We start from the raw sequence: 288,358 nt of genomic DNA, 5'->3' as shown, positions 1-288,358 counted from the left end.
TTATTACTTATCGCCATGTATTCCCTCAGGACATAACGTGTCTATATTCAATTACTACAGGTTTCTCCTAGATCACGTCTTAGCTCTAGACGTCTGCTGACTCGACAGTTATGGCTTTAAACAAAACGAGAACAACTTATTTTGTCTTTAGGAAATTACTTTGTGACATTTTGTTCGAACAGCAATTGGATTTCAACTTCAAGGAGTTATTTTGTGTGCACGTCAGTGTACTTGAGGCGTCGGTTTTTGGTTCGAGGTGAACGTGGGGCAGAATTTCCTTGTCATGTCCTTTGTTCAGCATCACTGACAAGGAGAATCCCGGCTTGATAATCCCAAGGGCTTTCTCGACCAACGTCGGGATCGAACCCGGAACATACCCACATGGTTGATCTGAACAATTATTTTATTGTACTAGAAGGCCAGATCTTCCAAAAATGTAATAACAATCGGTTACTTTGAGCCAAGGACGTCTACAAGTTGTTCTTTAAATGTTATTAAAACAATAACCATGCTTAAAATCATCTTGGGGTAATATGGACCCATGAAAGGTAAGAGAATCACACCTAACATTATGGTTGGGTCTGCACCTAAAATTATGGTTTGGTCTACAACTGTCGTGTCTAAATGTCTAGAAGGCCCAGTGTTCATAGTGTCTAATAACATAATCAGACAGTAATTGTCATCAGTAGAGTAGATAATCATTTCAACAATTACTGCCGGATAAAATTGCGAGAGATGTTTTTTTTAGAAACTATGTAAAAATCGTGATAGTTGGGTGATGTGGAACACATATGCCGTTCTTTGTGTCTGTGCAGAAACTCCCCGTCAAATTAGAAGAAGAATTATTGTTACTTATTATTGATGAAATACCCGCGCAGGGAAATTAAATGTCATACGTTTTATTTTTCTCCAACCGGGCTAATGAAGACGGGCATATGCCATGTGGCAAATTTTGCCGATATACCGTAGCAAGCCTTCGTGGATCTCTAATCAGGAATAACAAACTTATTTAATAAAAAGTTGAACTTGACCAGCCTAGTTTCCGCATGTTTCACCTCTAATTCTTAATGTCAAGGAATCTTTAAAATGTTTGATGTAATTCTAGACGACAGATATGCTCTTTAGTCATTGGGAATAGGGTTGGAAAACTGCCGAACGTTCTACCCTGTCCAAGATCAGAGAAATATGGGTTAATGCAAAATGTTATCCTGCTATATAATGTGATGATTTTATTACACAGAATATTATGTTGAAGTCGATGTCTTATTTGACCTGTCCACTATAGACTAATTCAATCATTTATAGATAGACTCTTCATTAGTCTACATACGCTCTTCCGTCCGCGGACGTCTGGCTGAATGGCGGTCATGGCAGTCAATCATTATACTGTATGTAGTAACACATCAACAGTCATCAGTAGGTTTCTCGGAACTTAGCGAAACGCAGAAGCCATGTAAAATGTCTCATATTCATATATCACGAAGATGGAGATCCAAAAATAAAATTAACGCTTCTTAAAGAGGCATTAGGCAAGATTAGATAAAGAGCTGACAGTTAAAAAATATTCATTTTAGTTAAAAAAAAAAAAAAATAGATAATGAAAGGGAATATGTTGAAAATTTCAGTCAAATTACTTCAGTCTGAGCCTAGTTATCGGCGATACAATTACTGTGTAGCCTTGATTGCCATTTCTACCATTGTTACCATAATCCATTTTTACGGTAAATCATCAACCGCAAAACGTATTTAAATCTACTTAATATCGAAGCCATCCAATCGCATCGAAAGTTGATTATTGTCTTATTAAGTTGTTTAATGTCCAATTAATAATGTATATAACATTTAAGGCCTAAAGAAAGAACCGCAAAACGTATTTAAATCTACTTAATATCGGAGCCATCCAATGGCATCGAAAGTTGATTATCGTCTTGGTAAGTTGATTAATGTCTAATTAATAATTTATATAACATTTAAGGTCTAAAGAAAGACCTGCAATAGGAAGATTTAGTTTTTGAATAATGTCTCTTTAAGGATTTATAAATTAAAGTAGCTAAGCTTCGACATTGAAAACACGAATTATTTGTCAATTCAAATCAACATTGGTCTTGTGATCTTACAGGGAAAAGATGGGCTTCTGATATCCAATATTCAAGACAAAATAAACATTTTACCATTGGTACACGAATCGTGTACCATAATGCGTTACAGCGCCATTTGGAACAAGGGACTCAAAAAACGAAGCTAGACATATTCCACAAGTCATGTCTTATCTGGAGAGCATGCACAATAAATATCATCAGTGTAGACTGGAATAACAAGACGCTAGAGATTGTCATTTAATTGAGACTTTGGCGCATTTCGCCGAACATAACTGATTAGAAATTACAGTAAAAACAGAAACGATTGAATGTAAATCAGTTTATATACATTCATATTACATTATTATATGCGTTGCGACCCATTTGTGTCAATTTTTGGGTCCCAAATATTAGCGATTTAGGTCCTTTAAATAAAATTCTTTTGATAATAATAGTAAGTGCAGGAGAACCGTGTTACACATAAACATGAAACAGAAACCCGGAAAACAAGACACAGGCATTGCAAGTACATATATATGTAATACACAATAAGAGTATAATCAAACCAATTAAATTGTTCCAGTAGTATGCTATCTGTTATAGTGTCGTAGTAAACTCCAATTTAGGGATCTTTTATGTGCACGATGTAGACGTACAGGGCATAAATATGAGTTTATTAGAATAACTAGACGAAATATTTAAACATGTGTTACGGATTGGCTCTCAACCGTTTTGATTCAGCAGAATATTCGATTAGGGGGTGTATCGGAGGGGTCGTCAGTGGTGATTTATGGTTCAAATCGGGACCAGAATATAACATCCAATTTCAGTAGCTATATCCTCCCAACCAAAAAAAGCAACTTCGAATTTACACCACTGGCAGAGTCTAAAGTCTTGAAAAAAAAGGTACCGATCCAAACCGGATACTTTGTCAAATCGCGACAGGACTTGAGATATTTTGAGGGGTTGACGACACGTGTTAACATCAAAGAATTCGGGATTTCTTATTTTCTGCATCAGCCAGACTAAAGGGTTTTTAAATTTTAAAACAGGGAATATAAATTTTGATTGCACCAATTAACTCTCCGTCATCTGCCTGCTTCAGTGCAGCCAGGGTGGATTTTTAATGACACTGGCGGACCTACATTTTGAGGACCTGAAGCTGAGGGGACCCTTAGTCGCCACCAACCAGTTTTGCTATCTTCTGAGAGCTTTAGAGTTCACATCCACCCAATATTTTCCGTATTATATGTAGTAACGGCCATGCCTCTACAGTAGAGGGTAAAGGGTGTGGAAAAATGTCGCTTCGGGGGCCGCTGTGGAATTAAGGGGACCTGAGGCATAAGTTTCAGAGGATTCACCTTAGATCTACCTTGAGTATACATGTCGGTAATAACAGGAAACAGTCCGTCCATTAAAAATATACTCATGTAATATACTTATACTTATATTGATTGCTATTTGATATAATCTGAATACTGTAAATCTATTACATATAATCTAAGGGTTGCAGATTACACTGGGCTGACGTTTGTTTATTTCCGTAGGGACTTGGCCCCAATTTCATCAAACTACTTTCACTTGATGGCTGCTGAAAATTGCCACTAGAAAATTACATGTTTAGATAAAAGCTGTCAGAAGAATTGTCACATTGAAGGCCAAAAGATGAGGTTTTAATAACAATAGAAAAACAACAATTGATCACAGTTTGATTTATTTGACTTTTGACTGAAAAAAAATGTGATTAAGTATTCATCCCATGGAATAGGTAGTAAATCCAAGCTGCCACTCATTGGCATTATGTCTAGTTTATTTCACATAACATTTGAGCAAACTTGATTGGCAAGTTGGAGTGAATTAGTTGAATGTCGTTCACCGATACAGGCTTCTTAGTTTTGTCACCAGAGTACAATTTGCTTAATACTAATGCTGGGTCGTTAGCTCTTCTTTCTATAGACACATCATTGTGAAATCTCAAAGTGACAAATGGTTTGGGGCTTTATCCTTCTAATTTTAAAAATATGAAATAATGCTAAAGAAATTCTCCAGATTAAACCAGAAACAAATGCAGTAAATAGACTTTTTTTTATATTCTCCAGAAACCTTAGAAATTGTTAATATCCTATAGCTTGTCTGAAGGAACTTCCTTGATCACAATACAATAATATATCAGATACTCTTAGCCATGTGAGATTTACAATAATAAACAATGTAATATCATCATATTTTAGAAACGTTATGTTTCATAAAATTGAATACCAGAGCTTAGACACGTCAGTCGTCTGTGTTTGTTGGGCAGTTAGTGCACTGGGTTCTCGTCTTGAAGACCCATGGTTTGGGATATTTCAAACTCGATTTGTGCCTACTGAAGAAACTCGGACAGTGAGCCTAGTCGATCGGTTGGGGTCAAGACTAGGGTGTCCAGACGTGTTAATGGCCCTACTTGACGTGTCCATACCGGCGCATACCAGCTTACCACGTAACCTGATTTAACCGGAAGTCGACAAAGGTTCATCTGGCGGTTAGATCTATTTGATATGGCCAATTTCAAGTTTGGTCAAAGGTGACGAGATGTAAATAGGGCTAGTGCTAATCCCAACCCTAACCCTGGACCTAGCCCTAGTTCATACTCTAATCCTATCCTACAATATCGCCAACACTCGCGTGTTCTAACCTTATTTACATCTCAACGACCTTGACGAAAATTGAGCTGTCCTAACAAACAGATTTAGCCTTCATCTGGCGGCGTACGCCGAATTGGCCGCTATGACGATAGCGGCGTGTACCGTCGCAAGATGTCCAACACGTCAACGAGGTAAAATTCACGTTATTTAGGATTGCCATAAAATACTAATTTTAAACCGTTTTAAAAAAACAAATGTTTTGAAGTTGAATTGGAGCTTCTTAAAACCAAATGTTCATATTTCATTTATTTTTCTCACTAAATATTACTAATAATAATTTACTGCTTATTTTGCGGTCACTAGTCATACTTACAAGAATTTTGTGTTTGATTAAAATATGTCTTGTAACTGGTTTAATGTTATAATTTTATCGGACGTCATATTGTTTATCAGTCGGGTCACTTGATTTGGGTCGATACAGTCACCAGACTGGCGTACCTACTTTGCTACACCCGCTCGGCTAAGGAGACGGGCATAGATAGACCACAGAGTTAGCTATGGGGGGGGGGGGGAATTTTGCCCGCACTTCGTTCTACACTTATATCCAACTTCCAACTGTCAAGAGTTCGTACAAGGGACCTCAGATTTTTGTCCCATCCGAATGACTAGACACCATTCTTTGTCAAGTCTTCCGTCTTGTACCACTGACAGGGGGAAGCCACGGCGGAAAATCACAAAGACCTTTCTCGGCCGACATCGGGAGCGAGTCAGCGTCTTACTCCCTGCCCCCCCCCTCCCTCTCCCAAAATATATAATAAAAAAGGCCACTTTACTGTCCATAGAGTAAACCAACATTACAAATATGGAGTATTATTAGCTAGCTCGTCCCTATTTAAACTAAGTATGTATATAAAATTTCCATGTTAATGATGATTGTTATCCACGAAATAGTTTAAAGTTTCGATTATTTTACGTATGACACAAAGTGGGCTGCATATCTGGTTTCCAAAATAAGTGATCTATCATTGGAAAATTGACAACAGGCAGACAATTGCGTTCTAATCTCTGCAGCAATATTTCAATATGTTGCTAAAAGACCGGGACATTAATAAGGTTTCCTGCTTCTATCCATCGGCCAGAAACATAAATAATATTTTACAGTGTTTCAAATATACTATTAAAAAAAAGTAGGGGATATTTGATTTTGGGGGCATAATACTAAAATATGCAAATGACTACGAAAAAAGTCACTATAGAACCTAACAGAAGAAACAATTCCAGTTACATGTGACGCCCAAACGCACCAATAGCTACCGCATGGAATGCAGGTGATGCTTGGGATCATCATGCAGGTGATGCTTGGGATCATCATGGGGGTCCAACCCAAGATTTGCACGACTCTGACTTTGAATGTTACAGTCATTGTGGCATTGAATTCCAGGGTGGAAACATCAGTTTAATTGTTTTAGTGACCAGAAAACAAATTTTGATATGCGTCGGCTTACCCAAAATGAAAGGTTACGTGCCCTCGGCATGCTACAGATCGGCACAACACAGGCGGTTGTGGCGCGGACGATGAATGTTTCTCAGTCTGTCATAAGCAGGCTATGGTCCAGATACCGTGATACACAATCTGTACAGGACAGACCACGCTCAGGTCGACCAAGGGCGACAACTCAAGCCCAGGATCGATTTATCCGTACCTTGGCCTTGAGAAATCGTGTCATCACAGCAAATCAGATCAGCGCTCGTCTTCAAACAGACACTGGTGTGAGAGTGAGTGGCCAGACGATTCGGAATCGACTGCATAGGGGTCACCTTCGCGCCCGACGTCCTCGCGTGATCCCTTGTTTGAGAGATCATCACATTCAGGCAAGACGTCGTTGGTGTTGGGATCGTCAACACTGGGATAATCGACGCTGGAGCAATGTGATGTTTTCAGATGAGTCAAGGTTCACTGTTGATTTTTTGGACAGACGTAGGAGGGTGTGGCGTCGTCGAAACGAGCGCTTCCAAGACGTTAACGTCATCAGACATGATCGATTTGGGGTGGTTCTGTTATGGTGTGGGGAGGCATCACTGTTGCTGGAAGAACGGCTTTACATGTTGTTGCCGCCGTTTCATCTTCCAGGATGACAACGCAAGATGTCACAGGGCCAGGATCGTTACAGGTTACCTCCAACAACAGAACATCACCACATTACCTTGGCCAGCACTGAGTCCCGACCTCTCCCCCATCGAGCATGTCTGGGACATGCTTGGACAGAGGTTACGTCAACGTCAACAACGTCCTGCCAATGTCAAAGAACTTGCTGCTGCGTTGCAACAGGAATGGGACAATCTGGACCAAAATGACCTTAGACGTCTCATTAGGAGTATGCCACGTCGGATCAATGCTTGTTTGGCAAACAGAGGAGGATTTACCCGTTACTGACTTGGTTGTGATGCTGTGGTAACTTTGCTGTTTGACCCCGGGTATCATTTTACCCTTATAATGGTCAGTCTGTGCCTTACTTAGTCTAACGATCATTTGGAATAAATCGATGAATGTGAACTTCATTTCATTTTGTCATTTGTTTCTTCGTCAGTTTCATTAGGTGACTTTAATAACACTTAAAAATCAAATATCCCCTACATTTTTTGAATAGTATATGAAGTGTCTCGAAACCTCTGAGTTAATTCCACCTTTTCTGAACCTATCAGCCTTAATTTTTGCGCTTAATATTCCTTAGAAAATATTTTAATAGTAGGCTATATATATCTGATTTAGATGAAGAGAGGTCTTAGGCTATTCCACTTGTGAGGCCCTCCTCCCCCACCCCCAGGATATCTGGAACATCCCCGAAAAACAATCCGTCGTTTTACAAAGCAGATGGTCGAAGTATCTTGCCCGAGACCCATCTACAGCGCTCCATAACGTTTACGTTCTTCATAAAGTCTTTGGTATTTTGTTATTTATTGGTGGCAGGAATAAGTGTCTAATCGTTCGGACTGGACGAAAAACCAAATCCCGTGTAGACTTTGTAGTGCACGTAAAAGAACCCTTAATAGTTGAAATTCAATTGCTGCCCAGGCAAAATTTCCCCTCATAGCACACTGCATAGCGTATGTCCGTCTTCATAATCATTAATTTGATAATTACCGGACAGTGTTTCTTTGTCAGGACATCTCGAAATTTCTGAAGAAACAAGTGTCTTGTACTATAGCTATATATGTTATAATGGTTTCTTGTTGATTTTTATATCATATAATGTACTGGGTTAAGATGTTTTGTGTGTATAATGTCTGGCTTGTGATAAGCTGGGATATAATACAGTGATTACAGGCTATATTAGATGATATGTGTCTACATAAAGGTCACGTGTCAAATACAGACCCAAGATGTATGTAATGGCAAAATAGACCTCTTTTTTCTTCTAGATATAAGTATATATGTAGGATAATGAATATCATTTGTCACTAAAAGTAGATCAACAATTCCGACCGATTTTACGGCTAATCCTTTTTTTTGCAACTAGTTCTGGCGAAATATCATCACGATATTTTTATTACAATATCATTTTCCAGAGAGAGAGAGAGGGGGGGGGGGGTGGAGATGCTCGTGTTTGACAACTCTGCCGTCCCTGCCATAGGTTTTAAAAACAAATTCCTCATCAGAGCATGGCTATTTTGACATTAATTACATTGAGATAAATATAAACAAAAGGCTACACATAACGTTTACCTTATACAAAGCACTAAATAATCTACAGTATTTTATAAACAAACATATCACGTTTGCCATTCAGAGAAAAACAAGCTACATCTATACTGTTGAAGATAAATAAATACCACGGTTGCTAAATTCGGTAAATTTCAGCACAGGCGCACCGGACTGTTTGATTCTTATTATTTATTCTTCTTTATTTAGGGGGCGGGGTGGGTGGAATTGTTCATTGTATCCCGAATACCGATTGAGACAAATACAGCAAAGAGAGGCCTTGACGGGTTTTGTTTTCGAAGGAGATGAAAAGTGATATTTTGTAGAGTTTCTTCGTATTATAGACAAAGCCCAGCTTAAACAGAGCTGGGCCTTGGTGGGACCAGAATCGCTGGGAACATACCGCTAAGAAAAGATTATTTTATATCCTTACCACGCGGCTCATATTTTAGCATACTGGCTGTGATTAGTCGTCACGGGTTTCTTCCAATCACAGAGAAGATTGAGGGATCGCAAACTCACTAGCTAGTTGCCGCCTAGTGGAACTTTCATCTTGAGACTTGAATTTATTAGTTTTTTCCTATTTTTGCAATAAACCGCGGGACCCACGCTGAGCTATGACTATAGATTAGAATATTAGTCTTGGCAATAATTGTTTGAATTTGACCCCTATTGTTCAAAAAGTCTTCAGTGCAGTAAATAGAAATGCAACGTCCCCAATTCTGTGACCACCTTAAATCCCAAGCGAGCAACCATCCCACTTTCGTCGCGTGGCTTAACGGCGACTCTCGTGTTGTGAAAGTCGCGGGTCGCCGTTAAGCTAGTACGACGAAAATGATCGGCGCCTTTTTCGTCGTGCTGGCTTAACGGCGACTCTCGCGTTGTATCTAGAAACCCGCCGATCTAAATGGACGCTTTCAGCCACCATATTTAAGATCTGTAGTTATTTAATATCTTTGGCTTTAGCAAGTCCCAGCTATCTCACAGTGGCAGATCCGAAGTTGTTGATAGCAGAAACATTGTCATCGCTCAGCTTAGGACAGTCACCACACGACGACTGCTACAATGTAATAACATGGGGTTTACCAGCCTACTTTTCTTCACAATCAACGGCAATGAACAGAACACAGTTTTTATGGGAAACAATCACTGGTTTATTCTGGTTCATTGTGCTTGATAACGGTAAGAGGATACTTGTCGAAACGTCGTGCTTTTAGAATAAACCAGTGATTGTTTCCCATAAAAACTGTGTTCTGTTAATGTGTTTCCAAGTCGCTAAATGCCACTTATAGATTAAGGACAATGAAGACGTGCATACACCATGCAGGGGTATATGCCACCATGCAGGGGGTTTATAACAGTTTCTTGGAAAAATAAAGCACATTACATAAAAGCATCCCAGAGTTACAAGTACTGACGGGTGTCGTGCACAATAACACACTGTATTGACGTTTTTTTTACGCAGCTCCATGGATACTCAATGGCGTTTTATTACAACTTCGAAAATTCGGTTTGCCAGGAAATGTAATCATTATACTTTAAGCTCAGTAAGTAAGATGCCAGGGGTTCACTCTAGGTGTTGGCTAAGCAAGTTCCCCGGATTTTCCATCGTCGTTTCCACTTGTTAGGGGTGCAAGACGGACGGCCTGGCAAGGAACAGTGTCTAGTCGTTCGGCGTCCACGTAAAAGAACCTTTGACCGTTGGAATTCGAAATAAGAGTATGTCCTAGGCCGCTGTCCGAGCAAAATTTCCCCGATAGCACACTGCGTAACATGTGCCCGTCTTCCTTAGCCCAATCGGAGCAGAACAATAACACATGAAACCCCATTTCTTTTCATTTAAAAAGTCATCTATAAATGTGAATGTAGTTGAGAGGAAATATACCCCTTCGTATCTCAGAAACTCGTAAATTTACATTGTTATGGATGTCTGGTGATGTTTTATTGACATTAATTGGCGGACAGGGGCTGATATCTGTTCTTCGTGATTGAGATTAATGGCTAGCGAATTGTTCAAATCTATTCGTGAATCTAAACGTACTTATAGGTATAAAGCACAAACTAGTATAGATTGATTCAGTATCTTCTAGTTTATTTTGGCGAAGTTTCAAAATCTATCCCAATTTCGTTTCCGGTCCTTAATTTTATAACAATAAAAGTTATAGGCAGAGAAATTATTTAAAATTCAATGAAAAATCAATATGGAAGTGGATTAACGTGACCAAACAATATGATTAAAATAGATCTATATATTTCGTTTCGTTTTTATCCTTTTCATACTTTCGATGAAGTAGTGAAAACGGAAACAAGTAACGAACCACTTGATTGGCTCCTATCGCAAGTTTCCCAGAAAATCCCCTCGGGTGAAACAAGTAAAACGAAATTTTGAACTGTATAAAACGAAGCGAAATAGGAGATATGTTTTAATAAGATTACGAGGCCAAAGTAACATTATATCACAAGGGAGTGCGTATGTTATTACGATTATCTAAGGTCATGCTCTTTGAGAAACATATAGCATTCTAGCGTTTCTGCGCCAACCGGGTAGTGCATATAAACGTCACCTAACTAACAAAATGTCATCTGTATGTTATTTCGATCATAGGGGCATGTCAATCAAGAAATTTCTACTGGACTAAGGATGAAAACCATACAAATGTATTGTTTCGACATGTTATTATTGTGACACAGACGGTTCAACGAGTTAGCTGTCATCTCTATAGTAAATTATATACCATAACCACAGCTGATATATCTGACAATAGCCCGTGAAGTCCATATTCTGTTGTAACTATCGTGTGTGTGTTGGAGGTTAATTACATCCTTTACATGATGGGAGCCGCGGTGGCCCAGTGAATAAGGCACTGGATCAGTAATCAGACGTGTCCAGTGTTCAATACCGGTTTTGGCCGTGAAAGTTCTCCGGGATTTTCAGTGTAAGTGGTCCAGGACGGAGGGCCTGGCAAGCACAGTGTCTATTTTTTCCGGTGGGACGACAATCCGAGGTTTCGTGTACACGTTGGCATTTGCGTAAAAGAACCCCTGGCAGTTGGAACTCGATATAAGAGTGAGTCGAAGGACGTTAACCCCATTTCATTTCCTTTACATGATGACACCTAATTTATTTGGCTAACTCACGTCATTAATTTTTCATTGTTACCTTTTCATTCATCAGCGAACTAATCTAATCTTGCTCTGCCAGGGTTTTTCTTCTTCGAATTTGGAAATTGGATTAGACCTTTATCCTTTTACGATCGGTAGTTGAGCGGTACAGCACTGCCTTCTCGAATAGCATGTCACCGGCGTGGACTCAAAATAATCTTCGGGATTTTCCAAGCCCGGTTCTCACTTGTCAGAGGTACCTAGTCGATTGAACGGAGTGAAAACCCGATGTCCACTGTGTACCTATTGGCGTGTACGTACAGGAGATATTTAGAATTCGAAGAAGAGTAGGCGGAAACGTGGCTGTCTGGACAAATTCCCTCCCCCCCCCCCCCAAATTCTGAACATGTAACCATAGAAATTAAAAATAACCAAAGTATTCCTTTCACCCTTTGTAGAATGTGGTCAATCTGATAAGTTTCTGGAAGTAATAATAATCAGGTCATATTGGCACCATTCCATAATAGACTATTAGTGTAGGACAGCCTGACATATAGTGTACTTTTCAAAATTTATAGCCATTGATTGGGTTCAACAACTTTATCTTTCGGCTACTTTTAGAAGTATCTGTTGATTCTTATCAAATATAAGGTGAATGAACTAATTAGAAAGAATTAACTTGTCTTCTTTATCACTAACCATAATTCATGGCAGTCTGGTGAATGATGACTACGAAATACTCGATCGTCGTATTTAATGTGAGAAAAGAAAGCGTTTACAGCGAATTTGGTTATCCTTGAATTGGTATTTCATTTAACTGGGTTCTTTAAAATAGAAATATTTACATTTTTGAATTAAAGATACTGAAACCAGTTGAACGTTTGTATTTGGTGAAACGGAAGAAACTGTCTTGTGGAATTAAAACATTTTGCGTTGAATGGAATATTGCTTTCACACTTGTATTTTCATTAGTAATTCAGTCACTTATTGAATAAACATAAAATGAATGAATGAAATGGGGTTTAACGTCCTACTTTTCTTCACAAACCATGCAGTGGTGCAGGACGGATTGCCTGGTAAGGGACAACGTATAGTCATTCGGATGGGACCAAAAAACGAGGTCCCGTGTACACATTGGCGTGCACGTAAAAAGAAAACTCTTGGCAATTGGAATTCGATATAAGAGTAGGCCATAGCGCCACTGTCAGGGCAAAATTTCCCCCATAGCACATTGTATGACGTATGCCCGTCTTCATTAGCCCAGCCGGGACAGAACAGAAGGACGTTAAATGCCATTTCATTCCATGTTTTCCATGTTATCTGCTCAATCTTAATGGAATATTGCTGACTTGTCTATAATAACACACACGGTGTTAAACAAATAAAAGACCAACTTTTGTAGTGGCATATGGTTATTTGCCAAATTGTCTCGTGTCTGCTATCATATCGACTAGAAGCACGGAACAAAATTGTCAGTTAGCCTGTGACAAGTCTTAATTTGTCGTTGGCGTCTACGCTCTTCGGAAAATAGGGATCATTATAGAGTTTGGGAAAGTCTTCACATATTCAACATGACTTCGATAACTAGTATCCCCCCCCCCCTCTCTCTCTCTCTCTTTGTACGTGACAAGGAGTAGGGTCGCCTGTCCAACCTCGTGGGTTTTTGTCCGGGTCCTCCGGTTTCCTCCCACTGCTAAAGACCCCTACGCGCAAGCGAATTATTAAAAAAAAATTAAACCATATGTTAGTCCCGAAACGACCTAGTTTGTGTCGAGTGGACGTTACCCCCCCCCCCCCTCTCTCTCTCTCTCTCTCTCTCTCTCTCTGATTCAGGCTTCATAATAAAACCATTCATGATAATTTAAGATATCGAATATCTACTTGAGATTCTGATATTACTGCTGTGGGTATATTTTGATATCATAGACTGTATTTTATCAAATAGTGTCGTGACCTTCTGTTGAATGATAACATTGGTTGTGGGGTAGCATGAATTACTTGTCTGTATTTAATATATATATTTATTCCCACAGTTTTAGGATACTTACTATGTTAGTCAGGTAAATGACGTGACTCGAAAGTTAAATATTTATTTTATAGTTTAAAAGTTGCATCTTTATGCATTTTATATTTTGATGATAAAATTTATTGCATTAGATCGCCTGTATTTCAAACTGTAATATAAATGATATGAAATGATATGAAATGGGGTTTGACTTCATATTATTCTGAACCAACCAGGCGAAAAATGAAATGAAATGGGGTTGAACGTCCTACTGTTCTGCTCCTAACCTGGGCTAATGAAGACGGCAGAAGGCGAGCATGCGCCATGGAGTGCCAGCATAATGTAGATTTCATTTGATATATTAGGGTACACAAACAGATGCATTACTTAATGGGGTTGATTTAGGCTACTGAACCGCCAGCGTGATGATAACGTGTAGATTTAAATGAAAGGGGACAAGATCACTTTCAGGACGGGTATATATGTTTCCATTGTTATAAGTGAGAAAATGAAATCAAATGAGGTTTAACGTCCTGCACAGGCTAGGATAGTGAAGTTGGGCATTCTGTTACGTGTACGGCCATGTGTCCCATCCGAACTAGACGTCGTTCCTTGTCCGACCATCCGCCCTGCATCACTGGAAAATCCCGAAAAACGTTCTAGGTCAACACCGTTGGTTTGAATCCCGGACACCCTAGTTAGTGAGCCAGTGCATTTCCCACTGGACCACCGTGACTCATAGATGAAAAGACTTTCAGGTGGCATATTTAGTTTCCTTTGTTATATAAGCAAGGAAGAATTATGCATGTAAAACGTGATATATTTATGTATGATAAAATAGTTGACGTCTTTTTTCGTGTGCAATACGTACAAATCTATATGTAATACCTGCATGCATATTTATATAACCGGTATAATGTAGATGTCATCCATATTCATTCACGTGCATTATATTTGATATACGGAAAACAAAGATTATATAGACGTCTATTTGCGTAAATAACCTTCGTCCTTCATATTTATCAGATAGCAGTTTTGGCAGATGCGTCTGCAAATATATGTTGTGTTATATATATATATATATATATGTATATATATATATATATATATATATATATATACAACAATCAGTTACTGTTTGGTTATAGAAATATGTGCTGTGTTTGGTATACAATCAGTCACTGTTTTAGTTAAAGTTTAATACATTTAATATAGCGCTCATTACAGCAATATATCCATTCAATGACATTGTACAATTAACAAAGTATATCATTTATTATATACATAAATATACAATAGTATGATTAAAAGAGTTATGTTTTAAATGATTTCTTAGTAATATCTTGTGATTTATAGAGGGTTTTTTTTTATATTGTCGGGTAAATCATTCCATCGCGGTGGACCCGTAACACCGAAGGACCTGTCTGCAAATGTTTTTTTGTTTATTTTCGTTTTGTTGATTGAACGAATAATGATTAGCTGTTTCAAGATCGTGTGGAATATCCGTTACGATAATCAAGTGCTGGGGAGCGAGATTGTTTAAGCATTTATTTATTAAAAGAAATATATGCAATAAAATAATCTTAAGATGCATTATGTAAGATTAGATAAAGAGCTGACAGTTCTCTCTATAATATTTAAAAATAGATAATGAAAAGGGAATATTTTGAAAATTTATGTCCAATTACTTTATTCTGAGTGGGGTTATGGCCGTTTGATAAACAGCGTAACCTCGATTGTCATTGCTACCGTTGTTACGATGACTATGTCTCGATTGTCCATTTTTAATTAAATTATTAACTGGCATTCGTCTTTAAATCCGTTGAAAATCCAAATCATCCGATGACCTAGTAAGTTGAATATTGACTTGGCATGTGAATAAGGTCCAACGAAAGTTCTGCGTTAGGTAGTTTTAGCTCTTACATAATGCATCTTTAATAATTACATTTGCAAAGATAGACAGAAGGGACATTACTTCAGGAATCTTAGATGGATATCGGAGTCTTTTAACTCAAATATTGAGAACGAACGCAGCGCCAATAGAATAGTACAATTTTTTACACAAGAACTCTCTTGTGAGGCAAAAACAAATCCCACAAAACACGCGGATCTATCTCATTATGAATAATGTTATTTCCATGACAATTTGATAAAAATGATTCTAAATGAACTTTGTACGAGAACTCTCTTATTGAGACAAAAATAAAATAAAATAAAATAAAATAAATAAATAAATGAAAAATAAAACAATTCACGGATCTCCTTATAAATAATGTTATTTTAATAAAAAAAAAGGTTCTAATATTTGAAAATATATAGGGTGGTCTAACCATTGCACCAAAGCGTTATTTGTATGTTTGTAGTTATCTAAAGAGCGAGAGAGTTTAACGTAATAAAGAATTGAATTGAAATGGAATGGAATATGTTAGATATAGTTATGGGTGTCGTGCAACAAAGAGAAGGACACGGGATATTTGGCTTGGGGGCGTTTCTCTCCTCCGACAAAATTTTGGAAAATCAGGGTGTATCTGGACCCGAATATAACATTCAATTTCATCCCATCCAACAAAAAGCTCAAACTTACAAGCTTCACATGCATAGAATATTTCGTTTACTACCATAGTAGATTTTACGTTGATACATATGTCAAAACACATGTTAGTTTTGAAAATACATTTCTAATATCGATTGCAGAAAATTTGATTTCCTATGCGAAATGGGCGGTAATTCTGTTTCTACATTTGAAATTCGTTTTCTACTATTATTATTCACATTTCATATCTGAAATCTACATTTCTATAATTAACATGTGTTATTTTGGCATGTGTATAAACGTATACAATCAACAATGACATATCTTTAGTTTTGACAACGATGCGCTTTCATAATGGCAGTTTGCAGATAGTTCTATCGATAAATAATTCAGAGCAAATTTCCACCATTTTGTTTTCTAAACCTGTCTTGATATGTAACCCGGATATACACAATGCGCACTACGTAGCAACTCTTAGTGGTAGACAGATTTTGACGCGTAGCATAAACCTATATGCCTAAACAGTTTATATATAACGGATTACTCAGCGCCCTACACCACGAAAGAAATGGAAAATACCAATAATTGTGCATTATGATGTTTCTATGTTAGTGATAGCAAAATACAATTTTTTTTTTAGCATTTTCAAAATAAAAAAAAAAAAAAAAAAAAATCCTGTTGACCCTTATCTTTCCATAGCAATCAGACTAAAATGAATCCGGACGAGTGTTTTAATTGGAATTTAAGTCGCCTTAAACCGAGATTGGTCGCCTACCTATATATAATTCTGTAGAGATTATTAATAACAATGATTAAATCCCAAGGTCTGAATCAGCTTATACGAATGAACTGGAAGAAATGCATTCTATTTTTATTTTTTTTTACAAATTCACGCAAGTTTTAATGAATTTTGTTTTTTTCTCTGTTAGTTTATCTATCTGTGTGTGTGTTACGGTGTTCAGCTAATAGGGGTAGTCAGAAGTTTTATCTATAATTCAGCACTGGATCATCCTGCTTTATGTAGATATATAATATAAGTAATGAGTTATGCTGGAATGTGATTACTATAAGCCGCAGGCTATATTTACAGAATTAACTTTTACCATTTCTTGTATGTGTGTATATAGGATGCTTATATCTCATATATTAAGATAAAAGTTTGGTCTTCTATACACGCGGTATTAGAGATTTACAGTCAGTGTTTGTAAGATATGTCCCTTGAGGAATGTGTTGTTATCAATTAAATATACCTGTAGACTAGCTTACTACCATATGTAAATAGAAACAAGTCTTGGGTTACCTCTTTGGCAGGGCAGCCACGGTGGCTCCGTGAGTAAGACGTTGGCTTGCTAACTTGAAGGTCCCGTGTATCCCGGTGCTGGCCGAGAAAGTTCATCGGGTTTTCCGGCGTGATTCCCCCTCCCCCTTGTTAGTGATGCAGTACAGATGGCGTGGCAAGGGACAACGTATAGTCGTTCGGATGTGTACGTAAGAAAAAACCTTGACAGTTGGAATTCGATATAATTCAGTAGCCGTAGCGCCGTTGTCCAGGTAAAATTTCCATAATACCACACTGTGTAGCGTATGCCTGTCTTCATTAGCCCAGTCGGAGCAGTAGGACGTTAAACTTCATTTCGTGAATCCATTTCATACCTCTTTCACAGACTTTGGTCATTGTAAATTAATGTGTTAAACAAGGAATATTGTTTACAAGACAATAATTCTCTCTGCATAACATGTGTTTTGGCACGCATCAACAAAAAAATCTACTATGACATCACATTTAGCTTTGAATACGATACACTTCCATATCCCATAAAGTAGGAGCATACAGCAGGAGTGTAGAGTTTAAAAACATGTTCCTCTCCTCATCCCCGATTGGCTCCCACGCCCCCCCCCCCGCCCATCACTTTGTAAATATATATTCTTGGGTTTGCGGATCACCATCAACATCTGTGGATTACCCGTAGATCATATAAAACTAGTATTATTATTAACCTTATCAAATAATACTATCATAAATTTTAAATAACTTTCTTATGATATGTATGGTTCCACATACGGCTTGAATAGATTAAGAATACACAAACTTTTTAGTCTAACAATTCCAGAATCAGAAATAATCTAAACGTTTACAGCCAGTGTAATGAACGTGTGTTTAATACTTAAACAAGAAACTAATTGTTTATTTATAAAGTTTCACAGATGAGCATTTTACCTGCTAGAAAAACTAAGTGTACTATATTTACATTCATACCTTCAGATCGTGTTCTCTCCATTGAGCGACAATTATAAATATTTGGATAGGTGCCACACTTCGCCTATACAACTTCTACCGTCGGACAGTTAATTGCTAGAAACGAAAAAAACGAGATGGTTTTGTTAATTTCCAGGTGCAAGAAAGGGAATCTTTGAAACGATCTTTTCACAGAAGAATAATATAAATATTCTCTTTTTAAGTGTCATTTAAAGAAAAAATAGAGAACAGAAATATTAAATCTGGAAAATAAATCAATTAATTAAAAATTGTTTACTCTGTAAATAGTTTCCTCGAACGAGAAAAGAAATAAGAGTATTATAACACAGCTATTAATAAATTTAGGCGACATTCTGTCAACGTTATCAGTAATAGAAAAAAAAAGTTTTATTCTAAACTAATGTTCAAATCGTGTTAGAGAATTGGTGTATCCTAGAAACAGAATTAAGAATTCAGATTTATAAAAAGCGTAATGAGATACAAAAGCCACCACTAAAGATTCCTAAGTGAGATGTTGCCTTCATTTACATTTATATATGTTTTTTGGGCTCTATCAGAATTTTGCAGATGACAAATCATTTGCATACAGTGTATGGTGTGTTTTTCTTCCAGATGTTGCTCAGTGCCTTTTTGTGGTACAATTTCAGTTTTAAACAAATTTTAGTTAGCTATATGAACTTCTCAAAATAGACATTAACATTTCAAATTATATAGATTGGAGTGTATTGAAGCTTAATGTCTCGTTAATAAAAACTTCGCCTCACCGGTCGTATTCTAATTGTCTGCATGATTGTGCGAAGTGCGCGATTTCCACGAGTGCCTGTAACATCAATCTGGTTAAAAAACAGGTCCTATTTCGTTTTGTTTTTTTCGTTCAAAATTTCGTTTAACTTGTCTTTACTACACTAGGATCTGGAAGAGTTGTTATTTAACACATGTTCTGAATGGTGTCAGGGATAAGCCAATGAAACGGTCTGTTACGGCGAGCTTTAGGCGTATTTGCACGGAACTGTGGGTAATCCACTAGTAATATCAATGCTGATTGGTTAATCTGACGTCATAGGGTCAAAAGTCGGTCTTTTGACCCCTGACGTCACCTATCGCTATAACTTGTCAGATCTTCATGTAGTGTAGGCCATCGAAAGTATAAAAAAAACGAAACGAGATATAGATCTGTATTTTAATCAGATTGCTGTAACATCGAAAATAACATTAAAGTGAAGTCTCAACACGATGATCAATTTCAAGGGCAAATAAATCATCTGAAACCGATTCTCTATCGTAGATAGATCACAGATCACCAATGATTTCCCACTGACTTTAATGTTAATTCTCGTCTCTTAGACCAGTTCTAACTTTTTCTCAAATTTCATTGGGTGAAACGCTTTCTACCACAGATGGAGCAACATGTGGCAACCTCTTGCCCAAAAGCACGTAGGAGGTTCATCATGAAAACCTTAAGATACAAAAACTGGGAATAGAGACAAGTAAACATGCAATTTCCCGCTCTACATTTCGACCCAACCAACCTGTATAGTTAACTCCTCTCCCCTAAAAATCATGAATATTTACCAAAACCTGACAGAAAATGTATATTCAAAGCCTTTTCTTCAATTCTACACCAAAACATCAACAAAGATCGCCATGCAAAAGGGGGGAAAGAGAAACTGGAGAAAAAGACTAAAAATAGCTTTGGCGTAGGAATAATTGGTGAGCTGTGTCCATATTATATTTAAGGTAAGAAACACACTGCCAAAGAAAGGTGGGGTCAAAGTTCACGACCCTACATTCGGTTAACCATTAACACTACGTTACGACTAATTTAAATAATACTCGGGGCTTAGTGAATAAGGAAGGCACTGGAATTAGTGGTACAGGTCGGGTTGTCTGACAAGGAACAGTTACTAGTCATTCAGATGGGACAAAAAACCGGTCCTATGTACACATTGGCGTTCACGTAAAATGAACCGTTGCAATTGGAATTCGATGAGGAGTTGGAGGACCCCCTCTCCCCCGTCTCCGGCAAAATGTGCATCAAAGCACAATGCATGTGCAAAAAAGAACGACATTAAACCCCATTTCTTCTGTTATTCTTGGTTTTATTGCATCATTGGTACGACTGAAAAAAAATCATACTAATTTAGAAAGTGCTATCCCTGACAGAGAAAGGAATGTCTTTGTCCACACAGATTGTGTTGCAATGCCATTAAAATAATTTTGTTTTTAAAAAGACTCAGCAACTTGTTTTCAATAATACTGGAATTAATCTCAGTATTTTGTTCTGCTTCCTTCATGTTGAAACGAGAAACTTGACAGCGATTTATATCATTACAAAATAACATGTTTATTGCTAATGGCATGCTAAGATAAATGACACTAATCCCACGACAGTGAACATTGAAGCTAAGAACACACGCTGTAACGAATTCCATGCTAACAGTAATCACTTCTGGAGTGAATGGGACACGGCAGTATTTTTGTTGAAAACGAATTGAATCAATTGAAAATAGCTGATCTATGTGTTGATGGAATCAAAACCCGGAAGTGATGAATTTTTCGCGAAAAACTCAAAACTGGCAAGTTTTTGGCGATTATTTCGGCGATAACGACTTATGAAGAACTAAGTAGAGGTTAAAAGATGAATTACACGGTTCTCGGTATAATGAAGTCAAACTCATAAAGTTATTTTCTTTTTTGTGCTGTTTGTCAGTCATTTTTTTCCTATCTTTTCTTTCTCCTGTCATGTGTCCTTTCCTCTCTTTCCTTATTTCTTTTCTCCCCCCCCCCCTCTCCTTTCTTTCTCTTTTTATTTTTTCTTTCTCTTTTTTTTATAGGCTTAGGCCCACTTTTTTTAATGGGCCTGGACAGGTGGACACGTGGGCCCAGTCCGGCACTGGGGGGACACACATGTATTTGTGGTTTTCAGACAAGAGACAGTGTTTAGACGCCCACACGACACAAACTAGGTCATATCGGAACAAACATAACAATATGGTTCAATTTTATTTCAATAATTCGCTGGCGGGTATTAGTCTTTAGCAGTGGGGGGGAAATCGTATGACCTGGAGAAACCCCACGAGGAACTTCAAATGGCCATAACGCATGTTATTATTGGCCATAATATATTTTAGTATTAAACTATCCTTTAGATTGCGTATATATTAGGATTCTTGTGTTCTGGAATATTGAAGCATTAAATCCATCTGTGATTCAGGAATTCAACTATTATAATATCCTTACTGATGCAATTTTCTACTATAAAAGACTGATCTATGTGAGTCATACTGTAATATACAGCAGGTGGCTATTGTTGTGGAGGTCAGTGTCTACTTGTATCTTTAATTAGAGTTAATATTAAAGATATCTTCTGTAATATCCCACTGTTGTATACTTCTACTTTCTAACATCTTATATTATCCAGCTGTTCTTAGCTAAATCTGGCTGTTGCAGTCTTTCTTATGGACTTAAATGTTATATAAATTATTATTAATTAGACATTAATTAACTTACCAGGACCATAATCAACTCTCGGTGCCATCCACGCCCGTAGCCAGCCTGCTGGCTGTTGGGGGGGCAGTGAACTTTTTAGGGGTGGGAGTATCTGCCCCCGTACGAAGGGGGATACCGGGGTCCTCCCCAGTGACGGATCATGAAGTCGCCGGCAGTTTAGCTGCCGGGCCCCAGTGACAAGATGACACCCTAAGGGGTGGGGGGGGTGTCTCTCCTCTTGGGGTTTAAAGGGGGGGGGGGGTGTCTTCACCCGAGAAATTTTTTGAAATTTCGACCTGAAATGGTGGTCTGTGGAGTATATCCCGAGCGGAAAGTCATATATACTAAACAGCAAAAAAAAAAAAAAACCCAAAAAACGTCAGTACCATTTCAAAATCAGAGAGGCACTTTAATCAAATCATTTCAGTATGTTGATGCATTAGTGATTTAATTCATCACAATTCCAAGATATTACGAGAAGGTTTAGAGTTTGTACACGGTCTATACATCAGTATCTGGTATGTCCACCGCGAGTGTCAATAACAGGAGGGCAGCGTCTGTACACGGAGTGTACCAGACGATTGATGAACGCCATTGGCACCTGGAACCACACTCTCAGAAAAGCTTGGCGCAATCCATCGTCTGTGTTTGGTCTCGGTACGACGTTATTAAGTTTCCTCTGAATTTTATCCCAAAGATGTTCAGTCGGGTTTTAGTCCGGACTAAGGGCTGGTCAGTGCATAACGTTGACATCGTTCTGCTGTAGAAAGTCCCGAGTAACCCTGGCGGTGTGGCCACGGGCGTTGTCATGCTGGAAAACGTTGTATGGCGTGGGGTCTGAGAGCTTGATCGATGTAGGGCACTGCTGTGATGCCGCCTCCTCTCCCTCGACCAAGATTTGGACCACCACAGGACCCACTCTTTGGTTCAGGCCGACCCCTCCCCCCACACCATTATGCTTGGACCTCCCCATGAGTCTCGTTCCATGACACATTGGCCAGAATAACGCTGGCCACGTCGACGCCATAGTCTGGTCCTGCCATCTGCAGTTGATACGCAATACCGACTCTCATCTGCGAACAGAACAGTTCTCCATTGCCTGTGTCGCCAGGACAAAAATGTAAGGGTTTCCCTAATCTACAGCCCGACGATTAGGAATACCTGCTCGCGTTACGTCAAAGGTTGCACGCGATAAACTTTATGAAGAGTTAGACGTACAACACTTTCTGAGATAAAAATCACGGAAAAAAACGTGGGAAGTGGATAATCCACGAATTTAATTAGGCATCGATATTTATGATAAATGGATAGCGATTAAAGACAACATCGTCTTGTGTATGCAATGAAATTTCCTCCAACTTCGCACCCGTTGCTGGGTAGTTTGTCAGCGAAGTCACGTGACACAAACATGGCCTCTTTTAATAGATTTTTTTATATAGCGGGGGTATTCCCTCGCGTAAACAGTGTTCTGAGAAGGATTTGAAGCAAAACTTTGATAGATTAATTAGTTTGAATATGTTTTTAGTCCAAATACATCATCAAATCACCCAGTTTGTATATGGGAACCTATCTTTAATACTATGAATATCAGAGATATCATTGCCTTTGAAACAGATATATTTCTTCTTTTAGGGCTCCTGTCTCCAACAGACCTGTTGGTGCAGAAAAGTAGGGTGCCAAAAAAGGCTATCATTTCCATTTCCTTTGGAGACTAGTGGGCTCGCCCACTGGGTATGAATTGTCAAGGTCATATGAGGATTGATTGGCAGGTAAACTGGCCATGACCTTGTTAGGCCTATTGTACAGGGTGCACTGTTTAACAAATGGAGTACGACCACAAGCCTGGATCCAGAAATATTTGTATTGGGGTATGGGCTGGTGGGTGGAACTTAGAAAGGGCTGAACTTTTATATTGCGAGCGGAGAGAGTGATTTGTTTTTTGACCTAGCACCAACACCCCTCCGCAGTTTAGACCACCAAAGACCCACTGGAAAAGGACCTTTGCCTTTCTTTGTACTTGCCAGGTTTGCAATAGTCTCGGACATCCAGAACCTCCTAGTCGCCAACAAACGGAGAATATTTGTCTGAAAATAAGAGACTATTTTTTCCGGGAAATATTTCGTTATTATTTTATATTTAATTTTTATAAAAAGGACACTTGAGTTTTCCTAGCTTATTCCGAGAGCTGAATAATCAAATCAAACATCCAGGCAGCCAGTTGTCATATACACCAATAACACCATTTTGTCCGCACTAATTAATGTTCGGTGTATCTGAAGAGGAATCGATTTGGGGCTGGGGCGATCGAGACTAGTTCATTATCGAAATACTGTCTCAATTGCGACATTGTGATTTTCGGGTTCGAACCAGTGTGCGATTGATTAAATGGGTCGTTATGGGTGGGAGTAAATAGAAATTGTTTTCCATAATTTGTCGTCGTCATGGTCGTTTAAAAATCTTCATTGGTATCAACAGTGGATAGAGCAGCAGGGGCGTTTTCAGGAATTTAAGCGGATGGGGGAATACTATGGTCCCGGGGGATTACGTTTGTTTGTTCGACGTTATTTCATACCACCCCCACCCCCTTCTAAGGACACACCCCTGAGTAGGTTTGTTATACCTACAGAATTTAAGCGGATGGGGGAATACTATGGTCCCGGGGGATTACGTTTGTTTGTTCGACGTTATTTCATACCACCCCCACCCCCTTCTAAGGACACACCCCTGAGTAGGTCTGTTATACCTACAGAAGTATTCCAGTCGTTCATTATCAACAAATTTGTAAAAAAATAAAAAAAAAAAATAAAAAATATATATTCATTATTTGTTTTCACTAGTGGAAATGCCGAGCACTAAGTTGTCCAGACGACACACATTACAGATTGTGACTTCATTAGCAATGGATGCGATTGTCAATCCTATATCTGTTTTCATCAGCACTGTATCTGAATATAGTGAAATCATTCAGACTGGCGTTGAATTAATTGAATATGTGTAACAAATTCCGTAACCCTTAAAATGGCCGGACCTCATTGATTTGGGGTAAAAAATAAAGGTTTTGATATCATTTAATTTTATATATTGAATTGCTTTGTGTGATGACAATCTTGTCTTTGTTCAAAATTTTATGTGTATACATTAAATGAATGTCGCGATTTGGTGTTCCATAGTCCACACTAAAATAAGTAAACAAGCCGACTTCCGCCTTTCCCATCATAACACACCAGATCCGGATTGAGATGAACAGAGGCCCTAGGCTATTCTATTATAAGATTCATTGAAATCCCCCACCCTCACAAACAATTAGAGGAATATGCATGTGTGTTTAAACACAATCGAACAAAGCCGAGGGTGTTGACGGATGTTTTAGACTACAGTGCGCGTAAGATAGGCTTCTAGGTAAGATAGTTAAATCCGGTACTGACCAAATAATCCCAAATTAGTATTTTATTTTGACTTAAAGGAGCTAAATTGCTAATATTTGGGACCAAGAAATTGACACAAATGGGTCACAACGCAAATAATTATCTAATATGTATGTATATAAACTGATTTACATTTCAATCTTTTCTGTTGTTACTCTTATTTCCAATCAGTTATGTTCGACGAAATGCACCAAAAGTCTCAGTCGAATGGCAATCTCTAGCGTCTGGTTATTCCAGCCCACCGATAGTATTGCACATGCTCTATAGATAGGAATATGAGGTCACCGTTTCACTTGACTTGTGGAATGTGTCTAGCCTCGTTCTTCGAGTCCCTTGTTATAAATGGCGCTGAAACGCATTATGGTACACGATTTATACCAATGGTAAAATGTTTATTTTGTCTTAAATATTGAATATCAGATGCCCATCTTTTCTCGGTAAGATCACCACATCAATGCCGATTTAAATTGACAAATAATTCTTGTTTTAATGTCAAAAACTTTGGATGATACTGAGTTAGATATTTGGCTACATTAAATCCAAGACATTGATACCTCTTTTAATTTAGGCCCCACGATAACTGAATTCGCGTTGTGTAGTTTTTGTAATAAAGTTTGTTTATAGGTTTTGATAACAAGCCGATATAGTGATTATTTGGACGTGAATACATGGCGTCTATCTGACAACCTCACGGACTCCTGTCAATAATAACGTATTGATTTCTGCTTAATTCTTGTCATGATTTTCAGATGCTGTGTAATTCTGGTGATAAAAATGTCGTTTTGTACAATACTTCAATCTCCAAGCACATGAGGTCATCCAGGACTCTTCGTCTTAAGTATATTATAAATCATTAGAAAAATCTATGTGTGGAGAAAATAAGGAGATAAAAAAAAATAGTCGAAACTTATTTTCGTCTATCAACAATCGTGCCTTTTAAAAAATATTATTATATTATATAAAAAAGAACAAATGTAATTATGATTCGAAAATAATAATAATAAAAAAAACAATGGGGATTTTCAAGAATAATTCGTGTAAGGGCACTAGTATTAACCCTAGGGTTACAGAGCAAGGTACTGGTGAGACAGTAGAATTTTTAACGATTATAGAAGGACCAGTGATGAGTGATCTATAGCTACATCCAAAAGAGAATGGAAGGACCAATAACAGTTTTATCGATTAGAGGGTGAATTGACCTATGGACATTAATTTTACTTGCTTCCTGACAAGAAATCCTAAACCAATTGACCCATACTCGCATACGCTGTACTTCGGATATGATAAAAACGGATATGCGGTAACCTTCGAGTCCGCTTTGGGCTATCTCATCCATCATGAAAAAAACCGCCTTGTAAGTGTCAATCAAAATGTCTTTAAAACCCGCATAACATATCAAAATCACATTGATATTCTTTACGAATCTGCGTCCATATCTCTCTAATGTAAGCTTTAGCGGTATGGTTGCTTTCAAATCTCATCAACATGATTTTGTTGTAACGAACACAGTAATCGCGATCATCACCAGATTTCAGAATATTACAGATATGATTACACATGAGCTCTAGTGGCGTCTTTCATTTCTGATAAAAATTTATTTATATACTATAGCATAATCGATATATATGTAGAGTAAGTACACGGAGTGCGTGGCTTCCTATTGCGGCATTAAGGTATGTACAGGGGAACCGCATTACACGCAAGCAGAGCTCAGAAGACAACCATGCGGACAAAACACAGACTGCACAGAGATTGCAAGAAGTAAACAGTATACCAAATCAAATGAGGGGATCGGGGGGGGGGGGGGCAGTCGTAAGTGTCCAATGCATTGTACAGTCTGAATGATGGTGGCCATGATGCCGGTTTAACAGTTTTTTCCAATGACGCCCCTTTAACTTTATTTATTTGTAAGATAACGGGCACATTACTAAGTACAATGCCAAGTTGTTACATCAACAGCTCTGTTTCTTAATTATTACCGTCTACCCTACCGTGTTAACCTGTCAATCTAAGCGTGTAATAGACATACTTATCTTGTTAACAATTTGTGGGGTATTTAGGTTAAAGGTGTCAGTTACTTTACGTCCACAATATCCAGGCATCCATTATACTTTGTGATGAACACAATGATCTCTGATTACTATGACAATACCGGAAGTTAATGAAATGAGTATCTATTATAACAATTCATTAACTCAAGAGTCGCGGAACCTAGGAGGAAAGAATTACCCCAGGAAATAAAATAGTTCTTTAAATAGTCATATATGGGGTGGCCAAGAAAAAACGAGCACACAATTAAAAGTGGAATAATTTAAAAAGTATTGTTCATATATTATTAACATATTTCACAAGTGGTACAATATGCATGTTTGACAACATCACTCCAAATTGCATGACTATCCCTCAAATAGTGTTAACATACACAGTTAGAAGGATTTGGTCACATCGACCGCAAAAATATGGGTCAGATTTGATCCAGAAATATTCGGTACACAGATATGACGGACCCAAAATATTTTTGGGTCGTTTTGACACAATGAATTTGGGTCGCAATTACCTAGAATTATTGGGTTTATTGGGTCGCCTTTCGCAAAGACCTAAAATATTAGGCCGATTTGACCCATATTAACTGGGCGGGATTTGTCGGGTCGAAATCAATGTGAATTTTTTGGGTCGCAAAACATGAATGGATGTTTCTTTATTCAATTTAACGCTGATAGATTATTTATAGTACGGGTTATAAAAAATCAAGTTTTGTCGGACTCACAGCACAAAATGTGTATCAAACGGCTCTGTGGCATCCCCTAAGGGCAATATGAATCCTTCTGAATGGCCAATATTTGGCATTAACCCACTTCTGAGTATGCCAAAAGTCACTATTGGTCGGCCACGCCCAATTCACTTTAGATGTATATCTCAGTACATACCTTCAGTAAAACCACAGAATTGGGATCAAACTAATACTTGCAGCATACTGGGGTAATATGAATCCTTCTGAGTAGTCAATTTTGGGGATTAACCCACTTTTGAGTAGGTCAAAGGTCACAACTTGTCCGAACTGTTCTGCTCTAATATTTGACCTATATTTTGTTAACAGACTGAACTGGGCCAATTAGCGTAGGGATTAACACACGAATTGTTCTAACTTGCGACCTTTACAATATTAATTAAACATGTGACACGACTCTAATCATCAGTTGTGGCATGGTTTAATCGTACACAGCAACCTCCGACAAATCAGACGTTGTGATATTGAGTTTCCCGTTAAGCGCACCGTGCTCTCGGTTTATCAGAGACTGCAATACGGAAGATGGCGATTTGCCTAGTAACGGACCTAGGGTTATGACTGATAATAACGACATCGTATCAATGTCATGTTTATTATGTGTTGATAAAGGACATGTATTATACACGTGACGCAATAAGGGTCGTTGTACAAGAACATGGAATTTCCGTCTGGTCAGTTTATCAATTAATGAATATTATTGTTTTTTGTATAACCTCCAGTGAATTAATCAAAAGTCGTGAAGTGATGTCCCCCTGATTGTCACTAGTATCTTCCAAATTGTTTCACAATGGTAATTTCGAACGTCTCTTTTAACACTGCTCAAGATGTCTGACCTTTAAGGTCGCGCCCGATATAGTTATACATGTGACGTCACATAACATGACGTCGATAACACGTGTGTTGTGTACATCGTCGAACGTAGTAATACAAACTGATCCGAGTAGAATTGGCGAATTTTACTCATTTAAAGAATTGTTTCAGAAGTTTTTTTGCAGAAGAAAGAAAGTTGATTAAGGGCTAAGTAACTCGCCCCGATGTAATCTCCACTGATATTGGCGGCCAAACGTATATTTTCTGCTGATCAGTCGTGCGGTATAGGACACTGGGCTCTATAATAGATTATCACAGGTTCTAATCCTAACGTGGTTCCAGAAGAAAACTTGGGTATCGCTTTCTGGACTGACACGTAGTCGCTCGGATGGTACGAAAAAACTAGATCCACCCGTTTTACACTGGAGTGCACATATAAGAATCCTTAATATTTGTAATTCCTTGTCGAGTAGGCGGAAAGGCTGCTCCCCTGGCAAAATTCTACTCCGTACTGCACACGTGACCATTTAAAATAACCGTGTATATGTTAGTCTCACAATGACGACACGTTAAATTACTTGATTCGGCAATATTATCTTTCCGGTATACACTTTCTGGACAGTAGGCCTAAGCTTTAAAACAATAAAATCCAAACTTTGTTGGATTTCGTGAAGTATTGCTGTTCCAAGACCCTTTCAATCCGCTCGGCACCTGGGTTTGTCTTTTCATGATGCTATTAAATTATGTCAAATGATGCCATATTTATTTTCATGACACGATCCACAGAAATTTCATCACGACCACAGACTTATTTTAGTAATTTGTATTCATTATAAATGGAAAGCAGTCTACATTTTGTTATTTGAGACTATGTATGCTTAATATTGCTTTTTGTTCTTTTTACCGAAAAAAGTGTTTATTTATATAAAAGCGTGATCCCGACCTTAGATAAATTCCATACGCCTAAACGATTATCATAGCTTTGCACACAGCATTCAAAGCAACTCACTTTTCAGTAAAAAAAGGGAGTGGAATCTTTTAATACCTTGCTAAATTCCTCTATAGAGATTCGAATTACTTATTCGTATTACGTATATATAAACCTGTAACCATTCACAACAGCTTGATTAAATCCGGGCGTTAAAAAAATACCTTTTAACCCCATGGGTGTTCCCAGGGGTGGGTATTCGGACCATTTTTTTTTTTGAAAGCCGGTACAGTAGTATCATATTTTTTGAAAGGTGGTAATTGTAGCATCATATTTTTTTAAAAGTCGGTATTGGTAACATCGTATTTTTTCCATGCAAATTTTATTTTATAAAGCCTTCATACAAACCTGTTACAATAAATCTAGAAAGAGTGTTGTAAATATGGACAATTTGAAGAGCTTGGGTTTTAGTTAATGTTTATGTCACATAGTTGAATAACTGGTGTCTATGTGGTGTAAATGTGGCAATATTAACACAATCTCTACCCAAGCGACCTTAATTCCGATATGTATATCATTAAAAATGGAAAAAGTTCCGTTAGTAAGATTTTCGCGACAATATTGTTAGACAAAATATTTGAATTAGTTACTGCTTAGATACACTTGATAATCTTTTTCTTGTTCTTTTTGGAGCGGAACTCTTAACAAAAGTCTAGGACTTTGCCAATTCGTGTATGATCGACATCAATTACATTTCAGAGATAGCGTCGTCGGGGTTCCTAGTTTACGCCATGGATACGTTTGTTAAAACACATCAACGCCTTTATGGGTTTGACGTGTTTTTTCCCCCGACAGTCTGTAAAATATGTTGACATTTTATTAACGGTAATATGAATGAACAAAATAACGGACGTACTAGACATACCCTTAACAATTTCACATCTCTGCCTCATTATAACCACTGTTTTACTGTCTATATATTTTAATAGCACATGAAAAAAACAGATCAAAGAAGCATATAATTGCACTTAAATACAAAAATTTCAGTGCATATTTCAACGTATGACTGGAAATGAGTGCATTTCTAGCCACATGAACGATTGCTCTGATTAAACATACATTATGCAAGAGCTAAATCTGTTCTATTGCAGGTCTTTCTTTAGGCCTGAAATGTTATATAAACTATAAATTAGACATTAATTAACGTATCCAGACCATAATCAACTCTCGATGTCAACGCTAGCCTGCGATATTTGTTGGATTATGATTCGATTTGCTGCATAACTTTTCTTCTCGATTTAAGGATTAAGTGGATAATCGAGACTATGATTTTTGTCGTACCGACTTTAGTAATGATGACCGAGGCCATGCGGAACTTTTGATCGCTTATTTCTCGGTTCGTAGTGGATCAATTTGACTGAAATGTTCAGCAAATTGCCTTTACATTATCTAGTTTTAAACTATTATCGTGAGAACTGCCAACTCGTTATCTAATCTCCCATAATGTATCTTTAAGTCAAGACTTTACAGAGGTATTATACAAGAGCTAAATATGCCTATTGCGGGTCTTTCTTTAGATCTTAAATGTTATGAATTTTTAATTAAACATGCACACATCTTGTCAAAACTACAAATATTGATAACATCCTTCAGAATCAAATAATTTGAATGAAATTTTCGATATATTCATTTTGCATTATTTATTTTTGAACTATTATAGCAAGAACGGTCAGTTCTTTATCTAAATCTTACATATGCATATTTAAAAAGATAGTATCATGCCATATATATTTCTTGTTATATAACTGCACGGAGTTAAAGATGGGTTCCCGCGTACAAACTGGGTGATTTAATGGTATATATGGACCAAAAACATATTCAAACTAATTAATTTGTCATAATTATGCTTCAAATCCTTCTAAAACATTGTAATTGCGAAGGAATGCCCTGCTATTAAAATTCGATCAAACCAGGTCATGTTTACGTCACGTCTTGGGAGTCAGATGAGAATTCATTGCAAACATAAGACGATGTTGTCTTTAATCGCTTACTATTTATTACAAATATCGAATCCTAATTAAATTCTCGGATTATCCACTACCCGCGTCTTTTTCCGTCATTTTTATCTCAGAAAGTATTGTACGTCTAACTCTTCATAAAGTTTATCAACTTGTACATCAAGCGCTCAATGTTCGCTTGTGACCTTTGACATCACGCGTGCAGAAGTTCCTAATCGTCGGGCTGTTGATTAGGGGAACCCTTACATTTTTGTCCTGTATACGCTCCATGAGTGCTTTTCGGGAAATCCAGTATTTTTCTAGTAAGATTGGATATCTCTACTTTCCATACATACCAAAATTGCCATACTTTATTGGAAATAACCACCCGATAAATACTTTTCTGGGAACCCATCTTTAAACCTTAAAAAGACGTCTGTAATAATGTCTCAACTGAATTTATACTGGCGAAGGTGTCTTTTCTTTGTTAAGTGCATATTGGTTAGATGATGTTTATAGAATCTGGGGTTTTCTAAATTACGTCTTAGAAATTCAATATTCATATAAGGAGAACATGCCCTGCATAGAACATGTCAGTTATAAGTGAGCTGTGTTAATTTGCAAACTATAACAGAGCTTTGGTGTGTCATGTATTTTGTTGCTTTATATTATGGGAGCTGCGGTGGCTTAGTTTAATCCCGATGTTGGATTGTCCAGACTGGTTCCTTTGTATACCATAGGCAACAAGTTACAAACAGACCATAAACGTCATTTGTGCTAGACCGTCTTGGATCTAGCCTTCTTCAAAATTTCAATCATAGATGGCCGTCTTCATTAGCCTGGATAGTGCAGAAATGAAATGAAATGAAATGGGGTTTAACGTCCTACTGTTGGATAGTGCAGAAAAGAGTAAGACTCCCAAATTACAGAGACCATTTAATGATTGTTATTTTTTGGCAAAAAGCCACCTGAGTCAATTTTAACAGAAATTATTTTATAAACAAATTACCACCGACACCACCCAATGTTTCTTTAGGTTACCAGTCGAACACGTCTTGTTTTAAACTTCTAAAACACGGCGTGGTCTGACCGCATTCCTGATAATTTTGGCACCAGGTCTATCGAGGAAGCGGTATTAGATATGGTTAATTGACGTCTGGTAATAAAGTTGTCGGTACTAGATGACTTAAAAAATACTGGAGGATATATGTATCATATATCAGACTAGTTACCAAAGTTTGAAACCTCAAAAGAATTGGTTTACATATAAGTAATAAAACAATCATGTAGATCAGTTGATATCCTACAGAACATTTCTAATGAGGAGAATAATTACTTATATCGTATGGAGAGAGAAAGAGAGAGAGAGAGAGAGAGTGAGAGAGAGAGAGGGGGGGGGTTACCGTCTACTCGACAGAAACTAGGTCATTTCGGGACAAACATATGGTTCAATTTTATTTCAATAATTTGCTTGCGCGGAGAGGTCTTTTAGTTTTAGCAGTGGGAGGAAACCGGAGGGCCCCGAGAAAATCCACGAGGTTGGACAGGCGACCGTACTCCTTATCACGTACAACCGGAACAGTTGACATACGAAGAAAGGTATCTGTGCCAAATTCACCCCGTGTCAATAGCAATTGAAACACCACAAGCTCTCTTTCGTAATCCTGTATATCCCACTTATTGTTATATCACACTGGGCTTTAGGTCCGTTAATGAGTCAGGTGTCGTGGTGTTTTAAGTTTTGCGGATTTCTTCCCCTCAAACTCTTGCATATTATTAAGCGATTTTTCTCCTTCCTCTACCGGAAGATCTCTACCGCCCTCCGAAGATGTTCCTTCTCTTTCAGTCCGGGTTTGGAAGAGACAGAAGACAAAATGGCGGAATACGGCAACTGTAGATAACATTGATGTATATCGTGATCACGTGGCTAAGTGGGTAAGACGCTGGCTCGCTAGCGTGGAGGTCGGGTGTTCGATCCCTGCATTGGCCGAGAAAGTTCATCCAGAATTTCCTGCGTGGTTCCCCCTTGTCAGTGATACAGGACGGGGGCCTGACAAGGACAGCTGTTTAGTCCTTCGGATGAGACGAAAAACTGAGGTCCCGTGTATACATTGGAATGCACGTAAAAGATCCTTTGGCAGTTGGAATTCAATATAAGAGTAGGCGATAGTGCCGCTGCCCGGGCAAAATTTCCCTCATAGCACACTGTATGGTGTATGTCCGTCTTCATTAGCCCAGTTTAGGAGCAGAACAGTAGGACGTTAAACCCCATTTCATTTCATTTCATTTCATATGCTAGATAAACTGATCCTATCTGCCATATTTATTTCTGCTGTTCACTCGATTTGCATGTCTGGAAGAGTCGACCTGTTGGAAAAAAGATTTACCCCAGGTTATTTCCAAAATTACCTATCTATCCCCTTAAATATTGGATACTAGAAGCCCATCTTTTCACGGTAAGATAACAACATCAATGTTTCCAATGTCTAAGACTGTGGATGATATTTAGTTAGCGACTTGCCTCCTTTAAATGGCTGATTTGATCATGTTGTGTGTACGTAGATAATTGACAAAATGCATTAATAGTGATTAAAAATCAGGATGCAGTTTAGATTACAGGTTTTCAGTAGAAATAATTTCATCAAATAGAAAGCTTGGATAGTTTGCGTATATAAAAGCTATAGCAACAATGCCTACACATTAACCTTGTATAGATGTTGTCTAGATCGTGGGTAAAATGTATTTAATCATGAATTTATTATAAAGCTGTTTGTATGTAAGTATTCTTGTTAGGTCTGTACTATGGCTGAGTGTGATATGGATCGGTTTGAAAGCTGTGACTAACTCCATGATCAACCCTGCAATCAGTTTCAATTCAATATTAAAATGAAATATTAAAAATATCAATGGGTAATTCAATGCCCACCTCCAAATAAAATTATCTCCCAAGGGAATATTTAAAACAAGATTTTGCGTTTTGGGGGATCAGATGAAAAATGTCAATTTCATATACAGCTGTTGTGTCCGTGATGTTGAAGGAGCCTATAATCAATTTTAGCAAATTTAAGGACGGGCTGGATAAAACCGCTTGTGTTTTCGTGTAGTGTGGTCCTCATGCACTTACAGTAGTAACATTTTGTTGATCAAAATCAATCGGATTTATACTATGCTTATCCTTTAAAGGATATCATCCACAGTCTTGGACATTGCAAACACGAAGCGATTCGATGAACGAAGCTAAACATATCCCACAGGAGAATACTAAATATGTAGACTGGAATAACCAGACGCCAAAAAACTGCCATTCAATTTGTGGACTCTTCGCGTGTTTCGCCAAACATAACTGATTATAAATTACAGAAACGATTGAATGTAAATCAGTTTATAAACATTCATATTACATTACATTATTATATGCGTTACGACCCATTTGTGTCCATTTCTGGGTGCCAAAGAATAGCGATTTAGCTAAAATATATTTGAAATAAATATTGAAACCGTGTGAAGTCATTCAGTGGCTCAAATAGGACAGTCGCAAAATTAAAACTAAACAAATGTAAGAAATATCCACGGACTTTTATTTCTGAGACTCTGTTAAAATCGGGTTGGTCCCTTTAAAACTGTTTTAACTTTGAAATCCCATTCACTACACGGATCTCTTGATTCTGAAACCAACAGTTTTACGATTCCAAACATGGCTTTGGCGAAGTTTAGATTCGTCTTAAAGTTTCCCCAAGAACCGATTTGTCATTGCATACACCTCCTCCCCTGGCTTCCCCGAAGGCCTAATAGGCCCCAAAGGTAATATGCCTTTCTATATGGTAGTTATGGCACCGTTAAGGTAATTTGATACCCTCTTATCTAGATGGTTAAAATACCTGGCCAATTTGTGAATGAAATTTGAAAAACAGGTGACTACTCGTAGGCGCGTCAATTAATCGCTAGCTTACCACCATTACAAGCATATAAGCAATAGGTAACAGGAAATACTTAATGTAACTACACTGTACACGTATGATTCGTTATTTCCCTTTCGATTACCAGGAGGAAATTCGCTTAATTATTCCCTAGAATCAATATGGAGAGAGAGAGAGAAATGGGGTTTAACGTCCACTCGACACAAACTAGGTCATTTCGGGACTAACATATGGTTCAATTTTATTTCCATAATTCGCTTGCGCGTAGGGGTCTTTAGCAGTGGGAGGAAACCCACGAAGTTGGACAGGCGACCCTACTTCTTGTCACGTACAACCGGGGATTCGAAACCACGCCAGTTGAAGAATCAATTTGGCCAAAAGTATTAATGAAATGAAATGGGGTTTAACGTCCTACTTTTTTGCTCCAATCGGTCTACTCTTATAACGAATTCCAACTGCCAAGGGTTCATTTACGTGCACGCCAAGGCATACGACAGATTGAGGGGGGCACGCCAGAAATTCCCGATGGACTTTCTAGAATCGAACACGGGACCTCCAGGCCAGGTAAGCGAGCCAACTTTCTACTCACTGAGCCACCTTGATTTGATATAGAGAAATCTTTTGATATCATGAATCTTGATGTATATAATTGTGTCTAAGTTAAAGATTTTGTTTTACAATAGAAGTCTCTTGTGTATTTGATGATGTTATATTGAGAATAATAAAGATTTTGGGGTCTGAATATTGATCTAATCCATAGTGTCGGTGCCAGTTGACGTAATTCAAAGTTAGCTCATTTATCATATAAACCATCGTAGACTGCCTTCAGTAGTATAGTCGACAGGCGATAATGATTGTCCCACAAGAGTGTAGGGCCTAATGATTTAAGTTAATTGATTATCACAAAGCCAATGCTTGTCTTTTCGACTAGATGTCGAACGCCGAAAGCAAATCTTAGGCGAAGCTATCACAGGTGACACGATGAAAGAGTGAAAAGCATACTATTTATCAGAAATGAAATGAAATGAAATGGGGTTTAACGTCCTACTGTTCTGCTCCTAACCTGGGCTAATGAAGACAGGCATACGCCATACAGTGTGCTATGAGGGAAATTTTGCCCGGACAGCGGCACTACGGCCTACTCTTATATCGAATTCCAACTGCCAAGAGATCTTTTACGTGCACGCCAATGTGTACACGGACCTCGGTTTTTCGTCCCATCCGAACGACTAGACAGCTTTCCTTGTCAGCCCCTCCGTCCTGCATCACTGACAAGGGAGAACCACGCCTGAAAATCTGGATGAACTTTCTCGGCCAATGCAGGGATCGAACACCCGACCTCCAGGCTAGCGAGCTAGCGTCTTACCCACTTAGCCACGTGATCCCCATACTATTTATCAACTTTGAGGATTTTGAAGAGGGTGTGTAATGTATGTGATGAGTGTTCTAGAAGTAGGGTCGATTGTCCAACTGTGTGGATTTTCTCGGAGTCATCCAGTTTTCTCCCACAGCTAACGACCACTACGCGCATATTAGTCCCCAAATTACCTAGTTTGTGTCGAGTGGATGTTAAACCCCATTTCTCTCTATTTCAGTAGAACGATTTATATGGAAACACCGAAAAGACAATAAAATGTTTCTCGATCAATTTTGATACCGTTCTATTGAAACCAGATTTCATATGATTAATGTCAGTGGAAATAGCATTTTGTCGTTGACAGTGAACTAACTAGGCTACTTTAAGGGTGATTTATAAACATGATCCACGACTCGTAGGCGTGCTTGTATTATTGAACTATTGCTCAAGAAATAATATATATAAAAGTACACTATTGTTGACAATATAGATAATGGCGCAACTATATAATGAATTTTATCGAAGGGTATTTTGAAATAGGATGTTGTACAGAAGCTGTCTAAGAGGCGGATCTATGTGCGCCCCCACCCCTCCCCTCCCCTCCCAAATAACAGTATGAACATTTCACCTTCTATCGCCTTTCAATGATCTTTTTGTTGGTTGGGTTGATGTAGCTGATAAAATCTCTTGTTATATTCTGTTCCAGAAATGCGCCACAATTTAGTCAACATTGACGCCTCGATGTATCAAACTTTCTCGACTGAGCCCCCCCCCCCCCAAAAAAAAAACCCCTCTCACAAAAACAAAAAAAGAACATAAAACAAATATCCTGTATCCGCCATTGGTCGTCTGTATTATCAAAATTGTATTTCCTGCCTTTGTTCTGACATATAGCTTACAACATTAGTCTTATATATAGGTCTATACATATTTGTACTTATAAATACCTGTAAATTCTCGGCCTTTTGATAATTCCAAATAATGTGTAGTATGGAAACACGAACAGGAAACTACCGTACTGTAAACATTAGACCTGGGGAATGTTAGAAGTTAACCTTTTCCACAACATCTAATATAAACAGAAATGTATACGTATTACCTACCTCTGTTATACATCTAACTTTCATCTCTTGTAAATTATCGTATAATCAAGTTTGATAGAAAACTTCCTGTACGATTATCTTAACCTCAGCTGTCTGATAATAGTGATAATTCGGCAGGTTTTTTTTTTCTTCTTCTTCTTTTTTTTTACCAGGATTCATACTTTATCGGATGAAACAAATCGGCAGCCATACGCTTAGTTTCTGAATTTACGCAGTTCCACGTACTTGACCCATTCGGATCACTGCAAATACGTTATCGTTAGAAGGAATGTATGAATGAAATGGGGGTTGACGTCCTACTGTTTTGCACCAACCAGGATAATGACAACGGGCATACGTCATAGTATGTGCTACATATGTGTGTAGGGAGAGGGGGGGGGGGGGAGCAGTAATTGAATTCCAGCTTTCAAGGATACTTTTACGTTCACACCAAGTTGTACGAGGCATCAGTTTTTCGTCCCATCCCAACGACTAGACAATATTTCTTGCCAGACCCACCACTGGCAATCTTTAGAAAGAATGTGTGACTTACTTCATTTGGAAAGTACAAACTGAACCAAAGGTAAAATATTCGATGTATTTTTAACTTCCGATCAATTAGGAAAGCAATTACTGTAACAGAAGAAACAGTAGAAAAATAAATTATATAGGCTCCGCCAAATTCTATAATTTAGCACCTCAATTTACTAAAAATAAGCTATTTTTCTTTTCTAACTGGCCGTTTTGTTTGTCATTTCGACATATGAGTTGCGTTAAGTATGTTGTGCATTATATAGTTTATTCAGTCGTTATAGAAGGCTTTGCCATTAACTTCGACATGTTGCATTGTTTGTGGAAGTTTTTTTTTTGGTTTTTTGCTGGACATTTAATCCTGCACTATCTATTATCAGTCGCTTTCGTATGTATGTTTCTTTTGTCGTATCCGACAACTGACCACGCAGAGTACATCGAAATATATCACACGAATCTATCAGTGTATAGTGGCCCTCAGGAATTTGTTTTTGAAAGAAACACATACAAACAGATCACCTTAGAACTTTGTAACATCAACACTATTACAGAAAGTAAATATTCGCCAAGACCTGGTCGATATAAACTTATTGCCTACAACATTATTTTTATGACCTACCCTGTTTATTTTTCTCACCAGACAAATGTCTAAAGATCTTTTACAGGCTTCAGGTTGCAAGGGTACATTTTCATTCAGAGTTAAACGATCTTGCGTTTTCTCTTAAATTAAGTTACTGTTGAAAAAAAACACATGTTGTTGCTGACATATGATTTTTATTAATTTATTCTAATTAGTTGTAAGCATAAATACATACCTCACCCTCTCCTGCTCTAGCAATTATTATAACGTAGGAACGTTGGCGTCAAGTGTCCTGGAAGAGCATACCTATCTCGTGTATGATACCCATCATTATAGCTGTAAATAGTTGAAATATAATTGTAATTAGATTACGAATCAGTGGCGGAGGGAGAGGGGCGCAGTGACAAGGTTTGCAGCATGGATTTGAGTTTTTGCGCCCCCTTGAGTTTTTGTGCCCCCTTGCAAAAGGCAAAAAATCACGCGGTTTCAATGTTGTTTTCAACATTACAATCATAATCATAATGCTTAACCAGTATCAAACATATACCGTGGGTCAGATATGCTACAAATCGACTGTAACATGTTCCTCACAGCCTAATATTACCCGGTGGCACTGGGAGCCCCCCCCCCCCCCGCACACACATATAATTATTGTTTTTGGGGGGCCCGGATGGTATTTTGTTCCTCATGCAAAATCATGGGTCACCACGCTCCTGTTACAATTTCGATTCGTTATTTTTTTTTACTGATTCTTACACTACATTGTAATGTACTTTTATATCAAAGAAGCCGGATCTATATCCTTCTAATTTAATCGAGATTATCGAATTTTAGATTTCCAACCAGACTTAAGTTCGTCAAGTGTCGCTTGAAGAGTGGCTTCATCTGAGCTGTTAACACATTTAGAGTTGATGTACTTTACATTACATGTCTGATTGACAGTTGTGGACTTCATTATGCTTCCATGAACATATACCAGTTCCTTAGACTAAAAAAAGTAAATAGTGCTTTTATTTCATATGTTTAGTCATAAATGCTAAAATGGTGACTTGTACAAATGGTCCGAAATGGGCACAAAACACCATAGCTTTCCACTTTGGTAATTAGCATCACGGCTTTCACTTTTTCCCAAATATGTGAGGTTCACCATGGAAATCTTGAAATACACATACACATTTACCCACCGTATAATTCAACGTAACCATCCTTTTAATTATCCTATATTTCCATATCAAAACCATGATAGTCACCAAAGCATGAAAGAAAATGTAAATTCAAGCCCTTTTCCTCGATTCTACCCCAACAAAAGGGGGATTTAGATGGGGGGGGGGGGTCTTGGGGGAGGGGGCGGTAAATAGAAGGAACTATATTAAATCGCTTTAGGTAAGATTAGATAGATAAAGAGCTGACAGAGATAATTTGTTGATAATTTCAGTCAAAATACCACACTCCTGAGTCAAGCTATCGGCGATACATAGTCTAGTCTTCATTGTCATTACTACCGTTATTATAAACAAGAAGTGATATCATGTGCTCTAGAAAGGATACCGTGTGAACTTCCCATATAAACGAGTTTTAGCAAGGGTACCTATAAACTACTTATAGCCCTAATGGGAGATTTGAAGTAAGTATTAGATAGATGTTATGAGAGATTCGAAATAACTATTAGATAGATGGAACCGACTACTAATGGGGTGTAAGTGTGAATGTCAGTTGGCTGTAGTTAAATGGGAAATGAGAGTGTCACAAGGAAAGGATTTCCATTAATCCATTCTATAACGAGGTAGAGGCAAGGAAACCAGCATGCGGCCATTTTATTAGATTCATTGCTTGTCGTCTGCCAGGCCAAACGTCACGATCTTAAGATGGGAGAATTATTCAATATAGTTTAAAGTAGACCTTATGTCTGTGTCATCTCTTTTACAACATAAAAAACATCAGATGGATGAAAGCAAGAAGTAAATCACAATTATTCTTAGTTTGAAAGATTTAATATGACAGAACATGGCGATTGATCATCCAATCTTCGGGTCTGGTTTTAACAGCTTAACAAAAACACCGCCTATCAGCATAAATTGTCTTTTACTGAATAGATCGAACACCCCTTTGTAACGTTTATTCCGAGGAATAAAATTAATGAAAAGAAATGAAATGTCGCTTAACGATTGGGATAATGAAGACGGGCTTGCGCCATTCGAACGACAAGACGCTGTCCTTGCCAGACCCTCTGTCCTGTATCATGAACGAGGGTAAACCACGCCGAAAACCGTAAGCGAACCCAAGACATCCTGGTTAGCGAGCCAGGTACAAATCAAAACGATATTGGCGTGTCTTTTCACTCGACCATAAACATGGGTTGCACACCAACAGCCATGTCGTCCTGGCAGTTATGCCCTATACAACTCGGCTTTAGCGACTGAGAAGTTGTTTAAACACATGGGGAATCTGGTGTGTATCATATATTTTCCACCCATGCCTAAGTAGCCAATATGGATTCTGGTGCCTGTAATGTAGCATAATGTAGGATTGATAGTTAGCTCTTTTGATCTTTTGCGGTAAGGATCATCCTAAGATGATAAATTTAGAGTTAGTTTGAAAGCAGTTGAAGAATTTTGATAAATAGTGGCATAAATGTTACTCAGTTTGCGGTTGTTGAGATTTAGTCTAATAAATTTGCTCCATCCGATAGAGTTTGGTGCAAAAGCACCTTGATTGCATATAATTTTGTTCTTCTCGTAAACCCTTTAATGGGTTTCAACAAAATTTGGAGGTATGTTGATTGGGTGGTGCTTGTCCAGATCCGTTCATGTTCCAGACATTAATTTCATGTAGAATCCAATCAAAGAGTGAAATCAAAATTAAGTTATTTGAAATTTTAAATTATCGCTGCTATCTTTGTTGTAAAAGGTTTATTTCATCCGATTTTACCTATATATATGACATGCTTCTTTTCTCACATTTCTCAGTAGTAGACCCTATACTTGAGTATTAGATTGGCGCTCTGGGCAAATAAAGACCCCGCCATCATCAAACCTCTGCACGCCGCCGACATTGGCACCGTGAAAGGACATATTTAGACATTGATGTTCCTAAAACTGCAGCTAAATTCAGAACCTATTGCCAGGATTATGCAGGAGCAGCTCTTAACGAAACATTTTGACTTTAAATATTTCAATACTAATTTCTTTTCAATACAAGCGTCTATAATCCTGGCAATAGGTCATGAAAATTTTTCTACAATCCATCATGACGTTTAGAAGAATCACCGAATCACCCCCCTCCCCACTCCAATTGCACGCCTCTGGTACATTTCCTGCCCAGTTGAAAATTCCTGGACAAGCATCGCTTAAAGATACATTAGTTAAGAGTTTTATAAAAAGTTGGCCATTCTTGCTATAATAATTCAAAAATAGATGATAAAAAAAAGAAAACATTGAAAATTTCAGTCAAATTACTTTATTCTGAACGGAGTTGTCACTGTTGGAAATTTGTACTAGAAATAGGCATCAACTGTGTCCGCACCGTCTACGAGAATTGCCGATCGTTTCATTGACAGACGATAACTCCACCCACATATTCTCGATTATCAAGTAACAGTCTCAATGGCTATGGTACCCCCGCTTGGTAGGCCTTTCATCACCATTTTAAATGGACGGTTGTTTAAATTCAAGCTGTATCCAAGCCATCCGAGGATCTACAGAGTTGATTTTGAGCTTGTCATGTAAATAAAGGTCTAATTAATATTTTTATATCTGAAGCCTAAATTAAGACATGCAATAGGAAGATTTAACTCTTGCATAATGCATGTTTAATCAACATACTTATTGAATTTTGTTTAAACCCATTAAAGGGATTGGGGGAGTCGAAATTTGCTCTATCAAGTAGGTGTTTCACCAAAACTATGGGATCGAGCAACATCATTTGATAAGTAACATTCATGCAAATAATAGTTATTAAAATTCTCCAATTACTTTAAGACAAACTCTTATCTTTATCAGCTTAGGGTGATCCTTGCCATATTTCAGAAAAATCAATTCAGCCATTATGAAAAGGTAGGAGATTTTGTATAAAATATCTTCTATTTGACCCTTAAATGTGTTGAGACTTGAGTGCCTATACACTTTTAAAAGACAATGAATGCCCCAATTCTAATGCGCTCACTATTATTAGAAAAACATCTATTTAGTGACTTCGAAGTATACACCACCCGTGTGTCACTAGATAGTTTTATGCAAAAGGTTAAAAGAGCTAACTATCATGCTGCATTACAGACTCCAGAATCCACCATCGCCTATTTGGAATGACGGGAAAATAGTGACTAGGAAGTGTTTATCTACATGATACACACCCGATGCTCTAAGTGTTTAAAACAACTTCTCAGTCGATAACTCACAAAATAACAATACTTCTCAATCTGAGATTTGAGAGTCGCACTGCGGAATACTTTATTACATATTGCATTATAACGTATTGTGATAGCTGAATATATGTAGGATAAGATTCATGGATGTCTGGAACAATTTATGGTTGTTATTATTACATAGGTCTGTATGTTATCTCCTTTCATATTAGTTCTATCAGCTTGGAAATGGTATATCCGCGTTTCTCGCCCCCACCCCCACACCCCCGAAACGACATACCACACGTATATATTGCTGTTGGTATTGATAAAATATAAAATGATATATTACTCGAATCATTTCGCCACCAATGTTTGTCAAGGTCAATTTCAGATCATCCTGGGCCGCCATCTTGGATTTTCGCCTCTCCTGGAGTTAGCCTGTAGATTTCAGAGGTGGCAACTAGCAAACTACAAATATCTTCACTAGGGTCCCTTTTATCAGAAACCATCGTCAAACCTTGTTCCCCAAGAAATGGTCACGGATCTGGGGCTAGTAACCCGACTATATACGTTAGATTTCCTTTCATTCTTTAACCAATAGAAAATCTACATTATAAACAGTAAACTGGAATGATCATGTAAATTACAGGTTTCAGGCAAAGATATACTGATGTTTTTTTATGGATTATTTTTTCTTGAGTTCATGATTAATGAATAGCTTATTTCGGATATAATTAAAAGTTCTTCTACGATGTACTGTTAATATGTTTGAGATTTTTCTTTGACATTCCTAGCTAAAACGTCGATCTTGTTCTCATAAATATAGTACTGAATAAGGTTTTTACAAATCGTGTTAGATACACAGTATACGTCATTCTGAACTAGGAGACCCGCTAAAGCTATCATTTAATTTTCGAGAGATAGTTTCGTAGGATGTTTACGTATATGTCGAAGTTTGTTAATCGATGTTTTTAGAGATATCTTTTTTTTTATATTGACGCACTAAAGGTCACATTAAAGAATCAATATAAAAGACGAAGTAAAAGTAATTGTGGATGAGACGGTAGATCAAGACATGTCGTGGTTTATCATAGATATTGGTTCATTATACAGATTCTTCACTCACTTTATCTTACAAACAGCAACAGAAATTACACATTTTTGTTCTCTCTATTTATATCCTGCTGGTGCAAGATTAGAACATCTGAATAATGGTTAAGGTCATAATCCTTCATCGAACATGGACCTCGTCTACTGACAGACGGTCTTCATTAGCCCAGTCGAAGCAGAACAGTAAGACGTTAAACCCCATTTCATTTCCTACTGACAGAAGTCGGTATTAATATGTTTTCTGTTCTGCGCTTGGGTCCCACATTTGTTGCAATATGACTATATATGTTTATGCCCAAATGCTGTCTTTGAGGCTGACAATGCTCGATCAGAACGCGTTCAAATCATACCAGCTAGTGGGATCAATGTCTATACCTACCACCGGCGTTGAACTATCTCTCAAACCCGTTTGGGGCAGATTAACTTGAATACAGACCATTTCATTAATCTGCACAAAAAGGTCATTTCGAGACTAACATATGGATCAATTTTATTTCAATAATTCGCTTGCGCGTAGGGGTCTTTAGCAGTGGAGGGTAACCGGAGGACCCGGAGAAACCCCACGAGGATGGACAGGCGATCCTACTCCTTGTCACGTACAACCGGGGAATCGAAACCAGGCCAGTTGACTCAATGACAGACCTTAGGATACAGCGCACACGTCCTAACCATACGGCCATCCAACCCCCCCGCAGTGGTTAAAACAAAATATTATCTCACCAATACAAGGCTTTAAATGAGGAGCATCAGAAAACGTTGGTTTTAGGAAGATGACAAAAATACGCTTTACACCTTTGTCCTGACATTTTGGTCTGTTTCTCATTCCATTCTCTTCTATAAGAATTGTAGGCGTGTAATAGCTTCACGCAGATTAATTACCTTAATTATCAAATATTACTGTCTCGGCCTGCTGTTTACAAATAAGAATTTATTTCTGTATTACAAATCTGATTATCTTCATTTATTAAAAAAGTGCACATATTTCTACTTTAGCAGTTTAAACTATAGTTTGCTATTGATAGTGATGGGCCTACACGGGACAGGATACAGACTGGCTCTTTCTAAAACATCCGGTACCACTTTTTGTGGCAGATATTTTAGATTCATTGGTGGCTTATGTGTAAGGCCCTGGCTCAAGGAATTCCCCTTGTCAGTGGTGCAGGGCAGAGGGCCTGGCAGGAAACAGCACCTATTTGCATTCTTGATTTTTGTCCTGGTACATATCGACTTTTCCGGAGACTTCGCAACGTTCCGCCCATTTCCTTGCCAAATAAAAACCCCACCAAAACATACGTGCGGCAATTTTTTTTCAAAATTCAAAGTTGTTGCACTCAACATTTCGGTTTTATAATTCAAGTAAGCTATGGCGTACACTTGTATCGTTTAAAATGTCATATTGGACTGGCGTGCAATCCGTGGAAGAAGGAGCCTTGTATTTATCATATTATGCTAGAGTATTAGAAAACAACCAATCAATTACAGCTGTTCTTGTACCGCAAATCAGCTAACATAATGTCAAATGTGAATTCTATCTCTCGAGTGTTTTCATCGATACTCTGTCTGGAATAAATTATTCTTTTAAAAGTATATCTGTCATTATTTTATGACAAAGTACGCAAAACTATCCATTCCATATCAAAATAAATAAGTAGGTATAATGGATGTGTTCTCCTGCATGATGAATGTTTTCTCGTGTCAGATCCACATGGCGGATCACTGTAGATGGTTCTTGGCATTCGAATTAAAGTTTGGCACCCCGATGCTTTATAGTAATTGCATGCTATTACCTGCTATATTTTTTTGTTTATTTGCCTATACTTCTAGACATCAACTGTACATTGTATATAAAATATAAGACAATTTAGTGCTCAGACAAACATTCGAATATCTGTATTCGAATACTTATTCAAGGTTATTCGAAATGTTAAGCCGTTTGTTAGTATCGAACTAATATTTGAAAATAATAACGGAAACTATGTTGCTTTTCTGGAAATCTAAATATGTACCCAACACTACCAATGGAAAAGGAGCGAATATTCGAAAAGACATTGAATATTTTAAATAAAATCAGCATTTTTAGACATAAGCTAAATTGCAGGCTACTGCTTAGGGCTTCACAATCAAATATTTTTATCACACTGATCAGCAGTGAATTTTCGCTAGGCCGCTACAATCACTAATAAGGATGACAGCGATGCGACATAATGAGCCAGAAATATTAAAAAATTTTCCTGCGACAAATTAAATTCTAAAACATTTTTTTATGTATTGGAAAAATAAATAAAGGCGTTTGGTGTATTTGTAGGTAAAAATTATTTCCTATTTAGTGTAAATGGGTATTAAAATGACTAAAAGGCAGCATTCCGCCCGTAGCAGTAACGTCTTATGTAAACAATGCACGCGCCATTCAGCCAATAATTGACACCGCGTGCTGTGGCGGCACGTGTTAAGGCAGTCATCTTTGATAGAGATATTACTAGACTCGTAATTCTCTGTGAAACAGATTGTATTTTTATGTGTAGCCTACTATATATGTTCAAATAGCTTGTGTAGCATATTTCTATATGTACTTTAAAGGTACACAACTTTTAAACAATGGTCCTTCAAGTTTTATTAGCTAAGGTACCCGGAAGTAATATGTTCAAGTTGTATTTTTGTTAACTAGTTTCGTAACTTGAGTCTGTAATTCCAGATTACCAAGATAAGGCGTCAGTATGATATTGTTAATAGAATTTCTAGCTATATATGATGTTGAATTGGTTTGAGAGGATATGAATAAAACGTTTGAAGAGTTTTACACTAGATTAGATATAACGCTTGTGATGTAAAATTCCTTCTTGAAACCTGCGTCCCTTACAACTTCACAACTTTCAGCTATCTTTTGATTTTCTGACAAAACATCTCGATGTCGCGTTGTCATGGAAACATAACTGGAATAGGTTCGGTGGTTTGTGCATTTTGTGTCTTGGGGCTTTTAAGACATCGTATAATGGAGAATTATAATTATTGGTATCGGAAATCCGGGGAATCAAGGTGGAATAAGGGACTAATTGCTTTATATTACAATAATAGCCGAACCGTTCAATGATAGCTTCTATAAAGACGTACTACCAGAACTTCTAGAAAAATCCAGTCAGTGAATAAAATGTTTATTATTTGTCACGCGGTGCAAGACTCACGTGATATCTAAAAGAAAATTTGGATTTCTTCTTTTTTTTAAATTCTCGAACGAGCATTATCAGTTCATTAACCGATGCTATATTTAGTATGGTAAAGTGGTGTTTCTGTCTTTTTTCATATTAGTTACATTCACTTAGGTCCGGTTCCTACCTCAACTATGTCGGCGAAACACGAAACAGATTTTTTGGAGAAACCGGACCCATATGCCCACGGTAATCTTATTACGATTTAAGGCTGCTTGTCGGATTAAAAGTCAGGGTATTGACTCCTTAGATTTAACCACAGATTCTTTCCAGGTGACCCTAACGACTGTATGATCACTCTAAATCATTTCATTTTGAGATACACCACTTAGTTTGAATGAAATGAATTTTCGTTATTTTTGTTTTATCTATTTTGTAGGTACTTTAATTGCTTCCTGGACAACTTTATGTGGTTGTCCAACAAGACTCGGTCACCCAGTGAAGGCGTGGGCATTAAATCTATTGGCAGCCTTACTACAAATGATCTCATTTTTATTGATAGTAGGATGGGTGTGGAGTATAATATGGGGAATGAATTTCGTCCAATTAGCATGTAAGTATAAACAGAATTTTAGATTATTTAAAAAATATTAATTTTTTTTTATATTTTTTATTTTATTTTATTTTTTTTTTTGACAGCCCAAAAGAAATAAGACGAAACGAAGTTGACATCAGATTAAAAAAAAATACTTATAAGGTGCAGAAAAATAGGACGTTAAACCCCATTTAATTCATTAATTTCACTCTTAAGATAAAAATGTCGACGATTTTTGTCATCTTTGTATGTGGACATTATAAAACCCGACAAATAATCGCCGATTAAACCCGATAAATAACTCATCTATTCGTGCACGTACAAGGTGCAATTAAAGAACATTAAACAAGTATGAATTACACCTGACTGGGACTCGGCATAGAGTGCGCTGCAGTCGGATAGAATATATACTATTCAAAAAAAGTAGGGGATATTTGATTTTGGGGGCATAATACTAAAATATGCAAATGACTACGAATAAAGTCACTATAGAACCTAACAGAAGAAACATTTCCAGTTACATGTGACGCCCAAACGCACCAATAGCTACCGCATGGAATGCAGGTGATGCTTGGGATCATCATGGGGGTCCAACCCAAGATTTGCACGACTCTGACTTTGAATGTTACAGTCATTGTGGCATTGAATTCCAGGGTGGAAACATCAGTTTAATTGTTTTAGTGACCAGAAAACAAATTTTGATATGCGTCGGCTTACCCAAAATGAAAGGTTACGTGCCCTTGGCATGCTACAGATCGGCACAACACAGGCGGTTGTGGCGCGGACGATGAATGTTTCTCAGTCTGTCATAAGCAGGCTATGGTCCAGATACCGTGATACACAATCTGTACAGGACAGACCACGCTCAGGTCGACCAAGGGCGACAACTCAAGCCCAGGATCGATTTATCCGTACCTTGGCCTTGAGAAATCGTGTCATCACAGCAAATCAGATCAGCGCTCGTCTTCAAACAGACACTGGTGTGAGAGTGAGTGGCCAGACGATTCGGAATCGACTGCATAGGGGTCACCTTCGCGCTCGACGTCCTCGCGTGATCCCTTGTTTGAGAGATCATCACATTCAGGCAAGACGTCGTTGGTGTAGGGATCGTCAACACTGGGATAATCGACGCTGGAGCAATGTGATGTTTTCAGATGAGTCAAGGTTCACTGTTGATTTTTTGGACAGACGTAGGAGGGTGTGGCGTCGTCGAAACGAGCGCTTCCAAGACGTTAACGTCATCAGACATGATCGATTTGGGGGTGGTTCTGTTATGGTGTGGGGAGGCATCACTGTTGCTGGAAGAACGGCTTTACATGTTGTTGCAGGGCGTGTTACAGGCCAGTACTACCGGGACAACATCTTGGCAGTCCATGTTGTGCCGTTCGCACGACGTCATGGCCGCCGTTTCATCTTCCAGGATGACAACGCAAGATGTCACAGGGCCAGGATCGTTACAGGTTACCTCCAACAACAGAACATCACCACATTACCTTGGCCAGCACTGAGTCCCGACCTCTCCCCCATCGAGCATGTCGGGGACATACTTGGACAGAGGTTACGTCAACGTCAACAACGTCCTGCCAATGTCCAAGAACTTGCTGCTGCGTTGCAACAGGAATGGGACAATCTGGACCAAAATGACCTTAGACGTCTCATTAGGAGTATGACACGTCGGATCAATGCTTGTTTGGCAAACAGAGGAGGATTTACCCGTTACTGACTTGGTTGTGATGCTGTGGTAACTTTGCTGTTTGACCCCGGGTATCATTTTACCCTTATAATGGTCAGTCTGTGCCTTACTTAGTCTAACGATCATTTGGAATAAATCGATGAATGTGAACTTCATTTCATTTTGTCATTTGTTTCTTCGTCAGTTTCATTAGGTGACTTTAATAACACTTAAAAATCAAATATCCCCTACTTTTTTGAATAGTATATAATTGGTATGTTTTGACCCTTAGCCTATAATCGAAAATGACTAATCAGAATGGAAGAACTGAATCCAGGGCAAAATGAAAAAAATGTGACAGGACAAGATGTTACAGCAAATTGTTGCGGTGCATAATGTTACAGGACAAAGTGTCACCGGGAAGTAATTTTTTTTGAAATTTTTCAAGTCAAATTCATGATGGTGATGAGATTGATTCAAGCCCGCACCGGGCGTGATAATCTTCAAAATTCAAACATATCGCACTCTAACCCGATTCAGAACTTTTTCATTATTCTCCTAAATTATTATAGGTCCTCTAACGTCGTATTTCTTCCTTCAAATTTTTTATAATGTTCATATCAAAATATCATAATACGCCAATATTGCAAATTCTGCCTCAAAATTGAAATTTTCCGTCATTATCATATTTCCTGTACTGGGGTTGGGGGGGGGGGTCGTGCTCGCTGTATCATGTTAGTCCCGAAATTACCTAGTTTGGGTCGAGTGGACCTGACCCCCCCTCCCTCTCTCTCTCTCTCTCTCCAAATCTTACATAATACATATTTACCAAATTCCGTTGTCGCAGATTTCGTAGTTATGGTAATCTAACTGAGTAAAATTCCTGTTTATGTTGTATGATTAATTGACCCCCCAGACAATGGTTTATAATCCTGCCAAGACTTATTTATATAAATATAGTATTCGGGAGAATTGTAGCATGCGTCTGGTTATAATATTAATGAGATATTTTACGTCTGTCACTTTCAATATCCATGCCTTTTACGCACTTGGAACCCCTTTTCTATATCTCATAGTTACAGCCGCCAAAACAATTGAGGGCATTACCGAAGATCGTCAACAACAAGGGAAATATTTGGTATCGTGAATAGTATTAGTTCTACCTAACGGCCAATTTCTCTGGCAGCTATTTAAAATCCATTAGAAAATTACACAACGCTTTAAGATTCGGTATTTCAAATTGTACACCTGATCGGTCAATGTCAGGTTTAAGACGGGATACATCGGTCTTAGTAAACGGTGGCACGGAAGCAAAAACAAAATAGACGTTCTTCCTCGATTTACAATTTAGATGAGTTAAACCAAAGCCGCTAAGAAACCGTGCAAATGGTATTTTAAAGGAATGTGTTTATAATTCGTTGGAAATGAAAATGAAATGGGTTTAACTTCCTACCTTTCTGTACCAACTACTCACAGAGCCCCTTTGGCATCAATAATTTAAAAGAATGTCCGTTGAAACGTGAATTATTTCTAGGAACGTTGGTTTTACACAAAACATTCCAGACAGACTACCAGACAGCACACTCCCAGGGCCGTAACTAGATCGGAGCAACGGGGGGGGGGGGGGATCTCATCTGTGCTGTAAAATTCACGGACAATGTATATCTGTTGTTTTTATGTTCGGCAATTCTTTCACGGGGAGGAGGTTGGTGGCGAAACTGACAGAGTATTTCGAGACAAACAATATTTTCAGACAATAATCAGGGATTTTTTGTGGATAAGTAAGAAGACATAACATCTTTACAAGACACACTTACCCAGAGAGCGGAAACGAGGGCAAATTTGCGAAACATGAGTACCTGTCCAACAAAAATGACAGGTGCGGATTCATTGGGGAATGCGTGTGTGTGTGTGTGTGTGGGGGGGGGGGGGGGGGTAGCATCTACAGTGTTCCTTTTTTCCAAATTTCTTTGGGGCGATGACCCAGATAAGTTTTTGAAAAACCCAAACAAATTGTTAACTCTATGTCAAGACTAGACGTGGTTTGGTTTTCAAATTAATAATTGTTATTTTAAGCCGTTTAAATACATTACCATATTGCAACGAGTTGGAATAGCCATCGGGGAAAATAGTTTTCATTTAATGTCGAATTCATCTTGAAAACTAAACGACTTTTAGTTTGTAAAGAGGTGTACGATTAAAGTAGGCCTTATAGGCTTGCGCGTAGATCTAACACTAAACCAACCCCTTTTCAACAACGGTGCAAAATTTTCAGAATGATTTGCCAACAAAATCAGTTTTAAGTGTAAGAAGACATAATATTTTTTCTTATTCTATTTGCAGTGTCCGCCGGAGAACCCCAGAGGAATCCTTATTATGTTCGCCGACAGAGTAGCGTTGAATGACGGTGACTTGACCCTTGATTAGAAATCGTCTGCTCTAAAGACTTAATCGTAACAGACGTCGTATGTTGTTTTGACGGCTGATGGTCAAGGATTGTTGGTAAACAAGAAAGATTTCATGGATTGATGTGGTTAATTCTGAATAATTTATTGAACAAAATATACAACAAATCGTAGCCTACTGAAGTTTACGTACATGCCTATCCGTCTGCTTCCTCCATAAGATTGACAGCACTTTTTTTTATATTGAAACATATTTCTTTGAAAGCAACTTTATTTTCTAGGATATTAAGACTAGCTTTATTATTCAGAAATCTGGAATGAAACAACCTATTCTGGTTTTCTTTTTTGGTTTTTAGTTTGTTTCGTATAAAGAAATTTTAGGAGAATTCTACAAAATGCATACGACCTATTTAATCTAATATAAACAGTATTGTTATTGAAAATTTGTTTATAGGATTTATATGTCACGGTGTTTGATGTTGTCAAAAACTGTCTACTTTGTAGAAATTACATGAGCAACACAGAATGGAAAAATAGTTTGTTATGACCTTAAAATGGTAAACACGACTGAAATGCCACAAGAATGGAAACATACATGAAGGACATCTCGCGAGCAGATATTTCTATTGCAGGGTCACATAGGTTAAAACAAAATGTTACCAACAAAATATATCATTTTATAATTGAAATCATACTCATTAACATTTTACTTTTATTGTTTTTAAGAAGTACACACAGAATCCGCTGTCCTGCATCACCGTATAGTCTATTCCTGTAGCAATGGTAAATAAGCATTACGAGCTTCTGGTAATCCTCGTAACCACTGCTTTAGGAATGTGCGTCTAGTCGTCAACAAAAATTAAACTTAGTAATAGACAGTTTATGGATAACATTCACAAGGTTTATTAACTGCAGCGTTTCGGTGAGGGTACTCTCACCGTGTCGATGAGGGTCCTCTCACCGTTTGAAGGTACACTCACCGTTATCAAGCTTGATAATGGGGAAAGTATGCTCTATCCTCATTGAAACATTGCAGTTAATAAACCTAGTGAGTGTTATCCATAAAGCTGTCTGTTATTATATATCGCAAATTCGCATTCACTAAATGCCCCTGAAAGATAAAAGGATTAAAGTTGTGCTAAATAAAAGCATACAGATATTATCTCCACAGTAAAACCATTCAGGCCATTTTTGTAAATTAAAGCAGTGTGAAATATGTAGGCGTAATTGCTTTGCCTGGCATATTGCAAATGGGTTAGATTAAAGATCCAATATATGGTGGGGAATATTAAATAACAGTTAGTTACTAATTTAAGAACAATGTTAGTTGGGGGTAAACGCTAAATTATATGAAACATACAAATTATGTTTGTTTTGCTAGGACAGCGGAGTCGTGCCTGCTCTTTCAGCTAATCGGTTTTCTTTGTCACTTCCATAGACGCTGTTCCAAGTCATCTAGGGACGTCTTTGTCGTATTTGAACCGGGAAAAATATCAAATCCCGTAAATTATCACGCATTTTTTTTAGTGAATTTATGTATCTTTTCATTGTGTAAATTATAAATTTTGCTAATCGGTTATTTGTTGCCTGTCCAGTCTTGCTTGTGAATTGAACCAGATTGACCTCTATTTTTGAATAAATGAAAGAATTTAATCGATGTCAATTTCACTGATGAATTTTTCTTAATTAGATTTTTTTTAAATATTGATTAGTTTCTGTATAGTACCCATCGTTACTGGTCAGAAGCTTTTAATTTTATACATTATACATTCGAAGAAAGCAGGGGACTATTAAAATGGGTCTGCCTGTCTGTATTTATGTCCGTAACACTTTTTGGGACACAATAACTTTCCTTCTAATTGAGCTAGAGTGTTCAAACTTGGTGTAGGTGTTTATGAGGTGGATGCCTTGATGGAGTTCGAAGGTGAACTTTTTCTGCTTATGGTAAGTAGAGATAAGCAATTTTATTTGTTGATGCTCTGGGATGCGATAACTTTAGTTCTAATTAAGTTAAGTGATGAAACATGATGTATAGTTTCATTAAATCAGTGGTTCTCAACATTTTTTAGCCAACGGCACACCTTGGAACACATGAAGATATAGCGGCACACCTGGCTAAATATATATGAAAAGTATTTGAATTTTGCAAAAAAAACAAACATGGCAACTCATAGACGGCATACAGTCTTAGACAAAGACTAGTCATAGGCACGTAGAATGACTTAAACTAAATAAAGAAAAACACAGCTATAAACTTACTTTATTGCAGTGTTTCGCATTTCATCAGTCAAATAGCTGGCTTCTTTAGTGAGAAATTTTCTTAGTGTGCCGTTCAAAATTTCGCGGCACACTTAGGAAGATCTCGCGGCACACCCGTGTTCCGGGGCACACTGGTTGAGAACCACTGCATTACATCAATACCTTGACTAAGTTCGATAATGAGCATTTTCCGCTAAGTACCTATAAGCAATTTGATTGGTCAAGACTTTGAAACATAACAACCCCGTTTTTATACGCCCACATTTTCATGTGGACGTATATTGTCGTCGCCCCTGTCCGTCCGGACGTCCGTCCACAATTGTTTGTGAACAATCTACAGGTCACAATTTTTATCCGATTTCAATGAAACTTAAAATATAGGTTTATCACCCTAAGATCTCGGTTCCTTTCGATATTGGCATGTATCGGACTGTAACTTCATGGATTATGGCCCCTGATTGTACGAAAAATCACGTTTTTAGCTAGAGGTCACAATTTTTATCCGATTTATTTTAAACTTGAAATGTATGATTATAACCCAAAGATCTCGGTTCCTTTCGATATTCGCGCATATCTGAACATAACTTCCTGAATTATGGCCCCTGGTTGTACGAAAAATCGCGTTTTTAGCTTGTGGACCCTATAGAGGTCATAATTTTTATCCGATTTAAAAAAACATATTATTATATCACCGTTAAACCCTAAGGACGGTTGAGTTCGAATTTCGTGAAAATCGGCCCAAAACTGACAGACAAAATGGCCGCCGTTCGTTCTCAAATAGCGTAAAAATATGGTATATCAAGGTTGTGGGCCCTATAGAGGTCACAATTTTTATCCGATTTTGTTGAAACTTGAAATGTATGTTTATATCCCAAAGATCTCGGGTCCTTTCGATATTCGCGCATATCGGACCGTAACTTCCTGAATTATGGCCCCTGATTGTACGAAAAATTGCGTTTTTAGCTTGTGGACCCTATTGAGGTCATAATTTTTATCCGATTTAAAAAAACGTATTATTATATCACCGTTACACCCTAAGGGCGACTGAGTTCGAATTTCGTGAAAATCGGCCCAAAACTGACAGACAAAATGGCCGCCCCTCGTTCTCAAATAGCGTAAAAATATGATATATCAAGGTTGTGGACCCTATAGAGGTCACAATTTTTATCCGATTTTGTTGAAACTTGAAATGTATGTTTATATCCCAAAGATCTCGGGTCCTTTCGATATTAGGGCATATCGGACCGTAACTTCCTGAATTATGGCCCCTGATTGTACGAAAAGTTGCGTTTTTAGCTTGTGGACCCTATAGAGGTCATAATTTTTATCCGATTTAAAAAAACGTATTATTATATCACCGTTACACCCTAAGGACGACTGAGTTCGAATTTCGTGAAAATCGGCCCAAAACTGACAGACAAAATGGCCGTCCCTCGTTCTCAAATAGGGTAAAAATATGGTATATCAAGGTTGTGGACCCTATAGAGGTCATAATTTTTATCCGATGTTTTTGAAACTTGAAATGTAAGTTTATAACCCAAAGATCATGGTTCCTCTCGATATTCCCGCATATCGGACCGTAACTTCCTGAATTATGGCCCCCGATTGTACGAAAAATCGTGTTTTTAGCTTGTGGACCCTATAGAGGTCATAATTTTTATCCGATTTAAAAAAACGTATTATTATAACACCGTTACACCCTAAGGACGGTTAAGTTCGAATTTCGTGAGAATCGGCCCAAAACTGACAGACAAAATGGCCGCCCTTCGTTCTCAAATAGCGTAAAAATATGGTATATCAAGGTTTTGCATTTTTAAATTTACTAAACATGTTTAATTTTGTGCATCTTATTCATAAACAATATATCCATCCCAACTAGAAGTGCACGCTAAAGTTCCCTACACAAACGAATTTCTAAACGAGTATGCGTTACGCCGCTGCCCTTGCGAAATATTTAGCAACATATATATTAATTTCATCCAGTTCAATCCAACCGGGAGTCCACGTTACAGATCCGCAGTCAATATGCGACATATTTCAATCGAGATTGTCTTCACAGAATTTTAATTAGAATTGTCAAAATATAACTGTTGTTTACTAACGACAGCTGTGTCTAGATTTTGATTCTTTACTCGACGCACGTGATCAATAGGTAGTTCGGCGGTTTTTAAAAAATCTGACTGAAATACAAATGAGACAGGAGCAAAAAAAAAAAAAAAAAAAAAAAAATCAATTACTAATTTGCATCAGTATACATTTCTAACTCTTGTCTATTTTTGTGTGCAATATTTGTGAATTTTATTTTGTAACTTAAAATATTTGTGATTAAATGTTTCTGTTTTTATACGCCCACATTGAAATGTGGTCGTATTGTCGTCGCCCCCGTTGGTCCGTCCGTCCGTCCGTCGGTCCGTCGGTCCGGCGTCCACAATTTATACACAGTGTTTAAGGTCTTGAGACGAAGAAGCCTATTGATTTTCAGCGATTTCCGATAATTACTGCCAGAGTTATGGCCCTTGATCACTTTGAAAAATCTTGTGGACGCTCTAGAGGCCAAAGTTAATATCCAATTGACCTTAAATTTATACACAGTGTTTGAGGTCATGAGACGAAGAAGCCTATTGATTTTCAACGATTTCCGATAATTACTGCCAGAGGTATGGCCCTTGATCACTTCAAAAAATCTTGTGGACGCTCTAAAGGCCAAAGTTAATATCCGATTGACTTTAAATTTATACACAGTGTTTAAGGTCATGAGACGAAGAAGCCTGTTGATTTTCAACGATTTCCGATAATTACTTCCAGAGTTATGGCCCTTGATCACTTCAAAAAATCTTGTGGATGCTCTAGAGGCTAAAGTTAACATCCGATTGAAATTAAATTTATACACAGTGTTTAAGGTCATAAGATGATGAAGCCTATTGGTTTTCAGCGATTTCTGATAATTACTACCAGAGTTATGGCCCTTGATCACTTCAAAAAATCTTGTGGATGCTCTAGAAGCGAAAGTTAATATTCGATTGACGTTAAATTTATACACAGTGTTTAAGGTCATGAGACGAAGAAGCCTATTGATTTTCAGCGATTTCCAATATTTGCTGCCAGAGTTATGGCCCTTGATCACTTTGAAAAATCTTGTGGACGCTCTAGAGGCCAAAGTTAATATCCGATTGACTTTCAATTTATACACAGTGTTTAAGGTCATGAGACGAAGAATCCTATTGATTTTCAGCGATTTCCGATAATTACTGCCAGAGTTATGGCCCTTGATCACTTCAAAAAATCTTGTGGATGCTCTAGAGGCTAAAGTTAATATCCGATTGAGTTTAAATTTATACACAGTGTTTGAGGTCATGAGATGAAGATTCCTATTGATTTTCGATAATTACTGCCAAAGTTATGGCCCTTGATCACTTTGCAAAATCTTGTGATGCTCTAAAGGCTAAAGTTATAATCCGATTGACTTCAGATTGATACACAGAGTTAAAGATCTTGAGACGAACAAGTATATTGATTTTCAATGAATTTTTATGACTTGAACAGTTAAATCCATGATATTAAAAGCTTTGCATACAAAATGTTAACATGGGACAGAACTTTATAAAAACCAAACAAATTCTAATAGTTTTCTGATAATTACTTCGTGAGTTGTTGCTCTTAATCAGATTTTAGTGTATTATAAATGTTTCATTACCGAAAAAAGTAAAAATATGCGACAACCCTTGTTGACTGCCCGCACGATTTAGTTGCTGTGGGCGTGTGTTTCGTTGCCTGGCAACCTATCTTTAAATTAGGACGGGGCTTATACATGAAAACGTTTAGATAATTCAAATCTAGTTATATGACAATGCTTAATAAATCGATTTTTTATTCTGGGGCAGCTTACTTAGACGGTCCATGCATATTTTAAAAATAAAAAATATGTAAAATTGTAATTAGCTCTGATGCTATGGAAACTGAATAATGAATGGCTACATATATTTTTGAATAATTTTTAAAACAAAAACTCTATTACCATTTACATAAAACATAAATATGTTAGTTTGTAGTAGGAAAATACCCCAAAGATATGGATTTTGCAAATACCGTTGCTATGGTAATCAAATAATATGGCAAATCTTGTAAATAGCGTTGAAAATATAAATAACACATTATGTATTAATAAACTGTTAGTTTAAGGTTATTTAAACAATAAATTGTTAAAATTTGAATTATATAATGGGTCATACTTCAAAATTGGTTTCCATGGCAACCTAACATGAACTTAAAGTTGCTCAACGTCTGAAAATGTTCTCCGTGCTGTCACAGACTAGCTGTACCATAAAATGCGAAATATAGCCTTTTTTTTGCACATATCAGCAGGCTTCCGCGTGAATTTTTTTTACCATGGGTAGTATCTTTAATTGAAATATTCTTGAATAAGCCCAAAAATAGAGGTGATTGTGGTTATGTATATTTCATAATAATTTTTTTTAAGGGTTTTAACTGTATAGGGATATATTTATGATGTATTGTCGGCGCCGTATTTAATTTAGTATTGAGTTTTGCGGGCATGCATTAACGTATAGTTTGGTCGTGTTAACTTTTATTTATTAGTTTTACAAATCTTTATTTCATCGGGTAGCTGAAGAGAGGTGTGGACTGGGCCTCGGACCGTCGGGTGTGGTCCCAAGGCTCATCGGCTCCGATTGGAAATTCTTTTGAGACATATTTCATATTATATTTCAAAATAAATAAAATTCATCTCCGTATCCACTGGAAAAAAGTATAATGGCTTAAATCCAAGGAGAAAAATGATATGTGAGTGGGATACCGGAAGGTGAATCAAGCTAGTTTCATTTTCTCGTCATGTCATGTATTCTAAACAGCTATGGGGGTCCAAGGAAACTAGTTGGTTCGAGGGCCCAGAGCTACCTTGTCAGCCACTGGCTCAAGATACTTTAAGCAAGCTAATTTTCTCGTCACGTATATTCTACACCAAAATGGGTCCGAGGGCCCATCAAAACCGGTTGGTCGGACGGAACAGAGCTACCTTGTCCACCCCTGACAGAAGATACTTTAAAAAAGGAATTCGTTTAGAAGACGGTTTTTCAAGGATTGTATAATCTTCAGTTTGGGGGTTATTTACATTGGCTGTTCGGGGATTTTATTATTTCTGTAGCGTAGCTTTAAATCGGATTGACATAGAAATTATATAAGTAAATCACCTCTTCTTATTGTATATAGAATAATTTGTGTGTGTTGTATACTTATTCTGTATTTGTATAATGTTATTTTTGCCAAAGGTAATAAACAAGTAAAATATATCTATATCTCGTGTAATTATTACAGTGCCGGAGCGGCCCACTTAAAATAACGGGTGTGTGTGTGTAAGAAAGGCTGATGACAGTGTCCAAAAAAGTTATCTTTGTCCCCAAGGTCTTGAGGACTTAGAGAGTCTGCCAAGTCTATGGGTAAATCATGCACTGGATATTTAGTGGAGGGTTAAAGAATATATTGGTCTTATGATTTTCGAAATTTTTGGTTGGTTCACCGTGATAAATGTGAAATGAAGTGAGATTAACATCCTATTTTAGGGCACGGGATGAGCTAATGAAGATGGGCATACGCCATACAGTGTACTATCAGATACATTTTGCCCAGACAGCGACGCTGCTACTCTTACTTTGAGTTCCAATTGCCAAGGGACTCTTTTACGTGTAAGCCAATTAAACAAAATAATGTGCACACAAGAGCTGTTTTTCGTCCCATACGAACAACTATACGCCATCCCTTATCTCAGCTTTTTTAAATATAAACACAAATGGATCATTAGAATTAGGGGGGGGGGGCTACTGTACTAAACCAATCAAAATCATATCCATCACTTCAAATATGGAAAGATGAATTTCATGCTCCCAACAACCGGGCCAAAATCAATTATCTCCCCTTAATGCAGAGGCAGGATAACGAACACACTGAAATATTTAGTCTGAGAATTGAACATGGAAAGTTCATTGATCAATACAGTTTTATTCGGAATGATAGATAAGCTGTACAAAATTTATACTGAAACAATTTCTGTAGAAATATCTTGGTGCTACCATTGTCGCAAGCACACTATATAAGATATTTGTGCACAATTTGCGCACAATGAAAACTAAACATTTGAGGGAATATTGCTTATACCTACAGAAAAGAGGAAAGATTAGGCCAAATAAAAAAAATATTTTGGTTCTCAGATACCCGGTTTTTATTTTAAAAAAAAGAACAAGCCTACATGTTTTCCTGGGTTACAGGAATTAATAACTATCAAAAAATTTGAATAAATCTGAAAGCCTACTGTAGGCTCAATTATCAAACATGCAACCCTGATAAATGTTATTGACAATCATAAATGATACTGGATAATCATACATTCAATGTAATGAAATGAATGTAGTGCCTTGAAACATGATATTTATGAGAAGTCATAGCCCATTTGTGATAATTTGACAAAATAAAAAAACTCCCTCCTGTATCAGATTTATGGTAAGGATTCTCCGAGAACCAGAATATTTTGTTTGTATGACCTTACATTAGGAGATTGGGGTTACCAATTTTAAAAAAGTAAATCAATCCTTTCTAATAACAAGTAATATTTTTAAACGATTTAATCAATTATTTCAAAATATATATAAATATTGGAATATTTACAACAGACTTAACATAACAATGAAAGTTTCATAATCATTTCTTTCTTTTAAACATTCTGTTAGAAAACTGCTGTATTTTCATTTGTTAAACATGAACACATACAAAGATTGCAAACAGTTTTAATAATCTCGGTTCAGTCAATTTTAGTCATCCTAAATTAAAGTCCTGATGCGCCATTTGCATATTCGCTAAAATATCAAATTTCTTACACCTTAATGTTAAATATGAACTCAGATTGATTATTTAACCCCTTAACTGCGTAGTTTTTAAAACGTTAACTACCCCCTATTGTGTAATTAATTTGACGAAAAACTTCATTTTTGGACCTTTTTATTCCTGAATACAAATTTTAGTAGTCTGAAACCATATTAAAACTAACGGTAAATAGAGTTGTCTCCCTTCAATAAGATTTCCTCGAACCGGCGTAATATAACGTCCTACACATGCTGCGATCGTGTTCGAAGAATAGGTTGGGGAAAATACCTCCAAGGCATTATATTACGCCCTACACACGGTGAGTGGCAGTTGTCCAGGACATTAGAACGCCCTACGCAGTTAACGGGTTAACATTTAATTAAGAAATCAAAATTACAATGCTAGATAATCTCCCGGCATGGATTCAATCGGATTTAAACTAGGCCCATCAGGTTTCTCCACTACCGATAAGAAATGGTGGTATATTATTTAAAATTTTAAATAAAACACTGAAATGACACAGATAAAATGATGGATTATATTTTCAGAATGGATCTATTACATCATAAATATAGGTAAAAAGATGAAAATGAATTAAATAGGAAAATTGTCAATTGATAATTATTTTAATCTTCATTTTCTTCTTCTTCTCTAATTACTGGTACTCCTGTAAAACAAGACAGATGCATATATAAAACAGCAAATTGATCAAAGCTACTCAGATGACTTTGTATACTATTAATCAGAAATGAAAATTCGGCTTAACATCTGTGCTACATTTCTGCTCAATCCGGACAAATGAATAAAGACAGGCATACACCGCACAGAGCGCTATGAGGTAAATTTTGCCCAGACGGCGGCACTTAGGCCTTCTCTTATATCAAATTACAACTGTCAAGGTTAGGTTTATGTTACATGCATGCCTTTGTGCACACAGTACTTGGCATTCAAACTACTACTAATGCTAAGCACTGTAAAGGACCTGATTTTAACATGGCTATCCAGGCACTCAAACAGCATGGAATTTGTGGAGTTTTGTATTTCATTTCTCCGAAAAGGTATCACCTGGCATCAGATAAACAGTTATTAAAGACTAGGATAAATGTTTAGCTCAGAGTCTTTTAGTCTGAAGTAACCAATTTTATTCACTTAAGTATACCTTGGACTCCTTCCTTTGAAATCTAGTCATAACAGTAGGGGTAAGTTCAGGAATTAGAGCAGCGAGGGGTCCAAAATAGAGACAAAGTCAAATTTGGTGTCAGATCTGGGGAATTATCTGACAATTTCATAAAATCAGAAGCATTGAGGTTGGATTTCCACCCCCTCTGAACATGCGTTTCAACATTAACAAGAAACATACACAAAAAAGGAGTTAACTTACCATCTAATTTCTTTAGTCTACTAAGTCGTTTTGCTGCTTGATCCCTCCAATCACCCTCACCTGAATGTTTCTCTTCTAATGGATTACCTGATTTCCAAAATAAATACATTTTTAACATGAAAACAGAATTTAAAAAATAGGTGAATTTTTATCAGAACAGACTAAATTATAAGTGAATTTTTAAAATCAAAAAAAGTTGATTTTTTTAAAAATCAAATACGGTTAATTTTTAAAATCAAAAACAAGTTAATTTTTAAAATCAAAAACAAGTTTATCTTTAAAATCAAAAACAAGTTTATCTTTAAAATCAAAACATGTTATTTTTTAAAATCCAAACAGACTAAATAAGAGTACAGAAGGAACCTTTAATGCCTGTAAACTACAGGAAAAGGGCACAATCAGATTTTGTAATATAAAGGTATTTGAACATTTTAAAAAATAAAATTTAAATTAAAGAATCAAAATAAAACTGACAGAATTCTTTTTGCATACAAAAAAACAACAAAAATTTGTTAGCTATTAGGTGTTCAAGAAATTCAAATGATAAGCATATCCTGTCTAATAACATGACACAAATTTTAATGAATATGTACCGCCAACCAATGTTATGCCATAATCAAAGTTTAAAATACCATTTCTCTACATAGACTTATATTGATAACATTTAGAAATTTGACCTTAGTGTAATCTAAAACAATATCTTACCAACAAATAATAAATCTTCAAGACATGGTAAATCAGCCTACAAAAAAAAAGATAATCTTAATGGTTGTAAAATATTATATTAAATCTCTTATCTGATTCTATTTTAAATTATTTTCTGTATATTGTTTCAATGACATTTACCATATTGTTCTCTTCAACATGGCAATAAAAGTAGAATACAATAGAAGGCATCTGTTGATTGGATGGGACAATTAAGAAAAAAATTACAGCATCCTGTTTGTTTCCAAAGGCAAATTGAATTGGTTAATTGAACTGAAACCTAAAGTAGAATTCTCGAAAATTAATACAAGAAACTACATGTGCAGGACATATTATTTTGTTTCTCTAATAAAATGGAAAGAAAGATTCTATTTTCATGGATATTTTATTTTCTAGACTTTATGATTATTTTTTGAATTGGTGTTATGTTTTTCTCATCTATCATCTGATCTACCTGAGCACCATAGACTCATCTCTGCCTCAAAATACAAGATAAAATATATCACATACAAGTTAAAATATACAAGTTAAAACAACAAAAATAAGTGATACATACCAATTTTTGAAATTCTCCCCAATCTTTCACACTGTTATTTGACATATATAAAACCTGAAATTAAATAACACCAATAAAATAAAGGAATATAAACTATTGTCTTCAATATTATCTGGGAGTTGAGAATATTAATGTTTATGATAGTGTTCCAGTTCTTCAGTGTTATGTCTAATATCCAAAATATAATATAATCATTTATTTTAAGTAGGAACAATACAAATTAAAATAGCTAGACCTATAGACAAAAATAAAATTAGCAATTTCATTTGATTTTCTTTATATCCATACAAAGCCAAAATGAAACTAAAATCAGTAAATATGCCAATTACCGCTTGATCTTTAAAAAAAAATCACGAATCGAAATAAAACATTTGTTCAAATCAACACCTTTACTTTATCTTAAAGGAGCTAAATCGCTAATATTTGGGACCTAGAAATTGACACAATGCATATAATAAATGTAATATGAATGTATATATATATAAACTGATTTACATTCAATTGTTTCCGTTTTTACTCTAATTTCCAATCAGTTATGTTCCGAAAAACGCAAGAAGTCTCAATCGAATGGCAATCTCTAGCATCTGGTTATTCCAGTCTACAAGGGTAGTATTTATTGCGCATGCTCTCAAGATAATAATATGGCGTCACGGTTTGACATGGCTTGTGGAATATGTCTAGCCTCATTCTTTGAGTCCCTTACAAATGGTACTAAAACGCATTCTGGAACACAATTCGTGCAGCAATGGTAAAATGTTTATTTTGTCTTTAATATTGGTTATCACGCAAAAGCCCATCTTTTCAAGGTAAGATCACATCATCAATGCTAATTTAAATTGACCAATAATTTGTGTTTTCAATGTCCAGGACAGTGGATGATATTGAGTTAAAGACTTAACTACTTTAATCAAAATTTTAGCTTCTTTAAAGATGCGCAATGTGAAAACTAAATCTGCGTATATTACAGGTCTTTTTACTGACTTCAAATGTTATATGAATTATTAAAATCCCATAAAATAAAAAAAATCCAGATCATCAGATGACAGAGATATTGAGTGGATTAGATGTCGGCCATAACTTCATTAAATGTTAAAATGGAAATGAAGAGTTTGTTTATTATCATAGCAATGGTAGTTGATAATCAAGACTTTTTACGCTATTTCATGTTGAAACTTCAAACATTCATAACTTTGCTCAGAATCAAGTAATTTGACTAAATTTTCAATATATTTATTTTTCATTATCTATTTTATTTTTAAAGTATTATAGCAAAAATATCCAGCTCTTTAACTAATTCTTACATAATGCATTCATCTTTAGGTAATTATAATCATACACAATTCATTCTCACCTTTAGCTTCTTTAAGACATTAATACCCTTTAACTTTTCTATAAAATTGTAAGAAATCCATAATTCTTCTAATGTGTCTCCAACAGCTTCCTATAAGGATTTTAAATTTAAAAACCCCAACATAATTACATAGTTTCTAATACAGTACATCACTAGATTAAAATATGTTATATACAATATATCAAAAGCACAAACATTTTTATTGTCAGCGATATATTCTGTCGTTGGGACGTTAAATAAACATTATTTCAAATGGTTTAGTGAATTAAATCATTTCCAGTATGATTGACTGATACTGATTACAATCTTGTAAGGCCACACCCATTTGAATTTCTGTAATTGGGAATAGGGCCTACACATTTAAAAATTCTGGCTCTAATTTTTTCAGGTAAAAACTTAATTTAAAAACAAACAGCGGCTGCCAGGCAAGCTGCGCCCACATTTTGCAAGAGATAGAGAACAAGCTAAAAAAAACACGATTTTTCGTACAATAAGGGGCCAAAATCTAAGAAGTTATGGTCTGAAAAGCGCGATATCAAAAGGGACTGAGATCTTTGGAATATAAAGATATATTTTAAGTTTCATCAAAATCTTCGTATTACATACTTATACACTACCTGTCGGGCACTTTCGGTTTGATTTTCACGAAATTCGAACCCAACCATCATTAGGGTGTAACGGCGATATATACAAATGTTTTTTAAATCAGATAAAAATTTTGACCTCTAGAGGGACCACAAGCTAAAAACGTGATTTTTAATACAATCAAGGGCCATATTTCGGGAAATTACAATCCGATATGCGCAAATATGGAAAGGAACCAAGATCTTTGGGTTATAAACATGTATTTCAAGTTTCATCAAAATCAGATGAAAATTGTGACCTCTAGAATGTCCACAAGCTAAAAACGTGATTTTTCGTATAATTAGGGCTCTAATTCACGAAATTTCGATCCGATACATGCTAATATCAAACGGAACCGAGTTCTTTGGGAGATAGACCTATATTTCAAGTTTCGTCAAAATTGGATAAAAATTGTGACCTGCAGAGTGTCACCAAATAAATTGTGGACAGATGGACATGTGGGCATATAAAAAGTATTTAGTTGCTCTTCTCAAAAGCTTTTTACTTCGAAAAAGTTTTAAAAAGTTGAGATTTGAAGTTTTAACAAAATATTGCACACCTGAATCGAAAGGGTTTGGCCTAAGCTCAACACAGGACAGGGATAATAGACAATGTATGTAATAAAAAAAATAGGAGAAAAAAAGAATGAAATTGTAATTTAATTTTATAACATTGCTAATACACAGACTTGCATAATATTTAAATTATTTGAAAAGGGACGTTACTGAATACTTACCAAACCTGTCAAACTTTTGATGTTATTTCTTCCCAAGGAAAGAATTTTTAAATTCTCTGAAGAAAAAGAAATTGCAATAAAAATTCAGAATTATTTTGACTGGATATTATCATGACATCATAAAGTAACTCTGTCACAGGCACTTATGATGTCACAATAGAATGGTCTGTTCTTTAAGTGTTGTTCTCTAAATTTTGAAAACAAAATCAGGTTAGTGGCTTGGTTGTTTTGACTACTTTCAGAGTCAATTTGACTTAAACATACATAATGCAAGAGCTAAATCTGCCTATTGCAGGTCTTTATTTAGGCCTATATGTTATCTAATTGTTAATTAGACATTAATTAACTTATCCAGACCATAATCAACTCTCAATGTCAACGCTAGCCAACGATATTTACTGGATTAGGATCCGATAATCACGAAATGGATAATCGAGACTAAGGCTTTTTTATCGTACCTTAGTAATGATGATCGAGGCTATGCCAAAAATTCAATCGCTAAATTCTCAGTTTAGATTGGATCAATTTGACTGAAATTTTCAGCAAATTCCCTTTACATTATCTAGTTTATAACTATTATATAGTGAGAACTGCCAGCTCTATATCTAATCTCCCATAATGTATCTTTAAAAAAAATTCCTACACTCATTAGCTGATGCATTTTTGGGCCCTAAAACTAGCCCTTTTAATCTAAATATTTAAGGCAGGAAAACCTCAAGTTAATACATAATTTTGAAAATTAATAAAAAAAAAAAAAATTTACTCACTTAGTCCATTAAGGTTAGCAATTTTTTCAATACCATTTGTTGATAAACTTAATTTTCTGGAGAAAAAAAAACACAATTGTGTTATAAGATTTAATCATACAATTCAATGGAACTGAATGGAATTTGGTTTACTGTCTCTTCAACAATATACATTCAGCATTTTGAGAAGGGTATATGGTAATATTGCCCTGAAAGTTCATTCAGATTTTCCAGCGTTGTTTCCCATAGTCAGTGATGCAGGACGGACGGCCTGACAAGGACAGCTGTCTAGTCGTTCAGATGGGACGAAAAACCGAGGTCCCGTGACAAGAGTTGGTGCAGGCCAGGCTTGAAAAATCCTGGATGACTCTTCTTGGCTCAGATCAAGATTTAAACCTTCAAACCTAGAACATTCTAGTTCGCAATTTCAAAATTGAAGATCCACCTTAACGTGGAGCAAAATTTGAAGATAACAGTCTCATTAACAAAGTGCAAGCATCTTAATTACAACAGTTAATGAAATAAAATAGGGTTCAACAACCTATTTTTCTATACCAACTAAAATGCACTCAAATTGTTTATTTAACACTTAATTAAGAAATCAAAACCAAAATATCAATAGCTGATAATCGTCCGGTTTCAATTCAGATTAAAAAAGATGTCTAGCAGATTGTCCCTAAGTGGCTAGTCTTATCATCGAGCTGCTGCACAATTCATCAAATCTTTGTAAATCATGAACAGAATATGGACTGATATTCCCTTTAGACTATTAACTTTCACAGTAATGTAGTTTGCAAGAGATTCAAAATCCCCAAAAGATGACCAGCAGCTTCAATTGCAATCACAAAATACCTACGTGCAAGCTGCTAATGTTGACAGAGATGCATCCATTTTTTCAATGGGTGGAATCTGACCATATAGTTTAACATCTTCTGCTTCAGAAGCTTTACATCCATTTTTCTCTTCCTAAAAAAACCCAAAAAAACAATTAATTTGAACTATTTGAATATAAGTTACATTATTATAAAAAAACAAAAGAACTCATCATTTTGATAAGCTTGAAAAATGCACTATACACATATCAGGCAAAAATATTACCTGCAGGGCTGAGTGCAGCTTATTAACTGGTTAACATATAAATGAGATGAACACATTAATAGAAATGAATTAACGTGTTAACACTCTGTGACGTCATATAGGCATATTCAGCTGGAAAGTAGTAATTCTGACCCATCAATAGTCCTAAATTAATGCAAAATATCATTCAGAGACCACAGTGCCACTGTTACTTTAGTTAAGTCTGTCGGATCACACATCTCCGGTCGAAATAACTTGGTCTCCATGGTCTCTAACTCGGAATGAAGGGTCAAGGTCGAAGGCACCAAATTTGATTTTTTTTAAAATGTTTTCTCGTCAACATGCCACCTAAATCTTAGATTTGGAGTCCAGAATAAAAATAATGATCAAGAATAAGTTTTTTACTCTCTGAAATGGGTTGAATACGAAAAGGACCATGATTTAGGAGCTTTGATAATTAACTCATATTAACTTGTAAACTTAAAATTTTTAACGGGTTAACCAATTAAGGAAATTTTAACTTGCTCTCAGCCTGATTACCTGTTTTTTTATGGTTACCTGACCGACCCCATTTTATTAGACCAAATCGACATCCCTAAACTTTTTTTTCTCATTTCTCAAGTCATATAAATCAGTCTTTGCGTTGTTTTCTGCAGACACTGAAATTTCGGTATTTGTAACATTTTCCGAAATATTACTCAGTAATTAAACTAGAAATGCTAAGGAAAAAATAATAAACTTTACAGTAAACTTTACAGTACATTTAAAACGACACCACTAAGGCTATAGAATGCTAGTGTCGATGTAGGTTATTAAATTATGAGTTCAGGTAGTTCTATCCAATCTTAACCAACAAACTCCATGGAAAAAAAAAAAAAAAGATTTTCCGATGAACCCTATTTTGTGGCCATGTAACCAAAAAGACAGGAATTTTTACATTTGGCCTTATTCGGTAGCCTACTTATATTAAATAAATAAAAAAGAGCTGGAGGCTCTATTACAGTAGTAGTAAACATTATGTATGTAGGCTATAACCTGCTGATATAGTCTTTCATTTGTTCTAGGACACTTTGAACACACACTTCATATTATGGAATAATCTACCATTTAGTTTAAGATGTTGTACATCTCTATATTCTTTTAAAAAACAACTTAAAACACATTTATTTAATCAGGCTTTTAACTGACTCTGTATACAATCGTTAACATGCCCATAATCTTGTTGTTTATGTGTGATTTACATTGTCACTTTGTAAAGTGCCCCTGAACATGTTATATGAAAGGGTGCACTATAAATATGCTGTAATAATAATAATAATAATATTTAATTCATTATATAATTGAATTCATTGTTATATTACAAAATATACATTCATACATCAGTGATCACTCAATATTTCTGTGTTTAAATGTTTTGCCTTTTGAGGATATATAGATCAATTTTCTTTTGTGTTACAAGAAAATCATTAAATATATATCAATATAGCTTTAAAACAAGAGATCAAACCAAGGAAAAGAGAGACACATTCGTAGAATAATAAACTACATAAAATCAATAACATTGTAGCCTGAGTTCACATAATCAATAGAACTTAGTTTATGAGATGTTTTTAAACATAATAATTACAATATTGATCAAAAACATGATATTGAAAGCTCTGAAAATGCCATGGCCTCTTTGTTTTTTTTAAAGTAAAAATTAAAAGTGTCTATAGCCAATCTTGATGTGTTGATTGGCTTTCAGGCTACAAATTAACTGCACTAATTTTCATTGATATGCTGCTGTAGACTACCATTTTAAGACTTTTCTTTAATTAGCAATTTTGTTCACACAAGAGTATCATCGTCGAAACGTTGCATGTTAATAAACCAGTAATTGTTGTTCCATAAATAAGTGTTTAGTGTGTTACTGTTTCATTACTAAATGACACTTAAAGAAGTACTGGTTATGTGATGCCCAAGTTTTGAATGATGGTTTATTTTTATACATGAAAATTATAACACATATTTGAGCCAATATTACTAAACAGATCAATTACTGCATACTCAAGCAAAATAAACTTTAACAGAGTGTGTCCATATTACTAATCTGTTTCAGTCTCGCCAAGACATTGTCAACTGATCTATTTATAAACTTACGAAAGTCTTGTAGGTGACGTCAGCCATCTGAATTATAGCTGTTCAGAATATATGTTGAGTAGAAATAAAAACATGAAGATTGAGACAATTTTCATTAAATGGTAATTGACAAATATATACAACTTACCCATTTTCCCAGGGCTTCTTTTATTGTTGTACCTTTCGACTGTAAACAAAATAGTAATAAGCTTATTTATATTAATAATTTTCTGGGTGAACAGAAATATCAGGTAATACATTTAAATTAATATTAAAATTTTCAATTCAAGTTTATGTACAGATCTTGAAAGAACTAAATATCACCAAGAACTGTAATTGTTTTAGTCAATATGCTGAAATATAAACCTTTGTAAATAATAGGAATATCGATCTAAAAGTATTTAATTTATATTTTGTTCACATTCAGTATTTGCAACGTTCTGTTGAATTGAAATTCCATCGATCTATTATGCAGGTCTTTATGTAATAGTAATAAGCCTAACTAAGGCCAACATTATTTATTAATTTAATGCTAATGGCCTAACCTAATGCCATTTTATATTAGATTTATAATTATATATTGTAAGTTGCATTCGTGGTTGTTTTTTTTTCATTTCAAAATATCAATATAATTCAGACAATCATTGATCTATGCTGCTCGTTATCATTATGTCATAATAATAGTAATAAATTATGGGCCAGCATTAATTTAGCCTAGTGCTAACAATAACATTTACATTATGATGCCATTTTAATAACTACTAAACTAATACTATACTATACTACAACTAGATTTAGATCTAGACAGATAGGCTCTGGCGTAAGATTAGTTGCATTCGCATTTTTTTTTTATTGCAAAATATCAATATAATTAGATAATTAAAACAATGACTATGTGATTGACATGACAATAGTCAAGTTTATTAACTTATATTCCGCTGCAGATCTAGATCTACTCTTTGAAAAAATTTAGAAAGAAGTTGAGAAAAAAATTCGCCATGGCTGGAAAATAAATAGATCTAAGCTTATATACTATAGATCTATATCATTTATGTTAGAAATAATTAAATAAAAAATACCATCTTGGTTTTTCCCTCTGTCAGTCAGTTATTCCGTCTGATCAGTGCTTGACTGTAAAATAAAAATAAACAATTAAGAACAATCAATACCCACCATCTTGAAGCTTTCTACGCGTTGCTAGGCTACGTTAACTGCTAGACTGGGGAATTTTTGTTTTTTGTTAAAGTAAAAATAAGATTCTAAGTTATTCTTACGCAAAGTATAACTCATTGTATCAATTCATCCATGTTCACTTGAAATAATTAAATTTAAGATTTATCCTCTAAAATGAAGTTGAAAATTAGACTCGCAGAAACGCACGAAAATCAAATATGGCTGCCAAAATAATAAATCTTTGCAATAAATTGACTAAAACAGGTTTAGTAAATCAGGTAGTAGTTTAAAAGACAAGCATTGCAGTCTAACCTCCTTACAGCTGTCAATCACCCTCCTTTTGAAGAAGACAAGAATTCCGTCCAACTTTTTTTTTGAATCAGGACTCCTGACGCAAAACAACTGTTTTTGCCTATAATGTTCAAACTTTTTGAAGTTGTTTAATATGTAATAATGTAACAGGCATTGCCTGAGTAGAGCGAAACTGGTTGTTGTGAAATATATAGAAAAGCTGAATATTTAAATGAAGTTAATATGTAACAGGCATTCCCTGAGTAGTGCTCAGCTAATGTATATGTTAGGCGCAATGTGCGCTGTCGTTCTGTGCAGATTGCAGTCCGTGCGCACAGATTACAATCTGCGCTTATCAAGCTGGTGCGCAGATTGCCAACATTGACCTGATTACCCCTCGATGTTTTTAGAGATCAGACATAACTATATATGGTATACAGACAACTCATCCCAAGACAACTCATCCCAATATAAGACAACTCATCCCAAGATAAAAGACAACTCATCCCAACTTTAAAACGTGGGTCGAGATATAAGACAACTCATCCCAACAAATATACGTGCCAGTTATATTTGTTTTAATACAATTGCTTTCTTTGAAGACTACTCAGACCATTCTGATTTTGTTATAAAAATGTGTTATCTTAATAAAATTGATTTTGTTGTTTTAATAAAATCAATATGGTTGTTTTAAATTTTAAGTTATTTTAAGTACTTATAGCGTACACGTTTCAATTCCATCTTTGAACTATACATGTATACATGCGACTGGAAATGTTGGCCCCAGTCGTGCTGATTGTTTCCATATCATTGTCTGATAGAAATTTGTCAGAATATGACATTATATCCTTATCTTTATGTATGAGTTTATATATGACCTGTCCCCTGTCGACTTTGTTGTGAAATAATTTTCAAAATCACTGCATAATTAGCGTGTGTGCTTAGAAAATAAGATTTTTAATTCTAGTCAGCAGTATCTGATAGTCGTTGCGGACCGCGTGATTGAATGTCAAAAATATTTGTTGTAATTGCCGTAAAGTTCAGTGTTATTTTTGTACAGTTGAAATAAATACATGTATAACAAACAGTTGACAGGTTTTTAAATATTTTATTAATGTGCGATGTTACCTAAAGTTTCTGAATTCAGGTTCAGTGGTCACCAAGGGTGAACGGATTATCATCGCGGTAATCCATTAAATAGCCCAAGCAAAGTCGATTTCGCGGGGGTAATCTGTCCACGGAGGGTAATCTGAACTGAACATATATAATCAATATGATTGTTGTTAATTTTGAATATAAAACCTTGATGATTAAGTTTCTCACGTGATACAAATAATGTTAAATAATTTCGTTTTTCTGAATTGAATGAATGAATGAATGAAATGAATGAAATGGGATTTAACTCCTACTGTTCTGCTCCTACACTGGGCTAATGAAGACGGGCATATGCCATACAGTGTGCTATGAGGGAAATTTTGCCCAGGCAGCGGCACTATCGCCTACTCTTATATCGAATTCCAACTGCCAAGGGATCTTTTACGTGCACGCCAATGTGTACACGGGACCTCGGTTTTTCCTCCCATCCGAACGACTAGACAGCTGTCCTTGTGAGGCCCTCCATCCTGCATTTTCCGAATTGATTTTAATTTAGATCTAAATTGTATGATTAATTTTGTTTTCAAAAAAAAGTGTGAGAATTATCGATGCCCGAAAAATGTAGCACAAAGTAAAGTGGCTCCAGACAAAATGTTTTAATTCATAGTCAATTTAGTACAAATTCATGGTATTCAATTCAAAGAAAAGTAAAACTAGTGTTTTATTAGATTTCGGGCACTTTATTTTGCTAATTAGATGAAATAATATTTTTTTTTTTTTCACTTTACCCATCTGCCCGAAAAGTCAGATTGCCTTGAAAGTTAGGGGGGCAGCTGCCAGCTCGTACGCCTATGATTATGGCCCCTGATTGTACGAAAAGTCACGGTTTTAGCTTGTGGACACTCTAGAGGTCACAATTTTCTTCTGATGTTTATAACCCGAAGATTATGGTTTCTTTCGATATTTGATTGTAACTTCCTGAATTAATTATGGTCGCTGATTGTACAAAACGATACACTGTAATGATGCTTGAGTTCGAATTTCGTGAAATTTGGACCAAAACTGCTTGACAAGATGGCCACCCCACATACGCAATAGTGTAAAAATAAGCTATATCAAGGTTGTGGACCCTCTAGAAGTCATAATTTTGATCTGATTTTGATGAAACTTGAAATATATCTTTATAACCCAAAGATCTTGGTTCCTGTCAATATTCGTGCATATCGGATCATAACTTCCTGAATTATGGCCCTTGATTGTTTGGCTTCTTCTCTATCCATCTCTTGCAAAATGTGGACTTATCCTGCCTGGCTGCTGCTGGTTTTTGAAATGTTTTTGTGGGTGCAATGGGGTTTAACGTCCTACTGTTCTCCTCCGAACTGGGCTAATGAAGACGGGCATACGCCATACAGTGTGCTATGAGGGGAATTTTGCCCGGACAGCGGCACTACGGCCTACTCTTATATCGAACTCCAACTGTCAAGGGATCCTTTATGTGCACGGCAATGTGTACATGGGACCTCGGTTTTTCGTCTCGTCCGAATGACTAGACAGCTGTCCTTGTCAGGCCCCCTGTGAGAACCACGCCGGAAAATCTGGATGTACTCTATCGGCCAATGAAGGGATCGGACACCATGTGAAGCATGAAGAAATCTTTACAATGCTTTAATTCGTATCAAGTCGATGTTAAACCCCATTTCTCTCTTTCACTCACTTTGGGACACAATATGTTGATTCTAATATTAATGAGAACCTTAGTGTATAGTTTCATTACCAATCCCTTGAATTATCTTGATAATGAGCATTTTCTGCTCAGGTTAAGCAGAGTGATTAACCATTTGATTGGTCAAGATTTTGGAGTTCGATAACTTTGATTCTAATGTTTCATTTCATTGTTATTAATCATTGACAATCATTTTGAGCTGTCAGGACATCATCTTACAATTCCATATGTTGATAATACAGGTAGTGTGAGGATAGTGTTGTACATGACATTAGTATCAGGTTGATTATAAAATATTTTCTTGTTTTAGACTTACCAGCAGCATTGCCTAAGATGTTTATCTAATAATATTTCCAGAACCCCTCTACAATCATGGTAAGATGTTTAAATATTTGTGTATTATAAGATTATCGTACTTTATTTAAATCATTGTGCATGTATTTCTATACCTTTAGAACTCCTTAATTTGTAAAGTATTTATACATTCTGAGAACTTCTTACTCTGTACATGCTTAGAAGTTCTTACTTTCTTAAAAAATATTTTCTCTATATTTTTTTCATTTTTTCTTTTCAGTGGGTCATTTTTAAATGTAAATATTAAGTTGGTTAAGGATTTCAAAAATTTAGTTTCTATTTCAGTTCGTTCAGTATTTTATCAAGATTATACTCAACAAAAGAAATTTCAGAAGTTGTAAGTATAGGATTTTTCTTAGTTTAATTTCTATAACTTTGAATAACAGATTAATTTTAAGCTCTCAACTACAACTGGATCTTAAAGTCTATCATTTAGTCATGGTTTCAATCCCAAGGTTGTATGTGACAAGGAGTAGGGTCACCTGCCCACCATTGTGGGTTTTCTCTTGATCCTACGATTTCCTCCCACTTCCAATGACCCTATGTGCAAGAGAATTATTGAAATAAGATTTACCATTAGTCCCGACATGACATTGATCATTAATTAAACCCCATCTCTCTTTTAACAAATTATCGTGAGTAACAATGTATGTGTCATTTTCATTAACAAAGAATAATTTCAAAGTCACCATAATTGATTTTTTGTAAGCTGTTTTGAAGCCAGAAGGAGCAGTAGTGGCTCATTAAGAAAGTGACTGGCTCGCTAACCTAGTGGTCCTGGCTTCAATTCGGGTGTCGGGAGTTGGTAGGGAAAGTTCCTCAGGATTTTCCAGAGTGGTTTCCCCTTGTCAGTAGTGCATGATGGAGGGCCTGGCAAGGAACAACATCTTTTCGTTTTAATGGAACGGAAATAAATGATGTCCTGTGTACAACTTAGCATGTACGTAAAAGAACCCTTGAGAGTTGGTATTATATTGCTGTCAAGACAAAATTTTCCTTTAAACACACTGTGGCTAAGTTGGTAAGACGCTGGCGCTAGCCTGGAGGTCGGGTGTTCGATCCCTGCATTGGTCGAGAAAGTTCATCCGGATTTTCCGGCGTGGTTCCCCCCTGTCAGTGATGCAGGACGGGGGGCCTGACAAGGACAGCTGTCTAGTCCTTCGGATGAGACAAAAAAACAAGGTCCCGTGTATACATTGGAATGCATGTAAAAGATCCCTTGGCAGTTGGAAGAGTAGGCTATAGTGCCGCTGCCCAGGCAAAATTTCCCTCATAGCACACTGTATGGCATATGCCCGTCTTCATTAGCCTAGCATAGGAGCAGAACAGTAGGACGTTAAACCCCATTTCATTTCATGGAGAATGCATGTCTTCATTTTCCCAGTTGGAGCAGAAAAATAGGATATTAAACCCCATTTCATTTCATTTTCATTCAAGAAACCAGAAGTAAATGACCCAGATGTTTTATACAAAAGAATCTTCATTGAAGTCAAAGGTCATGACCCAGAAGTAATTAACAGTTATCAAAAATTTACAACATTAGCAGCGAATGAATTAGATATACAAATAGCAAGCATGTAAGTAAATGTTCAAATCTATTATCTTATTTATTGCATTACTGTGGTAGTATTCCAACAGTGCTGGCCGAATTGTTTAAGTAGCATGGTTTCGATTCCCTGACTGTATGTGACAAAGAGTAGGGTTGCCTGTCCAACTTCATGGGTTTCCTCCCACTGCTAAAGACCCCTACGTGCAAGCGAATTATTGAAATATCGGTGACCATATGTTAGTGTTGAACCCCATTTCTCTAACAGTGCTGACTTAACATTACCGTTTAAGATTGATGTTCGGGAAGATGCAACAACAACCACAGTGACAATACAGGATTGAATTATCTCAATCCCTCAAAAGATGTCAATCGAGTAAACATAAGAGTGTTGGGCATTAAGACAAGCATCAACTGAATATGACACTGTCTCAATCATCATAGATGGGTTCTTTGATTCTTATGTATTGTTCGATTAAGTCAACATCTGTATTCGGGACTGGTTAACAGTGACACGACTTAGTTCTGTGCACCCGATTGAAATTCTGTCAATTGTGAAAGTTCCAGTTCTGTCATTAAGTGAATAAGGGTTACATCAACCAATGTTCACAAACTGTATGAACACTGCAGGGATTCAATGAGATGCAATTAGATAAGGGTCTTTCTAGGCCGTCAGTCCTATTTTGAGGCAAATCACCATAATGCAAATTATCAATTGATGAAGAAAAATGTCAAAATTGTTAATTGCACATTTTCTGTGTTGGTCGCTGTGTTTCACATGTTGACATATGGAATTATGACATCATCTCTCCAGGGGACATAAGCCTTAAAACTTTAATCCGTGTATTTATAAGATAATAGGGATCTCACAAAACTGACAAATTTTAATTTTGAGTTCTAGTCAGTAATTTTGAAATGTGCCTATGTATTTATATTTCAGAACAACACCACGAAGAGATATAACACGTTACACACAACTAAAATCAGTTCATATATTTAAAAAACACAGAGTACAGTATGAAGCCAGAACACATTTTAGAGTTATAGAGGTAGGACTCTTGTAGCGTCTAGATTTATAACAAGCCTGGAAATAAGGCACTGGTCGTAGACATTGTCAGGCACAAAACCTCTTGTGCCTGTCTTTTTGTCTGGCACTGATTTGTCTTTTATTGATATTACAGTAAACCTCGCATAATTCGGATTCATATAAGTCGTATCTTTACTCAACTTGCATAAAATCGTTTGGACCCTTTGATCCAGCACGTTTTTTTTATTAAAAGTCCAATCTTCGCTCAACTCGGATCAAAATGTTTGGTCCATTTGATCTAAAGGAAGTTATCTACTTGCACATATGAACAAAAGCTTGAAATGTGCCTTTGAATCAATTATTATCCGGCTCTTGCAGTTTGTTTCTAATCGAGCTAAGATTGAATTTCGGTCTTCGGCTAACTCAGATCTTTGCTTAACTCGGATAAAATTGGTCAGTCCACTTAGATCCGACTTTTGCAAAGTTTACTGTATTAATACATTTCCATTGTCCAGCACAAAGTTCAAAATATCTATTACTTGTTCAGTAGTGCCTGAAATTTTGTAACTTAAAACTAAATCATTATTTCGTGGTCAGTTATAATAATGCAGGATTGGATGAACAATAACATGAACAATGCATTTTTTAGGGTTTATAGAAGGTACATAATTAGCAAAATATTTACATTTTCAGTTAAAATATTTAACCGGTTCTACAGCAGATACATATATAGAATATATACAAAGACATTTACCAGAAGGAATGGCTATGAAAGTAACAAAAGTATGTATTTTTTTTTAATTATTGGAAGTAAATTCTGATTAACATTTACAGAAACTTCTCATAATTCAACAAAACAAACTAAGAAATAGTAAACCTAAGTTTTTGATCAAATTAAAAATTACTGTAAAGACTAGAGGAACCTAGTTGAAACGTCGCTCAGAAATAAACCATAATTGTATTTAATTTATGTGTGGTCTTACAGGGGTTCAATTAAACTTGATCAGTAACAATTGCAAAATGGCATATAGTGGAGTTAAAATTATCCCACAGTGAATGGAAGCTAGCATTAGTTGTGAGATGAATGCTACTTCACACTTTTGGATGCTTACGGCTAACTACTTGATCTGATATGTGCATTTATTGTTTGAGGGGTTTGTGTAAATTATGTCCTTTCCACAGGTTTGTCTTATGTAATTGTTTGTGTGTGGTGCAGTTCCCCTACAAATAAATGTGCATAAGCAATCATTTCTTGATCAATTGAAAGAAAATGTCTTTTTCTACTTTCAGAATAGATTAGAAGCTATTCCTCAACATATAAAAGATGCCATGATTGAGAATCAGCCAATACTGGAAAAGGATTAAAACAGAAAATTTATAAGATACATGTATTTTATAGTCAATGACACATTAGTGTGTTGATTGAACATTGTGTAAAAAAAAGTAAAATTTCAACAGTGTAATGGAATAAAGCCATATAGAATGAGTTTTTACTATGCTTTTTGAATGAGAAGATCTGCTGATAAAGAAATAAAAATTATTACAGCCTGAAAGCATTATAAATATGATCTCAACAATGAACTTTGCCAGTGATCTTGATTTGACCTAATTAGTCATATAGGTCATGATTGATAAACTTAACATCTTGCAATGATATTTAGAATCGGGGCCCTTATTCACGAAAACTTAAACTAAGTTACAACCGAAATTTTAAGAAATACTGCAACTTCATTGGATATATGCAAATTGATTTTACTGGTCAGCCAATCGAATTGCAATATTTCTTAAAATTTTGATTGTATCTTAGTTTAAGTTTTCGTGAATAAGGGCCCTGAACTGAATATATGGTTTTGGTGTTAACAATGGCCGCCGAGTGCGGCTGCGAGCCCCTCCTTCACAATTTTTTTTTGTTTGTATGAAATCTTCAATGGCAAAAACCTTTAAAAATTAACAACATCATTGAGAAGAGCCAAAAACTATAAAGAGAAAAAACAAAGCATTTTGTTTATTAGATAATTTTTATCATCGGTCTTGACCATGGACAGCAGCATTTGCTAACTTCCAATCTGTACAAAATACATACACAGTTCTGAATTTTGGTAGAGCTTCTTTGACTAGTCGATCTAACCTAGCAAACTAAAAATCCATCGACCCATTCAAAGTGAAAATTAGTAATTCGTCACCTAAGTCAAAGGCTTTATTTTAAATATACTTGGCTTAGTCTAAAACTTAATACACTTAATTTATGGAATAGCTATAACTATCAAAACGGATTAATTTCTAACTTTTACACAAGTATATTCCCTTGCAAGCAACAATAATTTATAAGAAAAGGTTTGTCAAAAAATATATTATGACATGTTAAAATATAATGATTATAAACAAGAGTACACAATCTTCGCCCGTAGAATGAACCATTATATCACTGATTTTGTGTGTATTTTGTATATCTTGAAGAATGTTTGTAGATTTGGCTGGCTATTTATACAAAAGAAACTGAATCCATTATTGAAATAATAAAGGCATTAACTAACATTTATTTACCAATGTTATATACAAACAGAATTACATGATTTACAGATATTACATATAACATTTATCTTAGACCCCTTGCTTTTAAAATCGTTCTTTGGGGTCTGCTACCACATTGTTTACTCGGGCTAGAAGAGAAGTCAAACCTGTGTAGCAAGTTTACTTAGAACTCATTGGTGGATTTATTGAAAAATAGATCTTCAAATCTTAATTTCAATAGACCCACTCCTTATGGCTGGTCGATAAATCTTAAAAAAAAATAAAAATAAATTTTCAATCTGTTTCACAGAGAATTACGAGTCCTCTTATATCTCTGTAAAAGATGACTGCCTTTACGTGCCGTCACAGCATTTGGCGTCCATCATTGGCTGAATGGCACGTGCATTGTTTACATAAGACGTTACTGCTTCGGGCAGAATGCTGCTTCTTAGACATTTTAAAACCCATTTACACTAAATAGGAAATAATTTTTACCTACAAATAAGTCAAACGTCTTTTATTTATTTTTCTAATACATCAAAAAAATATTTTAGAATTTAATTTGTTGTTGGAAAAAAGTTAATATTTGTGGCTCATTAAGTCGCATTGATGTCATCCTTATCAGTGATTGTTGCGGCCTAGCGAATATTCACTGCTGATCGGTGTGTATAATTTTATTATATCAAATCGTCCTTTGAAGTAACTATTATCGTACAAAGTATAAAATGGACTTACAAATTATATAAACAAACAAAAATCAAGAGTAGGCCTACTCACGAAACCAGACAAAAAATACCAAGATGTACTGGTAGGCGTACTATTTAAATACCAATCACCTGGGCTTGCAGGGAAGAACTATGAGACTATGGTGAACATTCCCAGCAATTTGCATTGACAAAACATGGGCTGTCGAGAGCAGGGACAGATCTACTATGAACTAATGAAGCTTAAGTTTCAAGGCCTCCAATCCTGAAGGCATCCCAGAAACAACATTATTAGTCCACAATCAAAAAATGAAAACCTACTTTAAATTGCTAGCTGTTAAGAAAGAGTTTGTATTTTTTTTTTTTTTTCTGTCGGGGGAAGAATCCTATTGAAGATGATAACGCTGGTTACTCAGATATTGCTGGCTGCGAAGGGTCCCATTGATGCTTTTGACTGAAGTATATGATTAAATTTTAAAAAAGATAGAACAATGTCTAAAGTTAGCTCCCTTGAAAGTTATTGAAAGGATTGTCTAACTTGTATTATTGAAACAAAAACAAGTGTCGCTGTAGTCGGCCAACGCTGTAGTCCTGATCGACAGGCCATCTCTTACAATGTACATTCATTAATAAATCTTTGTCTGGTCAATCGCGTTTTATTAGATCTCGCAGGTAAGATGGCGGCAGGATAAATTTTTTTCTCGTGCTTTTTTATTTTAATTTACGAAAAATCAATTGCAGAATAAAGTAATTGTTTAGAGTTTGTAGTAGACCAATTCATTTTTGGAAAGGTGGCATGACTGAGCATACGGGGATATGTCTATTTTGTCAGAAGTGAAGACAATCATTGTTTCAATCAATCGAAGTCAAGACAATGCATATGCATTGATAACATGTCATTTGGGAGTCACGTCATTTGGGACTCGCGTCATGTTGGACTCAAAAAAATATGACCACGACATTTGGGACTCGGGTATACGACGTTTGGGACTTTGGTATACGTCGTTTGGGACTCGGGATAATTTATTAGAAATAGGCCAATTCAAAACAAAAACTGCCAACAAAACGGGGAGGAATGTTGTAAATGAGGGTTTTTATAAAACTGATGTCAAACAAGTCACTTATTATACAGCTACCAAACTATCAACACGTCGCTACTACAGCTCGTCTACTTGAATTTGGTGGTTCAACATAGTAAGTCACGAAATATTACAATTAGGCCTAGTTGCACTTACGGTTCTTTGATAATCATCGTTTCTCATAAAAGTTATATATTTATTTAAAACGAATAATATGCTGATGAATTTATTTGCAAATCACCTATACAAAAAAAAAAAATAAATATTTACACGACATGCAATCTTTTTTACAAGCCCCTAAAAATTGTTAACGATAATCCGTGAGCTGCACGTTGACATGCTTGTCGTAGATGGCAATACCAATCAGTAAATTAGTGCGTACAAGGGAAAGTTTTTTTTGTGGAAAATATAAGAAATGGCAACGATCAAAGCGGGATAATTAAAGCTGATTAACTGATAATTCCTATGTTATTGCGCAGTATGTTCAAAGAAACCTAACTGTTCTTTGGTGGATGAGGAAAAACGTGAGTTGTCAATCATCGAGAATGGCGGCCGTGTGTTGATTGCAGTTATACCGTTTCACGAAAAAACATTAGCAGTGGTCGGTCAATCAAGCTAGTTTACTATTTGATAAAAGAAAAACAACGAAGTATTACTAAATGTACACAAATTTTCAACAATATATTATTGTCAAGTTTTATACTCGCAGATAAAACAAAACAAAGGAGAACTAGCAGTGTTAATCGCGGTCTCAACAATCGCCGATCAACTAAATAAAACGAAAGACAACTAAGACAGCTGTTACTATATATCTCATAAATAAATAGTCTCAACTGTCGTTTATATTGAGTCCCAAATGTCGTTTGTGTTGAGTCCCAATTGACGCCAATCAAGTCCCAAACGTCGTCAACTGAGTCCCAAATGTCGTTTATGTTGAGTCCCAAATGACGTGATACCTATGCATTGCATGTGTTTGTGTTCAATGCTAAAAATAGACTGAATATAGAGTCTAGGCCTATTGCACTTCGTGCAACAAACATGATTTCAGAAATATCACAGACGGTGACTGGATGACGGCCAGGGGAGAGTCAGAAATATATGGGCCAGTAACTTATTCGTCAGTTTTCCGAAAAAAACCTTCCTACTCCTACTAGGTTCTGTCCCCTCTGCCCTGAGTGAGAGTGAGACATTATATTCATTCATCGCTTATATTTGAGACCTAGAAATTGACACAAATGGGTCACAAAGCATATAATAATGTAATGTGAATGTATATAAACTGATTTACATTCAACCATTTCTGTTTTTACTGTAATTTCTAATCAGTTATGTTGGGCGAAATACCCCGGAAGTCTCAATTAATAGCAGTATTTAGCATCTGTTTATTCCAGTCTACACCAATGATATTTATTGTGCATGCTCTCCAGATAAGAATATAGCGTCACCATTTGACATGAGTTGTGGAATATGTCTAGCCGTGTTCTTTGAGTCCCTTGTTCCAAAAGGCGCTGAAACGCATGGTACACGATTCGTGTACCAATGGTAAAATGTTTATTTTGTCTTGAATATTGGGTATCAGAAGCCCATCTTTTCCCTGTAAGATCACAAGACCAATGTTGATTTGAACTGACAAATAATTCGTGTTTTCAATGTCGAAGTTTTTTGATGATATTGAGTTAGAGACTTAGCTACTTTAAATAATGGGTTGCACAGCCTTAAAGCCTAGTTATTATATATATAGTAAGCATATTGTATATAGTGATGCATACTCCACAAAATCCTCTGTTTGTCAAATGTGGGCCCAATAATCAACTCACAGCAGAATATTTTAAATTTAAATTGATGCGTCGAGTAACAAAATTGTCTGAATTTTCAGGTATTTCTATTCATCAAGATGACCACCAAATTATTTGTAGGAAATTTACCTGACACAGTAAGAAAGGGTGATTTACAAGCTTTGTTTGAAAAGTTTGGACAGGTGGTTGAATGTGATGTTGTAAAAGATTATGGCTTTGTGGTAAGTCACCCTGTGATTCATTTTTAGCCTATGATTAATCCTAGCTCAGTAGCTGTAGACTGAAAACTGGATAAGTGAAATAAATTTTTCATTGGGTCATTAATGGGAAATCTGTCAATATTTTGATCACAAACTGTAGAATTACCCCCCCCCCCTATTTAATTCCTAGTGCTTTCTCTGGTCTGTTTTTGGCATTTTGCCACCCTTCAAATTGATATTTTAGGTTGAACTATTTCTCCCCTTTCCATCACAAGAAGTATGTGCATCATTAAGCATGTTAACTTTTTTTGTAGCATTATGCCTCTGGTGACGAAGCTAATGCAGCAGCTGAAAATTTAAATGGAACAGATTTTAATGGTTCAGCATTAAGAGTGGAAGTTTCAAGAAGTAAAGTTCGACCCAAACCCGGAATGGGTGGTAAAGGAGAGTGCTATAGGTGTGGTCGAGAAGGTCATTGGTAAGTGGATTAAATGTATATGCTATGAAATGTATTATGTGTGTTTTACTTAAGTAAATAGGTGAGAACCCAACATGTAAATATGTATATCGGAAGCAATTAGAAATAAGGAAAAAAATATATTCAACCTATCTTTGTAACTCTGTATAAACATTTTTTTATTGTATTTCAGGTCTAAAGACTGTCCAAAAGGATCGTAAGCATTTTAATATTTAAAATAAAGTGATAATTAACAGTTACATTATTGTTAATATTCTGTAATACAGTTTTTTGAATTAAAAAATTATGCATGTACATGTAGTATAAACATCTTGGTAAACATAGGATTCTCAGTTATTTTTTCTGTGAGAGTGTCCTAATTGATTCTTGCCAAAGTTTCTGAATATCTATGACAGTTGTAAAAGAGCATTCAGAGAAAGTACTGATAAAATATCTAGATTTAATTTATATCACTTCGAATTATTCAGGTCACGACCACGACGTCCACCAGGAGATGGTTTTAGAGGAGATCCCTACCGTGAGGACCCTTATGATAATTACTACCGAGATCCTTATTACCGACCCCCACCACCAGACAGATACCGACCATATGCTGACCCCTATGAGAGGAGACCTCCCCCTCCCCCTAGAGAGATGTACAGAGAAAGAGATCCTTATGCCAGACCTCTTCCAGAATACTATGCCAACAGACGACCAGCAGCAACCAGGTTAGAAACAAAATTTGACCATTTTATTTTTAAAACAGAAAGTTACTCTTTTTATATCTTATTCTTTCTCAGTAAAATAAAAGCACAACTGGTTAAATAGCCATATTTTTCTCCTTAGTCAACACTCAATGCAAACTTGATTCTTTTGGATTTAACATTGCTTAGTTTATTTCAATAAACTTATGGGGCTAAGCAGGGGGCCTTGCACCTTGTTATATACAAGCACAGATTCGCTATCCACATTAGATTGAAAAGATTCTATTTTAAATTTTTATTTTATTTTTTTTTACAGAGATGCATATTATGATTATTATGAAAGGAGGAGGTAGATATGAACTTTCTTTAAGACATTGATGTTAATATAGATAGTATTTCTCTTGTATAAAATATATAGAGATGATGTTTATTAGTTGAAATTAATATTATAATAGATATTAGCAAGCTATTAAATATATAGACTATATTTGTTTAAGCGCGACCGTCATGTCGCTTCATCAGTATGGTGTTATATTGTATTCTCATACGCTTTTTGATGTTTTTTTTAATCTAAACGCTTTAAATTTAGAGGTAATATTTCAAGATAGATACACACTGTTTTGAATTTAATTATTAACAATTTGTTATTATTTGTAAAAACAAGATCAGTTACTATCTTGATTTATACCTTGATAACAGAAATTAATTAACGCTTTATGTTATGTTTTTTCTGCGTACAGTTATGGAATGCCTCCTGCAGGACGTGCGTCCCCGCCACGAAGCCGCGTTCCTGGACCATACTGACGAGATCGCTGAGAGAGAATAGAACGCTGCCACGCGACAGAATAAGAAAAAGACGTTTTATAAGCTGAATACGGAATCATGTGTGGCAACTTGATATATAGACTATTATGGACCTTGTTTTAGTTTTTATTACTTGATGTAATTTACCTGTTCAAGAAATTGAAAAACAAAGGACTCTAGCTATATTATAGTTAAATATTGTTTTACAATCTTTCATTCATATTATTCCATTTAATTGTCATGTCGTGTTTTACTAGGCGAATAAATCATAACTGAAATATCCATGGAAGGCGTGTGTTGATGATTTTCTGCGTGATCTTCCGAAATACATCGCTGGTTCACTGTAAATATGTATACAAAGTATGGAGAAAAGGGCGCTCGTTTGGAGACGTGTGCGATCCTATGGCTGATCGGAAGCTCTAGAAAAGGGGGGAAATAATTTGTGAAATAACATCAGAATGACAAGAGATTTGAATATTGAAATCATTCAATAAGAAAGTGATCATTGTGTTAAAATGTATTTTTTGACTAGAATTTTATTTCAGTAGTTGCTGTCTGTGAAAGGATAAGTATTTCCACTCTTGTAGGTAGCAAATGTAAAAGTTTAGAAAAAACCTTAAAAACATTCTTTTAAGTCCATCCTTAATTTATTTTAATTTAAAATATATATATTTAGACATGTCTGATATTTAGACCATGATTGTTTAAATTTAATGTTAGATTGACCAAATCAAATGAATTATACTAATCAGATAATTTGAAATTGCCCCGTTATCTACATTTATAAAAAAAAAAAATTACTAGAAATTATCATTGGCCAATTATATTTCAGAAAAAGAGATACTTGAAGTTTTAAACAAGAGCAATTTTGGTTTACTTTAAGTACCGTGATCATCTCTTTGTGTGAATGTGTGGCTCCTATGAACATCAGAACACCGGGCCAAGAAAAAAGAGGAAAGCAGTGCATCTTCATTCTTGATAAATATTCATCAGTTCAGTTTTAGTTTATTTGATGCTAAATATGAACATTTGATGTGGCTTTAAAAAAACTCACATTAATCTGAGTGAGTTTCAAGATCTTCAGAATTGATACATAATGCAGGGTTACAAGGCTTGCCTCTTATCGGTAGATAATACTAGGTATCACATAGTAATGAACCTAATTTGATCATATTTGTCTGATCTGGAGGAGTATAAATCTAATTGTGGTGGGATTTTACAAAATGATAAAGCTATGGGCATTCCCATATCATTGGTCCTAACCTTTTGAGGTAGTAAAATGGACTATTGACAATTAGTAATCAAGGTGAGCTTTTTGTTAGTCCTACAAAACCAACCATTGGCTGAACTGTAAACTGTTGATCCTTGCAGTAATATGGCTAATTTAGAAATTCAACTAACTTGAAGTATTAATTATGTAAGAACTGTAGACAGTCCAGTTTAACACCAATTCAATAGTAAATTTGAAATTTACTCCTTGTGTTGATGCAAGTATTAAAGTCAAAGATGAAAACATGTCAATGTGTTTCAAATTTAAGGGATGACAAAATCGGAAGTGATTCATTCTACTCATTTGAACTCGATGTGAAAAAAAACTTTTCTAGTATAAAAATGAAAAAAGCAATAAAATTTGTATTGCTTTTATAAAATGTCAAAGTTTGTATGTAAATACCACACTTAATAACCAGCTTTTTTTTTGCTTTTTTTTTTTATCAAACTCTGTAGTGAAAATATGGATTAAAGTGTAAATAATGTGACAGTCTTAAAGATAGACATTGAAAACCATGGAATTAAATTTTTGTATATGTTATTTATTACTAGAATGTTTTTGACAGTTGATATGGCAATTTCAATAACTTTATGCTAAATAAAACAATTTTGTGGTGTAAAGAGGTTTTAATTTATTTGATCTTTTCCACATGCATATTCGATTGAATACTAGCTGAGAGGCAATTCCTGATCCCAACATCCATAATATCAATATGTTTCACAGAGAATTACGAGTCTTCTCTAATATCTCTGAAAAAGGCGACTGCCTTTAACATGCGGCGTCAATCGTTGGCTGATGGCGTGTGCATTGTTTACATAAGACGTTACTGCTTCAGGCAGAATGCTGCCTTTTAGTCATTTTAATACCCATTTACACTAAATAGGAAATAATTTTTACCAACAAATACGTCAAACATCTAATACATCAAGAAAATGTTTTAGAATTTAATTTGTTGGTGGAAAAAAGTTAATATTTGAGACTCATTAAGTCGCATTGATGTCATCCTGATCAGTGATTGTAGCGGCCTAGCGAATATTCAATAAAAGTTTGGCAAATACTGTACTACCCGAAAAAAACCCATGGGGCAAGCACTAACTGGCAACCCAACTGTTGTCTGACCAGCTTATTGTGTGCTAGCGTGATTGAGGGAGCAGTTATTTCTTGATCAGATGGTTAGGCAGTTTTGCTCTGCAATTAAATGGAGGAAAAAGAAGTTGACAGAAAATAAAGTTACTCAGAGCTCAATATGTATGATAAATCGACGGTAAGTAATGAAAAATACATTCTGAAAAACTTACCCTCCCTCAGTGAATTGAGGTGACCGACATGTCTTATAACAGTTTATTTATAGCTTGAAGGTATCTCCCCACCAAAACAAAGCTCAGAGGGATTTGAAGCAAATTTTTGAGATTAACTAGCTTGAATAAGTTTTTAGTCCAAATATATCATCAAATCACACAGTTGGTACGCGGGGAAAGAATCTTTAAAACATGCGTCAAAATTTGCTCAAAGAAGTGTCTTTATTAAAGTGTGAGAATATTCATAGGGACGCGCCTAAGTCACTGTGCAATGAAGCAAATCCGGGCTACAGCCTACTCTTAACAAATTCCAACTTGTACACATGGCCTCGGTTTTTGTACCATCCAAATGACTAGATACTCTCCTTGTCAGACCCTCCATCCTACACCACTAAAAAGGAGAAAACATGAAAATCCAAAGGAACATTCTCGGCCAACACCGTGACTGAACTGAAAACTTCCAGGCTAGCGAGTAAGCCATTGTCTTCCACACGAGCCAAGGTTGTTCCCCTCCAAAGTCACCACTTGCACTATGCTTGCAATTATTACAGACCGAATTCTTTTTTGCATAGCTCACAAAAGCATGGATAATGGTAAGGTTTCAATCTGTAGAAAATGTCTAATGAGGAAACGCCAGGCAATATATATTTTTTTGGGGGGATACAAACATGATCATCATGGAATGGATTCAACCTGATTTAGGTACTGATCTAGAGGAGGAAGACATTCAATTTTCAGAACATCTTATTAAACACACTTTAAGTGTTGAAATATGCTGTATTAATCAAAGAAATTTTCCCAAAATATTCAATTGCTGGCAAAATGACAATGTAAGCAGGTCAGAGACTGTGAGCGGACTTATAATTCACAGAAAATAGTGGTTTAAGCAAAATGGACAGTCCTTTGATCCCATGAGTTAAACCTGTGCAACAGATTGTCTATATTATAGACTCACACTAAACACTGAAGACATAGGTTTTAGTATTCTCTATTTATTTTTCAAATATTATAAGAACTGTTATAAATACTCTGATGCCTTTTTCTTTATTTTCTGTACTTTTCTGACAATTACACTTTAAAAAAAAAACTGTATAAAATACAGAATCTGTAAACCTGAACAATTCTTAGTAACTGGTTTCCACACAATGGACATGTATCATGCCTTAAAGACCCAAATACTTTTCATAATTATCGTAAATCTTTCATATATATTAGCCAACAGTTGTAATAGCCTACCTATATTGCCACAACTTACAATGAGACTAAGTTTTTACCTAGCATTACTAAATATTTATGTAAATGGTTATTAACAAATGTTGAGGGTGAAAGCACAGAAATTGTACAATTTTACATTTGATTCAACAAGCTTAGAGTTCTAGATTAACAAAATAGTGATTAACAGGAAAATATATTTAGTATATTAGTCACACAGAATGTAAGAAAATAGGCCTCCTTTCGACAAGGAAACACATGAAATATATTTATATGTAATATTTACAACATACAGAAGCAGTATTAACAAATAACAAGATATGAATGATATAATACAATGAAAATACTTATGAAATATTACAATGAAATAACAAACATTAGAATATACAAACGTATTCACTGTATTTAACTACAGCATAAGAATGATTTAGAAAATAGTAGAATCTACTTATTTACTGAGAGCAAGTTCAAATCTAAAACGGTGAGCGTTGTAATATCATTATGCTCAATTATCTTTATATATATATATATAAAATGTGAACAAAACAACAACAATATAGCTAAAAAATACTATCATTAAACAATTATCTTTCTTCAATAAAACAATGGTAATATTGATATGAATTTTATATTCAGCACCAATACTATATAGCACTAGAGGATTTAATTTATACACATTGGTGCAGGTTGCCATTTATAAATTATTGGGGGTTTGGGATCTTCCTAATATTTTTCTGCGCTTAACGAAAGTTTTCCATTAAGCAACATGTACATTAATTTAGAATCATAGCTCATCTAAAGCAAGCCACAATTTATTGATTTCTTGAAATTGATATTTATTACTGTATATTTGAAAGCATGTGATTTAAAATGTATGGTTTTGGCAACATGCACCCTACATAAATATATAGGATTTGTTTCTATTATGTAAAACTAGGAGAAAAGGAAGAGGTATTTGTGTGCAAAATTAAATGCATGTGTTGTCTACTAACAATGATAAGATGAAAGAAGTATACATAATGAATGTATATGTACAGTACATAGTTTGAGTAAAAGAACATAGCTTACTCTAAATAAATATATTCTAAAACTTGTAGTTTGTCATCTTTAAAAACCTATCAGTACTATCAATCCTTTTCTCAAACCACAACAGATAAAGCAGCTAAAAGCAATAATTATGCATAAAAGGTTTACATTTTTAAAAATCAAACTTCTATAACATTAAGGTAGTACTAGTTAAAAAAAATCATTTTTAAAAATATATACAATTCGTATAAGAAATTTAAAAAAAGAAAAAAATGCAAGACTGCTTAAAATCTGATATACTGTAATATAATAATAAGATACATAGATAAGATTGGCACAAGGGACGAAAACAGGTTCCTCTTAATTAACCATGATTTCGTATAGATTCTACACATGCAAATAATAAGACGTACACAAAGTAGTTCAAGAAAATTCGAATATCAGAGGCACTAAGATTGTTTTCAAAGTATAAATCAGCACAAAATATAAACTACATATGTGAACAATTCAAGATTACCATAATTTACAGAATATACATTAATATTATACATATCATTGTACTCAATTTTCTGAACAATTTGCATACTTGCATTCTATCAATGAACAGTGGCGTATTGAGGTGGAAGGCCATTTGGCCATGCTCTTCATCCCTTTCCTTACGTTGTCAAAAAAACTAATTAACTAATTAATTTCTTTAACCAGACACACCCAATAATTGACAGCACCCAATTTAAAATCAATTCCTTGTTATGGAAATCCTGCAGACACCACTGTTCATGAATAAATGCTAAGCAAGCAAAGCATGGAGACATGAAAAAGATTGGGATAAAATTTCAAAATAGACTTTTTTTTTTGAAAGCTCCATACAATAATCTTCAGCCCTGTATATTTTGGTATATTTCTCTAACTCTGGTACATCTATAACAAATAAATCTTTACAAACAGTAGAACCGGTAATAAAAAATACTAATTGCATGTCTTTTCCTCACTGGTATATAATAAAACATCTTACAGTGCCACTAGTTAAAACTTCTGTAATATTTAATACATCAATCAAAAACAAAATCATCAAAAAATTAACTTGAATCATACTTAAACGTTCCAATGGGCCAGAAACTTAATGGTCAATATCCCCATTTAAATTTAACTAATAAAGAGTGGTGAAAGGTGTTCTTCAGATAGAAATATAGTCAATAAAATCAAATAACCTAAGTTAGATATCACCTTGACACTGATGTTCATGGATAGAAATTCTTTTTATTCAGTAATAGCTGACTCAAGTTCTAAGACAATATAAATGGGATGGCTGTAACTTTTCAGGATCCATGGATTTTAATCATTTCTGGACCAATATGCTTTATGACTAATTTTTCGTGTGTATGGACTGTACGTCTATATTTTCTTTACATTCTGGAATGTTGTGTCTTAAACTTTAATAATTTATTGAAAGTTATAGCTAAATGTAAGATTAAAATTTTTGACTGTGGATATATAACAAAGCATACATTGATTGTATAAGTTAAAAATTTTTGTTAGTGCATGATTTTCAGCAGGTCCTGTAGAGGAATATAATATGCTCGTTCATTTCTGTTTATAGTGTCAATAGTAATTCAAATTTTAATTAAACAAACACAGGAAGGAAGGAAGTTAAAAGTCTCATCTAAACAATACTTTGGTTATTTTAAGACTAACAAAATGAATAATTCTAACATCAGCACAAGCCTAATCTTTTCAAAACAACCATCTGTAATACTAATGTTACAGGAAAAAATCTATTCTTGAAATAAGCTTTCAACACATAATATCAAACTATTTCTGATCAGATATCAAATTGTAGGTTCTTGTTTTAAACATCTGAAATATGAGGATAAAAATAAAACAGCAAAGCAAGTAAAATTTTTTTAAAGGGGCATTGCCCAATTCCGTGACCTTGAGATGTTTATTGATTTTAGGCTCTACGATAGAATGTAATAATATTTATTATATTCTAGCCCTATAAATTTGGTTTCAAAAGAATTACATGTAACTTTGACGTTAACTACACCAGCCGTGTTTGAATAAAAATATTGCCTGGATAATTGGGCCTAACCTTAAACTTGTTAGCCAGACACTGGTACTGACAAAAATGGACAAATTGTCCACAAGATTTCATTTCCTTCAGAATGAGGACTAAAAAACTCCCAAATACTGTATTTCAACAGTTGTAAATATCTAGCAATATCCCTGTAAGTTTGGTAGAAATAAAAGTATTTTCAAATTTATCATTTTGACCAACAATTGTAACCTTAGTATAAATTTCCTCATTAAATGAACATTTACATTAAATTATTGTATCATACATGGAATATAAACAATGACATCATTAATAGAGAAAATTAGATAGGGTCTGCCCTCCTTAATGTATAAACAATTTGGTTATAAAAGGGTTTCTTTCAACCTTAAAGATCCATATGAAGGTCTCATAAAAAATACAATCATTGTAACAAACATTGTAAATCTGTGAAGAAAAATACCGTTTGGTATTAAGTATGTACTATATGAATTTCAATGAGTAATGGTGGTTTATACCAAGTTAGTTTTAGTTTATATTATAAATGAAAATTAGGATGAATTGAATGATTTCCTATAAACAATTTATCTCTAAATGATTAATCAATAGTTTATCTCAAGTTTTTAACTAGGTGAAATGGGATGAAATGATGAATGAATTTATAACAATGGATGATAGAATTTGAGATGGCAGTAAATCTCAATAAATGATTTCATTGGCTTATAAATGGAGAAACCAGTTATTCTCCTTAATTGTATTTCTCTATATGAATAGCTGCCTTCATGAAGTTTACACTAAATATTATATATCGCACAATAGTTGCCATGGGAACATCTTTGCCCTAAGTCTGTCAAAGAAGAACACACTATTTCATAGTTTTGAGCCCATTAAAATGTGGTTCACTGAAGCGTTTTTTTGAAAACAATATGATAAAGCCTTCTACACCAATAACCAGTTCCTGAACGGCTTTTTTTCTTCACAAACATATAGTTTAAACATAGCTTATAATCACTGATACACATTGTTGTCTTCCAATGGAATTTTCATCATTTCAACTGGTTTTGATTTGGTGCGTTCATTTTCCGCCATTTTGTGGCTTTTCATATGAGCACTTCTGCTTTTAACTTTACTGAAAATCCTGGAATATGGAATAGAAAACACATTAAGATAAAATCAACATGTAATCATTTGGAATTTTGAAAATATCTCTTAATTCTAGGACATGTAATCCAATACAATCATTGCTCATAACCTTGTGTTTTCCCCATTGGATTAACAATCGTCCTGCAGTGAATCCTACTAGGTTATTTATGTGGTAGTTTTAAGATTTTATTTGCTTAGAATTACTCTAAAGGAATGAATTTAAGATTGATGCGGGGTTTGTATGTGTTTCAGGTTCTATTCCTGTGTTGGCTGAAAAAGTGCCATCCTGTGTTCCACTTGCCCTCGTCAGTGGTCCAGGACGTGCTTGACAATGAACAGCGATGGTGTGCACATAAAAGAACCCTGGACAGTTGGAATTCGACGAGGAGCCCATGTCCCGGTAAAATGTCCAAATACACACTGCATGACATATTAATGAAATCTTCATTAAGTCGACTGGTACACAAAAGTAGGATCTTAAATTCTATTTCATTTTATTTGTATGTGTGTTTACATTTTGATAAGCTTTCTCGATGGCCATACTGTAGTAAATTCCATGTGTAATTTTTAAAGGACAAATTTATCACTTTGAGTAATGATAAAAGGGGCTAGCATCCATTCTCAACAAATAAATTTTGCTGGCATATAAAACATTACTTTAATGAAAATTCCAAGCGAAAAACCCCACAAAAAATAAATTTTGAACAAATTTAATTGAATAAATATATGCTCCTACCTGTCACATAATTTACAAGGGAATATTTCCTCTCCCTTTTCATTATAAACAGGCAATGCCTTGGTACTAGTTGATGATCGTGGTTTATTTGTTCGAGGTTGACGTGGTTTAGCAGGTTTAGGTTTTGGTGCATCATCAGAGTGACCCTTCCAAACACTTGTACTATGCATTCTACGATGACCACTTAACGCCTGTTTTGAAGTAAATGCCTGAAAAAAAGAACAGATAGTATGAAATGCAAATATATGAAAGAATTTTTTCTTAATCTCTTGGCACTGCCCAAGGCTACTGCTTCTTCTACCATCCCAAACCTTCCTAGTCACTTGAAAGGACGATGTACTATTTCTGTGACTCAAGTCTGTTTGAGGTGGTCTAGGAAGCATTGTTTTGGACGATTTCCAAAATGAGCTAAAAATTCAATGATAAAAAGATCATTTCTAATGTTTTCAGGGAACCAGGGTAGTCAACACCAGCAAATACAAAGTGACATTGATAAAGGGTTAAAAACCAAAGAAACTGGTAAATATAAGATGTAAACCTATTATAATCCTTTGCAGGCATTTAGTACTTGCATAGAGCAATAAACTATAAACACATACTTATGGAGAGAGAGAGAGAGAGATGGGGTTTAATGTCCACTCGACACAAATGAAGTCATTTTGGGACTAACAATAACATATGGTTCAATTATTTCCATAACTCGCTTGCACGTAGGGGCCTTTAGCAGTGGGAGGAAACTGGACGACCCGGAGAAAACCCAACTCCTTGTCACGTACAACCGTGGAATCGAAACCATGCCAGTTGACTCAATGACAGACCTTATGATATAGCGCACACACTAACCATTCAGCCCCCCCCACACACACAAACACATACTTATGGAAAACAATTACTGATTTATTTGGGTGACATTCCTCTCAATGTTTTCAATTTAGTACAGTAACAAATGTGTATGGTAAATATGGTTTCTGATTGTTATTGCTTGTCTATATCCAAGACATTAATAGCATGAAAATATTTGAGAGAATACTCTTTGAAACATCACAAAAATAAATCAGTAATTATTCTTTCAAACCTATTCTTTTTATGAAAACCTATTCTTTTTTACACAAAATTGTGGGATCAAACTCACTACTTGCATAGATGACAGAACACCCCACTCACCTCCTATAAGCCTCAAATAAAGATATTTATAATGTTAAACTTGTACTTACAGCATGACAACCAGGATGATCACATGTAAAAGCTGGTGATGATGTTGGTGATGGTACAGTCAATATAGGTATATTACCACTAACATTAACATCACTATTACTTATAATACAATTACTAGTATTATTATCAACAACCATTTCAACATTTTTACCTACTTCCTGTAAATAAAGTAATCAAAATGACATTGTTAGAGGATGTATTTCTTAAATTTTTGAACATTTTGAGACAAGTATTGTACTTGTTAAAATGTTTGAGTAAGGCCAGAGCAAACTTCACCAAACCATCATGAAAATTGCCAATCTGAGCTCCTAGACGCTTTACTTTGGCAGGCCTCCATCCTGCACCACAGAGGATTTTTTCTCAGTCAACATTGGACCGAACCCGACACCTCCTGGTTAGTGCCCATCCTACTTTCCCTGAGCAAGAAGAAAGCCATAGTATTTGAAGTAAAATAGGTGTTAAAAGTAAGTAAAATCCTACCATTTGTTCTTCAGTTTTATCTGAAGCACTGCTTTCTGTTTCTGATTCAACTGTTACAGGAATGGAAGGGGCAACAGCAGGTGGAGGGGGAGCGGGATTTTCTTGTTGACGAGATCGTAAATTGTATAGATCTTCTTGTTCACGTTTACGACGTAGAATTCTCAGTCTTCTATAATCTTCAGGACAAACTTTCTTCCATAGATAATAAAACTGTACACATTGTTTTACATTCTTTGTTTCAACCTTAAAAAGATGAACAATAGCTGAGTATTATTAACAGCTGAAATACCATAACACTGATTGACCAGGATAACTACCATTTCACTTTAGTTTGTTATGAATTTTATGTTAAATAATTACAGAAATGCAAAAGACGAAGGTGTCAGACAATACGATGCATACTGTATAACACATAATTATCTTGCGCACAATAACTTCTTATTTTCTTTTCTATATTGAAGTTACCCCCCCCCCCCCCATCTATCTACTGCAGGAGTGATGTAGAAACAGCTGCTTATATTTTCTGGACAGCCACATATGGTCAAAACCACATTTATGGAACAAACAAGTCTCCTAAAACATCTTGGTGATACTGAAAGGAAGGCACCATAAATATACTGCATAAATAATAATAAATGACAAGTTTTCCAAAAACAACAAGAGTTTACACGTCAAAAAAACAAATGATGCTTACCGTTTTAGAAACAGTGAAGAAATCTTTGTCAAATTTATGTAAAGCCTTGTGAAAACTTTCAATTTCTTCTGTTGACCATGCATCTGATTCTGAAATAAAAAAAATCAAATAAAATCTTTGTAAACAGCTTTCAAAATATAAACATATATACATCAGTATCCCACGTTACCTATAATTCAGCAACAGCAACTGATTCTTTAGACAGAATGCAATAAATGTATCAACGAACTCAAATCAGACAGTTATCACAAATCTATAGTCAATGGTCACCAGCCAACTTTCTATATGTTATTATTTAGGCGACAAATATTGTTCAGCATTTATCAGTTTTCTCAAATTCTTTCATTCTCCCATATATAATAATTTTTTTACCTTGATAATTATAGGTCAATAATGTATGATAACTTGGTAGTTTAGGTGGTTCTTCCATCAACATTAATATAGCTTTCTACAAAATAAATTTTACATTATCTTTTAAAATTTACATTTCGACTAGATGCATTTAATAGGAAACACATTTCTTAATCAGAAATCTGCATAAGAGGACATCGGATGGTGTCCATAGCACAATTACTCAAATGCTACTGTTAGCTGTATATGTAAACAGAACAAGAACATTTCCCCTTTAAAATTAAAACATCTAGGTAAATATTGCAAAACAAACCACATGACAGTCCAGTATGTGTGATTATAGTTCAATACCTGTATATTGCCTTTTGCCATATAGAGTATGTGTAAGGCATATTCTACATTGCTACCATTTCCCTTGACAGCAGCAGAACAGGCAAATTCTTGAAAGTATTGCACTGAAATAATAAAACAGATATTATTAAATATCATGAAAATCAATTAGAAATGAACTGATATAATGCATAAAACAATGCTTTTAATAGACATTTATCAACAGATAAAAGATTTTATTTTTTCAACATCATCAATATCCCAATGCAATTTTTAATTATTTTTTGCCAAATTCATGAACTTACAATCATCATCAGAGTTATCTGCCATGGCAAAGGGCTCCCACATGACATCCTCCCTTGATATGGTCCTCAAGGCATCTTTTTTATTTGCTTAAATTGAAATAAACATTAAGCTTAGCATACTATGTGTGATATCCTAAAGAAGTAGAAAGTTTTTGGATATTCAATAAGCAGATGAGTCTATGTTTGGTTGAAATAGGTTACTGTCAAAATCAATTACATTTATTTTTATGGTGTGTGATAATGTCTCTTTAATATAATACAATTTAAAACAGTCTAGCTTTGCGCTTACAGATCCTCAATGTTAACCGTTCATTTACCATACTGTATCCCCATTTCCAAAGATTTACTATGATTAAATTTTTTAAAATATATTTATTAATACATACGATTAAAAGCAGGCAACAAGGCTTGAAACTGGGGTCCTACATTTACATGTCTGAAATACAGAAAAAAAACAACATCATTATACAATGTGAAAGTTCATAATCATCATTATATAACGTAAAAGTTCATAATCTGATCAATCAGCAGAGTAATAAGAGAAGCTATTTATAATTTAATAAACTCTAATATTATAAACTATTTAATCTTTACTAATATTTGTGACTAATATTTGGAGTTACGGGCACAACCCAGGCAGCGCCAGGTTATTCTATAGTTAAAAAATAAAATACAAACTATGAAATATAAGAGTTTTTAAAGTAAAAGTTAAACATACGGCTGAATATCTGTTTCTGGTGGTGGGGTTTCTTCTTCTGGTTCAGCTTCATCTACTTCTTCTTCTACAACCTCTGGTTTTAAACCTAGACTACCTGATTAACAATAATATTGATCATACAATATTCCTAAAGATCCAGATCTTTTTATTAGTCACAAGGTTATTAATTTTCAAATGAAAACCTTTTTACAGTATTCAACTTACTACATAATCTATGATCAATGGATGTTTTTGTGGCAATATATGACTGGTACTTGAATTAAAAGATAACATTTCTATTATTATAACTATTTAGAAATTTTACATGGGTTGGCTATTTACAAATGACTTACTTCTACGAATTTGCAGTCTAGGTGTAATTGGTGCTGATCTTGGTGAAAATGGGCGGTTACTGTGAATGGAACAAAATAAACCTGAACTTCTTCTCACTGGACTCAACATAGGAGGAGGGGTGTATGGTGGAGGTGTATGGCCAGGTCCAAGCCTATTCATATCTCCTCCATCCCACAACCTAGGTGAACGAAGACGGCTCTGAAAACTGTTCAGATGAGGTGGTATGAACAACGGTGCTGGACGATGTTTACGTTTAAATTTGATTGGGCTGGTAAGTAAGCCAGGATTTCTAAAAACGCCTGCTCCATCCGATTTAGAGAACACATCTTCACTCTGACTTTTAGATCTTCCGATCAAGGTTTCTTCTTGTCTTCGGGCTCGGAACAATGAATCTTCTGTTCTACTACGAGGTCTCATTAAGCTTTGATCAACACTTTTTGATCTCATTAATTTAGATCTAATATGATCATCACCTGATTTACTTCGCATTCTAACCCTACCACTAGGAGAAGAAAAGTCAGTTTTCGGTTTTGCAAACGTGTCGGTTTTAGTCAATAACATTGTTAAACTATTATGTGTAAGCTGAGGAGAACTGGTTCTCTGACTGTCCATTGATAACCGTCTTCTACACTCGGATTGAGAACTTGTAATGGGTTTAAAGTTCTGAGATAAAGATGTATCACCGGTACTGGAGGAACTATAACTCGGACTTATAACTCGATGCACCGGTTTTGGACGTGACGCCATCAACTCTCTTCTAATATTATCAATAGTGCTCTGAGATGATGACTGTGAAGATGGTATACTATGAATGGTTGGCTGAATATTTGAAAGTTTGTTTTCTTGAGAAGATTGATCAGCAATTTGGTTGGCTTGAGAGGAAAGCTGAATCACATCTGGTAGATTGCCTAAGAAATGAGCTACCAGCATATCCTGACTCTGAGTAGATTGAGGAATTTGAATGTCACTGGCAGAAATATAAGAAACTGATGATGGCGCAATGTTCTGTGATACGGATGATTCTTGTTGTCTTTGATCAAATTGTAGCCCAAGGGAAGATGGAGTCATAGGTAATGGTTCGGACTGTATGTGCAGGAGATGTTGAGATAGTTGATTTAGTTCTATATTTTCCAGTTCACCTCCAGATGTCTGTGGTTGAGCACCTTGTCTGGTAGCATCAATACCCTGTACTCCCTGTTGTACCAGGTCTAAAGGGGGAGGGAAGGAGCCCTGTGAGTGTAAAGACTGTTCTAATTGGTTACGCAGGGTTACTGGATTTCTGGCTCCAGATTCCATGGAGGCTTTCATATGTTCAGCTAGTTGCTGTAGTTGATCTGAAGTTTGTGGATCAAACTGGTACTGTTGTTGCTGATTAGCCTCTAACAGTTGCGCTTGAGATACATGTATTTGAGGCATGATGTGAACTTGGGCAGTTTCATGAAGATTCTGCTGTGCCTGTGTGACTTGAGGTTCAATCTTAACTGGAGTCTGCTGGATTTGATGTTGTTGCTGGTCTTGTTGCTGTTGCTGTTGCTGCTGCTGTTGTTGTTGTTGGAGATGATGATCATGGATGAGTTGCTGAATCTGATTGGGTTGTAATTGTTGCAGGATCTCAAGTTGTTGAGATGTAAATTGTGATAGAGCTGTTTGTGGTAGGGAAGATGTGTTTTGTTGAAGTATATCTATCTGTTGTGGGGATAGAGACTGAACAGCCACTTGTTGTAGCTGTTGTTGTAGTAACTGTTGTTGAATGGAATCAATTTGTTGAAGTAGTAGAAGCTGATCTGGAGTGACAACATGCTGGAGTAGGGCCGGCTGCTGGATGATTCCCAGCTGATTTGAGACTGCATCAGAAACTTGTATCTGTTGACCTGATGTTTCCAATGGCTGAATAAGAAAATGTAAGATAAATAAACTTAATAGGTTATCAACAATGTATACATGTAGTCTGTATTTTTGCAAATGTACAACTTATTTTGTTGCTCTTTTGAATGTATTTTAAGACTATTTCAGGGTAAAATTGATTTTGTAAAAAAAAACGATTATGTATAAAATGGCAGTAATTCTGAACACAAAACTAAACAAAATATAGTTCTATATTATGAAAGAATGAATAACTGTTGAAATACAATAAACTGTACAGATCCTAAGCCTTAGGGTACCCCCAAAGTCAACAATCCATATAAGACAAAAATCAAGAAATAGATCATGGACTTCCTAAAAGGGCTTACAAATATCTAATACCTGTAGACTTGGTTTTATGTCGTCTAAGAACGCCATGTTTTGTTGTTGTTGTTGTTGTTGTTCTGTAGCTGCCGGTTGTGAAATAGAATGAAGCTGAAGTTGTTGTTGAAGTATTGGATGCTGCTGGCGTAAAAATGTACTAGGTTCAGAGGTGTTAGGTTGTTGCTGAACACTTGTGGGATGAACACCCTGGGATGTTGGCATATTTTGACCAGCAGTAGTATTTTGTGGTGTTGTAACCAACTGAAGACTTTGAGTTATTGAGGGTAGGACATTAGTTATTTGTGTCCTCTGAGGTGCATTTGGATTCTGGTTTGGAGATGGCCGTGGTCTTGGTGGTGGGGGTTTCATTGCACGTGATTTATTTTTGATGGAAGACTTTTTGTTTGGATCATCTTTATCCTTATTGTCCTAAAAATATAAATGAAAAGTTATACCAAGTCTATCTTTGATAAAATCATGTTGTGAGTTAGCTCTATTTATTAGTGGTCTGAATTGCAACAGGAAGTTATATTGGAGTTGTTTCCCTTTGAAAAATACTAATCATACAAGATTTTAGAGGTATCATCGAATAAAACCATTTCAATTTAATAATATTCGGTTTATTAAAATCCAAATTATCTATTTGAAAAACAGTAACATTCTGTCCAATATAAATTTTATTCTTTTTATTTAAAATATAAGAAAAATTGCATTTTTTGCTTTTGAAAAACAGCATTTTTTGTAATGAATATTGTATCTTTTACACATGAAAAATTCATAAAATCAACTTTTGCCACTACTGTTCATACAAACCTTTTTCATATAACCACCATGTAATCTCATATGACCATTTAAAGCTGGTATATTCTTAAACTTCTTCTGACATATACTACATGTTACTTGAGGCTTCACAACTTCCTCACTGTAAACACAAAACAGAGTTAAAAATACTGTTGATATAAAGTTTAAACAATGTCACATTATTTTCTTCCACATGAACTTTGGGAGCCACAGTGGCTCAGTAAGTAAGGTGCTAGCTCACCAACAGGAAGTTCTTGTGTTTTCTCCCAGGGTGGTCTGAGAAAGTTCCTCTGAATTTTTCAGTCTGGTTCCCCTTGTCAATTGTGCAGTAGTTTGGATGGTACGAAAAACCAATGTGTACTCAAAAGTATGACATTTACCCCAATTTCGTTTAAACATCTGAGAAGTAATATTTTTTTTACAGATTAAAGCCTACATATAGGATTCCCAATGAAGTTAAGAAGATACAGCCTAATTTTGAAATTGATAGAAATATTACCTTGGTTTGGCCATATCAGCAGGTGTTGTATTATTGAACCACAATTGTCTTTGATGTTGGGCAAGAATAGGACTAGTTGGCTGAGGAAGTGTAGGAGGGACAGGACTAACAGGACTATAACCTGGTGATGGTGCCTCTTGTGGGTTGGTAGAAGATTGAGTCATAGCATTACTGACAAAGTTATAAACCTGAGCCCTGTCTTGCCAGTTCTGTTTACTTGTGGTGGGAGCTGGTGGTTTAGGGGCTGTTTGACTTGGTACATTACTGGCCGATTGTTGTTCAAATTGGAAAACAGGTTGTGTCTGTTGTGTATTGGTATAACTAGGACTAGGAGAAGGGGTTGTATTAGCACTATATGATGGGGAACCCATTTGCAGAATCTGGGTAGCTTCTTGAAATGCTCTTTGGTCAGCAGCCCTGGGTTTTCCATTGGGTTGGGCAGCGTTTGTGATACCAGCTGCTGCCATGGCCGCTAAAACACTACTAGCTATAGCTTCTGGTGACTGATGATGATGAGCTTCAAGATGTCTTCTTAACGAACGAGCATCACAATAACTTTTTTCACAATTTTCAACTTGACATTCGTATGGTTTCTTCTCTCTATGAGTCATCAAATGACCATTTCTGACAAAAGACAAAGGTTTACATTATACATTAACAGAGAGAGAGAGAGAAATGGGGGTTTAACGTCCACTTGACACAAACTAGGTCATTTTGGGACTAACATATGGTTTAATTTTATTTCAATAATTCGCTTGCATGTAGGGGTCTTTAGCAGTGGGAGGAAACCGGAGGACCCAGAGAAAACCCACGAGGTTGAACAGGCGACCCTACTCCTTGTCACGTACAACCGGGGATTCGAAACCACGCCAGTCAACTCAATGACAGACTTTATGATACAGCGCGCGCACGCTAACCATTCAGCCACCCAACCCCCCCATACATTAACATATACTTTACGATACAAATAAATCAAGATAATATGATATGAATAAAAACGTTTTCCTTTGTAATATTCAAACACAACAGTTGTATTAAAATTATAATTGTTTAGATCACCTAATTCCACCTTCATATATATCTGATTTAATTATGCTTTAAGTACCTTCTCATTCATTACATGTATTTTCATGTAATAAAAATCAAATTGTGTTCCCTGTAACAAAGGTTATTCTTTGAGAAAACATTTGAACTTAATTTTAATATGTCAGATTTCACTTACATTTTTTTATCATGTAATCTGATTACAAAAGTTGACTGTTCAGAGTTGTTTTGTATTTGTTTATTTATTTTTATCCTATTTCTTTAGTTTTTTGGCCATTGTTATTGTAATATAAACAGCACAGTACAGTTCCGTGTTTCAGAAAATGGATATTACTTAAAAATTATATTCTTGAAATTAACTATAAAACAAACGTAGCATGAGACATGCAGACTTTCCACCATCTATCTGCTTACTTACAGTGCTGCAAAGAGGCATTACTAGTATCAATTTCCCCAAGAAAATACATGTAATTTTGAATAATATCACTTAAACCGACATTATTCAAGAGCTAATTTGCCTACTGAAGTTCTTTCTTTAGGCCTTCAATGTTATATAATAGTAAGTGCAGGGGACTGCACCACACAAAATTTACACAAAAACAAGTTATATAGTTATAATCATTAATCAACATAAGACCATAATCCACTCTCTAGGCCATACCGTACTATGTTTATTTTACAAATTCTGGGATTTATTTGATATGTATTCATTCACGGAGTAAAGGCTAAAGGGGTTTTTTGTATATTAAGATTTGAAACATCCTTATCAAGGAATTGACCAATTTGTCCCAAATTTTGCAAACACAAAAAAATCTAATTAGAATACTCCAACATGTAACAAGAATGTCTAATGTCTAATTTTTAACTGATCACTGTGCTTGCCATATGTAATGTACATTTATCAACATACATGTAACAATATAGATCCTCATCTGCTATTCCGAGAAGTAACCCCTTTATAAAATAACATATCATGGTTGCAGAATCTGTACTTACAAATGATCTTGTCTTTTGAATCCTTTTGAGCAAATGTTGCAAACATATTTCCTTTCTTCACTGTGTGTCAATCGATGTTTAGCCAAAGCACTTGAGTTATTAAATCCCTTACCACAGGTCGGACATTGAACATTTTGTTTTAAAGGTGAAATTTGAGATTTAGCACGATTTTTTCCCTTTTTACCACCGCTAGTATTTGTAGGGGATTCGCTGGTTAGTCTTTGATCACTAATACCTGGAAAAAAATAAACATGTACCAACTTCGATGATGGGCTGTTGAATTCATATCAAAATAAAAATGATAAATCTGTTATAGTACTTATACGTACATTGTATCAAAGTTAATAAAGTTAGGATTGTAATACAAATGATTTCTTTAGATCACTAGCTACTTGCCGGAGCCATTGACAAATATCTGGTGTTTAAAGTATGTTACTACTGAATCGAGAGATGTTGTTTTCTCCAGTTCCTCCCCACTGCTAAAGACCTTGAAATAAAGATACACCATGTTAGTCCCGAAACGGTCTAGTTTGTGTTGAGTGGACATTTTTCCCCATTTCCCTCTGCATTGATTATGAAATTCATGGCGAGTTCACTGGACTGAATGGGCTTCACATTTATTTTATTTTACATCTAAATTTGATCTAAAATACCTTTTTTAAAAAAATTACCTGAACTCCCTTGTCCTTCACTATCAGTAGTAGTAGCACTTAAATTACCATTATCTCCTACTCCAAATCCTGAATCAGCAAACGGTTGAGGCGATAAAGATAGAGCCTCATTAACATTGCCATCAAATAAATCATATGTATGTGAACCTTGACCTTCTGGCAATCGAATATTTTGAGATGGATTACCCATGATCCCGTCATCAAGCTGTGCAGAGTTTGCAGTATTCATATCAAAGGCACTTTCAGTCAGTATTTCACTGTCATTATAATTTATAGCACTTAACATGGCATCACCTGCCCCGCCAGAAGTCTGATAACGCATAACTTGTGGTCCAGCTTGTGACGTAGTAGATGCTGGACTTGGCTGTCCCAATTCTTGAAAGGCGGAGACAGCCAATATATGTAATGGGGACATTTCTTTCAAATCAGACATACTCAAATCAGTACGTTCATAGGATTTTATGTCTCCTTTGCTATCAACGAAACTATTATCACTCATCTTTGAAAACTGAGAATTTGATTTATTAATAAAATTGTCTTTTTCTTCTTTTAAAGAAGACATATTTGACAAGTCGTCGAGGCTAAATTGTATAGGTCCTGTGAATGCGAATGGCAATTGCATTGAAACACTGTTTGAGTCGAGAAATGCTGGAGAATTTGAAATATCTGATGATTGTGGGGTAGCAAATTGTAAACTAAGGCCTTCCATTTTCTTTCTTCCTGGTAAATCTTCTGATTCATCTGTCCCTGACTGCCCTTCTTCCATAGCCCACTTAACTGACACATTCCTTTGACTTTGAGCAGATGGAGGATAATACACACCCTGATTGTGTTAATATTATGCAAGTTTCTGATACAAGTGTTGGCAAGCCAAAAAGATTACATCTTGATGCTGTTCTTCACTGGAAAAAAAAAAGTTTGATTAATGTAATGCCATTTATGCAAGTCCATTTTTAGAATCAATTTGATCTCCCATATTGTTTGGTCTCGGGAATATATGTACCAATCGTACAATCCCCCTGCACTTACTAATAGAACACTACAGTTCACTAAGAAGATAACACAAATTCTTAACTTATGCTACATAAATTATGACCAGAAATCTTCCAGTAAGCAAGACTCAAAGCAAGGCCTATTATTATTTCTTGGGAGAAAACTCTTACAAAACTCTTTCAACTCTATAATATTAACGATTTGAATTTGAGAATGTACAATCGTAATATAGCCTGTTGTTAAGATTCTGTAAAGACTAAAAGAGTAAAATGGATTGTTTAGTTAATGGGACGTTGCTACAGACACATGCCTATTTAATAATTCTTATCAACTTTAATAGTTTTAAAATCTATAATAGCATGAGATGAGCTAACCAGATACCATAACATTGTGTAGTACGGTAACTTTATTTTAGGTTGGGCTCAAAGCATTACAATGTGTTTATCTAGATATTGTACACATGTAGCTTCTTTGCCTGCATATTAGTAAGTGTCCGATTGCTTCCCTGCACATGGCGTCAAAAGTTTATGGCGGTATCATAAGTAGTGAATTAACTTATTATACACCTGACAAAAATACTGTCATCAACCTTGCCTCGATGACAAATCCATAAATTAAAATATTACCTATAAACTATTACAAAATCCACCAGGCTGGGATTTCCTCAAGATTTATTAAGTCCAAAAGTAACAAAAATAAATATCCCCAAAAATGTTGAAATGGTTAGTAAATATCTAATCATGTTTTTCGAGAGAAAGTGTAAAACTCCAGTAAATGACAATTTCGTGATCGAAATAAAATACTGCCGTGTTTTGATTTGATGCTGATCTCATAATCATTTTGACAGGTGATAATAATACCACGTATGAAAATAAGCAGACGACATACATTTACACTTATTGTCTGACAATTAATGAAATTTAAGTGTTATTGTCAAATATATATATTAGTGTATACGATGCTATACTTTGATATTTCATACACAATTTCATATGAATCGTCATATACTTTTCTTGCATATTTACGATTGCGCGAACGTGTGTTTATTTTTGTGCCAATACGTGACCTCTTCAAGCCCCAAACACGCTTTATTTACAACCGCACGTGCATTGAACCCTTTGTCATCGGAATGCTGGATAATTAAACTGTTGCATTTTCTTACCTATGAAGTTGAAAAACGCTATTTATTAAATACTGCAGAATATAAAATTGACAAAATTAGGCCAAAAGGTACGGCCATAGATTGCCAAATCCTGACAACACAAATATTCTTACACCGTCATATAATTAGTTCCTGGAACACCCACCATTTCCTTTTGAAATATATATCTCAAAAGAATAAAAACATAATATCTTTAAAATATACATTCCAATTACTACTCATGGAATAAACCCTATCATTTTAAAGAGAATTAGATAAAATAACAAACATATGTGTATTAATATATGTGTTTTTCCGGATAGTAAACAGGTTTTGTAAAGTAGTGCATGACGTCAGCTATTCACGCGCATGTTCAATTAACGTGACGTCAGATACGATTGACATGGCGGAAAAGTCTTCGAGAAATATGCCATCATACGATTCACCCCCGGGTGAGTATGCAAATTCTGCCCATTCTGTACACCCTTACTAACCAATATATTACCATTAAACCTTTTATTAACATAGAATTTGAATTTTTCCTGATTATTGACATAAGTTCACAACGACTACTGAAATTTTGTTGGTTTACAACGGATTTGTCTACTTTCATCAAGTTTTATACATCCAGAATCAGAAGATTCCCAATCACGTTACACTAACATGATAAGGATGAGGGAGTTAAAAACATATACACAACAATAACCATCCATTAGACATTTTATATGTTTCATGATTATATACTGTAAATTAGATTGAGTATTTAAAGAATCATCAATAATTGTAGCAGACAGTACAATTTTTTATTGACCTTGTCCTTGGCTTGGACTTGGACTTGGAAATTAATAAAATTATATTCATGGACCCAATAAAATCAAAGTTCATTGAGTGACACCAACAGCAGTTCTATATTCATGTAGTCCTTGGCGATGCATTGGATATTGTTAATGTGATAAACCCATTGCAAATTACTCCATGGGCTCCAAGAAATCTCTGCACTAGCTAGAGTCTAGAGTATCCTAACACAGTGAGTTAGCGCCTATATTATATACCTACCATATTGCTATTGTTCCATTCTGTTTTGAAAGATAATTGTGAATTGGAGAAAAAAGTACCATAGTTTCTGTAATATTTTCTCTACAACAGAGGTATCTTGATGACTGACCCAATGTGCTTATTCATCCTGGCTGTGCGGTTTGGTGGTGTAGTGGTATAGTGGAATAGGCTAACGCTTGTGGGTGAAATAAGAAGCTCTGTCAATGAATCAAGTGGTGTGGTTTTAATTCCCCACTTGAACGTGACAAGGAGTTGGATCACCTGGCCAATCTCGTGGGTTTTCTGGGTCCTCCAATTCCCTCTCACTGGTAAATACCCCTATACCAAGTGAACTATTGAAATAAAAATTGAACCAAATATTTGTCCCCAAATTTCCTAGTTTGTGTTGAGTGGATGTTAAACCCCATTTTTCTCTCCTCTTCTGGCAAAATGGGAAGTGATAAAAACATTGTTCTTGTAAGTTTATTTGTTTGTTGTTCACAACTCCAATCATATAGCATGCGACCATTAATATTATTAAATGACTACTGCCTGGCATCTCCGTCTGTAGTTTTTCACATTGGTGAAAGAGAATGATTAACAGTAGTTTATAATAGTTTACATATTGAGGGAACAATAAACCAGTCGAGTCGATAGACTATGTTCACATAGATGGCTGACTTGTAACAAGTGCTGTGATATGTGCACTTTAGTCACTAGTGATCTTACATTGTATGGCATCAGCATTCAGATAACTTCCATAATACAACACGACTTACACAGACATATTGTAAAGCATTGTGAAGATGACTGTTAATAGTGGCATTTACCTTCAAAATCCACATGATGTAGATTATCCTCATGACATGGCGTCACAAATTCACAATAGAATGCTGGACACACTAGGATTAGGCTACTCTTTTGGACGACCAGATTGTTGTGTGCAGTCATTCTTTGGACGAAAAACCAAGGTGCTATGTACACATTGGCAGAGCCATAATATATTTGATTCCAATACAACACAAAATACAGATTATTTCTGTAGACAAAATTCTCCCAATTTGCCCAATTAATTATAGTACCATGTACATTTAATTGTAGACGAATCAACTCAAAGTACTGGTGGTATTGTCATTTATTGTCCCCCGCCTTTCGAAGAAAGCAGGGGACTATTAAAATGGGTTCGTCCGTCTGTCTGTCTGTCTGTCTGTCTGTCTGTCTGTCCGTCTGTCTGTCCGTCCGTCTGTCTGTCCGTCACACTTTTTGGGACACAATAACTCTCTTCCTAATTGAGCTAGAATGTTCAAACTTGGTGTATGTGTTTATTAGGTCAATGCCTTGATGGAGTTCGAAGATGAGCATTTTCCGCTTAGGGTAAGCAGAGATAAGCAATTTGATTGGTTGATGCTTTGGGACACGATAACTCTCTTCCTAATTGGGCTAGAATGTTCAAACTTGGTGTATGTGTTGATTAGGTCAATGCCTTGATGGAGTTCGAAGATGAGCATTTTCCGCTTAGGGTAAGCAGAGATAAGCAATTTGATTGGTTGATGCTTTGGGACACGATAACTTTTAATTGAGCTAGAATGTTCAAACTTGGTGTATGTGTTTATTAGCTCAATGCCTTGATGGAGTTCAAAGATGAGCATTTTCCGCTTAGGGTAAGCAGAGATAAGCAATTTGATTGGTTGATACTTTGGGGCACGATAACTCTCTTCCTAATTGAGCTAGAATGTTCAAACTTGGTGTATGTGTTGATTAGGTCAATGCCTTGATGGAGTTCGAAGATGAGCATTTTCCGCTTAGGGTAAGCAGAGATAAGCAATTTGATTGGTTGATGCTTTGGGACACGATAACTTTAGTTCTAATTAAGTGAGATTGATGAAACTTGGTGTATAGTTTCATTACAGTAATACCTTGACTAAGTTTGATAATGAGCATTTTCTGCTCAGGGTAAGCAGAGCGATACGCAATTTGATTGGTCGAGACTTTGGAAAACAATAACTCTCCTACTTTGATTGTTAGACTATAAGTAAAGATATACTGTTTGATTGTTCAATACTTTGTAAAAGATAATTTGTGATAAATTTATATGTGTCCTCTAATTATTTTCCTATTTCGGCGGGGGACATCAGCCTCACTGTTGGCTTGTTTATGACAGATGGAATTACAGCATGACATATTAAAGTTCATTTGGAAAAAGGATAATTTATGATCAGATTAATCACAGCAGTTAGACATATTTACTGGTACCTTTAATTGTCCCCCGCCTTTCGAAGAAAGCAGGGGACTATTAAAATGGGTTTGTCCGTCCGTCCGTCCGTCTGTCTGTCCGTCTGTCTGTCCGTCACACTTTTTGGGACACAATAACTCTCTTCCTAATTGAGCTAGAATGTTCAAACTTGGTGTATGTGTTTATTAGGTCAATGCCTTGATGGAGTTCGAAGATGAGCATTTTCCGCTTAGGGTAAGCAGAGGTAAGCAATTTGATTGGTTGATGCTTTGGGACACGATAACTCTCTTCCTAATTGGGCTAGAATGTTCAAACTTGGTGTATGTGTTGATTAGGTCAATGCCTTGATGGAGTTCGAAGATGAGCATTTTCCGCTTAGGGTAAGCAGAGATAAGCAATTTGATTGGTTGATGCTTTGGGACACGATAACTTTTAATTGAGCTAGAATGTTCAAACTTGGTGTATGTGTTTATTAGGTCAATGCCTTGATGGAGTTCGAAGATGAGCATTTTCCGCTTAGGGTAAGCAGAGATAAGCAATTTGATTGGTTGATACTTTGGGGCACGATAACTCTCTTCCTAATTGAGCTAGAATGTTCAAACTTGGTGTATGTGTTGATTAGGTCAATGCCTTGATGGAGTTCGAAGATGAGCATTTTCCGCTTAGGGTAAGCAGAGATAAGCAATTTGATTGGTTGATGCTTTGGGACACGATAACTCTCTTCCTAATTGAGCTAGAATGTTCAAACTTGGTGTATGTGTTTATTAGGTCAATGCCTTGATGGAGTTCGAAGATGAGCATTTTCCGCTTAGGGTAAGCAGAGATAAGCAATTTGATTGGTTGATGCTTTGGGACACGATAACTTTAGTTCTAATTAAGTGAGATTGATGAAACTTGGTGTATAGTTTCATTACAGTAATACCTTGACTAAGTTTGATAATGAGCATTTTCTGCTCAGGGTAAGCAGAGCGATACGCAATTTGATTGGTCAAGACTTTGGAAAACAATAACTCTCCTACTTTGATTGTTAGACTATAAGTAAAGATATACTGTTTGATTGTTCAATACTTTGTAAAAGATAATTTGTGATAAATTTATATGTGTCCTCTAATTATTTTCCTATTTCGGCGGGGGACATCAGCCTCACTGTTGGCTTGTTAATTCCAAATGTTTGTAAACAGGAATGTATTTTTTGTTTCAAAAGAAATCAGTTGTTTCCCTTGAACCATTCTTTTTTTTTGAATCAATCATTAAAATTAAAGGGGCATTATGGAAGATTAGATAAAGAGCTGGCAGTTCTCACTATACTATATATAATAGTTAAAAACTAGATAATGTGTGTTATTGGTGTTTCAGTCAATAAGCTGAAAGGAATTAGTTTACATTTAATGCAGATATTAGAATATTATTGTAAATCACAGGCTTAGTTTAATTCAATGTATTACTACTAGTACTACATGAAGGACATTACATGTTTAGCTGTAATATTGTATATATTCAGCTGCTGTGCTCAGTGTATTATAATAAGGAGTCAGGATATCAAGTCATGAACAATGTGCTCAAAAATAGATAGCCTCTTGTTTTTGATGAAAAAATGTTACCCTTGTTAATATTACTGATTAGTCAAAATTAAAGATACATTATGGGAGATTATATAAAGAGCTGGCATATTGTAAAGGGAATTTTCTGAAAATTTCTGTCAAATTGATCCACTCTGAACCAAGATTTTAGCGATTGAATTTTCGGTTTAGCCTCGATCATCATTACAAAAGTTGGTACGATTATCCATTTTATTATTAAATCACGAATGGAAGTTGAACAGCAAATCGGAACCTAATCCAATAAACATCGCAGACTATCGATGACATTGAGAGTTGATTATGGTCTGGATAAGTTAATTAATGTCTAATTAATAATTTAGATAACATTTCAGGCCTAAAGACAGACCTGCAATAGGCAGATTTAGCTCTTGCATAATGTATGTTTAAAGTAGCTAAGTCTCTAACTCAATATCATCCAAAATCTTCGACATTGAAAACACAAATTATTTGTCAATTTAAATCAACATTGATGTTGTGATGTTACCGGGAAAAGATGGGCTTCTAATATACAATATTTAAGACAAAATAAACATTTTACCATTGGTACACGAAACGTGTACCATAATGCATTTCAGGCCCATTCTAACAAGGGACTCGAAGAACGAGGCTAGACGTTCAACAAGTCATGTCAAACGGTGACGGCATATTCATATCGGGAGAGTATGCGCAATAAATACTATGTAGACTAGAATAACCAGACGCTAGAGATTTTCATTCGAATGAGACTTCTGACATATTTCGCCGAACGTAACTGATTTGAAAAATGGAAACGATTGAATGTAAATCAGTTTATATATATTCCTATTACATTATCATTACGACCCATTTGTATCAATTTCGAGGTTCAATTAAGTAGGCCTACTCATTATTCTTTTTATTATTGTTTATATAATTTGAGTTAATTTGACTGATCATTGATATTGTTTCTTGAGCATTGACCTTAGTAGCAAGGTCAGGATATTGATTCTTTCATTAAGAATTAAAATTATCATCAGATAATATAAACATTTCTTGTTGTATAGTAAAGATGGATGAGTATTCCAGTTAAAACCAATCATGTACCACTGTAAATACTGGGAGAAAATTTTAATAATACAAGTCCAGAAGTTCAAGTTTTCAGAACTGAAAAATTGTATTTAATTTACAGTTCATAAAAAAATAAAGTAACAACTGTGATAAATGGACACCAATTATAAAGAAGAAAGTCTTTTAGAATCTTAAGAGAAATTAATTAACTTTAAATAAATTTAAATAAGCATATAATACAAGAAATCATTTTTTGTTTACATACATTTACTTTGTATTTGTACACACCAAATCATGTTGTTTCCATGGATGTCACAACTTTGCAAATTTATTATTGATTGACATTATTAGTAATAAGTAGGCCTATATATTTGAATTAAGCATATGACCGTGGACTGGTAATAGTAATAGCCTTCTATACTGATGTAACCTATATAATGTTATCAAACCAACTCCTAGCTAAAACTGATCTATAGACTTTAGTACTGTGATCAACCGTAGGTTCACTCACATTGTACGTGTTGTGGTTAGTGAAAGATATTAACTATACATGTGCAGTATTTGATTACTGGAGGATAATATATTATGTCCGGTGAAATCGGGGAGGATACATGTGACTGTAAGACCTTTTTGTTTACTTTTCTTCAGTGTTTTGTTTTCCTAGCCTGATAACAGCCTTGAGTTTAGTTTATAGATATGACAGCATTATTGAGACAAAGTTTTCAAATCAATAATGTTCCAAATAAGCCAGTGTTCAGTTTGTTCTTTTGGATAGTAAGCTTATATGGAATAAAACTCAAATGTTTTTGAGATGATTAGTTATAAATAAGAGGTCGATCACGGTCAAATTTGACCTACAGTAAACATGTCCATTTCTATATCTGACAAACAGATGTCAAATTTTCATACAAATGTAAACAATTTTATAATTTAAATAGGATTGGTCTTTGTATTGTGATTTAGCCAGGTACGAAATTACATGTAAGCTTATTTATTTGGTTTCAAAACCCAGTTTTTGAAAACTGAAGATAGAATTGACTCTGGCGACTGCGTTATGATTATTCATACAAGTAAATAGATAATATATATGAAGTCAGATGCGTTGATCGTCATACTATAAATAGTCCACTGTCGGTTTCTCGACTATAGTGTGCGAGGTTCTGATCCCAACATGAGCTGAGAAGAGTCGTCAAGATTTTCCAAGCCTGGTTCTTACAACTAATAACAGTAATAAGGAAAGTGATTAGTTGTCCGGAACACAAAACTGAGGTCCATATGTGTTTGTAAAATACTTCTCGGTACATGACAGTACATGTAGTTCGATTTCAATAAAGAGTAGGCAGAATTAACACTGCTGCCTGGGTTTAATTCTCTTCAAAATTTCACATGTAGTGTAAACCATTGAAACGAAAAATTCCATGTTAGTCTCAAATGATTGAAGTATTTTGTTGACAAGATGTTGAACCCTATTCCTTTTCATACACTATTGCTTGCTTTTTGACTAGAGTTTCTTGCATATCAATCAGAAGTTTAAACTACTTGAGTAAAATGGTTAGCATCCATCAGTTAAGTCGTTCACCTGTTGCAGGTGTCAGTCAAATGATAATTACCTTATTATTGATATAAGTATTGACATTTGCTACCTAATCAATTGATTATTGATTTTATCAGTTAACGAACAGTATGTGAGTCAACAAAGTTTGAGCTACAATAGTTATCATGTAGAATTTAAATGTATTAATGGATATCTTTTTGTCCCCTGACTTTTTACAGAAAGCATAGAGCTATTAAAATGCGTTCATCTGCCCATCCGTCCGCCTGTCACACTTCTTGGGCACAATAACTCTCTTTCTGATTGAGCTAGAATGTTCAAATCTTTGTTGTACATTACCCGAATGCCTGCACAAAGTTTAATAATAGTCATTTTCTGCTTAGGCGTATCAGAGATAATCAATTTGATTGGTCAAAACTTTAGAAGAACACAGTAACTCTACTTTTTCGTCTTTACAACAATTAAGTTCGATAATGAGCATTTACTGATTAGGTTAAGCAGAAGAGTGATCAGTAATTTGATTGGCCAGTGCTTTATAAAAAGATATCTCTGTAGGTAATTAATGAGTGTAATAAGTAATTTGGGATTGAGACACCAGCCTCACTGTCAGCTTGCCTTTACAATCAACTCATGACATTGTACTTACAGTTACATCACTAATACAACCTATTTACACTTGTATAAAAACAACTTTGCATGTTGATATTCCTCCCAATGTAAATAATGAAAACTAAGTATAATTCATGTTATAAATCAGTGAATGTTAGTGAATTGTTATTTTTATTGTTATTAATCAATGAATACCTTAGAATTAATGAACCTCGTTCAATAAATTGATATTAACATGTTTTATTGATATTTTATGTGCTACATGCGACATATGTTTATATTATAATATATATTAATATTATAAACTATAAAATATTGAGGCATTTGTCTTTAAGTTTGACTGTAACTATCATCTTTAATACTGGGCAAACACTTTTTACTTTACTCTAATTAAATCTCAAAGGTCAGCCGATCTTTAACATGAGGTATTCATGTACCAGTACGTGGGACCTCAGATGTTCATATTATCCAAACAACTACAGCTGTATTCACCCTCCATCCTGCACAACTGACATCGGGAGAACACTGGGATCGCAAACTGGGAGCTCCTAGTTAGTTAAATAGCAGTGAGCACCATATTCTTTAGCCATCCACCCATTCAGGTCTGGACTTATGACACTTGTCAAAGACTTTCTCAAGTACAAATTAGAACCCATGATAGGAGAAAAAGAGGCCATCAAAAGGAAGATGTACAAATTTAATAAATTCAGAACTCTTTTGACAATCTTCAATGTCATGTTTGATTTCTTCTTTTTTTTCAGTATCAGCCACAGGAGCACCATTAAAAGGTTATCCAATACAAGTTGTTGTTGCTAACGATGATCATACTTTTGGACTTGATGAGGAATCACTGGAAAATGTTCTACTCAAACCAAGCATCAGAAATAAAAAGGTGGTCATTGTCTCGGTTGCTGGAGCTTTCAGAAAAGGCAAATCCTTCCTTTTAGATTTCTTTCTGCGTTATTTGAGTGCAAAAGTAAGTAATCTTATCATTACTGGACATTTCAAAAGCAGAACTTAAATTTTTACATTGCATGTTGGGCATGCTGACCCTTCAGTAAGGTACATTTTACATTTTGAAACAGATACAGTGATTTACCAGATCTTGGATGGAAACCAATTTCAATATTTCTTGTAATTGTTTTATTATTGTTGGCAATGGCCAATTGATGTGGAATAGTTTAGTTACATACATGACATGTATATCAAGGGATATTGGTATATCAAATATGTTGTGGAACAGAAGAGGGAGATAGAGAAATGGATTTTAATGTTCAACTCAACCTAGGTCATTTGTCATTTCGGGATTTTATTTTAATAATTTGCATTATGTAGGGTTCTGTAGCAGTGGGAAGAAGCCAGAGGACCTGAAGAAAACTCACAATAGACATGCGATCCAATTGTCACATACATATACAAGTGTGGGATCAAGACCATGCCACTACTAGAGTCAATGACAACAACAGGCAGGTAGAACGTAGTTAATATGGGTTTAACAGTTCTATTTATCTTTTATAGTGTTCACCAGATTGGATGGGAGGAGATGATTCTCCTCTAGAAGGATTTTCTTGGAGAGGAGGATCAGAAAGGGACACAACTGGTATTTTATTATGGAGTGAACCTTTTATCTGTCGTATACCTTCAGGTGAAGAGGTGAGTATTTATCAGAAGTGTGTTTATCTTTGTCAAGATATATATAGAATATGGTCAAAACAAGTCGGCATCAACTGTTATTATCATAGAACATTTTTGGCGGACCTCTTTTTTAATATGATTGAATTAAGTTAGTAGATTATCTACCATTTATGTTTTCATTTTGTTTTCTAAATTAAATGTTAAATAATCAATTTCAGTAGATTTTTAGGGTTTATTAAGTGGTGAAAAATGACAATTGGCTATTTTAATGGTAATTGCATTATATTATATAACAATAAAAGTCACTATAAGTAAACTTACACATACTTCAAACAAGGTTACAAACAAAACAAACCTCTGACCAAATTGTGTGAAGCTACCCGTACATGTTCCATTTATAAGATATATTTATTGCAACTTAAAGATACATTATGGGAGATTAGATAAAGAGCTGACAGTTCTCGCTATAATAGTTAAAAACTAGATAATGTAAAGGTAATTTGTTGAAAATTTCAGTCAAATTGGTCCACTATGAACTGAGATATCAGCTTTGTAAATTTCCACCTAGCCTCGTTCATCATTACTAAAGTTAGTACGTTAAAAAGCATAGTCTCGATTATCCATTGTTTTGATTTAATTATCAATAAGCGTTTGCAGCATATAGGATTCTAATCTAGTCGATATCGAAGGCTAGCCTTGGCATCAAGAGTTGATTATGGTCTGGATAACTTAATTAATGTCTAATTAATAATTTAGATAAGATTTCAGACCTAAAGAAAGACCTGCGATAGGCATAATGCATGTTTAACTAGCGTAAAAGTGTATTATGAAGTGAGCAATAAGCTTACAGAATAACTATTGTTTAAATTCTCATTGATTTAACGTTGGTGTTTGCAGAAAGTCAAGTGGTTCATAAACTACAAATAATTTATATATCAGGATAATTAATTCATGGAATTTAGCCAAAGAAACTATAAATTACAGTTGAGTTGGCCTAGTATTTTATACTAGAAGTAATTTGATTGATATTATTGAAAGAAAGTGAGATTTGGTAACAGCTGGTATTTGTACTATAGTATGTACACCGATATTGCATTGTTAGTAATCTATTATATTTTATAATCATGATTATACCAGTATTTATTATTATTACAAAATATTTATGTAATATTGTCCTCAACAAAGTTCTTTGATGCTATTTATGTACTTAAGATGTTATCAAAATATCTGGATGATAAAATTATGTAAAACAAAGTACATGTAAATCAATTTAAGATATGAATGATAAAACACATATAAAATACAAGATACATAAATGGAGTTTAAAAAAAATGAATATTAATCAAAACCCTGTTAAATGGGGTTTTCATTTTGACTCAAACTTCCCAAAGATAACTGTGGATTGGCTATTTAGTAAATTAAAAGGAAGGCTACCTTACATTTCACATGTAACCATAGAAATTATTATTTTGTCTACATTTTAAATCCTGTTCCATGCAAGTCTTACATCACTGAACTCTGTGTAAAGATTTTACATTTAATATTAATACATGTTCTATAGCAACAATGACTTTAATAGTGATATATCCTGTTTTTCTGGACAATGGTAAAATTATTGATTGTTCATTGAATGACTTGTCAAACATGTTAATTGAATCAGAATTTTCAGTTTAAAGGAGCTACATCGCTAATATTTGGGACCTAGAAATTGGCCCAAATGGGTAGCAACGCATATAGTAATGTAATCTGATTGTATATAAACTGATTTACATTCAATTGTTTCCGTTTTGCGAAATACGGCATGAGTCTCAACCGAATGTCAATTTCTAGCGTCTGGTTATTCCAGTCTATTGCGCATGCTCTCCAGATTATGGCGTCACTGTTTGACACAAGGAGTATTAATACTCCTAGGTTTGACATGAGTTGTGGAATATATCTAGCCTCGTTCTTTCTGGTCACTTGTTACAAATGACGCTGAAACGCACTCATGGTAAAATGTTTATTTTGTCTTAAATATTGGATATCAGAAGCCTACCTTTTCCTGGTAAGATCACAACATCAATGTTGATTTGAATTGACAATTCAAGTTTTCAACGTGTAAGACTTTGGATAATATTGTGTTAGAGACTTAGCTCCTTTAAGTAGAACTTTTATATTATGATATATTGTCTATAAAACATTTCAAATAAATTTGTATACTAATCTTTTAGGTAGCAATTTTATTAATGGATACTCAAGGTGCGTTTGACAGTGAGTCGACTGTACGTGATTGTGCTACTGTTTTTGCTCTCAGTACAATGATTAGTTCAGTTCAGGTATGTCAGATACAAATAGAATTTATTTTTAGACAAATTATCTTATTGAGGGGGTGTTATTTGAACGAGTGTGAAAAAGATGGCAATCTTGTGATGTGCAATCTTACCATCATATTTGGGGTGGCTCTTCAAAAAGGTTTAGACAAGGTTATCTTATTGAGGGAGCGTTATTTGAACGAGTGAAAAAGATGGCAATCTTGTGATGTGCAATCTTACCATCATATTTCGGGTGGCTCTTCAAAAAGGTTTAGACAAGGTTATCTTATTGAGGGAGCGTTATTTGAACGAGTGTGAAAAAGATGGCAATCTTGTGATGTGCAATCTTACCATAATATTTGGGGTGGCTCTTCAAAAAGGTTTAGACAAGTTTATCTTATTGAGGGAGCGTTATTTGAATGAGTGTGAAAAAGATGGCAATCTTGTGATGTGCAATCTTACCATCATATTTGAGGTGTCTCTTCAAAAAGGTTTAAATGTGAAAGTCGTGACGTTGTCTTCAGGTCTCTTAGTTTGTACAAAATGCAGGAAGCGAACTCAAAGTGCAAGAGAAGGAAAAGAAGATTAGAAACAAAGCAAGTAGTTTGTAATTTGTGTATTTCATCACCTAATCAGCTTAGTGTACAAAAATACATTGACACGATCAAGCCTGAACATAAGGCACCTGTCACAGACTTGCACATGATTACAATCGGCTTTCTTTTCTGCAACATACAACATTAAATTAAAAATGGCATGTGTGTGTAGATAATGAAATTATCACAAGATAAACAAGGTCTATAATTCAGGTTGGTTGCACATGAATATATATATATTAAACAATTAGTGTGTTTATAACCTGGTTACTAGTGGTAAATTATTTGAAATTGCATAACCTTATTGTTAAATTGCATATTATTTATTTGATGATGACAGGTTTTCAACTTAACACAGAACATACAAGAAGACGACTTACAACATTTACAGGTAAACAATATAACTTATTGACTTAATTAATTAATAACATCTACATGTACCATATACAAGATGAAATATATCACTACCTGAAATCAGAGACTGTCGAACTCTATAAGTTATCACATTTATTACCTATAAATGTGATTCTTCAAGCCTGATTTGTCATCTGTAGAACCAAGTAACGGGAATGTAGCTATGTAGATAACAGTTCATTTAAATGACTTTTTTTTTTTTGATATACTGTATTTACCTTGATTTATAGTTATTTACTGAGTATGGAAGATTAGCCTTAGAAGCCAATGATAATGTTTGCAAACCATTTCAAGTAAGTTTACAATAAAGATATAATCTATTAGCGGTATTAGTACCTGGATAATTACACATACTTATGGAAAAACAGCTACTTATTTATTTGGGCGACGTTTCGAAGAGTATTCTCTCAAAGTTTTCAAGTTAATACAGTAATACAAAATTATAACAACAAAACACATAGTTTTATATTATCCATTGAAGTACTTAGGCTTGTGATATACATTTGATATTTGTAAAAGTAGGGTTATCTCCCATTTTTGAATTTTATTAAGTAGTTATTTTCTGTGATTTAATGTCGTGAGATTTGATTTTGGCAATAAATTTGGCATGTAAAATATAGAAAGCCAGTTTCAGCCCTGGTTACAAGACATAGTTTATTATATTTTCCTTCAAATCATCTTTTAATTCATCCTTAAAATACTTTTGATTTTTCAGAAATTAGAATTTCTTGTCCGTGATTGGAGCTTTCCGTATGAAGCTGGCTATGGTAGTGCTGGTGGAAAGAAAATTATGGAACGACGATTAACAGTAAGATTTCTTTTATTTTAATATTGTATTCTTGATAGTGGACTGCTAATACAAAGTTAAATGATAATATGTTTACATTTTTGTACACTTTTCTTTTTACGATATCTTAAAAAATTAGGTACCGGTAAACATGATAATATGTTTACATTTTCGTACACTTTTCTTTTTTCGATATCTTAAAAAATTAGGTAAACTAAAAGTTACTAAAAATTAATAAGTTATCAAAACAGGTTGCATAGTCTTGGGGAAAAATAAAGAAAGGGTGTATTACTTATATTATTATGCGTGGTAATATCATTTGTATGATAATATATTGTAATTTACAGTTTTAGCAAATTTTCAAATAGCAATTACAGTGGACAGTCATAAATATCAAATGATTATACTTTTACAATGGACAGTTACAAATGTCAAATGATTATACAATTACAATGGACTTGTGTCATTATACAAGAAAATGTTTGAAAATTTCAGGTTTCAAACAAACAGCATCCAGAATTACAGCAACTTCGTCGTCATATAAGATCTTGTTTTGATGATATCTCATGTTTTCTTTTACCACATCCTGGTCTAAAAGTTGCAACAAATCCTCATTTTGATGGCAGATTACGAGGTTGGTAATCAGAATTATAGAAATCATATCTTGTCTTTGATTTCAGTGTGACAGGTAGTGGGAAATGATTTCTAAAACAAGACCCAATTTAGATAAACGCTGCTGAACATTATTTGGGGGATTTAAGATCTCTTGCAAAGTAAGATATTGGCAAAGTTTAGTTTCTAACAGGAATATCAATCTTTTGATGGGCATCTGTTTTAATCTGATTGACTCCAAACCAAGAGATAATCTACCGTGATATTTTGGTTTTGATTTTTAATTGATTTTTAAAATAATTGATTTGAGCCCATTTAATTGTGGATTAAGTTATGAAAATTTAGATATTGTCTAAGAAATGCAGTCAAAGTCAACTACTTTAAAAGATTTTACAATGATATCCTTACCATCAAATAATTTAAAGTTAAGATAAAATTTTTTTTCATATAATATTGTATTAAGTTTGGTTTGTATTTTTTAAGTGTTCATGTTTTGTAATGGTTGATTAATTTTGTAGTTGTACATGATTATCAGTAGGATGTTAAACCCCATATCATTTTGTTCTGTTACTGTTAATGTTTTATAATTGTTTCTTTGTAGATATTGAACCAGATTTTACGGAACAACTACAGATATTAGTGCCTTTATTATTATCACCTGAAAATCTTATTGTTAAAGAAATTAATGGCACTAAGATAACCTGTCAAGATCTTGTTGAATATTTTAAGGTAAAAACCCTGTCAGTAAATGTATAGCTCACTATCTCATAACTCTGTGTTCTTCAATAGTGTAATTTGGTTCACAATACTCGATTGCTGAGCTTAAATTCCAATTAGATGATTTTCTGCTAATTTTGACTGCCATTTCATACAATTTTCTTTTTACCATTTCATGCCTTAAAAAAATTATCAGAACACACACAGGGGTTGGTGTTGTAATGTTTTAGAAATACAGAATGTGCACTAATAACACCTTTTAGTTAATAGTGTTTTAATTGGTGCAGTTACACACAGGTTTCTTTGATATTGTGTAATGTAAATATTATATTAAAATATTAGGTATAAATTAATTTTAGGCATAACAGCATTCTAAACTTTATAAAATGTATTTCTAGACATGAAAATATTTATCAGATGTTATATTTTTAGGCATATGTGAATATTTATCAAGGGGAAGAACTACCAGAACCTAAATCCATGCTTCAGGTGAGTATTTAATCTATTACCTGAGACCTGAGACTTTCATTCTTTCTATTTAAAAAAAAAATGAAAACTTTTGCATTACTTTAGATGGTTCTACACTTTGATTAGAAACTTTTAAGGAGACGTTTTTGATTAAACAATGCTGATTTGAATATTTCAGGCAACAGCAGAAGCGAATAATTTAGCAGCCGTAGCTGCCTCTAAAACCATATACAACAAAGAAATGGAAGAGGTAAGAAAGAGAAAAATTGTATTAGTTTGGTTTGGAGGGTTTTTTTTTGTCTCTATGGCATATCAGACAGATTCAGTGACTAATAAATGTGATTATCCAACATACTTAGTGCTGATATCAAGTTTGTCAATGAAATCCTCTGCCACCGAAAGTTGCTATATGAACTAAACTTCCTTGTCGCAAATTTGATAAAAATGATGTCAACATGTCAATTTAGTAACCAAATTAATACCTGTTTCCTACCTTTAAAAATTATATAATGATTTGATAATATTTATTGTAATTGTAAGAAATTTATTAAAATTGAATTTCATATTTTGATTATTTATCTTAGATATGTGGAGGAGAAAAACCGTACATGAGTCCTGACCAATTACAGAGAGAACATGCACGAGCCTTAGACAGAGCTATGGATTCTTTTTCGGCAACGAAAAAGATGGGAGGTCCAGAATTCAGTGAAGCTTTCTCAATAAAACTCAAAGAAGAAATCCTGGAAGCTTACGACCAATTAACCAAACATAACGAGAGTAAAAATCTTTTTGCTGCTGCTCGAACGCCTGCCGTGTTATTTACAGTAATGGTGGTGTCATATTTATTGGCTGGATGTTTTGGTGTTATAGGACTTGAATCAATAGCTAATTTATTAAATCTGGTTATGGTAGGCTTCCTGGTATTAATGGCTACCTGGTTATATGTGCGATATTCTGGTGAATATAGACATGTAGCTGTACAGATAGATCTACTGGCTGATCATATCTGGGAAAAGGTAAGTCAACATAAAAGAATAATTGCCTTCCTTTACTGAAATCAGGGGGGTTGGATAGCAGAATGGTTAGCACGTGCATGTTGTATCATAAGGTCTGTCATTGAGTCAACTGGTGTGGTTTCGATTCCCTGGTTGTATGTGACCAGGAGTAGGGTCGCCTGTCCAACATTGTGGGTTTTCTCCGGGTACTCCAATTTCCTCCTGCTAAAGACATCTAAGCGCAAGCGAATTATTGAAATAAAATTGAGCCATGTGTTAGTCCCGAAATGACCTAGTTTGTTTTGAGTGAATGTTAAACCGCATTTCCCTCCCCCCCTCACTGAAATCTATCATCCCCCATCCTCCCTCCATTGAATTATGTTTTTGGTGTGATGTTAAGATTACAGATAAATTTTTGAATTTCTGGAGTAGCTCTATGTTTGCAATGAACTTTCATCTTTTAGAATAATTTTAGTATTCGACTCTCTACTTTCTGTTATGTTACAACCAATCACAATTTTGTCAGGAAAGATGGCCTTCATAGATTAAATTTAATAATAAATATTTTTGTCTTCTGTCTTTTACAGTTGTTGGTACAAATTTATTCTAAAGCTGTACATCAGGGTACTCAGCATTTATTAAAAAATAAAGTCAAGACCAGTTAGACATCGTGTTAGGGAGATGGAACTATTTATCATGCTTGAAAGCTTGCCCTAGTTATCTTCTCTACGCATTGGACAAAACAGAACTTGGAGGTTCCATCTGAAAATAGAAAAATTACAGCTTCAAGGACTGTATTTGTATGAGAGTATTTTAGTTAGAAAATGATTATTTCAACCAAGAAATTTCCATGTTTTAATGGATTTCAGTCGACAGGAACTGGTTGTGTTCATATTTTCCTCTGTGTTTGTGTAAAGAATGTGTTTGAAATTGACATGTGATCCCATCTCACCATGAGCCTTATCAAAACATTTGCTGCAGCTTTTTGATGTGTAGCCTCACTAATATTGGCATGATAAAAAAAAAAGAGTTTGGATTATCTCACAGATATAACTCGCTTTAATTCTAGTTTTCTTTTAATTAATCTGTTATTACCACTTCAAGTACTATAATAATGAAAATATCGGTTTATATTTTAAATGAATCGAATATTTGAATAATGACACAGAATATTTGAATAGTAAATTTTATTCCATTATTTATTATTTTGTTGAAGTAAATATTAATAAAAAAAATGATTTTGAAAATAAATTTATAATTATTTATATACATAGATCTTCCAATATATGATCAACTAAATTACTATTAACGATGCATTATGTAAGAATATAGAGCTGCTTGTTCTTGTGGTAACAGTTTAAAAACAATGAAAAATGAATATATTGAAAATTATAGTATAATTACTTTTTTCTGAGCAAAGATATGAACGGTTAAAATTTTGACAAGAAATAGTCTCAATTGTCAAGTACCATTGGCATGACAATAAATGAAGTCTGGATTATCCATTTTATGGTTAAAGTAGTGTTCTTATTCTTCAATCGGCAGTCTCAGAGAGTGGCATCCATATTAATGTTTAACAAAGGAATGACAGGCATTGTCTACTTCACTCAATATCTTAGCAATCTAGAGAGTTTTATTATATGCTTGTGATGTGATTAAATGTCTAAATAATAATTATAACATTTAAAGCCAGGAAAAAGACCTGCAATATGCAGATTCAGCTGTTACATAATGTCTCTTTAATCCGTCTAAATCTGTATTAAAGGGCCCATCCTGATTTTAACAGTCTCAGAAATAAAAGTGTGTACATATGAAATTTAAGCACCAAATATAGAGGAATGGTGTATTTACCTTGTCTCAAATTGTAAGCTCAAAATATTGAGTCGTTTTTACATGAACGTCAAAACCGCTTATCTGGACACGTAACCCTTTTAAGATTTTGGGTCAATTTTTTCGTTGGATGACCTGTTAATCTATTGCCGTTCCTTTCGAGGTCTATACAGTGCATAACACACGTGCTGTACTTGATAACAAAAGGTAAATTTCACCTACACATTATATTTATGAAATAAGTCTGGTTTTATCCAGACACTGCTTGGGACTCCAGTTTCCATTTCCAGATGAAGACTAACAGTATAAGTTTGAGGATCTAAGGGCTTTTAACACAAAATTAAGCAGTTTTATTCTCAAAAATATAATCGAGATTGGTCCTTTAAATTTTAGTTGTAATTTGATTGCTAGATTTAAAGACATGTTATATCTGTGTGATTAAAGGTTATTTTATTTATAGTATATCATAATGTTTTTGTACATGTATATAGTAATTTGTTATAGTGTTATATAGAAATACTACCAACTGTTGCTCATTATTGTTAAAATACAGTTACAAATATTTCATTGAATTATCTTTAATATTAAGATGTAAAAAAGGCCATTTACTTGCTTATATTAAGTTTTATTTAGAGATTTTCAACGAAATTTTGATCGAATTTGAAGAAATTATTGATTTTAAATGCCATTTAGATGATTAACTGTCTCTAAGGATTAGCGTTGATAATTATTAATTAAATATTGTGAGATTATCCTATCGTCGTAATTTTGTTAAATAAGTTATTCTGGATACAAATAATTTAGTTTGTGTTGTTTCAGCAAAGTATGTGCCCATTCATATTTCATCATAATATCATTTGTATATTTGTTATAATATAACTCCAATTTTCTACTGTGATCCAAGTTTTTGTATTGTACATAAAGATATAGATAAAGTATAGGAGTAGATATAACATAGAATTATATAATAAAATTATTAGTTTAGTTTAGAAGTAGCTCATCACTTTTAGTTTTAGTTCAACATTTGTCTTGTTCCGACGTAATCTTATAGCAGAAAGACCAGTTTTGTACTATATTTGATTAACTTGAACCTGAATCTTTGTGTATGATGTCATTTCCTGTTAGAGAATTCATTTTGTTTGTATACAGTTGGTGTAGGCATATAAATTCATATCTTCAACTTGAAAACTACTACATGTACAACTACTCTTGTCTGCAATAGAGTTGATGTTAGAATTCTTAGTTAATGACTTCTTGCTTGTTAAGATTATATGTGCATGCTATCTTGCATTGAACAAATAATCTTTTAGAGGCATTTAGTAACTGAATAGAGCAATAAACTATAACACATACTTATGAAAAAACAATGAGAGAATGCTCTTCGAAACATTGCTTAAATAAATCAGTAATTGTTCTTATATAAGTATGTGAACAAACAACTCTATTTCAATCAAGGGTGAATACATTGTCGTAGTTTCAAAATTGACATTTGTGAAGATTATCAAACCCAAGTCATGACTGGTTTGTGTATTTTATTTCTCATAACTAAGTAATATAGCTTATTACAAATATATGTCTGTTTGCTTATTGGTACCACCACTAAGAATAGGTAATTAGAATTCCATAGATCATTTCATCTTTAGATGACCAGTGTTTGTATGATCTCAGTTAAACTCAATTACCTCCCTTGAAATTATTTCGTATTGACCATTTTTGTTGTAACTTTTAGAAATTAGCTTTACCTTGGTTCAAACTTACACAGAAGACAGCAAAATACTAAAGATTTCATTAATTACATTTTAATTTCTGCATGGTTTTTGTACACTGTGTAGCTTTTTCTAAAATTATTTCATTATGTCCTATTTTGCCGTTTATTTGTGAAGGAATTTGTGTTTACCTATTGCCCACATTTTATAGCACCACGATAAGTTATATTTTTGTAAATTGGCACAGGCTTATAGCACTACTAGACCCGTAGCTATTGGCTGTTTAATTTAAAGCTTTATTAGAAATTTTATTTTTGAGACTAATGCATTCCACATAATATTTGTATGGTATCTTTCCTATATTATGAATATATTATTTGCAGATATTGTTTGCATAAAGGATATTAGAATTTTGAAGAAATATATACCTTGTGTTAATATTTGTCAGATGCATGCCTAATTTCACTTTATTTTTTGTTGAATCCTGTTCCTTAAGATGTCTAGATGTGAATCCAGTCAATCCACACAATATATTTTTATGAACATCAGTTTATAATTTTTATTTTATAAAAATGGGTTTGAGAATTGGAATTATTAAATCTTGTTATGGATTCCAATGAGAATATTCTGAACAGAATTCTGATTTATAGCCATTTCAAATAATTTTTTGAATGCTTTATAATTTTAATCGCAAATACTTGTCAAAATCTTTTATTACAAAACTGACAACTTATTTCCAAGCAGCTTTCTAAAAGTTTATATTGTGTTCAGGAGTTCAGGGTCAATGAGAATTGGTATGAATGATTATTTTGAGAGAATTATTATCTTATATTGGCTAGGTTGTAAAAAGTATTAAAAATATAAACCTAAAGTAAATATTCACACTTTCATTGGTGAAGGAAGATACTACATGTATATGAATTTTATTTTATTTTTGGTGAAGGGTCAATTTATTTATGAATAGCCAATAGACATATGTAATAAGTGGATAGACTATAGTATGAAAACAATAAGTAACTGTATCTATCTTAAAGATGTGTCCCATTTGACATCTTATTTACATAACCATTGTTTATAGACTATATCCAAACTACAGTAAAATCTATTTCTTATTTCAAATCTAAAATACTGCCATTGGAATAGATTAGGAGTATGTTGTTGCCTAAAGCTATATCTAGGCTGTGACCTTTCACTGGCTCAAACTTGTGGTAGATGGATACAGACTTGTTTCTTATTCTGTTGATTTAAATTCTTAATACTTTTAGTTTAGAATAAGATTTCAGGTTAAATTAAGCACAAGGGAACATATCTTTAAAATAATTGTAACTAAGTTTATCCACTAGTTGTCCAATGATACCCCAGGTTGTACGTGACAAGGAGTAGGGTCGCCTGTCCAACCTTGTGGGTATTCTCTGGGTCCTCCGGTTTCCTCCCACTGCTAAAGACCCCTACACACAAGCGAATTATTGAAATAAAATTAAACCATATGTTAGTCCCAAAATGACCTAGTTTGTGTCGAGTGGACCTTAAACCCCATTTCTCTCTCCCTGTCCAATGATACCATTACTTTTTTTTATCCCCTTTAATATACAGATTCCAAAATCTAATGATTGATTAAAGAAATGCCATTATTATTTCTGTACATACAATTGGATCAAATTGAATGACTTGATCAGCCAAATATTGATTTCAGGAAGATTAAGTTTTATTAGGTTAGTAAATTATATAGTAAACAACATGGTTGTGAGCATGGTTAATTGAGGTTTCATTTGATTAAATTAGCAATAGGGCCTGATTTCTTTGTTCAGTGGTGAATTGACACTTATAAACAGTAAATCCCACAAGAATCTATATGAGAAAGTAGGCACAATGTAAGTCAATGACGGTATTGTTCTGTTTATACAACAGTTATTAACAGTAAACTATAGAATATCAGTAAATTAGTTATATGTGTTTCAAACAGCAGTTGACCAAAACCTCAAGAGATATATCTATGCAATATTTTCATATGTAATTATTGTTATTCTTTATTATTGATGTGTATATGTAAATCTATGATATCTTTGTGAATAACTTGAAATAAAGACTACCCCAAATAACATAAAAGCATTATTCATATTTCAATATTCCAAATCTTTCAAACTTTGGAATGGATATATCATATCACACCCTTATTGAAGCCAGTAGGACTGCGACTATACAGCAATGATGCTCGTATACCAACACCTGGCATTAAAATCTAACTAGACCTGTCCAGTACATTTATAGGAAATTGTTTCAAATTTTAGATTTATGCCGTGGAATACTATCATGTGATCTGTTTGAAATAATTGATTTAGACAGATTTATTTATTTATTCAAGAAAAGACTCCCAATGATTTTGAACTAACCCCAAAAATTATTCCCCTTGATTTATGGAAGGGTTGTTAACACTCTGGAGATCACAATTATCATCAGATAATAGGCTGTCTAGTAAAAGGAAGATTCCGATTGATTTGGGTAATTTTTCCGAAAATTATTCTCATGCAATTAATTCCCTTGTTTTACAAAACCTAAATATTTTCGGGAGGTCAAGTATCTGAGAGGGGAATAGCTTAATCTCGTTGGTCAGAAACTTCAGAACGCTACACATGTTCCCATGCAGTCTTCATAATTTAGACGTTAAAGTACCATTATTTTACCACTAAAGACAACGGAAATTCCAAGTTGTCAACAGTGGTTCAGTAAGGCACTGGCTCAGTGACCATCCCGGTGTTGACCGAACACGATCTTCAATAGAAGGCTTGATCTCGCTTTAACTATCAAGGCCAGATGTCAAACTCGCAGTCGTTGCTTCGGGAACATGGGTGTCCCCTGGTCAGTGGTGCATGACGGAGGGTCTGGCAAGGGACTGGTTCTAATCATGGTGGAACGAAAACCTACATGTAGATCCCATGTACACGTTGGCGTGTTGATGAAGAATAGTTGGACGTGAAACCCCAGTTCATGTCATTTCGTTGACTAGACCCCGACAGGATGTTTCATATGACTGTAAAAACATATTTTTATGAGCTAAACGCATTCAAAATCGCAAAAAGCTTCAAGGGCTTACAACGATCCCCATTATACCGTGGGTGCAAATGCATAATTAGAAATGGTTCCACTAATGATGTCTTAATTCCGTCTTGCTCCACAAGAAAAGTCGCCGCTACAATATTGCAGCTACGGCATAAAAATAATATGTGCACTAAAATAACACAACCAAGATCGGACATTCGCAGATTTATAGTAAATGTCCAGTTTAAGTTACAATTGATTAAGTTTGAAAAATATCCAGTTTGGGGATTATCGCGCTACGACAATAAAAACATTTTGGTTGGGTTTTAGTCTGTTTCCATAACACTCTAACATTCGGATCAAGCACACATTTAGTAGAAGTTCGGGTATTTAAGTACAATTATCAACTAATAGTCACTTTGTCTTCTTGCATTCCTTTTATCATAGAAGCAGCTAAAATTTTATAGAATTTATTCCACGATGACTCGACCTCACTGGTAAATTTCTTTCCAAGTCTTTTCCGTAGAGCGTGATTTATTCCTTCCCCTGCCGTCTGCAACAAAAGTCAAAAACAGTTATAATAAACTTATAGCCCTGGATAGGTATTTAAGCACGACAAACCGGGTAATAGGTGGACCTGACCCGAATATTAATGACAACAAGCCTCACATATAATAAGTTACCTTTTGCGTTAATTCATTCAATTTCTGGGGCAAAACTGGACCATCGATTAGAATTTCATTCTGGGGACCAATTGGTAGACCTTGCTCCTGTTTGCTCTCATTACTTTAACGTCAACTGGCAGATTATCGCCATTCAGGAGACGACCACCGTCAAGACAGGTCTCGTTATTTCTATTACGTCTTTCTTGTAAATCGTTATTTTTATTCCATTTTGAGTAAAGCCTGTATCATTCAGACCCGGGACTGTACAAAGCCGTGGAAGCTTGTTAATTTCTTTCATGCAATGTCTATGTAGTTTGTCTTGTCCGATGGTTGTCATGTCGGTTTTGATTTTTGTGTAGTGCAGTTCACCTGTACTTACTATTGAGCTATGTCATTAAATAATTCTATCATATTTGAAAATATATACGAAGAGGTGAGGTAAGTAACTCCACAATGCCAAAGTATAAGCAATGGGAAAGATTCTGGATATTTTGCTTATTAGCCCGCGACCAGCACCACCAGCACCACCACCACTCCCGTCCTGTACCTCGTTGGCAAACGTGAGAAATCAAAAAATGTGAAGTTTACGATTTACGATCTAAAACTTTTGAAATAGTCGTTCCGCGTACACATTGGCATGTACGTAAAAGATAACTTGGCTGTTGGATTCGATGTAAGCGTAGGTCATAGCTTAACTGTCCAGAAAAAATGTCCTTCATAGCAAACTGCATGGCGTATGCCCGTCTTCATTAGATACGTCGGAGCAGAACAGTAGGAAGTTAAACCACATTTCATGTCATTTCATTTCTATTGATAAACCAAACTGAGAGAGTTTTTCAACAGAGTTCGATCTTTACGCCATTCAGTTTCTTAAGAAATTGCCGGAAACTATTCAGATGTTCGCAAACATACGACTGTATTCTTTATGTTGCATATATATACACATGTAAATTACCTCTATATATTTAGGTGTAGCACCATAAAGATTATGTTTATTTCCTAGATCTCGTAAAAATATCAGAATATCTTCTAAGTCTCGTATTTCTTCTACAGCAATACGAATAGTTTCACAGAATAAACCAACATGGGAACGAAATCTGTGATTTGATTTAAGCGACTCGCTGGTTTCTCCATTACCGACAAAATGAAACAACTCCTTTACTTCAGGATGTTTCTTAAATATACTGAAAATTAAATCAATTATAAATTATGATCTTAATATTGAAAATTTAAAAAAAAAATAGAAATCAATTTAAAAAAAAACTAAAACAATAAAGGTCGTCTTCCCAATTTCCAAACTAATCGTTGTCTTGCTGGTGGTCCTCCTGTCCGTCCATATACATGTCAGATTGATCACCCCATTAGCAGCTTAAAAGACACATTTAAGAATAATAATACCTTTAGCCATTAATAGACAACCAATCAAATGTCTCGATAATTAAATATTTTAACGAATTCCGCGAGTTTTCTGTATCACGAGTTTTCATTGGTAGGTTGATATGGGGTCGACCAACAACAATCGTTCATTATTGAATGTCATTAGCACACTGATCCGCAGTGAATATTCGCTTGGCCGCTACAATCGCATTACGTCTGTAAAACAGATTGTGTCATTAGACCACGATGAAGTGGGGTAACCAATCAAAAAATCAAACGAAACGAATTTTGTTATACTTCAGTTGTTTTTATGTATAAATCGTCTAAATAAAGTAACTAAATTTTGTTTACTTACTAAAAGAATATGTCCATTCCACCTTCTACAACATCTTGCGATGTAAAATGTCTCCAGGAATGTTGTAAATTATGTTTATCATCTTCTGTTAATAAACTGATCAAATGTTTATGATTTTTAGTTTTACTTCCACCACATCCCATTGTTCACTCTTAAATAGAAAGATGACCAATATGCATCAATTGTATATTAAAAAAAATATCTATCATAAAATTTAGGATTAAGATCCCAGAATGTCTAACTTTATTTGTTCCTTCAACCCATGCCATGTGCCGCTATTCTGTCTCTATAATAATATATGAGGTGGGGCATTTTTAAAGATCAATAATAACTGTATGGTGGGTCAAATGAAAATAATAAGGTGAAAATAATATAATAATTGTTCAGGTAATGCCAACAGTATGTTACAGTTTAAATGATAATTGTTAAGGTAAAGATAATATAATAATTGTTCAGGTAATGCCACCAGTATATTACAGTTTAAATGATAATTGTTAAGGTGAAGATAATATAATAATTGTTCATGTAAAGCTACCTGTATATTACAGTTTAAATGATAATAATTGTTCAGGTAAAGATAATATAATAACTATTCATGTAAAGCTACCTGTATATTACAGTTTAAATAGTTGTTCAGGTAAAGATATTATAATAATTTTAAGGGTAAATTGCCAGTTGATAATATAATTCTTACATGATAATACTTGTGGGGTTAATCCTGGTTAGATGATTGGAATTGTGGGTGCAGTGTAATTTTATTATTGGTTAAAATAATTATGAGTGTAATGATAACTGTGACTAAAGGTGGGTTTAGAGATAATATTTGTCAGTCGGGTGTAATGATAATAGACTATGCCAGTATCCCATCAACTCCTATGACACTGTTCATCGAAATAATGGTTTCAGTAATAATAATTGTGTGTGTAATGATTACTGCGAATAAATGATAATAATTGTGGGTGTATTGATTAATGGATTAAATGATAATTATTACGGGTGTAGTAATGATAACTGATGGATTAATGATAATAATTGCGTGTGCAATGATAATAGTGTCTTTCATTATGTGCTTTAAGATATTTTGTATAAGCCCACATTTTCATGTGAACCTATCATGCCGTTGCTCCTGACCGGACGTCCGTCCTTTCACATTTTGTTTGTGGACAATCTACATTCTGGTCACAATTTTTATTCAATTTTGATGAAACTTAAAATATAGATCTATATCCCAAAGATCCCGGTTCCTTTCTATATTGGTATGTATCAGATCGTAACTTCATGGATTATGGCCCCTGGTTGTACGAAAAATCGCGTTTTTAGCACTTGGACACTATAGAGATTACAATTTATCCGATTTTGATAAACTTATAATTATGTTTATATCCCATAGATCCCAGTTCCTTTCGATATTAGCGCATATCAGAGGGTAACTTCCTGGATTATGTCCCCTGATTATACGAAAAATCGCGTTTTTAGCTTGTTCACTGTCCATGTCTTAAATAATATGGGCGTATCATGCATGGCAACCGCTTGTTCATTTGAGTAACCGTTATAATATTTTTGGGTGTAACGATAACTGTATTCTGGGTTGAGTAGTAATATTTCTGGGATCAATGATAATAGTCTATCGTATAATTTGTTTAAAAATCATGCTTCATGAGAGGTAGGTTAAGTGATAATAATTGGGGGTGTAATGATAACTGTATGGTTGGTTCAGTCATAATATCTGTGGGTGCAATGTTAATAACGGAACCCATCATCGGTTTAATGATAATGTTTCATAAGGTTTACCTTTATTCAATAATTTCCTTTGATGAAAAAAATAGAAAAATTTAATCCTAAAAATAAGAAATATACAACTATTGAAATATCAGTTTATGAAAGCCTCAATATTGTATAAAGTTATTGTATTGAAAGATTTAGACTGAATAATACATTATAATAAAGAAGCAATGTTAAAGAATACTTACCCCCTTTATCCACATCTAAACATGGTATGGTACATTCATTGCCGTTATGTCACACCTAAAACATTTCATATATAATATATATATAGGTAATAAAATAATACACCGGTTCTTTCTCTAATATATTAAAACCATATCTTATGAACTTATAACCTTCATAATTCCCTTATTATTAATACGTCCCTATATAACATATATCGGCATAGACTAAGTATTTGGGCTAATAAAGAATTCATTCCACTGTACACTTTATAATATCATAATGAATATTAATGGTGTTTGAGGTGTGTGTGTTTGAAAGGCGCTAAACTATTACAATGGTTCTACAAACTAAATGTATGTTATATCTACACTTACATGAGAGACTAATACGTACATATAACTTTATTGAGTGTGGTTATTAAACACATTTAGTTTAACCCCCAAAACATGTTCTTTATATCTGGAAAGAGGACATTTCTTCATAAAAATAAGATTGACTTGCAATATTAATTTTAGGCAATTTTTAACTTTTGTGGAAAAAAACCCAGTAGATATAATATCATGTGTGGTTGACACTTTACAGTAGATATAATATTATGTGTGGTTGACAATTATTTACAGTTGATGTAACATGATGTGGGTTGACAATTTACAGTTGATGTAACATGATGTGGGTTTATACTATACAGTAGATATGTGTGGTTGACACTTTACAGTTGATGTAACATCACACTTTACAGTAGATATAATATGACGTGTCTTGATACTTTACAGTTGATGTAACATGATGTGGTTTGATACTTTACAGTAGATATAATATGACGTGTGGTTGACACTTTACAGTAGATATAATATAAAGTGGGTTGATACTTTACAGTAGATATAATATGACGTGGGTTGACGCTTTAGAGCAGATATAATATCACATGTGGTTGAGACTCCACAGTATATATAATATGACGTGGGTTGAACTTTACAGTATACATGTATATAATATGACATGGGTTGATACTTTACAGTAGTTTAATTATAACATATACACTATCACACGTGGTTGAGAAATGAAATGAAATGAAATGGGGTTTAACGTCCTACTGTTCTGCTCCTAACCTGGGCTAATGAAGACGGGCATACGCCATACAGTGTACACGGGACCTCGGTTTTTCGTCCCATCCGAACGACTAGACAGCTTTCCTTGTCAGCCCCTCCGTCCTGCTTCACTGACAAGGGAGAACCACGCCGGAAAATCTGGATGAACTTTCTCGGGCAATGCAGGGAACGTGGTTGAGACTTTGCAGTGCATATAATATAGCATGGGTTGACGCTTAACAGTAGATATACTATGACGTAGGTTGACACTTTACAGTAGATATAATATGCCGTCGGTTGACACTTTACAGCAGTTATGACATATATAATATTACATGTGGTTGAGACTTTGCAGTAGATATAATATACCGTGGGTTGACACTTTACAGTAGATATAATTCGATGTGTGATTGATATTTTTTAGTGGTTACAGTGCGCCATTGGCTATTTTTCTTCAGTGGATATGATACACCATTGGTTGATAATTTACAGTATAATACGTCATGGAGTGATATTTTACAGCGGGCCCGTAGCCACCTCTTAAAATTTTATTGGGACTACGGAATTTTTGGGAGGGGTTGAGGATGTGGCCGACTAAGAACGCTCCTAAGAAATCATTATTTTCATGGCGAAATATTTGGGGGGGGGGGGCTAATTCGATTTATTTTATTATTTTTTTTTTTTTTTTGGTATTTTATTGATTGGTATTTTACAGTATAATACGACATGGGATGATATTTTACAGTGTATATAATATGTCATGAGATGATATAATACATCTTGGTTTAATAATTCACATTAATAATATTCTGAGATACTCTAATACGCATTGAGCTGTTAACTTACATAATATGTATAATGCATCACATGTACAGTGTATATGTTTTTTTTACAGAAGATACACCACGATATAGTATTTTAATATGATATAATACGCCATGATTTGATTTGATATAACCGGTACTACGTCAATGGTTGACACTTTGCAGTAAATATACTTTATCAGTAATTGCTTGATATTTTACAGACGTCGGAGAAGATATAATATAATTTATCGTGGTTGATGAAGGTAGATAAAATAGAATGTCACGTCCTTAGGGATAACAGTTCACATTTAATAAGTTAATAGTTATTTTTTTTATTTTATGAGGATTTGAGTAAAAACAATGATATCTGATTATAATTGAATTGAATTGATTTTGATTTGATTTGATTTTTAATTGTTTTACTTTTTTAAACTATTTTTATTTTGCTTTGACTTTTTTTGTTTTTGTTTGGAGGAGGGAGTGCGCTCGTTACATTATAAGGTCTGTCATTGATTCCTCGCGTGTACGTGGCAAGGAGTAGGGTCGTTTGTCCAACCTCATGGGTTTTCTCTGGGTTCTTAGTTTCCTTCCACTGCTAAAGATTCCTACGCGCAGGTGAATTATTGAAATAGAAAATAAAACCATATGTAAGTCCCCAAATGTGTCTAATGGACGTTAAACCCCATTTTTATCTCTCCATTTTTGTTTGAGATCAGAGATGGATATATGGTGTTGTTAAATATAACGCCACGGGATGACAATAGATACAAATTTACATTTTAGAATTAAAATTAGTTAAACATACATTCTGCCTATTGCAGGTATTTCTTTAAGCCTGAAATGTTATCTAAATTATTAATGAGAGATTAATTAACTTATCCAGCGATGTTATCGCTCTATAGCCTGCGATGTTTATTGGATTAGGTTCCGATTTGCTGTTTGACTTCCATTCATGATTTAATCATGAGCTGGACAATCGAGACCATGTCTTTTATCGTACCGACTCTAGTAATGATGATCGAGGCTAGGCCGAAAATTCAATCGCTAAAATCTCGGTTCAGAGCGGATCAATTTGACTGAAATTTTCAGCAAATTCCCTTTACATTATCTAGTTTTTAATTATTATAGTGAGAACTGCCAGCTCTTTATCTAATCTCCCATAATGTATCTTTAAATGTTAATATACATCTAATGACTTAAAGATACATTATGTAAGATTTAGATAAAGAGTTGCCCGTTCTTGTTGAAATAGTTTGAATATAGATAATGAAAAAAGAATATATAGAAATTTTCAGTCAAACTATTTATTCTGGGCGAAGTTATGAGTGTTGGAAGTTTGATAAGAAATAGTCGATTTTTAAAGATACATTAGTTAAGAGTTTTATAAAGAGTTGGCCATTCTTGCTATAATAATTCAAAAATAGATGATAAAAAAAGAAAATTTCAGTCAAATTACTTTGTTCTGAACGGAGTTGTCACTGTTGGAAGTTTGGACTAGAAATAGGCAACAATTGTGTCTGCACCGTCTATGAGAATTAGTGACCGTTTGATTGACAGACGATAACTCCACCCACATATTCTCAATTATCAAGTAACATGCTGAATGGTTACGGTAGCCTCGCACAGCAGGCCTTTCATCACCAGGGTCTACAGAGTTGATTTTGAGCTTGTCGTGTAAATAAAGGTCTAATTAATAATTTCTATAACATCTGAAGCCTAAATAAAGGCTTGCAATAGGCAGATTTAGCTCTTGCATAATGTATGTTTAAGTGAAATGAAATGAAATGAAATGGGGTTTAATGTCCTACTGTTCTGCTCCTAAACTGGGCTAATGAAGTATACAGGTCACAATTCTATGGAATACAATTACTGCTTTTTACTGAGCGACGCTTCGACTAGGCTTCTCTAGTCATTATCAAGCTATGATTCGACTAGGCTTCTCTAGTCATTATCAAGCTATGATCATCATAGCTTGATAATGACTAGAGAAGCCTAGTCGAAACGTCGCTCAGTAAAAAGCAGTAATTGTATTCCATAGAATTGTGACCTGTATACTCTAGTTCAATTACTAAATGCCATTGAAACAGTTTATCAGACATCAGTATGGGCTAATGAAGACGGGCATACGCCATGCAGTGTGCTATGAGGGAAATTTTGCCCGGGCAGCGGCACTACGTATCATTGCCATCATAATAAACGTAGTCTGCTTTCAATACCTTAACACCCGGTGATCTAGAGAGGCGATTATGAGTTTATCCTGTTAATACATTTATAAACAATAATTTATATAACATTTGAAGCCAGAAAATTACTTGCAAATAAATCGATTTAGATATTACAAAATGCAACTTTAAACGGTTCGAGTATTAGTAGTCGGTAATATGAAATTGTTTTCTTTGTTGTTCATGTTTGAGATATGGGGTTGATAATATCACATTGATTTATAAAGGAATTTCGTACAGCGCGCTTTGCATGCTGAATACAGTTGATAATATAATCCATACCAAACCCGTTTGTTGATATAGATACAATAAAATTCATAAATAGACATATTTTTTGCACGCGCTGGGCGTTGACAATGGAATATATGTAGGTATATATATAAATGTGGGATAAGTATTTTATTATTATTACCTGGACGACTATCAACATAGATTTAACTTGAAGAAAACTCATTCTTGGTAAGTGAAAGTTTCAATGAAATATTTACACGGATTTATTCTGTACATAAATAATTATTAAGGAAATAATAACTTACGAAATATATTAAAGAATATTTAAACTTTTAAATTTAAATATTCTTTAATATCTTGGTCATCAACCGGTATTTTATAAATTAAAATTTATAAAATTCCGGTTGATGACCAAGATTATATGTCAGATTTGGCGAATCTTGGCATTAGATGCCGGTGGAGCAAGGGTGTTTAGTGGTGTTTTTTTTATATTAAGAAGAAAAAAAAACCCGTGGAAATTTTCTTCAATTGTCTGTTTCCAGTTTAACAAGTTTATTCTGCATGTCTTAAGGTTTGAGTCTTGAATCTACAGAAGAATCATGATACGTTTATTCTTTACTCACGGCCATAGTAAAATAATTACCATATTTGAATAAAGCTTTTAGTCTGAAAGCGGTGCAAAGACACCATTTTCAATTATTAATTATTATTGGTGGTATTTTGCAAATATACGTTCAAAGATACTTTGAAAACGTGCTTTTATTGGAAGCGTCTTCGTATGGAGGATTGGGCGCGACGCCTCCATAATTGTCTGCTTTCACCATGGTGTTATCACAGAAAAGCATCCTTGCTTTTCCGAACATTCCTAGCATATTAGATTAAGGTTCGGGAAAAAAATACTCATTCGGGCCGTTGTAAATTTCCGCTGTTTTAACTTTAAAATAGGATCGGGGGTAACCGTAACACAGGTAATTTGTTTTTTTGCCTTTGGGGAATTACGTTGTTATTATAGACTGATTGACGATATGATCCCTATGGCCTAAATATAATCCCGAGTGATATTTAGCTATAGAGGACATTATGTATTATAAACCAGTGATTGTATTTCATATAAACGATCTTGTGTTTTAATGATGACTAAGGTAGCCTTAATCTAACCAGATTTATGATCGACTTAACTTAAAGCTGTATATTATGACAACAGATAGAGATTTGAAATATGTGTTTACAATAGAAGCTTTGCTTTGCGGTCCGAGACAAACACCCGTGATATTGAGGCAATGATATTTCATTGTGAGCTGCCAACCCTTTCAGCTGTATGCGTATAGTGCCTTTACCTTTATAAACGTAAAAAAATGCGGAAAATAAATTTCTAATTTCGTCTATATTTTACTTGACCAAATCAGGTGTAAAATGCCAATGTCAGACTTTTCGCCTCATTAACCATGTGGGTGTTTCTCTCCAACAGTCTAAAATTCAATTTCACTTCTAAATATAACCTTGTTTTACATCAAAGTTAACCTCATCATTTCCCCATAATTCTGATAGAAAATATTCTCGGTCGAGTACTACACCCACTGTCCATAATTATAAGAAAATTATGTAAATTATTCGATCACCAAGTACGTAATATTAATGAGATATTGGTCAATATCATCACCATATTTAATAGGCAGTTTTACACCTGCCTAAAGCCGTTAATCAACGGTATGTGTCGCCAACTTTCCAGAAAACTGCCATGTACATTACCATAATAAGAGTGAAAATCATTTTCTTCGAGATATTTATTAATAATAGACCGCCTCATAAAATTGTTTTCAATGAAATAATTAATGTTCAAATAATAGTTTTAAAATTGCCTTTAAAGATAGAGGGAACTAAGCAGAATTTTACTTAAAAGTAGTATGCGCATGAAGTCAGGTTGATTGTACGGGGCTGGCTGGTAAGTTCTAAGTCTGAAAAGGATAGATTAATTGGGTTGAAACAAACTTTTGCAGAGAACAAGTACAATCATTGAATGAATCATAGACATAGGAACTGCAACTGTAGTAGTGTTATTATTGTCTTCGTGACTATCTTGTGAACTTACCCATTGAAATTACCAGAAATGGACAAAACTGGCTATATGGCAATCATCAAATATACTATTCAAAAAAAGTAGGGGATATTTGATTTTGGGGGCATAATACTAAAATATGCAAATGACTACGAAAAAAGTCACTATAGAACCTAACAGAAGAAACATTTCCAGTTACATGTGACGCCCAAACGCACCAATAGCTACCGCATGGAATGCAGGTGATGCTTGGGATCATCATGGGGGTCCAACCCAAGATTTGCACGACTCTGACTTTGAATGTTACAGTCATTGTGGCATTGAATTCCAGGGTGGAAACATCAGTTTAATTGTTTTAGTGACCAGAAAACAAATTTTGATATGCGTCGGCTTACCCAAAATGAAAGGTTACGTGCCCTTGGCATGCTACAGATCGGCACAACACAGGCGGTTGTGGCGCGGACGATGAATGTTTCTCAGTCTGTCATAAGCAGGCTATGGTCCAGATACCGTGATACACAATCTGTACAGGACAGACCACGCTCAGGTCGACCAAGGGCGACAACTCAAGCCCAGGATCGATTTATCCGTACCTTGGCCTTGAGAAATCGTGTCATCACAGCAAATCAGATCAGCGCTCGTCTTCAAACAGACACTGGTGTGAGAGTGAGTGGCCAGACGATTCGGAATCGACTGCATAGGGGTCACCTTCGCGCCCGACGTCCTCGCGTGATCCCTTGTTTGAGAGATCATCACATTCAGGCAAGACGTCGTTGGTGTAGGGATCGTCAACACTGGGATAATCGACGCTGGAGCAATGTGATGTTTTCAGATGAGTCAAGGTTCACTGTTGATTTTTTGGACAGACGTAGGAGGGTGTGGCGTCGTCGAAACGAGCGCTTCCAAGACGTTAACGTCATCAGACATGATCGATTTGGGGGTGGTTCTGTTATGGTGTGGGGAGGCATCACTGTTGCTGGAAGAACGGCTTTACATGTTGTTGCAGGGCGTGTTACAGGCCAGTACTACCGGGACAACATCTTGGCAGTCCATGTTGTGCCGTTTGCACGACGTCATGGCCGCCGTTTCATCTTCCAGGATGACAACGCAAGATGTCACAGGGCCAGGATCGTTACAGGTTACCTCCAACAACACAACATCACCACATTACCTTGGCCAGCACTGAGTCCCGACCTCTCCCCCATCGAGCATGTCTGGGACATGCTTGGACAGAGGTTACGTCAACGTCAACAACGTCCTGCCAATATCCAAGAACTTGCTGCTGCGTTGCAACAGGAATGGGACAATCTGGACCAAAATGACCTTAGACGTCTCATTAGGAGTATGCCACGTCGGATCAATGCTTGTTTGGCAAACAGAGGAGGATTTATCCGTTACTGACTTGGTTGTGATGCTGTGGTAACTTTGCTGTTTGACCCCGGGTATCATTTTACCCTTATAATGGTCAGTCTGTGCCTTACTTAGTCTAACGATCATTTGGAATAAATCGATGAATGTGAACTTCATTTCATTTTGTCATTTGTTTCTTCGTCAGTTTCATTAGGTGACTTTAATAACACTTAAAAATCAAATATCCCCTACTTTTTTTGAATAGTATACCTGCAACTGAGAGGACTATCCCCAACACAGATACATGTCGACATGGTCTCCACATTAGGGGATGGCGCCCCTTCCTTTTCCCAAGTAAAGAAGTGGGCTATGGAATTCAAGCTTGACAGAGATAGCCTTGACGATGATCCGCATCCTGGTCATCAACAGCAACCATTCAAGAAAACATTAGCCGGGTGTATGACGTGGTGATTGAATGATCGACGATTGACCATTCGACATATTGCCAGTGTTGTGGGCATCTCTCATGAGCGGGTTGAGCACATTATCGCCAAAGAGCTCGGAAGGACAACAGTTTCTGCAAAATGGGTGCCAAAGCTGCGGATCAAAAACTTGTCAGATTTCTGATGTCCCGTGACAATCCGCGCCGTTTTGAAGCATATTCTGATAATGTTTTGGCCAGATTTGTAACCATGAATGAGACCTGTTTCCAGAAATGAAAGGAACCATCCGGTCGTCATTTTCCTTGTTTAGGGTGGCCGAAGAAAATTTCTTCCTGACCAGTATCCATGCCTTACAAAAATAAATGGAAACCATCGACCATGAACAAGTCTTTCACAGATAGGCTTAGAACTTTTCAACCAACCCTCGCATATCAATTCCACACATATCACACCGTTTTTCAATTTTTCGAATACAGTAAAATCAGAGCAGATGGTTTTGACGTCACGCGCACTACACATGGCGACATTTGATATACATGGACACGTAGCCTGGGCCTATGTTTATTCACACCACATTCAATTAACATGATAACTTATTACCGCTGTAATATAGCATGAATCAAACACGGCGCGGGCATTCAATCCACTGACTTAATTTTCAAAACCGTTTGCCTGATATTCAATTATAGTCAGATACTCCTCAAAAAGATTACAGAAAACACGTACATGTGACAGCGTATTTGATGATCAAATAATAAAATGGGGTTTAACGTCCTACTGTTCTGCTCCGAACTGATGATCAAATTGCCTTGTCTGTGCGTGTGTGTTCGTGTGTGTCTGTGTGTGTGTGTGTGGTTAAGGGTTGTAAAACCATCGACGATCGCTTTTAGTTACAGACAGGGGTGTAGAACATTACATACGCCTAATAAACATTTGGTCTCTGTGATGTAAAGTGTTTCGGGAAATTGACAAAATAAATTTCTTGGGTAAAGCTATATTCGATACCTTCAGTGAATATATCACGATTAATCATGAATGGATTTAGATGAAATTTGTTTTCGGGATATCAGTATACACACAAAGCACTTATATACGAGTTTTATGCCTTAACTTTATGTGCTCTTTAAATTTTGAATGGCATTTTAAAATATTTTTCAATAACATGACTAGATATTTTAATTGGTTTTTAAAATGCTTGTAAAATTAGTTTTTTTTTCAGCATGTATATCAACGCGATAACGATCTAGATGTACTTATGACTAAACCAAAAATGCAATTAGAGCGATCTGTGCACAAAGCGGACTTTGAGCTTAAGATAATGGACAAATCATTTAGTTGAGCTCTTGACACAGTTTATATCAATTGTAATTTATGAGCGATTAAAGCTTTCATTATAGAAACATGACGTCATCAATTGGTACAGTATACCCATAAAATGATGACGTTTTATTTCGACTTTATCAGCTGCGATTAGAGATAAGGATAAGAGTTAAATCGCCATAAAACTTTATATTTATGAAAAACGGTTGAAGGTCAGTTCATATTAAGGAGTAAGGCCTAAATATAATATTTGAAGAATGGTGAAAAGATTTAAAGTTCAACTTTTGAGAAGAAATCAAAAATTGTGAATCCGTCGAAGTTATCATGACGGTAAGGGCAAATCTTACTGATTTTCTTGTCAACATTAGAAACGTACATTGCCTGTGTAATTTATTACAATCTTTTGTCTTACTTTATCAGATGGAGTAAATTTGCCAATTCTAAGCAGTCCGAGCACGTCCGTAGTAAGTTTAAACCCGTTCGTAACTAGTTCTACCATTTCCCGTCTGCAACTAGGTCTTACTAGTGTGTAACCCTACCACCCAGTCTAGGGACAGTGCAACGCGTCCCTGTCTCGTCCTTAGTGCGTTCGAACACTCTCATATTGCATGTGCAATCCCGTCCTGTCTCGAAGGCTATAAAAACCCATCGCGTTCTCGCCATTCCTCTTCCCGTTCTACGCTTCGAGCTGTGGTGATCAAGCTCCCATCACACCAAACTAGTTCCCACTATGTTCTGGAAAATGTCGCCAAGCGGATTTAAACTGTGTGCGCGCTAGGGTATCAACTGTTTACGATCTGTTTAAGAATTTTCTGAATGGGCTCAGACTGGCAGGGTGCACTAGAACTTTGAGCCTGTTCAAAATTTTCCCCGTCCAGCAATTAGACGGAGGGGCAACGTTCTTAAAACGAGATGGACGTCCTATGGATAGAATTGCCGTACTATGAACGGAATTACGCCGTACTCCGATCCTAGGAACGTGTTAAGCGTGACGTACTTTATTTTATTTCGTGGGGGCGAGTGATTTTTTTATAGTTTTTCTTATTGTATATCATATATTTTTACTAGCATTGAATTTGTAGGGTTGTGCTACTAATTCATTTGATGGAGAATAAAACCATGGCAGTTTAGACATTTTTGCATAATTTAAAAACCCAATATTTATACTTATTTTTTAATTTTTTTTTAGTTTTGTTGATGTTACCGCATGCAATTATAAAATCTTTCATATTTGAATTTATTATTGGTGTGTTAATTTATTTATTTCTATAATTTAATCTGGAGAGAGTTCAATGTTCTGAATGGTTGTAGATCTGGTCACCAGACTGGCTTCCACAAACACCAACATCTATCCACATGAATTTGTAATATATTATGCCTCTACCAAGGCCATAACACTATTCAACAGAAGCATTTTTAGTTATGGTACATGGTTCCAGTCTTGGGAGGCTTTCTGGTGGCTATATGTTTCCTATCCAGGGCAGCGCAGATGGTGACATCATTTTTGAGCTCCATCATCAAAGCATCAGAAACTTCTTTCACCAACAACATATACTGACGGAAATCATATTGCATGGTGGCTTGGGAATCTTCTGTTGCTAGATAGCGCAGTGTGATGACAAGCTTCATCCCTGGTTGTAGAGCCTTCCTGTAGGTGTCTTGTTTGTTTTATGAAGGGGGTGATACATTCAAGAAGTTCGTCAAACACGTTGGGGTGATTCTCAAGACGTTGAAGAAAGACTCTTGATCAGCCACGGCTATTCTCCTCTCAAGCTTCAGCCAGTTCCTACCATTTCATTGTACTGTTGCTCTGCTTCCAACAGAAGATGCATGAATCCAATGTTCACAGACTCAATGGTTCGGTTTAAAAATGTTAAAAATCTTGAAGTGATGGGCATTGAAAGAAATCGCCCACCAGTGAGGAAACAGTCCATATTTTTATACTCTACCTTGTCCGAGCGTACTGCAGAAAGGCTGGACTTAGGGGCTACAAATTGACCCGGTCGTACTGCTATTTGATGCTCGACCACGTCACGCTGTTACACGTCCCTAGACGGCAATTCCGTTCATGGTACGATAATTAGGTTCGTAGTCACGTTGTCATTAATTGCAAGAAGGGGAAACATTTGAACAGGCTCGAAGTTCTAGAGCACCTTCCCGTCCACGAAGTTCATAAGCAGATCGTGCGTTCGCCCATAGTTGGCAACATATTCTAGAACGTATTGAGAACTAGTTTCGTGTGATGGGGGCTTGAAAGTGGATCTGGCGTATACCCGTCTCAACCGAAAATTAAAATTTCGAAATTAGCGCAACCTTTACTTTTGATCTGACACTGATCAAAATGCTCGCGGGCAACGCAAAAAGCACATGGTCACCCCGATAAAGATGAAAAGGAAATGTCGTAAGACAAATGTACAATAAATGATTGTTATATCTATGTGAAGTCCTCAAATAATAAATGGTATCAGGTGTTCTAATAGTTCCTTTAGGAACAGTGTTTGATTGGAGGACATGGTCCGATCAGACACCACCCCTAAAGGAACTAGTGTTCCAGTAACGATAAGCACGCTCTGTCGCGTAAACTACACCCGCCCACACTTATAACCAAATGGGGGAATATTTTGGACCTGAATAATGGGTTAATGTATCGGGTGTTCTAGTTGCTCCTTTAGGAACAGTGTTTGATTGGAGGACATCGTCCGATCAGACACCGTTCCTAAAGGAACTATTGTTCTAGTAACGATAAGCACGCCCTGTCACGTAAACAACACCCGCCCACACTTATAACCAAATGGGGGAATAGTTTGGACCTGATTAACCGGTTAATATATTACCACTTTTACACATATCTCGCAGGTCTTCTTAATCGTTTTCAAGCATAACTTGTGAACCGTTTCTTACATATGTCAGCTGTGTTATAGGTTAATAATGTGCAATAACGATAATTACTGTGATCATCGATTTACAATAATTGAGGGATAAGTACATGACTTGCAACATGATATTAATAATCTATATACCTATATTAAAAAACACTAAACCAATATGGACAGATATATGATAGACCTCCTCGGATTTTCTTATCAGTTTTGACACTGTTGTTAATGTTGGCTAAAATGTATGTAAATCACAAAATTATATTCGCTGTCCAATATCAATTGATCGAGACAAATTTTATCGAATTTGTCCTGCCTTTTCTCACGTCACTATATCAGTTTTGTTGTCTTCCTTATTAGCATTCGGTTTATTGAGTTAGATTAACCTACATTTAAAATTTATAGGTATAAATAAAAATCCAAAACTATTGGATACGGTATCTTAATACTGGAATTAATAAAAGCTGGGTGTAATTTATCAAGGTATGTATGTACACGATAAATAACATTGTTTATTTAACTGCAACGTAAATGTTATCCATAAATAGTGTTTTATAAGACAATGTTCCAATTACTAAATGTCATCCAAAAAATAGATTTCAAAGACGATAACACGTTATATTATATTTAGGTTACAAAGACGTTTACGCGTTAGTTATATTGTTAGAACATGCATACATTGCAAAGACTTTAGCACGTTATATTTATGTTACAAATACCTTCCTGTTAACATGTATGTTTACGTTAGGTAACACACATTATATTTACGTAACAAAGACGCTACAAGTGGATGATTAAGTTAGTAAGACAAACCATCTAAATGCACAATCCATTTGTCTGCCAAAACACTTGTACACGCCTTTATTACCTCTAGACTAGACAATTTTAATTCAATTATAGCTGGACTACCTCTTAAACTTATTGTTAAATTGCTGCGAGTGCAACGATTACGTTGTACTTTTATCTATAATATTGGATACGTAATTGTTTGTCGCATAGATTTTAAAAAAAAATCATTATTCAATAAAGTGTTGCTCCGCCTTTCAAAAACCTTCGAAGTTCATCAGACAAGTATCTTGTAAAGCAAAAGTCATTAGACATTTCTTAGTAATATGGAGAAAGGCACTTGTCTTAGCAAACTTAAACGCTACATATATTTCGAAGCAGTCCCGCGGTTGAATCTTCCAGAAAATCCCTTAAAGTAGCTAAGTCTTTAACTCAGAAAACACGAATTATTTGTCAATTGTGATCTTACCAGGAAAAGATAAATGTGGGCTTCTGATATCCAATATTTAAGACAAAATAAACATTTTGCCATTGGTACACGAATCGTTTCAGCAGCGTTTGTAACTTAAGAGACTCGAAGAACGAGGCTAGACATATTCCACAAGTCGTCAAACGGTGACGCCAGACGCCAGAGATAGCCATTCGATTTAGACTTCTCGCGTATTTCGCCGAACACAACTCACTTGAAATTAGAGTGAAAACGGAAACGATTGAATGCAAATCAGTTTATATACATTCATATTACATTATTATATGCGTTGCGACCCATTTGTGTCAATTTGTAGGTCCCAAATATTAGCGATTTATCTCCTTTAGGGCTCGACTACTTTTAAAAACAAATAAAGACAAACTATTGTTTTTAAGTGGTCTACTGTCTATCTGATGGTTGTTTAATCTTGACTTCTCATATACATGTATTTTTTTCAAGATTTATTTATATACATTATTTAATTATATCGATGTTATAGTCTATCACCCATCAGGGCCGTATGTAGGATTTTATAAGTGGGGGTGCAGCAGAGTGGGGGGGCGCCAAAGCCTCCACGTATGTGATATAAAAAGTTTCGATCAGGGCAAACGAACCCATTGGCGTTTGGGCGCCCTTAAAACCGATCGACTGATCAGTGCCTTAAGAGCATCACTCACTGTGTGATCATAATCAAGTGTATTATTTTATAATTGAAAGATTGTCAAATAATGTTTGGGGTTTTTTTGGATGGGGTGGGGGCGCAATTTCTCGGGGCGCCTTATTGTTCTGGGGGTGCAATGTACCCCCTGCACCCCCGCTAAGTACGGCCCTGTCACCCATACTGAATGTACAACGCTTTTGAACACTTGGTTAAAGGATGTGTGAGCTTTATAAATATTGTGTAATAATAATTGATATAATAATAATAATAAAATCATGTTTTAGCTTTAGATAACACTGTCCTGAGTTTTGTACTATAAGCTTGAACCTTATTCGTGAAAATTTTAAAGAAAGTAGGCTATTCATTGAGTATAAGCTCAAATTTGTTCCAGGATTTTAACAGTCAACCAATGAACCCATAAAATATTTTGGACACCATTTTCATGAGTAAGTTAATTCCAGGTTCTTTATGATTGACCTAAATTATTGGAATAACACATTAAACTTGTTTTACAGACTATTTACAACATGGGGTGTGGAAGTAGCCATAATGGCACAACTGGTTCCGAAACAATGCTTACCAAAGAAGACGAAGAACTAATCAGAACATCGTGGGCTGAATTTAAAAAAGGTGATGTTGTAATGGATGGAATGCATATGTATTTTAGGTAAGTCAATAACTTGCGATATATTTATTCTATATTTAAAAATATAGGGTTGCCAGGTAACAAAAATACGCACAGTCCATGAAGCGAATAAATGAAAGCAACAGTCTCACGGGCAGATCTAGGTATCGAATAGCGCCTTCCCCAACACTGATGCGCAGATAGTTCAAAGCTTTGATAAATTGGAGGAACAATATCTCGATAAACTGAAATTCGATAAGCTTATTTCTGACTTACAGCATATTTTGAAATAATGATTCTTAAGTGTTTTACAAGGAGCGAATGCCCAGAAAATATCGATGCACAACTACGACGTATTGCGATTCTCAATAGACAAATAACAAATAGAAAACAAACTTTCGTGTAGCGTGTTTACAAAAATTGTGGGCCAACTGATCGGTAACTATAGAACAACCATTCGTAGTTTAAATGTTTTTTTAAAAAATGGGATTGGGGATTGGGGACCAGACTTAACGTAAAACCCCTCTTTGATTCTTCTGTTTATTGGTAATGTATTGATTACAAATTGTACGTATAATATTAATATTTGGTTGGCTCGCACCAAAATCCCACCGTCGCCCGTGTATTAAACCCGTGTTTGATTTTTTAATTCGAAAATTTGTTGAATCAGAACACAAGAAACCCAAATCAATTAATTTCTAAAACTTGTGAAATGTGAACTCAATACAGGACACAGTATTGAATTGCTGAATAATTATCGTTACTTCGATCCACCTTTTTTCTACTTTTAGAATAGGTTGATAACCTCCACTTTAGAGCCACGTCGCATTATATATTTTCTATGAAATTTCTTCAATGGTTCACTGCTGTTTATAGCTTATCTCTATACAGACAGTGCAATGATATATAGTTCTAAGTATAATATCAACAAGTAATTATATTTACACGTCAATAATACTTAGTATCTGACCTACATATCTTTAACTCCATAATCCATTGACGATTTAGACCTACGTGTCAAAATCGACTTAAAATATAGAGCACTAATAGCACATAACACAATTATGGAATACAATTTTGTAACTTGGCGAAGTTTCGACAAAGGTTCAATCGTATTTATAGGCTAGCTCAATATCCCGAAGTCAACTCCACTAAACATCCCGTCTACCAGCTAGAAATCTACTCATCTGAACATTCCTTCCATTAGCTACCAGACATCAACCCATCTAAACATCACTTCCATTAGATGTCTTAATATCTAGAATACAACTCATCTAAACATTATTTCTCTCAGCTGCTTTCTATCCAGAAACCAACCCAAATGAACATCCCCTCTATTGGCTACTCTAGAAACAGGGGTGTTTTGGAGGGTAGGCCCAGCCTATGTAGTTATTTTTTCTCCCACAACAGGGTGGGCTCGGTATGTTCGCGTCATTTATAATATGTAATAGTAATAATGCTTCACACCACAAAGCATTCTCGTGTCTTATTTTATCATAGCGGGGCCAGAACGGTCTTGATCTGCTTATGCTCCGACTGGTATACCGTCCCGATCAATGGACGGGTGTTCAGCAGATTGTTGTACTGGCATCCTATCATCTGCTAATTATTTTCGCTTTCAAAATTTTTCAACGCATTTTATTGATAATTTTGATCTCGCACTGCACTACCATGGGCGAAAAGCCTACCGTTGAGAAGATGAAAAAGCAGAGTAGTATGATGGGTGTCCAAATTACTGAAAAAGAAAAGGTAGACAAAGAATAGGTCGACTTTCTATAGACGTTCATTATCACTGTCCAGTGACTTTTTTTTTAAGATAGCAAACATGATTCCTTTCTTTCTAACTTAAGATATACGTCAGAATCCAAATGGCATCGATTTCGATTTTTCAAATTTTGTGGGGGAGATCGCCCTGACCCCCCCCCCCCGCAGTTCGCTATTTATTAACTGGACAGGGTCTGCCGGTTTTTTTTAATTTAGGAAAACACCCTTGTCTAGAAACCAACTCATCTAGACATCCCCTCTATCAGCTACCTTAATATCTAGAATCCAACGCATCAACAACATCCACTAAATATCACTTTCAACAACATCCACTAAATATCACTCTGTCAACAACATCCACTGAATATCTCTCTAACAACAACATCCACCACATATCCCTCTAGCAACAACATCCACCACATATCATTATCATCAACATCCACTAAATATCACTATCAACAACATCCACTAAATATCACTCTGTCAACAACATCCACAGAATATCACTCTAACAACAACATCCACCACATATCCCTCTAGCAACAACATCCACTAAATATCACTCTATCAACAACATCCACAGAATATCACTCTATCAACAACATCCACCACATATCCCTCTAGCAACAACATCCACTAAATATCACTCTATCAACAACATCCACTAAATATCACTATCAACGATTCAACTAAATATCACTATCAACAACATCATCCACTACACACCACTATCAACAACATCCACAGAATATTGTATCACTCTATCAACAATATCTACAGAATATCACTCTATCAACAATATCCACAGTATATCACTCTATCAACAAAATCAACTGAATATCACTCTATCAACAACATCGGCTCGAACAGGTGAGGGACCTATTCGACATCTGCTTCAAATAATGGACATTGTATTTAACCACATCGAATGTATCAATTCATTTACAGATTCTTCGAAACAAATCCTGAGGCTAAAGAATTTTTTGGCTTTGCTAAAGAAGGTGAAGTTAATGCTGAAAATGCCAAGTTCCGGGCACATGTGAAGAACGTGTTTGATATAGTAGGAGGTGCTGTTGATGGTATGGATAACATAACGGAAGTAAAGGGAATATGTTATGATTTAGGTGTTAGACATAAAGCCTATGGTGTACCAAGTAAATACTTCAAGGTAAACTGACCTATTCATATTCTCTTATCGTCTTTTGAGGGATGTTTAAACCCTTTGTAACTTATAGTGTTTTAAAAGTTGGATCCCTAAAATGAATATCAGACCCCAAATAGTTCAGTTCAGTTCTTACATAGATATGATGAATAGAAAACTTGGCAATATTCGACATCCACATTAGAGGGTGTTAAAGGGTGATGGTTAAAACAAGCCAGTCTGAGTCAGGGGCGTGGTGACCCATGATTTTGCATGAGGAACAAGATCCAGTCTCGGCCGCCAAATAAAATATTTATATGTGTGGGAGGGAAGGGGTGGGGTGGAGGTACCTCCCAGTGCCACCTGATAATATTGGGCTGTGTGGAACATGCTAGAGTCGATTTGTAGCATATCAAGCGGGTGCAGAAACACTAAACCATGACGCAAAGCTCGTCATTGTGTCCCTCTTACTTAGCCCCTGGAGCTAAGTGTCAGTACTGTCACTTATAATCTTCGCTGGGATCGTTTGAGGGGCTCCAACTTAATCCGATTGAATCCAAATGTTTTAACAAGAACTAAGCCGTGAACACTATTGTCCGAAAAAATGCAAACGACTATCAGCGGCTTTAATATACTAAAAGATAAAAATAATTGTTTGATAATCGTCCAAATTGAAATCATTTCTTTCAATTAAATATAAATTGGGAAGCAGTATAAAGATCATCCTGAAATGTGCAGTGATCCTCCTCATTTTAAGCATTAATGAAATGACAGTTTCTTAAACCATGTATTAAAGTGCATACCGTGTCTCTAAAATATTTGTTGGGTTTTTTTTTTAAATATTTGTTTAAATGACACTCAAGTGTAACAGCCCACGGTCTGTACAGTTGCAAAATGTACACATATAAGATATAAGTGTTAAAGTCATAATCATAATATTATACTTTCGATCAGTTGTCTAGGATGGACTGTTAGATAATCATTAAGACTGCCATGGCCAGAACATAGGCTGCACAAATTGTTTATGAATCGTTCTTAAAATTTTCTTATTTAATACCATGTTGGGAAGTGTAGTTGTGTATATTTTCGCCACCAAATAAACATTTACAGGACATTTCAACAATTACTGTACAATATTCTTTTCTCGTTTATGTGGTTCACTAAGGGGAAAAAAGGATGCATTGGTCATAATGTTTATACAAACAATGGGTAAGGAAACAAAGAAAGATCATGGCACAAACAAAACTGCCACAATTAATTTTCGTAATTTTGTATTTGTTTTTCAGGTAGTTGGAAATAGTTTAATATACGCCTTGGATAAAAAACTTCGCATGGACTCTAATACAAAGAAAGCCTGGGTTCGTCTTTACAGTATTATTGAAAGTGAAGCAAAGAAGGGCATGGCAGCAGCATAATTTGAAAAACTACAAAACAATTCATTCGGTCTTCGACTGACTGAAAGCTTGGAAGTTAAAATATAGAAATTATGCTTTAAGTTTAATTGTTACTTTTTTAAAAATGTGATAAGAAAAATACCACATGAACAAATGTCAGTGGTAAGTGGTATAGAACTTTATTTACAACTTATAAAGTCGTGTTTACCATAACTAAGTCGTGTTTACACTTACTAAGTGGTATTTACCCTTATTAAGTGGTATTTGCCAATATTACGTGGTGTTTACCATAATTACAATCGTTACTGATCACAGAAAAAAAGAATTATATTTAACAAATGTTTAATACCCAGATTGGTATAACAATCATTAACCCACTTTATTTTATCAATTAATTTAATTTCCAAATGATATATTAATTTATTTATCACTGACAATTTCCCAACCTCTGTATGCAAGATTTTTTTTTAAAATCCCAAATATGCAATTTATAAATATTGTTTTTTGATTGCCTAAGTCTAAGATATTATTAGTGTACATTTCAATATAATTAAAATGATTAATTAAGTCATCACCATGTAAATAGTCATAAGCAACCAAATAACATTGGACACTAAGAATTCATTTCTTACTGCCATACTTGCACAAGATCTTTCTTCTGTATTTTATTAGTTTTCTAAAGCATACATCATATGTTTTTAGCATGGAAATTGAACATAAATCCTATAGTCTACACATCATGGATTACAAATTTAATATTTATTTATCAAACATTGTATTGATATTCATTTCCTATAAAACTTAATAAGAAATATTAAAATTGTGAATCTGCCATGTTTGATTTTCCAAAATGTTACACAGTAAGCAATCTGAAAGCCTTCTTTTCTCCAAGCGAATATTAACTGCAATTTATTTTGGTGATTTTCATCTATTTCAGCTAGAATTTTTAAAGTATTATTATCAGGTAACTATTTGTGAGGGTGTAGTATTTGGGAGCAAAATTATGATTTGTAATCCAGACTACAATATATTTATAAAAATTGTAACTTAGTCAACAAGTTTATCAATGCTGTATCTGTGATATGTTGGTAATGTTGTTTAATAAAAATTTTTTTTTTTTTACTAACTGACTTTATGGGACACCAGTTTTAATGTACCAATAACACGATTCCTCTACCCCAATTTACCATTGTTTGGATGCTAGGTTATTCATTCTCTGAAATAATGCCTTCACAATTGGGCCGTCTGATTGAGCGATTCCTTCATTTGAATGTCAATAAAATGAAATGGGTTTAACATCCTGCTATTCTGCACAGACTGAGCTAATGAAGGCGGGAATACGCCATACGGTGTACTATGAGGGAAATTGTGTCCGGACGGCAGAGGTACATTCTACTCATATATCGAATTCCAACTGACAAGGGTTCTTGTATGGGCATGCCAATGTGTAGGCGGGACCGCGGTTTTTGGGCCCATTCGAGAGAGAGAGAGAAAGAGAGAAATGGGGTTTGACGTCCACTTGACACAAACTAGGTCATTTTGGGACTAACACATGGTTCAATTTTATTTCAACAATTCGCTTGTGCATAGGGATCTTTAGCGGAGGGAGGAAACTGGAGGACCCAGAGAAAACCCACGATGTTGGATGGCCCATTCAAATGACTATATGTTGTCCCCTGCCAGTCCTTCTGTCCTCCATCACTGACAAGGGAGAACCACGTGGGAAAACTCAGATGAACTTTCTCAGCCAACACCGAATGTCACATGGGACCTCCAGGTTAGCTAGCGCATTTGTTACTCTCTAAGCCACCCTTGTGAAAATATAATAAAACAACAACCATGAACAAAGATTTAAAATCTAACATTAATTTATAAATAAATCAAATAAGTATGCTCTCATTTAATATCATAGTTTAAAACAATTAAAGCAATATATCACAATTCAAATGAAAAGAATTAAAAATTTGATAAAACAATTCTTATAAAATCAGACAACTAAAGTTTTAACAATATGTACTGTGTATATTGATTGACTAAAATATCAAAATTTATTATTCTAAATAATTTTCTGTGTTTTTTACCCGTACATGATAGAATTAAAATAGAAATAATTACTCTCAGGCAAATACTCCCATTATTATCTCCCTTTGAAATATATTCAGAACAGGCCTTCATTCAAAATCATGACATAATCTAAATTGAATGCTTCAGAACTGGAGTCTCCCAATCCCGCGAAAGGTGATATGCTTCAGAACTGAGTCTCTCAATCCCGCGAAAGGTGACGACGAGGCATGTTCCAAATCAATACAATCATATCTCCACCAATCATCACCACAGAAACAAATTCCTTATGGTTGATTGTGTCTGGACTTGACTCACGCACCCTCGTCATCAGAACAGAAAGAGCCCATTTCTGTAAAACTTGGAATGTTCTAGACTCTTATTGAAGTATTCCACAAAGGTAGACTGGATTAGCAACGGACACAAACACAGTTTAAATCTAATTATATTTACATCAACTTACTGCTAAACATCGTGAATATAACTGAAAAATTTTAGAAGATGTAATCCATAAATAACATTCATATAAATTAATTTTAAAAAGCTGCCACTGTTCTCCACTAACAATTTTCAACCGGCCAAACCAACTATGACAATGCTTGAGTCTGTGCCTAGCTACAGCTTTAGTACAGCATTTGGACATGTTTATAAATGAAACAGCATTGGCTGGAGTTTTTAACGATGATTCTATTCCACGTATTACATCGTTTGTTTTTAATATCAACAACATCTGTCTGGGAATTCGGTTGAGTATATCAGATATTTCAAAGATATATTGAGCTGCATTTTGTCGTATAACATCCGCCTACAAAGAGAAATGAATTCTAGTCAGGTACATACTCAAATGTTCAATGGAATAACTACAAAATGACTTAAAGGATATGAATTGCCAACTGTTATAAATATTGATAATCCCAATCCATTGGAAAATAATACACAGGGTTTAACCTCATAACAGTGGCGTCAATTTTACTCCATGTGAAATATAGGGAGAAGAATTTAGAACAATAAGTACTTTTACAACTGACAAGGAAATATGTTTCTGATTAAAAAACACAGATCTATATTTTGTTTCGTTTTTTTATACTTTCGATGGCCTACACTTCATTGAGATCCGACAAGTTGTACTCAAAGGTCGTGCCAGGGGTCGTATTAATCGATCAGCGTTGGCGTGTCTAGTGGTTTACCCACAGTTCTGTGCATGGCACGATAAGAAGTCGCTGTAACAGACTGTTTCATTGGCTTATCCCTCACCTTAACCAAAATGCCGGTAATATAACAACTCTTCCAGATCCTAGGGTAGTAAAGACAAGTAAAACGAAATATTGAACCATAAAAAACGAAACAAAATAGGATCTGTGTTTTAATCAGATTGGTTTCAATTTTATTTCAATAATTTGCTTGCACATAGGGGTTTTTATTAGTGGGAAACCAGAGGATTCAGAGAAAACCCACAAGGTTGGACAGGAAACTCCTACTTCTCGTTCTGTTAAAGTCGGGAATTGAAACCATGCAACTGACTCAATGACAGACCTTATGATCTAAAGGGCACATGTTAAGAGCACTCGACCACCTTAACTGAAATGGGGTTTGCTGTCTTAAATTTCTGCAATAACTGGGCTAATGAAGACAGGTATATGCTATATAATGAGCTATGAGGGAAATATTGCCCAGACAAAGGCGCTACAGTTTACCCCCATTTTGATTCCTACTGCCAGGGGATCTTTAATGTGCTGCCAATGGTATACATGGGACTTTAGTTTTTGGCCTTGCCATACCCTTTATTTTGCACCACTGATAAGTTGGAGCCAGGCTTGACAAAAAAAAAAGAAGACAATAGTGTTTTGAAACGTTATTGAATATAATAAACCACAATGAATTTCATTATTTCATACCTCGGATTCGGAAACTTGTGATTTATCTATGCCTTTAGTAACAGAGTCCCATGATCTAGCTGTCAACATACATGCAAATAATCCACTCAGATGTCCAGCATTCATAGCTTCAGCATATTTCTTAATACCATCTACATCTGCTTTTATTAAAGACATCCATAATTTACAATAATTTAATCTAAATTCATCTGTTAAAGACTGGAATATATAATACAAAACATTAAATAAATTTAGTCAATACAATAAAATAATAAAGGTTTAACTTAGCATCTGTTAGTCTTTTGTGGTTGATTTGAAAATTACTTTCTTCATGAGAATCTGTCAGTCTTTTGTGGCTGATTTGAAAATTACTTTCTTCATGAGATTCTGTCGGTCTTTTGTGGTTGATTTGAAATTACTTTCTTCATGGCTTTGGTACTTGCAAAACTTAATATGCATGTGCTATTTGTAGAACTATCTGCACACCATGCCATCTTATATACTTTTCTATATTTATTAGCTTTTTAACCATGTGTTTTTAAAGAGCTATTCATACATCTTGTGTTTGTGTTTTTTTTCATACACTATTTCTAATATTGTGTTTTACACCATGAGGTTTATATGGAGCTATTTTTACATCATGAGGTTAATATGGAGATAATTCTACACCATATGGTTTTTATGGAGCTATTTTTACACCATGAGGTTGTTATAATAACTATTTCTACAATGAATGGTTTTAAGGAACTATTTCTACTAACCTGATAAATACCGTGATCAAGTAGAACTATTTCTACACCATGTGGTTTTTTATTAACTAGAACATTACCAGGATGTGGATCACAGTGAACATAACCTTGTACAAATATCATCTCACTATATAATATACCTAATTTCTTTGTAACCTACAAAACAATTATGTATTAAAGGGCATATAACTCTATGCTTTGGAACCAGAAGATACTTGTTCTAAAAGCACATATTAATGTAGATAAAATGATTTACATTTAATTTTTATAAAGTTAATGTAATTTCTAATCCATTATGCAAACATGAGAAGAAAAAAAATCATTTGAAAACATTGTCTGTATTTTAGCAGCATATCAAGTCATAATCAGAGTTTGGGGACATTTTTATTTCTAAATCACATTTAATGGCTTGTGGTATGTTTTAAGGTGCATTTTAGCACTTAAAACCCCAAAATATCTCCCCATTATTTCCATCTTCATTAGATCGGCTGGAGCAGAAATTTCTGTCTTCATTTTATTCCTTCTCCTTATTACTGTCCATGACATCCATCAACAGATCATTAAGATTGTGATTGAAATAGTAAAAAAAAAAGCTTTAGAATTATATTAATGTACATTCACCTCTTGTACTGGTATACCATGTTGTTTCATGTATTGTCTATCATCTACTTTACCACCCTCACAATATTCCATTGTTAACACTCTTTCTGATGACAAGTTCCAATATATCTCAGGTACCTACATATATATATATCGACAATATACTAAACCATACCTCATTATATTCTGATATATTATTTTGAAGACATCTAGTTTTTTTTTTAATATATAAATTTTATCAAATCGGCTTTACAATTACTGGTAGAATATATATTCAAGATATAACAGGAAACCACTGTCGATCTTTCATTCTCAGTTCTTATCTGGCTTCAGATGTGAGAGTCCAGAACATTCCAAATTGAAAAAATTGTGAATACGATTACAGTTAATTTCAATAAATAATGTAGTGTTAGTAGAATCATGATGTAATTAAACATGACATATATCTAATTGTTTCAACTGTGTTGATATCCAGTTGGCTAATAGTTTATTTGATTGTTAGACTTTGAAACATTAGTCTATCTAATTTCAGAATGTTTATTTGAGTATCCTGTAAATGATAAGAAATAGTTTTCAACAATTTCTATACACATACCTTCAAAAAATCAAAATCTTTTAATACTCTTGCAATTCTTTCACAATTCTTTCCTTCATGTAAAAAATCTAATTCTAGTGGCAGGTTTCTCTTTGTTTCTTCTGCCAGCCATTTATATTGAAAATCAGGAAAAATGTACGCTACTGCAGAAACTAGAAACTGAAATAATAAAACATAGGTTGCCAGGTCAACAACAGCTAAGTTGTCCGTAAGTCCATAAGGGGGATCACATTTTTGGGGGTAAAATGGAAGAATTTAATTGACACTAACAAATGATCATCGGCATCAAGACATAATTACTAGAAAAAGTTAAAACTTAAAAAGCTTTTAGTTTTTCTTAGAGCTAACTTACATGTGAAATGAAATGAAAGGAAATGGGGTTTAACGTCCTACTGTTCTGCTCCGAACTGGCCATAAACTTCATGCATTGTACAAATTGTCTGTCATATTTCATACATGCTTCATAGAAACGGCAATAGAAGGAATGAAGTACCTACTGTCATTGTTTTAATATCTACAAAAGAATGAGCTTTAACTTTAGGATGTTGTATTTTAACAGCTACTGTACGACCATCTTTAAGAGTAGCTTTATGTACTTGAGCTAATGATGCGGCACCTAAAGGTTTAGGTTCAAAACTTGTAAACAGCTCTTCTATCTGTAACCAATAATATAACATAATTAATATAAATTGGTTAATTTTAAGTTCAGCTGAGTTGAGTGAGTTGGGGTTGATTTTGAGTTCAGGTATTTTTTAAGAGTTGAGTCTGTTTTGAGTTATTTAACTGCATATAGACTGAATATTTATACATTGATCTTTAACACTTCTTTCAAATTAATTTATTATGATTGACTGTCTCATATTTGAACACAACTAATCTGAACATTGCTGGTATTTTAATAGTATAGTCAGTTTAGTCACCAAAATGTAAATAGATATGTTTTATCAATTCAATAAAATCAAATGTTCGAATAATGACTTACAATCTTCCAATATTAAAACTAATATTCGATATGATTATGAGGTGTAACACGTAACAAAGTTCTAGTTCAGACTTCAGACTAAGGCCTAAAATATAATGCTAGCTAGGTGGTACACAACCAATCCATAATCCAACCTCAGCACTGGACTTGAATGGAGTCAATGAAATTAGGTTCTTGATCTTGACTGATACCAATGAATATATACAATCAGTTTATTTTCTTTGTTGTGCTTTATATTATCAATTAAGGATGCATTATTTAAGGGCTAAATGTTATATACATTATTATTTAGACATTTATTCAACACTCTGGAACATTGGATGGTTGATACTGAGTGAATTAAACATTGTCTGCTATATCTTCGTTAAACTTTAAAATGGAAAATAGTGACTTCATTTAGTACCCCAGCAATGGTACTTGACAATCGAGACTATCCTATTTCTTGTCAAAACTTAATGATTCAATCATTCATAATTTCGCTCAGAATAAAGAAAATTTGACAGAAATTTTCAATATATTACTAACCTTTTTACCTAAATCTTCTTCTACAACCTTAAATAGTTCCGTTAGAGGTGATTCGGGTGCTTTATCATGTAATACTTTCAATACTTCAATATATTCTGTAGGTAATAAATATTCTAATGATCCAAGATGTTGTCCAACTTTTATAAATGCACCTCCATTTTTACAGCACATTTCTCGTAACCTCAAAGCTGAACGAGTATGTACCTGTATATACAAACACAATTACATGTGGAAGATTATTTTAACTACTATAAGGTCTACAAGATCTTTAAATCACTCAAGTGCAATAACTCCAGCAGTAATTACAGGAAGTTGTTGAAGCCCAGTTGTTGTTTTTTTCGTCGCATGAGCATATAAAACACTGTGTATAATTGTAAGTCAACCAGATATTAAGTGCCTAGATCACTGGACTGTTTACACATGGGAGCCATGGTGGCTCAGTGAGTAAGACATTGACAAACTACACTAATTCTGAGATAATTCAATTGTCTAAAAAATTTCAACTGTAGAGAATACCACTTTTGATACAGGGGGTTGGGTGGCTGAATGGTTAACATGTAAGCGTGAGGTCATAAGATCTTTTAATTTATTGAGTTAATTGGCGTGGTTTCGGTTCCCGGCTTGTACGTGACAAGGAGTAGGGTCACCTGTCCAAACTCGTGGGTTTCCTCCTAAAGACCCCTATGCGCAAACGAATTATTGAAATAAAATTTAACGACATGTTAGTCCTGAAATGACATAGTTTATGTCTAGTGAATGTTCAACCAATTTCTCTCTCTATCTGCACCCTTAATAGGAGCATCTACAAGACTTCTGGAGAAACAAACTTATATATCCTTTTTAAAATTATTCTTAACAAACCTGAGATTTTATTTGTTTGTATGGAAGATCTTCTGGGTTTAAACCATACAGTGATGTCTTGTAATCAATTACTACTCTAACTGCCTTAAAAAAATATAATATATATGTACATAAAATTATTCTATAAAATATCATCCCTATCAATTATATATATTTCTATTTCATTATAGATTTATTTTAAACATTCACTAGTGACAAATATAATATTAATATTTGGGCAACATCTAATTACACATACATATATATGTATGTATTAAAAAGATTCATGGCACAACGTGCTAATTTATTAGGAGACAACAAGGTCAAACTATTTTTTTATGTAATTGCAAAGCTCTACTGAGAAAACAATATAAATTTAGGCAGTTCATTTTATTTTGGATAAATTGTCTAATCTAAACCACCTGAAATATCATGTACGGTAGCAATAAAAGTTAAAAATTTATGGTCACTCACTGCTAAAGCTGCTCGTCCAAATCTGGCAACTCCAATAGTTGATACTTCCCAATCATTGTGTTTTAATAATAAACCAGTACCCCCAATAGCACCAGCTACAATACCAAATTTTACAGTCTTCTTTAATCCATGTCTAATCATTTTTGCTGCTTATAAAACTAAAGTAGACCTATCAAGTATAAAGACAGAAAAACTCATGTTGTTTGGATATATAAAACTCATATGAAAACGCTAAAAATTGAATTCTGTGTTAAATTAAGACACAAAACATAAAAATATAGTTTGCAAGGCAACAAAATAAATTATTTCAAGGAGTTGAACAACCTAATGATGGTAATTATATGACCTCTAAATCGTTTAACCGGATTTCAGATAATTTAAATGGCCAAACTCCTCCTAGTATCTAATATTAGCTAGAATACAGTGTTGTTATCAGCAACATGCATTACAAATGTAAAGGTGTTTAATATGCTTTGGTGACAACAAGGCAGGCCTTATTAAAGAAATTTGCGATTTTTGTTGCATAAAAAAGTCATAGCCAATAACATTATCCTTCAATATAATTATAATGAGTATACTTTGTACAGGCGAAACCAGCCAGAGCAGTGGTGCAGGATGCAAAATGAAAAGTGTCTAGTTGTTCAGACGGTTGGAACATGTACAAGAACCCTTGCCAGAATTCGATCAAGAGTCGGTGGATACGCTGCTAATCTGATTAAAACACAGATCCTATTTCGTTTCGTTTTTTTTTTATAGTTCAAAATTTCGTTTCACTTGTCTTTACTGCACTAGGATCTGGAAGAGTTGTTATATAACCCGCGTTCTGGATGATGTGAGGGAATAGCCACGGAAATGGTCTGTTACATCGAGTTTTTGGCGTGAGGTGCATGGAACTGTGGGTAACGCACTAGAAACCTCAACGCTGATTGGTTCATCAAAAGTCTGATGTCATTGGGTCAAAAGCCACTCGTATGATCCCTGACACAACCTTCCACTACAACCGGTTAGATCTTCATGTAGTGTAGGCCATCGAAAGTATAAACAAGAGCATCGCTAACGCAGCAATATACGTCCACATTCCTGTTTTGTTTGATATGGTCCAGTTTGCATTGAGGGTCTGTGAAATAAAACTGGGTTGTAGGACTGCTATCAGTTTAACACTTCGTTCACATGAACAGAACACAATTTTTATTTTAAAACAATCGATGTCTTTATTCTAAAAGCATGACGTTTCGAATAGGTATGCAAAGTTTCAAAAGGATCTGTTAAGAATTGCGGTCTGTAGGCAAAACACAGGACACACAAACGTTAGGCGTGGCTCTGTCCCAAGGGGTCGAGCATGCACCAAAAATAATAATAGAGGTCGGCCTTAGGATTAAGGAATAAGTATAAAAAGTAGCCTTAGGCTATAAGGAATAAGTATAAAAAAGTTTTCAAGATGATCGATTAAGAAATGCGGTCTGCAAGTGACACACAGACATAAAAAAAGAAAATGGGCGTAGCTCTGCCCCTGGGTGTTGGGTATTCACCACTAATAATAGGGATGTTCCTTAGGATAGAAGGAATATGTATGCTAGGTTTCAAGGTGATACGATAAGAAATGCGATCTGTAGATGACAAACAAATAAATAAATATAAGGGATGGGCGTGGCTCTGCCCCTGGCGGTCGGGCATGCACCAAAAACAATAGGGATCATCGTTAGGGTATAAGCAATTCATATGAAATTTTTTCAAGACGATTGATTAAGAATTGTGGCCTGTAGGTGACACACAGACATAAAAAGAAAAGAAAATGGGCGTGGCTCTGCCCCTGGGGGTAAAAAAACAATAGGGATGATCGTTAGGGTATAAGCAATTCATATGAAAAAATTTCAAGACGATTGATTAAGAATTGTGGCCTGTAGGCGACACACAGACATAAAAAAGAAAATGGGCGTGGCTTTGCCCCTGGGGGTTGGGCATGCACCCAAAACGATAGGGATGTTCCTTAGGGTACAAAGAATAAGTATGCAAAGTTTCAAGATGATACGTTAAGAAATGTGGCCTGTAGACGACAAACAAACAAATACAAAAAATGGGCGTGGCTCTGCCCCGGGGAGGCTTGCATGCACCAAAAACAATAGGGATCATCCTTAGGGTATAAGGAATAAGTATGTAAAGTTGATACGTTAAGAAATGCGGTCTGTAGATGACAAACAAATAAATAAATATAAGGAATGGGCGTGGTTCTGCCTCTGGGGGTCGGGCATGCACCAAAAACAATAGGGATCATACTTAGGGTATAAGCAATTCATATGAAAATTTTTCAAGACGATTGATTAAGAATTGTGGCCTATAGGCGACACACAAACATAAAAATAAAAGAAAATGGACGTGGGTCTGCCCCTGGGGTCGGGCATGCACCTCAAACGATAGGGATGTTCCTTGGGGTACAAAGAATAAGTATACATAGTTTCAAGATGATACGTTAAGAAATGCGGTCTGTAGATGACAAACAAATAAATAAATATAAGGAATTGGCGTGGCTCTGCCCCTGGGGGTCGGGCATGCACCAAAAACAATAGGGATCATACTTAGGGTATAAGCAATTCATATGAAAAATTTTCAAGACGATTGATTAAGAATTGTGGCCTATAGGCGACACACAGACATACAAAGAAAAGAAAGTGGGCGTGGCTCTGCCCCTTGGGGTCGGGCATGCACCCCAAACGATAGGGATGTTCCTTAGGGTACAAAGAATAAGTATGCATAGTTTCAAGATGATACGTTAAGAAATGTGGCCTGTAGACGACAAACAAACAAATACAAAAAATGGGCGTGGCTCTGCCCCTGGGGGTCGGGCATGCACCAAAAACAATAGGGATCATCCTTAGGGTATAAGGAATAAGTATACCAAGTTTGAAGAAAATCCATGAAGAATTGCGCCCTGTAGGCGAACCACAGACACACACACACACACACACACATACATACATACACACACACACACACACACACACACACAGACAGGGGCGACGGCATAATACGTTCACATTATGAATGTGGACGTATAAAAAGCGAAACAGAATATAGATCTGTATTTTAATCAGATTGAAACGCTGCATGCATGACATATGTCTGTCTGTCAGCAAAAATGTAATGTAAGACGTTCAACTTCAACTCCATTTCATATCATTTCTAAATATTTTGTATACATGCAATTTACATATAAGGATAACTTAACTTGTTGGACAAATATATGAAATGAAATAGGGCTTAATGTGCTACTTTTCTGCACTGACTGGGCTAATGAAGACAGGCTTGCACCATACAGTGTGCTATGAGGCTTACTCTTATTTTGAATTTCAACTGTCAAGGGTTCTTCTTTTACGTGCACATCAATGTATACACAAGACATTGGTTTTTTTGCCTTATTATCCGAATGACCACACACTGTCCTTGCCTGGTCCTCTGTCATGCACCACTGACAAGGGGAAAACACTCTGGAAGATCCATGGAACTATATCGGTCAACATCTTAATTGTATAAAATAGTAAAATAAGGTGTTTCAGCAAAGAATATGTGTTATTGTCAAAAAGAATAAAAAAAAAAAAATCTTTCGCCCGATTTTTTCTGACAGTGACAGTGATCGAAAACTGGATTTCAAAGAATCTTGAAAAGTCTAGGAAAAGAGACAGTTGGGGAAAAGAGACAGTTGGGGCTATTAGTATTAATGAATGACAAAATGTTTGAAAGTTACCGTTCAAGATATAACACAGTTTTATTAACATTTAACAAACTTGTTCATATTCACATTTATTTTGGTTCTCCCTTGTCAGTGATGCAGGACGGAGGGGCTGACAAGGAAAGCTGTCTAGTCGTTCGGATGGGACGAAAAACCGAGGTCCCGTGTACACATTGGCGTGCACGTAAAAGATCCCTTGGCAGTTGGAATTGGATATAAGAGTAGGCCGTAGTGCCGCTGTCCGGGCAAAATTTCCCTCATAGCACACTGTATGGCGTATGCCCGTCTTCATTAGCCCAGGTTTGGAGCAGAACAGTAGGACGTTAAACTCCATTTCATTTCATTTCATTTCACATTTATTTAATCTAATCTCGACCTCTACTAACCTGTCGACGGCCGACAGCAGCCTTCCTCATATCGCGAGTGACCTCCCTTGTACTGTTTAGATTATCCAGACTTCCATATAGATTAAAGAGACACCCATAGAGTTATGGGGGCATCTCACTATACGCTGTCTGTAGCAATCTGTTTCACAGAGAATTACGAGTCTCGTATAATGTCTCTGTCATAGATGACTGCCTTAACACGTGCTGTCATAGCACGCGGTGTGAATCATTGGCTGAATGGCGCGTGCATTGTTTACATAAGACATAACTGCTTCGGAGAGAATGCTGCATTTTAGTCATTTTAATACCCATTTACACTAAATCGGAAATAATTTTTAACTACAAATACGTCAAACGCCTTTATTTATTATCCCAATATATACCAAAAATGTTTTAGAATTTAATTTGTCGCAGCAAAAAAGTTAATATTTCTAGCTCATTAAGCCGCATCAATGTCATCCTTATCAGTGATTGTACAGTAAGAAAAACCTTTGCTCGTCGAATCTGTTTAGTCGGGTTCTATCCTTATCTCTATTTAATCGAGCTACCGAAAAATTCGCTTCTGAAAACACATTGGGCCCTAAGACCGTTGCTTTAAAACAACCTGAAAACTGAGTCTACATTTATTCAATCGGCAAAAAGAGTGTATTGGGTTTTAAGGATTAAAAGTCAAATAATTTTACTTGACTCTGAGTTTGCATTTTGAACGAAAATAACATTTCTCATATTAGGTATATTCAGGGCCCTAAATGTAGATTCTGTGTATATTTATTGGTGGTAAGATCTTGCCGCATAAAAGAGCTACATGTGTCACAACATTATCATTGCGGAAATAAACGAATGCTTTCGAATTCCAAAAGGACAACTGCTGGTTATTTCCGTAAATGACTCCACAACTAATAATATCATAACACGTACAGTATTTTATTTTGATGACTTAGAACAATAATAGCATAAAGATGAAATGGTTTGAAGGACAAATCGCACAGGCAGTTCAAACATCCAAGGCGAAGAAATCTGTTTTCATAGTGTACATCTCTGGTAAATATTCAACAAATTCGGATGTTGAATAGGCCGGCCCCTGCCTTGCATATGCTATTGATTATTATTTATTGTGTAAAAATAATGTTATTGCCAATCACTGAATCAGTGATTGAAAATGACGATATAAATGAGGCTATTATATTTATTGATTGATGGGACTAAAGTAAATGTCAGCTCATAATAAAGCATGGTAATTAAATGTAGGCCTACCACTACCACTACCAGTTCTAATGAAGAACTGAATGTAATCATAAAAAATTATCACAATGTCGCTACCGTGTATGTAAAGTAGACTACTTCTGAAGGGGTCCTTGTCGGCAATAGCATCATATAGCCCGTTCAGACGCTTATTTTTAAACCAGTTCATAATCGCTGGGGTTTTTAAGACAGCATCGTGTTGCATTCACACGTACTATAAGCCAAACCAGTTTAACTATTCTGACCTCTTCGGTCGGAGGTTAGAGTTAACTGCGCATGGGTAGCTTCATATTCTTTATTCGGTTCTCGCACGCTTTCGATAACATTGGCACTGTCTGACCCCAATATTTTCACAGGAATGTAACTAACTGCGTACTGCGCATGCTCGAAGCAAGCTGGAGCTGGGGTTTTTAAGCCAACCCGTTCAGACGGCTAAGATGAACCAGTTTAAAGTAAAAAGCCTTCTCGAAGACAGGTCGCGAGCAGGGTTTTTTAAACTGGTTTATTTGCCCCACATTTGCGTTCAGACGCTTAAGTTAAACTGGTTTAACGATCCCCGGGGTTTTTAAACCAGTTCAACTTAAGCGTCTGAACGGGCTAATAGACAAGTACCTGAGGTACCCTTCTATATACAGAAGAGTGAGCAATCTGTTGAAAAACTTGGTAATGGTACTTGACTTAACATAACTTCTAAGGGTACCTGAGTTTGTAAATCTTGCAGACAGCCACATGATATTGTCGTAAAAAAAATTTACTACCTCGGTGTATGACTTTCTAATTTGCTATAAATATTTCCGTAAATTGCAGGAAACCACAACATAATTGCAGTCATAATAAATATACCAAACCATTCTTCATGAATATTTCTTTCTGAGTAAATTACATTAATCTCAATGAATAACGTGTGTCAATATTTGGGTACTCTTTCAGAAAATTGATCGAGTGCTGTTGCGTAGTTTTTCAGCCAATAGCATAGTCTTCTGTAAACAGAAGGGTATTCAGGGTAACTTTAGCATAGCTAACTATCAAATTTAATTCATCCTTTTTAATGTTTATCATATTTGGTTTGATTTTTTAGGGTTTTTTTTTTTTACATTTGTAACTGTCATTGAAAATTTATGTTCTTTCTTGCACCCATATCAGACAACATAGGTTACTTAGTCAATTAAATTTAAACTTGGGTGGACTGGAAAGCAGGGGACTCATTGGAGGAATTAATTTAAGAATTTACCACCCAGCCAGAATGAACATCAAACATGCAACAATATGGTCACAGGCAAGCCTGGAAAATGGGTATTTGTGATAGACATTGTCATTTATCAAGGACTAGTTTGTTAGTGACCTAGGCCCATATTTTCGAACAGTGTCAAAAATAATCTGTGATTAGGTCTAATCAGTAACTAGCTAGTTAGAGATTAGTGGTTGACTAAGTTTGGTATTCTCAAAAGTCAGATTAGCTAATCGTTGACTATTATTTTTTGTAATCAACGATTAATATTCATGTTTAAACTTTCATTATAATTAAACATTTAATCAATGATTATATATAATCATATAATTTTCCGATAATTACCTCCAGAGTTACGGCCCTTGATTACTTTGAAAAATCTTATGGACGCTCCATAGGCTAAAGGTTATATCCGATTGACTTTAAATTTATACACAGTATTTAAGGCCACGAGACGGAGGATCCTATTGATTTCTGATCTTTACTACTAGAGTTATTGTCCTTGATCACTTTGAAAACTAAAGTTAATATCCGTTTGATTATAGATTTATACACATGAGATCAGGAATCCTGTAGATTTTCAACGATTTCCAATAATTACTGCCAGAATTATGGCCCTTGATCACTTTGAAAAATATTGTGGACGCTCTAGAGGCTAAAGTTGGTAGGGCCTATCCGATTGACTTTAGATTTATACACAATGTTTAAGGTCAAGACTTTAATTTTATACACAGTATGTAAGGTTATTGATTTCCAGCGATATCCGATAATTACTGTCAGTTTTATGGCCCTTGATCACTTTGAAAAATCTTGTGGACGCTCTAGAGACTAAAGTTGGTATCCGATTGACTTTAGATTTATATACAGTGTTTAGGGTCATGAGATGGGGAAGCCTATTGCTTTCCAACGATTTCTGATAATTACTGCCAGAGGTATGGCCCTTGATAACTTTGAAAAATCTTGTGGATGCTCTAAAGTTAATATCCCATTGACTTGAAATTTATACACAGTGTTTAACTTCATGAGAGGGAGGGGGCCTATTGCTTGTCAATGCTTTCCGATGATTACTTCCAGAATTATGGCCCTTGATACTAAATGTTTTGTATAGTAAACGTTCGTAGAGGGCAGAACTAGAAACCAAACAAATTCTACTGATTTCTGATATTACTTAAATGGGTTGTTACTCGTGCTCAGATTTTAGAGTCGTAAATGTTGTCATTACTGACCAAAGAAAAAAAATATATGACAACCCTTGTTGACTGCACAAACGACTTAGCTGCTGTGGGTTCCCTTTTGTGCTAAGAGGTTGATTTGTTCCGCTCTTTGCAATTCCTTTTGTTAAAATCTTCTTTGACACTTCTAAAAATTATTTATATTTTGTAGTTTATTCATTTTGACTAAAGTCGCATAATTATTTATGTTTTATATTATAGAGAATGTTGATTATTTCAAAAATCTTTTTTAACAGAATTTACGGTGAATGTGAATTTGTTGGCTTTCGTAGCAAAATATAAGTGCAGTGTGTCTGAATTCAATGAAAAATAATCATTTCTATAACATTCAATACGTTGTAATTGCATATCCATGTACTTAATCCATCCTTAAACTACCCCCCTGAGATGACTAAATATTGGGGTGATTTAGTCAACGATTAAGTACAAGTCAACGTTCGAGAATACCACATTTTATGGTATTCTCGAACAATGATTTACTCACTGATTAGGCTAATCAAAGTTTATAAAAATCTTAGCTTAAAATTTAATTAGCTTTTCAGAATACGGCTGGTCAGAAAATCAGAGATTAAATCTATGATTAGCACTAATCCACTTTTGAAAATACGGGCACTAGTGTCTGACATTTAGTCAGGTGCAAATAAAAATAAAATCCTTATTTCGTGACTTGGTCACAGGCAACTTCTTTGCAGGTCTCTCCTTCCCTATATTATACATACTGCAATCAATTTAAATTGATTAATGAATTTTTCTCCAGGTGAAAATAAAGATTCAGAAGAAGTATCTAAAGCTATAGAGGATAAGAGGGTAGAAGATGTGTGTGAAAAGGGAGATTGTGTGGCAGTAAAAATAAAAGCAAACAGGTTCATATAATAGATTAAATACTAATGCCAAGAATATTTTAATACTTAAAAGAATAACTGTATTAGATACACTTTTTGAAAAAAAGAAGCTATGGCTCTTTGATTTTGTCAGACTAAAGTGCTGAATTGGAATAATTTGTCGTTTAAAGGGAAATTGATTAAGAAGTTCCATCATGGTTAAATTTTTTGTTTTGAAAGATAGAGCATATGTTGGATTGTTTACGGCCGGTAATTTTAGTTACATCTATGCTAAACTGTCAATGGTTGAACACAGAATCAGTTTTATGTACATACCAGTACCTACACAGATTGTCATCTCACAAAACAAATGAACAGTTCAACACATTATGTTTGAAAAGTGTACAAAGAGAGTGGGGACCCTTCCCTTCATATGGTTAAATCGTAACTTGTGCCATTATGTTTGACCCAAATCAAAGAGGTATTTCCATTTAATCATAATGTCAGATTGAATTGATATCAAAGACATTTACTGTGAGGATCAGACATGCTGCCTTACATGTCGTTCACATATGGGGTACTGTAATTGTAAAGAGTAATGATAATCAAACGTAATCATTACATAGTTTAAAGTAATGGTCATGTGGATAATAAATAATTACATTCCAAATATCACGTACTGGTTATTTATATTTCAAACATCTCTTAATTACTTTTTGTTTCAAATATCATTATTTACAACTAGCACCAAGGATGTTGATTATGTATATCTGATACAAATGCAATATACTAAACCAGTAATACTCATTAAAAAACAAGAAATTTAAACTATTTTCAAAGAATGATTACGATAGATAATTAATGTGTATAAGATATAAGCCAGTACTAATATATATATCAGGTAAAGAAATAATCAAATTCTTATTTTTTTTTTCAGTGCTGACTGTGGATTTTTTTCCCAAATTTGTATCCTTTAACAACTGATATAATATAATAATGTTATACATATCTTATAGTATGATATAGTTTATTAGGTTAGTTTGATTTTAGAATCGTTAATATTTCTCGATTAACTATTTCTACTACTGCTAGCAAGCTTCAGTACACTTAAAATCAGATGTTATTTTGATGGTGATTCCATTAAAATAAGAAGACATGTTTAAGAGAATTTGACCCTGGTTTGTGACAACAGTGCAATATCACCATTGACCATGCATAATTACACAACCAGTCATATGTCTTGTTAGTCAAAGGCTTTAAGCATTTTATGCAGAATTTTCGGTATTGCCGGTTTTGATTGCTAGTTGGAAGTGATCAATCACTATATTGTCTTTTTTTATATATAAACGAAATTTAAGCAGTATTAATTTCTTAATGGATGTAAGATCCAGTAGTAGTTGTGCCATCAATATTTTTTATTGGAGAAAATGGAGTTCCGCTAGAAGTGACTGGAGGTGCTATAAATACAGATGATTTAGTTAAGAAAATATCTTCAGTTATTGAGGTATGAACTGTTTTAATCAGTGATGGGATTTCTCCCCTATATTCCAGACATGTCTGGCGCTATTTTCCAAACGTCCTAAATTGTCCGACCAGGAATATGCCCAATTGGACATCAAGACATGGTGAATAATATTCAAAATTCCCAAATTAATATAGTGTACTGAGTGTATAACTATGTTATCCCTGAAATAATCTATAGTTTTTGTTGACTGTAGAGTGGACATTAAACACAAGTTCTCTCTTTATTATACAAAATTACTCTTGAATGGTAGGAATTGCAGGAGCCTTTAATCAATGAACATTAAAGTACAGGCAAGACCACAAATTCATTAAAACCATTGCCTTGGTGAAATATTTTCACTGTGTTATATATTATCATCATGCTGTGTTTATTAATTGTTTTAGCTAAATAAAAGTAAAATTCAGTCAAATCCGACAACACCAGCTCAAGGAGATGGTGATGTGTCACAAGCATCATCTGTCACAGAGCCAGTTACACCAGATGATGCTTTACCATCAACAAGTAGTTCACAAGTCTCTAGTCCACTACCTACACCAGAAGAACTGAAAAGACGAGTGGAAAAGTAAGTATTCAAATATTTTTACTAACATTTAACTGATAGTCTTTAAAACTCAAATGAAATGTTATTATATACTCTTCAAAAAAAGTAGGGGATATTCAGAAACAATACAAAACTGTGGAAATGCACTGCTGTTTTTATTAGAGGTAACCAGTGTATGTTAATAGCAGGCCAATTGCCTACACATGAACATAAACAGTCCATAGAGGTGGCTTATCTGACGGCCCCATTTCACTTGCAAAGAGATACACTGTCAAAAGTGAAAATGGACGTTTTTGATTTTTGTCTTAATAATGAGTAATTGCTCCACCAATCCTCAGACATTCAGCAATTCATTGTGGCATGCTCCTCCTAATCAACCGTCAAATCACGATTTGGGGCAATCTGACCCACTCCTCTTGCAGTGCCACGGCCAATTCTTGCAGTGTTGTTGGTTGAAGTTGACGCCAACGAATACATCTCCCGATCAAATTAAACATAACACACAAAGCAAAGATACGCTAAACAGTGAATCTTATGCAAGAACCGATAGGAAAGCAAACATGGATAGGATAAACCAGCAAGCGGCAGTTTTCATCAACCCTTCCTTGAAGTGTCAAATTTGACAATGAACCCCTCCCACGTGTATGGCGCTATTGCGTGTCGCATGTGCAGATCAGTGGTTCTGTTTGGGCGATAAGTTCTTCATCTGTGAACATACTCTCAAAGCATGTCAAGTGTCCATGACTATTTATCATATGACAACCTGCATAGGTATTTGCATTTCAATATCCCCTACTTTTTTTGAAGAGTATATAAGTAGAATATTTATTGGGAACTTTTTAATAGGGATTAGATAACCTGTTTATCACAAGACCTGGCCCCGACTTCACAAAGCATTCTCACACTTAAGTTAAGAATTTACTCAAAATTGTTCGCCTTATTGTAACTATAATATAGCCATTATAAAACTTTTGTTGTTTTAATGTATCAAATAGATCAATAGGAAACTATGTGCAAATTTTTGTGTTTCTGTATCAAAGATATTTCTCATAAACAGTGATTGAAAGCTAAGTAAATGTTTAACTTGGGGCCTGATTTAGTATATCCTCCCCCAAAAATTCTAAGTACTACGACAGGACACAAAAGTTGCTCAAGTTCAGTTCAAAAAAGGTCTTTATTGGTGTCAGCATAATCAGATCACCATAGACCATTATCAAAATCATATCTTTATATCCCAAATATCTCAGTCCCTCTCGATATTCACGCATTTCAGACCATAACTTCCTGGATTATGGCATCTGATTGTACAAAAAATCTCATTTTTTTTAAAGCTTGTTCTCTATCCATCTCTTGTAAAATGTGGGCGTATCTTGCCAGGCCACCGCTGTTTGAATTCATTATAAGTCTATAAAATATTCCACAAGAATGATACATTTTTGATGTCTGAAACTATTACATTGTGAAGATGATTGATTGACCATTTAATGGCCATGATGAACTATGTAATTCTTTTGTTGAGTTTTAGATTTTTATTAGCTGTTAGTACTAATTTTTCATCTTGATATTCACAGGGCTGAGGAAATCATAGAAAGAAAGAGAGAAGAAAAGATTAAGAAGGAATATGAGGTAACGATTTTCAAAATAATTTTGAGATAATATTCCGGAAAACTACTGTTGCCCGTGCAATTGTGAAGTTGTTTCCATGGTGGTATGTGATAGGGACAACTGTCATTAGCTTAACTTTGTTGGTGTTTACTGCTAAAGGGACATAGATTCAAGCCCCCCCCCACCCCACCAAAATATATTCACAAATGTTAATACCAAAATGGCTTGAATGTCATATTTTTTTGTGTTGTCCTTGGGATTGTTATGTAGGTTCTAGTTAGTTGTTATGTGTAATTAATTAGAAAATTTTATTTTGGTTTTGTTTTTTGTTTTTTCGGAATACTGTAATCTAGTGACAGTTCTATGTATATCAACTTGTCCACATGTAGATTTTACACCTGTAAATGTCAATGTAGTTTGACATAAAAATGAATACTAAACATAATATCAGATTTCAATCAGACTGTTGTTGTGTGATGTGGTCTTCCTGGACTTACTTTTAATCATACTTAATTCTTTTCTCTATCCTGTTTCCTTCGGCTACTAAAGACCTGTACGCACAAGCGAATTATTGAAATAAAATTGAACAATATGTTAGTCCTGAAATGACTTAGTTTGTGTCGAGTGGTTGTTAAACCCTGTTTCTCTCTCTCTATCTTAATAAGGTGTTAAAGTTGAACTATTTACTGTTAATGGTTTTTTAGGATGCTAGACGAAAAGAGGAAGAAAAAAGACAACTGGGTAAAGATGTACAGAAATTACGACAATTTCAGAAAGAAAGAGAAATATTAGATGTTCAGAAACAATTAAAAAAGGAAAAGGAAGAAGACAAAATAGCTAGACAAAAAATAAAAGAACAGATTGCTAGAGACAGGTTTGTAATTTAACATCTGCTGATTGTCATTTGAGGGATTTTGAAATCCTTGCAAAATACAACTTTGTGAAAGGAATATTGTTCAAAAGATAGTTTAATTTGGTGCAATATTTATCAGTCATTGATATTGTTGTTTTGGTTCAAATTTTCACTTTAGCGTGGATTAAGCCTTAAAAAAATGTATCTTTTGACTTAGTATTTGAAGTTCTATTTAATTTACATAGTCTCTGTTTTACTAATGTATTCTTTAAACATAAATTTATAAACCATTATTTTGCATTAATGAGCTTCAGTCAATACGTCGTATTTTTTTATCTAAAAGAATTGTGCCATATATAATAGAAAACTTGTATTGTCATTTCTAGAGCTGACAGAGCAGCAAAATTTAACAAAGAAAAGAAAGAGGAAGAAACAACATTAAGTGAAGCTAAAAAGGCCAAATTACAAGCTGAACAGAGGATAAAAGAAAAAGCTGAAGCAAAGCGAAGGTAGGCACAAAATATAGATCTAATTTTTCTTAAAATCACTTAAAATGCCATTTGAAAATGCAAGATATTTAGATATTTTAAATTCAAATTTTATTTGTGTTCATATAAAAGCTTGATTGGCCAAATTGGACATTCATTTTTTTTTTTACCTTTATTGGAATCATCTTGTTTTTATATCAGTGAAAGTGCAAGAATCCAGTTCCGATTACCAGATGGATCATCTGTACCACAAACATTTCCTTCTAGTGAAACATTACAAACAGTATATAATTTTATTTCTCAGGTAAACATTCCATAACCAACTTCGTCTGTAGTTATTTTACACTGTTATTTGTTAGAAGTGAAGTAAAATAAGCATGCTTCAAGAACATCTAATACCACATACAATAGTAATGTCATGATTTGGTTTCCCAGAAATCAATTATTAATGATATATTTGAAGAGAATTCATCGATGTTTGGCACAATAGTTGACAAATTTTGTAGTTCCTGTAGACAGTGTCTTAAGAAATGATGGTCATACACATGTGTATTTGTTAATAATGAAATAATAGCCGTACACATGTGTATTTGTTTATATAGAGATAATGGTCATACACAAAGTATATTATATACAAGTATATTTGTACAAGAACTAATGGTCATACACATGTGTATTTGTTTATAAAGAAATATAATAGTCATACACATGTGTATTTGTTTATAAAAAAAATAATAGTCATACACATGTGTATTTGTTTATAAAGAAGAACTAGTCATACACAAAGTATATTTGTTTTCAGCATATTGGTGAAGAGGTAGTTTTATCTACAACATTTCCTAGAAGAACATTTAATGAGTCTGATTTAACTCAAACATTAATTACTCTACAGTTAGCCCCTTCGGCTGTTGTCATGGTTGTTCCGAGAGTAAGTTTTTTTGTGTGTTTCCCTTAACCCTAAAAACAAATATTAGCTTTAGTCAAGGTTGTTGCATCTTTTCATTTTAAAAATTAATTTGTCTTTCCCTGAAGAATGAGGAAAACATAAAATGTGTCATTCTTGGTCAATTCATTGGCCAGCATCTATGCAGGTGAGAGGTTTTCAGATTTGAAAATATAGGTCTAATTTTAGTCCACATACTATTAAGATTACTTGTGTTTATGGATGGTACAATATATTTTTGTTAAATGTTTGATTGTTTCTGTATTGATTAAACATTGTTTATTTTGTCCTCTTTATTTTAGAGACGAACAACAGCAGTTCAGAGTCGTTCAGCGGGATCAAGTGATTTTATATCTCTATTGTTGGCACCATTCATGTTTATTCTTACTTTATTACGATCTTTGTTTGCTGGTTCTTCATCGTCATCGTCCCAGCCTTCATCATCTACTGCCTCTTCTCAACCATCATCATCATCATCGTCGTCATCAGCTACAGGAGGAGACAGACAATCTAATCAGTAAGTATATGAATTTGTATCAAGCAAAATGATGGAATTTTTCTGGCAGGGGTGCTCGTTTGTGACTAACAGAAGATCATAAAACAAATACCAAAGGTTGGTAGGCATTTTGATGGCATATTTTAGTACCATTGAGAACAATTTCAGCAAATTTAAAAGAACTAAACACTGTAACCTGGATATCGTTTAATCTTGTGTATTTAGCACTTATTTCTTTCACATTCATTCAATATCAAATCTTTGTTTAAAAATTCGTAAAAATCGTTTAAAATTACCAAAACTCATCTAATTTGTACTTGTGTCCAGTTTAATGCTGACCATTCAATTTTGATAATGACTGTCCAATTTACAAGTGTTTAATTTCTCAATCACTATTAAAAAATAAACAACCCAATTGATTATTGATGTATAATGATTAATTTTTGAACAGTGGTCAGGAAATTAAATACTTGTAAATTGGACACTCACACAAGTACAAATTAGATGATTTTGGGTGATTTTAAATGATTTTTAAACAAAGATTTGATATTAAATGAATGTGAAAGAAATTAGTGCTACATACACAAGATTAAATGATATCCTGGTTACATTGAAAGCTCATTGAGTGTGTTATTTTCAATTAGTGATGAGTATTCTTGGTTCTCTGTGGTTCTTTTAATGCTATTGTCATTATATTCATAACAGTTATTCTGTGGAAAATTTTACTTGTAAGGAATAAGACAATAAATGGTGTCACTTCATTCCTATGATCATTTTAATCCTATTGTACTTTGTTACCATCTCTGGTTAATTTTAGTTGGAATTATAAAATGCCTTTATTGGTATAAAGCAAGATAAAATTGTGATGATTTTATTTTATTCAGAGCTTTCAAACGACAGACAGATGGAAATATTCGAAGATTTAGAAATGCCCAGGATGATGATGATGAAAATGCTACATGGAATGGTAACTCAACACAGCAGATGTAAACTGTGTCCATCTATACAATCTATATTGTTAATATAAATAATTGTTGATTATATTTCAAACTGATAAACTCTTATTTTATCCTATTCTACATGCCTCATATCTGGTGTGGTCATCCGTTCTTTCAACATAAATTGTAGTTATAAGTAAAAGTACGCATATATAGGCAGAATGGACGCATAGATGAATGTAGAAACAGTCATTTTGATTTGATATTCTGCTGATGATTGATCAATTATTATGCAAAAAAAACAAAACATAGAGCTTGTAGAATGTACTGTAAATATGAATGGAGAGTAGTATTTTAATTGAGAATTCTAATGTTATAAAGTATGATAAATTTAAAAACGATGTATTTCAATTATGTTTGCTTGGAAATTAAAATAGCTTGTTTTACATCAGAATATTTTTGCTTACTTGGTAATATAAACAACATTTACCCCATTCTGTGGATTTGACAAAGAATTGTGTGATTTTAAGTAATTGTGGGGGAGGGGGGTAAAATGATGTCTATAAAGTCTTCATCCCATTGTTTATGTAATTCTTTGTTAATTGTAATTATTCAAGATATTTATAAATAATTTGTATAAAATATTTTTTATTATTAAATCCTCTGATATTCTCAGTGTTATCTGAATGCTTTAAGGGAAAATAATAACCATTACATATAATAATATTTAATTTCATGTACATGATATTGAATTAGGAACTATTTCTTTCAATTTATATATCTGGTAATAATGCAGGTGAAAGTTAGCAAACAGTGATCAATCTTGCCATATCCTAACAAAAAAGAATTTTAAGCAAGCAACTTGTCCCTTGAGCAGAAATATTTTAGTATGCATTATTTGTCTGTGATACATCTTTCACTATTCTTACCAAATATATAATATAAACATCCCATGGAATATATTAAATGAGGGATCTGATTGTCTTAAAACCACTGATCTTCAAATGTGTATAGAATTTCTCCTATATCCACTGATGGTCATTTGAGGGATTTTTAAAAATATTGTGAAAGCCTGATTACAGGAGTTACAAAGATATGATGAATTTCCAACATTTGGCAGATGATATAAAAATCCAGCACCACTTTTAAGTGTTGGGTAAAATCTTTTGATGGGCATCTTTATAAATGATTGAATCTGATCTTAATTAAATGATAAATTATCAACTTTAAGCTGTGAAAAATGAGATATTGTCTGAAAATACTTATGTCCATCAGTGGATGCAATTTAGTGTAGATTAAGATCTATGTAAAAATAATTTGGTTTGGCAAAAGGGATAACCACTGTGCTGGGCATAATAGTGTGCAATGTAAATTCTTGTTATAAAATAAAAGAAAGATTATAAATCCCATTTCATTCCTTATAATTTAGAAGCCCAATTATACTGTGGGGGATAATGGCTGGAGATGTTTTAAAAAAAACTTAAAGAAATGAGAACTCTGAGAAAGAGAATCTGCAAATGTACTGTATCACCTTAGTAGGTTTTCTTTTGTGTCATTTCAACCTTACAGCAGTGATTTGAATTTAGGATTACCAGGTAATAATTAACATTTGAAAAAGAATAGGTTTCAGACAGCAGGGGAGTCTTCCTAGCAGTCCATAAAGGCTGGTTACATCTTATATCCTTTTGTAGGTAGGCTAATGTTAGCATTTAACAGGCCCTAAAAAATGTTCATGAACGGTACCACTGTACAAATTTTAAATCGGATAACTTTTATGCCTGGATCATCCACAAGAGTTTTTGAAGTGATCAAAGGCCGTAACTCTGACAGTAATTATCAGAAATCATTGAAATTCAACAGGTTTCTTTGTGTCGTATGATCAATGTATTAAACATACATTACGTAAGAGCTAAATCTGCCTACTGCAGGTCTTTCTTTAGACCTTAAATGTTATTAAGATAAGACCATAATCAACTCTTGGATGCCATTGGACGGCTCCAATTTTAAGTAGATTAGAACGATTCGGCCATTTAATGATTAAATTTAAAAATGGGAAAGCGAGGCAGTCTTGAATATACCAGAGCTGCAGTTACCATAAGAAACAATCAATGCACATATCTTGTCAAAACTACAGTGATAACATGGCTTGGAATAAAGTAATTTGAATGAAATTTCAATATATTCATTTTGCATTATCTATTTTTGAACTATTATAGTAAGAACAACCATCTCTTTATCTAAATCTTGAATAATGTATCTTTAATTGATCTGTAGAGTCCAGGAAAAAAAAAGTACAAAGTCTTCAAACAAATCATGCTGTATCTTTATTTCATTATTCAACCTAACAATCATCGTAAAGTTGTCATAGCAACTAACAAACCTCTTAACACAGGCCTGGTTATTAACAATACTCTATACAGTACATAGATAACTTAACAATAATGATATAACATAAAGAGTCTTTACAATCTTTGGTTTATTAAACAAATAATTGATAATATCTATAATCAATATTTACCTTTCTTGCATAATAATATAATTCAATTTCAGACAATTATTGAAACTAAATGCAACTTGGAAGGATAATCATAATCAAAACAATTGTTACAATTGTTTCAGTTTTTCATAATAAATAAGAGTGTATAGAATAATTGAAGTGTCATTTCTTATCTCAGGTATTTTATTTTCAAAGCTTTGACATTGGAGCCATATTCTCAATTGCTAAACATACTCTTTATGTTTATATTTACGACAGGCGTAAGTCCTGGATAAATAACACCATCAAGAGAAATAAAAACAGCATGATTTAGCGTGATTTTGTGGGTTGTCATTGCTAATATTGAAGTAAAATCACAATTTTTGGAGTTATACTCCTTTGAAAATTGGCTACGCTTAATCATTGAAACAACTGTTGTTTTGGATGAAAACCCACGGTCAAAATTTGTCAAATTTGATGGATGGTGGAGCGGCACAGCACCACTGAGGAATGATGTGTATTTGACATTCCATATCACTGCCTAATCCACATCTGTCCTAAACAAATAGCTAAATAGTCCCTCTGAATAAAAAAAACTGGCAGACATTCATAAAATTATTCTCTTAGCAGCAAATCATTTAATAATGGCAGAGATAACAAGTGACACTCAATAAATTCTACACTTTGATTTCCATAAGCTTTAAAATATTTTCTAAAAATTCAAACAGGAGAGAAAAAGATCATAATGTATTGTCATCTCAATGTACTTTAATCTTCATTCATTTCTCATACTTATCACAATATAACCTCCCCAACAGCTGGGCCGTAAATAATGCATTAACATAAAAATAGTAATTATTGCAAAACAGTGCACCACCATTTCCAGCGTCTACATATCTACACATGTACCTCATCAAGATATTAGCAAGACTTTTAACACGTCTTAAATTCTAACAGAGTAAATACTAAATAAATATATTTGTCACTTTAAAAATAGATTTCATAAGCGGCCAAACCCCGCAACGTGATTGAAAAATTAAACTAATTATTAATAATATCTAATGATTAATATCAAGTCAAACAACTACAATTCCTGTATATGTAAATAACATCTACGTCTTTGGTACTATTTTCTCCCAGCAGTTGACAAAACAATGTTCTACCAGATAACTACCTTTCGAAATGTTAACAGTATTTCGAAGTCTTAGAGAGAGAAAATATCCATGTAGAGTGATACCATTTAATCCATATTATTATTAAGCAAGCCCACAGATATTTAACTTTACCACCCTGACTTAGACAAGTCATGATTTATATATAATTTTGATCTATACACAAGTTGATAAATTATTCAATACACTCACAACAATTTTTTCGTAATATTTACTGTTTTAACCAAATAAACCCTAGGATTGTAACCATAAAAGATCTATTAAGTAGATAATTAAAATTCAGCTGTTTATTGATTTAAATTTAAAATTTGGAAACGGTAAACTGTACTTAAGACTTTAGGTAAAATGTAAGATGATAACAAAGATTTTAATATATCTGAAGGGACCCTGCACTCTACATTAGTATCACAGGAAAGCTAGTGTCTACTATTTATAACTATACAAAAAAACTACTTGCACTCAACAGTGCACAAAGTACTATAATCAAACAATAAGATTAAAAATTTCACAAAGTTTGAACAAATTCAAGGTGCTCAATCTTAGATAAAAATATGCATAATGATTAATATTCATAGAAAATTAGCAATTAAATAACTGCCTAATGTGACTATGTAAATACCGCCCAAAGCTATAGATGAGTAAATATAGTTCAATGAAACATTGCAACAAAAAAAATATTAAACAATGGACAATGACCACTGTCTAGACCCACAGAACACAAATGCTCCTTGTCTCATTCTTTCAAGCCAGCTGCTTCCGAAATTTTGTTGTGAGATTCATGCAAATTCATTTTCTTATTCAATTTGGATAGTCCATTATTACTGCATGAACCCTAAAGAGAATTATCTAAGAAGAACTTGGTCCCTAATCTCCTTTTCAAGATGAACAGAGCAGTTTATTCTGTGTTTTGGGTAAGATTAAATAGACATATTTCATAGAAATTAAAGGATTAATAATATTCAAACAAAACTTGAACAAAAAAAATAATGAAACAATTTGAGAAAAAAAACATCACTAAATAGTGCTATGATATAATCTCCATAAATTCAAATATGTCGTCCAAATTAAGAGATTGCTGAAAATTTGTGCTACATTTAATTGGTCTTATAAATAACATAATTTGATATTATCCAAACTTAAAAACAAGCTGTCATAATTTTATCACAGTGAAATGTTATTTGATCAGTGAAAACAAACAAGGATTATGGATTTTATATAAAAAAATATAGTGTTTGGCAATTAATATGGAATACATTTCAATAGGTTTGTTCTGTAATTCAAGCATTGGTGTGTTGAGGAGCACTTAAAGAAATAATTTAAGATACATTATCTTACTTTACATGGAAATAGTCTGTAGATTCTGAGACAGATGTGCCCAAATTATTAACAATTGCCTAACTTCAGACGATACATAGAGAATCAGAGCAAGACATTCTCACCCTTCTATTTAACATGGTTTACTATCAATATTAATGTACATGCCTCATGTTCAGCTTCTGATCACGAACTTTTTAAAACCATGTGGGGTTACCTCTCATGTTGACTGCTTTATGGAAGCATTTATACACAGATCGCTAGGGTATGATCAGAATGTTTAAAAGATATTTACTCCCTTATTAAAAATTTATCGCTTTAGGAAATTAAAATAAGCTTTTTAATAAATATGGTTTACCTCCTTTTATAATAATTTTTACATCTACAGAATTTCCCATCTTCAGAAGAGCATACATTTGTGTGATCAAAACGTTTTTGGGTTGAATATGTTTGACACGGATTCTCTACACATGACAAATAATTAAATATTGCACTGGACTTTCAATTTTTCCAATGCAAATAGCAACTTTGTAAATTTCAGAATTATTACAAGGACTCCTGTTTAAAACTTAATTAGATGCATAGATTGAAACAAAATACTGCCTTCAGATACACACAATGAGGTTTGAGCAATAACACTTTGCTGTAATTAACATTTCTATTTCATATTATAAAAATAATTCTTATTTACAATTATGAAAATATTCTGGCTTTTGTGTTTATGATTCTTTTCCTGAATAGAATATAATTCTGCATATAACCAACTAAATAAACAGGATAAAAAGAACAGCTTCTAAACATTTCTAATGTTATATTTAAAAAAAACCAATTTATCAGTTACAAAGGTCTGGATCTTGCTAGTTGAAGTCATTCTTTGAAAAGAAAGCTTTTTAAGACATTGCATTTGTGTACTAAAAATAACTTACTTTCAAATTTTTACAGGAATAATTTGCATTAGTACAGGATTTTGGCTTTTGCTATCTAGACAAATGAATGAACTGAAAACAGAGAATATAATATGAATTATTTAATTTTTTTTAAACAAAATTAGTAACTTTATTTCCTCACTATCTCAAACTAAAGACATTCTGATCAAAAATTAATTTAATTAATAAATAACCATACAAATACAGTTTAGACCTGTTAAGAAGCTGATTTAGCATAAATTAATAAACTAAGCAATGATTGACTTTGTGCAGTGCATCAAATATTATTAATAAGTGAAATAAATATTTGTACAATTTGGTTAATATTCCATTTAAATAATACAGATATATTGATAAATTTACAACCCATTGAAAATAAAAAAAAGTTTTTTTCAAACAAACAACCTTAATGAAAAAATTGTACAATTAATTAATAAACTGTGACCATTAATTAATATAAATAATTTATTTGCAGATGATATGCATATTATCTGAGGTCTATTAAATCCACAAAAATAAGGAATGACACACTTTTGAGTAAAAAATGTGAACTGTTTAATAAAAACACACATTATAACAAATTCACCACAAAAAACATATATGAGAAAAATATAATAGGGCACAATTTCTATATCACTAAGTTATCTAATTTTTATGTTATGTAAAACATATAAGCTCCATGTACATATCTTGGAAAAATAGAGTTCAGTTTAATATTTTGTATGTCAAAGCAATACCTAATTTCACTTCTAAATATTAAAATATCTAACTACATATAATCTACAATTACTACCAATACTACTTTTTATCACCCAAACTATATAACATTTTACAACATTACTGATTCTAGGTTACAAATTTGTCAACCAAATTAAATGCTTTAATCAATCCATTTCTATAATTCACAGTCTAATAAATCATTATCAATTAAAAACGCAAATCAATGAGAAGGAATGAAGTGTTTGTCATTCTCCCCTGCGTTTTGTTTGAGAACATGCAACAGGGATATGCTCATCTCTGCATAGACCTCAAAAACATGCAATTTCCAAATAAAACAAAAATTAATCATGTATGAACCCAATTTAAATACTGCCAAGTGTACAATAGCTAGCTTTATATGTAATTACATAAATATGGAGACGATGATTTTAATTTATCACAAAAACATATTGAACTAATACTAATATTGAACTAGAAAATGACCGGGTCAGGGATTATACAAATTCCCTATTTAATATCTGCTCTCACAACCCTGCAATACCTATTTATATCACTAAACGTTTGTAAACATCAGATCTAACACATCTACAGAACTATAACATTATTTAATATAAACAAACTACAATGTTTACACCAAGACAATATAAAGAATGCTGCAGAAACTACATGAAAACAATTAGTTAATGATATAGATCCATTTTATTATAGTTTGAACACATAAAAATTGCAAAATTCGAATTCAATGAGTATGGAAAGTGTGCTTTTTTAAAAGTTCTAGATGTAAGTATGATCCATTGTGTCAATGAAATTGTATCTATGTCATGATATTGTTGTCAGTTTTTTTTTCATGAAAGATATAAGTACATTTTAAAGTTATATTTAACTGTTGATGGATTTAATTAAATCTGCTCATTTTATTAATACACAGATAAATGATATACACATAATGTACACATTAGGCCACAGTCAGACAAATTTGATTTTCTGTTCTTCAGGTTATTGATAAACAAATAGTCATTTGTGAAAGATGTTTTGTTGTTTAAAATGTCAAAATTAAAAATTTGGAACTAAAAGCTTTTCAACAGCACAACCAAGTACTTTTGGTTTTTAAATTAGTCTTTTTTCCAAAAATATTTTAACAGGTGTTCCAGAAGAACAGAAAAACAAATTAATGTGGCCTAATTATATTCTCTACAGTCTTTTTGTCTTAAAGCATAATGTTTTATCTTAATTTTTGTTCAAATTGAATTCACTTTGTAAAGGATTGATTTTATTACTAAATGAAGGATACTATTTTTGTGAAAGTTATGTTTACATCAAAGTTTCATAATTCTTAACTTTTGATTAAAACTATAAAAAGTTACATTTAATACATCAAATGGACTAGTTGTAACCCTATCACAAATTGATATCGCTTATAACTTTTGAGACAAACTGTTTAATAATTTAATTATTATGGGACTCTTAATACTTTACAATGAAGTTATACATATTCATAAATCTATGATAAAAAAAAATAAATTAAAATAGCACTGAATAATATTATTCGTTGAAATATTTAATATTTTTCTTGTTTTCTTTTACCAACAAAGAGTTTATGTTAACAATAGTCCTTAAGTACGCTTTCATATTTGGCACACTCTGATTCAGAAGTCCTCTAAATTAATTCTGATACAAACGAAACAGTACATTAGTTTCAATTCACTTTGGAGGATATCTGATCTCAATGCTAACAAGAAGGCACTTCTCATATTTCTCTAAAGTACTTTTAATATGATTTCTATCAGATCAAGAAAAATACATCAGCATATAAAATTTATTTGAAAAAAACAACATTAAAGTATTTTTTTAGAACTTTCTGAATAACTCCTGAATAAATAGAATATACAAACGCCCTTGGTTTAATTAATAAATTTGCCATGAAGTATTAAGGGTTTAGAGGTATATACTATACATTGTAATTTGTTGGCTTCCATGGATTCTGGTAAAATATGATTTTATATTTAATAAAAAATATACAGAGATTCGATTCGAAATATTGATAATTTTTCGGTTCCATTAAAATATTGAATAAATAATTTTTCTGGTTAATATTTCTCGTCCAGTATATATTGAATAAATAACTTTTCTGATTAATAATTTTCTTAAAATCTATATTTGTTCAGGCACTTTAAAAAATCTTATTTAAATGAAACTTCATTATTATACAACTATTTTTCTTGTTAAAGCTATTACTTGTCTATGGCACACATTTCCATGTCCGTTATAATTATCGATTTTAATAAATAATAAAACACTACATGGTAAATAAATTATTTGAGACAATGATGATATTTAATTATTTGATTTCTTTAATTATAATATTAATTATAATACACACTTTTTTTTTAAATAACACAAAATTCTATATTTACAATTACTGAACTAACATGATTTTTGAGGAATGTCAAGAGTATAACCATCAAGGTAAACTATTTCCATTTTATATCATTGACTTAGGTTATCCTATTTCTATATCTATATTTATGGCAGTAAAGCTACAAATATTGCAAACAAAAAATCTTCATAAATTCTCAGGTGTGACATCATTTTCATAATTTAAAGTATTAATTTCACTGTGTATTTGGTAACTTAGTGAACAGGTTAATGAGAAAAAACACATTCTTCTGCGTAAATGTATTTAATAATTTATAGGCATTTTGCAGGTAACATTTACCTTGAAAAGACAGATTCAGAGGGATTTTCACAGGAAAAATATCTTAGTATCAGAGATTCAGTTGTTAAATGTCTTTGAAACAGAAAATGACAAAAAATAATAATGCTGATGTGCACAAAATTTGATTAATAGTGCTTTGTGAGCGTGTGTGTATATGAAATTATTACACTTTTCTTTTAAAACAAAAAATCTATGAATGATATGAAATTGTGAGTTAATATTTGATAAAATTGTATATAATTAAGCTAAACAGGAATGTGGTCCTTATATCTACATGGTATATTTATGACCATTTTACAACCTGACTGTGGAATGAACTAAACTGAAATCATAATCCTAAAAATGCAACTTATTTTCATCAACCTGAGATTCTGTTGTTTTGATTAGGAACAAAGAGAGCACAAACCGATATGTCTAATTGCAAATATTATAAATATACTGATATATACATTTGACCAAATATCCGGGGATGTAGATAACTTGTGGAAATTTTACAAAAGTTTTCTGAACATATGCCATACATTGATTGAGGCTGTTTATAAATTTTGCCCTGCCGTCTCACCATATAATAGGTGTTGCGACTAGTTGAGAGTCATGCAAGATACCCCATTTTACTGAATTTTGCAATTATTGGTGTGGGATCTGTTTCCTGACAGCTTCAGACAAACATTTTTTTCCAAAATTCTTCAATTAAACTACATCCCTGAATTTCTATCAACAACCGATTTGAATGATCTAATAATAACTTTATCACTATGTCCTCACAATATTAATCACATAAGAAAAATATACTCTCAACAAACTAGATAACAACTAACGAACTATACACATATTATATATTCACCAATAAAACTACTCCTTATTGAGCCATGTTTACATCATAATCTAAGATCATTCTTCTAAAGATCATCACTATGTCACCACCTATCAACAAGCATCATAAAAAGTAGAATTGTCATAATAATAATAATAATAATTGTCATATTAAATTGCGCAATAAATAATCTAATATGAAAAAAGACAAGCCTCTGTTAATCATTCCTTTAGCTGCAAATGCGATTCCTTCATGTATTCTGTCCGTATTAACTGCTAGCTTTCTCTGCTGCCGGCTTGGACGAGACTTCGGTCCCACTTAGTTCAACAGGATCTATCGTAAAAGACTTCATATTGACAGGATTCTCCAAGTCAATTCCATTCTGTCGTAGAAGAGGATTTCGTTTATCAGCCATCTGTAGAGCACACCATGTAGCTGTTCGAGCTCGTTTAATATGAGCAGTTAATTCACAAATACTTGTTGCTAGTGCCAAAACATCTGTAATGTACAAATGTCAATGTTTAGGAGTTTGATTAATAATGAAACACCATTTTTTTGAAAACTAATTGTGGTCACATCAAATGCTGATCTTACATTACCCAAATCCTTTTCAAATAGTTGATTTATTACAACTGATCGACTTTTGGATTTTTTTTTTTTTGGTAGTCATATGTCGATTCAATTCAAATGATCAATTTTTAGATTGATTTTTCATACACTTTCAGATTTCCAGAAAAAATGAATCCTTCAAATTGATATATTTTTTGTTTATTCATTTTGGAATATTAGGTTTATTTCATTGGATAACTAATCAATTTTCCACAGGAGACAAAAAAACTGACCAAATTCCATTCACTTTGATGAAAATCAATTTGAATCATCATGTAACACAAACACTACACCCAATTACACCTTATCACAATATAATTTCATTTCTAGAAAATTTCAATAAAAATAACCCTTGCAAGAACAAGCCATCAAGCGTTCACTCAATATACTACTAAAGATATTCAAAAAGAGATCAATTTAGTGTTTAGATTTTAACTACTGATCAACTTACCTTTATCTTCCTGCTGACGAGGTACACCAGCTCTATGTCTATTAGCTGCATTAACAATTTCTTCTTTTCTTCTAGCTTGTACCTTACGTATACCTTCCAACCACTTCTCTAGACAAGACTGTACATTAGGATGAATTGTGATACTTCTTAGTCTTTGCATTTTGTCTACTAGGGTAATTATCTAAAAATAAAAAAAAAGTGAATCAAAAACGTTTTGAAAAAAAAAAGCAAGAAACATGGGTTAAGGGAAATAACTCTGTCAAGGGGTCATTTGATGCATATTATCTCCCCTTAGACCACAGTTGTAATAGAAATAGCTACAGAGATCAAAGGAATACAGATAACCCTTACCCTGGCATGTTCTCTAAAAGAATCAACTATTAATCTGTCTACTCTAGAAGGATTGGATGGTAATCTTGGTATGACAATATTATTGGCACTAGAAACTTTTTTCCCTGGATTCTGTCTGGCTAATTCTGCTTCTGTCTTCTTCCTTTCTTTTTCAACAGCCTTAAATTGTTCATAACATTCTTCTAACTTTATATGTAATTCGTTCGAGGGCCCACTTCGCCTGAAAGATAAATCACAAAATATACACCACCTTTTCTAATGACACATTTCGAGTTTAAAGTTTCAGGTAGTGTGGAATAGTGAATGTTTGAAATTGGAGATAACAGAAAATGACACATTATTATTATTATATTAACCCATGGAAAGTTTAAAAGCTTTCTGTTTAGTATCTAGCATATTTTCTCAGCTGGGCCTATAATAAAAGGCTATACCTCAATAGGGGTCGGGATATGATGTTGATAATGACGAAATGAGATAAAGTATATTTAAACATAGTTTTTTAAAAGCAATGCCAACTTGTCAGTGCCTGAACTATGCTAATTCAAAAACTGAGTGTGTTCCCAAAGAACAGATTATCTCACCCTATTTCCCAGAGGTCAATCAGAAAATATTTGGAACCGATTCAAAATACATGCATATACATTTGTTGTTTTTTTACTTGCAATGTGTGTGTAGTTTGTGTGTCTTGTAGGTTTTGCTTTTGTGTGGTGCAGTCCTCCTGCACTTACTATTAAGCAATTCCTTGAACAATACATTTACAGAAGGGAAACCAATCTTCATAAACTGATTAAAACTGATCATGGCCTACCTGAACTGTCTAAAGCCTTGATAAAAGTAGGGTAAGTTGAATAGGTGTGGTGGAGGATCATACAATAATTCACCCATATAAGCTGGTGCTACACGACCATAAGCATCAAGCTGTACATAATCTAAACCATCCACTGTCAAGGCACCAGGGTTAGGGTTAAATAGCGGATGTGGAGGAGGGTGTTGGAGATGGGGAGCAACCTGGAAGTAAGGATGTAATGGCAACACGTGGCGTGGATCGATTCTACGTCTTTCATTTCGTCTATCATCAAAATAGAATGGTATAAGTTCTGGTGGTAGTACATCAGTATTAGACGATGGATTGGAGGAATCTAGTCCTGCTGTGTCCGCAGACCATCGATCACAATGAGGAGAACTGGTATAATTTGATGCACGATTTCGTTTGTAATACCCCTGAGCTCTCAGATGAGCAGCAATCCTCTCCCGCATATGTTGAGGTGTGGAGGTATCTAATGGCGTTTGTTCTTTACGCAGGAATCGATTAATGTGAGGATTTGGGCTGCCCATATGTAGACCAGAAAAGTTTTGATCCATTTGGTTTGTTCCATGTACGAGATTACTTTTATCCAATCCACTGATGCTTCCATCTCCTCCAGAGCTTGGAGTACTTGGATTGGACCAGCTATTATTTGACATATGTACATTAGGTGATTGGGTATTTACATGAATAGGATGCATAAAGTCTCCTCGGTTTTGAACATTGGAATACATTTGGGCTTTGGCTTCATGAACTGTTGTCTGGGAGTTGGCATTATTAAGTGTACCACTGACAGAATGACTTGGTTTGATAATGCCATTTGGGAATGACTGGTTATTCATGTTAAGGTTTCGGGGGAAATTAATATGGGAATGTGACTGGACAACTGAGTCCGTTTGAGCAGAATACAAATCTTGTAAGTTGTGTTTTTTCATAGTAGAACTGTAGTGGTTTTCTTGAAAAAATTGAGGAACTTGTCCTGTTTGTGGAATATAATGACTATTTCCTGGCCTTGAGACATCACATTTCGTGCTTTGTGAACATTTTACGCCACTGTAAGTATTGAAATGGTTGCTGGGTGAATTAAAATTAAGTCTATCGTGTATATTTGAAGCATTTTGTTCAGCAGAAAATCCTTGAGAACTGAAATCATCTCGAGCTAATGGTGCTTGGTCCCGTGAAACAATGCTGTGGAAAAAGTTGGCGTCTGATTGCGAGGGGTTCTGGGAATTTGATGATGATAAATATGACGCGAATGGAGAATCTGTAACATTTTCATCCCAAAGTTGAGATAGCTGACTTGACTGATGTTCGTAACTTCCATAAGAGACTGAGTTCTTGTCAGATTTACCAGATGGTGTTCCTTCACTACCCGTTGACCATACACTGCCACAATTTATAGTTGGAGATCTAAAATCATAAAAATTAATCAACTTTCCACCACAATATCTTAAAAATTTAAAATGGGCCCTTCTGATCAAAAACAATAAATGTGCTCAAAATGTATGTAAAATGTTTTATCATTTTGCTATGGGTTTGTAGGATCCTGAATATTATTAAACAGCATGGGTAGCACAAAATTTTGCATAGACATTGGGGGTTGTTGGCCTAATGGTGTAACTTGTGCACTGTAGTTCATAAGCTCTGTCATTAAGTCAAGTGGAATGGTTTTGATTCCCAGTATTGTACGCGACAAGGAGTAGAGTCGTCTCCCCAACCGATCCTTGTATGTTTTCCCCTGGGTCTTCCGGTTTCCTTCCATTGCTAAAGACCCCTACTCACCTGTGAATTATTGAAATAAATTGAAAATAAAATAAACTAGCTTGTGTTGAGTGGACGTTACACCCCATCTCTCTGTCTTCAATGAACATACGTTTTTACATTTATGATTTGGTAAAGAGTTTTGAGGGATCTCAACGACCAACACTGAAAATATTTTGTTGTAATTGCCAGTATTATACATGACCAAGTCTGACAAGAGTGGCTGCAATGATCTTTTTGTATTTCCAACAAGATCTTCAAATCAATGTGTAAATATTTGACCTTAATATCAACACCGTTACTTACTCATCTAAAGAAAATACATCTGAGGTTGCCTGGGATGGTGATTCTTCTTCTCGGTCAAAGAATGAAGAAAACGAGAGCAAGGAAGACTCATCATCTACTATTTTGTTGACAAGATCATTAAACGCTGCAAATTTATCACTAGAGCAGCTACTGGTAAGTCCAAATTTATCACTGGAGCAACTATTGGAAAGTCCAAATTTATCAGAGCTGGAAAACTGATCTTTGTAGGAGGCGAATGCTGGAGGCATTTCATCTGGATTGAGAACATAAGGATTAGTTTTAAGACTGTCTTCTTCCAAACTGGTTGATTTTCTGTTGATGCCATCTGTCTGTGAGTATGAATACAAAGATAGAGCTGGTTGAGACCAATCAAAATAGGAATGTTTATCTTGTGATTGGTGACTTCTTGTTGTTTGTTGCTGGCCAGTGTGTGAGTTTATGGTATTAACCCCCATTAGCTGCTGATCAACCTGAAAAAGAATGGGTCCGTTGTGAAACATTAAGTTGCCAGGCGACGAAACATACACCCACAGCAGCTAAATCGTCTGAGTGGTCAACAAGGGTTGAACTTAGCATATTTATTCTTTTGTAGGTAGCTAAATGGGGTTCATTTACAAGACAATTTGTTTGAGGGTACACAAGGTTCTACAAATTCAAACAAGGGCTTTATCTCTGGAAGTACTTTACAGAAGTTGTTGAAATTCGACAGGCTTTTTCCCTTTACTAATTTAAATAATGTATAAATTTCAAACAGATTGGAGCGTTCACTTTGTTTCACTAATTTAAATGATGTGTATAAATTTCATACAGATTGCATTAAAACTTTTGTTGTTAGAGCGTTCACATAGTTCAACATTTAAGTGAAACAAGGGCCATAACTATAGACACACCATAATTAATGGAAATTGCTGAAATTTAATAGGCATCTTCATTTCACTAATTCAAATGATGCATATAAATTTCATACAGATCGGATAATAACTTTTGTTGTTAGAGAGCATTCATAAAGTTCAACAAAGTGAAACAAGGTAGGCATAATAAACGGAAATTGCTGAAATTTAATAGGCTTCTTTGTTTCACTAATCTAAATGATGCATATAAATTTCATACAGATCGGATCATAACTTTTGTCTTTAGAACGTTCACAAAGTAACTTCAGAGGAAATTAATAGGAATTATTGAAATAGCCTTCTTCATCTGACTAATGTAAACTACATATATTAATTCAAAACAATCAGATGATAAATGTAGTCTGTTTACAAGAAATTGTGGACAATGGACAGGCTGACAGGGGCGATGGCATCATCGACATTATATATCTGGACATATAAAAATCATGTTTTCCAGCAGATTATGACAGTGTTAACAACAAATCACAATTTATCTTTTAACTCTGTCTTCAAAACAAAAATAAACTCATATTTAAATGAACTTTAGGTTAAAATGCCCATATATGTCATTTTCAGTCTATTTTAAAACAGGGCAGAACTATTCATGTTCAGGAAAAAACGGAAGTTTTCATAAGCCGTCACAACAAATTTTCCTGTTTGTCAAAAATGACTGAATTTATATCTATTAAATATTTCCGCGGAGGCCAACAATATCTACGTTGGCAGAATGTTTGAACCATACATGGTTTTGGCTGCAAACGACTAAAATTGGCAAAAATAATAAAAACTTTCGAAAAATACATGGTACCGAAATATGTAATTAAAAAAAACGTGTAGAATGGCTAAACAGGCGTTAACAACAGTATATCTGGACTGTTCACACATTTCACCGAACATAATTGATTAGAAATTATTGATATAAATCACTTTATTCATATTACATTAATATGTGCTTTACTTTTAGTCCCATATTCGTTTTAAATTAAGGTCCCAAAGAATAGAGCCATATATACCCTTTAATTATGAACACTATTAGAATACACAGCTTCAACATTGTAAAGATCAGATGAAAAATGTGCCTGGCAAATAAATCAGACAATAGAGAAATTAATGACAGAACTTTTTGATAGTTGCTGCCTGGGTGTAAATGCAAATGTCAAGTTGAATGCCAATTTTACTAAACAAACAGCCTAACTGCCTTAAAGTTATTTTACAGTTTAAGTAGAATACAGGCATTTGAAAGTTATTGAGTCTGTTTAAAATTGTAGCTATGGAAACTACTGAATTTAACAGTATTAATATCAGAAATGAAATGAAATGGGGTTTAACGTCCTACTTTTCTGCTCCTATACTGGGCTAATGAAGACGGGCATACGCCATACAGTGTGCTATGAGGGAAATTTTGCCCGGGCAGCGGCACTATTGCCTACTCTTATATCGAATTCCAACTGCCAAGGGATCTTTTACATGCATTCCAATGTTTACATGGGACCTCGGTTTTTCGTCTCATCCAAAGGACTAGACAGCTGTCCTTGTCAGGCCCTCCATCCTGCATCACTGACAAGGGGGAAACCACGTCGGAAAATCGAGATGAACTTTCTCGGCCAATGCAGGGATCGAACGCCTGACCTCCAGGCTAGCGAGCCAGCGCCTTGCCCACCTAACCATGTATTACTATCAGAGCCTGACTGAAGTTAGTTTCCAGGAATAACAAAACTTAACCTTTATACCTGGAAGTTAATAAATCTAGGCGGTGTCTAATCTTATCACATTTTTACATTGTACATTCTATTCTTCTTTTCGAAACTTAATACATTTGTGTGATGATCTCCTTAGTTACAATTGCTGCAACAAGATTTCTAAGCCACACCCTTAATTTTAAACGACACAAACTTTTTATCAGTTGAAAGAGGTTGTCAATTACAATACGTGATCCATGATCAAGAGTGAAATTAAAAGTAGAGCCAGGTAAAGATGTATTTATAAATTATCATTCACATGACAAGCCCATAATCAACTCTCTAAGTCATCTGATGGCTTAGATATTGAATGAATTAGAACATATTTACCATTTAATAATTTAACAATAAAATGAATAATCAACTTTGTTTATTATCATAGCAATGCTACCGGTATGTGACAATCAAGTTTAACTGTCAAAACTTCCATCACTCATAACTTCACTCAGAATAAAGTATTTTCATTACAATACCACCAGTATCAAATTTTGAACTATTATGCTATTATGTTAGCCAGCTCTTAACTTTTATCTTAATTAAGTTACATTATGCATATTTAACATACATTTACAGAATCGTAGGCCTACATTACATTAATAATCCTACCTGGCAATTTTTGTATGAAGGTAAACGGGAAAAGTCTGTAAGACAATGGTCACCCCCACCATCGTGGTAGGACATTAAATTGATTCCTTGGCAAGGCTTAACCCAACCTTGTGTTGCTCCGGGGTTATACTTAAAGGCCTGAAAAGAAATGGATTTTTTTTTTAATTTTAATGATGCGATTATCACAGGTATAAGCTTATAATATATGAATTCTGGATGAAAACTTAAACCTCATTCGCCATTGCGCTGGCCATTAAGTCTTTCCCAAAATGTGTCATACATTACCATACCATAGACTCTAACTCTGTTAAAAGATAAGTTGCCAGACAATGAAACATGCACCAGACCTGCTGTAGCTAATTCACCTGGGCAGTCGACAAGGGTTCTCTCATAATTATTATTTTGTGGATAATAGACAAGACACTGATATCAATTTCCTAAAGATCATATATGATAATTTTTGTCGTTTTTTTAGCTTTAGCATCACAAATTTCCATATATAAATAAAGTGAAAAAAGTGTCATAACTCTTAGAAATAATTAATGGAAATTTTTAAAATTCGATAGACTTCTCCAATTTCCTAATTATAATAATGCATACCAATTTTAATTTAATTTTTATACAGAGATAGTATGATAACTTTTGTTGTTGGAGTGTTAACAAGTTTTTACAAAATGAAACAATGGCCATAACTCTAGGAATTATTTATCTATTTCCAAGAGGACAAGTCAATTTAGACTATTCAGGTGAGCGATAAAAAGCTCACCTCAACCAACATCCAGAAACATCCAGAAGGGCTATCAAGAGCAATCAAGCTCCTTTTCCATGAAGGGCTCAGTGATAGTATTACTAATTAGTTTCCTGAAAGCCTTGTAAACTGCAATTATTGTTAGATGCATTCTTTTTTTGTTTCTGTAATGAATGATTATCCAAATTTTGTCAATACAGGCACCATTTTTCATTTGTGACAGAGGGATTTCATTTTTACAAAAGAAAATTAAGAAAATTTTAAAAAAAGATCTAGATCTACTGATGTGGGTTTGTCTACTTTCAATTAAAATTAAAAACCATTGAATCATTCCAACGAAAACGTGATCCATACAGTGTGTCTAAGTGTGATCATTCTATTTTTAGAACTGGGTGAATAGGCAAACTTCAACACACAAGATCAGCTGTCTGTCATAGTCACACCGTTAGATAAGTTGCAGGTCTTCTGTTTACTTTTTAGATTAGGCCTACCACTGGACCCTGATCTAATAGGTAGCTATATAGGCCTACTTAAGCTAAAATAAAATAGCTTGTTATAAAATATAATGAATTTTTAACTCTTTAAAATTTACCTCAACATACATTTCCGTCTAACAACATGTGTCTATTTATACGTGTGTACTATTCAAGTTGCCACAACACCCAGAATCCGCTATGGCGACGATCTAAACCGATCAGTGTCTCGTCTGTTTATTTTTACATTTCTACGTAATAATTCTCAGCTAACGCCCATAATATTTCACCATCGTTCGACCCTTCATTAAAAGTACAACTTTCGTCCAATTTGTTTAAATTACGTACAATATGTAATCCAGAGAAATTGATAAAAGATCAAACGTGAAATAGAAATCGGATGGCGCGCCATTTCTAATTTTCTGTGTCACATTTCATTCATTCACGATTTTCCAAACGAGCAATAATAAACATCCTGGATAGTAAGAAATGCACAAAATGTAAAAATAAAACATATGTGGAACTAAATTACGAAATATAACAATATAAACAAAATATAAGGAAGATGAATTGCTTTTACTGACATTTCAACACCTGTAAATATATCGTTTGTTGACGTATGGCAAGGAATGTGAAGAAATTGCGACGATGACAACAGCTGAAATAATTGTGTGACAATCAATTTGATCCGCATAGTCGCTCATCACATATTTCACGTTATAAAAATAAAAATTGATCTACCTGTTCATCAAGTCGGTTACCCCCAACCGACTTCATTAACTCTACCAGACTGTTTTCATAACTGCTCTCCGGATGGACCGAGAGCGCCATGAACGTTCATCTTGCAGTATGCTAATAAGATTCCGGCTCTTCGATTTTACTCCCCCGGAAAAGTCCTATTATCACAGCTCTAGGATTTCGGCTAAGAAGATTATCAGTACAGGCTTTGAACTATCTATTATCTGTTAAATAGATATAGAAAATAAATAGTACTACTGTTCTTTTGTTTTTGTGTAAAGCTTCGATGTCAATGAGCTATATTTCCGCACGATCAATGTTGAATTGGGAATCGATGACAAAGCAGAAATATATTACATCCTGATGGTTTTGGGTCTCTATATTGAGGATATTTATCGTTTTAGAGTGAATAACATATTTTATTTCATCGAGAAGCAAGAAAACTTATACTTTCACGAATGCGTAGCATGAGTGAAAATATAAACGTTTTCTTGCTTAGAGATGAAATAAAATATGTTATTCACGACAAAACGACAAATGTTCTATTTATTTTATGATTTTACAATCATTTTAGGTAAAAACAACATGGACTACTTTGTCCGCTTCTAGCCAGTGGAATAACACTTTTATTTCACTGATAAAACGCGGTATTCCTCTACTGATCATAAAATAATAAGTTATATTTGGTAACTTTTTTTTTTTTAAAAAAGGGGTGTGCCGAGTTAGGGGTACCCTGGGCCCTTCAAGTTCCGGGGTCCCACAACATAGCACATAAATGACATGACAAATAAAAAACATTGAACTAAATATGAATGATACACCGCATTATTGTAATATAAATTACTGTTGATCAAAAGTGTTGGGTTTTTTTATTGTGTGTTTTATCTTTTTTTTTCTTTTTTGAGGGGTGACGGGGAATAAAAAATTAATTTTGTAATTAATACATTCCCGGCACACCAGCCCTGATTGATCTGAAGGTTATTGGCCCGATGTTTCAAGTGGGATCGAGGCGTTTTTTTTATTACTGAAGCGTTAGATCAAGCCAATATGATTTTCTGAATAATTAATATTAGATAGGTTGAATATCAAATATTGGAAAAATTATATTATTTATGCAGGCCACGAATAAGTTTTGTAAATAGAAAATGCGTCCACAAGAAGCCAGATTACGTAAACATATTTAGACCTATACTATTTTGATATAAAGACTAGTAATTATTGTTACTCGACGATAGGCCTATCATACGCCTCTTAACTCATCTTGAGGGGAATAATTTGTGCGAAATTATATAATCCGTGCTGTATGTGGGTTGTTGATGTGCCAATTAGCCTACTTTCATTGGAATGCATTTGTTTGTATCCACACAGAATGGAGCAGGAAATGAAATAAATGAAATGAAATGGGTTTAACGTCCTAGGCTACTGTTCTGCTCCGACTGTGCTAATGAAGACGGGCTACAGTGTGCTATGGGGGGAATTTTGGCCGGGCAGCGACGCTATGGCCGACTCATCGAATTCCACTGCCAAGGGATATTTTACACGGGAATTTTATATTTCGTCCCATCCGAACGACTAGACAGTTGTCTTTGCCAGGCCCTAGCTCCGTCCTGCATCATTGACAAGGGGAAATGTCCTACATTTTGCACCAATCGGGATAATAAAGAATAACACACGCCATTCAGTGTTCTATGCACATGAATTTAACGGGACACCTCAACGTGAACATTGGACCTCGGGTTTTCTTACACCCGAAGAACTAGACCTGATCCGCCCTGAATCACTGACAAGGAAACCCTATTTGGAAAATCCAGAGGAAATTTCTCAGCTTAAAACCGTGATCAAACCCCGCAAATGAAAAAAAAAACATAACGTACGTTCCATACTTTTCTGACTCAACGAACTAATGAAGTCGGGCATGCAGACTGCTTTATGGAACATTTTGTCCGGACAGCGGCGTTATAGATCTCTCTTATTTCGAATTGCAACTGTCAAGGGTTCTTTTTAATGCACGTCAATGTGTACATGGGACGTCGGTTTTCCGTTCCATCCGAACAAAATTAGACACTGCACTTGCCAACTCATCGGGTATTATTTTTTATTAAGGATTTAGGTCAAAGACCCATAGATCCAAATCATAATACAATAAAGTGGTCAGATAAGACAGTGGTATGGTATGGATTGGTAATAATACATGGATATATATATATATATGTAACTATAACAATATAATAAATGATACGTGCAGGTAGATTACTTTTCAACAGCCTTGGTGTATAGAAATCTTTCAGGTGAGATAGTCAGTAAATAGGATTTAGGACTGGGTTTTTAACAATTCGTTTAATACCCATACCCTATCTATAAAAGTAGATAATTGTAACAAACGGTTTTCATCGCATGTTAATAATACATTATAGAATCCATTCTCTTTGATAATGTAGTCAGTCAAATATTGAACTCGTAGTTCATGATATGTCTTACACACAATAAATATATGGTACAAATCTTCAATTATATTGGGTGTACAAAACATGCAATTCGGCTGCTTGGATAGTTTTCTCTTATATAAATTTGCTCCTGTGGAGAAGAGATTTAACCTTAATTTTGTGACATTTCTCTTTGCCTGCTTAGGGATTTGTGCAGACAAGTATTTTTCTTGACACAGATTCAGTTTATAATTCTTATAGACTTCAAGGCTTTCAGAATTACTAATTCTCTCAGACCAGTCTTGCCTATTAATATCCGACAGTCTTAGTTTTAGAGATAAAATAAATAACTTTACATTACCAACAGACTGAGAATACCATATATAAGCGTAACCTAGAGAACTTAACAAAATTCTTATTTTGGTTGCCCAGGTGTCTCTACCTAATTCATCGAGTTTGCATAGCATAAGATAAACCTGTTTGGGATATCTGTTATGGGACATACCAATTAACTTGATCCAGTACTTTATACAGGATATCATGTATGAAAAAGACAAGTCAAGGCGGCCACATTCGCCCAAGGGTCCGGGTGTAGTGGAGCTCTTATGGATTCCTAGTGCATACTTGACAAACTTGGAGTGAACACGTTCAACTCATCGGGTATAAAATATGTAATATACTTTATGTATGGTCTTAGCATGACGTTTTAACTAGTTTATTTTATGCGCGCACGTGTACTGTATTTTTATTGCATTTTTATTTATGTAAGTGCTCTGAATTTGTGTTCGTGTTTAGATTTTGTACTTACACTTTTGAGTCTATTGTATAAAATCTGTTTCACAGAGGCGTTGCACCGATGTCATCCTTATCAGTGATTGTAGCGGCCTATCGTATATTCACTATAGCCAACTGATCAGTGTGTATTGTATACTGTCCTCTAAAAAGTTTTTATTCTAATGAAGTTAAGGGGGATTGGATGGCGTGTTGTATCATAATTAAACTGACGTGGTTTCGATTTCCCGGTTATAACATAGCCTACATATGATGACAAGGACGAAGGAGTAGGACTGAATGAATAGGGCCGCCTGTCCAACCTCGTAGGTTTTCTCCGGATCCCCCGGATTCCTCCCACTGCTAAACGAATTATTGAAATAAAATTAACCCATGTGTTAGTCCCGAAATGACCTAGTTTGTGTCGAGTGGACGTTAAACTCTTTCTTTCTCTCTTTACTGAAATTTACACGTAAGGAAATATTGTTTGAACTACATAAGGGACCAGCGATAATGACCTTGACTGTCATTGATATGAGCGGCTGAAAGCAGGTCTTGAAAGATCCTCACAGGTTGTACACTAGACGTTACTTCAAACATTCATTTGTCGTTAAAAACAACATGACAGTAGCATAGGGCTCATACTCTTTCTCTTTCAAGTGCGTAATCGAATGTGCATTTGTAAAAAAATTAATAAGCGTGTTTAAATTTAGGTAAGGTCAGAGACAAGCGTGCTGTTAATAATTTGGTACCGGTAACGTAAGTTATTAAGGGGCCTACCAACTGGGCGGTAGTGTGAATAGGAGATGAAATAAAATGAAATCAAATATCAAATGGGGTTTAACGTCCTACTGTTCTGCTCCAACTGGGCAAATGGAAACGGATATGCCATACAGCGTGCTATGAGGGAAATATTGCCTGGTCAGCGGCACTATGGGCGGCCTACTGCTTACATCAAATTCCAACTGCCATGGAATCTTTTACGTGCACACCAATGTACCTCATTTTTTGTCCCATCCGAATCACTAGACAGCTGACTAGACCACATTGGAAAATCCTGATGAACTTTACCGGCCTATGCATTGATCGAACACGCGACCTCCAGGCTAGCAAGCTAGTGTGCTAGTGTGAATAGAATAATAAGGAATCGTGATTAAGATTAGGTGATCTCTCCACACTTGGTTAACTTGGTAGTAGGACTATGATTTTTCTCTGTCGTTTTAATTGGAGTTTTCAAATTTTAATGCCTCTTATACTTTGATTCCATCAAACTAGTAAAGAGTCGAGCAAGGCAAATATCTGCAGGTAGTGGTGAGGGATACGTGCGATGCTGCCATAGCATTTGCATGTAACGTTACTGCCAGAGCAGTGACATTATTGACCTGACAATTCTGTTCAGTGATTTCTTATATCCTTTTTTTCTCGTTTATATTTCAGTAACATCCGAATCATAATGTCGTCTGTTCCAGGAATATCCATGGTTAATATGTCAAAAAAGATGTTTCACAGATTACTGCAAATCAATGGTGTGATTAAACACAGACAGTTTTCAGGTAGAAAAATCAAAGTTTTGTTTCTTGTCTATTTTCATAAATTAATTGATTGAAGAGATCACATGTATGTATTGTATACAAATTGTTGAAAATTTTTAATTCATTTGACCCACTAGACATATTTAAAGATTTTGATTTAAACTAAATATTGAATACATCCCATAAATTGAAAATTAATAATGGGCTGATGTCATTTTGCACAGTACACCCGGTTCATAAACATTTATTTGGCAAGTTCTCCAGATCTAAAGTTAAGCCCTGAATGATAAATTTCTTATTGTTTTGATTTTTTTAAAAATTTAACTTTCAGCTTCAAGCAATATGAAGGTGAGAAACAAAGATATACATTTTTAGATGTGAGATTTTGTTGTATTCTTTTCAAGTTTGGGGACAACAGCTAATATTTTGATTTTGTAATGATGTGCCATATGATATGGTTCCAGTTTTGAGCCTTATGCGGGTTGTCAAAGTCTACTAATATAACAACTTTTGTATTTGTACAAAAAACTGTTGTTTAAAGATGTATTGTGTAAGATTTAGATAAGGAGCTGGTCATTCAAAGATAGATAATAAATATATTGAAAATTTCAGTCATTGTGGTGTACCTTTTTCCAATAATAAGCATATCTCGAGTATTCATTTTATCGTTAAATTTTAAATAGCGAAAGGATTCTAATCCATTAAAGTAGCTAAGTCTCTAACTCAATATCATCCAAAATCTTCAACATTGAAAACACAAATAATTTGTCAATTTAAATCAATGTTGATGCTGTGAGCTTGCCGGAAAAAGATGGGCTTCTGATATCCAATATTTAAGACAAAATAAACATTTTACCATTGGTACACGAATCGTGTACCATAATGCGTTTCAGCCCCAGTTCTAGCAAGAGACTCGAGGAACGAGGCTAGACATATTGCACCAAACCAAACGGCGTATGTAGACTGGAATAACCAGGCGCTAGAAATTTGCATTCGATTGAGACTGCTGGCTTATTTCGCGGAACATAACTGATTTGAAATTAGATTAAAAACGGAAACCATTGAATTTATATCAGTTTATATACATTCATAGTACAGTATTATATGAGTTCCGTCCACTTGTGTCAATTTCTAGGTCCCAAATGTTAGCGATTTAGCTCCTTTAAATATCTAATCCAACGAATAATTTACATAGCATGTGAAGCTTGAAAAAAAAAATACACTAGGCAGATTTAGCTCTTACATATGAATCATTTTTAACAGTAGGTCTCAAAGCTCAGATGTAAGGGGAGGTAATCAGGGTTTACTTAGAAACAGCATGACAAGGCAATTACATGGACAAAGTAATAAACCATTCACTTTATTGCACAAAGTGTGGATCATAGCAAAGCATGACAGATCAAGTGAATTCTAATTGCATAAGGAATCACAGATACACAAACATTAGTCAATGCACTTAATGTTCTTAGATCAAGTACATGTACTATTCAATGTAAACTTTAATCTATCCTCTTTGATGATCATTATAAATTGTCCAAGTGGTTTACGTTTCAATACACATTCTTCAATGACTGAATAGAGGCTAAATTAGAATCAAAGTAGAATAAAAGTACTACATAGGGTATATACATGACATAATTTAAATTTTGTATCTTCACAGAAAGAGACTGTTGGATTTGTAGGATTAGGAAATATGGGAAATCACATGGCAAGAAATTTAATAAAGAATGGTTATCCTATAGTAGTATTTGATGTAAATACAGAATCAACAAACTCATTAAAATCTGATGGTAGGTAAATATTAATGAGGGTTTAAAACAGGGGTATGAAACTTGCAGCCTGCGGATCAGATCCAGCCTGCCAAGGCAAGGGTTTAAATGTGGCCCGTGGAACAAATTTTGATAAACTGACGTGTTGATAATTCTTAGAAACTAGTGTTGGAAATAATTTATTATTGTTTTCCCATTTCAGTAAAACTCTGACTTGTGTACAGTTTGTTATAGATATCTTAGTCGTATGTAATACAGAGAACGTTATGTTCAATATTATGTCTTGTCAATTTGGAAGGAAACCAGTATAAAAAATTACCTGTGTCAAGGACGTTTGGCTTTGTTTTTAGAATTCAGTAAAGTTCAAGGACATTTGGCTTTATTTTGATATTTTTGTATATCTCCGACCGATGAATCGAAATGAGTTTGACACCCCTGGTTTAAAGTGTGACTTTTCTGCAAATGAATCCAGTGTGCTATGAGGGAAATGTGGCCTGGATAGTGGCTCTATGACCTACTCTTAGTTCGATTTTGAACAGACAGGGAATCTTTACTGTGCTGGCAATAGTAATCATAGAGGCGTATTGTTTGTTGTGCCAGTTTAGTGTTTGAAATAAGCAGTTTTGATACAATCACATTATTTCCCATGCTCACTTTGCAGAATCTTGTTTAATGCTCTAATAACAAAAGCTATCATCTGATCTGCTTAAAATTTATATGCAATATCATCAAGATTTGTTATACAGAATAGTAGAGTTATGGCCCTTGTTCACTTTGTAGCATCTAGTGGCCGCTCTGGCAAAAAAAGGTATTATTCATTGTTTAAATTAGTGGAATGGAGAAACCTATTGCATTTTAACAATTTCCATTAATGACTTCACTTCTAGAGTTATGACCCGTGTTTCTATCCTGTGAGTGGTAATTATTCTTTCAGATAAGTTGTCTATTTGTTGTTTAAGGTGCCAGTGTTGCCAGCTCACCAGCAGAAGTAGCCAGTGCTGTTACCAAAATAGTAACTATGTTACCTGAAAGCTCTCACGTTCAAGAAGTTTATAATGGCTCAAAAGGAATATTAAGGTACAAACATATTGTTTATTTCACTGATTGTCAACTAAAGAGGTTATTGAGGACTGGATCATTTTGGGATTAATACACGGTTTAATTTTCTATCAATAATCCACTTGTGTGTAGGGGTGGGAGGAAACAGAGGACCTGGAGAAAAACCAGTAGTTTGGAAAGGCCACCCTACTCCTTGTCACGTACAAGCTTGGTATGAAACCACGCCACTAGACTGAATACAAACCTTATGATCTAAAGCAAGGGCATTAGACCACTCCACTACAAATCCAGAGATGACGGAGCAGGATGTAAATACAGTTATATTGGTGGCATAATTGAATAAATAATGAATGTGGAAAGCTGAATAAAACTGATGAAATTCTGTAATAGTAGAATTATGGTGTGTAATATAAATAAGTTACAACACTTGTTAAGTCAGTAGACCAAATACATATATATTTAAGACTTTTTCCTTAATTATGTGTAGTTTTGTCATGTTGCATAATGAAGTTTATGATTTTGTTTCAGTACAGTACAAAAAGATAGTTTATTGATAGATAGTAGTACAATAGATCCTAGTGTATCACAACACATGGCTAGTGAAGCTCAGAAAAAAGGATCCGTATATCTAGATGCTCCTGTGTCCGGTGGTAGGTAGTCTCATCTCTTTAGGTAGTCAGTCAAGTAGCCAGATGAGTTTGCAAGAAAGCACCTCACTTCAGGAGCCCAAGGAGTGTGTCACCATCCAAACTTACGAAATTCAGAAAGAGGTCAAGTTTGTGCACCTAATTCTTCCCTCCAGATCTTGGGTTTGCCTTTACAAGCAGGATATTATTTTCGCATCATCGAATTACCTCCATTTTGTACATTACTATGGAGGTGCTGGATCGTGAGTCTGGAACGTTCTGAATTGGTGGTCAAAATTGAGTTCTGTCACAGTTTTGCCAATCCTGATAGCACATGTGTGAGCAGAATTGTGACGTAATCATTGCTTCTCCTTTGTCAGACTATATATCAATCCAATAAGAGTGATTATAAATTTAATCTTCGAGATTAACCCGTTATTTCTCCATTGTCGGACGTTTCAATCTCCTTGATGTCAGCCGACAACACGTAGGAATTAGTCATAAATGTCACATATCCTACCCCAAATCAATATACATTGTATCCGATAACATGTTAAATACAGCTATTTCATACACACGCATGGCGGTTATAGTACAATAACTGAAATGAAAGTAGAAATCTCACGAGACACGTGAAATTAAGAGATGCAAACGTGCCGAATTTCATACGTCTTATGCCGGAGAAAAGATTCTATTTTGATGGGATATTCTCGGATTTATGATCATATTTTGAATGGGGTTTATGTTTTTAAATAAATAAATAAACACGCTAAGAAATGTTGACGAATATTTCAATTGGAATATGTAAGTAGTTAATTGTTTTAGATGATAGCACGTGCTAGATTCGAATGCGATTATTTAACAGTTGGTGTCGCTCGCTCGATGTGGTAGAGCGACGTTTACCTTCCGTATATAAGTCGTAACAGAGTATAAGACGAATGCTTGACTTCTGCTGAAAAATATATCGACTTCTGACCCGAAAAATACAGTAATTTTGGAGGAATTTGAAACAGGTACAGATCGGCAGTAGTCGTCACGCTTTCATTCTATGGTATTACGATGTCACGTAATTTTGGAGGAATATTATTGACATAAATTTGAATAACATACAGAAATTAAACATGAAAAATAACGAAGTGCACCTATTTTTTATTACATATGAATGTGAATACTTTGTTGACACGTGATTCTTAATTGTGGTTTGAAAACAACTTCTTAAATAAGGATAAGAATTATGCCCCTTTATATTCGGGAAAAAATGTCCGACAAGAAATTTTTTGAAATCCCATCACTGCAATATACTGACCACACTTGTAAAATGCTTATTTCTTTATCATATCATAGAAGAGTTGGTCTGGTTAGTAGCCAGATCCCAATTTTTTAACAAATGTATTTGTAACAGATAGAAATAATGTATTAAAATTCCTTTTTCTGTGGAATGGAAAATGTGGCAGAGCTGTTGTATTCAAGCATATCCCATTTGTCACGAAACAAAGATTGTTTTTTGTAGGAGTAAATGCAGCAAGAGATGCATTATTAACATTCATGGTTGGTGGACCAGAAACTCAGTTTAATCAAGCTAAAGAACTTTTATCATTAATGGGGAAAAATGTCGTACATTGTGGAGCTGTAGGAACTGGACAGGTAAAACACAAACTATAAGAATTGTATTTTTCTGCTCATTTATTTTATCTGATGCTGAAAATGAGCTCTGTCTATCCTTGTTTTGTTTCCAGAGCATATAAACCATTCAAGATTTATACAAAACTTTGTACACACACCAACCTATTCCAGAAGTTGTGTCTTTTGCTAATTAGAAATTTTTCAGTTGAAAAACTTTTATATTTCCATGAAATAAAATTAGTTTTTGGTTTTACAATTATTCCGAAGCATTATTATTATTCAGAGAAATCATCTATTTCTTATTAATATTTTTCAGGCAGCTAAAATCTGTAATAATATGTTATTGGGTATATCTATGATTGGAACAGCTGAAACTATGAACTTAGGAATCAAGTAAGTTGCATTTCCACTAAATAGAATTTTCCTCCACATACCCACAAAAGTATTAACATTTCTTCAGATTAATTACGATTCCTATGTTTTTACCAGATAGGATCTAGATCCCAAAATTAAAGCTAAAACATTAAAGTTTCAATAAAAGATCAATAATAAACATTTCTTAAAACATTTTCTTTCTAGATTGGGTCTGGATCCCAAAATGTTAGCTAAAATATTAAATATGAGTTCTGGTAGATGCTGGTCATCAGAAGTCTATAATCCTGTACCAGGTGTATTAGAAGGAGTACCCTCTAGTAATGATTATAAAGGTGGTTTTGGTACAGCTCTCATGACAAAGGTAAATAACATGGTTTAAAAAAACCATTTAGTCCCCATGTGATTGAGATTTTCACCAATTAAAACTTTTCAACTGATTATCTACAGCAATAAAAATTAGAGAATAAGAATCAGGAACAAAATACTGATTGGCACATTTTCTCTACCATCCACATGGGACAAAATAACCAGTTTGCTACACAAAGAGGTTGAAACAGCAGTATCTCATTAAAAATGGAAGAACATATTAAAATTGCTAATATGTTAAAATTGCTTTTCATATTTATAGTATAAAGGAAAAAAATGCTGTACACGGATCCATCACAGTTTTGTTCTGGAGTTCTGTTGGGGATGTGTAGCGTAATGAAATGCATCTGGTTCATCTTTACCAATCCCTCCAACCTAGTGGGTTTTCTCCGGGTCCTCCGGTTTCCTCCCACTGCTAAAGACCCCTATGTGCAAGCGAATTATTGAAATAAAATTGAACCATGTGTTAGTCCCGAAATGACCTAGGTTGTGTCGATTGTACGTTAAACCCCATTTCTCTCTCTTACCAATCCCCCATATGTTAATTTACTGCATTAGACAGGGAATGGAATGGAGAATCGTACCTAGGATATTCTAGTTATGATTCTGTTACCATACTCACTTGATGCAGCAAAAGGTGAATTGGGTCATCATGAACAATCACAAGATTAATGATGTGTACATTTGTTTTCTAGGATCTTGGTTTAGCCCAGAGTGCAGCTACAACAACTAAAGCCCCTACACCGCTAGGTTCAGTTGCTCATCAACTTTATAGAACAATGGTTAATCATGGACTTGGTGGAAAAGACTTCTCGGCAGCTTATCTCTTTTTACAGGATAAAAACCAAAATTAGATAGCTACAACATTATACAACAAGGCTCTGGTTTCAGTCATATTTGCCAGTCTCAAATGACTGGCAGTGAAACTGACTGGCTTGAAAACTTACCTGTCAGTCAATTTCAAAGAATTTAACACAACAAATACAGTTAAAGATGCATCATTTAAGAGCTAATTCTGACTATTACAAGTCTTACTTTTGGTTTCAAATGCTATATAAATTGTTATTAGATATTTATTCCCATGACAAGCCTATAAGTATAATCAACTGTCTAGACTATCAGATGGTCGGAATTTAAATGCATTAGAACACCTATGAGATTTAAAGGTCTTAGTCACGGTTGTCAAGTAACGTTACTCAGATATCAGGCAGTCATAACTTCGCCCAGAATATAGTAATTTGAAATTCTTTTTCAATATATTCATATTTCATTATTTTTGAACTACTAAAGCAAGAACAACCAACTAAAAATCTTACATAATGCATCTTTAAATTTATAGTATACTATTCAAAAAAAGTAGGGGATATTTGATTTTTAAGTGTTATTAAAGTCACCTAATGAAACTGACGAAGAAACAAATGACAAAATGAAATGAAGTTCACATTCATCGATTTATTCCAAATGATCGTTAGACTAAGTAAGGCACAGACTGACCATTATAAGGGTAAAATGATACCCGGGGTCAAACAGCAAAGTTACCACAGCATCACAACCAAGTCAGTAACGGGTAAATCCTCCTCTGTTTGCCAAACAAGCATTGATCCGACGTGGCATACTCCTAATGAGACGTCTAAGGTCATTTTGGTCCAGATTGTCCCATTCCTGTTGCAACGCAGCAGCAAGTTCTTGGACATTGGCAGGACGTTGTTGACGTTGACGTAACCTCTGTCCAAGCATGTCCCAGACATGCTCGATGGGGGAGAGGTCGGGACTCAGAGCTGGCCAAGGTAATGTGGTGATGTTCTGTTGTTGGAGGTAACCTGTAACGATCCTGGCCCTGTGACATCTTGCGTTGTCATCCTGGAAGATGAAACGGCGGCCATGACGTCGTGCGAACGGCACAACATGGACTGCCAAGATGTTGTCCCGGTAGTACTGGCCTGTAACACGCCCTGCAACAACATGTAAAGCCGTTCTTCCAGCAACAGTGATGCCTCCCCACACCATAACAGAACCACCCCCAAATCGATCATGTCTGATGACGTTAACGTCTTGGAAGCGCTCGTTTCGACGACGCCACACCCTCCTACGTCTGTCCAAAAAATCAACAGTGAACCTTGACTCATCTGAAAACATCACATTGCTCCAGCGTCGATTATCCCAGTGTTGACGATCCCTACACCAACGACGTCTTGCCTGAATGTGATGATCTCTCAAACAAGGGATCACGCGAGGACGTCGGGCGCGAAGGTGGCCCCTATGCAGTCGATTCCGAATCGTCTGGCCACTCACTCTCACACCAGTGTCTGTTTGAAGACGAACGCTGATCTGATTTGCTGTGATGACACGATTTCTCAAGGCCAAGGTACGGATAAATCGATCCTGGGCTTGAGTTGTCGCCCTTGGTCGACCTGAGCGTGGTCTGTCCTGTACAGATTGTGTATCACGGTATCTGGACCATAGCCTGCTTATGACAGACTGAGAAACATTCATCGTCCGCGCCACAACCGCCTGTGTTGTGCCGATCTGTAGCATGTCAAGGGCACGTAACCTTTCATTTTGGGTAAGCCGACGCATATTAAAATTTGTTTTCTGGTCACTAAAACAATTAAACTGATGTTTCCACCCTGGAATTCAATGCCACAATGACTGTAACATTCAAAGTCAGAGTCGTGCAAATCTTGGGTTGGACCCCCATGATGATCCCAAGCATCACCTGCATTCCATGCTGTAGCTATTGGTGCGTTTGGGCGTCACATGTAACTGGAAATGTTTCTTCTGTTAGGTTCTATAGTGACTTTTTTCGTAGTCATTTGCATATTTTAGTATTATGCCCCCAAAATCAAATATCCCCTACTTTTTTTGAATAGTATATTATGTGTAAAATATTTATGCAAAATTTTTTGGATAAACTGAGGTAACTGGCTGTCAAAGTTTTGAAGTGAAAGCCCTGTCGTATAATCATTTAAAAAAATAAAAATCAAATTTCACTTTACGTATCTTAGCATTCATGGCATAAACCTGCTCGATATGTATACTGTGTTATGAGCAAGATATAGATACTCACGAATGTTACATATATAGATGTATATATTTAAAACATTGTTTATATATAATGTTTGTTTTCTAAAAAAAAATCACGATGTATTTTTATCATTTAATGTTTTTCAATTTAAGGTTGATAATCAGTTATAAGTGATTCTTTAAAAAGTCTTATTCAAAGTGAAATTAACATTTGCATTATATTTCTTACTTGTTTCTAAATTTGTTGTGCATTTGGATACATATCTTTATTACGAGATTTATATATTTATTTTAGCAACTTTACAAAATGCAAATTCCAGAACAGTGGTTCATAATCTTTTCAAAGCAGTCAAACCCTAACGCAACCCACCGAACATTGTAACCATGCAGGAAAGGAAATATAACATTGCATAAAAATTCAATGCAATATTAATTTGGTAGGCAACACACCATTGTATTGAATTATTGTGTGTATGTGTATACGAATTTCGTCTTATTTTTTTAAAATGAAAACAAAAAACATTGTTTCAGAGGACTTTGAACATGGATTAAGAATCACTATTTTAGAATAATGTGATGTATATTGTCAAGAACTGACTTGAATATTTTGATATATATATACAGTACAATAGACCTGTAAAATATGTTGTAACTTTACATACAGCAGTAACATTAGTAATGGTAAGTATTGGATAACAATGACAATATAAAAATCTATTAATGGACACTTTCCTTGTAATACTGGATGCGAAACGAGATTAAGAACTTTTCATAAATATATATATATATAATTGTCTAGTATTATATTAATAAATCATAATACATCAATTTTCGATTTTGAAAATAAATTGATATTGAAGGGGGCCATCAGATGTACATCCCTCTGAAAATAATTTGGAGTTAAATACCCCATAAACCAGATATTTTGGTTAAAGTCAGTTTTTGGGTGCGTTTGGTAAGTGGAGGACCCAGACTCCATGGCCTCCCTGCTATATGCCACTCATCTACGGGAAGTACATATGGAATGGAGTTTAATGTACCACTGTTCTGCTCCTACTGGGCTAATGAAGATGGGCATACACCGTGCAGTGTGCTATGTGGGAAATTTTGTCCAAACAGCGGCGCTTTGGCCTATTTCGAATTGCAACTGTCAAGGGTTCTTTTACGGTGCGTGCCAATGACTGCTTTCCCTTGCCAGGCCCTTTGTGCTACACCACTAACAAGGGGGAACCACACCGGAAAATCCCTTTGAACTTTCTTCACCAATGCAGGAATCCAACAAGGGACCTCCAGGTTAGTGAGCCAACATAACTATTTGGAATGAGGTTTAACAGCACAATATTATGGTAATTTTGAGACTCATATATTATGGCAATTTTAATTTCTAAGGTTATGTATGCAATTCAAGTGGGGGAGGAGTTTTGCCTTCCAACATATTATATTTACAAGGATAGAATACAGGTTTTCCTTTCATCCAAATATAGGAAAGGGAGAAAACTAATCGGAACATAATGACCATATCAATATGTAGTATTGAAAATATGGTCATGACTGAGGACTAACAATAGATATGATTAATTTACACAAGACTAAATAATATACACCATTTTGCGTATATGTGCAGTTGAGTAATACACCAAGAGTCTTTACAACAATGTTATAAAAATATCAGTATTTCTGCATTGGCGAAATAAAGTGTTTTTGATTTTCAATTAAAATTTGATATTATTCTGTGAGCTACGTACAAGACATCTTATCCTTTGCAGGATTTTATTGCAGCAATTACTATCTTAAATGGAACTTATTCCTGTCAAGATCAAAATACATAAAATGATCAATATTTCATTCTTCAAAACTATAATGTCACTGGTGCCTTTAATGATATTTAATTTCAATTATACAATTTTATACCATAAAGAGCAATATTGATATATTTGAATGGATTGTTTCTTTAAATCTGCAGGGATTCTTCATCAGATAAGTTGATATCATTACCCCTTACCTGGTTAACTTAATGACTTTAAATATGATTTACAATTAAGTGAAATGAAATGGGGTTTAACGTCCTACTCCTATACTGGGCTAATGAAGACAGGCATACGTCATACAGTGTGCTATGAGGGAAATTTTGCCTGGGCAGCGGCACTATCGCCTACTCTTATATCGAATTCCAACTGCCAAGGGATCTTTTACGTGCATTCCAATGTATACATGGGACCTCGGTTTTTCGACTCATCCAAAGGACTAGACAGCTGTCCTTGTCAGGCCCTCTGTCCTGCATCACTGACAAGGGGGAACCGGAAAATCTGGATGAACCTTCTCGGCCAAAGCAGGGATCGAACAGCCGACCTCCAGGCTAGCGAGCCAGCGTCTTACCCACTTAGCCACGTGATTCCCCCGATTTACAATTAAATTAGATGATTTACTGTGATCCTTATATTGTTATCTTTTTCACTTAAATGATTCACTTTAAAGAATTTAAAAATGCTGAATTTGATTTACAATTAGAATACATTATCTGATTAACTTAAATGAATTTACAAATGCTGAATTTGTGAACAATGAGAATACATGAATTATGAGGATCACACTCTTCTTGGAACTTTATGTACCATGAGATCTTCGGCACAAATAACTCTTTCTTTACCTAATATACTTTCTGCTTCTTCTTGTAATATAAGTACAGATTCATCTCCTTCCTGAAAATCAAATAGAAATAAATAGAACTGTAATATTAGCATAAAGTTAATGGGTCTTTTGAAGTTAACAGTGTTCTGTTCTCAATTCTTTTTATTATCTCCCTTTGTTTCAATTTTTGAGAACCCATCACTTTTTAGAAAAATAATGGTGTATATGATGAACCTAATTCTCGGTATCCCGAGTTGCATTGTTCTATTCTACTCCATTATTCTGGGTCCATCCATGGAGTTTTCACAAATTCAAATTAGCTGCCCTTGATTGTAGCTTGATTCTACGAACCAGTTTACATACCAGAGTCTTAGCGTTATTGTTCACGTTCACCACAATAATCATAGTGGCAATAGAATGCGAGTACATCCCTTTGCCCACTCGATTGGTCAATAAGAACTGAAATTTTCACTGTAAAGAACTAAATGTAATCTGTTTACCTTAGTTTCACATGATATAGGTTTATATCTCTGACTAAAATGTGTTAATATTAATTGACGAACATTGAGAGACAAAGCAAGCTTAGCAACCATTTCTGAAAATAGAAATAAAATGCAATGATTAAATATAATTTCAGAAAATCAACCCTTGTCAAGTTAATATATCTATTCTTGATAAAAGTAGGATTGGCTAAATAACAATATAAACTTATCATGAAATAACACTATTCTCAAAGAACATTGTTCTCACAGGTGTTCTGGAAGGTGAAAGCATCACACTTACCACAACTAACAAAATATTGATAAGGAGCCACATCATTACAAAACCTGTGCACAAGAAATCATACATTAATGACTGAATAATATATGACATAATCTTACCAGGTGTAGAATGACCATTCTCAACACATTTCTCACTAAGAGAATTCTGTAATGTAGCCTCATGTACTAAAACATCAGCATTTTGACCAATATGTTTAAGATTCCAGGAATCAGCACTATCCCCCATTATAATAACTTTTCTTCCCTCAATATCTGGACCTAACACATCTTCTGGTTTTATCTAAAACAAGTAAATTAGCATTTTTAAAGAGACACTCTTGCTTACAGCTGTAGATTATTAATGGTGCACTATCAAATTGGGCAGCAATCTATTTTAACAATTTGACATGATTTCAGTATTCAGTTTAAACTGGGCCTGAATAAATTTGATTAAGAGCAAAAATTAAGTAAAAATATTCCAATCTTTAGTCTTTTCAGCGAGCAAGGCACTAAACAAATAGTCTGGAGTTCAATCCCATTGATGGTCTAGAAAGTTCCTAGGAATTTTCCAGCGTAATTTCCCCTTGTCAGTGGGTGCAGGACAAAGTACCTGGCAAGGACAGTGTTCAGTAGTTTGGTTGCGACATTGACGTGCAAGTAAATGAACTCTTGACAGTTGGAATTCAAAATAAAAGTAGATAATAGCACACTGTAGGCCTACAAACATTGTATGAAAACAATCTTGAGTTTAATTTTTTGCTGAAGGCTTTGAATAAATGTGTTAATTACCACAGATCCGTTATCTAGAGTAACTGTTTGACCTGATTTAATTATACCATACAATGGACCGGGTTCTACACCAAGAGCTTTTAATTTACCTACATTTAATCTGAAATATTTAATACAATTAGCAACATTAAATTATATATGTTAGATCTGTTAATAACCCCAAAAAATCAAGCATAGGGAACTGCATCTAGTAATTCGGGTGGCACAAAAACATGAGGTCTTATGTATATGTTATATGTTGGCACGCACATAAAAGATCCCTTGGCAGATGGAAGAGTAGGCAGAAATGCCACTGTCCCGGCAAAATTTACTTCATCACACACTTCATGGATATCCTCATTAGCCCTTTAGCGCAGAAATGTAGGACGTTATCTCCATTTCAATTGTTTCATTTCCAAAGTACAAGCTTAGATCTTCTTATTACCTCCCCTGATAGATAACAATCCATTTTCATCCATGCACAGTCATCCTAAATATTCAATGTTTAAAAGTGACAAAACAGATTAAGTACTCAAACTGAATGTCCAAATGTGACAAATGAGATTAAATAATCAAACTACAGTGAAAAGATTATATTTAATTATCTATAATTTTGAAAGTAACCATATGGCTCATGTGATCTGCAAACTTTCTGCCAATTTGTTTTTGGTTTGAGACAGTAGCTTGATGCAACATGAATCCTTTTAACATCCATACAAATACATGTAGCCCGATTCTTACAATACTATCATTTATACCAGTGATTCTCAAACTATGGTGAGGGACTTAGCTCGAAGGGGAGGAATTTCAAATCTAAGGGGTGGAACTTTAGCCATGGGAGAAACTATGGAGGAATTTTTGTCAGTAGAACTCCAAAATGGGACAGAATATTGTATATACCAATATACACAACTACATGTATAGGGTTGATCACATATTAACAATTTACAAAATAAACTGCAGCTTCTAACAAAGCAAATTGTTTCATAAATTACGACTGTAGAACTATGATAAAAACATCACTAGATCTCAATTCAAAATAGGGGAGGCAATGTGGAAACCCTGGATTGCAAGAGTGGGGGTGGGGGGAGGGGAGGGGATCTAGGTCTCTGAAAACCACTGATCTATACTATTCAATTAGTTGAACTCACTTGCCTGGTTGAGATTTCTCTTCTATTATAAAGCCATATGATGGTATTCTATGTTTTGTCCATACAGATGTAACAATTACAGTACTGTCTTCATATCTATGATAATAATTAAAACAGTCATGAGTAAATACTACAATATTGTGAATGATAAATCTGTAATAATAGGAATATCAGTTCAATTACAGTTAAATTCCATTAAGTATTTACAAAGATTATGTGGAATTGGAATTTCATCGATCTATGCTGATTGCTATGCAATAAGCACACCACCATTTTGTTGTACATGAAAATTTAATGATAGCTCTATATTAAATCCAAATGAGTTATTTCGATTTTGTTTTCTTAATTAAATGTTACATAAGTAATCTGACTAGCATGGATTAAGCTGTGAGAAATTTGATATTTTAGCGTTAAATGCCAATGGCACATTGCTACTTTAAAGTAATATCACTGCATTCTTCACTATTACATTTTGTGTAAGAAATAGTAGTACCAAAAAACCCAACACATAATAAATCAGTTAATTCTTGCTTTAGGACAATTATGATGTTATGGAAATTTATTGAAGTACTGGTACATGATTTAGAATATTATTTGAAATAACTTACAAATGTAATATTTTATTTTTGTCTGGTAAAATATTTCTACCCATCTTTTCATTTGGGTGGAGATCTTCATCACACCGGTGGTTTACTGGCCAATTCTATTGGTGAAAATAAACAAAAAACAAAATAAAATTTTAGATATTCAATCCAAGTATATTTAGGCTTGGATCAAGCTGTAGAATATTTGTTTTTTTTCCAAAATAAGCATAATGGGGCAAATTTAGCTAGCATGTTGAAGTAAGCTGCCTGTGTATCAAATTCAAATGGCAGGCTATAGCTAGTACGTTAATTAACACATACCTCCCAATCTGGTGGATATTCTTCCTCCAGTGTTTCCAATTCATGAACAATATATTCATATTCTAGTTGTGAACGTGATAGTTGTAGATTTACTCTCAAATACTTCCGTAGACCAACAGGTCCGTAAATATCTACAGGTTCTGATCTTCCCTTGTTTTGACTGATTGTACACATTAACCCTGGCAAACCAAACACCTGTAAAAATGACCATTTTATCATTTTATCAGTACAACTACAAACATATACCTTTGGCTACATCTGAATTTCTAATTTCAAATAAATATTTAAAGCAATATTCATAGTTTTATAGCATTATTTCAGTTTTAATGTTTTTACATGAAAAGACTCCAATTCAATTTTAAAATCTTAATTCCTAACCATCATGTCCCCCTATCATGAATACAATCCATATTTGTCCACCTACATTACAATCAGAAATGAATTAGTGTAATACGGTCAATTGGCTGGGAATTGATGTGTATGTGCATTTTGATAACTTACATGATCACCATGTAAATGTGAAATGAAGATTTTACTGATTTTCCCAGCTTTTAAATGGCTTTTCATTAATTGTATTTGCGAGCCCTCTCCACAATCAAATAGCCAGCAGAAAGAATCTGTAATGTAGAATAAGCAATCAATTTAAATAATATCTTGAAACATAAATATAACAAAATGAAAGACATTCTTTCAACTTTCACAAAGCAAACAAATTATCCATGGTGTCCGTAAATTTTAAGTAGAAAACATGTTTGATGTCTATTTGGTAAAAATTCCATTAAGATAATGTTTAATTCAACATTTACATTCCATTTATCATTATCATGATTGGATCAAACAATTGTCAAAATATATGTTTAAGCAGAAATAACAACATGTACAGAAGTATACCATAGTTAGAACATGCGTTTTTGTTTCAGATATGCTGAACAGTTGAGGTAGAATGCAAGAAGTAGAAGCTCATATTTTAATCCTTATAATCATCTTGTTCTAGTGTAAGAGTGTTTTATCCTCTTGAAATTGTATATCTTTAAACCACTTCAATAAAATATTTATTCATTATTATGATGTTTGGTACCCATAAAATTGAAATACAAAGTAGCTTTCACTGGGGTATAAATAGGGAGAAGTAATAGGCTTCTAAGGCAAATAAAACAAAACAGACTCCACTAATCACTAATAAAAATATTTATACACTATATACATGTAGACTATATTCCTAGAATGATTTGTAGTCATAAATAATAAATAAAATATTTACCACTGGTAAGAGCAATACATGATACTCCTCTTGCTGGTGTAGGGTAAGCAGAGGCAGTACCCAAAAATGTTATTTCCATTTTACATCTACCCTACTACCCTCCTATCTAAAATTTAACAAAAAATATGAATCAGATCAGTCCATTGGCATTGCCAATTTTTATTTGTTGTTATTATAATGCATGGAGTTCAAAAAACAAAAGAAGTGATTTTCTAGGCCTAACATATGTTACCCCTTTGTAAACTTTGGTTATTAATTAGTAGTAATCAATCAATATACGTTATTTATGATTAATTAAAACAGAAACTCGACAAGTCAAGACCACGTCCACGGTCTCCGACTTCTAAAATTATGGTTTGCACTCTGACTCATTGTGTTTCTAAATTTGTAATTGTAATATACACACAGAGTAGGAAAGTAACTATGTCGATTAAATTAAAAAGTTCACCATTACCTCAGTAAATTTGCGAATATCAATAAATTACTGAAAAATTATTTTATTTTGAAACTAAATATGAAAAAAGGTAGCCATGATGCTAAGGGAAATAACTCACAGAGGTTTAAGTCGCATTCGGAACAACTAGGATTTTTTATGTCACTTTCGGCAAGATCAAGAATGTCCTCGATGTTGTGATTTTGATCGTTTTTGTTGGCCATATCCCCACCTGTCTTAAACAGACATAAGTAAGAGCCTTATCAATCTTCAGCATTATAAAATTTCCGTATCGCAAATTTCGAATGAGTTTTCTCGTCGTTGACAGATGGGACAAATTCTATATTGCAAATTATTAAAAAAGAAAGAAAGAAATAATATTGGTTTGATTCACTGGGGCTGAAGGAGGAACTCTATCTAGTTACATTCCTTTCGTGTTCTAATGAATGAAATTTTGTGAATGCGATACAGGACTGGGTTTTAACAGCTTGGGTGGTGGGGTTTATTCATTTCATTCGGTTAGAAGAAATAACAGAAGTGTGTCGTCTAGTTACCGTTCTGTTCACTGAGGAATGCGACAGAGAACAAAGTTCTTGACTTGACGGTTTGAAAAGTAGACTATTTTCACACTAAATATTGAAGTTATCTTTCCATTTACTATTGGAAAGTGGTGCAAAACAAATTTCTGAGTAGAATGGGATTTTTCATTGGCAAATAAGCGGGAAGGCCCTCCAGAGAACTCCAGACTATTTTAAGGCAGTGGCTATTGTTACGACGAGTCGTAAAAATAGTCCTCATGGATTGTTACGACGATGCTTTCAGAGCCCTCCATCGGCAAAATGTAGAACGAATTCCAAAATGGCTGCCAATCTCCCCAACACCAGCTTTGAAAAAGGGGCAGTATTTTCAACGTTTTCAGAACTGGAGGCAGCAATTAAGAGATGGGAAGCAAGTGCCAATGTAAATTTGTACACACGGAACTGTCGAACTATACAGTCTGCTCAAAAACGTGCTCCAAAGCGGACTTTCAAATCAGATTTGAACTTAGGGTTAGGGTTGGGCCTGAAAGCATCGTCGTAACAATAGCCACTGCCCTATTTTAATTGATCGTAACTTTTTGAATTATCTCCCTTTTTGAGTTCTGACTTTAAAGTTACAATTTCATATTTTCTAAGAAAGTCAAAACATAATTATTTCTATGTCTTTTGCTCAATAGGTTGTCAACTCACTATTATACGATCATAGGTTATCTTTCTCACACTTAAACATCTTCACACCGGAAATAATGACACAATTACCTCCCTTGTTTTCATATTACCCACCATGGAATAGCTATCTTCAAACGTTTGAATTTGAAGTTGAAAATGATATTTTTGCCAATTTCTCAACTGGCTATAGTGAATTTTAGGATTAATTGGATTATTCTTTAACAAGGTAGGACTGTTTATAGATACCATCTATTTTAGGACTTATTTTAATTCATTTTAAAAATATGAATTAACAATATAAAATTGTAACTTAAATTTTGTGAATGCCGTACCTTACAAATTTTGGAAAATTAAAGTGGGGTGGGGTCTTGGCAACCCCCTTCTGTGTTATTTGTATAGATAAGACGATAATTTTGGGCTAATAATTATTAGAACGTACCTAGTTTGTGTTCAGATATTTAAGAAATCACCGGGTCGAGGACAATATTATGCATTTGATAAACATCGATTTTATTCAGGACCCCACCGGTTTCTTCCAAATCCATTCATAATACCACTACAAAATGTGCACGGCATGTAAAATGTAAATTTAAATATGTACGCCTCACCGATGGCTTAGCAAATTTGTCTCAAAATGTGCATACAATATAATTTAAATATGTTCGATGTAACTCAAAAAAAAAATTACCAATCGACAAAAGTACAAAATGCTAATACCCCTTTTATTTATCTGCCTGTTTAGGTAATATATCATAAGATATTTTCATTTTATCAGGAATGTAATTCTCTGCAACAGTACTAAAAATAGAATGAGAATTGTATAGACATCGGTTGAGCGCCAACGCCATGTCTAAATTTTCTTTTCTACGGGCATCGCACAGATTGAAAACAATAACCAACTAAATGATCATCTGCACAGCGTTTTATATCAAGTTTGAAATAGTGAATTGTGAATTAAGGTCACGTAGTATTTGTTTACTGGAACCCAATAACCAAATAAATGATTATATGCTGCACAGCGTTTTATATCAAATTTGAAATAGTGAATTGTGAATTAAGGTCACGAGGTATTTGTTTACTGGAACCCGTGACTTTTGATTCGAATCACATTTCTCATCTTTTAGAATGCGCGTGTGAATTTGCCAGGGCAGTGGCTATTTAAAGGAACTAAATCGCTAATATTTGGGAACCCAAGAAATAGACACAAATGGGTCGCAACGCATATAATAATGGAATATGAATGTGTATAAACTGATTTACATTCAGTCGTTACTATTACTGTAATTTCTACAGTATGTTCGGCAAAATACGCCATGGAATATGAATGTGTATAAACTGATTTACATTCAGTCGTTACTATTACTGTAATTTCTACAGTATGTTCGGCAAAATACGCCAGAAGTGTCAATTAAATGGCAAACTCTAGCATCTGGTTATTCCAGTCTACACTGATAGTATTTATTGCGCATGCTCTCCAGATAAGAATATGGCGTCACCGTTTGACACGACTTCTGGAATATGTCTAGTCTCGTTCTTCGAGTCCCTAGTTACAAATGGCGCTGAAACGCATCATGGTACACGATTCGTGTACCAATGGTAAAATGGTTATTTTGTCTTAAATATTGGATATCAGAGGCCCATCTTTTCCCGGTAAGATCACAATATCAATGTTGATTTAAATTGACAAATAATTCGTGTTTTCAATGTCGAAGAGTTTGGATGATTTTGAGTTAGAGACTTAGCTACTTTAAATTGTTTCAATAGCATAGGAATTGAACCGAACACGGTTATTACTGAGTGACTAGTCTTTATCAAGTAGTGGGGTGGGGTGGATAGCTGAATGGTTAGCGTTCGCGCGCTGTATCATAAAGTCTGTCATTGAGTCGACTGGCGTGGTTTCGAATCCCCGGTTGTACGTGACAAGGAGTAGGGTCGCCTGTCCAACCTCGTGGGTTTTCTCCGGGTCCTCCGGTTTCCTCCCACTGCTAAAGACCCCTATGCGCAAGCGAATTATTGAAATAAAATTAAAACCATATGTTAGTCCCGAAATGACCTAGTTTGTGTCGAGTGGACGTTAAACCCCATTTTTCTCTCTCTCTCTTATGAAGTAGTGGCTTTTTATTACGAAATTCCCACAAAAGCTATTCCTGTTTCTGCAGACTAGAAATTACTCCACGGTAAGATCTGACGACATAATGTCATGACCACATGACCACCACGATCATTTACATTCTATGGATTTAATTTGTGCTTAAATTATGAATATTTTCCGATTCACCTACATCCAATATGCAGCTTTATGCTGTCAGCAGTATGACAGTAGGCATGTTATGAACATAGCGCGTGACGTAACATCAAAGGACCTATGGTGTTTGATAAAGGCTCTGGTACCACTAAGAATAACCTCAAAATATAAAAAAGATTAATTATTAACGCGGAAAACTAGCAATATCAAAGCGTAAACAGCTGATTAACTGCCAATCACGAGAAAAAATATTGACAGTTATGATCAATTTCATTGACCCGTTATTAAATCGACCATATGCCTTTAATTTAGTTTTGTTTGTCTCGATATTAGATTGTTTTATGTATTTTCGTGTGGTTTCTGTTGATAAACAACTGTATGCTACATAATATTGTATAATTATATGAGCCACAGTGGTTCAGTAAGTAATGGCCCACTAATTGGGTCCCGGGTTCGATCACAGTGTCGGTCGAGAAAGTTCCTCGAGATTTTCCAGCCGGATTTCCCCTTTGCAGTGGTTCAGGACGGAGGGTCTGGCAAAGAAGAGCACACAGTTGTTCGGATAGGACGAAAACCCAAGGTCCCGTGTCCACTTTGGCGTACACCTAAAAGAACTCATGACAGTTTGGATTTTGATAAAGAATAAGCAGAAACGTCGCTGTGTGAGAAAAACAAAACTCATGTTATACTATAGCGTATAGCCCAGTTGGTGCATAAAAGCGGGACGTTAAAGGGACCATCCCGATTGAAACAGAGTCTCAGGAATAAAAGTCCGTGTATGTATGATATTTAAGCACCAAATTATAGAGGAATTGTGTTTTTGCCTTGTCTCAAAATTTCAGCTTAATATATTGGGTCGTTTGGACGTGAACGTCAAAACCGCTTATCAGGACAGTAACTCTTTTAAGATGTCGGATCAATTTTTTCGTTGGGTGACCTGATAATTAATTGCCCAGTGGATAACACGTGCTGTACTTGATAACGAAAGGTATATATCACCTACACGTTATTTTTATAAAATAAAAGTTTGGTTTTATCCAGGCACAGTTTAATACAGCTCGGGACACCGGTCTCTATTTTCAGATGAAGACTGGCGGGATTAAGTTGTAAAGGATTTTTAGGGCTTTTAACACAAAATTATGCAAGTTTTATTCTCCAAAATATAACCGAGATTGGCCCTTTAAATCAATGCGTATCTGTTATTAAATGAGCGAATGAAAGAAATGAGGATGAACGTCAGGAAACCAGGCCACCGATTCTGGGCTATCACCGGAATCGAACCCCAGGATTTTCTGGTTAGAGAGCCATGCAGCTGAAATGTTTGATTAAAATAATTGTTTTTTCTTTGAAGAGAACTGTTATTTGATCGGTTACAAAAGCCAAATAATTTATGTTTTCACTGATTTGATTTGATTTGAATTTCGAAACCGTGTGATTAAGAGGAGCTTTCTTCCAATATTTTTTTAAAACGGGGATAAAACGTTTTACTCGTCTACACCATTGGTCAAATGAAGAATGGCACACAGTGGGCTATGAATAGCATTTTTCCCGGGCAGCGGCGTTTCGGCCTACTCTTCATCGAATTACAACTATCACGGATTCTTTTCGTCTCATTCGAGAGCCAGTCCCTCCGCCCTGCACCACTAAAAAATACCGAGGTACACCTGGATCGAACCGATACCTACTGGTTAGCGAGCCAGTTTTACCTACTGAGCCACCTTAGTAGTTAATAAGCTGATTATGCTCGTTACCACCGCTGCCTTCATATAAATATTCACCAAAGCTTTTGATTCAGATTACCATTTTGATTTACTGTTACTATGGGGGTCAATTTTTATAAATGCACATTATAACGGAGCCAAAGTCAAGCTTTCAAAGGTAATAATAAACCCTTTCTTTAGGCAAGTTTAAAATGGTTTATTTACACCACGTTTGCGTTCAGACGTCAACGATAAGCACCACTCGCCCGTGCGTTGTCAATTTTGCCGTATCAACATAACATTTAACGAAACGTCCACAATATTTATAAACAAAATGATAAATGACGAAATCAGTAACATTGAGATATTAATACAAATACCAGTGTCTCAAGATTTAGAACATTAAGAGCACGTTATCTAATATCAACCTATTTGGACCTGATCCCTCCACGGAAATACTCACATCCGTGAATTCAGAATAAACTTGTTTTATTTAAAGTGACGAGGAAGGAAGTTGGACATTTAAGTGTAAAATGTTTGAATTTTCTATTTAATGTCTCCTGTTTTTCCTTGACATTTCTACGACAAAAATTCGAGAAAGATCGGATATTGCTTCCAAATGTCTAATGGCAGACGACACAGGACTGAAGTTCGTGCCAGAACTACTCGTATCTTTGCAATCAATCATTCTCAACAAAAAAATTCTTACGTTAATTTCAAAGATATTATTCGTTTTGCAGATTTACAGAACAAAAGATCACCTTCTAGAGGAAATGAAATGAAATGAAATTGGGTTTCATGTTCTCCTTTTCTTTACCGACTGGGCTAATGAAGACTCGGGGGGGGGGGGGGGGGAGTGGCCGAATGGTTATCGCGTGCGAGTTGGATCATAAGGTTTGTCATTGAAATTAAACTGAACCATATGTTAGTCCCGAAATCCCGAAATGACCTATTTGTGTCGAGTGGACCTTAAATCCCCTATGCAGTGGGCTATGTGAGGGAAATATCTTTGCCCGAACAGCTTTATTTCGAATTCCAACTGTCAACTGTGTACACGAGTCCTCGGGTTTCCGTCCCATCCGGACGACTATATATCAGTGGCGCAGGACATGGGGCCTGGCAAGGATAAAGTCTAGTCGTTCGGACGTAAAAGAAACCTTGACAGTTGGAATTCGAAATGGGGATCACCGGGCTAAGTGGGTAAGACGCTGGCTCGCTAGCCTTGAGGTCGGGTGTTCGATCCCTGCATTGGCCGAGAAAGTTCATCCAGATTTTCCGGCGTGGTTTCCCCTTGTCGTTCGGATGGGACGAAAAACCGAGGTCCCGTGTACATATTGGCGTGCACGTAAACGATCCCTTGCCAGTTGGAATTCGATATAGGAGTAGGCCGTAGCGCCGCTGCCCGGGCAAAATTTACCTCATAGCACACTGTATGGCATATGCCCGTCTTCATTAGCCCAGTTTAGGCGCAGAACAGTAGGACGTTAAACCCCATTTCATTTCATTTTTGGAATTCGAAATAAGAGAGGCCGTAGCGCCGCCAATCTGATTCAAATACAGATCTATATTTCGTTTCGTTTTTTTATCCTTTTTATCCTTACACTACATGAAGATCTGTTAAGTTGAACTCGAAGGTCGTGTCAGGGGTCGTACGAGCGTCTTTACCCACAGTTCCGAGCATAGAAATATATTTCTATGGTTCCATGCATAGAACGCCAAGATGTCGCCGTAACAGACCGTTTCATTGGCTTATCCCTCACTTCAACCAAAACGCCGAAAATATAACAACTCTTCCAGATCCTAGTATACTAAAGACAAGTAAACGAAATTTTGAATTATAAAAAACCAAACGAAATATGATCTGTGTTTTTAATCAGATTGTAGCGCCACTGTCTAGGCAAAATTTCCCTCATCGCACACTGTATTTCTCAAAATATTCAAGCAAGTACTTGTCCCTCAATAAGTATGGGGTTTACTTTATCGCTCAACACAGTTTCTAAATGCCTATATAAAGGATAAACATCAGATCTTGAATCGTGGGAGCACAAATAAATTGACAGTTTATATATAGACCCCCCCCCTCCACCCGGGTCCCCTTTTAAAATCATGTCAAACAAAATTCCAAAATCTTATTTATCCAATTGTTTTAACTCCTTCAAATAACAACCCACTATTACTTGTCTGATTAAAACAGGAATCGTTGTCATTATGTTATATTAGCCTGATAATACAAAACTAAGAATTACGGAACACAAGACCCTATTAATTCTCCATAAAGTAGGCCTGTTATAAAATGGCCATTAATGCCATGGCAGACAGAGATCTATTAAATTCCTATTTGCATTTAATTTGGTTAGATCTTGTCTAAATCAGGATATAATATTGTGGAACAAAAGCAAGCATTGAGGACAACAGTCACGTTCTGTTCTTCAGCGCCATAATTTCAGAAAAATAATATTTTAAGAATGATTTTTTTTTATCTTATGTGACTTTTTAAATAAAAAGAAAACATTTCTTAAAATATTTGCCGTTATTTTTTTAAAATCTCAATGATTTTGAATTTAAATATTAGTATTGAAAAGACATTTAGGTACTTTTAGTATAACAAGTGGACTTACGGAGGAATTTTGAACTCTAAATTTGATATCATTGTCGGCATCATAATTCTTCACAGTAGCATTACTACAAATTCTTTGTTGAACAACAAAAGAAAGGTGTCCGTTAGTCAATATTTCTGACCACAACATCACCATGTTGGCAGTTCAGTTCAAATGCGCACAATTACAGAGAAAATTAAACCATGTCATTTCAGCTGGCAGAAACACCAAAAAGGCACCGGAGCGCTTTGATGGCGAATTCCACACGCCACGGGAGAAAATTACAGATGCGTGTTTTGCGCGGTAATTTATCATTCTGTGACAGGGGTATGCTCAGCTAGGGTGAGTGAGCCTATCAATTCCTTTCGTCTCTTCTATATTGACATATTTTTTCTCTGAAAAAAGGAACGAAGATCAAAGAAGCTTTCTGATTATATTATTAATATAAAAAAAGAGAACAAAATCAGACGTAACGATGAGTTCTCCTCCCTTAACATTACGGGGTTTTGGCTTTCAGAAAATGTATAAAAACTATTTCATTTGAAGCCATTATCAGCAGAAGAACAGCCGTAGGGTAGAACTTAATTCTTTTTATTTTTATAGTAGTCAACAGTATTATTCTATGTGCACAGATTCTTAGGAAATAATATACAAACAAAATTGTATCATCGGCTAGAAAAATAAACGGAGTGGTCTCCCCTACATTAAAAGACAAATTGATGAGACCCGAGATATGATTAATAGTATAATCAATTTGAATAGGAGAAACATGTGAATGAAATCGTGTTTGTTATTTTATCGATTATTAAAAAAATACCCCAAAGAGCCAACTATCTTTGATTTAGGACATAACAGAGTACTGGATTAGGTTGATCTTATGTGTGATTTCGGAACTAAATTAAGTATACATTTGGGCTTTCTGTGTCGACAGTGGTACACAAAATAAGTTATATTTCAACACTGGCTTTATCTATAGACGTCAACGATGACAGATTAACATTTAAAATCCAATATCCAATGAAATTAGCAATTTTATATTTGACTTCAAATCAGAGAGGTCTAGTCATTTTTTTTTTTTGTTCACAGAAAAACACCCTTGTTACCGGATCGAGGCTCAGTGTAGGGTTAGTGCTAAATGGTAAGGCCAGCTCAATTTTTTTGGTCATAGGTCAGGAGATGTAAACAGGGCTAGAGCTAATCCCAATCCTAACCCTGGACCTAGCCCCAATGCTTAGCCTAAACCTATCCTACATTCTCGCCAACAATCACGTGCCCTAACCTTATTTACATCTCAACGACCTTGACAAAAATTGAGCTGGCCTTAACAAATAGATTTATCCCTCAGTGTAGCAATTTTCAATCATCATTTACGAAAATATATTCTTGTTAAACTGGATAACATCGATAAAGCTATTTTTTTCATCTGGAAAGAGAGATTGTAATTATGTGTCCCTTTTTTGTGTGAATAGCACTAAAGCATTCTTTCCGTTAATGCAAATGAAATGAAATGGAGTTTAACGTCCTACTGTTCTGTTCCGACTAGGCTTATGAAGACGGGCATACGCCATACAGTGTGCTATGAGGAAAATTTTGCCCGGATAGCGGTACTACGGCCTACTCTTAAATCGAATTCCAACTGTTAAAGGATCTTTTACGTGCACGCCAATGTGTACACGGGACCTCTGTTCTTCGTCCTACATCACTGGCAAGTGGGAACCAAGCCGGAAAATCGGAAAATCTGGATAAACTTTCTCGGCCAATGCAGGGATCGAGCCAGCGTCTAACCCTCTTAGCCACCGTCGTGACCCCACCCCCCCCCCCCCCTTTGTTAATGCAAAGACGCAGATGAGATTTCTTGATTTATGATTACATTTTTGACAGTATTAATAGGGAGAGCGGGGATGGTTCGGACACTTTTGGGGTTTTTCACATTTATGCAACTACTAATGTACTTGTCTCCGAACTTAAGAATGGAAAATAGACTTTACCTTATTTGCTATATTCAGTCAGTGATACAGCTGTGTAGCTATAAAAGTCTTTGTGTTGGACCAATTTTTTGGGGGTTAGTAAAATGTCCGGATTTACTCCATTAGCAGGGAGACACCGGTCACCCCTGGGGGGATACTTTGGACAAGTGGAGGACGATTGGACAAAAGCAAATTGAAAAGATTTCTTTCACAGTTTAGTTCTATTTATTCAAAAAGTTCCTTTAACAATAAAGTTAACACAGTAGTGATAAATTTAAAGCTGAATGTCATCTGAGACATATATTTAACATAGCTGTACGAAAATAAATGAACGTATTCAAAAAGGAATTAACTGATAATTCTAAATCTTTAACGCTTCTTGCTATTCTCTAGGTATGACATCAATCCGAAATTTACATCGAAAAAGATAATGAATATTTATTTCCGCAAATGATGGACCAAATTTGTAGTAATAACTCATCCCCTTGTTGCTACTGGATAAGGGTTTCAGAAGAATTGACAGAATTTGATTTAATGGAAGTAAAGCAGTACCCATAATTTCAGTAAACCTATTATACACCGCAACTGCCAGTCATCGTTCTTTTTTTTATCAAATCTGACTCTTGGAAATTCTGAACAGTTTGATCCGAGCACTTCTGGGGTAATTCCGGACAGTGTCCGGATGTACCCCAAACCCATAATTCTGATACAAGCTGCCATTATGTTTATTTACAATGAAAATATGATAAATTTTTAATGTATTTCTATTAATTAGCGAAGAAAGAAAGAGGTGACAGCCCACTCCTAAAAGAAACTTGTTAAACACCAATTAATTTAACCATTTACCTTTAGAAATTTTTTACCTCAACTATGTCAAAAATAGAAAAAAAGCTTATCTGCATCTACATTTGAATGTTTATCTCTGCCATGTGTTTTCCATGTTACAAGATGAGATCTTTAGTATTATAATAACCAATCATTAAACGGATAGCATTGTAAAGATTAAAGCTATGGAGGTGTCCGGACCATCCCACCGTCCGAACCATCCCCGCTCTCCCCATACCCAATTTCATTTATTTGCTGCATTAATGATTTCGTGTTGCAAAGAAACTTTACTTATGGTCAATCGCAACATTTATCGATTTGTACCGGTATTCCACACCAGTTTTGTAAATGACGTCATAAACCAAATGACAGTTTTTGGAAGCATGATAAACGAGGTGTAATTGCGGAAGACGTTCAAATGGTCTGGAGGACCGAGTTTTAATCCCGCTTGCACTAGCTAAGGGCACAAATTATAACACCAGTGTGGTTCGAGGTCACAGGCCATTTATCATACCGTCACACACAACTGGTAGTCAAGTAATCAGTACCTTTAATTATAGCTAGGAGACTTGTGTGTTAATGACCACCTCTGAACCAACTGTTCTTATTGTTTACAATCGTAATACATCTTATTCTCAACCTGTATGTCAAACAAACGGCTAGTATTTCACGTCAATAGTAAAGAGAAAGGACCAGTGAACAGTATATAATAGTACTCCATAAACCCGTCAATCCTGTACGAAAAGTGACCAGATCATTCAAGAAGGTCCATCTTTAGGAGATCAATACCAAAAATTTTACTTTACAACAAAACTTTCATATGAATAGTTTTCTTTTTTTATTATTCGAGATGCAATGACATTTAAGTTTGTTTTGTTTTATGTCCAATAAAATATCTGTCCGAAAGAACGGGAGTTGTTAATCAACTACTATTACTATTCCGTTACTGCTACGGTGTTTTATACGTCATAGGCGCTTGTCCAAGGGGAGTTGGAGTCACTTCACTCTAATCCTATACATGTATGTAGCTAAATGAGCAGAAATATTGTCTCGGACCTTTTGGTTTTATAAATTTCTCGGGTAATCAACCAGACCTCAAGTCAATTTTGACGTTGTCTTCATCTCTGCACAAATTTATGAACACGCCCATACATCTTATATTATTATATTTTCAACGTCCTGTCCAACTATACCGGTAATCACCCTGCAAGTCATTGTTTTCGAAAAAAAATGTTCCAAACTAAATGCGGGGCCTATCCATATAGACATGAACACTGGTGGCGTATGATATATTCTCAGATTTATTGCCCATGCCACCAAAAACGTGTTAATTAGTCTAAAGATCAAAAGATTTTTTTTAGCAACTTGTTGGGATTGTGTGCTATATTCATACGGACGAACCCATCAACAGTGAACTCGTACGTCATTAATTTTGTTTGCGGAGTTAATGATTTCTTTTTCAATTTCCTAACTTGATGGGGTTGTTTGACTTTATATGTTCCATTGCCTGGCAACCTATATTTCCTTTTTATTTTGATTTCTCCAGCAACAATTGTCAGCAGGACAATGTGTTATTTTCACTCGTTTAATTTTAAATTCTAGCCTTGTAGTAAAAATGTATAAATCAAACCATAGCGCGATACATTATGTATACAATTATTGGGCGCAAGAGCCAAATGTATCTGCTATTATTCTCATTATTGCAGAAGTTTCTGGGTTTTTTTATCGTGTAAAAATCAATTTAAAGATATGAGAATGGTTTCCCGTTCACATTGCGTATACTTACCCAGTACCTGATCTACGGGTGGGGGTCGGTGGGTCTCCAACATTTTGTGTTTCAGTACAAGATCAGAAGTTTCATTGGATGACCGAGAGATTCTAATTTAGAATTCAAAATATGAAGGTCATTCTCTGGGCTCTCATTCGGTCCACAATCGGGGGCCCCATTTTAACTCAAGGCTGTTACATTTATTAAAACTCCTTTTAGACGAATAAGCTCTCTGTGAGTAGTTATGACGGACTGGAACTCTGCTTGTAGACATCTATATGTGTATAGTGCCAAAAGTTCGTCAGGAATGTGAGATCATTAATACATTATTGACTGTTTCTTAAGAGGACTATCTAGGATTCGTACCTTGATTGATGTTTGAAACTTAAGTTCTAATACCAATTTTTTTTAATATTCCTTTCTAACTTGTGGTACTCGTTCAGAATATCCCCCCACACCCGAATGCTCCAAATCGAATCCATTTTTCAAATATTTCTAGGGTCTTCGCGTCACACAGGACCAGACACTTTTTTCTTAATTCTCCGCCCTACTGGCATTCGTTTGTCCCGGGGTTCCCCCACAAAGTTAATCCGGTTCTTATCTACCCAAACTTTTGGATCAAGATCTTATTATCCACCCATGTAAAGTAAACCTTATTTAATGCCATTCCTTCGTAATCCCCATAACCAGTAGATAATCCTAGTTTGAACCCATTAATTATTTCTGTAAAAAGTCATTGTGTTGATTCACCGGGATTCATTGGGAATTAGCTTTCATTTAACAATTAATTACTCTCTCTAATAATAAATAACGAAATCAGCACCGCGGTATATTTGTAAGATATATGAAAATGCACTTGTTTACTTCTGCTAAAAAATGTAAACAGTACACAAAAAAGGTGATGTCTTCTAGACCAGGTATAAGAAAACTAACCTAAGAGAGCGTGGGAATGACCAGTTTATTTCGGGTGTCACTTGTCAAAGGATGTCGCCGTTGTCTATTTTCTTTTCACGGTAAATAAGTAAAGCTCGCAACAGTAAGTATGACTAACTGCCACCTGTCAGATACTATAGTAGATGGTCTATATGACTTGTATGTAGGTAGAAACTCCGAGATGAACGTGTGAAACAATGTGTTTCTTATTATTTTGCACGTTTCTCTTGTCAGACATTCAGACCCTTTTGTTTAGGGCGTTAATGTAGATAGGCAATAAGTAGGAGTTGTGTTGTAAATTTGTCCTAAATATTAATGTCGCCGGCTCCGATTGTACATATTTTGGACAATATGGATTTTTTTTTACGGTTTAATCAACGCTAAAATGCACTCAAATTGTTTATTTAACATTGTTTAATTAGGAAAACAAAGCCAAAATATTAACGTTAATCAATCTCCCGGTTAGAGTAAATCGGATTGAAAAGAGGTCCATCTGCTTAAAAATGACCTGTCTGCGATATCACTTTAGCGGAAGCAGACATTACAGCACCAAGGTACTACTACTTGATATTGCCGTATATTGCGGATTTCTTAATTCATTATATCTTTGGAAATACTGAACGGAATTGAAACATGTTCTCGACTGATATTTATTTTAGCGCTTCATCTTCCACAGTATTATAGTTTCACACTCCCTCGGTTTGTTTTCGAGGGGCAACATGTTTATTGTTACTACTTTTGGAAATAAATTTCAATTACTAAATGCCCTTAAAAGATATTTTAAGGCCCCTGAAGTTGACCTTCGAAGGCACCTATCAATTCGCTGTCATTTTTGTAAATAAAATGACTGTAATGCTGTTGCGATGGCAAATTTATCCTAACTGTCCACCAACTTAAACATACATTATGCAAGAGCTAAATCTGCCTATCGCAGGTCGTTCTTTAGGCCAGAAATGTTTTTTAATTTATTAATTAGACATGAATTAAATTATCCAGGCCATAATCAACTCTCGATGGCATCGGATTTCTCCGATATTAAATAGATTTTGATTTAAGCTAAAAATGGAGGAGCGAGACTTAGCTTCGAACAACCAGTACGGTGGTTGAAATTAATGCACACGTCTTGTCAAACCTTCCAAGGTTAATATCTTCGCTCGCAATATAGTAATTTGAATGAAATTTTCAAATTATTCATTTTACATTATCTATTTTCGAACTATTATAGTAAGAATGTCTAGCTCTTTATCTAAATCTTACATAGCGTGTCTTTAACAAGAGTGCTTAAATTATATAAATTAATGAAACGTTACCAAATTATCTCGATAACTATGTAAGTTCTTTGTAAAACCTATATCAGTCATAAGTGAAGTGACCATGGACAGCTTCATACGTCATTAGTTAAGTTGTTATAAAAATATATACTTTACCAATATACCAATATATATTCAAAGAGTAAAAGTTAACAGGTACTTTATGATACTTAAAGTTTATATACTACAATTATCTACTTATAACTGTCATATCAACATATAAACATCGCTCATTTATCAAATATACTTAACAATAAAGAAAACGCCAAGTGACATTATCTCTCCTATACCAACTCATACAGATACATCTCCTACACCTTAAGGTGTTGTTATGATGTTTATCAGTTGCAAAGTGCGGACCAGGTGATGTTTAAGCGGTGGTGGTGCAGTGGTACAGTAGAATATGTACGAGCAGCCACCCCTATTCAGCGACATCTCCTTGTAAGCGGTCATGATAGATTCCCCCCCCCCCCCGTAGAAATTTTATTGTTTTATATCTTTAATCAACGGTCACTCCTCTAATAAATTTAGCAAAATAGCGCTTATTCAACGGCCATGGTTGAATCATACCAACTTGTACTTCGTAGCAACTCTGCTAATCCCGTAATTAATAGTTAATTATCTGCCCCCCCCACCCCCATCGATCAGGTAAAAAAACTGTGAAAATAATAAATCCGGTATCAATGTATTTTCAAGGGGAGCGAGAGTTATATTACAAAATTAATATGAGATCGGCCTCCCCGTCTACCTCACTGAATTTAAATTATAAGTGCCCCCTCTCATATATCCATGTTAAAGACAAAAGTATTTCAATTAAATAATTAAATAGAAATATTTCAACGATAAGAACGAGTGACCCTTACAAAAACTGGTGGTTCCAAGATTGCTGATAAATGATTGATAACTGCTCCATTTCCTGAAAAGGGCGAGTCGTCCTTACAAAAATGGTGGTCCTGAGCAGTGCGGGATTTACCATTAGGTCTGCTTAAGCAGGAGGCATGTTCCTTCCAAATAATTCAAAAATTTGTCTAAAATTTGTTGAAAATAATGATTGATCTTGTAACATTTAACTCGGAGCATGTATGTCGACTGCCTGTGTAGACGTACCAGGCCTACCTCCCCTAGGGCCTAAGTAAGGGGCCTCATAACTTATCTAGCACAGAACCTCATTTGTCCTAAATCTGGTAGTGGTTCCGAGGTTGCTGATGATGTTTGATTTTATTTTTATAGAAGTCGTGTATAGAAAAGAACAATCTGATTAAAATACAGATCTATATTTCGTTTCGTTTTTTATACTTTCGATGATCTACACTACATGATGATCTGACAAATTGTACTCGAAGGTCGTGTCAGGGGTCGTACGAGCGGCTTTTGACCCCATGACGTCAGACATTGATTAATCAATCAGCGTTGGCGTTTCTAGTTCCGTGCATGACACGCCAAGGAGTCGCCGTAACTGACTGTATCATTGGCTTATCCCTCACTCCAACCAAAACGCTGGTAATATAACAACTCTTCCAGATCCTAGTGTAGTGAAGACAAGTAAAACGAAATTTTGAACTATGAAAAACGAAACGTAATAGTATCTGTGTTTTAATCAGATTGACTTTTCGAATATTATTTATACAGAGAAAGAAATGAGGTTTTAAGTTCACTGTACAGGTAATTTCGGGACTAACATATGGTTTAACTTATTTTCAATAATTAGCTTGCCCGTAGAGAATTTAGCTGTCGGGGGGAACCAGAAGACCCGTAGAAATCCTACAAGGTTGGACAGGTGACCCTACTCCTTGTCACGTACAAGCGAGGAATAGAAAAAATGCCACTTAACTCAATAACTCGTTATGCAGTGGACACATTAGCCGAATCATTCGGCCGAATCGTTCGGCCGAATCAATCGGCGCCGAATTTTATTCGGCCGAATGGGTGGACACACTAGCCGAATGCTTCGCCCGATTCACCAGTCGATTGCATCACCTTTCATGTCACATGATTAAACATGGCGGCGTCTATGTCTTCAAACAATCACGTGACTTCTCGATATGAGTGGTGATTGGCTAATGAATTCTATATTCGGCCGAATGCTTCGGCGAAGCGGACACACCAGGCGAATATAATTCGGCCGAATATTTACCTGTTTGATTCGGGCGAATCATTCGGCCGAACGACAGTGGACACACTAGGCGAATTTCGACGCCGATTGATTCAGCGGTGGACACACTAGCCGAATGATTCGACCGAATCGTTCGGCCGAATCAATCGGCGTCGAAATTCGCCTAGTGTGTCTACTATCATTCGGCCGAATGATTCGTCCGAATCAAACAGGTTTGATATATTCGGCCGAATTATATTCGCCTGGTGTGTCCGCTTCGCCGAAGCATTCGGCCGAATATAGAATTCATTAGCCAATCACCACTCATATCGAGAGGTCACGTGATAGATTGAAGACATAGACGCCGCCATGTTTAATCAGGTTTGATATATTCGGCCGAATTATATTCGCCTGGTGTGTCCGCTTCGCCGAAGCATTCGGCCGAATATAGAATTCATTAGCCAATCACCACTCATATCGAGAGGTCACGTGATAGATTGAAGACATAGACGCCGCCATGTTTAATCATGTGACGTGAAAGGTGATGCAATCGACAGGTTGAATCGGGCGAAGCATTCGGCTAGGGTGTCCACCCATTCGGCCGAATAAAATTCGGCGCCGATTGATTCGGCCGAACGATTCGGCGGAATCATTCGGCTAGTGTGTCCACCGCTTTAAACCATTCGCCCCCCCCCTTCCACCCCTAAACAATTTTCCACTGTACATGCGAAATCTCAATAACCCGTTAAATCTCAATAACACGTTAAACCATTCGACCCCCTCCCACCCCTAAACAATATTCCACTGTACATGTGAAATTAATATAATGACACCTTTACCTCCCCCGCTTATACAATACATATCATTTATCAATGTTGATAAGTAATTGAAATGAGATAAAACATTTCACGACATACGCATCTACTAAGCCTCAGCACTAAGTAGGATAGTTCATGTACATGCAAATGTATGGTTATTTCGTTTCTTAAGTCCCCTCATTACTTTTTGTACGCAACCGACTTATTTTTCATCAAAAATTATTGTTTCTTTATAAGAATATCGCGTGACGTAACGCATCTTTACGTCAGATTATTCTAAGAGTAGGAATTACTGCATGCAAGTAGGTGATTTGGCGCCGAGGTGCATGTGCTTCAAACCCTCCCAATGATTCATAAATTGGCTTTAAGGTGATTTGCTATTGTTTCTTAATGACCAGAAGAACTTTGTCACAAGTAGGCATGATGGAAGTTTATCAATATTTGCAGTTTGATGGAATCCGGGTTTTGCAATCGATATTCACCGATAAGACAGTTTGACAATGTTTACTCACTTAAGTGGAAAATAGCCCAGCGTTGCCATAAGTGATATGGAAATGATATGGGTATTATAGGAAAATTGGTCTCCATAATATTTGTGGTAATTATGCTTGCTACAAACACTGTTCATATTTATATTAACTATCATAATCGACAACTTTAAACACAAATGGGTGCATAAAACATACAAAAACTGTCCAGAAAGGGAATGAGTTTATTGAATAAAAATCACATACTCTCTTGAACTTCTCTCTTAAGACCAACGTACACTTACGATTAAAGATGGGTTCCCGCGTACAAACTGGGTGATTGAATGCTATACATGGACTAAAAACATATTCAAACTAATTAATTTGTCATAACTTTGCTTCAAATCCTTCTCAAACATTGTAATTGCGAAGGAATGTCCTGCTATAAAAATTCGATCAAACCAGGTCATGTTTACGTCACGTGACTTACCTCTCTTGGACGTCAGAGGAGAATTCATTGCATACATAAGACGATGTTGTCTTTAATCGCTTACTATTTATTACAAATATCGAATCCTATAATTAAATTCTCGGATTATCCACTACCCGCGTCTTTTTCCGTCATTTTTATCTCAGAAAGTGTGTACGTCTAACTCTTCATAAAGTTTATCAAGCGTTCAATGTTCACGTGTGACCTATGACATCACGCGTGCAGAAATTCCTAATCGTCGGGCTGTTGATTAGGGGAACTCTTACATTTTTGTCCTGTATACGCTCCATGAGTGTTTTTCGGGGAATCCAGTATTTTTGTAGTAAGATTGGATATCTCTACTTTCCATATATACCAAAATTACCATACTTTTGTTGGAAATAACCACCCGATAAATACTTTTCTGGGAACCTAACTTTAATGGCGACAGTCTGAGATCTCATCGAACTTTGTTGTGGATAGCGATAGTCTCTCAAGAAGACACAGCTTACACGTAGATTCGTCTTCGCCGATTTCATTTTTATGGCGAGTTTGGGGATAGGGGTATGAGGTCAATCTTTACATGAGGATGTTCGTTATCAGCTCACACAATACAAATTACAAATTGAATTCATCAATCGATGATGAGTTGTCGAAGAATTCTTACCTTTCACATTCGCCGACAAACCACTTGAGAGTTGCAGACGAGAAATAATAGCAGGGTTTTAAAACCCAACATAGAAGTTTTTATTCGGGACTATTCCGCCAGATGGCAATCCAATGCAATATCAGTCCATCTATTGAAATACCAAAACAGGTCTTTTATAACATAATATCATAGGTTATAGTTTGATCGTTTGGTCATCGAATGTAGTTCAGTTGTCGCCTACCCAAAACACCAGTGACATATCTTTCAAGTGAGTCGCATTTCAGTCCATTGATGCCAGTGGCTATCGTGCTTTAAACCCCGTTAGCCATCTGGTTAACATTGACTAGACAATAAAATAATTCTAGTTATTCCGGAACCGATTTTTTCTTATTTCAATAAATGTACAATAAAACAATAATGGAAACAATATATTGTACATTTACCATAATCGAGGAAAGAACAAAGCAGCTGCATAAAGAGGCCATGGTTGCGGACAAACGCCTAAGACTTAAATTATTGCAAAAGGAACTTTTGTGCTTTAATTCATTTATCAAACCATTCCATGTCCCCGCAGGAAGATCTCCAACTGATGTGTCAATCTCGTTGATTCCTGAAAGTCAAGAACGGTTTCCAACTAATTGTCAATATTAATAGAAAGTGCCTTAAAGATAATGGTATGACTATCATGAGTCATTAGGGCAAATTAGGCAAATGAATTTATTGTTTGTCTAATAACAGCTTGTCATTTATACTTTACACTTCAGAGACAGACCGAAAACTGCCCTCTACGGGGTGTCACAAACCGTTAAGGTTAAATAATTTGATACCAAAACGGACATGGGGCGGTTCTGACAGATCATGAAAGCTAGAGGATCAAAGAGAAATACAAGATAATCATGTTGCATTGTCTTCTCACATTAATCTGAAGAATAAACAGAAACGTACCCAAGGGGAATTTAAATGATTTTACGTTTTCCTAATAGGTGACAATACGCACATGCCCTTTTTTCCAAAAATTAAATGCATGTTTGGATAGAAACATTGCTAGGAAATTTTTTTGATATGTTTTATCATAGTGTTGTATACGACAGGTGGATTGAAGACATTCAGTAGGAATTTGGGTCGCAGTCATAACCTAAATCCCATGCTATATTGCATTAAATGCAGGGCCATGTTAACACATGGGCAGTTAGATGCTCGGGGCCCCACGAGCACAGGGGCTCAGTCTTTACGTTTGTGTTGATTAAGCTTTGCTGTATAGCATGTTTTTTAATGTTTAAGCACTGATTTGGTTGGAAGTACCAATATATTAAATATATTTTTAATTTTATCGACCATTTACATTTTTATTCATGCGAGTGTGTAGATATGGGCACCCAAAGCACTGTATTATCCGGGGGTCTATAATGCCGTTGTGGTTGGGATTGGATAGAGTGGGATGGGATGCAGTGTGGTGTGGTATGCCGTTTAAGGATGTGACATTTGCAGAAAAGTATAAGGTTAGATTTAACCACTGAATATGCATGTATTTGGCCAAGGACGCCTGCATGGTCGCATATATTTCAAATACACATGTGCTTATCTTGTCTACGGTATCACCCTATATCGGAACAGGCGTAAATTTCTATTTATTAGTAGTAATATGTATCTGAACAAGCGTTAAACACCTTTGAGGATAGATTGCCGACAATTGCTTGCTCTTTCTCCATTTTAGATAGAGCGATAGGGTTTAACGACACAAACTATGTCATTTTGCGAGTAACATATGGTTCAGTTTAATTCGCTTACACGTAGCAGTGGGATGATCTAAAACGCACGTGTTAAACAATTCGGCGGTCACCCCCCCCCCACCTTTTGCATACATATTTATGTTGGTAATTCCAGGAAACTCTCTGTAACCCCAGATAATCTTTGTGTGAAATAAATTAAATAATCAGTTTATTCATATTTTAAAATGAAATTTTATTCCTTCGTTTGAGCAATTTATATACAAACAATAAATACAATGTCTTTTGAACATAATATTACGAGAGGATGGGGGTTAGCACTTCATGTAATTTATAAGCAATGACAGTGATAAAGACTAGAGTTCGGCAGTTGCCTGAATATGAGGTCAGTAATTTCATATATATATATATATACATGTACATATACAGGTAGTGGGGTAACAGTCAACAAGACAAGTTAGGCATTGTATAAAATAATTCCTAGAGATACTTCTGCACGTAAGAAGAGTTACCGGACATAAACCCTTAAAACAATTACCGGACCTAAGCCCTTAAAGTGACAGTCTCTTAACAAGAGTTACCAGACCTAAGCCAAGTGACAGTCTCTTAAAGGGAGTTAACGGTCCTAAGCCCTTAAAGCGACAGTCTCTTAAAAATGAAATACCGGGTCAATTTTCTTGAAGTTACAATTACTTACAAAGTTAACGAACATATATTAAAATCTGCCTTCCTTCGTACGCAGGTGCAAACTTTTCCACAGATCTATATTTTGTGTAAGCTGGGCCGAAACACTAAAATCGCTACAGATGGTTAATTTATGATCCAGTCTATGTCGACAACCTACAGATTTTCCCCTAATGATCTTCAACATTCTTTTTCTTCATAACTTAATATTCTGCTGCCAAAGCTGCTAAATATAAGTTAATTTATGTCCCAGTCTGTGCAGACAAACAACAGATTTACAAAAGCCATAGACATTCATTTCAAGTAAATAACTTAAAGGAGCCAAATCGCTAATATTTGGGACCTATAAATTGACACAAATGGGTCGCAACACATATAATAATGTAATATGAATGTATATAAATTGAGTTACATTCGATCGTTTCCGTCTTTACTCTAATCTAAAATCAGTTATCTTCGGCGATATACGCCAGAAGTCTCAATCGAATAGCGTCTTGTTATTCCAGTCAACACCAAGAGTATTTATTGCGCATGCTCTCCATAAAAGAACATGAGGTCACCGTTTGAACTGACTTGTGGAATATGTCTAGCTGAAACGCATTATGGTACACGATTCGTATACCAACAGTAAAATGTTTATTTTGTCATAAATATTGGATATCAGAAGCCCATCTTTTCCCGGTAAGATTACAGCATCAACGTCCATTTAAGCTGACAAATAATTCGTGTTTTCTATGTTGAAGACTTTGGATGATACTGAGTTAGAGACTTAGCTACTTTAATGTGCATTGCCAAATTGATTAAATTGGGGATTAGGGTATAATTTAATAGCGTAAATTCAAAACAAGACTGTCGTTTTAAAAAATCACAAACTACTGAAGCGTAAACTTTGAATGATAAATATATTTTATTGAAGGGGTAACGAGTGGTGTGTTCTCGGAGACATCTGACTGTATATTTTAAGGGCAATGTTTTATTGATCCCAAGACAATCATATTCTCTTCAGTTAGCTGAACTGACTAGCTTTAGGCTAAAATGTAACCTATTCTAGCACACATTCTAAACACAAGTGTCACTTTTTTTCTAATGAACAAGAAGACACTACAACGGAACAAAGTAATGGATATATATGTTTTCATTTACAGAGTTGCGTTAAACACAAATATCAACTCTGTAATATTTCACTTTCGATTTGAGATCATTTTGTTAAGTATATGTACGTAAAATATACAGTTGTGTATATTCAGAACATAAAAAGGCGAGATGCACATTCAACCGAGTGATATACGCGAACTTCTGGTCACCATTTTGTGAATGGTTTACTGTTAGAGCAAAAAAATCAAACCAAAAAAGCATGGATTTTCATATTGTGTTGAATCAAAGATATTTTGCTTAAATGTTTTTAAGCAGTAATGTCTAAAGCAATCGTGCCATATTAGGTCATGTGTTTCTAATGCAAAATGGAAAAGGCCGTATAATAAACGACATTTTAAAATCTAGAAAACAGCACATTCATACATATACTAATTTTGTGGAATGTTGAAACAAAACATAAAAATTCAAACAAATATAAATAAATAACATCATTACTTAAGGCAAGCACAATTTTTGCGCTACATGTAACCAGGTTGGCGTAAATTGTCTAAAAGCATGAAAGAGGGGAATAAAATAATAAGTGGGGATTTGCTGAGCATTTGTCGAAGAAATCCAGTTTCTTAACAATGGCGGATAACTCACTTCCTTTTCCGCCTAATATAGGCAAACGCTCAACACTAAATGACACGTTAAACAAAATTATCGCAGAGAAAAAGAAAAGACTGCGTTGTTGAAAATACCATCTCCAAAAGAAAACAAAATTATGAAATAGAATAAAGTAAATGAGCACATAGTTACAGAATCCATATCGTATGCACTGTACATCCGTTGCTTCGCGGATCCAATTCTTCACACTTGTTCTAAGTAGCTGGCTAACTTATAGATTCTTTCTATTTCATGTATATATATATATAGCCACTGGAGTTTGTTGTTGTTATTTATATCTGTAGTGTGATGTCAACGAAGGCCATAACGTGCACAACAAATTATTTAGTCTACCCGAACCTATTTATACATAGACGACTGCTTTTGAAGACAAAACAATGGGCATTAGGACAAAACAAAATCACAGAATTCTAAAAAAGAGAATTATCGAGGGGGTTATATAGGGGAAGAAACATATTGTTTTATCGTGTATCGTGACACATGGCTAAATTTGGCACAGTTAATGCATCTAAGGTCAACTGACATGTGTCCACACCTGATTTTTCGAACTGAATTTCGCGCATGCGCTTTTTCTGTTTCATTCGTCGGTTCTGGAACCAAATCTTAACTTGTGTTTCATTGAGGCCAAGCGAAGCAGCGATTTCAATTCGCCGCGCACGGGTGAGATACTTGTTAAAATGAAATTCCTTTTCTAATTCGGTTAGTTGTTTATTTGTAAAATTGGTTCTCCCGGAGTTTGGCGCTGCTGGGGTCGTGGTAGTCGACGGTGGTGTGTAGCCATATTCACCAGGTTTTCCAGCTGAAATTATATAAACAAAAAATATATTAGCATTCATAATCTTGAAATCTCATTTAAGAAACATTTATCAAGGAGACGATGTATTGAATTAGGAATATGACAATTAGTGAAAAGCGACGATAGCGCACTCTTTGAGCAATTTGAACTCCCCTCTTTCGCATCATTAATTGAATATTGAAAAGAAAGTGTGTTCTAATTTCCTCGCTAGTCATATATCAAAGTCAAAATTTCTGTTTCGCATGCGTTTTGCCATATTAATTCAGACAGTGTGAACTTTATCGCCGAAATTTCTCTTCAATTCTCCGTCTGTCCTTATGATGAATACGTTTATGGTCATGTCAGTTGGCCCATGTGACACAATGCACGAGGAATTCTCATTAATCTGATTTTGAACATATAACCCAATTGAATTCTTGGAAACTATTGAATATATCGCGTACAAGATATAATAATATAGAAATATAGAAGAACTGGTAGTTTATATATAAACAACCAATAATTTCAATATCAGTTGGTCTACAGGGAAAGGGCACCTTATTGCCCAATAAACGTTTTAAATATAGAAAATATCTTCTCTCATATTTAATGAACTGTTATAATAATCTAATTACGAAAATGTTAGCACAGAAAGCCTGTATAAAGAAGGATCTGGACAATCTAATCAACACTATTTTCGTTCCGTGTATTCAATTTGTCCCTCCATTAAAATTGTAATGGAGGTAAAAAAAAAACCACAAACGGAACGAAATATTTTTTTTATATAAAATTCTAATGTGAGCTGGTTGCATGGAAAAGATTTTACAATTATTATTATTTTTATTAAAGATAACAGAGAAGGCGACATGAAACGAATATAAACTTCCTTTAATTGGTTCTTGAAAAGGGATAGCGTGGTCTATGTTTCGCCCCTCACCCATGCCCCCAGATGCTTTTGCATACAGGATAGATGAAGTATAACGCTTTAAAACTTAGCAATATCTTTCGGTGTCTCTTTCGCTTAAATTTCTTTCCTTGACATTATAACTAATATTAAATATTCTGAAAATGAGATACGTGTATTCTCAAAAGTTCGCAAAAATTATGACAGATATTGAATTTTTGGAAATAAAAATCTATTAAACGATAGTCTTAAAGGGTAAGAATCCTTTCGTCTCTTCCGGTTTCTCTTCATAGGTTAATTTTGATCCACCTTTCGTTCAATGACGCGTTTGTGGTTCACAAGGAAATGTAGCAAACTATATTATTCAAACATTATGAGGTAAATATCTTAATATGTATATTTTGGTAATATTTTTATTATTATATATACCACATCAATAATATCACCCATCAATCAAATGTCAGGGTGTGTCAATTGAACAAAAGAAATAAAAAAGGAGTTTTGCTAATTTATTTGCAGATATTTATTTGCCTATTGGTTAGAAATTGTCAGCTTGTCAAAATGGCGCTGTATATATTGATGGGTTGGACTTCCCTTTTGATGTGAATTGTGGGATTTAAAAAAAAACATTAGTCAAATATATTGACGAATTAACATTTATATACATGAAACTAATTATAGAGTATAATTTTTTAAATATGGCTAACATGTAAGCTGTGTGCTTAATGTCTTAACGTGAATGGAGGGGATGTTTCCCAAACGGTACTTGAATTGATTGACGAGTAATATTTTTGATCATTAAAACAACTTTTCTTTAACGAACAAATAAAGTAGTCCATACATATAGAATTTTAATACTTGTACATTGTTGTTCTACATTAAAATGTTCTGTTTATTATCAATGTTCTGTTTATTGTCAATGTATCTTGCAGAAAAGTAATTCTATAAATGATTTCTTAGGGGCCGCCCTTGAACTGATAGTTTTTTTTAAGGCTTACCATGTCAGTGTTTATTTTTTCTTTTTCACACATTTTTCTTCAATGTTTCTCGTTAAAACACAAGACACAATTCTATGGAACACAATTACAGTTTATTACTGGGCGATGTTTCAACACGGATTCTTTAATCTTTATTAAGCAAATTATAGGTATGTGTGGTGTGGTCCTCCCGCACATACTATTATAATTATAGCTATGTGTGGTGTGCTCCTCTTATATATATATATACTATTATAATTAATTCAAATAAACATCCAAAATAATATATATCACCCCAACCCCAATGCCATTAAAAGTGCCGTTGAATTCTCAAACAAAATACCCAAATGAGTTCTAATGACCGGATATTCACCGCGATGGATTGAACTAACAGTCTGATATAAATGTGTTAATAGAAAATGCTAAGAGAATTGCACTTTCATTATAATGAAATGAAGTATTTTTTATATTTTTTGTATTCTTAATCAATCTGTGCATAGGGAAAATATCGTATTAATAATATCAGCAGCGAATAAACAGCCGAAAACAAGTCCGTGTTCTTGTAGAAAAGCAAATAATGAACTCGCATGCTTAACAAAGACTATCTAGCAATTGATTACATTATGCAAATAGTGTATTAGTTACAATTGAATGATGCAATTGTTAATGACACAGAACAACAAATCATAAATTCTATTATATTTGTTGACTTTTATTAAATAGATTTAATAACCATTGTAAGAATGGGTGAATAGGAAATTCAATTCAAATAAAAACCGTGTAATGACGTATTGATTTTTTCACTGTTAGATTTTAGTCGTGCATAATACACATCACTTCTTACACCCGTTGTCATTCATATTTCTACAATACGCTTTCTACACGAATAACTCTTGTACAGATATTTTAGCTTAAATGTTCCATCGATTACCTGTTAGCGTCGGCTACTTCAAAGTGATTCAGGTGATTGCATTGTTTACCCACCTCGCTAGTTGAAAAAGACCTTGACAGCTCATTTGCATAACGGCATCAAATTTCATGCTTGATTGTGGTTAGTTATTGACAAAGAGCTCTTGGAGTTAGATTAACACGCGTGTACAGCCGATTTCCCCCGGTTCTAATACAAACAAGTGAAGTGGATACCTGAAGACCAATAGACAGCTAATCCACTCTTCAACGGCAGGTGCGATATGGGTGGGGTATGGTGGCCTTATAAATAGCCTAAAGCTATCATGTAAAGTCCACTTGGGTGGTTTAATATAGAAGTTGATCTGTTTCGGCGTAATAGAATGAAATACCCACAACAAACCATAAGTTAAATATTATACAAAATTAAATGATACAAATTTGCTGATATGATTTTGAAGACGTACAAATGGGTTTTTATGAATCCACATTACTAAAAATCATTTTTCATTAGAAAAAATGGTCGTTGTGTCAAACGTTATACTTCATTATATTTAAACAATTTAATTGAAATTAAATTACAATTTCGTTTCGCTTTTATTTCTGACTTTTGCTCTGAATGTAGTACAATATCATAAATAAAACGAAACGAAATTGACATCTGATTTTAACCGAATTCAATAAATAAATAAAAATAACCGATGGAAGAACAATGTTGTTATCAAAGAATATTTGGTAATGGCTTATTTATTTGTAATATATTAGAATAAATCCTAGTACTACAAACAAATAATACTAAATACGTTTGTCCTGCGTGTGTATAATTGACTTCTTTTTGTTGAGATGAAATTTATGGCAGAGATATGCAAATGAAGCAGCTTGCTTTTCATTGTCTTCTCGTAATATCTCGTCACTTAATTAGCGAGATCGTGTCCCGGGCCGTCTGCTACATAAATTCAATGATATCATTAGAAAATTAGTTTCACGGTGAATATGTTTCATGTCACTGATAGTATTATCTGATAATTGAAATGTACATTGCTTCGTCGGCTTATTTTGCTACAGGTGCCTGCGTCAATCTTACGCGTGCGGAAAGTCATCACATGACAGAACAGCCCTCACGAACTTGCCACCCTCATGCGTCTAGAAAAAAGGAGAGACTAAATTACCCCCTGCCATAATTAACAACATATTCGGATATAAATATCCATTAAAATAAGAAGTGATTTTACGAGAAGCCATATTGGTTCACATATTGCATGAACCGGAATTAATTAGAAAATGTCAATCACGGAGATGCAACTAATTTACATAGATGTAAACATATCCGTTTTACATTTCCTTCATTTCCGTTCGACATTTTATCGAGATTTGATCAAATTAGGGGTTTAGGTGACTCGATATAAGAAATAATAATTTTATCAAAATGTTTACAAATTGTAAAATAGCGAGAGAGCTAATTATTGACATTGGCATGGGTGGAAAATAAGCACTATATCGCGCGCTAAGCGACGAGACAAATTTGAAGTTTAAACATAAGATCTGCAAATGGAAACTAGTCTGTAAATGTAATACTCTTCTAAGTAATATACGATCTCGCACGTCATAAGGTAATTTGGATAAAAACATAGATAAAAAAGATTTATCAAAATTTCTAATAAATATGTGTCGGGGTAATACATGTATACGGATGTGCTTTAAAGTCATAGATCTAATTAGGGTTTCACACTGCGTAGCTTGTGTGAAACACTATTGTTTTTGTTAAAATTATTATTCTTATTATTATTAGGGTTTCACACTGCGTAGCTTGTGTGAAACACTATTGTTTTTGTTAAAATTATTATTCTTATTATTATTATTCTTCTTTTGTTTTGAGTAGATCTCAGCAACTGATTGTCGGATCGTTACGATTTCTTCGGTTTTATCGGAAAAGTGGGTGTGACTTAGAGGATAAAGCTATTTTGAACGTTCTGCGACAATGCGAAATGTCCGAAATCACCGAAGCTATCGTTTTTAGAAATATTGCAGTAATTTTAACAATAATCATTGGATTTTAACTTTCGATGCATTTTGGCATAGCCGGAGACGGGGCACATAGCTACGCTACTTTTGATTTTTGATTTTCGGCAAATCTTCGCAGATATTAGGCGCTAAATTTAGAAAATTTAAATTTTTACAAAAAACTTTTTTATTTATGAATATTTTTTAATCGTGTTTTACACAAATATAACGAGTCCTCTGACTTGGGCAAAAATGTGAAAATTTTTTGTCTCGGTAATTTTCCTTGGCCCCCATTGGCTAATTCAGTTTTTCAGTCCTAGATTAATTATTTATTGTTCGATTTGTATAAAACAAAGTTCATATGCCCCGTTGTCTCAATTGTCATTTTTTTTGTTACCAATAGTGTTATCTGTCGGCACCGGAAGTGGCGTAAATTGACAAAAAACTACAATTTTGACAGTTAGGTACCATTTTTCGAAAGCAAATATTATTTTTTTCAAATCTGGTATAACTGAAATTGTGCGCCCTTTAAAGGCGCACAAAATGTTGGGACCATTTTTTTTAATTTCGATTCCGTTTTTGGGCTATTTCGATTAAAAGGTGAAAAAAGGTGTAAAATTAAGCTATTTACAACCCATCCAGCGTTTTCATATTTTAAAATATTACTTCGTAACTTTCATAAACTCGTAGCAATAATCTATACGGAGAGAATGTATGTGAAAATTAATTTGTAATATGCGCAGTTGCCGAGAAATGGGCAATTTTGCATGAGTCACTTTTTACGCTAGTTTGCCTGTAAAAGAGTCAATTATTATTCGATTTTCATAAAAGTGACACCATTTGATGTGTAATGTCAATTTTAACTAGGTCAAACCAATTTAACATTTTCAATATCACCGGAAATGACGTAATTTGGGCAAAAATTGTATTTATAGCCTTCGAAACCAGTAATTTATTCAAATGAGTCATATTTGTTATTTGTTTAAAATTTTGATATTTGATTCAAATCAACTAATACAATGAACCCTTACGATCATATAGATATCACAAAATGGTTTCTAACTTGTTCAGTTGCGGAGAAATAGGCAATTTTCAACAGGTCACTTTTTAAGGTTTTTTTGTCAATAAAAGTGTCAATTATTATTCGATTTTCATGAAATTTTCACTGTGTGATACATAATGCCATTTACGATATCATACAAGTAATTTAAGATTTTCATTATCACCGGAAGTAGCGTCATTTTGGCAAAAACTGTATTTTTAGCCTTCAAAACAGATATTTTATTCAAATGAATCAGATTTGTAATGTTTTTAAAATTATGATATTTGATTCCAATCAACAAATAGAATGAACTCATTCGATCATACAGATACCTCAAAATGGTTTCTAACTTGTACGGTTGCAGAGAAATAGGCGATTTTCTACAAGTCATTTTTCAAGGTTTTTGGTCTATAAAGGTGGCAATTATTATAGGATTTACATAAAATTTTCAACATGTGATGATGCTATTTCTGATTTCATAAACCAATTTAACATTTTCATTATCACCGGAAGTAATGTAATTTTGACAGGATCACTGACATGTAGCAAATGAATTGATTGCTGGATTTGGTTGTTTCTGCGTCCATTTTATTTCATGTGTGCAATGCTTATGTGGAAACCTGTTTAACGGTTTCATTGGTACCGGAAGTGACATAAGTTCAAGGGTAACGTGGCACCGATGAAACCCGTCATTACTGCTTCGCAGTTCTAGTTATTCTTCTTTTGTTTTGAGTAGATCTCAGCAACTGATTGTCGGATCGTTACGATTTCTTCGGTTTTATCGGAAAAGTGGGTGTGACTTAGAGGATAAAGCTATTTTGAACGTTCTGCGACAATGCGAAATGTCCGAAATCACCGAAGCTATCGTTTTTAGAAATATTGCAGTAATTTTAACAATAATCATTGGATTTTAACTTTCGATGCATTTTGGCATAGCCGGAGACGGGGCACATAGCTACGCTACTTTTGATTTTTGATTTTCGGCAAATCTTCGCAGATATTAGGCGCTAAATTTAGAAAATTTAAATTTTTACAAAAAACTTTTTTATTTATGAATATTCTTTAATCGTGTTTTACACAAATATAACGAGTCATCTGACTTGGGCAAAAATGTGAAAATTTTTTGTTTCGGTAATTTTCCTTGGCCCCCATTGGCTAATTCAGTTTTTCAGTCCTAGATTAATTATTTATTGTTCGATTTGTATAAAACAAAGTTCATATGCTCCGTTGTCTCAATTGTCAATTTGTTTGTTACCAATAGTGTTATCTGTCGGCACCGGAAGTGGCGTAAATTGACAAAAAACTACAATTTTGACAGTTAGGTACCATTTTTCGAAAGCAAATATTATTTTTTTCAAATCTGGTATAACTGAAATTGTGCGCCCTTTAAAGGCGCACAAAATGTTGGGACCAGTTTTTTTAATTTCGATTCCGTTTTCGGGCTATTTCGATTAAAAGGTGAAAAAAGGTGTAAAATTAAGCTATTTACAACCCATCCAGCGTTTTCATATTTTAAAATATTACTTCGTAACTTTCATAAACTCGTAGCAATAATCTGTACGGAGAGAATGTATGTGAAAATTAATTTGTAATATGCGCAGTTGCCGAGAAATGGGCAATTTTGCATGAGTCACTTTTTACGCTAGTTTGCCTGTAAAAGAGTCAATTATTATTCGATTTTCATAAAAGTGACACCATTTGATGTGTAATGTCAATTTTAACTAGGTCAAACCAATTTAACATTTTCAATATCACCGGAAATGACGTAATTTGGGCAAAAATTGTATTTATAGCCTTCGAAACCAGTAATTTATTCAAATGAGTCATATTTGTTATTTGTTTAAAATTTTGATATTTGATTCAAATCAACTAATACAATGAACCCTTACGATCATATAGATATCACAAAATGGTTTCTAACTTGTTCAGTTGCGGAGAAATAGGCAATTTTCAACAGGTCACTTTTTAAGGTTTTTTGTCAATAAAAGTGTCAATTATTATTCGATTTTCATGAAATTTTCACTGTGTGATACATAATGCCATTTACGATTTCATACAAGTAATTTAAGATTTTCATTATCACCGGAAGTAACGTCATTTTGGCAAAAACTGTATTTTTAGCCTTCAAAACAGATATTTTATTCAAATGAATCAGATTTGTAATGTTTTTAAAATTATGATATTTGATTCCAATCAACAAATAGAATGAACTCATTCGATCATACAGATACCTCAAAATGGTTTCTAACTTGTACGGTTGCAGAGAAATAGGCGATTTTCTACAAGTCATTTTTCAAGGTTTTTGGTCTATAAAGGTGGCAATTATTATAGGATTTACATAAAATTTTCACCATGTGATGATGCTATTTCTGATTTCATAAACCAATTTAACATTTTCATTATCACCGGAAGTAATGTAATTTTGACAGGATCACTGACATGTAGCAAATGAATTGATTGCTGGATTTGGTTGTTTCTGCGTCCATTTTATTTCATGTGTGCAATGCTTATGTGGAAACCTGTTTAACGGTTTCATTGGTACAGGAAGTGACATAAGTTCAAGGGTAACGTGGCACCGGTGAAACCCGTCATTACTGCTTCGCAGTTCTAGTTGTTGAATAAAATCATTCTCTCGACATGAAACATTGTAATTTTTGTATATGAACTGACTAGACAATTCCAATCGATCATAGATATTCAAATTTGACTGTCTGAAAATCTGAAACATAAATTTTATACGTTCACGAACACGAGACATCAGCATATATTTGTCTAAAAAGACAACTCCGTCATGATCTTTCAAATCCCTTCATAAATATTAAAAAAAAAACACCTGTAGACCCCAATTCTATATAATTAACCGTGGGATTAATATTTTAGAACATTTTTGAACTTTTTACAATTTAAATACAGATTCAGACAGAATTGAAATGAAATGGGGTTTAACGTCCTACCGCTCCGCTCCGAACCGGGCCAACGAAGACGGAGATTCAAACAAACAGATTCTAAATCAAAATAAACCTCCCAAAACATCAAAATCTTCTCCTTTTTAACCAGATTAAAGTTTAATTAATAAGGATTATAGAAGAAAATATCAGTTCTGAACGGCTCCCCTCCCAAAAGACCGACCCTATACATGTGAGCCATCCGCATAGGGGAATGGGATGGGGTGGGGTCGTTGCGCGGGATAACTTTCATCATTATTGTGCGTTTTAAAATACAAAGCACATACAAATTTGAATACGAATCAATGGTCATTCAAATAGAATTGACAATAAATAATGAAATTTGAAATCATGTACAATGAAATTCTATAATACTAAGATAAACATGGTGTTATTGTTATTAATGTGAGTAACTACCATTGATTTGGTGTAATAAAGTTATAGGAATATCGAAGCATTTATTTAATAAATCCTCCAGGGAATTGTCGATATAAATGCATTATCTGACAAGAAAATTAACATAACATAACAGTCGTATCGGAGGGGTTTTTTTCCAGATAAATTCAACAAGTCATTAATGAGTGTTGATTTGTAAAAATCACAGTGGAAATATTGGGTCGCCCTTTGCAAGCAGCACTTTCTCACCGATATCTAAATATTTTTCTATATTCATTAATAATGGTTCATCAATCATTATTGACAGATTTTGATCGAGTTGATTGCCTTCGCTTAATTAATTTATCCCGAAATACCTCAAAGTATCAATTAAGGCGTTGTAATAAAATTTACTATATGGTTAGATACAATTTGACATGCTTTTAAATACACATTAAAGTAGCATTTAACCAGTGAGCAGTTGCTGACACCAAAGGTGGGGGTGGGGTGGGGGGTGGAGTGTCGCGCTTCGAGCTCTAGCTTGCTATCTTCGTTTTGATCCCTAGTGTGAGCGTATGTGGCTTGGAGATAGGTGCGCCTTCTCAACCTCGAAGGTTTACTCCGGGTACCCATGTTTCCTTTCACAGGAAAGCCCCCTGCGCGTGTGCTAAGATAATAAGAATGAAAATAAGACAACTTGTCTGTAATATCACCCTCGGTGGAAGCGGACGTTAAACACTAAGCTAAGAACAACAGCAACAACTACTGACACCTAATGCCCGGTTACACTAATCACCGACAAAATTTGTTCATTTTTTATTAAATCATTTAAGTTTTGGTTATGATGTGTAGAATACGCATATCTATAAAATATATTTCCTTGTCGAACACCTTTTACAGTATAGTCTGTGCGCTATTGACAATAAAAGCTCTTGTCGGATCTCGGCTGTGATTGTCCGATCGTTGTAAATAGACATTGTTTGGTGTTGGACATGGAGTCTTGGTCCTTGGACATATAGGACAAAAAGGATCTCTCTTATATGTGATTTATACAATTTAAATCCACTCGATATATATAACTAATATCAATATTAAAATTTGTCATCATTTTAAATAGATTTAGAAGGATGGGTTTTAACTGAACGGTTAGTTTCACTTTACTAAAAACGTACTTCTAGAAACATCTCCTACTGATAACTCTGACAAGTCGTCGTTTCATCTACCAAGTTGTCCGATTTTGTAACAATCTCCATTTTTGACCCAACGATTGCAATTTGAAATACGAATGATTGTGACACACGTGTATCTTAGTCATTTAATTAAAGTTTATATAAATATCTGAGATCATGAATGTAGATATAGCTTAAGGCACTCGTACTGTCGGTATTAACGAAAATGTCTGCCATGTCAACGACACATAATCGACATCTTAAACCTTGAGGGTGTGTTGACGTTGTAGGACCAGAGGCATTTTCTTTTCAAATTTGAACTGGAATTAAAGAGGACAAGTCTTAAGGGGTCCAAATCTGTAGACAGTTTACCTACTCAGTATTGTTAAGATATTAAAGATAGCCGGAAGTTAATTAGAGTAATAAACACCGAACATGGCGTTTGACTGGTGACAGCAGAAAACAGACGAAAGCATGCACCAATTAATAATAATGCCAACAACAAAAAAATTCCAGAAAAAGAATATTCCCAAAAACATTTTTATCCATTACGATTTAATAAGAATTATCGAGAATATGATAGCCTATAGTCTCCATCGATCAATTATTACTATTTACAGAAAAAAAATGGACTGGGGTTTAATGTTTCGTCAACACAATACTTCGATGGTAATTTTGAGACGAACGTAAGGTAATCCTGGTTTCTATGGTTACGTGTAGGAGAATTCTGTCCGGAGAGCGGCGTTTCCGCCTATTCTTCTTCGGTATCCATCTGTCATAGGTCATTTAACATGCACGGCTATATGTTTTTGGTGCTATTCGAACAACTTGCCACATTTTCTTTGCCAACTTCGCTAGCGCCACCCCTGTCAAGTGAAGGCCCGGACACCCCAGTCCACAAAACGTACCCCGCACAGAAATAATTTATATTCTTACGCAATTTATATAAGAATTCTTTTGCGGTATAACCTATATGTAGTCTACTTTTCACACTATACATTAAAGCGACCATATTAACAGGCATGATGTTGTGGGGGTTTTTGTTTTAGTTTATTTAAAATAAAATGAAAAGATGATCATATTACAGTGGGGGCGTTTTGAGTAATATTTTTTCTACGTTGTTTTATTGAACTGTAATTATTATAGCAGTGTTGATATCATGTCAATGTCAATATTTCAAACATTATATTAATGCACTACTAATGATAAGAGTCGCATTCAAATATTGACTTGCTTCTTATCAGCTTAAACCAGATTTCATATATCTTCGAGGTCTGGACAATATTTCATCGAACAAGGCAGATCTGCGTGCGTCTGGATGTTCACGATTTCTCTTAGCGTATTGCTGTGCATGTCTGGCACTGGCCTCTGAGCGACAAGCGTAAATTAGAAAATTATAAAAAAATATCAAGTCAATACGGACGTCAATATTGTTTTTGAAATGGTAATATGATAAGACCCAGCGCGAAAATAAAATTACTAGCTTTATTGTTCCCTGCTAGGACAATATGGCGATACCTCTTAGCAACAATCAAGTACGCCAAAGAAGCTATTAGAGGATTGAACGATAAAAGTAGGCACGTGCCTTTAAATTAAATACACACTTTGACACCTGATGTTATGCAAAATAAATACAATTAATTCTAAATCGATTTTCTCCCTCAAAGAACACAGTTACGCAGCAATTTAGGCTAAATATTATGTACTGCTCTTAGACATACATGTTATGAATACGTTAATCACATTACCAAATACTTATATTCACAACGATTTGTTCTATTTATTTCTTAAATCCGCCATTTTTTTTTAAAGGCATAGACTGTTGAGATCAGGGCCCGATTTCAATTAACTATTTGAACTAAATGTTTTAGTTTTAAGTTAAGGGGGGGGGGGATAAATAAAGATTGTTTTAGAGCACTATAAAATTACGTTTGGTTGAGTTAGTTATATCACCTGCGATATCACCCTAGGTGGATGCGGACGTAAAACCCCTAGTAAGTTAAAGTTATCTAGTTTCTTAACAGCGCCTACTTGCAGACATATCTTAACACAATGAATACGTTTCTCACACTCCTGTCATGATCATGTACATTTCTTTTGCTCAAATGATTTTTTGTGTCCAAAGTGACGTTTCAATAATTATCTTCTATATTGCTGAGATGATATATAGCCCCGCCATTTACCTTTGACTCCTGCTCATTTATTATATTACCACCAACGCCTCCTAGGTTACAGCTGCACGTGCGCTTCAACATCAAACAGCGAATATATATATATGTGTGTGTTAAAACTTGGATGAACATATATAAGAAATATATATTCTCATAGATAAAGAAATTTCAAATAAATTTAAAATGATGTGTAGGTAGGTACCCATATTAGACATAATCACATGTAGTAATAACTGTTTGGTAATGTGGTTATCATAGTCAGTCGTTCACCATGTAACTTGAAAATTTAGAAATCAGTCACTTTGAGTTTATCTTGTTTCCAACAGGGATGTCAAAGTTTTATTAATACAACATTTTGTCTTTTTAAATGACTGTATGCTATGTTTATTTTTATCATAAGCTATGCAACACTATTTCTCTTCGGTGTTAAAATTTGCACATTCTGTCATTTGTAAGATAAAAACTTAAATGAGGACAACAAATTATCAACAAATGAAATTGATCTTATGATCATTAATTCAAGAGAAGTTATGATTTTTCCCGACCAGTGAAATATTTAAAGTTGACTGTGGACCAACTGAGTCCCCATTGCAGTATCAACAAATTGTCATCTGTGGACCATCTGAATCCTCATTGCAAATCTGCAAGGACAAATTGAGTCCCCATTGCAATACCCACAAATTGTCATCTGTAGACCATTTGGGTCCTCATTGCAATATCCATAAATTGTCATAATATAGTCAACTATAAGGAAATAATGAAGAATCAGTCTAGACCTATTATAGGATAATTTGTTGAATAAGTCATCAAACTATCTTATATTTAGAAATTTAACTTTGTCAAGGGGTCATGTATAACTTAATAGCCAAGATGATATTTGTGATGAATTAGGAGTGAAAATACGAGCTATTTAGTAAACATTTAAAACATGGCGTTTTGATTGATCAGTCGCAAAGAAAATTCATATTTGCGGACTGAACCGATACATCAAACGGAAGCTTTATTCTCAAGCCATAAACCCGCCATAATATTTAGTATATCTTTATTGCTTATGTTGGGCCAAATGTGAACATTCAACGCCATTTTCTCAATCTTCATCAATCTCATTTGTCTGTTTACTAATTCATCTGTCTGCTATCTTGTTAGCAGGCGACAAATTTATCTTTTCTAGCGATTTCATTGAAAGATGTACATACATATGTAAGTAAGTAATGATATTCATAAACATACAACTTTAATCAAGCAAGATAGATTAAATTAATACTAAGAAAAAAACCCACGGAAAATAGGCGAGATTAATACATGAACCTCGGTGTTTCCTCTTACACAAAATTTAATTTATTACATTTTTATATATTTAGTGCGGAACTTGTATAAGTCCGCAGTCATTGGTGTTCTCCCTTGTCGTTGGTTGTTGGCTATCTTTGATCTTGAGAGTAAACACGGGTTAGAACATGCTCTATGTTTTGGAGCTCCGTTTCACTTTGATCCTCTATGTGTAGCAACCTTATAGTTCTGATTAAGACGTATAGCTGCGAATACAAGAAACGAAGTTAACGCCACCGAAATAGACAAAGCGGAAAAAGCGGAAGATTGTATTATAAATAAGTGAAAGTGCACATGTCACTTTACTTACAGAATCATGTCTTTTGTTTTTTATAAAATGGAGAGTGACTTAGTGCGTCTTAACACAGAAATGTTACTGGACTTGTTTTTGTCTGAAAATGAATCATATTTATTTGAAAGAGGCGGTAGACTAACCAACTCGTCCGCACGCGTTTCTTAGTTGCTGTTGTTCTGGATTAAGGTCTATCCTTGCAAATATCCCCCAAGCTCATCACGAGAGGCTAACTTTCGTGTTCAAAAAACTGTAAAATGTATAAATGTCTGAAACGATAAACTAAAATCTCAAAAGCAACAGCTAAGGGGTTTCGAATACATATAATTTATGAAACCAATTAAAATATAAAATTCTAAACTATCACCATGAAACGAAACATTTCCATGTTCATTTTAATGAACAGGAATATTCACAAAAACCACGAGTCGTATTTTCTTTAAATAACTTTTTTTTGTTTTAAAAGATTTTTTTAGAAAAAATGTTAGCGACAAAGTTAGAAAGAGGAATAAAAAGTCCTTCTCAGTATCAAGAAAAATATTCGGCACGCCAAATATTGGCAAAGTAAACAGCTTAATTGAAGGAGTAAAGGTAGCGACTATTTTCATAAATACTCGGTCGGTGTCGGATGAACGGTAAAAACGTAACGATTTGAACACGTGTAAAAACAAAACAGACCATAATATACATACTTCCCGTTCTGCTCAATTCTAAATATTTATATTTCAGCTATGGATACATGTAAGGAAAAAACCGAGCTAAAGAAAGCTTAACGAATATGACTTTTGAAGTTTTCAAAAGGAAAGATTTGAATTTAAGGTCGAAAAGAGCAAGTACTAGGACATTTGGCCAATGAAATGAACACACTTACGTGAAACTAGATATAGTGCCATATCTATAACCAAAATACCAGTTCACAAATAATAACATAATATACTATAACTCAAATACTTTTGACAAAGGCAGTGATACATTCAGCATTCAGAACAAGCTATTTCGTTTCAATTCAAGAAACAGCTTCGCTCCTCGTGTCCGAGGTAATGCTGTGCAAATGTAAATTTGAAGACGACAACTGTTTCCAACATACATTTATATCGTTTAATTACAACTCTCGAACATGCATATTTATACCGTTTATTTTACAACTCTCGAACATACATGTTTATACCGTTTAATTACCACTCTCGAACATACATGTTTATACCGTCAATTTGCAACTCTCGAACATACACGTGTATACCATTTAATTACAACTCTCAAACATACATGTTTATACCGTTAATTTACATACATGTTTATACCGTTAATTTACAACTCTCGAACGTACACGTGTATACCATTTAACGCTCGAACATACATGCTTAAACCGTTAAATTAAAACTCTTTATAAATCCCTTCTAAAGATACATTATGAACTTTATAATTCCATTGTAACGGTGCATTATAGATTTTATAATTTTCCCTTTTAACCATGCATTATATGAACTTTTTAATTCCCTTCTTCTAACCATGGATTATAAAAATTAAAATAACCTATGGCAGAAAATGCAGTTGAACCCACGAGCAGGTTAGTCCACATACAGAATATGCTTAAAGGATCAAAGGAAATTTCCGTCATATAGATTTATTTCTTTTCAGATAGGACATTTCTGTGACAAGAGCTTCGCCTGAGTAGCCAAACCACACAAATTTAGGATAGTTTGCCTGAGAAAATATATTTGCATTGTTATTTATATCTTGACGAAATGCACCTGAACACCCTTCTTTAAAACAATAAATTTTTGAGGATGCAACCAAGCATGTAATGTAATGATAGAATTATGTAGACAATTACATTATTTTAAATACTTTAAGATGACTGTTTGCACCCCACGTACTCCAAGACACTAGTTTAATGCTAATAAAGGTGTTATTATTATAATTTTATGGTTCGCTAAGTGCTACATTTACTTGTATTATAAATGTTATAATTGAACTTGAGGAATGAAATGCGGTTTAACGTCCTACTGTTCTGCTCCGACTGGGCTAATTAAGACGGACATACGCCATACAGTGTGCTGTGAGGGAAATTTTTCCCCGGGCAGCGGCACTATGGACTACTCTTAAATCGCATTCCAACTGCCAAAGGATCTTTTACGTGTAAGCTGATGTATACACGGGACCTCGGATTTTTGACCCATCCGAATGACTAGACAGCTGTCCTTGTCAGGCTCTCCTTCCTGCACCACTGACAAGGGGAAACACGTCGGCTGTCATTAAGGGTATATTTACTTATTATGAAAATGAGAGTTTTTAAAATCTCGCACAACATGAGAAAGACCCCTTCTTTCGAACTATTATATTTATGTATGGCGTACGCTGTTTTAAACTCTATATATCTTTTAACACAGACAGATCCGCGTTTCTCTTTTATTTTAGGATACAACACAATAATTTTAGACCACAAAACCTCACAAATTACGTGTGCGTACGTCATTCATAGACCACATTGAGCAAAGCCTCGATAGGAGATGATTATACAAAAAAATACCCCACGATGGTGATGGCTTCTGACATATTTATTGTACAAGAGAAAGATTTTAATAGCATTCTATATGTTTATGAGGAGTTTACTTTAAGTTTTCTTTAACCAAACATGACAGTCATCAACCGACGGTTTCAGGTTTTACTCGAATATCTGACGTTTTATTTCTGTTCATGATTGAAACTTCAAAACTGTTTAAAATCTTACCTTTTTCTTAACTATTTGACGTGTTAGTATGTATTAAATGGTCCACGTTGCAATAACAAATGTACATAATCCTTGAAACAAATGTGTGACATTTAGCCATTGAACACAGCCTAATTTACATGGACACCAATCATTGGTTTGTATACATATAGCACGACATTTCGACAAATGTATATATGTATATTTTACTTACTTTAATTCAAAATATGAACCCTGGTTTTCCTGTATGAAAGTTTAATAATAATTTTACATATTTGTTCGTAATAATTGGTAGTGGGACATCTTCCAAATGTAAAGGTTATTTGCCCCCCCCCCCCTTCGATTGAACCCCTGCATTTATTTGCAAGTAGTTATGTTTTAAGCTGACAAGGGGGTAAGGTTGGATCGTTGTATGTAACACGGTTCCTTTAATGCATTAAACTAGACCCAATAAAAGGGTTACAATTGACACATTCACTCGGTAAAAAGACCCAACAAAACAAAAACACAAAACAGAAGTGATGACAAGAGTAGTAACATCTTTAATTAACCACTGTTTCGAGAAATTGGTATTTTTAGCAGTGTTTCACGAACAGGATACACGTTTTGGAGTATTAATTGAAATGTGTATATATACAAATTTATACAAAGCTATCTGCAGACTTCGTGAATGTGAAGTGGTGTTATATGTTTTGGTAAAGGTTGGCTCATTCTGCCTCGTGTACGATTTCCCCAACAATGATCACAAGTAAAGTCATTAGCTTGATTAGTTGTTAAAAAACAAAAATACAATACAAAATTGTTTTGTTTTCCATACCCCTAGAAGTGGTATCGGATCTTCTAATAAAATATATGCACATCCTGCCGTTTTTGACATAAGATTAACCTACATCAAGGTTGTAGAATACAATAAAAAATTTATTACTAACACTCTCGCGTATTGTGAAATCAACATGCGAAAATAATATCCATTACTAGAATCAAAAAGAAGAATGGAAACACTTTGAATAATTAAACTAGGCAATTTAAAATATTTATAGCTTTTATACAAGGAAATATGACTCGGTAGCATTACCAAATGTTGCACCATTGTTTAATGAAAAAAAAAAATCCTGCTAATTGATAATATTGAGAAAAAAAATCTTCATATCAAATTACAGTATTGTTCGGTGTTGTTATTTTTCTGCGACAATGTCAGACTTTGTTTATTACTATATCTGCAATGCTTATTAATTGATATAATAATAAAACTGTGGGCAGGTCTTAATATCAATTAGATGTCTTATGGAATTAAATATGTTTAGTTCAAATTATAAGCCAAGAAATCAATACCTTGTCTATATTCTCATACATTTTTTTTCGTGTGTTATAATAAATGTCTTACCATGTAAAAATAAATCGTGTTTCAAACTTTTACCACGTAAAAATAAATCGTGTTTCAAACTTTTACGCTCCATTAACCAAATTATATAATATTTACTTTTTTTTTCGTCATATTTTGTAAAACTATTAGTAATATTAATTTGTCAGGATTAAGGTTGTATGTGGCCCGAACTCAGGATAGGATTCTAACAGAGGCCTTTCCAATTAAACGATAACACATACTCTAGCGTTAATATTAAGATGTACCCAAGTTAAATATTTAATATAAGATCATGAAAATCAGATATCATGATATCAAGGGCAAATTATTCCCGCCTTAAATTCAATCAGATTAAAAATGAGACACATCAAAATATTTTAGCCAAGATTATAGGCGGAGGTGGCATATATTGACCATAGCTACAAAGCATGGTGATTATTGGTGCGTATCTTTGAACGGAATTGAATAATTTTCGGACTGAAATGAAATGGTGTTTAACGTCCTATTGGGCTACTGAAGACGGGCATACGCCATGCAGTGTGCTATGAGGGAAATTTTGCCCGGACTGCAGCGATATTTTACGTGCACTCCAATGTGTACACGGGACCTCGATTTTTCGTCCCACCCGAACGACTAGATTGCTATTCTTTTATTATCGGACTGATATTCCTTTTAGACTTAGAAAGGCACTGGCCCGCTAGCCAGGCGCTCTCGCGTTCGTTCACGGTGTTGACCGAGAAAGCTCCTCGGGAATAGGCCCTATGGCCACTGACCGGACAAATTGTCCCTCATAACACACTGTATGGTGTATGCCCGTTTTCATTAGCCCATTCGGTGCAGAAAAGTAGGGCGTTAAGCTCCATTTCATTGCATTTCTATTTATCTAAATGCTTTATAAATATGAACTAGAGTATGTTGACCAGAAAGTTAGTTTAGTCACTGAATCAAGACGAACGTATCGACTACCCGTATTACACAGTGAAGGGTTGACATGACGTGTACCCCCTGGTGGCTGGGACCTAGACGACATCATGTCGTACATCGGCCAAAAACGTGAGCTACCACCAGACAGTACATCCGGTTGCAGTATCTATTTCACTGACCAACAAATCATAGCTTGAACAATCGGCTCTTTTTTCTCCCTAATGTCTTGTCAAATTTCACCTCAGATGAGTCCCGTTCAGGCAAAGCAGGTGCAACGTCTTCCGCTCGACGTCAAATTTGACGTTTAAGAACATGTAGCGGCCCATGAGCTCGGGGGATGTTGTACTGAAATTGGAACTAAATGAAAACATGATTGTTTGGGATGGGAACTGGGACAGTGTTGTGTTTTAATGTGGGTTGTAATAAGAAAGCGACAAGCAACCGCTAATCCAAAATGTCATAAACTGCGTACTGACTAACCTAGAGATTGTCATGTTATAGTTTAGTTCAGTTGTAAGTTGTCATATTAAACTACTGTAACATTTCAAGTGGGGACATCACTTTTTCTTTCTCACAATCTTTAATCTAAGAAACTTATACTTTGACGTATTTACTTTTTGTACATATACATTGTAAGTCATAATATTTTAATCTTTTTCTGAATAAACATTCATTTATTTACAACTTTGTACACATTCAGAAATTATTTTCTAACATCTGAAATATATTTTTAATTAATGACTGATTTTCAAAAGCCAAAGTTATAGTGTTGAATTCTACCATAAAGCAAATTTTTAGTAAAATACAGCCAGGTATCCTCTTGTTAATCGTGTAGGACGAGGGGGGCGAGGGGGGGGGGGGTGAAATGGAGATAGAAAACCAAGATCCTTAACAATCATTGTCGAACACACGAAATCAACGCCAAATTAATGTTTAATTTCGCGCACTGCAAATAGCTAATAAACTACTACTATCAGTAGTGCCGGGATTCGTAAAACGTCCAGTCATTCGGATGAGGCAAAAATCGGCGGTCAACCAGTCGACATATTGGCATGCATGTAAAAGAACCCTTGACAATTGTAATTCGATGAAGAGTAAGTGGAAATACCAGTGTCCCGGCACTGCATACTACATCACGTATATCTTTACTAGACTGGTGGGTGCAGAACAATAGGACGTTAAACCCTATTTCATTTCCTTTCATTGGTAAAATATTGTTTCTAGTGACATCGCACCTTTTACATTCGTTATTTTTAAAACATCAAACCCGAAACCATCAAATAAGTTAAAAAACAAAAAAGCAGACCAATGAATTTTAGAAATGCATAGGTTAGTTTAGTCATCAAAGGTATAGGAATATTTGTTGTATGAATAATTTGAAACCAATCTGAACTCTAACAACAAAGAGCAAACACAAAGCAACTGCCATTATAAATTGTATACCACCCTTCTCCCTTTACAGTTCAATGTTACACAATCACCCGTTGGCCATTTGCAATGCATGTAGACCATAAATCGAATATTTAAGGCGATGAAATATATCAATCATATTCGACAGGTGTAGAGACCTGAATCGTAAAACACAGTCGGAGACAGTATTGCTTTTTTACGAAACAACAAAAAAATCTACACAAGCCACCCTGAATTCTCATTAACCAAGCCTTTGTGTTTAAAACGGCAATTAAAACGTATAACGTCTAACAGAAATATAACCGGAAGCTATGTATTGAGTCTTTGATATTAAGGTATTGGTGAATATTAGTTAGATAGTAACTGCATAAAATCACTCGATGACTCATGAAAGATACCTAGAGCTACTGCCATCGGCGTTTTCTTTGATCTGCGATCGTGATGTATGGTATACATGTACATACACCAAACACGTTGGTATATCTTATAGGCCCATATATTGATACATAACATTTTCCATGTATGAGTAATTCGACAGGAAGTTGATAAATCAACTGCTCGCGATGGCCTTCGGTACATGTTTGTTACTAATGGGACAGTGACTCTTCCCATAGCAGAACCCGAGATGCCCTTTCAAGAAGCAACCCCTTCACCATCCATAACAATTGGTAAACGTATTAAAGGGAATATTATATTTCCCTAGCACCTGGAAAGTCTTATCAACTGTTACAGCGAGTCCCGATTGTTACCCGGGACTAGTTAAATATCAAAGATCAAGCACTTTTATTGTTTATTTCTTTGTGGTGGGGGGTGGGGGGGCTGAATGGTTAGTACGTGCGCGCTGTATCATAAAGTCTGTAATTGAGTCTACTGGCATGGTTTCGATTCCCCGGTTGTACGTGACAAGGAGTAGGGTCGCCTGTCCAACCTCGTGGTTTTTCTCCGGGTCCTTCGTTTTCCTCCCATTGCTAAAGACCCCTACGCGCAAGCGAATTATGGAAATAAAATTGAACCGTACGTTAATCCCGAAATGACCTAGTTTCTGTCGAGTGGACGTTAAACTCTCTCTCTCTCTCTATCCAATGATATCTGAAGAAGAAATGTTTATCTATTTTTTGTTGTAGTTTTGTATTTTATCAATTATATTCAATATAACACGGAGAGCTAAGTATCTAATCTTGTCTATCTCAAACATGGACTGGTTTTTCATTGGATTAAATATAGATAGCTTACAGGTATATAGGTTAGGTTAATGATATTTCTATACTAGTATTTAATTAACACCAACATATGGCTGTTAACCATCAAGTTCAAAACCTCATTACTTTTTCCATTCTACCTGGCCATAGCCAATCTTTGGTGTTTCAATTATGAATCGCACACTTTTAGACACAGATAAGCTGCTGATACCATACGAAAATCAATTATTAACATTTCAGCCAATAATTCCAAGTACATTTCCTAATCAAAACAGAAATAATAGTTGAAAAATGAGGGAAAAAACACAAAGAATTCTTATCTAAATAATACAGGCTAATAATGGCTTGACATTTTGAACTCATTTTCATTAATTAACAAAACAGAAATTGTTCAACCATTCAAATAAAGATTCGGAATGCTAACCATATTCTTGGTCAGACGCACCCGGAATGGCTGTGACCATTGTCGTGCACGACATTTGGACACTCTCGTCTAAACCAAACCAAAATACCGTTTAAGTTATCGTATTATGTAAAACAACACGTTGGACAATTATATAATTATTACACACATTACCCTAGTATTACAGATTGGGAGCCACGGTGGCTAAGTGAATAAGAGGGTGGCACGCTGGCCTGGAGGTCGCGGATTCGATCCCGGTCTGGGCCGAGATAGTTCCTCGGTATTTTCTAGCGTGATTTTTCTCTTCTCAGTGGTGCAGGACAGAGGGCAGCTGTCCAGTCGTTCGGATGGGACGAAAAAGTGAGGTCCTGTGTACACAAAAGTTCCCTTGGCAGTTGGAATATGATATGGGAATAGACCGTAGCGCCGCTGTACGTGCAAAATTTCCCTCATAGCACACTGTATGGCGTATGCCCGTCTTCATTACCCCGGTCGGAACAGAACAGTAGGACGTTAAACCCCATTTCATTTCATTTCAGGAAAACAGATTAAGGTCCCATCATCAATTTAATTAGCTGAAATTTTGTTCTTTTTATGAAACAGATTATACAACAGATTCATATTCGATACCGTAGTTACTAAATGCAAGACATGGATGCGTCACAAAAATACCGTCTGTATTAGTAAATCATATTTATGCAAACTCTACATTATAATACTCACAGCAATCGTTAGTATTGTTATTTCAAATGTTCATTTAAAATTACATATGGAAGCTGTCGCTTTGCGAACTGAGTTTATTCATACAAACGATTTTTTATCTCATCAATATTCAAGTTTTTTTATCATGGAATATCACAGTATGTAAATTCCCCTAGTCTTTTTTTAAAAGGCAAAGAAAACTATTAAGTTTTAGAACTACGGGCGGTATGGTTTTTGTTCGTACAGAGTCCAGCGGCTAAACCACTACCAAGAATATGATTTATTGCCGCCTTATAAAAAGAGTTAAAAAAATCAATGACGGTAATCTAGAAAATTATCCTCTCTCTAGAGATTTGGATGTAAGGGAAACACTAAGGTGATTTATGAGGTCTCGAATCGCGGCTATTGTCATCGGATAGCTGTAATCAGCCCTTGTGACTGGTGAAACACTTCACTCTAATCAACTCTCTCTCTCTTGCCGACTTGTAACACTGTTAAATACGTCTTCCATTTCTACCGTCATGATACCTGGGCGTGGTGGCGGCTTAGTTCACCCGCCGTCGTCAATTCAAATTATCCGCTTTTTACTTAAAGAAAAGGGCGTATGTTTAACGACATTTAGACACTAAGGAGTGAAAAGGAATGAAAAATGATAGAAAATTAAGCGATAAGTGCACGTTTTGTTAACTTAAATAACACCGGCTTGATACTGATACGAAATGTAATACGACAAAAAGTCAAAAAGATCATTTTTAAAACAAAAATTAAAATCATGAGAAGGCGGTTGTACTTTTCAACCGTCAAGATTTTTTTTGTGTGAATATTGAACATTAAATCTGCTCACAAACAAGTATTAATCAGCCTGGGCGGGGACATTTTGTTTTCAAGCATTAGTTTACTACAATGCCACGAAACCTGTTTTTCCTCTTTGACTTTTGAAACAAACCGACATATACAGTCATCTGGTCATATGAACACATGCAGGTCTGGAAAGACTGCAGACGTTCTATGGTGGCTATAAAACACATTGAAAGCTTTCTGTACAATTTAAAGGGGTACTTCCTAGATTTCACAAACTCCATAATGTGACGATATTGTCGACTTACATGGTCTGAAAACTGGACATCAAAATATTAAATCGTTCGAAATGAGAGCTAGATCTATTTTATATGAATCGCGTTTCATGTTATAATGTGGTTATATTGTTGGAAATACGGGCATTTCTTCTTTTGTTGTGTAGATTCACATATGAACGAGCATTAAGTACAATCAGTCCCTAAAACAATCCCAGTATTCGTCCCACACCAACAGGTCCGAATCTTAAGGATTAAGGAACACGGTGATAACCTAATCTGAATATAATATTAGATGTTGTTTCGTTAACTGAATTTGCTTTAGTGTAGGACAGCAATAACCTTTTAGGTTAATCCGAGTATATTATTCTATTGACCTCGCAATGTTAAAGTCGCCATTGAACTGTTAGTCCATAGGGTATTTCACTTGGTTATTATAATGGGCAATGGTAGTAGTAACAGTATTATAATGTACAATGGTAGTAACAGTATTATACATGTAATGGACAATGGTAGTAACAGAATGTGCTTCTGGTGATGTTATGATAAAACAGATACACCATGTTAATTTGGTACTACTGGGTGACGTTTGTAATAATATGTGATGTTTACATAATAACATGTGATGATGGCAATGTTATGTGATGGTGGTAATAGTATGTGATGGCGGTAATTATAGCAAGATGTTAATAACATTGCTATGCTATAGTGGTAATAATATATAATAGTATGTGATGGCGGTAATTATAGTGCATATGGTAATAACAATGCTATACTATAGTGGTAATAAAATGTAATGGTAATAAACGAATTATGTAATGGTGGCAATAATGTATATTGAAGGTGGTAATAATATCTGATGGCAGTTGTAGTATATGATGGTAATGATATGTTTTGATGGTAAGAATATCCATAGATGCTATTACAAGTTGATGTTTGCCATATTGTGATCATAATATTATGTGGTGATTGTAATAATATATGATGATGGCAATAATCTGTGATGAAAGTGATAGTATGTGATAATGGTAATGTGTGATGATATAATAGGTAGGGGTGGTAATAATAGTATTAACATGTGGTTTTTGTAATAGTATTAGCTAGTGGTAATAACATATTATGGTAGCAACAGTATGTGGTAATAGTATGTGATGGAAGTAATAGAATTTGATGGCGGTATTATTATGTGATAATCGTAATATAATGTGATGGTGATAATAGTATGTGATGGTGGTGGTAAAGGAATGTGATAATATTGTGTGATGTTAGTAATAGAATGTAATGATGGTAATAGTATGTGGTGGTGGTAATGGAATGTGATATGATGGTGGTAATAGAATGTGATGGTGGTAATAATATGTGAGGATGGTAATAGAATGTGACGATGGTAATAGTATGTGATGGTGGTAATGGAATGTGATATGATGGTGGTAATACAATGTGATGGTGGTAATAGTATGTGAGGATGGTAATAGAATGTGACGATGGTAATAGTATGTGTGGATGGTAATAGAATGTGACGATTGTAATAGTATGTGATGGTGGTAATGGAATGTGATATGATGGTGGTAATAGAATGTGATGGTGGTAATAGAATGTGATGGTGGTAATAGTATGTGATGATGGTAATGGAATGTGACGATGGTAATAGTATGTGATGGTGGTAATAGTATGTGAGGATGGTAATATAATGTGGCGATGGCAAGTGTGTGAGGCTGGTAATAGAATGTGATGATGGTGATAATAATACCTAATGGTGGTAATAGTATAAAAGTGTAATAGAAGGTGATGGTGTACCAGGCAATAATATGTTATCCTGGTAATAGTACGTGATGACAATCACATGTAATATTATTTGATGATCGTAATAATTTGTGATGTTTGATATGGTGTTAAGTGTTGTTAATAGAAAGTGCCGAATATTATTATATTATATGCTGACAGTTATAACATTGTATGGGGGTTGGAACGAGAAGGTGGTAACGATTTTCAATGAAATCAGAAGAGTTGGGGATGACATCAAATGTAAATGCTACGTGGCTAATCGTATGTGTTATTGGTGATAATGAGTCTAGAGTATGTGTTAGTAGGTTATGTTAATATAATGAAGTGTTATGTTCGTAGTTAGTAAAGTGTTAGTTGTCTTGTAAGAGGAATAGAATATAAAGCCCAGCTGATCTAACCCTTTCCACATCAATACCAGTCATTTCCCTACAGGCTTAGTTTCCTCCCTCATTATAAAACTCATCTCTCTCAAACCCCAAAACAGAAAATTGCTCATTTATCTTACTTCTGACAGCCTACTTAACGAAGGACATCCACGCAATGTACGAATCCATATCATGCTCGGGTCTTAAAGTTTCAGTAACCAAAATCTGGCTTCGGAAATGGAATTTGCCCTCTTTGACTAGTTTTCCAAAAGGCCAAATCAGACTCATCTGTCTTCGTTTCGACGTCCTGTAACAAATTGCGCCAAAATTTTTGCGTCGGTCTGTCAGTGTCTTCGCACTTCGGGTCCCAGTACGACGTGTTCTCCGATAACAATCAAGACCGTTTTTGGTGGCTTTCGCACTTTGATGACGGTTGTTCAAGGAAATGGCGTTTGTAATATACCAGAATGTATTCCTGTTTATTATAATGTCCATGTGATATTGACAATGGCAACTGTGGTATTTTCATCTAATCACAAGCAGGGTGGAAAAATCTCGTATTACACTTGTCTGTAAGAGTGACAAGCGAGACTCGCAATAACAAATGAGGTCTTTTCGTGGATATTTGGCTACTTCCTAAAGTCGTGCGTCTAATTAAATGAAGGAATCAAAATCTCAAAATAATTCAGTACTGTGGAAAAGCTTCGTATCTTTTTTTTTACGTTCTGGGAATTTAAATAAGCCATGAACACGTAATGTATATTGTTGGTCGTCTAAGTAGGCCATTACAATTTGTAAATGTTCTTTTTATTAGTAATCAAAATCTCTATTAAATTCAGTATCATGGAAAAGTTGGTTGTTTTTTTTAACGTTCTGTGAATTTAAATAATGTATATATTTTCCCTGAAATGAATTAATTGGATGATCTATAACTCCCTTTTCTTCCTGTCAATAGAGGCCGTGACATTTTTGTTCCTTGCTGACTGAACCGGATTTTTTTATCGTTCATCTTAACATGAGTACAAATTTATGCCATTTATCTCTCGATGGAATTTCTACAAATAGATATAAATTAATCACGAGACATGTCATGACTCTTATATCTTGTTTTTATCTGATTAAATCTGAATGCTACTGGGGCATAAATAGATTTTCTTTTTAGGAAATTAAATCCAAGGCTAAATTCGAGGTGGAAACCATAGTAATGTCGTTCGTACAAGAGCATAGGATAACAATTTCTATCAAAAACCTGTCTACCAATCGCTTCCTTTTTTAGTTTGGGATCCCCGGGGGATTTATGGTAGATTGCCTGTGAGTGAGATCACAAAGTAAGGTTGGCTGCTTAACTAAGTTGGCATACTTCGGGTTCTCTTAAAGAATCGTTGTTTGTAACTAAGGATTATGATATACTATAACCGAAAGTTTTCGTGGATGTTACTCCCTGTTTGCATCATGTGGCACTTATATTTTATTTGTGTTCCACTTCTTTTGAGAAGTCAATTATTCTCGACATTTTCACTTGGTTTATTAAAGGTGGCGATGTCCATGTTAAAGTTCGGATTTTTGAGAGTTAATCCAAATGTAATTAGAATGAAAAGGCGACATTTTACTCAAATTCGACCAAGAAGAATTCGTCCTTTTCCTTCTCACAGGAAACATTTGCGAGGTTTTGTAGGACTATTGACGTGACAGAAACCAAAGTTTCCGTGTACGTATTGATGGTAGACGTGCGCGATAACCTGGAACTTGCAGTAAACATTTTCCATGGTCAACCTTATGGTATGCCAATTTTATTCCTATGCACAAGATAGTTGTACAAATGTAAATGAAATGGAGTTTAACGTGAAGATTATGACCTAGGTAATCGTTCAACAAGTTAAAAAAAACACCTTAACACCCCCCCCCCCCCCAATCAAGGTGTTTCAACATTCTCTCTCCAATATTATATAAACGTCAGTCAAATGTGAAGGCGGTTTTATTTTAGCGTTTAAAAATAACAACTTGTTATTGAGTTTAAATTCAGTGTAGGCAGAGATATTTTTATCTTATCAATGTAATGTCTTTGATCTTTAAATAATCCAGATTCAATAACACACAAAAAAAGAAAAGAGGGAAGATTAAAAAAGTTGTACAAGGCGTTTTACATAACTTTATTGACAAATACGGTTCGAATATCATTTATCTAAAATAAAACTAAAATGAAGCCATAATCTCATTTTATTAACAGAATCTTAATACCCTTAAGCGTTATTATTAATCTGTATACAGAACACGGAACGAATTGATACTGACAGAAATTTATATGCCCACAAAACTAATACGGATTACAACTATATGTACTCTTGACTCTCGCAAACAGAATTATTATTTCACCTTGTACACAACTTTGCGGTTTAATCACTGACAAATATGTTTTGAATATTATTTATATTAAAACACAAAAGTAACAAAAAGGTAAACCTGATCTTAAACCTTTACTTACGAAACAAGACAAACTTTTTGAATTACTATTGTATTGAATATCTGGTTTCAATGGGATTTGTTTCAACAAAACCTATATGGAAAACAAATGACTGATTTCCTCAACCAAAACGTACAAAACACCATACTAACCAAAATGAATAAAACATCACACAAGCCAAAATGTATGAAACACCGGACTAGCCAAAATATATGAAATACCATAGTAACCAAAACCGGCAAAACACCATATTAGCCAATGTGTATAAAATAGGCCCTACTATACTAGCCAAAACGTGTAAAATACTATACTAGGCAAAACGTCTAAAATACCATACTAGCAAAAACGTGTAAAATACCATACTAGCCAAAACGTGTACCAAAGCATATAGAAAACCAGGCTTAGCAAAACATACGAAACATCATACTAACTAACCAATACGTACAAAACACCAGACTAATCAAAACGCATAAAACGACATACAAAACGTATAAAGCACCATACAAACACACACAAAAAAACAAGAATACCCAAAACATATAGAACACAAGATCAATCATCACATATAGAACACCAAAGTCGAATTATTCCTATCTTACCAGAACTCCAAGGTTTCAAAATCAAATGGGTAAAACATTTTATTTTCATTGACAAATCACTTTTGTATATTGGTTACTTAAAACAAAATTAAAACGGAAAACGAAATACTGAATTAACTAATCAGAACATGAAACACTAAAAAAAGTATTATTCTTCTCTATACAAGATTCAATAAGAAAAAAGGCAAAATATCTTTTCAAGTAATTATTCCATTGACAAATATATGTTTTATATATAAAAATCAAAACAAAAGTAATACGGAAAACATCAATCTGATTTCACTAACGAAAGCGTAAAAAATCAAAGCAGTATTATTCCTCTCTCTATACAAAACATGAAGCACTTTTCTCTATATCAAAACGTAAAATATTTAACACTAACGAATAACACTCAACCATAATTGATGAGGTCTAAATTGAATTTATATGTTTAGTCGATGACTGCCACTTATAGGTCTTGTATAGTATGACATCCACTCCTCAATGAAAACAAAAGCGAAATTTGAATATGATTAATATTGATATGATAGGCTATTATTGACTTCTTGCTATAAGCACGGATTAGTTCTAAGATCAACGATATACTCAATAGAGTAAAACCTGTGTATGGTAATGTTATATACATGGATACCCTGTAACGTTCTTATAGCTCATATGTAATTAGCTTTTGAACTGTAAAACTCTAAAGAGAGAGAGAGAGAGATAGAGAAAGGGGGGTTAACGTCCACTCGACACAAACTAGGTTATTTCGGGACTAACACATGGTTCTCTTTTTTTTCAATAATTCGCTTGCACGTAGGGGTCTTTAGCAGTGGAAGGAAACCGGAGAAAACTCACGAGGTTCGAGAGGGGACTCTACTCCTTGTCACGTACAACCAGGGAATCGAAACCACGCCAGTTGATTCAATGACAGACCTTATGATACAGCGCGCACGTGCTAACCATTCGGCCATCCAATCCCCCGTAAAACTCTAAAATATTGTCGTATCCTTAGAAGTACCGGTATAAATTAATAAACACTTGCATGAAACCAGTAATAGTAATGAAACGTGGCATGAAATAAACTTGTGATTATTTTGAATATTACTTTTACAATTTTTAAAAAATAAACTAGAGAAATAGTATATATATAATAACATCAAATTAATTGGTATAAAACATAGAATTTAAATAGTAATTAGTAATTAACTGGAAATACACAAGACACAATTCTGTGGAATGCAATTACTGTAATTATATTACAGAGACAAAGGTAGGCCTAGTCGAAACGCCGCTTACTGAGTATATAATATACAGTAATTGTATCCCATAGAATTGTGTCCCGTGTGTTTATAAAATGATGGAAGAAAGACATATTATTAGAAATACTAGACAGCCTAACTGGAAACTAATTTGTTTGAAATATACGGCTTCTATGTCATTTAGTAATTGAACTGGAAATACACAAGACACAATTCTGTGGAATGCTATTACAAGTACTGTTTAGTACTGATAGAATCCTAGCCGAAACGTCGCTCAATAAAAAGTGTAATTGCATTCCATTAAAACTGTGTCCTGTGAATTCATTAATATCTCTGTGAAAGAAAGACATATTATTAGAAAAAATATATAGCTTGAAAATTTATTTAAATTTCAAGCGCCACGATTGTTTAGATCCTATAAACATTTATATATATTATACATTTTATTAACACGATTTATTTATACATAATATTTTAAGAGAATATCAGTTATTTAGTTTGTACGCAGAGAAAAAGAAATCTAATTTTACACTGTAATATAGAAACATTAAAATAATACATAAAGACAATGTAGACTAATCAATTACGACGATATTAAATGGGCAAAAAAGTCATGATAACCAAGAATCCTGTTCTATAATGTATCTCAATTAAACTTAAAAATATATAAATTATGAAAAAAAAATCAAAATAATGAGTTGTTAATTGGTTTGAAATAAATGTCCAATATTTGACATTTTGTAATAGCCCTCTCTTCTGTTTTTTTTTAAATATACAGTTTAATTTAGTAACACCATATGGAATATTCACTAAACTTCTACCACAACAGTTATCGTAATGACAACTTAAGAACTTTGTTGAAACAATGGAATAATTATACAGAGGTTTAGTTATCCATATATATCTTTTTGTGCTTTCCTTATTAATTGGATTTATTAACAGGCATCTCCTGTAGATAACATAAACACACCCACCCACCCCACCTACACTTGTTGGGTAATATCTTTTAATGGGCTTTTTAAAATTCCAATTGAATCCAAATCATTGATAAATTGGTTTTGCTTTTTTTAAAATTAAATGTTGAATAATCTATTTGGGTACATTTTAGTGTGTATTAATTAAGCCGTAAAAATGAGATTTTGTCCAAAAAATGCAAATGACTATGAGCGTGTTTAGAGAGTAAAACTATATTTTGAATGGCTATATGCTATGACGACTTAAATACAACATCGTAACCAACATTTCAACAGGTTAAAAGTCAAAATTAAAAGACATTATTTCATATACTTATTGATTCATTTTCTCAATCATTTTCTCTTTCAAATTCCCAAACAATCAATTTCTTCATCGAATACATTATCTTATATTCTAATTGATGTATATTTCTTTTAATCATAATACATGTATACTATTCATATATGCTTAAAATTTAAATGTAATTTTCTTCGTCAAATTCCCAAACTAACATTGTCTTCATCAAAGATAATATCTAATATTGATATTTTTAGACATATACTATTCATTATTATAGGCTTAAAATTTTAATATTATATTCTCCATCATATTCTCAAATAATCATTTTCTCTCCATCATATTCTCAAATAATCATTTTCTCTCCATCAAATTCTCAAACAACCAATTCCTGCATCAAAGCCATTAATGGTTTTACATTATCTTACATTCTAATTCATTGAGTTGTTTTTGTATCCATAGACTATTCATAAAGGCCGAAGATTTTAATATATAATTTTTCTCCATCATATCTCAAATTTAGTATACCGTTAAGTTTTATATATTCGAATACATCACAAATTTATTTTCAAAGTAAAGCTTCTGAGACACTGTCACTGTATATAACAATCTCTAATTTATGTAAGGCAACATTTCTTGAGAAACTGGTCTTTTTTTCCTTGTAATATTCATGGTCTGTGGCTATATTTTGGTTGAAAATAATTAGCGTTAGCAGGTGATTTTAGCTTTTTCAATTTTCTGCTTGTTTCCTCGCTCGAGGCTCGGACATGTTGACTGACAGGACTAGTAAATTAAAAACGTATCAACATGGGCTAGAAAAAACAAACTAAACTTATACCCCGTAAACTTGCTCATGTAGTTTATATTGCTCTTTTCCTTTTAAAAAAAGAGTTGAGGATAATTTCACCCTTCTGGTTTCAACCCGGTGTCGAGTTAAAGGGGCAATAATCCAGATAATATATTTCAAATTACTAAAATCCAAGAGGCATTACAAAGATCATTTGATTGGAAACTCTGTATTTCTCTTTTCAAAATGTCTCTTTAGCATCTAAAGAAGGTAATGAATATATTGCGCTTTGCCCGTTAAAAAAGAGTTTAGAATAATTTCACCCTTTAAGTTTAAACCTGGTGTCGAGTTAAAGGGACAATAAACCGAATAATATATTGGAAGTCTCTAAAGTTATAGGAAACCTCTTCATTTCTCTCTGCGAAATGCCCCTTTAAAATCTAAAGGAGGTAATTAATATAATGAAGTTTATTGGTTTTAAAGATTGTTATTATGCCGTAAGGAGAATAACACGGTAATCTTATAATGCGCTTAATACCTTTAACTTCAATTAAAGGGGAATTGCGCTAATGAAAATATTGACGGTTTATATTAAAAATCAATGTTGTTACTTTACTAAAATGTTAAATTCTAAAATCACTGAGTTATTGAAATCTATTGGAAATTGCGTGTATATCTATAGTAGATAAAGTACAAGTACTTATATCATTACGGTAGATAATTACATAAATAAAATAAACATACTTCCAGTTTTAAAACGATCAAAAACCACATCAAATCAGCAATTAGCTGCCTGTTCTTAATAAGCATCTTGCGATGTTACAGTACATATAATATATACTCCGTAGGGAAATGCATATATATTTGAATTGCGTTTTTCTCTATAACCCACATTATTGATACTTTCCTGTATCATAATTTCAATCACATCCGATAATGAGTACTACCAAGTTTCACATTTATTTTAGCCATCGACGAACAGATTACATGACAAACTTAATGCATTATGTCTTCCAAAATAATCTACTTTGAGAAATTATACAAAATTTTCAGCTTCGTAAACTCCGTAAATGAGAAGTGTTATTATAATTATACAAAAATAAAATACAAAAATACCTAGCAATAATTTATTCGTGGTCCAGAAATATGAATAAGTCATGAATATGTATCTTTTTATTCAAATCAGTTTGGATTTAATAAGAATTAAAGGTTATAATTATTCGAACATGCAAATGAACTATTTATTGTTTTATAACGTTAAACGAGGACGATGTTAATTGATTGGGGTGAGACTGCCAAATGATTTTGGAGGGAAATTTTGGTAAGAAATACTTTGTTTAAAATCAACTTAAGAACAGGCAGAATTAAGCTCTAGCTTTATGGGTATTTGAAAGGGGTTTCAAAAGATATACTTTCAACAAAATAAGTAAATCTCATTACATATAGTGTTGAAATAAGAAACTTAAAAACGTATTTCCGTTCTGTCAGCTTTTCACCACAAGAAACCTTATACCTTCTCAACTTGTTTTTTCTAGCAGGATGATTCAGTTCGGGTATGACAAAATTAACGCCTTAACACAAAACTTTAATCCGATATATTGTATACAGACTAATTCCTGCCGTTCTTTAGCTTAAAGATCGTAACTCTACCCCTACGAAGGTTGTCCACCCTTTTTTAAGAATACTTTTTCCTGGCTAATTGGCTCTTGTTTGAAACAAAATACCCCTTCAACATCTGTCAGAAAATATTATACGTTCATAATTTATGGGCTAACTTCGTGTTGTTTTCCCCGCGCCTCACAGATTGTTCACACTGTCCCAGCGTTTATATTATGATATAAACCAATGAACCCCTTTTGTCATTACAATTATTTAGTATAAAAATATAAAATTAATTATTTTCTTTGATATAATGGATGGAATTGGCTTTGAGGTAAGGTGATAATTGGTCCATAATAATTTTATGATGGTAAGTTAAAAAAAAGTAGACAAAAGAGACATATGAGATTACCGGTTTTGAATATTAAGCATATGTGTTGATTGTTGATTGTGGTACAACAACTGTCATTATTTGTGACAATCTTTATAATGAATCTAAGGTAATTTGATTGATCCTTTTTGGCAGTGTTTATAAGGTAATAATCATTTAGTTAATGTGCGATATCTAAATAATATCCTGATTGTCAAATACTTTCAAATTAATAAAAAAAAAAAAAAACCCACAAACATATCGGTGTTAAATTAATAAACAGAATTTCAGAGCTGAAATTTTAAGCATCGGTTTAACCCCTTTCCCAATATTTCGGTAGTCAAATTTAAACATTACTTAATAAAACAACAGATTGATTTTAAGACGATTAAAGAGGGATTACTTTTTTAAAGAAACAACATTACTTATGTTAAAAATATTAAGCATTGCTTTAACGACAAAATGTCTCGTGTTCAGTTATTAAGCATTACTTAAAACAACAATTCCTTTTGTTAAAATAGGCAGCATTACATAAAACAACCATTTCTGTTGTTAAAATATTAAGAATTGCTTAAAATAAACATTTCTTGTGTTAAATATGAAGCACTACTTTATAGTACAAAAAATCCAACATGGCTGTGTTGCCATAATAAACATCGATTCAACAGTTATATTAACAGGGTGATATACACAATCTTTACCGCGTCTAGAAATTTACAGTGTTTATGAATAATATCAATAACTAGGAATTAGTTACTACTTGAACCTTAAGGATTTGTCGACCACCGTCAGTTTTATGTTTGAAGGAGAAGCCCAACGAAACGCTGTGTTTTTGTTAGAATCAAGTTACACTCCATAATTTCCTATTCATAACTTATGACCATGCTGTCGACCATCTTTACCTTTGTATGTGTGAATATTATGATAGCCAACAATAGACTCATACACAACACAACAGGAGCCAACTTAACATAGTTTGTCAACATTTCAAGCAATTAACTTCAATAGGGGTTTCGCGTGGAACATTTAACACCCGAATTCTCCCGAATAAAAACCTCGCCTCCATATTTGATTCATTCTAAAAGCAGACGACACCTAATTGCAGAAGTCAATTTAGACAACGACGAAGCGTTTAAACTAACGGAAAACATAACAATCAACAATACGCTGACTTAATAGCGCAAGTTATTGCGATATTGTATCCGTTAATACATAAAATAATGTACGATGCGGTGAAGTTAATTTGCACCGGAGGATTACCATATGTATCTAATCGCATTTTAATTATTTGATAACTGAGCGCTAATTTATTTTTTCCTGAACAGATTTTCAACACTATTTATTTAATAAATCATTTACAGGTTGGGAATTGGAAATTGAATTTGTTGTCAAGTATAAAAAAAACCTTAAAATTATTACGTTTTTCGCTGGATAGAAAATGAGAAGAAATGAACAGTTTATCTTGTCAACATTAATTTTGGCAATTTCAAGGTTATCGGTTTTTATTAAAAGATAAAAAAGTTTAATAGAAATGCAACGACTTACCTTGTTTGAAACCGTTTCTTTTTATGGTCATCCATCGGAATGGTTTTGAAGAATAACTCGAAGAGGAAGTTTGATCCGGTTTAATAGGTGATCCCCCGGGTGACTGATGGGGGTAACCATTACCTCCAAGCACAGGCCCTCTCATGTGCTCCGGGGAAGAACTATAGGGTGATCGTACCCCAGCGTCCATACACGAACCGTTGGTCGATCCCCCATTCGGTATATAACAGTCATTTGCTTGGGGTATTGCAAGATCACAGAGACCGTACGCTCCAGCATGGCGAGAGTTTCTGGCTATAACACTGGATGACACCGGGTATGGTTGATTTGTGTTACCTAAAAGTAAATCCCCACCCCCTAGTCCGTGGGGTAACACGGCTTCTGCACCATAATAATTCTGTCCCGTGTCCAGGGATCTGTTGGAAATGTTCGCGTATCCATAACTGGAGGGTTGTATATCTGAGTTATTATAACTCCCTCCGTATGAGTGAGAGTCTAAGTTGCAAAGCGTGTAATCATTATCCGAATTCATAATTTGCTCGTTTCGCCGAGCGACTGTCAATGAAGGTGCACAAATTAGCTGTCGATGTCTAGATAAATCTGAAATAAATGAAGGTAAATTACGACTAGTAAATGACAGGATTACAGACGCTAGAGATACCACGTGATTAGCGATAGCCAATGATCGACTAGTGGCTCTCGGAGGGCTGTTCGTTACGGGATGATAGATGAGATGACTAAAGACGGGATTCACAAATTCACTAGAGTTTTAAGAGAAAGAAATAAGCGGATATTCTCACTGCTTTACCGACAATTGTGTAAATTTTCTTCGATCGTGGTGTTCGGAACAACCAGTTGAAAAAAATAAGCATCAGAATGCGTAACCAAGGTGACACACGTGTGCATTGTTAGAAAAATATCCCATAAAAGTCACTGTCGTAGCTATTAAAATATTCAGGGTTTTTTGATAAAAAAAAAAAAATATATATATATATATATACATAGAACAGACAGTCGGGGTCTCTATGAAATACGTGTATATAAATTTTCCAAAATTATGTGTCAACGCAGACGAAAACTTCTCTAAAATAACAATGAAGTTACTCACCTTAAAGATTGCCTTACGTTTATATGGCTGACACTTATATGCCAAATGTAATATGAGCGGTGAACAGTTTAAATATAATACACCTTATCGTCGACTCTCTCTATATTTAAACCACTTGTTTCTCTTAGATATTGTCAACTTTCTTTCTCGCATTCTTTAAACAAATTATTGAATAAACGAGCATGCAGTCGGTGTTAAGATCCACTTGTATGTGTTTTTGGCATAGGCAGCCTAAAGGAATACTCCCTAGGGCAATGGGCTAAGTATAACATTACGTCACGTGGTATTGAAAATAAAATATTGTAATTAAGAGAAGGGCTATTAATGTCTTCGGATTACAAAGTTACTTTTATGATGTATTGTTTTAAACAACCAGGCTGAGGATGTCTCCCCCACCATATAAATTTTTTATGACTTTGTTAAATATTTGTGACTCACACCCTATAGTCGATATAAGTAAAAGCGCCGAAAACATAAAAGTGATTAAATAAGGAGGAAATAAGACTTGCTGTCACTTCAAAGAAAAAAAACACGTTGATTTATGAATGGTAGAAAAATCGACAATAGTTACTTATATACTCATGCCGATATACAAAATGAAATGAGGGTTTAACGCCCTATTGTTCTGCCTCGATTGGGCTAATGAAGACGGGCATACGCCGTACAGTGTGCTATGAGGGAATATTTTCCCGGACAGCGGCAATACAACCTACTCTTATATCAAATTCAAACAGTCATGGGTTCTTTTATGTGCAAACCAATGTGTACGCAGGACCGCGGTTTTTCGTCCCTTCCGATCAACTTTACGGTGTGCCTTGCCAGGCCCTCTGTTCCTGATGAACACGTTTTATTCACCGAGCCTCTGTGCCACCCATGACGATATATAGAGAATATATGAAAGCCACGGTGGCCCAGTAGGCATGATGCTGAAACCACTAACCAAGAAGTTCTGGGATCGATCCCGGTTCTGGCTGTCATATTTCCTCAGGGCGGAAAAGGGCATCTGGAGGTTTGGATAGAACCGAGAATTTAAGTTCACACGTCCACTCATTGGCGTGACGTAAAAAAATAACCCTGCACAAGTATGCCCCTCATTGTCTCGGTTGGTGAATAAAGGAGGACGATAACCCGATTTCATTTCACTTTGTAGAATATATATTTTCCTACGTTACTTATGTTATGTTTATAATTAGTATATTATCATATAGATAAATTGTCTATAATCCACCCCCATACATCATAACAGTCAATATATGGGTTAAATAATAATATATCTGCTCCTAATGTCCCTCAAATACACGAGTGATATGTTTATTATATTGTAATTGATGCCCGTTAATCCCATTTATTGAATATCTATATAAAAGGTTAATACCATTGTTAATACTATTGTTTTCACATCAAGAAAACGTGACAATAGGATAACATATATTGCTTTGAATAAGACTACTTCTAATTGGAGATCATGTCAAAAGGTATTAATGCACTAAACGTGAATACGCATAAAAATACTTTATTTTTTATCTTTCTCGCACACCCGCCTTGGGCTTAAAAGTTGAATTGTTTTAAGATATCATCAAGAAAATTTGCTATGTAATCCCTGAAATTAGTTTATATAATTTAAGTAAGTCCTTTTCAAAAGCAAAAGAATTTGTTGAAAAACGTTCCCCACCTCATGCACGGCCCCCGTGGCTACGTATAAAGCTAACTTTGAACGATCGTGTGTACTTTGATTTTAAAGCTACAATGGCCACCAGTTGAAATGCTAAAGTATACCTGTGGAAATCACAGATAAAGGGTAAGCATAACCTACATTGTGTACGACACTGTAATGTATCGATTAAACTATTAATTTTGCAAAACAATACTGTGAAACATTTTGACAATCCAAAATCTAAATCGTCCCCGTAATTTGAGATGTGCATATAATGTTATTTTCTACTTTTTATATTATTTAAGTGTGGATAATTGGATCAATGACAAGTGTCGTACACGATACAAGAAATAATTACTTCGTCTGTAACCTATTTCACTTTTGTTGTCTCAGTTTTCACCTACATGAGAGAAAGAGAGAGAGAGAGAGGGGGGAGTCTTGAGATTGCCCAGAGTATTGGGCCTGTCATCTTCAGTAAAGGTTTTCGAGCCGTTAAGTGTTATATATCTACTAATACAATACGGATTTACTACATACCATTATATCTATTCTCTTAATTTAAATTTCCGAGGTCCCTTCTTGGGGTCCCCTCTAGAGACATTGGAAAGATAAACACTTTCATATTCTATTCGAAGAATGAAGTTAATTAACGTCTCTAAACAATTCTGCTTTAATATTGTATTACGGTTAAATTATGGAAGAAAATTGTTTACGGTAATTATATAGTTTAAGAAACTTTATGTTATTCTCAATAAAATAAAATAAAATCGGATTACACATATTTTGATATAATCAATTTGTCTTTTAACTTTGATGACCTAGGTAATAAACTACAAATTATTGTAACAAATTGCATCAAGTTCGATAACTCTTTTCTTCACGACTTAGTAACTACTAGCATATCAGTATATATTTTGAAATGAGAATGCGATGCTTTTATTCACGCTGTGTATTTTGTCTTTCGAGAAGGGTTAAAACTTTTAGTATGAAAAACATATATTTTATCAAAATATGTTGACATTATTTCGGTATTCAATGACATTCCTTACCTTTTCGCCTGCTATGGATGAGTTATTTCCCTTCTCACATCCACAAATAACAGGACTGACCATGTTATGGAAGGTTTACAGAAACACACATTAACCACTGATCTTCTAAATATGATACAGTCCGTTGAAAGAAAATGTTTTTGAGTGCCCCCTCGACACAAACTAGGTCATTTTGGGACTAATACAGTGGAAAGAAACCAAAGATTCCTGCCAAAACCCGCGTGGTCGCGTACAAGCTAGGAATCAAAATCACGCCACTTGACTTAATCACAGATCATATAATCTTATGCCATTCGAACACCCAACACCCCATTTTGTTTTTACCTACTTAGAACAAACGATTTTTTTCAAAATATTTATTGATGTGCAATGGTGACAGTGCTTTGGCCGACCAGCAGTAAACAATGGTGACAGTGCTTTGGCCGACCGGTAGTAAAAGATCGCCTTCATTAAACGTTATTTCTTAACTTTGAAAATACATGTATAAACATTCTGCGGATCAGGGGTAAATTAATTCAAGTCCTCGTTAATGAAGTTAAGGCAGGAACAATTCTAGATATCCGCCCGTATATCACAAGGTGCTCATTAAATTACCATCCTAGCAAGATGAATTTATACGAAACTGCGGCGTCAATTAAATGTTTAAATATCGAACGCCATTTTATCACTTTTTATGGGAATAATGTTTTATTTTTGGTCTTTTAAATTAACATGTTAATGAAATTAATGAACCTTTATGGTTTCAGTAATAATTTGCTCTGTTGCAATCCGTCGCCTTAAGGAAATGGACCAAGACTAAATGCCAACTAATCGATAGCTAGTAATAATATTTGCCCTGCGTATCACCATATAGAGAGGATAATTGGCATATAGCTTTCTGATTACTATATGGCGTATAATAACTGTAGGATTTAACAATAAGAAGACCACTTTAGCTGTCACTTCTCCTCACCGCAACCAGGCCGATCATTGAGAAAATGAGAAAAATCATTGCATGTAAAGGCGAAACATTATCAGCTCCGTGGAGTCATGTATTGTCATGTATATTGGTATGAATGGTGAAGATATTGAAATCAAGAATTTAAACAATCGTGAAATTGTTGTAATTATGGAATATCAAATTAGGAATAATGAAAATCGATGCAGTTAATATTGAATCTATTAAAACCAGATCTAAATGGCATGTGTAAGGAATAGAGCGCTGTGACTTGGGACTATGTAAAAGTGTATGGAGTGTGCAATAACGGTTTCATCTATCATTTTGGCATGATTAGTGTAACTCTTATAAAACTTTGAATATAGCAGGGTATAAAGGGAATAAAACCATAACATGTCGTTTCGTTTTCTTTACAGTTTGCAGTGGCTCAATACGTAGAGCACTAACTCGCTAACCGCGGGTAATATACCGGGTTCGATCCCGGTGGTGCTGCATTCCTTCTCCCTTAGCTTTGAATTCTTAAATTCTTAACTTTTCACAGTTCACAAGCCTATCTTTTCGGTTTATTTTCTATATTCGCGTAGGATCAAAGCAGGACCTTGGGGGGAGGGGGGTGGACTTTTCACGAATTGGCATTTTTTTCATAAATAGAACAACAAAAAGTTTAAAGAGGCATTGGCGCCTTGGGAGATTTTATTTGGTAATTACACCAAGCGTGTTCCATTTTAATCAAAATCTAAGACAAATATGGTTTTAAGGTGCCAGTGCTTGGATGATGCCTGCCACTGTCCTTTTTTATGTTTTCCCTGATATAACTGTCCCTGGACCATCACACAGTCTTCTTCACATTAATCTGTTTTTAGATTAAAATATGCTAAATGAATCAAACCAGGAAAGGTGGACTTTTGTTCTGCAATCGTTCCCAAACTGTTCCCTGATATAACTGTCCCTGGACCATCACACAGTCTTCTTCACATTAATCTGTTTTTAGATTAAAATATGCTAAATGAATCAAAGCAGGAAAGGTGGACTTTTGTTCTGCAATCGTTCCCAAACTGTTCAATATATTAAAATAAATACAACAGTTCTATGGATAACAATTACTGTATTTCTATAAAGCTACGTTTCAACAATGATTCTCTTATCGTTATCAAGCTACAAGAGAATCATTGTTGAAACATAGCTTTAATATAAATACAGTAATTGTTATCCATAGAACTGTTGTATTTATTTTAATGTGTTCAATTACTAAATGCCATTCAAACAGTATATTCAGTATATATTTTACAAGAAGCAGAAATGGGTAAAAGAGTTGGTATGGCGGATCTAAAGTCGAGAATGAACTAATTGGCACATGGTATGCAAAAGGTTGCCAGTCCTGGTCTATACATGCCACATTATCCCAGTTTCTTAAACGAAGAGAAAAGAAAGACGGAAATAGAAATATAATGGAGTTCGATTCCTTCCGTCTTAATCAATCTGGATTTTATTGCGTATGTATAAATCATTTCTGTTTTGTTAAACCTGCTACAATAACAGGCGAGAGTCTAGACATGAAATGACATGAAATAGGATTTAACGTCCTACTGTTCTGCTCCGACTGGGCTACTGAAGACGGGCATACGCCATACAGTGTGCTATGAGCGAAATTTTGCCCGGACAGCGGCACTTTGGCCTACTCTTATATCGAATTCCAACTGCCAAGTGATCTTTTACGAGCACGCCAATGTATACACGGGGCCTCGGTTTTTCGTCCCATCCGAACGACTATACAGCTGTCCTTGCCAGGCCCTCCATCCTGTACCACTGACAAGGGTTAACCGCGCCGCAAAATCCCAATGAACTTTCTCGGCCGATGCAGGGATCGAACACCAAGTCTAGACTTACTTAAAAATAACTACTTGCTCAACACTAAATCTACCACGATCGTTCATCAGAATTTATTTCTATAACGGCAAATATTGACAGCCAAAACATGTTGACCCTTGGATTAATATTTATGTTTCTCATTATCTATCAGTCATAATAATCCATTAAAATAGAAGAATATCAATAAGTAGTTGTATATAAGAATATATTACAGTCCGTGCAATGGTTTACGGTTGGGTCAAGTCGGTCTATAGGTCAAGCGATCGATTGTCTGACAGTTGATTGGGTGAAGAAGTCGGATTGACAGCCACTGACTGATATGACATGTAACAAGCAGAAGTGAAACTTATTACGTCATCAGTATTCTGTGACAAGTCACTGGCTGGATTTTATACGTTTAGTAAACAAAATAGTGTATTTTTACAAGATACCGTCCCTGTGTTCTTTTATGACACTGAGGATACTGTTGGGCATTTGTCTGGTCATATTCAGGTTACTTCCGGTTGGAAACTGGTCTGTCTCGAGAATTCAGCGCAAGTGGTTATTTCCTAAAGACGGAGAAAAGAGACTTAAGATTTGAAAATGCAATGAATTAATTGTCATCTCGGATCTTTATATATAATTAAGAAACGAGTCTGGTCAGCGTTTCTCCAGGAATCACCCTGGAAATCCTTATATTTGTAGACCCCGTACTGTTGTTTCTATCGTAATCATATTAAAAATACTCACAATTTAACTGGTTGAGACAGAAATAATACTGTTATGATTTTTAGAGGTATAACGAATATATATAGCCATGTTTTCACATGAAATATGTTTTGAGATTCCAATCGATGACTAATTAACCCCACTAAAGAATAGGGTTCTCTACAGTAACTTGGTATGGTTCCCCATATCCGAAAACATTGCAACATCCTTGTTCAAGAATGTGGTTTCAATAGACATACTGGGCATAAGTTTCGAAGATTTTTTAGATTTTATTTAGAATAGTTTTAATACCATTGCGTATCTCAAACGATAAGATGATAAACTGCGCGAAGCAATGGTCAAATAACTTAACTTTCGTTAATTATAAGGGGGTGGATCTCTAGCGGAATCATCCTTGGATTGGTCACAAAAGAGTCTTCCCGGAATTCATAAGATCCAGGATCATGCTATAGGCGTAGCAGATTTAGTTTGGAAAATAATACTAAAGATTTATGTTATTTGATAGTAGAGTTAATGTGAAACCAGGTACCCGCGCGAAGTTTAATTGATCTTTGGACTAACTCAGGTTTAGAGACAAACCTATTTCATCATCGGTTTAATTTGCATTCCCTAGTGTGCATTGAAAGCAATATGCATAAAATCAAAGACTTTCAATCAATTTAAAGCAATTGTCTTCATGAAATGCGGAAAATTTCTGGGGATAGAGGACCTAAGTACATT

At 34.8% G+C, this 288,358-nt stretch overlaps 12 protein-coding genes and 3 long non-coding RNA genes across 19 annotated transcripts; 8 read left to right on the top strand and 7 right to left on the bottom strand.

The window, feature by feature from the left end:
* Positions 1–52,472: 52,472 nt before the first annotated feature.
* On the top strand, positions 52,473–60,035 carry LOC126821011 (uncharacterized). The gene is made up of 2 exons (XR_008788261.1): positions 52,473–59,802; positions 59,842–60,035. It is a non-coding gene; the product is annotated as an uncharacterized LOC126821011 (long non-coding RNA).
* A 1,311-nt stretch (positions 60,036–61,346) lies between these two features.
* LOC126820345 (dynein axonemal light chain 1) lies at positions 61,347–72,100 on the bottom strand. 2 transcript variants are annotated; one of them, XM_050548241.2, is made up of 10 exons: positions 72,067–72,100; positions 71,042–71,080; positions 68,555–68,664; positions 67,720–67,775; positions 66,953–67,008; positions 65,593–65,682; positions 64,242–64,295; positions 63,686–63,722; positions 62,981–63,067; positions 61,347–62,266 (listed from the first exon to the last, which is right to left on the bottom strand). In XM_050548241.2, the coding sequence occupies exons 1-10, from the start codon at positions 72,067–72,069 to the stop codon at positions 62,226–62,228; spliced, it is 573 nt and encodes a 190-aa protein (XP_050404198.1). In that variant the 5' UTR covers positions 72,070–72,100; the 3' UTR covers positions 61,347–62,225. The 2 variants fall into 2 exon arrangements, with proteins under 2 accessions (XP_050404198.1, XP_050404197.1); XM_050548240.2 differs by having other exon boundaries at positions 71,973–72,095.
* A 152-nt stretch (positions 72,101–72,252) lies between these two features.
* LOC126820346 (uncharacterized) lies at positions 72,253–76,988 on the top strand. The gene is made up of 4 exons (XR_007679922.2): positions 72,253–72,330; positions 75,486–75,550; positions 75,815–75,866; positions 76,967–76,988. It is a non-coding gene; the product is annotated as an uncharacterized LOC126820346 (long non-coding RNA).
* A 4,926-nt stretch (positions 76,989–81,914) lies between these two features.
* Positions 81,915–88,231, top strand: LOC126820348 (RNA-binding protein lark). 2 transcript variants are annotated; one of them, XM_050548243.2, is made up of 7 exons: positions 81,915–81,989; positions 84,273–84,413; positions 84,707–84,870; positions 85,043–85,066; positions 85,338–85,577; positions 85,870–85,902; positions 87,190–88,231. In XM_050548243.2, the coding sequence occupies exons 2-7, from the start codon at positions 84,291–84,293 to the stop codon at positions 87,203–87,205; spliced, it is 600 nt and encodes a 199-aa protein (XP_050404200.1). In that variant the 5' UTR covers positions 81,915–81,989; positions 84,273–84,290; the 3' UTR covers positions 87,206–88,231. The 2 variants fall into 2 exon arrangements, with proteins under 2 accessions (XP_050404200.1, XP_050404199.1); XM_050548242.2 differs by lacking the exon at positions 87,190–88,231 and adding an exon at positions 86,294–86,639 and having other exon boundaries at positions 81,965–81,989.
* A 1,666-nt stretch (positions 88,232–89,897) lies between these two features.
* LOC126821039 (uncharacterized) lies at positions 89,898–108,004 on the bottom strand. Its single transcript, XM_050549331.1, has 17 exons — positions 107,911–108,004; positions 105,756–106,657; positions 105,085–105,319; positions 103,045–103,668; positions 102,558–102,666; positions 101,763–102,173; positions 99,518–101,405; positions 99,186–99,279; positions 98,854–98,903; positions 98,468–98,554; positions 98,184–98,287; positions 97,854–97,929; positions 97,482–97,570; positions 96,788–97,030; positions 96,307–96,465; positions 95,093–95,301; positions 89,898–94,351 (listed from the first exon to the last, which is right to left on the bottom strand). The coding sequence occupies exons 2-17, from the start codon at positions 106,519–106,521 to the stop codon at positions 94,222–94,224; spliced, it is 5,274 nt and encodes a 1,757-aa protein (XP_050405288.1). The 5' UTR covers positions 106,522–106,657; positions 107,911–108,004; the 3' UTR covers positions 89,898–94,221.
* On the top strand, positions 94,626–96,412 carry LOC126821041 (uncharacterized). The gene is made up of 3 exons (XR_007680234.1): positions 94,626–94,756; positions 95,543–95,611; positions 96,309–96,412. It is a non-coding gene; the product is annotated as an uncharacterized LOC126821041 (long non-coding RNA).
* A 218-nt stretch (positions 108,005–108,222) lies between the features above and the next one.
* Positions 108,223–130,102, top strand: LOC126820534 (atlastin-1). The gene is made up of 13 exons (XM_050548555.1): positions 108,223–108,341; positions 116,707–116,921; positions 117,464–117,598; positions 119,791–119,895; positions 120,808–120,858; positions 121,112–121,174; positions 121,597–121,689; positions 122,164–122,302; positions 122,882–123,009; positions 123,430–123,486; positions 123,644–123,715; positions 124,050–124,481; positions 125,048–130,102. The coding sequence occupies exons 1-13, from the start codon at positions 108,293–108,295 to the stop codon at positions 125,123–125,125; spliced, it is 1,617 nt and encodes a 538-aa protein (XP_050404512.1). The 5' UTR covers positions 108,223–108,292; the 3' UTR covers positions 125,126–130,102.
* Positions 130,103–131,244: 1,142 nt separating this feature from the next.
* On the bottom strand, positions 131,245–135,609 carry LOC126820535 (hemoglobin subunit beta-1). Its single transcript, XM_050548556.2, has 4 exons — positions 135,400–135,609; positions 133,430–133,580; positions 132,653–132,881; positions 131,245–131,585 (listed from the first exon to the last, which is right to left on the bottom strand). The coding sequence occupies exons 2-4, from the start codon at positions 133,570–133,572 to the stop codon at positions 131,436–131,438; spliced, it is 522 nt and encodes a 173-aa protein (XP_050404513.1). The 5' UTR covers positions 133,573–133,580; positions 135,400–135,609; the 3' UTR covers positions 131,245–131,435.
* A 9,306-nt stretch (positions 135,610–144,915) lies between these two features.
* LOC126821746 (neuroglobin-1) lies at positions 144,916–155,733 on the top strand. Its single transcript, XM_050550233.2, has 4 exons — positions 144,916–145,225; positions 150,203–150,354; positions 153,025–153,244; positions 154,504–155,733. The coding sequence occupies exons 1-4, from the start codon at positions 145,220–145,222 to the stop codon at positions 154,630–154,632; spliced, it is 507 nt and encodes a 168-aa protein (XP_050406190.1). The 5' UTR covers positions 144,916–145,219; the 3' UTR covers positions 154,633–155,733.
* A 772-nt stretch (positions 155,734–156,505) lies between these two features.
* On the bottom strand, positions 156,506–167,460 carry LOC126821396 (aarF domain-containing protein kinase 1). Its single transcript, XM_056101386.1, has 11 exons — positions 167,398–167,460; positions 167,051–167,112; positions 163,312–163,480; positions 162,859–162,942; positions 161,998–162,201; positions 160,988–161,146; positions 160,491–160,649; positions 159,917–160,033; positions 159,308–159,451; positions 158,568–158,765; positions 156,506–157,477 (listed from the first exon to the last, which is right to left on the bottom strand). The coding sequence occupies exons 3-11, from the start codon at positions 163,450–163,452 to the stop codon at positions 157,127–157,129; spliced, it is 1,557 nt and encodes a 518-aa protein (XP_055957361.1). The 5' UTR covers positions 163,453–163,480; positions 167,051–167,112; positions 167,398–167,460; the 3' UTR covers positions 156,506–157,126.
* An 815-nt stretch (positions 167,461–168,275) lies between these two features.
* LOC126821239 (UBX domain-containing protein 4) lies at positions 168,276–180,737 on the top strand. Its single transcript, XM_050549623.2, has 12 exons — positions 168,276–168,462; positions 171,881–171,986; positions 172,882–172,910; positions 173,330–173,448; positions 173,853–174,031; positions 175,582–175,636; positions 176,320–176,489; positions 176,855–176,977; positions 177,158–177,260; positions 177,759–177,884; positions 178,202–178,416; positions 179,280–180,737. Exons 1-12 carry the CDS (start codon positions 168,381–168,383, stop codon positions 179,383–179,385), a joined length of 1,413 nt encoding a protein of 470 aa, XP_050405580.1. The 5' UTR covers positions 168,276–168,380; the 3' UTR covers positions 179,386–180,737.
* Positions 180,738–181,629: 892 nt separating this feature from the next.
* Positions 181,630–199,068, bottom strand: LOC126821006 (uncharacterized). The gene is made up of 7 exons (XM_050549244.2): positions 198,952–199,068; positions 196,990–197,127; positions 193,755–194,224; positions 191,691–193,097; positions 190,883–191,102; positions 190,532–190,712; positions 181,630–189,969 (listed from the first exon to the last, which is right to left on the bottom strand). The coding sequence occupies exons 1-7, from the start codon at positions 199,039–199,041 to the stop codon at positions 189,740–189,742; spliced, it is 2,736 nt and encodes a 911-aa protein (XP_050405201.1). The 5' UTR covers positions 199,042–199,068; the 3' UTR covers positions 181,630–189,739.
* A 2,941-nt stretch (positions 199,069–202,009) lies between these two features.
* On the top strand, positions 202,010–210,849 carry LOC126821655 (3-hydroxyisobutyrate dehydrogenase, mitochondrial). Of its 3 annotated transcripts, none has more exons than XM_050550122.2 (10): positions 202,010–202,031; positions 203,580–203,695; positions 204,006–204,022; positions 205,335–205,464; positions 206,403–206,520; positions 207,031–207,152; positions 208,639–208,772; positions 209,068–209,144; positions 209,331–209,487; positions 210,188–210,849. In XM_050550122.2, exons 2-10 carry the CDS (start codon positions 203,596–203,598, stop codon positions 210,344–210,346), a joined length of 1,014 nt encoding a protein of 337 aa, XP_050406079.1. In that variant the 5' UTR covers positions 202,010–202,031; positions 203,580–203,595; the 3' UTR covers positions 210,347–210,849. The 3 variants fall into 3 exon arrangements, with proteins under 3 accessions (XP_050406079.1, XP_050406077.1, XP_050406078.1); XM_050550120.2 differs by lacking the exon at positions 202,010–202,031 and adding an exon at positions 202,650–202,714 and having other exon boundaries at positions 210,188–210,848; XM_050550121.2 differs by lacking the exon at positions 202,010–202,031 and adding an exon at positions 202,721–202,855.
* Positions 210,850–212,659: 1,810 nt separating this feature from the next.
* LOC126821295 (zinc phosphodiesterase ELAC protein 1) lies at positions 212,660–220,537 on the bottom strand. Its single transcript, XM_050549699.2, has 10 exons — positions 220,445–220,537; positions 219,991–220,096; positions 219,231–219,346; positions 218,730–218,924; positions 218,433–218,527; positions 217,825–217,920; positions 216,695–216,794; positions 216,026–216,206; positions 215,645–215,739; positions 212,660–215,215 (listed from the first exon to the last, which is right to left on the bottom strand). Exons 2-10 carry the CDS (start codon positions 220,067–220,069, stop codon positions 215,102–215,104), a joined length of 1,071 nt encoding a protein of 356 aa, XP_050405656.1. The 5' UTR covers positions 220,070–220,096; positions 220,445–220,537; the 3' UTR covers positions 212,660–215,101.
* Positions 220,538–241,420: 20,883 nt separating this feature from the next.
* On the bottom strand, positions 241,421–280,901 carry LOC126821742 (homeobox protein Hox-A1). Its single transcript, XM_050550230.2, has 2 exons — positions 280,314–280,901; positions 241,421–244,442 (listed from the first exon to the last, which is right to left on the bottom strand). The coding sequence occupies exons 1-2, from the start codon at positions 280,843–280,845 to the stop codon at positions 244,105–244,107; spliced, it is 870 nt and encodes a 289-aa protein (XP_050406187.1). The 5' UTR covers positions 280,846–280,901; the 3' UTR covers positions 241,421–244,104.
* Between the last annotated feature and the right edge of the window lie 7,457 nt (positions 280,902–288,358).

The sequence above is a fragment of the Patella vulgata genome, chromosome 5 (genome assembly GCF_932274485.2).
Source record: "Patella vulgata chromosome 5, xgPatVulg1.2, whole genome shotgun sequence".
Lineage (NCBI taxonomy): Eukaryota > Metazoa > Mollusca > Gastropoda > Patellidae > Patella > Patella vulgata.
This window is presented reverse-complemented; position numbering and strand designations above follow the sequence as displayed.

Bases quoted from the DNA above. Each gene is read 5' to 3' on its own strand.
- LOC126820535 (XM_050548556.2), bottom strand. From the start codon at position 133,572: ATGGGATGTGGTGGAAGTAAAACTAAAAATCATAAACATTTGATCAGT. The intron at 132,882-133,429 runs GTAAGTAAACAA...TTTAATTTTCAG, and splicing joins GGAATGGACATATTCTTTTA to TATATTTAAGAAACATCCTG. The intron at 131,586-132,652 runs GTAATTTACATG...CTTTTGTTGCAG, and splicing joins CTACACCTAAATATATAGAG to ACGGCAGGGGAAGGAATAAA.
- LOC126821006 (XM_050549244.2), bottom strand. From the start codon at position 199,041: ATGGCGCTCTCGGTCCATCCGGAGAGCAGTTATGAAAACAGTCTGGTA. The intron at 197,128-198,951 runs GTAGATCAATTT...ATTTCTTTTCAG, and splicing joins GTAACCGACTTGATGAACAG to GCCTTTAAGTATAACCCCGG. The intron at 194,225-196,989 runs GTAGGATTATTA...ATTCTTTTTCAG, and splicing joins CTTCATACAAAAATTGCCAG to GTTGATCAGCAGCTAATGGG.
- LOC126821655 (XM_050550122.2), top strand. From the start codon at position 203,596: ATGTCGTCTGTTCCAGGAATATCCATGGTTAATATGTCAAAAAAGATG. The intron at 206,521-207,030 runs GTACAAACATAT...ATTTTGTTTCAG, and splicing joins GGCTCAAAAGGAATATTAAG to TACAGTACAAAAAGATAGTT. The intron at 209,145-209,330 runs GTAAGTTGCATT...TTTTCTTTCTAG, and splicing joins ACTATGAACTTAGGAATCAA to ATTGGGTCTGGATCCCAAAA.
- LOC126821239 (XM_050549623.2), top strand. From the start codon at position 168,381: ATGAAATGGTTTGAAGGACAAATCGCACAGGCAGTTCAAACATCCAAG. The intron at 173,449-173,852 runs GTATGAACTGTT...TAATTGTTTTAG, and splicing joins AAATATCTTCAGTTATTGAG to CTAAATAAAAGTAAAATTCA. The intron at 176,490-176,854 runs GTTTGTAATTTA...TGTCATTTCTAG, and splicing joins GAACAGATTGCTAGAGACAG to AGCTGACAGAGCAGCAAAAT.
- LOC126821396 (XM_056101386.1), bottom strand. From the start codon at position 163,452: ATGATTAGACATGGATTAAAGAAGACTGTAAAATTTGGTATTGTAGCT. The intron at 160,034-160,490 runs GTATGTGTATAG...ATATATATGTAG, and splicing joins AAGATTTTGATTTTTTGAAG to GTACCTGAGATATATTGGAA. The intron at 157,478-158,567 runs GTATGAAATAAT...TTCTCTTTGTAG, and splicing joins CACAAGTTTCCGAATCCGAG to GCGGATGTTATACGACAAAA.
- LOC126820534 (XM_050548555.1), top strand. From the start codon at position 108,293: ATGGCGGAAAAGTCTTCGAGAAATATGCCATCATACGATTCACCCCCG. The intron at 120,859-121,111 runs GTAAACAATATA...CTTGATTTATAG, and splicing joins ACGACTTACAACATTTACAG to TTATTTACTGAGTATGGAAG. The intron at 124,482-125,047 runs GTAAGTCAACAT...TGTCTTTTACAG, and splicing joins CTGATCATATCTGGGAAAAG to TTGTTGGTACAAATTTATTC.
- LOC126820345 (XM_050548241.2), bottom strand. The intron at 67,776-68,554 runs GTAGGTATTTTG...TTTTTTCTCCAG, and splicing joins TCAACATTAGCAGCTTGCAC to AAAATTAAGTTTATCAACAA. The intron at 64,296-65,592 runs GTGAGAATGAAT...ATTTAATTTCAG, and splicing joins ATGTCTTAAAGAAGCTAAAG to GTTTTATATATGTCAAATAA.
- LOC126821039 (XM_050549331.1), bottom strand. From the start codon at position 106,521: ATGGAAGAAGGGCAGTCAGGGACAGATGAATCAGAAGATTTACCAGGA. The intron at 97,930-98,183 runs GTATTGAACTAT...TTTATTTTGTAG, and splicing joins TGGCAAAAGGCAATATACAG to AAAGCTATATTAATGTTGAT. The intron at 96,466-96,787 runs GTAGGATTTTAC...CTTTATTTACAG, and splicing joins ATAAAACTGAAGAACAAATG to GAAGTAGGTAAAAATGTTGA.
- LOC126821295 (XM_050549699.2), bottom strand. From the start codon at position 220,069: ATGGAAATAACATTTTTGGGTACTGCCTCTGCTTACCCTACACCAGCA. The intron at 216,795-217,824 runs GTGAGTTCAACT...TAAATATTTCAG, and splicing joins GAGAAATCTCAACCAGGCAA to ATTAAATGTAGGTAAATTAA. The intron at 216,207-216,694 runs GTAATTAACACA...TACTTGTTTTAG, and splicing joins CTCTAGATAACGGATCTGTG to ATAAAACCAGAAGATGTGTT.
- LOC126820348 (XM_050548242.2), top strand. From the start codon at position 84,291: ATGACCACCAAATTATTTGTAGGAAATTTACCTGACACAGTAAGAAAG. The intron at 84,414-84,706 runs GTAAGTCACCCT...CTTTTTTTGTAG, and splicing joins TAAAAGATTATGGCTTTGTG to CATTATGCCTCTGGTGACGA. The intron at 85,903-86,293 runs GTAGATATGAAC...TTCTGCGTACAG, and splicing joins GATTATTATGAAAGGAGGAG to TTATGGAATGCCTCCTGCAG.
- LOC126821746 (XM_050550233.2), top strand. The intron at 150,355-153,024 runs GTAAGTCAATAA...ATTCATTTACAG, and splicing joins GGAATGCATATGTATTTTAG to ATTCTTCGAAACAAATCCTG. The intron at 153,245-154,503 runs GTAAACTGACCT...TTTGTTTTTCAG, and splicing joins TACCAAGTAAATACTTCAAG to GTAGTTGGAAATAGTTTAAT.
- LOC126821742 (XM_050550230.2), bottom strand. From the start codon at position 280,845: ATGAATTCGGATAATGATTACACGCTTTGCAACTTAGACTCTCACTCA. The intron at 244,443-280,313 runs GTAAGTCGTTGC...ATATAATTTCAG, and splicing joins AAGAAACGGTTTCAAACAAG to CTGGAAAACCTGGTGAATAT.